Below are 243,793 nucleotides of genomic sequence, written 5' to 3' on the forward strand. Positions count from 1 at the left end.
GGTTTGGGGTTGCAAAACAGAAAGTTTAACAATTTTGTTTTAAAAACAAGGGAAAAAACATTCAGTGTACCTCAGTGTACTAATTTACAATCTAACTCGCTATGTTGTATAGGTAGTAACAATTATTCAGTGTTTTCTTAGATCCTGAGAAATATTGTGGCACAGCCTTGTGTGATGATGCCATCATTAGGTGGTGGTTGGCACAGGAGCGCCCCTGGAGGAATGATGCCTGTGCGCCTTATGTGTATAGGTATACACATGCCAAATCTTCTGATGCATTTCCATCATGGGAACAGTGCAGTGTGTATTTCTGCAATCTGCTGCTTCTTAAGTCCAGTGAAAATCAATTATGAACAAAATATACAAAGTTCAGTTCCCTTTTCTAAGTGTCAGCCATACTCAGTCCATGAGGGGCGCTTGATAGGTCTGTTTTCTATCCCCATAATGAAACACAGGTTGAATTGTGTACTTTCTTCATGGATGCTAATCTGTCACTTCCAACATAAGCGTCTGACATGTTCACTGCAAATTTCTGGAGAAAAGGAAACAAAACGTAGAACTCTAGATGGAACGTAGAGTACAGATGGGATTATTCTCACCAAGGTAGTTCACAGGGAAGGCATTTGGAGAAAAGTTTTAAACTGTAATTTTCCATGTTTGATAAGAAAACATATGTCGATGCAAATGTATACATAACATAACTTGCATCATATGCTGAACATTTCCCATGAGTAAAATACATAACACAGAGAAACAAATGTACGTCACAGAATCTACTCTCGTGGAATTCTGTTTCCTAGATATATGCTCGTGCTGTTCAGATGGGACGTATTATCAGTATAGCATGCATAGGGGAATGATGATTGAAGTCTGTATTCAGACCTATAATCACATCATTTCCAAAACTTTCCAGAAGCAAAAATAATGTCAGTAATTTGAAATAAAATTACGTTTAAAGAACCTAATTTCTGATTTGTCTGGATAGTAAGGTAAGTGATACTATCCTCCTATTGAGGGTCAACCTCTAATAAAAGGAAAACTTTTAATCTTATGAGTGCATGTCTATAACAATGGCTTAGAATTTCAGGAAAACTTCGTTTCGTCACGAATCCAAAGTTTACGGTGATTTGTGGGAACAAAGTTTTTTTTCCCTCCTTTATTACCAAAATGGGCGCAAGAACAACGTGTTACATGGGGCATAGAACCCTGGGAAGGATAAAGGAACACCCTCCATCACATGTGCAGACCTGTAAGCCAATCAGCGACTGGCAGGCTTATGTGATGTCACACAGCCCTATAAAAACAGGCAGCCATTTTCTAATCTCGGCACTTCACACTGCATGTGCTGCCTGTAGCATCCAGCTGCTTCTACTGTACTGTGCTGTAGTGATTTTTGCTCCAAGGGTGTCCATTTTGGGGATCTGTATACACCAAATAGCAGTTCTATTTTGTACCTGAAGTGAATAGGAATAAATCTATGTGAAATCCACATACTTTATGTAGTAATTCCTGCTCCAATCCCAGGGTGTCTGTTTTGGGGGATCTGTTACCCCAAATAGCAGTTCTTTTTTGTTTCTGAAGTGAATAGGAAGAATTCTGTGTAAAATCCACATATTTTCTGTAGTAATTTCTGCTTCTTTTCCTGGTTGTCAGTTCTTGTGCTTCTGTATACCACAAATTTCAAATTTGTTAGATAAAGTAGATTTATGTCAAATCAACATAGTTTATTAACCAATATGTTAGACAGAGAGGTGTCAGGTGGAGCAGGCACAGGGCGCAGCACAGTAAGGGGACTTCACGGCAGGGGTGGCTATGTGAGGCCAGAACAACCGTTGTCATCTAGCAGCAGTGTGTTGACAAACAACCTAAAGGTTGTCGATTGGTTGACTAGGTCATCCACTTCACAGATGACATCTGACAACCCCAGCCAAGAGTCCGTGGGTTTGTCAGATATAACCTTTAGTTGGTATGGCTCAGGAGCAGGTCAGCAACGCTCACCTGTCCTCAACCAGCCTCTGTCCTGTTCATTTCCCTCAGCCAGAGAGCTACTAGGTGGTCTGGGCTCAACGCCACTATATAGCGAGGATGAATTCTTTGAGGACTTCGCTGCTTGGCAGTGAAGAGGTGGGGCAGACATCTGCTGCTTTGGGCAGTTGGCGGGAATGTAGAGATGTGGAGAGGGTGTATCCAGAGGGTGTTGTACACTTGTCCACTGCTGCATCGCTTGACGATGTGGGTATGGTCATGGCTGTCCTATCTGCTGCTGCTGCTCTGCTGAATCCCTCAGTGTTTGGGCTGCTGCTGCTGTCCTGCAACTCCTGGGTCATAAGGCCTGTTATTATTTCAGGTTCATGGATTTAAAGGGCAGTATACCAATAAGTGCACCTTTCCCCTATGGGAAGTGGCTGCAGTTCTCTAGTATCCTATGAAAAGATATGCATTCCTCAGATAGTGGGGGAATTTAAAAGCATCCTGGATCTACTAAGAGGCCTCTTCGTAGATACGGCCACCATCTTCACAAGGTCCGACCTGGGGGAGATTACTGCTATAGTATCAGGCAGTCAGATCAAGTCAAAGTGGCATGCTGTGTAAAAACAAAGGAACTGGCAACTGGAGGAGAAGGCATGATAAATCTCCCCCAGAGTGTTTTGTTGTGTTTTGATGTCAGCGCTGTCATTCGACTTTGATTCTGTTCCACTAATGACTCCTGTCCTGTTTTCTGCTGTGTATCTTTTAATTAGTGCATGGGTACTATATGTATTCTAATTAATTTAGTGGAGGAACTTTATAGATTATATTTATACAATATATATTATTAATTAAAGGAACAAGGTGTATCTTATATTCTGTTTAGGAGTGGGGTATCTTGTATGATATATTGAGGGGGTCAGAGAATTTTTGTTTACATGGGTCAGTTGGGAAATATGGGTCAGTTGTGAGGGGTATATATTATTTAGGAGCACAGTGTGAAATCTCACCTCGGCTATCCAAGGGGTACTTTACTGTGATTGTAATCTTTTAATCTGAAGACATCTGGGTGGCAAATTATCCAGTTATGTCTAAGAGAAGTTTTCATATAATCCAAAAATTCAACAAATTTCCAAGCTCATTGAAAAATGCCACCAGCACAAACCAAAAAAGTAGAATAAAAGCTTTAACACTGTATTTAGTTCATATTAAAATGTGTGGCCACATACAAAATCACAAGGGGACTCGTTTCAGCCCACTAGGACCACCGAGGGGTGAGTTGAATGTTTATATGTTTTTCTTTTCTTTGCTAGAAAATGTATTTACCTGGTATGTATCACAATTCTGCCTCTAAAGAATAAATCCTCATACAATTTTAGTTAACATGAAGGCCATTGACTACTCCTATTTTGTGTGTGACAACCTCCTATGACATTTGGTAGGGTTTCAATATTTTTACTTTTTATACACCACTGCAAATAAATAAGTGAGACTCTATATACTATGTTCACAGAAAATTGAGAAATGCATTGCAGCAAACAATCTGAAAATAATTCTCAAAAGCTAAAATATAGTATAAGTGTCCAATAAAACAAATTGCCTCCCCCTGGAAGACAAGTAGGTTGGCCCTGGCAGTTCCTTCTTGCTGAGATTTCTCATTGAAGTGATTTATAGCTCCAGGACTTGGGTCTTTTCAACCTTCAGAGAAACCATTCATAGAAGTAAGTCAAGAAGACTCAATATGTAACCACCTCCCCTTTGATGTATCCCACTAGTGAATGGGATTGCACCACCAGACAGTTTGAGTGATTATACCGCCTAACAATCAGTTATCACAAACGACCACTAGACATACAAGAGGGTTATTAACTTGACACTAGAAGAAATTAGTTGACAGCTACTTCTTTGTAAAAGAGAAGTTCAAATCTCCAGGTGTCCATGGACAATTGTTATGATGGGAATACATTGAAAATGTAGAATAACCAAAACTCCTGAAACAGAAGACCCAAGAGGCCCAGTGAGCACATAGATAATATTATGAAAATTATTCAATCAAAGCATCATTGTACTGTACAACAGTGACTGCATTTCTAGTTTTATGAAAGCATGGTACATTTATCATTATCTGCAACAATCCTACATGTCTCTTGTTAAACTAAATGCATAAACATGTGGTTATCTATGGCTCTTATATGGTTCTGGTGTTCTTATAACACACTCCTATTGGATATGGGGTATCTTGGAAGCTATCAGACCCCTTAAACATGAAGTTGTTTTTTTGTTACAGACTAACCTGATGCTACTTTTTTTTTCTCTTCCCATCCAGCAGTACTTGCGTTTGTTAAAGAAATCTATGGAAGTTGAAAAATCACATATATTTGTGTACAATGCTGCAATAAAAAGCATCATCACGTTTAAAGGGGTATTCCCACAAAGACAATACTCTTAAATATACTCAGGATAACAAAATAACATATTCTCTAATTCACAAAAATATAGAATTTCACAGATATAATTCCAATACAAGCTACAAGCTCCAGGCAGATATGGTCTTTATCCAGGGGAGCGAGGCACAACAGAGCACTCCTGAAGCCAGCCAGTTATATACCAATGTGTAGCAGTCTCTTGCAATAAATGGGATGTCACTGATGAAGTTAAAGAAAATCTACCATCAAAATCCATCATGATAAACCAGCGACACTTACTCATAGTTTCAGGCATTGTGACTGTGATAATCTTCTAATATTTGTTATTCATGTACTCCTTTCTTTTAAAATAAACTTTAACAAATATGCTAATGAGCAGAACATGTCTCTACTCCCACTGCTCTCTCTCTCTCTTCTGCTTATTGTAAAAGACATAACTGACATAACGGCTTTGTAAACACCCAATAGATCCCCTCAGGGCTGATTAGCATAGTTTTATAAAAAATTGTTTATTTTAGAAAGAAGGGAGCCATGGGTAACAAATAAAAGGAGATTGCTACAGTCATATAGCCTGGATCTTTGAGAAAGTGTCTCTGTTTCACTTCTGATGGATTTTTTTTAACATAAACAATCAAATGGTCACTTCTTTGTCAAGTCTAGTCTCCTTGTGAATAAAGTGAATATTAAGTGCCCCCTTCACACCCCTCCACACACCCCTGCTGTGGAGGTGGTAGAAAGGCGAAAATAAAATAGCATTTGTGATTATTTCAGGGCTTCTATGCCCTGTGGCATAGAAGTGGCATAGAAGTCCTGATAAATACCACCCCTTGAGTTTAAGAGAAGGTTTAATTTTGGAGGTGTGGGCACAATAAGGGACTTTTTCTGTATAGCGTATACTGAAGCTCCTATATTCCCCTATAACACTCTGCCCTCTCACAAGGCTAGCTTGCCATTGTCATGTGGTAAATATTCACCTTCTCCCAGTGTTAAATTTTCTTTTTTTTAAATAAACTACAATGTTTTTTTTTTTAATATCATAGTAATACAAACAGCCGTAATTTTGTCAGAACATACAACTGAATGTGATCCCTGAGGCACAATCAAAATGGTTCATGCAAGGTTACAATGACTGTATATTGGAAGCTTGAGAAACTTGTAAACATGTTCCCCGTTAAATATATCCATGTATATTGAACTGAAATACATTTTACAATTTATAATATGTATGCAGGGGTGAAATGTATGCACGTCACATTTGATGGTATATTGAAAATAAGCAATTTCCTTTCTAGTGTTTTATGTTTAAAGTGAATATTAAAGTAACTCACAACAATTTAAATTCTGTGGCTCGTCCGAAAGGTACATGAAGTAAATTGAAGTGGTCGTAATTTTCTTACCTGCTGTTGTATATGGCATTATCCACTCCGTTCCTTTCCACAGCAGTATCATGTGAGCATCAATCAGACTCACGAACTGTCCCAGCATCTTTTGCATAACAGAAAATCAATTTCCCTAATTATTTCTAAGGAGATCATAAGGGAATGTATAAAAATAAATATACCTACAAAATTACCTTGTATGGCAACTGTGGATGGAAGCCTCCTGCTTTCAGTGTCTAGTTTTTGCACTGGATGATCCAAAACAGATAGGTAAGGGTGCCAGCTGGTAAATCTCCATCCAGGGGTGGGATTCAAGGAGCAAGAAGTCCATCCCATCCCATGTCGTGAGAAAAAATGATACCTACTCTAATCAACAATTTATTTAAAATGCCCTTTATATTAATATAGAAGCCTTATTGTATCTACAATTATTTTATTAATATATCATATTATATTTGTTATCCATGGCCTCCTTCATTCTAAAATCAACTTTTAAAATTCTTCTAATGAGCCTGAAGGGCTCCGGGGGGTTGATACCAGAGTCCATCTGTGCTGTAGCATCACAGGCTGTTACACTGTGGAGGACCACTTCTCCCTCCCACTGTGTGCTGAAACTGAGATTACATTAGGTAAAGGGAGGGTCAATGCTGAGCAGGAGCAGGGGAGTTGCAGAATGGAGAGGCTTTGGAAAAGGAGCCTATCATGCTTATTAGCATAATTTTAGGATTTGATTTTAGAAGTAAGAAGTCTAAGGAAAACAAACATTAGAAGAGTTCTAGTCATGGTGCTTGATCTATGAGGAAGTGTTCCTTAGGCTTGATTATGTTGGTAAATTTTCTTTAACTCATGTATAGACAAGTACAACCCCTTAAGCAACCCATAAATACAAAAATTGTTATGTTGGAACCATGTTGAAATATAGCCCCATAAACAAGTTCTATGCATAAATACAGCACCAGAACCAAGCCCAGTGCTTATAGTAAATACAGCACTAAAACCAAGTGTCTGCATATTTACAGCACAACAACCAAGTTCAGTACATAAGGACAGCACCAGAACTGACACTCGAAGAAAAAAAACAGCAACTTACGCAACATTAATACATAGCTCAGTACATAAGACACTAAGTACAAAAAAAAGAACCAAGCTTAGTGTAAAAATATTGAGTTTTGAGTGCAGAATTGTCATATGATATGCAGAATTGTCACCAATTCAACTTCTTTCAGTCTCCTCTCTGCAAATTTAGTAACACAAAAATGATTTAAAAAATGTATTATTATCGGCTCTACTATTATTTATTACAAATTTAATAATGAGGAAAACCATGCACTCAATATAGCATGACTAGTTCAGGCACTGGGGAAAAGGTAATTCTGAAATAAGGTAGTGAAAGGCTGGGGGCAAATTATTTGGACCATGATGGCCCTTTAAGAAGCTAAGAGACAAGTCTATGCAAAATATTTCAACAAGAGGAGAAGTATGAAACAAAAGCTGTTCAGCATATGAGAGTAACAGATTCCTTTTGACGACTTTGTACTTCTCCTTGGCCATAACCGCGAGCAAGTCCAACCTGCTTTGAGGCAGGCTCTGGTGAAAACCGGGTGCCACTTAGATTCTGCTTGAAGTTGTCGGCTTACATCATCACATGCAGTGGTACAGTGAGTCCACTATCCCTCATCCTATACCTTCCACAGAACCTAGGCTGAGACTCTTAATGCCTTCCAATTTTGACAGGGACATGAAGTTGTGCAGGGGCTTTATCACCCAGTGGTCTTTGAACATTGAACTAATGCCTATGCAATTTGTCACAGAACGGTCTAAAGTGGCTTTCATCATCAGCCTCCTTTCCGGGAAGGCCCTGGCATGGGCTATTTCCCTCTGGGACAGGAAAGACCTGGTCACAGCTGATATCACCACATTCTTCACCGAATTCCAATCCGTCTTTGAGGAACCAACCCGGGCATCATCTGCTGAGAGCACTCTGCTAACTTGCGCAGAGGGGATTTATCTGTTGGTGACTATGCAGTCCAGTTCTGTACCCTAGCTTCTAAGCTAGCCTGGAATGAAGCAGCCATGGTCTCTGCTGCCAGCCCTTACCTTCTGCTCTGTCATTGACTTCGTTCTTGTGCTACCTGTCTTGACCTCCTGCCTGTCACCAACCAAGATTCCATTTAACGTCTACAGGCAGTCCCCGGGTTACGTACAAGATAGGGTCCGGAGGTTTGTTCTTAAGTTGAATTTGTATGTAAGTTGAAACTGTATATTTTATAATTGTAGATCCAGACGAAAAAAATTTTGGCCCCAGTGACAATTGGAGTTTAAACATTTTTTGCTGTAATGGGTCCAAGGATTATCAATAAAGCTTCATTACAGACACCTTACAGTTGATTATTGCAATCTGGGACTATAGGAAAGAATTCAGAAAGCTTCACCAGAGGTCAGAGGGGTCTGTCTGTAACTATGGGTTGTCTGTAAGTCGAGTGTCCTTAAGTAGGGGACCACCTGTATTTACTTTGCCTTGGCCACCACCTCGAGCAAAGTTGTGCCTGTGGAGCAACCTGGTGGTATCCCGCCAAAGCAAGTCCAATCCGATTTGCGGCGGGCTCTGGTATAAACCGGGTGCCACTTAAACTCTGCTCCCAGGTGTCGGCTTACGTCATCACTCACGGTGGTACAGTAGCTCCACTACCCCTGATCCTCACAATTCTTTGTATTTGTTAGTTACATCTGTTGCACATTTTGAAGGATTTTTGACCAATTCCTTTTTTGGGTATGAAAAAATACTTGTTACTCGTGGACCTAAAGAAGAAACTATCTTGATGTATACTTGTTGTCTTTTTAATAAAATCCTGTTAGACTTGTACATAATTGTTTTATGGATGCCCTTTAACACCAAGCAGCTCCACTTTGACCAGCAATCCCAAACCTACTATAATTGATTGATTTGATCTAAATTGGGGCTCTGAATGTGTGTTTAATTGAAGCCGATTGATTGTATAAAAAAAGATTTGCTTGGTTTGTATTTGCGTTATCTGATTCTATGTTTTTTAGAAAATTCAATAATAATAAATTTAATAGAAAGGGGAAAAAAATGAAAGTGTGTTTGGGAAATACAATGAACCCATGTATATATAACAAATTCACAAGCATCTTGAGAAGTTATGTCTTCACTCCTACAACATCATTATGTAAGTGTTTGTTCTGGCCCTATAAAACGGGCGTACCGGATTTACACACAAGAACCTAAAAATAGTGGAATTGAAAAATGCAAGCTTCTAACAGACAAGTTAAAAGCTACCAGTGATTTTTAAATTGGATGGTAAAAAAGATAAAAAAATATTTCCAAAGTGATAGGATTATTCACTGCATTGACTATGTAAAATAACAATCTGAAGTTATCGAAATTAAGATGAAATTGTTATCCAGAGTAAATAGCCTTTGGCATCATTTTGTGCATCTTAATATCAAATTAGATTTGAATGCTTTGTATAGTTGGTTTTTTGGCAACAAAATATATTTGAAAACTATACGCTCATTCTTTGGCATTAAGCAATATATGAAAATGTGAGGCTAAGGAGGGAATTCAATTAATTTAGTAAAGATTCATCCTATTCTCTCCAACAACGTAATCCAAAAACGACATCCACTAATATGACTTAAAATGCCTTTAGCCATAGTGTAATGTGATCTGCTCTGCAGCTGGACTTTATACTGTAAAAAGAGCCATTTCTCCAACTTTCCTGGCCATCTGCAGATGTTTATAGAAATGTATCGTGTCTCAGTTTTATATTTAAATTAATACTAAACTTATAGAAATGAATGGACATTGGAAAGAGTTAGATAATGCGCTCAATGATTTATTAAATTACCCAACACTCTAGAGTCAGTTTTAAGGTTGCATGACTGCTGCAGATGTGGGAAACCACACATAAAGAGAGTGTAACAAGCTACAGAGCTGGATGTACCAAGCAATTTATCAATTCATACATCAAACATAAAACTCATTGTGGTCTTTTGCACTGAACTGCCACAACCATTATCTAGTAGGAAAATAGGAAATCCACATTAATTGCTTCCTTGCTGTTTACACTTTAATGTAATATCCTTGATCTTCTATGTACGGAAGTTGAAAACCAAAATAAATGATATACGATAACATAGAAGTAGATCACATATTTGGGGCATATTTATAATAATTCTCTTAGTAACAGTGCAAAGTTAAATAGATCATTTTATACTGCACCTGTTTTACCAAAGTATCTAATGCTGCATATAATATCTTGTGTACATCAAGTTGGTCTATTTTTCTACTTAATGGAAAACTTTTAACACTAACAAAAAGTAGCACTTCTGGCTTAAAGGGGTTATCCGGTTATAAAAAGTTACTTAGGGCTGGGCTGGGGCCGGCTAATTTAAAAATAATAAACATGTACTTACCTCCTCCCCCTCACCACCGATGTCCCGTGCCACGGTCTGTTTGATCTGTGCCCCTGTTTGTTTACGGGGACACAGAAGCCCTGCACAGGGAGCTTCCGGCCAGTGATGTGACCAACTCCTCCCATCCGTCCCTATCTCTCAGCGTTGTACGCGCTGGGAGCGGGTGTCGGATGGGAGCTTCCGGCTAGCAGGAAGCTCCCTGTGCATCCTTGCAAACAAACCCACACACAGATGAGATGGACCGTGGTGCGGGACATCAGCAGCGCCGGACGAGGTAAGTACACGTTTGTTATTTTTAAATAGCCCACCCCAGCCCGGCCCTAAGTAAGTGTTTATACTCGGATAACCCCTTTAAGGGGTCGTGCAACAAAGACACTTATACTCTATCAATATTGTTATAGTCATTGGAGCCCCCAGCAATTATGAGAATGGGGCAACCAAAAATCACTCAAGTGTCGCTTGTGTTTATGCTCAACCCACACCCCATTTCTGTTTTTCGAACTTCCAGGTTGGGCATGAGAATCTCTATTGTGTACTGGGCAATGTTCCTTCTGCTATTATTTCATCACTAGCCTTCACAGAATTATAGTGATCCCTTTTCTCTCAAATTTCTAGAAAAAGTTTAAAATACTTCAACTTAGAAAAACCATACAATCATCATACAATGTGGAAAGAAATAAAAGCAGGGTAAGGTGCTATCTTCAGGACACACTATTACAACTCTGATGTACTTAGTGAACCTGCACTAACTTGCTGCCTCAATGTCTTGGCAGAAAGAGGCAATTTAACTTGAAGAATCCCCGGGCAGTAACATCCCATTTGGAAAGATTAAGTTGCTACATGCATAATGTCAACAGACTGATCTTTGCTGGTCGCATGCACATTAATAAGCAGACTACATAGACATGTGAGTTCACAGATACCTGTTAAATCTTAGTTCAAAGATTTGTCCCTGGAAAACCTCAAAGAGACAATAATATCTTACAATATCTGAGATCCACATATTTTAATTAAGAGATTAATGGAGGACTATGAGAATGTGCTACATTCACCTGACAAAGAGAATGTATGACATCTATCACATTCTTTGTATATAGCATTCAATGGATTTGGAAAGTCTTCAAGCCCTTACATATTTTTAACATTTTGTTATTATGATAAAATTGAGTTATTCAGTTCTCCCTTATCATTTTTCATTCAATACTTTTTAATGACAAAGATAGAAATTTTTGCTGATTTATTGAAAATGAAAAACTTTTAAATTGTATTGACATAAGTTTACAACTTTTTGTTCAACCGGCATTTGAGGGTTTTTTCGACATTCTATTTTACAGATCTTCTTAAGCTGCTTGTGAACCTTCATTGGATGACCATTTTTAGGTGGTGTTTTATGCCATTTAAGTTAGGACTTTGGCTGGTCCAAAGGACATTTACAGAATTGTTCGAAAACCACCCCTGTGTTATTTTGGTTTTACGGTCAGGGTAATTGCCTTATTGGAAGATCATGACTAAGGACCGAAAAGGTCCTTGATCTATGACTAAGGACCGAAAAGGTCAGAAACGCGTCAGATTTTATTCCTCTTTGTAATTGCTGTTTCCATGCACGAATAAAGCTAAGGATTTTTATCACGAACAAGCAAGAGTGCGAACCTCATCTGTATCTTTATATTGCATTTGAAAGAGAAGAAAGGCGTTCCTGGAGGTTCACGCACCGGGAGTGGAGCAGGTCTGTTTAAATGTGTGATCATAGATCACCATCACTTGGACTGGTTATTGGAAGATCAGTCTTTTGCACATGTCCATAAAGCTCTGGATAAGTTTTTGTAAGGTAATCACTGTGCTTTTCTCAGTACTGCATTCCCTCAATCACAGTCATCCACAGCTTATGCCCACTTTGTTGTAGGGATAGTTTTGGGCAGATATAGAGCATTGTCTGTCTTCTTTCAGACAATAAGTTTTAGATTTCAGCCAAGAAAGTTCAATCATGTTTTTTTCAGAACAGAAAATTGAACTGAAATTCCCAGGTTACCATCTTCAGAGGAGTCTTTGTCTCTGAAACCAGGTGCTGACTCGATACAATGCAAAGTCGGGAGTAGAAAGTCACAGTTACAGGTCAGGACTGGCAGAGTTCTAGCAGACAGACAGAAGGTCAAACAGTGAATGTGGTCAGGAGCAATCCAGGACAATATCAAAATATGCAGACAGACCCATACCTTATCATAAAAGGAGGGATTGAAAACCAGTGAAATGGTCAGTGGGTTGTAAGCGGGGAGGAATCTGCAGACCTGTGACAATCTGACTGGAAAGGCAATAATAGAGAACATCTCTTTAATTTTTTTCATGGAATAAAGTTAACCTATTTTCACTACAATACTGTAGTGCGGCTATTTTCATGGATCTATAACGAGCAAGACGTTTGTGGCCAGAAACCATGTGATTGAGCACCCACCCTTATTGGAAATCTACCATCAAAATTAAGCATGATAAACCAGAAACTACCTACTCATAGATCCAGGCACTGTTACTTTGATAATCATCTTATATTATTGATCATGGCCTCCTCCCTTCTGAAATCAACTTTTAAAATTATGCTAAAGAATTAGAAGAGCTCTGATGGCTGTTACTTTAGATATGTATACTCTGGCCTCACAGTCTTTTACAAAGTCTAACCCTCCCCCTGCTCCCTCAGCATTTTCCCCACCCTCTGCTTGATGTAATCTCATGGCTGCCAAGAAAGTTTCAGCACACAATGGGAGGGGGGAAGTGCTCGGCACGGTCTAGCAGCCTTCATTTTGATTTTAGATTTCCATTAATTGTTTTTATTTTTTTTGCTGCTCTGCTCTAGATTTTCCTTCATTTTCTATTGATCCATCCACTCATCCATTTCTATTAGTTTACTTCTCAATGTATTAATCTATTGCTCAGTCCATTTATTTTGTCTGTCTACTCTATGCAATAATCAATAATCATTGAGAACATTCCACAGCCAGAAAATCGTTTTAACTCTTCTACTATTGAGTCCAGTTTTCTAGGTATCTAAATAAACACCTAGAAGTTGAATTCTCGTCTTGCAAGAATAACGTACAGTAGGATATTAGTATCTGACTTTTTCAATGCCAAATCATACTGAAAAATGACTGTGAAACTTGATCTTAGATAAATATTCCCTTCTTTACACAAGGCTGCTCATTTATACAACATTTCTCCAGCTGTATACAATAGAAGTATATACAAGAATAGGCTGCTACTGTTTGATGAAAATAATGTGTAGCACTTGTCAGTTGTAAGTTGAATAAATCTTTTCAATGATCATCACAATCAATTACACATTATCAGCTCATTAAGTTCAAAAAATACACCCGATCCCCACTATATGGCTTCTGTAGCTTTCTGCTACAACTCCCACAAGCATTTAGTTCAGCTTATATTTCCAGGAACAGCTTCCTAGTACATCTATATACATTGATGTAAAATAAAAAAGATATCTACAATGGACTGACATTAACCACGGTAGTTAACCACTGAGATTGACAGAGCTCTGCCCCAATCATCTGGGGCAGACTTTCTGTTTTCACATAAATATTCTGCTCACAGTTTGTGCAACAGTGGTTAAAGTTTATCTTGGTATGCTTCATACCCTGCTTGTGAAAGTCTATTATCTGTGTTCCTGGTATTTTGTCTTGGCTTCTGTTCTTGACTATTCTTCTGTATCTCCAACTTTTCTTCTTTATAGTATTGTTTGTTTTGATTTGTTTCTTCATAGTGATGGATTAAGTGTCCCAAGGGCCCTGGTCTGTTCACATGACAATGCCCCCCCCCCCCAGCTTCCAAAACAACTTGTGCCCGGATTTTAGGACATAAGTACTACTCTATATCTTTAACCTTGTAGAAGTGATTTCATGATTAACTTCAAATATACTATTATAACCCTTCTATTTAGGAAAGCCAGTCACATTCCATAACTGCATGAAACCATCCACCCCAGTGTAGAAGATATGGACTGCTACACCTGGCTGACCCAGCCCCTGTGCATCTGAACTCCCCCACATACTGTAAATACTTTCGTATAAGCCAAAGCACCTAATTTTACAACAAAAAAAGAAAGGAAAAAGTATAAGTCCTGAGTATAAGTATTGAGTATAAGCTCTAGGGTAGGAAATGCAGTCACTACTACAATAAAATGTCCAGCAATAGCTGCATCTCATCTGCATCTAATGAAATGTCCACAGCAGAGCCCCCTTTACAGAAATGTCCACAGTAGAGCCCCCTTTAAATAAGCATACACAGCATAGACCCCTTTAATGTGATGTCCTCAGCAGAGACCACCTTTAACCTCTTAACGCTCAGCGTCCGATATATCGGACGCTGAGCTCAGTGACTTAGCGCTCAGCGTATATATCGGACGCTGAGCCGATGCCGGTTCAGCTCAAGATTTGAGCCGAACCGGCATCGGGAAACACGGGGTGCCGGCTGTGACTGATAGCCGGCACCCCAGTGTAACACCCGCGATCGGAGTTGTCTCTGATCGCGGGTGATTAACCCGTTAAATGCCGCGGTCATCGCGACCGCGGCATCTAACATGCATCTGGGGTGTCTTTCCCCCACGATCGGCGCCCCCGAATCATTTTCGGGGGGCACCGATCGTTGCTACGGTATCACTGGGGTCCGATCTGGACCCCAGTGTTACCTGCAGGAACTGCCGGTAAGATGGCGCCTGTGACGTCATCTTACTGGCAGAGTGCCACCCTATGCAAGTGCATAGGCTGACACTGATAATGCCCTGCAATACATAAGTATTGCAGGGTATTATTATGAACAAGCAATCAGATGATTGCTTGTTCATTTCCCATGGTGGAAAAAGTGAAAAAGTAAAAAAAAAAATTATTCAATAAAAAAATAAAGTAATAAATCACCAAAAATGCCCAAAAGCCCCAAAACATATAAAGAGACATATAACTAAAAAAAAAAGTCTAAATCCTAACACAAACCCCACATATATAGTATCACCGCGTCCGTAACAACCCGTAGAATAAAAATAAATAATTATTGAACCCGCACGATGAACGCCGTAAAAGAAAACTGTTATAAACCCTCCAAAAATTATGATTTTTACCTATTCAATCCCACAAAAAATGCTATAAAAAGTGATCAAAAAAACATATGTACTCTAGAATGATACTGGTGCAAAGTACAACGTGTCCCGCAAAAAACAAGCCATCAAACAGCTCCGTAGCCAAAAACGTAACAAAGTTATGCCACTTGGAAGATGGCAATACAAAAATGATAGATTTTTCCCCACAATAGGGTTTTATTTTACAAATTTAGTAAAACGCAAGAAAATATATTCGTGTCTGGTATCCCCGTTATCGTATCGACCCATAGAATGAAGACAACATGATTATTAGTCTATACGGTGAACACCACAAAAAAAAAAAAGTAAAAAAACCAGTAGAGAATTGATGCTTTTCTACTCCTGCTCTCAAAAAGAAGTTCCTAAATTTTCAACAATAGGTGATACCAACCCCAAAATGGTAACACTGGAAAAAGCATCTCATCCCGCAAAAAAAATGCCTAATAGCGCAAAAGCGAAAATTTTACAGCCTTCAAAAGAGGCCAATGAGGAAAGTAAAATCCTGGCAGCTGCAGGGTGCTCCTTCCCTTCTGCGCCTCACTGTGTGCCCATAAAACAAGTCACGGCCACATGTGGGGGGTCTCTGCACTCGGGAGAAATTGTAGAACAAATTGTATGGTGGGTTTTGTATTTTTATCTTTTGGAAATGTGTAAATTTTAGGGCTAAATGAATGTATAACCGGCACAATTTGACTATTCTAAATTTCGCCTCCATTTTGATGTAATTACTATGAAGATCTCAAGGGGTTAACAATCTTTGTAAAATCTGTTTCTGATAGCTTGAGGGGTGCAGATTTGAAATCGGGTTGGTTATATGGGGGGTTTTGATGCTAAATATGTAAATTTTCATTCAAAACTGTATTTATCCCCAAAATAGTCAATTCTGAAAATCCGGAAAAGCGCTATTCGATTTGTAAGCCGCGTGACATCAAAATAAATTATCCAGACATTTCAAAAATGATGAAAATGTAAAGTAGACATATGGGAAATGTTATTCAGCAATTTATTTAGGTGGTACATCTATCTGCCTGAAAACGCAATGATTTCAAATTTCAAAAATGGCAAATTTTTCAGAAAATTCATCATATTTTCTTTTTTTTTGTAAATAAACACAAAACTTATCAGCCAAAATTTACCACTAAAATGAAGTACAACATGTGGGGGAAAAACAATCTCAGAATCGTTTTGATAAGTAACAGTGTTCAAAAGTTATAACCATATAAAGCGACGCATGTCAGAATCCAAAAAATGGGACTGAGCCTTAAGCTACAAAATGGCTGCGTCCTTAAGGGGTTAATTAAATGTCCACAGCAGAGGTCCTCTTCAATAAAATGTCCACAGCAGAGCCCCCTTTAATGAAATATCCACAGCCGGGGCTCCCTTTAATGAAATGTCCACAGAAGAGGCCCCCTTTAATGAAATGTCCACAGCATAACCCACTTTACTGAAATGTCCACAGAAGAGCCTCCCTTTGCAGAAATATCCACAGCAGAGCCCCCTTTAAAGAGATATCCACAACAGAGTCCACTTTAAAGAAATGTCCCCTGCAGAGCCCTCTTTACAGTAATGTCCACACCAGATGCCCCCTTTAATGAAATGTCCACAGCAGATGCCTCCCTTTAATTAAATGTTGACAGCAGATGCCCCTCTATAATGAAATGTCCACGGCAGAGTCCCCCTTTACAGAAATGTCCACAACAGAGACCCTCTTTAGAAAAATGGCCACTACAGAGTTCCCCTCTACATAAAGGTCCACAGCATGTTTTGCAGAAATGTTCACTGTAGGGCTCCCCCCTCCATCTTGACTATCGTCCAGACCAGATCTCCCAAACAGTGAAAATGATATGGACTGCTGCACCTGGCTGACCCAGCTTCTGTGCGCTCTGCATCTGGACTCCCCCTCATACTGTAAATACTTGTGTATAGTCAAAGCACCTCATTTTACCACAAAAAAATGTGGAAAGTTTTTGCCTTGAGTATAAGCGCCAGGGTAGGAAAAGCTGTCACTTTAGCGGACATAGAAAGCTTTTCCTTTAGAAAGAGCTGCAAGGTATATTTCCATATAAGGACTCAGTCTTCTGGTTATGACGTATGGTAAGGTTAAGGGTGTGCATTATTATTTTTTTCCTGTGTGGGAATCCTCAAAATTGGGCATTTTTTTTGGACTTGGATCCTCTGGATATGTTCTCTGTGGATTTGCTCTTTTTTTGCGTTGTATGAGAAGCTTGATAAAAAAAAAATTGCCAGTTCACAGCATTGTGCCAAAGCAGAAGATCAGCAGAAGACTATTAAGCTAAATTTAGGAGGTGGTGTGTCCCTTCAGGTTGGAATAACCATGCTCTTAGGTATCACGATTGCCAGATGTGCTGAAAGAACTATTAGTGAATCACCTGAGCCTGGAAACTTGGAGAAGGCTATGTCATTCGAAGTCAGGTTAGACAGACCCTTGAGTGAACATATGCCATCTGTAACTATTCATACTGCTCCATCATCTTCCACTGCTCCTCCCTTATCGACTGTAAAGACACTGTTATACTGAAGAACTCTAGCATATTGGAGCCATAACAACCCATGAGCTTAAACAGTATCATATTAAGAGCTGGCTTCTAAATGGTGGTAAATCTGGGTGCACAAGTCCTTCCCAAACCAGTTTTGAGAATATTATTGATTGTGACTCTTTCTGCTGCTGGAAACTGGTTTCTGTCAAGGCCTTTTATTGATTCAGGAGTGGCTGCCAATTTTTCAAATCTGGCTAAGCCATTGACAGATCTGACTAGGAAAGGTGATCCGGAGATCAGGGTGGGGGCCGTTTGTCCACGGGGTTCTTAATTCCTTACTAATTTGCAACCCATGGGACTTTTTGTCAAGGAAGTTTTCCCTTCACAGCACAATTATGATGTGGGAAAACATGAAGTACTGGATATTAAATGGGGGTTTGAGGAATGGAGGCACTACCTGGAGAGGGCCAAACACAGAATTATGGTAATTACAGATCATTAAAATTTACTGTATTTGGATAGTGTTAAGAAACTTTCTTCCGGATAGCCTTGTTGGGAATTATGTTTTACTCACTTCAATTTTGTAATCACATGGGGTCACATTTACTGACCCGGTCACTGGAGTTAACAGTGCAATGTCAATCTATAATGCAGCGTGTGGCCATTCACTAAGACCATGCGCCTGAAATCCTGAATGGGTCGCTTCCCTGCTCAGGTCCAACAGAGTTCACCTTCTTTCTTGTGGTGCAACTTTAACATAGGGCGTGCAATACAATTTGAATGTTAAATACAGTGCTCAGTCCGAATAAGTTGGGCCGTCCGATGACATGCCCCCCTAATTTGTGTTGCATGGAAGGCTGCACCACAAAAGGATTGCATGCGACACAATCCCACCACACACAATTCTTAAATATCTGTGGAAGCAGTTTTAAGCCATGAAGAACAGGAACAGTCCGACTAAAGTGTGTCACAAAGCGGCAGAAAGCCCTTAGTAAATTTTTCCCTCATAGTGTCCTAGCACTAAAAATGTTAAGGGTGCACCTAAATATCATGTTCACTGTTTGTCCGGTTGAAGTTTATCTTGTTCCTTTCCTTGGAAGTGAGAATATGTTATCTGTATTCCTGGTATTTTGATATCGGCTTCTGTTTTTGACTATTCTTTTGTATGTCCGCTTCTGTACTGCAACACTATTTCTGTTGTAACCTGGATTGTTGACTACCTCCTTGTAGTAATGTTTCTCCTGTTTTGTGTCTTCACTTTGGCATAAGGGGAGAATGATGCCCTGTTACTGGCCACTGTTTATGGTGAACCCAATAAGCAGACAGGGACTGTCATTACAGAATTTACAAACAAAGTTTACATAAATTGTTCTTTAAAACTTATTATTACTTTTTTGTTTTCTAATTATGTTGGGTACTCTAAATGCGAGCCAAAGAAGCCGGGGATAAGGTGAGATTTATCACCACCTTCAATTCACAGTGGACACGCATGAGAGATATCTTGGCCAAATACTGGCAGATACTGAGGGTTGATTACACCCTACAACAACACATCCAGCCTAATCCATCTATCACGTATCGTCGATCCAGGAATCTGAGGGATATACTGGTGAGGAGCACCTATACCAACCCCGCAGGATCTAATATGTTTGGATCCCGCGGCCCAAGATGGGGCTGTCGCTCGTGCGGCAATTGTGTGGCGTGTGTTAACATTGTAACTACCACCATCTTTTTCAATTCTAGCCGACAACGTCAGTACGAGATTACACACACGATAACCTGCACGACCATTGGTGTCATCTACTTTGCGACATGCCCATGTGACCTGATCTATGTGGGCTTGACAACTAGGGAGCTTCGCCGACGAGTCCGTGAACATGTATTGGGGATTGAGGCGGCTAGAGATGAACAGGACTTGACTAAGTTGAAAACCATTCCCCACCATTTCAAAGAGCACCACCAATGCGATGGGTCCAAATTGAAGGTAAGGGGTATTGATAGAGTTTTGGTTGATACCAGGGGTGGCAACTGGAGAAGGGTCCTAGCACAAAGGGAAACCAAATGGATCTATCTCCTTGACACGGTTACCCCACATGGTCTTAATGAAAATCTAAGTTTTGCTTCATTTTTGTAATACGTTCTAATTTCCAATGGGATCCTTCTTAGCTTTTAGTGTTTGGTTTTACCCTTTTATCTGTTCCATACATTTTTTGTGATCGTCCTTGTTTATTGTTCATTGGATTTGTGTCTTTCACGTTTTTTTCTTCTCCTTATAGGATACGATTGGACCCATTCTTCAGGCTGCACCCCATAGTTCTATCACTGCCCAGGCCTCCCTCCCTAAGTGTCGCGCCCTTACATTTTCCTGCGCCGTATTCTTTTCCACCTCTTGTTGTCACGTGTGTTCACCTTCACGTGTGTTTCACTCACTTGTGTGGTCACAGTAATTTTTCCTGATATATGTACTGTACATCTTAACCTCATCATTTGGTGTTCTCTTTATTATTGCATATGCTCATCTGTATGCATTTTTATCATGTATTTATGTAAAATTTTTATATGACACAATTTGTAGCAGTACACTACCTAATTTTACTTCTTGTCCATTTTTCTGTGCAATACTTTGCTAATGTACACGTTTTCTTAGCATTATTATGTATTCTTAACTAATTAACTCTTTAGGATATTTGTGCAATATACATTTGATGTCATCCATAATTATTCTTATGTAATATACATTTGATGTCATCTATAATTTTATTTTTTTGTCACGTTTTATATTATGTGCTCACTTTTATTTGTCAACCATCATTTATTATATTCCACACCTTCATAGTGTACACCTAGTTCACTAGGGATTTATGCATAATTCCATGCTATTTATCGTAATTGTTACACCCCTTTACTTTATTTACTACACAGTTAGCTATATAATGAAATTATCCATCTCTTTTCTTTCATTTACTCCTTACTTGGGCTCATATGCAATATTACACAGCACTTTAGCATCTATCACTCTTTGGCCCGTGCGCCAAATTGTAGCTGTTCAGCGCCAGAATTCCTGTGTGCGCGTGCACACATTTTTTTGGGCTTTGATATTTGTGCGCACGCGCGGCACTTTTTTAGGCGCAGCTGCGCGTACTTCTCATTCACCCACTTCCATCTCGCGATACTGTGGGTTCTCGCGCAGGCGCCTGTACACGGCCATCCGGGGGGGGTTCCGGCCAGCTCCTCACATGCAGTTTTTATCCTTTATGTAACGCCAGATACAGGTGTGTAGCCCTCTCTCTATTGGTCCATTATTATTTAAATAAGGGTTTCTTCTTGTTTCCTTACACTCCCCTTGAAAAAGCGCCATGTTTGTGTGTGATCCTCTTCTTGGTATAGTATTACAGCCACTGGTTTACAGCTTTGCGTTGTACACTCTTAGTTAACTTACTTTTGGGCATTGTCCCATCTTACCTTTCACTTATTACTCATTTAAAATGTGATATGTTTTGTACTGGCTAGTTACTACCGTTATTTGGTATACACACAATTTTATATCATTGGTGTCCGTTCATGTATGATGTATTATGTTTGGTTTTTAACATCTATTTTGATTGAAATAAAGTATATTTATGGTTATTATTTGTTTCTGTGTTCTTTTGAACCTCTTTTTTTGGTATTATCCTATTCTTTTGTATGTCCGCTTCTGTACTGCAACACTATTTCTGTTGTAACCTGGATTGTTGACTACCTCCTTGTAGTAATGTTTCTCCTGTTTTGTGTCTTCACTTTGGCATAAGGGGAGAATGATGCCCAGTTACTGGCCACTGTATATGGTGAACCCAATAAGCAGACAGGGACTGTCATTACAGAATTTACAAACAAAGTCTACATAAATTGTTCTTTAAAACTTATTATTACTTTTTGTTTTCTAATTATGTTGGGTATTCAGATAGCTCAAGGAAGATTTAGAAATATAACAATGTAACCTTCTTTACATTGAGCTTTATAGATTTTAAAATATAATCTGGTGAAATGAAGATTTTGATAAAATAGTTTATTTTTTCCTCAAGAAGCAAGCATTTATTAAATGATTTCTGCAGGTTCTTCCTGCTAATCACAGTCTTCTTTCATATACTCTCATTCCTTCTATGCAAACATTAGATCTTTAGGCGTCAAATATGCCAAGGCCTTAGTTCTAAAGGAAGTGGTTCTTTATTTTGTCTACATATACTAGAGCTATGTTTGACCATGAGAAAAAAAAATTGGGAGGTAAAGGAAAGGTCAAGTCAAAAAACCTCCTTTAATGGAAGTTTGCAAAGCTTTATAAAATTACTTAGATGACGACCACAGAAAATTACGGTGTAACCATTTCATCATTATATCAGCCCCTAAGGGCAATGGGCTCTGTTGGTGAAACAACAGAATCTGCAGCATGAGAACTGGGAGCCATAGTAGGCTTTGTACACTTTATGTTTTTTTCTAACCTGGTCCCTATGGGAATTTTTTAAAATTTACAGAAAATCACTTTAACTCAGACCATGATTTGGCTATAGAGGTTTTCTACCTATTGCATTTCCATTTATGCTAATTTATAGAGAGTTGTTCTAATAATACTCATTTGACTATGCAACCTGCCACATTGCAGGTTTTCAGTTCTAGTCTGATGTTTTTTTTGTGAATTGGATGTATAATGTCAACATTTGAAGTCAAAAGTATAAAAGAACTTTAATCTCTATAAGAATAGAATTTAACATTTTAGAGAATCCTTATATCCTTATCCTAACATAATAACCTGGGGGTTGCAAATACCATACGGGATTACAAATGAAGATTTTTAGCTATCTCCTGGCACAGTTCTATTACCTGGAATGCAGCGACAGGACAAAATGGCCATCTTATTGTTTGACATATTTTTTTCTTTATGAGCTTCACATTCCATAGACTGCATGTTTAGAACTTGACAGCTGTTAAAAGTATGTCTTAACTTGTAGAAAATCAGAAATGTCCTTCACTTACTGTAATTTGTGTTTCATTTTTAAAAGTCTCCATCTAACATTTCATTCTAAGCTTTCATATTTTATGTGTTTTTTTAAGGTTTCTACATTACTACAGACTTCTTCAAAGAAAAACATTTAAAAGAAATTTCCTGGAAGTTGCAGAATCCAAAGTAGTGTACACTGGGCACAAGAATTGATCAAAAACAGTGCAGTGTGTACTGTGTGCAGTTTTTGAGTTCTTCATGAATCTGGCACTCCCTGCACTGCTCTGGAAGTGTGCTCCTTTTTGTTTTGGTACACTTTGTTCATGCTGTTAGGGACAAAATTCTGATCAGATCAGGTAGATGACTTCCTATCTGTTCAAGTTGAGATTTGAAGTAACAGAGCTGTCATTCAAAAGAAGGAGGCATGGTTCATGACAGTCTGGAAGAAAACTTGACTCTTCTCTTGACTCTTCTTCAGAAGATGATTCATGTCTACTCATTTGCATATCAGAAAAACGACTTTTGTTAAGGTAAGTGCCTCAGTGGCAGATCATTTTAGTTGATGGGGAGGACTTTTTACTATCAGGCACTACTAACTGGTGTTAGGGATAAAATTCTGGTGACAGGACTTCTTTAAATAGAATAATGCAGTAGATACTATGCATGTGTATAGCTGGGCAACGTTTGACAAGCTCTTTGTTCAACCTTTTACAAATAGATAATTAACAGAAAGTCTTGAAAAAAAGTTTTAAGTTAATGTGCATGTGCAATTTTGATTTTTATAACAATGGGGATTTATGTCCAAAGTCCTGTGCTTATGTTTCCTTATTATTTATGCAATTGTGTTTTTTTTCTCTTTTCATTGTGTCTTCTTAAATTTATGACTGACTAGAGGAGCAAAATGTTAATTATGTATACAACTGACAGGAAGGCTAGTTGGAGTCAGCACCCCAGGAGGTTCCTTGATAACCAAAAATTAGGAGGAAGTTTCTCTACACCAAGCGCAGAAATGAACACCTCTGCTAGGTAATCTCTGGAGACAAGGAGATCAAAGGAATAGTGGACCTGTGTTTTGCCGCCAAAAAAACTATGAAACATAAAGCATTATCATAGCTGCCCATAACTCAGGCATAATTCATAATTATGGGTCCCCAGTTATAGGGGAGAGTTATAGGATCTTGATACCCTCATGGCCCAAGTATCAAAAGCCTAGCTGCAGAGGAACCCAACCAATGGCAGAACACCCCGAATGTAAGGCCTAGACACCCCAAGTTTGGTATCGGGTGAAAAGTAAAAAGATACCCTTCTGAATGAGAGCAATGGCACAATTGTGCCATCTTTCAATCAAAAGTTATGGGGTTTTAATAGAACGCAAGACACAGCCAGTACCTCTCTGAAGGGAGGAGAGATATGAGAAACTCCCCCTCACAGCCAGGGGTGTGGGTCAAAACCCTCTAGCTTTAAATTAATCAAACAGCCACTTGACCTTGGTCAAGACTGGATATTTCCGTTCCATGTCCTTCGGCCAATTTGCCTCTCGCTATCTGATAGTAAGGGTAATATTGTTTCTTTTTCCATAAACTGTTTGTATGTATTGTATGTATATTGTTTCTTAACTCCTTTTTCTTTTATTGTAATCTGACAAGTTAGTTTTTGAGTGTACTGTATTTTTTATGCATATTAAAGTGTTAACTTTAATAAGCCTCTGCTTGTAGCCTTAAAGAATCTCAGTTTCCTAAGGGATTACATTGCTAGGTCTTTTTAACATCGTATATGTAGTGATTGGATGTTCTGTGTAAATCATCAGTGTACACTGTCCGTGTGGTTGATGTGATTACAGCCTTCTTTGTAACGTGTGGGTGGTGGCAGTGACCGGATTTGCTGGGTGCAGAATGTGTGGAGTAAATTTAGCATAAGGACACCATTTTGTAGAAGTGGGTGAAGCTTAAGGGCTGAATTCTGGAAATCCACAGAGTATGAGTGATCAGATCCCCGGGTTTAGGTTTTCTAACCTAGTGTTCAAACTAGGCATACCCAATTGATCCAATCATCACTAAATATATTTTTTTGAAAAAAAATATACAAAATCTAATAAATCTTTATTTTTATGTGGTGTGCAAATGTGCATTTTCCTTGGCACAGACATCTATGTCAGCTCAAGTTATGTTTTCTATGAAGCATTTATTTAGTTCAATGTAAACCTTAAAGGGGTATTCTCATCTGGGCACTCACATTCAGTTTCATTATTCTGCCACATGTAAACATTTTTCAATTGGATGTTATTAAAAAAATGAGGTGGTGGTCGTATCCGGGGAATCTATCTGGTTTCTAAGGGACAACATGACTACATTTATGAGAAATTATCTTCATACAGGAACATTTTTTTTTTATTAACATCCGATTGTAGAAATGTTTACATATATGGGAATTGAATTTAATTAAATGTAAATGCCAAGATGGGAATACCCCTTTAAGCTATGGATGAGGTTACATATTTAGTATTTGGCACATTTGTTCTGAAAGGCCGTTGTGGCCAACCACAAGATGATGGAAGAGTAATCAGGCAGAACTCGCTTTACATTTATATGCCTAATAAAACTAACAAAGGGTGAGATATAAATAGAGGATTCATATAATTTACCCTGAGTGTAAATACAGAATAGTAGCCATGGTAAATGTTATCTTGAAGCATCCGATCTAAGATGAAGATTGCTTAAGAAAGAACAAATTTTAAATTCTCATAATTCCTTTTATTAAAATAATATGAAAGAATAGCAAAATCTGCACCTATTAAACATCATACTCACCAATAAACTTTTCTACAGTAACAAAATGTCTAGAAAATAGAGACAATATGCTATTGTCTGAGCAAGACTTAATTATTAGAGATGAGCGAACATGCTCGTCCGAGCTTGATGCTCGTTCGAGCATTAAGGTACTCGAGACGGCTCGTTGCTCGGACGAGTATTTCCCCTGCTCGAGATCGAGCATTTAATTAAAAAAACACAGTGAAGAACAATGAAGAATAGAATAAAAACAGTGACCACAGTGAACACAGGATCATTTAAGTGAAAAACACAGTAAAGAACACAGTGAAGAATAGATTACAGATGTTCGGCACATCTGCTTACTTGTCGGAAGATACGCGCGGAACCGTGCGAACAAAATAGTATGTGAAGAACAATATATATGTGTGAAGAACACATTGCACAACAGCACAGAGACACCGGGGAGCAGCACAGAGACACCGGGGAGCAGCACGAAGACATGGGGCAGCGGCAGCACGGAGACATCAGGCAGCGGCACGGAGCAGCACGGAGACATCGGGGCACGGAGACATCGGGGCACGGAGACAGCGGGGCACAGAGACAGCGGGGCACAGAGACAGCGGGGCACAGAGACAGCGGGGCACGGAGACAGCGGGGCACAGAGACAGCGGGGCACGGAGACATCGGGGCACGGAGACAGCGGGGCACGGAGACAGCGGGGCACGGAGAGAGCGGGGCACGGAGAGAGCGGGGCACGGAGACAGCTGGGCACGGAGAGAGCGGGGCACGGAGAGAGCGGGGCACGGAGAGAGCGGGGCACGGAGAGAGCGGGGCACGGAGAGAGCTGGGCACGGAAACAGCTGGGCACGGAGACAGCGGGGCACGGAAACAGCGGGGCACAGAGACAGCGGGGCACGGAGAGAGCGGGGCACGGAGAGAGCGGGGCACGGAGAGAGCGGGGCACGGAGAGAGCTGGGCACGGAAACAGCTGGGCACGGAGACAGCGGGGCACGGAAACAGCTGGGCACGGAGACAGCGGGGCACAGAGACAGCGGGGCACGGAGAGAGCGGGGCACGGAGAGAGCGGGGCACGGAGAGAGCGGGGCACGGAAACAGCTGGGCACGGAAACAGCTGGGCACGGAGACAGCGGGGCACAGAGACAGCGGGGCACGGAGACAGTGGGGCACGGAGACAGCGGGGCACGGAGACAGCGGGGCATGGAGACAGCGGGGCACGGAGACAGCGTATCTCCCGACAAGTAAGCAGATGTGCCGAACATCTGCAATCTATTCTTCACTGTGTTTTTCACTTAAATGATCCTGTGTTCACTGTTTTTATTCTATTCTTCACTGTTCTTCACATCTGCTAACTTGTCGGGAGATAATATACGCGCGGAACAGTGAAGAATAGATTGCAGATGTTTGCATACATCTGCTAACTTATCAGAAGACATTCTTTTTAAATTAATTAACACATTTTATTCCCGAACCATGGTCCCTTTGAAAAATGCTCGAGTCTCCCATTGACTTCAATGGGGCTCGTTACTCGAAACGAGCACTCGAACATCTGGAAATGTTCGGCTCGAGTAACGAGCACCCGAGCATTTTAGTGCTCGCTCATCTCTATTAATTATACAAAGACCTCTTTGACAGATTAAATAGATATTAAAAACACATTAGCAATTGCATTGTCCCAGAAGGCAACCTCACAACAGCAATAGGATGAGAATAATTTGTGTTTAGTAAAGAGTGTCCATAACAAGTTCTACCCAACCCATGTCCGTAAAATCTTTTTATGCCCTTAAAAAATTTCCTTGACCATATACAATGGGTTCCTAGAGTGAAAAAGGAACCCACTGTATATAAAAAACATAAAAGAGTTACATGATGTCCATGTTTTTCCCACTTTGGCAGATACTGAGGAGCAATCAAGTTCCATACCTATTGGTTGATCTCAGCTTCGGAATCGGCTCCCATGAATCTAATGTGATAGAGATTCTTTGTAACATTCATTTAGGTATTGTCACCTATAATAATTTAACATGTTGCATAATGTGTTGTACTATGTTTATTGGGGAAGACTTAACAATATATACACAGTTTAGAGGTATTGAGTGTCAGAATGTCACATTAAACAGATTTATGAAAAAAGTGTGCCAAAAGGAAGATTGTGTGGTTTCAAAGTAGTACAGTGCTAGACAGATTTACAGTGGGTACGGAAAGTATCCATACCGTCTTAAATTTTTCACTCTTTGTTTCATTGCAGCCAATTGGGAAGATCAAAAAAGTTATTTTTCTTCTCATTAATGTTCACTTTGCACACCATCTTGACAGAAAAAAAAATAGAAATGTAGATATTTTTGCTAATTTATTAAACAAGAAAAACTGAAATATCGCATGGTCATAAGTATTCAGTCCCTATGCTCAGTATTGAGTAGAAGCACTTTTTGAGCTTGTACAGACATCAGTCTTCTTGGGAATGATGCAACAAGTTTTTCACAACTGGATTTGGGGAACCTTTGCCATTCTTCCTTGCAGATCCTCTCCAGTTCACTCAGGTTGGATGGTGAACGTTGGTGGAAGCCATTTTCAAGTCTCTTAAGACTGGGCTCTGGCGTGGCCAGTCAGGTTGTTCTGAAGCCTCTGCTTTTGTATTTTAGCTGTGTGCTCAGGGTTATTGTCTTGCTGATGGTGCACTTTCGGTCCATTCTTAGGTGCACAGCTCCTTGGAAGAGGTTTTCATCCAGGATATCTCTGTACTTGGCTGCATTCATCTTTCCTTCATGTGTAACCATTTGTCCTGTCACTGCAGCTGAAAAGAGGAAAGAGAAACAAGTTATATGCATACACTTCCCTATAGACTAAAATAGAGTATGGGAAATCAGAAAGTTATTTTAAAAGTGTTTTATTTTTGCAGACGACACGTTTTGAGGCCGAACTGTCCTCTTCATCAGGTCCAATATAAAATGTACCCTAAAAAGAAACATTGTGGCAAAACACAAAGATGACATAGGTAAGTTAGCATAAAATGACATAAGCGTAAAATGACATAAGTTAATGAATATTTAAATAAACAAACAAATAAATTAATTAAAAAATGCATGCATAGAAATTAATGGACTAAAAATAAAGGGGGGGGGGGACAAGAAAGAACTACTCACAAGTAGGCTGAGAAAATACATCTAGAGAATTTGATACTGGTAATGAGGGTATCAAATAATATATGAATTAATTAATAAATAACTCCCTTTAAGATACGCAGATAATAAACAGATCTTTCTATGAAAGTTGATGGTGAATACATATTAAATAGTTTATAAATAATTAATGGCTAATGGTGAATAATTAAAAGAAGTTTTTATGTATATGGATGGAAATATTTTTGGAGTTGTAAGGGTTAAAATAAAGAAAAATACAGATGGCCATTTAAACACAAAGATATAAACAATTTTTGTATTTTACAGGTTAGCATACCATAATATTTCAGTATTGGGGAGTGGGAATAAGGGCTGGGGAGGAAGGGGAGCCAGATAAAGCTTACCTGGGTGCAGTGGAGGTGAGCAGATACACGGCACGACGTGGAGGGGGGAATCAGAAGATAATGTAAATCTCGAAGGCAGTCAATCTAAGGGGAGCCAGTTTTATAGGGAAGTGAAGAAGAGTGGAACAGACTTACTATTCTGAAGAGTGTTGGGGAATGTCCTGCCACACGCCTTAGTGTAACGGCAGCGTTACAAAAGTGCAAAAGTGCAGGGGGCGCCAGATTCATGAAGAATGGGTGCCACAAATAATGAACCTGGCGGCCTCTGCACACTACATATGCAAACGGAATATATGGAAGTTTGCACTGTTTTTAGTAAATGTGGGACAATTTCTCCAAAGTGTCACAAACAAACCATTAAAGGGAACCTGTGACCAAATTTTTCACAAATACAACTAGTTGCAGGTTCCTATAGAGCCCAGGTAACTATCTGACACCCTTCTTTTAGCTAAAAATAGTTCCCCTCAGATCCCCATAAAATTAGAGTTATTATCTTGCCTGGTGTCAATGCCACTTTGGAGCGAGTCTAGGGGCGTGGCCTAATGTCATGTGACCAGGGTGACATCATCATAGTTCCTTGAGCTACTTAACATTAGCAAACAGTCCCCTATGTACATATATGACCACATAAAACAATCACAGCAGCCTCCATATACTTCTACTGTGATCGCATGTGATACAATATGCAGTGATTTCATGAGATATATGCTTGTTGTACAGTTTTCTTTTGCTAAAAATCAAAAAATTTTGTGATGATGTCATTCTGGTCACATGACATACAACTGCATAGAGAGATAGGATGGAGAGGAGCTGCTGGATTCAGCCCGAGGAGGCCTCACCCACCTCGACTCGCTGTAGCCATGCTTGGATACCAGGTAAAACTACATAGTTGAATATATGGGAATCTCAGGGGAATAACGTTTAGCTAAAAGAAAGGTGTCAATTATTTACTAGGACTCTATAGGAACCTGCCACTAGCTGTGGTTGTGAAAAATGTGGTGACAGGTTCCCTTTAGGGCAATGTCCCCTTTGAGAGAATGTTACAATGATCTAGTTGCATCTATTTTATAGCATCTGTTCTCCTGTAATAGCTGTTATTGTAGACTTCATACCCACTTATTCATTCCTGCTAACTGCTCTGAAATACGCTGTATGCAGGTGGGTGGATGAAGGTACAGTGCACAGTTCTTTAGACATTTTCCCAAAATACTTTGTTTTAATGAAAGTCTCTGTATGTGCGAGAGTTAGGGAGTTAGTATATTGCATGGATGTAACTTATTAACAGTAATTTAGCATAAGAAAAATAGTTTTTATAAAAGTGAATGTACAAATATAATATTACTAATTGAAGGATCTTCTTTCTATTGAACTTCTATTTAGCTAATGAAAAGAACCCCCAGAAATACCTGATGTCTGCATTTCTTCAATTAATCAACATTATTTCAAGTTAGTCATTTTAATTCCAGTATTTTTGTTATGAGTCAGATTCTTCCAATACTCAAACTCGTCAGGGTCTTTAAGAAAAACTAACAGCACCTCAACATTTTTCCTTTTTACTCGGTTAATTAGGCTTGCATTTCATCATCATGTTAACAGATGGTTTTACTTTGGAGAAGCCTGAAGGCCCATCACTGACTCAATAAGGCCATTTCACAATCAGAAAACACAGAAATGAGTAGCCCGGCTCTTTAAATCAAATTTACATTCCAACAACTCAGGCATTACTTACATTAATTTACAAAATGCTGATCATGTAAAGATGTTCCTTTACCTATAGTTGTGGATTCCTTTCATGAATCAAGATAAATCTGCAAAACATTCAACCCCAAATTACAATGCTGGAATCAAAATTTCACAAAGTTTATGGCCTATCATGTAACAAACATCATTAAAATCAAGCAAAATTGTGTATGTTTTAGTCTTTGAAAGTCAAATTCCTCTGATTTGATATATTTGGGTCTGGAAAACTTAATACAGGCGGTCCGCTCATTAAGAACGACAATCCAACATTTTTAAAATCCAATTGTCACAGAGACCAAAAAATTTTGACTGGGGTTACAATAATAAAGTATACGGTTCCGACTTACATACAAACTCAACTTAAGAAGAAAGACTGCCTGTAATCAAAAGGGCAAAAGGGTTTTAAAGGACACCTGTCATCAGGTCTCTGCCACTAGTCCTGTCACTTCTTCCTGTTGGAGCAGCTCACAAGGATCCCATCCCAGCCTTTATCTAGTTATTTCATACATTAATCATTATAAAATCATCTATTCTTTATCATGTAAATGAGGCTGGTCACATGGTCAGAGGCAGTGATGTCACCCCTGTTCCCCCTCCCCTCCCCCTGCTCATGTCTGTGTGTAATGTATAGTAAAGCATGGCTAGTGTGTGCTGCATCTACTAACATGCTGCATCCTCCTAATATACAGGTGAGAGACACAGACATCAGCTACACATGAATCTGACATGTTCTGCTATAACATGGCTGCAGCCTGGAGCTGTTGTATCTCTCCTATACACACACAGGGGGCGTGGCCACCAGCACCAGGAAGCACATCAATATACAGCCTCACATCATTATACAGGCTGTCAGTCATGCACTGGGGGTGTGGCTGTGCCTCCCACTCATGAATAGAGTGGACAGCTTGAATATGCTAATGCTTCATTGGACATTTCACAGGTCATTTGCATACAGCTTTAGGACCTCATTGCTTAGGTTTACAGGCATGTAGAGGGACAATGAAGGGATAGAGGCAATGCTCTCTAATGGCAGTTTATGAAAATATATTTAGTTTAGGGGGGTTATTTTGCATGACGGGTTCTCTTTAAGACAGATGAAAGGGATGTTTCCTCTGATAATCTGTCACATAGTAAGTGGGTCTTTAAGTGTCTAAAATCAGTGTTCAGAGGCCTCTGAGAGGTTTTTAAACACTACAATTATATATGTGTTGGCATACATGGGTCACCCTGGACACTGCACATATATACGGCAGCATGCAGTGCACAGCCATATGCAGCATATATGGAACCATGGAATACAGACAGAAATACATGAGAAAATAGGACATGCTCTATACTTTTTAGGTCTCATAAATGGAACTGTACAAGGCACAATACAGCCACTCAATGGATGGTCATATTGCCCATAGAAACGGATGGGGCCATATGCTATCAGTATACACAGCCATTTTCATATGTTGGTGTCAATGCAGCCTTAGTATGATTTCTACAGACGTGTTACCCTTAACATTTGGTGAACTTGGTTGATGTCTATTTAGTAATATGCTACCGAAATCCTTGGCAGGCCTTAAGCTACAACACAACTATAGGTTGACTGCATATACACACTCTGTAAGATTAGGAAAGACACTTTGTTACAAAATATTGCTAAATGCAGTCTTAAAAATTGGGTACCTTGTGCCACAGTCAGAATTTAGTTAAATGGAATGACAGCAAAACATTCAAATTATATCTTTTATCCAAATAAATCCTTTTTTTCCTTTAATTTAATGAAACTTTTTGTTGATAGAAATCTTCTTTCTGACACAGCAGGATGTTCTGTTTCCCTTTTGCATTAGGTTTTTCATCATGTGAAAGCATGACATAAACCCCCAACATAGATGTGAAGTGTGTCATACTAATAATAAAGATTCATTGTGAATCGAAACGTCACGCTGAACATGTTTGGTTGCACATGTAAATAAATTTTCCTGAACTTCATCTTTGGTGCTGTGGCTCCCTCCTTCAATCATACTAATAATAGTAATAAAATTTGCTAAATGGATATATTTGTTCCTTCATTGTTTTTTATTATCATATCAGTCTGGCGGTTTTCGGATACACTGGATTGTGAACAATAATGAATGTCACTTTAGTACAGCCTTGGCATCTATGTTATGTTTCAATGGATTTTTGGAGATTTATGAATACATAATACTTTGACTTTAAATAAATTGGGGGAAAGGTATAAAGCCATTTTTTCCAAACTTCTGGTGTAATTTGGCCACATTTATCAAGTCTTTCAGACCTCTTTTCTACACTTTTTTCAATTTGTCTGTCTATGTGAGCATGACCTATGAAAACAGGGCACGGTCTTTGGAAAAGGGGTCATGGCTGGGTGGATAATAGGATGTGTGCCAAAAAAATGAAGAATGTGTGCCAGATTGTGGTGCACAATTTTAGACCAACTCAAAGGAAGTGTAAAGTAGAACACAACATTCTTAACTGTACCAAAATTTAACATCACAGTGATGAATATGGCAAAAACTAGTGTTGTCTGACTTTTAAATAAATTATATTATAAATTACATTTCCTGTGGGATGAGATGACTAGCACAGATGGGTTGGGGATTGATCTAAAGATTGTGTTCTGTAAGGTTATATATTATATATGGGTGTAAGAAAAAGAGAACAGCACCTGCCGAGAAACAAACTTGGGTGCAAATGCCTAAGATCTGGACTCGATCTAAGCAATAAGCTATAAAAATTGGCAGCACTCCAAGGTTCAAAAAAATGTTGTACCTTTATTCAAGTGACCACTGCACGTTTTGACCTCTAGGCTCTGAAGTTGTTATAATTTAAATACTTGATATATTGATAATTCGTTGTTTGCTGAATTGTTCTTAGCCATCCGAAATTTTCCCGACTAATGATGTCCTCTATGACATTTACCCTAAATACATTTATTTAATAAGTTGATATAATACGTTTATTTAATAAGTGGATTAAGCTTATTAAGCTTATTTGTACCAAGGCCCTGTATCTCATCTTACTGTATTCCTTATTCTGTACTCACAAATAAGGTTATCAGTGATAAAGTTAAACAGGCAGTGTACCTACTATATTATCAAAGGAGCTCTGATACTTACATTTTCTATATAAGATTGTCTTTGTCTGAGTTCAGTCCTTTAAGATATCTTAAGTAAAATTCCAAAGATAAGAAATCTCTGATCTGAACTAAATCACATCTGTGAAAGGGCTGCCTATTTCTGGATTGCTGAAGGTCTTGAACTTGATCAACCTTCAGGGGTTTTCTGCTATATTGTAACAATAAATGTGTTATTTCGGTCCACAGGGGAATGTATTCTTGTCTTACGTCTCCTGTCAATCAGTAATGAGCAGCAGTGTTTTCACAAGAACCTCCTTCTTGTCTCTGAATGGTAACAGCAGCGATTTATGTATGTGTTACTGGGGGGTACAGTCTGGACTCCAGGCAGGAAAGGAAGTGGTGTAAGTGTGATGCAAGTGGAAAAATGTACAAAACCTTAAATAAAAGTCTGGCTAGCTTCTGTATTTCGTGTCCCTGGAATTGCTCGTCTGAAAGTTGTCATCATTCAAGCTGCAGTAAAAAAAGATACATATATTCTTTTCATTTCTTATAGAGACTGTAATCATTATCAAACTATCTACAGTTTAAACATTATATTTAGAATTCTTCCTTGTAATACAGTGTTGTATTTATTTTATTAAGGTAAACTTAGAGAATAGAAGGATTTTTGGTTGCTGTCATTAAATTGGTAAAACAAAATAAAGAGTAAAAAAAGCAGAAAATATAAAAAATAGTCATCTCTTCATTGACATTCATTGTGGCTTTTGTTATTTTCGTTGGACCAATTGTTAACAATAATTAACTTATATTAACATTTTTGTCACAAATTGAATAATCATTATGTAAAACATTTCCCTTTGGAAAAGGATGAAATAAAAACAAAGTTTTATACTTATGATTTAATATATTTTTTGCCTGGTTGCTGGATTCACCTACTTTTCCTCTGAATATGCACTGAATCGGCTCAGTTTGTCCGAGCGCCGGCTCTCAACACGTGGCTACAAGACATGGGTGAGCTGAAAAAAACTTTTTCACTTTTTGTCTATAGAAAGGCAATGCTTTATTAAATTAATCTAAATTTTTCTAGATTGGGTACATCCATGGATTTGCCTGTGTGGTTCTGCACCTAGCCATTTTTTTTCCTTATTTGAAGAGAAAAAAAAATTGTCCCAAATGTAAAAGTGTACACATCTGTCTTTTCCATTCAAAAACTCTCTTCTCAGTGTATGAGATCATAATGATCTGACTCTGTGAGCTTTCTAAAAACAGGAAGTGTCTTCGGGCTCATGCAGTGAGGTCACCACTGGGAAGATCATGACTTGTATACAGTGAAAGAGAGCCAGACTAGTAATGTGCATCATCATGTGAAAATTAGTAAAAAAAATATCCCCCCCCCTTCTGTAATATATGTGAAATCCTGTAAGATAATATAATACTGTATTTATGCAATTACAGGCAGTCCCCAGGTTACATACAAGATAGGGTCTGTAGATTTGTTCTTAAGTTGAATTTGTATGTAAGTTGGAACTGTATTTTTTTTATCATAGTAATCCCAGACAGAACTCATTTGGTCTCTGTGACAATTGGATTTTAAAAATGTTGGGTTGTCATAAGAATCAATATTAACACTAAAGCTTCATTACAGACACATTTGATAACTGTTCTAGCTGTTTATTGTAGCCTAAGGCTTAAGTATAATAAATTCCCAATATCCAGAGGTCCGCTTGTAACTAGGGGTCGTAAGTAAGTCGAGTGTTCTTAAGTAGGGGACCGCCTGTACTGTAATATGCATTCATTTTAGTTGGGGGTCTGAAAGTACTGTATCTGTCCATACATCCCCTCCATCTTGAAATGTTCTTTTGGTGTTTTTGAGTATCATGTATTCATATAGGAATGTTGTATTGAGTGTACAAATAAGTTCAGTTATATTTGATATCTCTGTTTTGTGACTGCTGACAAAAATATAATGGATTACAATGCAACGTGTTTTTAGAGGGTCTCTCTTCATAGCTGCAGCAATACCATTTTAAATCTTATCTTATCTTACAACAACTTTGCAGAAATCAGGAGTAGAGAGAAGCAGACCCAAACTTCCTGTTCGGGTTTGGGCTGCCAAACACCCAATCTGCCAAATTAATGTCCCTAGCTACCAGCCATGGCTGTGATTGGCCAAAAGGACACTCTGACCAATCATTAGCGTTAATAACAGATTGGCTGTTATGCAGCCAATACGGCAATATGTTCATGAGCGGGTCCGCTCATCTCTAATCAGAAGCCTAATGTTTTCAGATGATAAATTTTACTATTTATGGACACTTTCTGTCTTGTAATCTTCATATGCAAAAAGTTTTGGTCTCTGATCTGTAATATACAGCTAACAGCCGGTGACACCCAATAGAGAGCCGGTGACAGAAGCTGGATGTAATAGTACGGCATGGTTAAGGAAATCACTGCCGTCCATGTTGCACTATTATGTCCAATAAGGAGTAATGGGTTAAAGAGAATTTCAGTTATATATGATGAGATGGTGTAAATTTTTCATAACTTGAAAGATGAATGTAACAAATAACACTGGCAAATATCAACACAAAATGCTGATCACTGGGATCCTGAGATTCCCGACAATGCAGAACTCACCTATAAACACAATGGGGGGGGGTTATCAATGTGTCTCACATCAGGCCAGTGCAGAGTACGACCAGACCAGTCTTCTGCTGCTCCAGATTTATCACTGTGGGGCACATTTACTAAGAGCTTTGCACCACACTTTTGTCGGACAGTACACATTCTTCTATGGTTAAAAAGGCTTGCACAAGTATTTTGGAAGTTCTGTGTCACTATTGTGTAGCACAAACTAGGGGGCAAGCAGTTGGTCGGTCCTACTGATTGAGACCGAGCCCTGTATTTAACATGGAAATTGTGTTCTGCAACATAAAAAAGATGGTGAACTCTGTTGGGCCAGTGCAGGGAAGCGACACATTCATGATGTATGCTCAGTGAATCGGTCACACCAAGCATTATACATGGATATAGCACTTTTAGTGCAGTTTACAACATTAGTATATGTCCACCTGTGTGTGATGCTGGATGATAAGTCTAGTGACTGTGGAGTCATGCTTTGCCCCATCTATCAGTTTAGTTTAAGGCACTAACTGAATCTTATTGCACACTTTTTTCCGCAAGGTTATACCCTATCACCTTGACGCTTTTTCAAAAGTGTTTTAAAATGGTCCATAGCCCCCAATAAATGTGATGAAGTAATTTCAGTAGCACCATCATCTGTAGATGACTAGGTCATGTGCTTATGCAGATATTTTATGTGGTTAGAACCATGCAATACCTTATTTTTTCTAAATCGTAAGGCAGAAAATAGAATTTACAGTCAGGATCACTGCTTCACATCACAGTTGGACTGTGCACCCATTGCAATTGGGGCTCAAACGGCTTGCACAGGTATTTAATAAGTGTGTGCACTGGGATTGTGGCGCACGCAACCCTTTTTTTGGCGCAGCTGCACTGGCATCCATGTGACACAAATTAGGGAGCGGGCTGTCGGACAGTTTGACTGAATTGGACTGAGTGAACACTGAGATGCACCGCAAAAAAGATGGTGAACTCTGTTGGACCTGAGCGGGGAAGCGACACATTCATGACTTCTGGTGCACGATCTTAGTGAATTGCGGCACAGTGCATTATAGTCAGACAATTCACTTTCTGTGAACTCCAGTGACCCTGTAAGTAAATGTGCCACATAGGGGGTCATTTACTAAGGGCCCGATTCGCGTTTTCCCGACGTGTTACCCGAATATTTCCGATTTGCGCCGATTGTACCTGAATTGCCCTGGGATTGTGGCGCACGCGATCGGATTGTGGCGCATCGGCGCTGGCATGCGCGCGACGGAAATCGGGGGGCGTGGCCGAACGAAAACCCGACGTATTCGGAAAAACCGCCGCATTTAAAAACCGAAAAAGTGTCGCTTGGGGAGCGCTTACCTTCACCTGGTCCGAGGTGGTGCATTCCGGCGCGATGAGATGACTTTCAGCGCAGCAGCGCCACCTGGTGGACGGCGGAAGAACTACATTCATAAATCCCGGCCGGACCCGAATCCAGAGCAGAGAACGCGCCGCTGGATCGCGACTGGACCGGGTAAGTAAATGTGCCCCATAGTGTACAGACTGCACTAGTTTTGATAAATGTGGGCCATGTGGCATGTGCTGTATTTTGACAAAATTTGTCAATTCCGAACCAGAATAGACAACTGACATTTGTGCTGTGACTCATAAAATGAATACAATAATTTCTTGTGCATATATGTAAAAGTCTAAATTTATATCTTGTATATAATCTAATCTGATTATTCTCTTTATAGAATAACTAACTATAGAATCAAAGACTATGAGGAATTTTCCAGACTTCTTAATAAATTGTTAAAAAAACATCAGTAAAATTCTTTAAATATTCTCCTTAAAACATTTAATAAAATTATTCTGTTAAAAATTAAGATCAAATAGCAATTTATAAAAATATATTTCTATATTGCTACATTTATACTTTTATTGGAATAGTATTCTACAATTTTTTCCCAGTTAAAATAATTGCTTTAACTTTAAAGAAAATTTCCGAGACGCTTGTGTAACTTTATTTACTTATGCATAAGTATTTCTAATGATAGGTTCCACCTTTATTCAATCCCAAATTACAAATAAAATTCTATGTCAAAAGATCCAACTTGTGTGTAACACATATGTTAGTGTTGCGGAAAAGTACATGTCCAATAATCTCTGCTTTGTTTCAAAGACCAGACAAAGTCTCAAGAGAAAGGGTGCAACCTTATGAATTGTGCCATAGTTCCATTTCTCTAGGATTCAAATAGAATTTAAGGCACGACTCTGCGAATAGACTTTCTAAAATAAACTTGCTATATAGTAGAACAAAGAAACATAGCATAAAGAAAATTTTAAACATTAAAAAGTGTAAATTTTAGTTTAAATCATCAATAAATAAATTTAATTAGTAGCTTATGTTATGTGTGTATTACAGGATGTATTTTATTTTTAAAAATCAATTTTTAAGCTACTTGATACTTCATCATATGAAATCAGAACTGATTTTTATATATTTTTTCATCCTGATGATTTTACATCTGGCATGAGGTGATGCTCTTGCAATAATTTTGAATTAAGTTTATACCCTATTCTAGTTAACTCTGTCCATGCAGGTTACTTGTCATGTGTTGAACATAATTGTATATTACGTTGTCTCTCTACATCCAATCAGTGGTGTTTCCTGGCCACACAACTTCTATGTGGCATGTGGTGGTGGGCCCTTTGGTATTGCCCATTTTAAGCACAGGCCTGCCAAAAGCTATAAGCAGATCTCATAATGGAAAGGTTAGAATAAATCGTATTTGCCAACAGAGTAACCTCTGCTTTCCGTTACTCCCTCACACAAAAGTGCAAAATATGAATCGTAGGTTGTGCATGTGTGTCCTCCACGGGCATCCTAGAAACTTGGTCTTACCTCCTTCTACTCCATCATAGTGTCCTGCACCTCTACATATCAAACATGGAGGAAACATGGAGTAGCAGTAATTGAATTAATGAATTGTTCCCTGTTGCTGAGGTGCGATTTAGTCATTTTTGCTGCAGTAGGAGCAGATACCTGCATGAAGTTTTCAGGGAGAACTATACGACTGAAATATAAATTATGCCACATATTTCTTTAACCCCTTAAGGACGGAGGGTTTTCCGGCTCATTTCTCGCTCTCCAACTTCAAAAATCCATAACTTTTTCATTTTTACGTGTACAGACCTGTGTGAGGGCTTATTTTGTGCGTAACAAATTTTACTTTCCCGTAATGTTATTTATTTTAACATGCCGTGTACTGCGAAGCTGAAAAAAAATTCCAAATGTGGAAAAATTGAAAAAAAACTGCACGTGCGTCACGTTCTTGTGGGCTCAGTTTTTACGACTTTCACTCTTCGCTCCAAATAACACGCCTACTTTATTCTTTGGTTCGGTGCGATCGCGGTGATACCAAATTTATATAGGTTTTATTGTGTTTTAATACATTTTCAAAAATTAAACGAATGTGTACAAAAAAGAAAAAAATTTTTTTGCCATCTTCTGACGCTAATAACTTTTTCATACTTTGGCGCACGGAAATGTGTGAGGGGTCATTTTTTGCGAAATGAGGCGACGTTTTCATTGCTACCATTTTGAGGTCTGTGCGACATTTTGATCATTTTTTATTTCATTTTTTATGTTATGTAAAAAGGTGTAAAAGTCGCATTTCGGACATTTGGGCGCCATTTCCCGCCTCGGAGGTCACCGCCGGCTGTAACCGTTTTTATATTTTGATAGATCGGGCATTTTGGGACGCGGCGATACCTAATATGTCTGTGATTTTTACTGTTTGTTATGTTTTATATCCGTTCTAGGGAAAGGGGGGTGATTTGAACTTTTAATATTTTATTAATTTTTTTTATTTTTTAAACTTTTTTTTTTCTTTTTTTTTTCACTATTTTTTAGACCATCTAGGGTACAATAACCCTAGATGATCAGATCGCTCCTACCATATACTGCAATACTACAGTATTGCAATATATGGCGTTTTTGCAGGTCTTACATTACAATGAGCCACTGGCTCATTGTAACGAACCTGCATAAACCATGTAGCCTCGTGTCAAGAGAAGACCCGAGGCTACCATGGTAACCGATCGCCGCCCCCCGATGACGTTCGGGGGCGTGGCGATCGAAAAAAAGATGGCGGCGCCCACGCGCCGCCGTCTTTTAAACGCCGCCCGCGACTTTGCGGGCGGCGTTTAGAGGGTTAATAGCCGCGATCGGTGCAAGCACCGACCGCGGTTATTAGCGGTGGGGGTTTTGTGCAAAATGCAAAAACCCCCACCTCTGTATGAAGAGGACTCAGCCCGTGAGCCCTCTTCATACATCCCTTATACCTCTGCGCCGTAGAGCTACGGCGCAGAGCGTTAAGGGGTTAATGTACAGGGTGGGCCATTTTTGTGGATACAACTAAATAATATGGGAAAGGTTGGTGGGTATTGACCATGGAGGCCATTTTGAAGCTGGCCATTTAGATATTCAATTCTTTTTTTTCCAATGGGTAGAGGGTCATGTAAAAAGTTAAACATTTTGAGAATTTTATAAGAAACACAGGGGTGCTTGTATTCAACATCACTTTACTAATTCATAAGTTATTTACAAGTGTTTGACCACTTGTATTCAAATTGCTACCCATTGTATTGGATTATCAATGCAACCCTCCTTTCCCACTCTTGACACAATGATAGCAACACACAGAAGAAATGCTAACACAGGCTTCCAGCATCCGTTGTATCAGTTGTTTCAGATGCTGAACATCTTCTATCTTTACAGCATATAGACAATTGTCATTTAGACATTTGAAAAACAGAAACATATGTAAGTACAATGATAGTTTTCTCCAAAAACTGCTTGTAACATAAGGTGCATTGCACTCGTGGAAGTAGTTAACATACAAGAGTTTTCATTTTTGTTAAATGACACAGAGGAATCTATTGTGTTGATCATCTGAAGTTTTATTCACTCTAATTTTAAGACTTTCTAGGGAGCAGATTTTATTACAATTATGCCCTGATAAGTAAATCCAAGGAAGTCAAAAAGGTTGTATTTTTCTCATGACCGCTCTCTACATATGTCAGAAAACTAGTTTGTGCTTCATCTTAGCCTTGAGTCTAAGTCTGGTTAACAAGAAGTCTATTGTCATGTTTCTATTCATACAGCACATCATCAAATTCCTAAATGCCAAGTTCTCCTAAACTGCTAAGTTACCATGGAAAGAAAGTCTATTGCCCAGGAAATGTTTCCAAAGACAGCATACTACCCTACAAAATATTCTGGTCCAACAACAAAAAGTTTTCCCTTCCTGGCACATCTTACATTTAGTGAATTTCTTATACAAGTAAAAATCATTGTTTTTCTTAAATAAATCACTTTTACCTTTATCAGAACCCTAAACCTACACTATAACTGTTTGGTTATTAGAGTAAACATGCCATGTTATTATTGCCATGCCAATCATTATATTGACCTTTAGCTTTATTTTGACTAGCAACTGAATAAAAACCAAAGGGTAACATTGATGTTTGCTGAAGACAAGTAAAACTTCTATTTACCTCTGTATCTATATTTCCCAGTAAGCATCCACTTTTTATGCTGTTAAATGAATTTCTATAGTCAAAAAATATTTACAGAGTTGAGTGAAATAAAAAGGGAAATCTTAATCAATATTTGGTTACTTTACTTTCGAAATGTATCAATTCTCCTAAGTAGAATTTCACACAGTTTTTAAAGGAACTTGGCAAGGAAAGTGTTTTAAAAATCTTGCATAACTGACAAATATATACTGTGTACATAGGATTCTCATAACCTTCTGTCTTTTAATGTTATCACAGACTCAGGCTGCACATTCCCTTCACTTGGCATGAGCATGGCGTGAATCAGAAAATAATCACAATTACTGTTGGTTCACTAGTAATTGGCGTACAAGGCCTGATAAATATCAGCAATGCAGTTTATTACCAAGACTAAGCTAAAAACGTTATTAAGTTCTGTACATGTTCATGATTGTCAGTGCTTTTCAGTTAGGGAACCTGTCATCAGAATTTCACATTTTCACCCAATGACAGGTTCCCATAGTCAATACTAATGTATAATACTAATTTCAAATCTGCTTTTATAATTAGCATTGCTTTTTCTCGTTATTATTAAAAGTTGATAAAAGTATCCCTGGCTGGATACTGGTTTAAGTTACCATCACCTTGAGTTATCATCATTATATGAATGCTGCTCTTACAACTATACTTCCTGTTCCCTCAACCCTCTCCCCCATGCTGACTTTGTGGTTCAACCAATTCTATGTCAGCTTAGGTCTGCAATAGGCAGAGGAAAAGGAGCAGGGAGTTCTAAGAGCAGTGTGCAGATAAAGATGATGTCTCTTTGGGCCCCTTTGGAGCTAATCGGGTTTGGTGACAGATTTATAGCTTTGGTAAAAATGTTGTATACCGATCCCTCAGCAAGGATACTAGTTAATGGGGAGGTCTCAAGGGAATTGAAACTGGGTAGAGGCTCTAGACAGGGCTGCTCCCTTTCCCCTTTATTGTTTGCCATAGCGTTGGAACCACTGGCATGGAAGATCCGTCAGTCATTGGACATTAAGGGTTTTAAGCAAGGCGAGGTACAGGAGACCAGAACGCAGCTGCCATACAGCCTAGGTCCAGAGCAGCAGATACTGCTCCTTCCCACAAGTCTAAGAGCGCTTTCACTTCTGAGGAAGGTCATTCTGAATGAAATGTCATATGTTTAAGTGGATGTGTACAAAAATAAAAGCATTGATTATCTAATCGGATTGAGTGCCACCTTCTATATTTCTATGTATATATGGGGCTGGGACCCTAGATTGGCACCCTCAAAAACTACAAGGAGTGCTGAGGAATTCCTGTAAATAAGGAGGAAATAATGATGGCACAGAAGGAAGAATAGGAGGAACAAGTGTCAGGCCACGCCAAACATGGCTTGCAGGATCGTTTATTGGACCAGTGGTCAGGCAGTGTACTTTCCAGCCAGGGGACACATTTGGTGGAGGAGATGGATTAGGAGAAATAGGATGGGTTTTTCTAGCAGCAGCTCACAGGCAATACTGGAGCTTGGCTGGGGGATGCGGAGGAGCTGACACTTCCCACTGAGGACAGCTTTCCTTGTCTCTGGACAACAGTACCCATATGAGTCAATAAATGCTGTAGTGCCTGTGCGATGACAAAGGTTTAGTGGTTTTCTCATTGCTTCTTTTACCTTTCTGAGAATAACTAAATCTAAAAGCCCAGAGCACCTATAACCACCTATTATTATCGTAAGCCCTTTTCCTAGCTCATTTTTGGCTACCCCAATTTATCAGCAATTTTTGGATTTTAAATTTCGGTCTTCACTGATTTTAGAGATGAGCGAGCACTAAAATGCTCGGGTACTCGTTATTCAAGATGAACTTTTCCCGATGCTCGAGTGCTCGTCTCGAATAACGAGCCCCATTGAAGTCAATGGGAGACTCGAGCATTTTTCAAGGGGACCAAGGATCTGCACAGGGAAGCTTGGCCAAACACCTGGGAACCTCAGAAAAGGATGGAAACACCACGGAAATGGACAGGAAACAGCAGGGGCAGCATGCATGGATGCCTCTGAGGCTGCTTAATCGCACCATTATGCCAAAAGTATGGGCAACAGCATGGCAATGACAGAGTGACCGAATGAGGCTAGATAGCATCTAAAACATCCAATAATTGACCCTGACACTATAGGGGACTATGCAGAGGCAGCGGCAGCAGCGGCAGGCTAGAGAGTGTCTTGGCAACATACCCCAAATGGACTCAGGCTTAAAACCAATTGGTGGCAGAGAGGAACCAAAGGAGGTGAGCAAGAAGCGCTCAAATAATATCGGTAAATGATAAAAGTTTGCCAGTATATTTTGTGGATTACACAGCAGGGTGGCGACAAAGTTAACAAGTTTGATGAGGAAGCCATGAAAACAACCCAAAATTCTGCCTGACACAGCTCGTTTGATAAGCGGACCATGTATGGAGGCAGTGAACTAGTAGTAGATTAAAGGTGCTGCAGTTAAAACTATGTTAGTTGGATCTTGGGATGGAGCTGGCGCTCCGCTGCCAGGCGAGCTTTCGCCAATCCAAGCCCCTGTCTCTAGGCTACTCCCCAAACAGCACTTCTAAGAACCTTTTGTATAAGATCAAGTGTAGTAGCGTTCTTATAAGTTTAGGATATGGCGGGTGAGGGGAATGTAAACAGATGCGCAAGAAGCGCTGAAATAATATTGGTAAATGATAAAAGTTTGCCAGTATATTTTGTGGATTACACAGCAGGGTGGCGACAAAGTTAACAAGTTTGATGTGGAAGCCATGAAAACAACCCAAAATTCTGCCTGACACAGCTCGTTTGATAAGGGGACCATGTATGGAGGCAGTGAACTAGTAGTAGATTAAAGGTGCTGCAGTTAAAACTATGTTAGTTGGATCTTGGGATGGAGCTGGCTCTCCGCTGCCAGGCGAGCTTTCGCCAATCCAAGCCCCTGTCTCTAGGCTACTCCCCAAACAGCACTTCTAAGAACCTTTTGTATAAGATCAAGTGTAGTAGCGTTCTTATAAGTTTGGGTTCTGGCAGGTGAGGGGAATGTAAACAGATGCGCAAGAAGCGCTGAAATAATATTGTAAATGATAAAAGTTTGCCAGTATATTTTGTGGATTACACAGCAGGGTGGCGACAAAGTTAACATGGAAGCCATGAAAACAATCCAAAATTCTGCCTGACACAGCTCGTTTGATAAGGGGACCATGTATGGAGGCAGCTATATGGACTACTTTTGGAGGCAGCTATGGCGATGACGTGTGGAGGTAGCAATGGAGACAACGTGTGAAGGCAGCTAAAAAGACGACGTGTGGAGGCTGCTATGGAGACAATTTAATTTGGATAGTGCCTGTATGTGGCAGTCCAAAAAAGTTTTCATACCAGAGGAGCAGGTAGCTGGTCCTCCAGAAAAATTACGTAGATTGAGTGCCTGTATGTGGCAGTCCAAAAAAGTTTTCAAACCAGAGGAGCAGGTAGCTGGTCCTCCAGAAAAATTACATAGATTGAGTGCCTGTATGTGGCAGTCCAAAAAAGTTTTCAAACCAGAGGAGCAGGTAGCTGGTCCTCCAAAAAGATTAAATAAATTGAGTGCCTGTATGTGGCAGTCCAAAAAAGTTTTCAAACCAGAGGAGCAGGTAGCTGGTCCTCCAGAAAAATTACATAGATTGAGTGCCTGTATGTGGCACTCCCAAAAATTGTTTAAAACAGAGGACAGGGTAGTTGGCCCTCCAGAAAAATTTAATACATAGAGTACTATAGCCAGAGCCAGTTGGCCCTGGCAAAAAAATAGCCAGTTTCCTCTGCTTTAGTGTACAAAGAGGAGGAGAAGGAGGACAATGAGGAGGAGGAGTGCATACATTATTCAGGTTCAGCTTCTTTCACCTGGTGGAGAATGGAAATGCGGAGAAATCCAGGCTTTATTCATCTTGATAAGCGTCAGCCTGTCAGCGCTGTTAGTCGACAGGCGTGTACGCTTATCGGTGATGATGCCACCAGCTGCACTGAAAACCCGCTCGGACAAGACGCTAGCGGCAGGGCAGGCAAGAACCTCCAAGGCGTACAGCGCCAGTTCGTGCCACATGTCCAGCTTTGAAACCCAGTAGTTGTAGGGAGCTGTGTGATCATTTAGGACGATGGTATGGTCAGCTACATACTCCCTCACCATCTTTCTGTAAAGATCAGCCCTACTCTGCCGAGACTGGGGACAGGTGACAGTGTCTTGCTGGGGTGACATAAAACTGGGAAAGGCCTTGCAAAGCGTACCCCTGCCAGTGCTGGACAAGCTGCCTGGTCGCCTACTCTCCCTCGCTACTTGTCCCGCAGAAGTACGCCCTCTGCCGCTAGCGCTGTCAGAAGGGAAATACTGTTTCAGCTTGTGCACCAGGGCCTGCTGGTATTCATGCATTCTCACACTCCTTTCCTCTCCAGGGATGAGAGTGGAAAGATTTTGCTTGTACCGTGGGTCCAGGAGAGTGAATACCCAGTAAATGGTGCTGGAATAAATTCTTTGAACGCGAGGGTCACGGGATAGGCAGCTTAGCATGAAATCTGCCTTATGCGCCAGAGTCCCAACGCGCAAGAATTCACTCCCCTCACTGGCCTGACTGTCCATTTCCTCCTCCTCCAACTCCTCCAACTCCTCTTCTTCTGCCCATACATGCTGAACAGTGAAGGACTGAACAATGGTCCCCTCTTCTGTCTCGCCAACATTCTCCTCCTCTTCCTCCTCATCCTCCTCCACCTCCTCCGATATGCGCTGAGAAACAGACCTAAGGGTGCTTTGGCTATCAACAAGGGAATCTTCTTCCCCCGTCTCTTGTGACGAGCGCAAAGCTTCCGACTTCATGCTGACCAGAGAGTTTTTCAACAGGCCAAGCAGCGGGATGGTGAGGCTGATGATGGCGGCATCACCACTGACCATCTGTGTTGACTCCTCAAAGTTACTCAGCACCTGACAGATATCAGACATCCACGTCCACTCCTCATTGTAGACTTGAGGAAGCTGACTGACCTGATTACCAGTTCTGGTGGAAGTTGACATCTGGCAGTCTACAATCGCTCTGCGCTGCTGGTAAACTCTGGATAACATGGTTAGTGTTGAATTCCACCTCGTGGGCACGTCGCACAACAGGCGGAGGCGGCGCTGCGCTGCCCTGAGAGTGGCAGCATCTGTGCTGGACTTCCTGAAATGCGCACAGATGTGGCGCACCTTCGTGAGCAAATCAGACAGATTGGGGTATGTCTTGAGGAAACGCTGAACTATGAGATTTAACACGTGGGCCAGGCATGGCACATGTGTCAGTCTGCCGAGTTGCAGAGCTGCCACCAGGTTACGGCCGTTGTCACACACAACCATGCCTGGCTTCAGGTTCAGCGGTGCCAGCCACAGATCAGTCTGCGCCGTGATGCCCTGTAATAACTCTTGGGCGGTGTGCCTTTTATCGCCTAGGCTCAGCTGTTTGAGCACTGCCTGCTGTCGCTTAGCGATGGCACTGCTGCTGTGCCTAGAGCTACCGACTGATGGCGCCATGCCCACGGATGGTAATTCAGAGGAGGAGGTGGAGGAGGGGTGGGAGGAGGAGGAGGCATAGTAGGCCTTTGAGACCTGGACCGAGGTAGGCCCCGCAATCCTCGGCGTCGGCAGTATATGACCAGCCCCAGGGTCAAACTCGGTCCCAGCCTCCACCAAGTTAACCCAATGTGCCGTCAGCGACATATAGTGGCCCTGCCCGGCAGCACTCGTCCACGTGTCCGTGGTCAGGTGGACCTTGTCAGAAATGGCGTTGGTCAGGGCACGGAGGATGTTCTCTGACACGTGCTTGTGCAGGGCTGGGACGGCACATCGGGAAAAGTAGTGGCGGCTGGGGACCGAATACCGAGGGGCGGCCGCCGCCATGAGGTTTCGAAAGGCCTCAGTCTCTACCAGCCTATAGGGCAGCATCTCGAGGCTAAGAAACTTGGAGATGTGGACGTTGAGGGCTTCGGCGTGTGGGTGGGTTGCGCTATACCTCCTTTTGCGCTCCAGCGTCTGGGGTATGGAGAGCTGAACGCTGTTGGATGCTGTGGAGGATCGTGGAGGCGAAGATGGGGTTTTCGCACGGGAGGTGTTTGGGCCGGGGTCCTGGGCAGGGGGCTGACTAGCAGATGACACAGGGGAAGGAGCAGTGGTGTGCCCGGCCGGAGGTGAACGGGCTTGGTGCCATTGAGTGGGGTGTTTAGCATTCAGATGCCTGCGCATACTGGTGGTAGTTAAGCTAGTAGTTGTGGAACCCCTGCTGATCCTGGTTTGGCAAAGGTTGCACACCACAGTCCGTCGGTCATCCGGTGTTTCTTTAAAGAACCTCCAGACTTCTGAAAATCTAGCCCTCGCCACGGGAGCTTGACTACGGGCAACATTTGGCGCTGATGCACCAGCTCTGGCCCTGCCTCTCCGTCTGGCCCCACCACTGCCTCTTCCAACCTGTTCTGCTATAGGACTCGCCTCCGTCTCAGAAGCACTGTGTTCACCCGGCCTATCAACCCAGCTTGGGTCTGTCACCTCATCATCATCCGATCCCTCAGTCTGCTCCCCCCTCGGACTTCCTGCCCTGACAACAACTTCACCACTGTCTGACAACCGTGTCTCCTCATCGTCCGACACCTCTTTACACACTTCTTCCACTACGTGAATAATGTCATCATCACCCACAGACTGCGACTGGTGGAAAACCTGGGCATTGGAAAATAGCTCAGCAGCAGCAGGACAAGTGGTTTGTGACTGTGGGAAGGGTCCAGAAAACAGTTCCTCAGAGTATGCCGGTTCAAATGCCAAATTTTTGTGGGAGGGGGCAGACTGGGGGGAAGGAGGCTGAGGTGGAGGAGCTGGAGGAGTGCCGGTTTCGGTGACATGGGTGGACTGCGTGGAGGACTGACTGGTGGACAAATGGCTAGAAGCATTGTCCGCAATCCACGACATCACCTCTTCGCACTGTTCTGGCCTCAACAGTGCTCTACCACGAGTCCCAGTAACTTCAGACATGATGAACCTAGGGAGTGTACCTCTGCGGCGTTCCCCTGCTCCCCCATCAGCAGGTAGTGTCTCACCCCGCCCAGGACCACGGCCTCTGACCCCTGCAGTAGTTGGACGCCCACGTCCACGCCCTCGTCCTCTACCGCTAGCCCTCGGGTTAAACATTTTCCGAATTAAAGTGTAAACTTGAAAAAAAAAAATTTTGTGTTTATTTTTTTTTATTTTTTTATTTTTTTTAACAAAACGATGCTATCCTATTGCTATGGCTAGTTTCTAACCTACACTGACAGCACACAACCGGATTTTGTGCTTTGCAAGATGAGTTTGAGCTATAAAATGAAATAAAGGTAAAAAAAAAAAAAATCAGCAGACTCTGCCTAATTCTACTCAAACCCCTAATAAATTGTCCCACTTCAGTGTTTGAGGTGGATATGCATGTCACTAAGAGCTAAACACAACGGTCGCAGGTCTCCCAGCAAATTCCTCACAGTATGGTACTAGCTGCACTACTTGTGCCAGCAAGCCCAGCCACAAGCAAACAAAAAAAAGGAAAATATATAACGCTATTGTAGGCCTAAGTAAGCCGTTGGGGTTCTCCTATGGCTATTTTGTAGCCTACAATGAGAGCACACTGCTTTGCAAGATGAGTTTGAGCTATAAAATGAAATACAGCTAAAAAAAAAAAAAAATCAGCAGACTCTGCCTAATTCTACTCAAACCCCTAATAAATTGTCCCACTTCGGTGTTTGAGGTGGATATGTGTGTCACTAAGAGCTAAACACAACGGTAGCAAGTCCCCCTGCAAATTCCTCACAATATGGTACTAGCTGCACTACTAGTGCCAGCAAGCCCAGCCACAAGCAAATAAAAAAAAAAAAAGTATAACGTTATTGTAGCCCTAAGAAGGGCTGTTGGGTTCTTGTAGAATCACTCCTGCCTAACACTATTCTAATAGAACACCCTAACGCTTTCCCTGACCAGCAGCAGCTCTCTCCCTAGCGGCATCCAGACACAGAATGATCCGAGCAGCGCAGGCAGGGGCTAGTCTATTCCAGGGTCACCTGATCTGGCCAGCCAACCACTGCTATCGACGTGTAAGGGTACCACGTCATGCTGGGTGGAGTGCAGAGTCTCTTGGCTTGTGATTGGCTCTGTTTCTGGCCGCCAAAAAGCAAAACGGCGGGAGATGCCATTTTCTCGAGCGGGCGAAGTATTCGTCCGAGCAACGAGCAGTTTCGAGTACGCTAATGCTCGAACGAGCATCAAGCTCGGACGAGTATGTTCGCTCATCTCTAACTGATTTCAATAGGGTTCTTGTTCAGATTGAAGTTCAGGTTGTTAAACCAAAATTTTTTCTGATGTTTGGCCAAACTTGTTGAACCCAAAATTCGACAATGCTGCTCAGCACTACTTCTAAGCATGCAAATCAATACAAGATAAGAAATGCAGCAGTTTTATAAAGCTACACATCTTTTTGTAATGAAAATAAATATTTGCATATATCAAGCTTATGTTCAAAGGTGAACAGTTAATTTAAAATTCTGTCTTATAATGTCCACAAATCTCCATTCTAAACAGCCCTAAGCAAAGTTAAATAAGCAACAGGTATAGTAAAATCCTATGTCAGTACAACCTTTGTTATGAGTCCAAACCGATAACCATCCATGCAATTACTGTAAATTTCCATAAAAGTAAACACAGTAAAATGGCTATTAACGTTCCAGGAAATATTTTGTTCTGCATACCAATTTTCATGCAATCTTTGACCTTTATAAGACATCGTTATTCATTCTTACTTATAGTATCCTATTGTTTCTGAAAAGCTTTCAGATGAGAAGTTTGTAAATGAAGTAACTTTTACATTAAGCCACCATTAATCTGCTCAGCATATCATCCTTGTCGCTCGTGATTATTTCTCATCTGTAAATGCTTTAATAGTGTTTCGGTAACTTGCAGCAGCAGGAAGCCTGCACAGATTGCTGCTTCATCACATTTATCTTGGCTGCTATAAACAATAAATAACCATTGTAATCTTTAAGAAGTGAGCGCTTCAGTAATTTCTTAGTTACAGCAAAGGAATGAGCCATATCACTCTCTTCATTGGACCATTCCGCAATATACCATATAATACATACAGCGTGCCCCCATATACCATATAATACATACAGCGGGCCACCGTATACTATATAATACATACAGCGTTTCCCCATATACCATATAATACATACAGCGTGCCACCGTATACTATATAATGCATACAGCGTGCCCCCATATACCATATAATACATGCAGTGTGCCACCGTATACTATATAATACATACAGCGTGCCCCCATATACCATATAATACATACAGTGTGCTGCCATATACCATATAATACAAGCAGCGTGCCGCAATATACCATATAATACATACAGCGTGCCGCCATATACCATACAATACATACAGCTTCCCTCCATATACCATATAATACATACAGTATGCCGCCATATTCCATATAATACATACAGCGTGCCTTCATGTACCATATAATACATACAGTGAGCCGCTATATACTTTATAATACATACAGCGTGCTGCCATATAGTATACAATAGATACAGCGTGCCGCCATAAAGTAAATAATACACACAGTGTGCCGAAATATAGTACCGTATTTTTCGGCCTATAAGGCGCACCAAAATTCCTTTAATTTTCTCAGAAATCAAAGGTGCGCCTTATAGGCCGTTGCGCCTTATATATGAACTTATACAGAAATGTACTACAGACAAGATGTACTGTACATTTACCAGTGTTTAATAGCTCCATCCCCAGAAATTTCCTGCACCTTCCCACACTGTATACAGGGTCCCCAGCTCCTGAAGTGCCCTGGCACCACAACTAACATTGTGCCCATCCTGCCCTCCCCTAGCACGGAGAGACCGGAGCTGCCATAGTGCCGACCACGAGGCAATCATCATCATCAGTAAACAATCCCCTATGCCTTACAGCCCTGTAACAGGGGAAAGAGAAGGAGCCACAGGGAACCCCACAGGAATAACACCCTGGCTGAGGAGGGAAGGAGAAGGGGCAGAGGGAGACAGCTTAACCCCTGCTGCATCACCCTGCATTAACCCCCAGCAGCCCATACCTCTGAGATCGGAGCTCTCTGACACGCTGAAGACAAGTTTCCCGGGAAGTGTAGCTGGCTTGAACTGTGCACAGGTCTGCCACCTGCTGGTCATTTTTAGGTACTGCATTTGATCCTGCGCCTTATACTCCAGTGCGCCTTATATATGAACCTAGATGTCTTAGCAGGCATTTATTAGAGGTGCGCCTTATAGTCCGGTGCACCTTATAGGCCGAAAAATACGGTATATAATACTACAGAGTGTAGCCATATAGTATATAATACTGCAGCGTGCCCCCATATAGTATATAATACTACAGCGTGCCCCCATATAGTATATAATACTACAGCATGTCGCCATATAGTATATAATACAACAGCGTGCCCCTATATAGAATATAATACTACAGCGTGCCCCCATATAGTATATAATACAACAGCGTGCCCCCTTATAGTATATAATACTACAGCGTGTCGGCCATGTAGTACATAATACTACAGTGTGCCACCTTTAAACATAAAATAAATACAGCATTGCACCAAATAGCATAAAATAAATACATAAGGGCATATTTATCAGGGCCTCTGCACCATGTCAGTGGTGTAGAGGCCCTGAAATAATCGCAAGTGCTAGCTTGTTGCTAGCACTTGCTATTATTTGCCCTTATCCTCCACCTTCATGCCAGTGGGGGTTGTAAGGGGGGGGCACGGGCAGCCGGTGATGGACCCGCAGTGTATGATGTCTATATGCTATATGCATGCATATGCAGTATGGGGTACATTTATCATTATTTATTATTGACCCGTACAAGCTGTAATTTATACACCAGCATACGATAAATGTGCCACTATGGTGGATATTTATAATACGCCGACGCTCCGGTTCCTTACCCTGCCACTGCATTTTCACAGCGCGCTACATCAAGAGGCAGGGCGCTGCGCAGATGCATCGGGCAGGGCCTGGCGTAGAAATAAATGCAGATGGCGTCTTTTCACATGTAATTATGATAAAATGGACCCCATACTGTGTGTACATACACTCACCAGCCACTTTATTAGGTACACCTGTCCAACTGCTCGTTAACACTTAATTTCTAATCAGCCAATCACATGGCGGCAACTCAGTGCATTTAGGCATGTAGACATGGTCAAGACAATCTCCTGCAGTTCAAACCGAGCATCAGTATGGGGAAGAAAGGTGATTTGAGTGCCTTTGAACATGGCATGGTTGTTGGTGCCAGAAGGGCTGGTCTGAGTATTTCAGAAACTGCTGATCTACTGGGATTTTCACGCACAACCATCTCTAGGGTTTACAGAGAATGGTCCGAAAAAGAAAAAAACATCCAGTGAGCGGCAGTTCTGTGGGCGGAAATACCTTGCTGATGCCAGAGGTCAGAGGAGAATGGGCAGACTGGTTCGAGCTGATAGAAAGGCAACAGTGACTCAAATTGCCACCCGTTACAACCAAGGTAGGCAGAAGAGCATCTCTGAATGCACAGTACGTCGAACTTTGAGGCAGATGGGCTACAGCAGCAGAAGACCACAGCGGGTGCCACTCCTTTCAGCTAAGAACAGGAAACAATTTGCACAAGCTCATCGAAATTGGACAGTAGAAGATTGGAAAAACGTTGCCTGGTCTGATGAGTCTCGATTTCTGCTGCGACATTCGGATGGTAGGGTCAGAATTTGGCATCAACAACATGAAAGCATGGATCCATCCTGCACGGTTCAGGCTGGTGGTGGTAGTGTCATGGTGTGGGGAATATTTTCTTGGCACCCTTTGGGCCCCTTGGTATCAATTGAGCATCGTTGCAATGCCACAGCCTACCTGAGTATTGTTGCTGACCATGTCCATCCCTTTATGACCACAATGTACCCAACATCTGATGGCTACTTTCAGCAGGAAAATGCGCCATGTCATAAAGCTGGAATCATCTCAGACTGGTTTCTTGAACATAACAATGAGTTCACTGTACTCAAATGGCCTCCACAGTCACCAGATCTCAATCCAATAGAGCATCTTTGGGATGTGGTGGAACCGGAGATTCGCATCATGGATGTGCAGCCAACAAATCTGCGGCAACTATGTGATGCCATCATGTCAATATGGACCAAAATCTCTGAGGAATGCTTCCAGCACCTTGTTGAATCTATGCCACGAAGAATTGAGGCAGTTCTGAAGGCAAAAGGGGGTCCAACCCGTTACTAGCATGGTGTACCTAATAAAGTGGCTGGTGAGTGTACATATAGCATATAGACATCATGTACCCATACAGTACATACACTACATACACACACCATATATCATATCTATATACACACATACAGTTTATATACAACATATATGCAGCATATACACTCATATAGCATGCATATACACACACACTCACGACACACATACAGTATATACACACTTATATGCACTTCTACAGTATACATATACACTCATCATACTGCATATACATTTATAAAGACATGCAAATAAACATACATATTTACACATACATACATACACCCATCTAAAGATATAGGTACATATATACTTACACGGATGGAGCCATCTGCAGAAGAGTGAAGCAGGCCGCGTACCGGTGAGACAGGGCAGGAGAGGCAGGCCGGGCGGTGCGGATGGGTGAGGCGGGCCGCGGTAGGGTGAGGCCAGACGGGTGAGGCCGGGCGGCGGCCTGGCGAGGCGGGCCACAGACTTGTGAAGTGGGCTGGGCGGCCAGGAGAGGCAGGCCGCGGATTAGTGAGACGGGCCAGGAGGCTGGGCCGCGGCCGGGATAGGCGGGCCTGGGGTCTATGAGAGGTGGGCCAGGGGTCTATGAGAGGCGGGCCGGGGGTCTGTGAAAGGGGACCAGGAGGCGGCCGTGGACAGGAGGGGTGGCTCGGCGGCCCCGGAAGGCAGGTCGGAGAGGCGGCCTGATGGTAGACGCGGTTCGGGCGGCCGGGTATGGAGCTGTCGGGGCGGTCACAAGGGAGGCCGAGCAAGTCAGTGAGTGACCTGCAAGACGCCGCCCCCTCGCCCACCAGGAGCCGCTGCCAGGTGCGCCCCTGGAGCTGCTTGTTATAACGAGCCGTGCACATGTATGACCATGGTCAGATTTCTGTCCACTGGAAATAAACAATGAAGCTTTCTATAGAAGGACAGCAAGCAGAGATCTGCTTTAATCGATATAAAGTATATTGGAGAATTGTAGAACTTTTTATAATTCAAACAATGACATTTTGTTGCTAGAATAGGAATACCCTTTAACCACTGCCTGAAAAGACAATTAAAATGGAGAGCTACTGGTAATTGTAGAGCCAATCTCTATATACACAAGCAATGCTTTTGTTATTTGCTGTAGTAAACTCCGCAGATCTGTGCTTAAAAAAGCTACCACTTGGGCTGCATATTACTGAGAGATCAGTTGTCAATACTGGAAGAAAATGATCACGCTGGTATATCCTTATTGGAAAATTTTAGCAGTTTATGCCAGAGAATAACATTTATTTCTTAAATTAGCTTTTCCTCCATTTATTTTCCTCAACCCACTTGTAGAAAACATACCCTAACTGTCTCTCTTCCAAAATAAGTAGACTGATCCCTCCAAAAGGTTTTCCTACACATTATAACCAGTTTTGGAGTCAGCGACATATGTACATTAACTAATATATTATTAGAACATTTCATTTCTGAGATTTAGAGGTTTCTTCTCCAACTACAGATAATAACCATGTTATGCTCTCACATTGATAACATCCGTGATGAAGAGACTGCATGAATTGTACCAGACTCTTCACAAGGGAGCACAAACTCCTATCACAGCTGATGATTAAACAGACATAGGTAACCCAGTTGGAGATGACAACGCAGCCTTCCTGCCTGTATACTTAATGTCTCTTAGATTATTTTAGAGAACGGTAAATTTACTGAAAATTACTGGAATTTGCTCTGGGTTCCTATCGAAAGCTGTGCTGAGGCATTGTATGATTAACCAAATAAATAAAAATCTGCAGATGAAGATGATCAGAGGGGACAGTCGGTTGCACTTTAATCAAAAAGGAGGTGCAGTGATGAAACAAAATACTAGAGATCTTCCTAAAATAATTATTTAGTAGAAAGAAACATTTCCTGCACTTTGTTTTGATTCTTTTAATTTTGTAATTAGGTTTTTAATCCATAACGAGCCTATGTACAAAACTGCCAATTTACTGTGCTTGCCCTTTGTTCAAAGTAAGTGTTGGAACCTAGGGGCACATGTACTAACGGCTTTGTACCAGTTTTCTGGTGGACTTTGCATGTTCCTTCTAGTGTAAGCTACTTGCACAGGTAGTTAAGAAGTGTTTGCACCACAAATGTGTCGCATACAACCATTTTGTGGCGCAGCTGCACTAGGCACCATGTGACACAGGTGGCGTTCCAGCGCTCAATCGAACCGTGCGCCTGATATAACATGCAAAGTCTGTTGCACGACCTATGTTAAAGGTGCAACACAAAAAAGTTGGTGAACAGTGCAGGGAAGTGAGCATTATGCACGGGCAAAGCACTTTTAGTGCAGTTTCCCACATTCTTAGTAAATATGCCCCATTGTCAATGTTCAATCAACATGCTACACTGCTTAGTAAACTTTATTAGCTCCATTGCGTGGCCATACATGGAAAAAGCTGTTCATTGCTCATCACCTTGACCAGTGGTTAAATCAGAAGGAATCTGCAGGTCAGTGCAGGTCAGATTAGGGACAACATTGTTTACTTTTTGTATTCATTTATTTTGTCTTGCCTCCTCACCATAGGATATCCCATTACTTACCTTTCATTTCTCATTATTACAGATAGAAGGTGTCAGTGAGGAGGTGATTCTACAGGGTAACAGAGTTCAATTACAACATAACATGAAGTAATTTCTTATAAAAGTCCCTTGGTGATTCATGACAACCACTGCTTTAGATCTGATTATTACAAGCAGAAGAATCTACATGAATCAACCATCTGCATAAATCATATTTGTGGATGTATCCTTCCTATCAATTCATTCTCAATGTCAGCTTGGTGCATTCGGACATCTTCATTCCTTTATATCTTTCTCTCACCTACACAAGTTATGTCTCGCAAGTTATCTCCTGTTCAGAAAGTTGGTGAGTTTCAAGTTGTTATATACACAGATAAGCAAAAGAGTAACAATGTTATGAAATCATGACTTTCAGGCTCCATGTCTCGCCATCCGCTACAGCTCTCAACGTGAGTCTATCTCAGACTGTAAGCTCTTGTGAGCAGGGCCTTCACTCCTATTGTTTCATATGAATGTTTGTACTCTGTAATGTAGTATTTTATTTTGATATCTCCCCTATGATTTGTAAAGTGCTGCTGAATAAAATGTTGCAAAAGATTATTATTATTATTATTATTATTATTATTATTATTATTAGACAATCATTATTAGACAAGAGAAGATGAAAAGCAAGGAATTTAGAAATCAAGAAGACCACTAATGAAGTGGTGATAGACAAAATACAGTTCACCTAAACGTTGGAAAATCGGAATAAAGTGCGTCGGTGGACCCTTTGTAAATAAGGCCCAATGTCTTTTTGTCAATGTCCTACCATTTCTCTTACATATTGTCATTATTATCTTTGTCCATATATTTATTGATTATGTGGGTTATATGTTCTGTGCAAGATGTGTATTGAAGTAGATCTTTTGATGACCACTTCAATACATGTTCTCCTGTTTTAAGAGTGTTTTATTATACTTGATTCAATAAATATTTACCTTTTAGATACATTTTTGCATGTATTTAGTCATTACTCTCTAGTTTTAGTATGATATATTCTTTTGTTGGTATTCGGCTAGTTTGTGTAGCATGTAAAGGGTTATGCTGTCCGTCTCTCCTTATTTTGTACATATATAGGTGTTTATTATTTAAAAAGTGTAGAATGTGTTTTACAAGTGGGTGGGATCTATAGTTGTATAGTTGTGTTTCCAGGGAACATCTTATTTAAGAGAGAGCTGCCTGATGTATAGAAATAGAAAGATATTAAAAACTGAGCTATAGCATATGCCACCCTGCTCCTCACTGACATCAATCTACTGTAGCTTCATAGTCCAGTCCAAAAGGCCATATTTTCTAGGCAGATTTTTCCTATAAAACCAAAAATGGCTTTCTTAAATCATATTATGCAAAATAAGGTCCGTTACACTGTTCTTGCACAAGGGCTTTCTGTTGTCTGTGTCTAATAATACATTTTTTATGCCTGTGCCATGTTGGTAAACACTCTTCTATTCAAGGGCACATAAAATATTAACATTTGGTTGGTATATATCACTGTCCAACTTGGCCAATAGCATGCTGACCTTGGTTGGAGTTACATTTTTCTTTTCAGATCTATTTTCCATAGTTTCTAAATTTGTCTTCTACATTAGAGTATTTAATGCAGATCTTAAACTGAAATTTTCAACCAAATCCAGAATCCAGCAGTTTATTACTATGATATTTATACATTTACCCTGAAGCAACTAATTGAAACTTCAGCTCTGATCATTCTACACTTTCATTATATGTCATATCCTGATTTCAAATACCCCATATCCTGCCCTTGAACACATTCAGTTTAATTGTATTTAACCTTGATCTCATAAAATGATCATAAAGACGAGTTGGATGATTCCAGACTGTTTTCATTCATAGTGGGAGATCTCTCCACAAAACCTTCCCTTGGAAAACAATCCACACCATTCAAAACCTTACCAGCTGACAAAATAATTCCAGGCTTGAACTTCCTGCACCACTAGCCAAGTGAGGATGGTTCGAAAATTCTTCCATTAGAGCACAAGTCAAGTTCAATTTTACTATTTGGTGCTAAATATTTGCACTATTGATGATCCATAGGAATGATTATTAACATTAATCAAAAATGTCAGTACAGGCAAGCATCAGACACCATTATTCTGGAGCTTTTTATTTAAAAAAGCATTCCATTTTTCTCTCAACCAATCTCCCTCTGCAACAAATATGTGCGTCCCTGAGTGCCATCATCTTTTTATCTCTCTCATATGTATTTATGACCCTTATTGTTCCATTAAAGGAAATCTGTCATCAAAATCTAGCTTGATAAACCAGGGACACTTATTCATAGATTAAGGCACCGTGACTGTGGTAATCTTCTTATATGTGTTATCCATGGCCCCTCCAAGATGCAGCTTCACACGCTGTTATACTGTTTCACCCACCCCCTTACTTCTTCAGAACTTCCCCGATACCTTTGCCTGATGTAATCTCCTGGCAGCAGAGGAAGTTTCAACTCACAGTGGAAGAGGGGTAAGTGCTCCTGCAGAGCGTAAGAGCCTGTGGAGCTGCATCACAGAGGAGCTCTGGTAAAACCCCCAACCATACTAGCTCATTATGTATCAAATATTAGAATATTACCACAGTCATAGCACCTAAATGTTTTCAAGGGCAGGAAATGGGGTATTTGAAATCAGGATATGACATACATATAATGAATGTGTAGAATGATCACAACTTAAGTTTCAATTACTTGCTTTAGGGTAAATGGATAAATATCATAGTAATTAGCTACTGGATTCTGGATTTGGTTGAAAAAATTACAGCTGCATTATATACTCTAATGTATAAGACACATTTTGAAAATATTTAGAAAATAGATCTGAAAAGAAAATGTAACTATAACCAAAGTCAGCATGCTATTGGCCAAGTTGGACAGTCATATATACAAACCACATGTTATTGGCCAAGAACCTGGTCTATCATGCATGATTTTTATGGTAGATTTCTTTTAAATTATGTTAAACCTGCTTATGGCTTCATTTCTGATTTCTCTAAACTGTTAAGTTTTGATAAAAACAAGTTTAATGTGACAATTATAGGTGCATAGGTGTTCAAATCCATTAGAGGAGACTTACTGTAAGAAATTAAAAGTTTTGTTAATCTTACTGTTAACTTACTGTTTAATTTTCAAAAACATTACAGGCGGTCCCCTACTTAAGAACACCTGACTTACATACGGCCCCTAGTTACAAACGGACCTCTGGATTTGGGTAATTTACTGTACTTTAGTCCTAGGCTAGAATAAACAGCTTTAACAGTTATCAATGGTGCCTATAATTAAGATTTATTGTTAATCCTGGTTCTTATGAATATCCAACATTTTTAAAATCCAATTGTCACAGAGACCAAAAAAGTTTTGACTGCGGTTACAATAATAAAGTATATTCCAATTTACATACAAACTCAACTTAAGAACAAACCTACAGAACCTATCTTGTATGTAAGATTGTTTTATAAATCTCATAATGTGCAGTCTAAAATGCCTTTTGGAACAATGAGTGTTTAAGAGAGTTTTTAGACACTAAACAGAATAGTTGTGATTCATGGTTTATTTGAAACATTTATCAAAAACAATGCAAACTGTATAAATTGTGGCACCCGTTCTGTACGAATCTGGCACTGCCCACGACAATATGCCACAACCATTTTTTGGTGCACCTTTAACATCGGGCGTGCGACACTCTTTGGTCCAACTGTGCATGGAAATGTTCCTTTATGTGCAGAAAGTTGTGTTGTGAAGCCGAAGTTGGGGAAAACCATTAATAATTGATGCATTTCTCTGCTGTGAATTAAGCCAACAAATCTGACAAAATCACAGGTCAAACTAATTAAAAACATTCTCTGAGTCTTCACAAGGTGAGAAACTTGCAAGTATAATAGGTGTTTATATGATAGATTCTACTTTACCGTTCCCATGGGATGTGCAGATCTGTGCTATGCTGTAATAAAAACACATTACATCACAAGAGTCCAAATGGTGAGTTGCTTAAGAACATAAGTTATGATGGGAGGATAGGCTCATAAAAAAAAAAACCCTTTTAGATGAGGTTAGTGTTGAGAGAAGACATACCATGCCTCCATCATATTAATTTCCATTTCAAAAGATAAGATATTGGCTCTTTCTTTGAATTGAAACTAAAAGCCTTCATCCTTTTGATATTTGATACTTAGCAGTTGCTTAAATCTGTGTTTTCTGCTATTCTATACCTGGCAGTGACAATCTATGTATATAAACATTGTACAATTCCTCTAAGGTCTCCAAATGGTTTGCAGTTCTCTGCTCACTTTGGTGATTTCATCCCACACATAGAGTAGTGATCTTTATTTCACAGTTCAGACCTTATATATACTTAGAGATGGATGGATAAAAGAGTAAGATATAAATGCATACACGATAGAACATGCTGTACATAAAAGGGTATATTTATCAAAAGTGTCATAAGGTAAGACAGTACAGAGCTAGAGAAGACAAATTCTGATGCTGGATAATAAATCTGGTGTCTAGTCGAATTTTGCACCTCCTATTAGTTGGCTTCTTTTACACCAGAAAACTTGGGTAAAACTCTTTCAGTTTTGCATTATTTTTTGGTGCATGGACATAAAGACACACCCCTTTGTAGTACATGCCCCTTTGTAGTACATGGCCCTTTGTCATACTAGTCATAGAGGTCTAAAACCCTTCATAAATCTGGCTCAAACAGTTTTTAGTGCAGTTTATGACAGAATTCATACAGAATTAAAAAGATTAATAAATCTGCCCCAATGACGTTTTTTAGGCAAATGTTTATATATACTTGGGAGTTTTGAGGAGGGCTCCAATAATAACCTCAAAAAGTCATACAGGAAAAAGAGAAAGACATCCAAATGAGGCACCTGTAGGCTAGCGCCATTTTTGTTGCAAGAACTTGCAGCTCACACCAACCAAAGATGTGATAATTCCCCCCATAATGTCCAATAGAGGGAGCAATAGAGAAAATAAGGAAGACTATATAGCAAATGTATACCAATTCCCAACATTGGGAGAGCGTTTTGGCTAGCACAACCTTGGACCACCAATGATAACACGTTTACCGATTTTCAGGGGATAGGGGAAAAGTGCACATTTTGTAAAAATTTCTTTAATAATATCAAGCAACAAAATCTTTGTATACATAATTACAAATTCTACATTCAACAATAAAAACTGCACATGGGATGTCCTATTTACTCAGGTCTGTAGCTGCTAGCCTGGGACTACCTAAGTGAAAAGTAAAATAAGACATTTTGGCGTAATGTTATAAACATATGTTGCTATTTTCTTTGACCCTGTAGAGGAAAAATCACTTTAATGAAATCCCATTATAACAAGTGTAAACAGTTTGACAGGCCATACCAAAACATAGATTTCCTATAAATACATGTTTCTTCCAAGGGTCTACAATGTATCCTGAATTTGGTCGAATAACATTTGTTTATGATCAATGTGTTATTGGTTGTAGCATGCCATGCGTCTGAGCGAGATATTAATTACACACTTGGTTTTAATAATCTCATTGTAAATGAAGATGTCTGATAGTTTCCTTCTGACTTATGTCCTTATTTCACTCAGAACTAAAACCAACCCCTTAGATCTATTATTGGATAATGAGAAGTCCTTTGTGCTAATGTATACATTATCACATTTTTTTATCTGCATCCTATTTAACCAAATTCTGGTTTAAAATGCTACACATGTGTGCAAGATGAAACTGAACTCGCATACATTTCCAGTAAAATGCAACCCACGCAAAAATAGAAAAACTATAGGATCAAAAGAATCAGGCTGGTGCTAATGAAACCTTCGAATTCCCCCCCCCCAAAAAAAAATCATGCAGAAATATACTGCTATACAGGACTATATATATACACTCACCGGCCACTTTATTAGGTACACCATGCTAGTAACGGGTTGGACCCCCTTTTGCCTTCAGAACTGCCTCAATTCTTCGTAGCATAGATTCTACAAGGTGCTGGAAGCATTCCTCAGAGATTTTGGTCCATATTGACATGATGGCATCACACAGTTGCCGCAGATTTGTCGTCTGCACATCCATGATGCGAATCTCCCATTCCACCACATCCCAAAGATGCTCTATTGGATTGAGATCTGGTGACTGTGGAGGCCATTTGAGTACAGTGAACTCATTGTCATGTTCAAGAAACCAGTCTGAGATGATTCCAGCTTTATGACATGGCGCATTATCCTGCTGAAAGTAGCCATCAGGCAACATTTTTCCAATCTTCTACTGTCCAATTTCGATGAGCTTGTGCACATTTTAGCCTCAGTTTCCTGTTCTTAGCTGAAAGGAGTGGCACCCGATGTGGTCTTCTGCTGCTGTAGCCCATCTGCCTCAAAGTTCGACGTACTGTGCGTTCAGAGATGCTCTTCTGCCTACCTTGGTTGTAACAGGTGGCGATTTGAGTCACTGTTGCCTTTCTATCAGCTCGAACCAGTCTGCCCATTCTCCTCTGACCTCTGGCATCAACAAGGCATTTCCGCCCACAGAACTGCCGGTCACTGGATGTTTTTCTTTTTCGGACCATTCTCTGTAAACCCTCGAGATGGTTGTGCGTGAAAATCCCAGTAGATCAGCAGTTTCTGAAATACTCAGACCAGCCCTTCTGGCACCAACAACCATGCCACTTTCGAAGGCACTCAAATCACCTTTCTTCCCCATACTGATGCTCGGTTTGAACTGCAGGAGATTGTCTTGACCATGTCTACATGCCTAAATGTACTGAGTTGCCACCATGTGATTGGCTGATTAGAAATTAAGTGTTAACGAGCAGTTGGACAGGTGTACCAAATAAAGTGACCGGTTAGTATATATATATATATATATATATATATATATATATATATATATATAAAAGCATGCTATTAGTGGGTGGTATAGCTTTTGGCATCTAGAAGGTTTACCAATTGGTACAAAGACCTGGTGTAGATGGAACTTTTCCAATGGACTATTCCATACAAAGGACTGCCTGGGATGACTACCCACTCAGGAAAAACCTTCATCTATTTAGAAAGTGCCCTTGTGCACAGGCCATGTTGGGCAACTTTTACTACACCTGCTTGCTGTGCTGATGTAGGTCCACAAAGATACTAAACTCCTTGAGGAGAATTTAAAGGGAACCTGTCACCATTCCACATGCTGGAAAAGGCGACCTTTAATTATGTTATTTCTATTTCTATTATTTGTATTTCTATTGTTTAGTGTCTTTCTTGATCTACCTCTATAGCCTTTCATCTAGGCAAACCTGTTCCCTACAATGTGCTGTGAAGGTGCTGAAACATAGAAACAGTCAACTGTCTACAGTTGTGAATGTGTTCCTTTTGGAATAGATAATAATAATAATAATAATAATAATAATAATAATAAAAGAATAAATATACAGGCAGTCCTCGGGTTACGTACAAGATAGTGTCCGGAGGTTTGTTCTTAAGTTGAATTTGTATGTAAGTCGAAACTGTATATTTTATAATGGTAGACCCAGACAAAAAAAATGTTGGCCCCAGTGACAATTGGAGTTTAAACATTTTTTGCTGTAGTGGGACCAAGGATTATCAATAAAGCTTCATTACAGACACCTTACAGCTGATCATTGCAGCCTGGGACTAAAGTAAAGCATTCAGAAAGCTTCACCAGAGGTCAGAGGGGTCTGTCTGTAACTATGGGTTGTCTGTAAGTCGGGTGTCCTTACTGTAAGTAGGGAACCGCCTGTACTAGTTTTCCTGTTATCCCACACCATGCCTTTAGGCTTCCTGTAAGTCATGCCTGATATGAAGGGGTCTGCATTCAAAGTAGCTTATAAGCAAAGTTTTCTTTGCTGATGGAGTTAGGAGAGTGCAATGGGGGAAACTTTGCCTGTGCCATTGACTGCCTGAGTTGTGTCACATTTACTTCTTTAACCTCTTTGCGCTCTTCACTGGGTTTTAAAGTTTAGCGTCCGATATATATTTAGCATTCCAGCTTGATATTGGACATGGGCCAGCATCATTAAACACAGGGTGTCCACTGTAACTAACAGCTGACACCCCAGTGTTACACCTGCAGTCAAAGTGAGCTCCGATCACAAATGTTTAACCTGTTTAAGGACACCCAACTGCTTAGGGACACCCAACTTACAGACGACCCCTAGTTAAAGACAGACCCCGATGACCACTGTAACCTCTGGTGAAGCTCTCTGAATGCTTTACTATAATTCCAGACTGCAATAATCAGTTGTAATGTGTCTGTAATGAGATTTTATTGATAATCCTTGGTCCCATTACAGCAAAAAAATTTGAAACTACAATTGTCACTGGGACAAAAAAATAATTTTTCTGGATCTACAATTATAAAATATACAGTTTCGACTTACATACAAATTTACCTTAAGAACAAACCTATAGAACCTATCTTGTATATAACCCAGGGACTACCTGTATATCTTTCAAAGTAAAAAATTGTATTCGTCACGATAGGATAATTGTTGGTTATCCTTTTCCTACATGTACTGTGCCTCAGTTATTTCACCAATAAATTTTCAGAAATTTAAGAATTCAACAACTGCTCATGGCTGGATGGGCATATGTCTTTGTACACTGACATATAGCCTGTGTAATTGCGTACCCCTTTATATGTTACTTCATGGAGAATACATTCACTAAAAATATTTGTCAGGAGAGTTCACAGAAGTCCTTTAGAGCTATTGAACTGGACATTAAAGTTATAATATACATTATGTAATAGTTATAAATGCCCCCAGCCCAACCCCACCACACTGAAGGGAATGTACAAGTTGATCTCACTTAAACACTTGAGTAAAACAAAAGTCTTGCACTGTAGAAAAGAAAACTTCTCTTTACTTTATATGACAGATAACATCTGGAGCTTATTATATGTTACACATTGGTGTTCAAAAGTCATTATTCTCCAGATTATCATTCACATCTTTAAACAAATAAAAAAAAAACTGGAGTCATCAATTGTCTGTGTGATAGAGAAACATATGCAATGCATTCTAAACAACACTGTGAAATACATAACGTATCTAAATGTACATCAGATGCTGGCTCAGGGGTGCAGGATGTCATTTGTCATTAGGCTACAGACAAGCTGCCCCTGACACTTGGAGGTAGATAGAGTATGGTTAGGATTAAGTGTAATGTTTGGTGTGACAAATCACCTTGGTGATACACAATTTATAAACACATTAATAAACATATCTCTGTCAAGGAGTTTCAATTTACAGTAAAAGCACTTGAAAGCAGTGAGATTAAAACCATATTCTAGAGTAGAAGTCACTTTTAAAGTCTTAAAGGGGTATTCTCACAAAGACAAGATTCTATACCCTGGATAACAAAATAACACGTTCTCTCATTCAATGTTTCAAGAAACATACAGAATTTGAAGATATAATTCCAACCTGTCTCTATCAGTCCTGGTACATACAATTTTGGTTGTCCCTGGATTCAACAGTAAATCTTCTAACTGTGGTAAGTATAAGACACCAATAGTGTCATCCATATCATACTTTGACCTCAGGCCCACAACTAATGCATTTTGCGTCCCCGTTTTGTGGGCGTTTCCTGGCAGCAAAAACAGGCCATGTGTCGCCTGTATGTAACCCATATGCCACCATAATCTGCAAAAAATGGGTTGGCGCCCTTGTCACCAGGTCTCCTGTGCAAAACACCACAAAAACAGGCCATATATAGTGGACGACACCATATTTAGCCTATTTATTTTGTACTCTTATACTTCTATGGAGAGACTGTACCCGTAAAAATGTGACGGTCTGATGGCAGTTCACGGTGACCAGATATACATTTTCTATTAAAGCCAATGGGCTATTTCATAGATGTAAAAAAAAATTTGCAATGGCCATTTTTACATCTACAAAAAAGTTGTGTGCATGAGGCATTTGCTGCCTTGAAATATTTGGGAAATATTCTGTGTCTGTTGGCTTCATTACTATCTGCAAGCTTCTCCTTGTCATAACAATTTCCATATCAGTGGTTGACGGGGGAGGGGGGGTATAGATTTGGCCCTCCAACTACTTATATAGTAGTTATCACAGAAGCGGTTTTAGGACAATGACTGCACATCATCCTCCATCCGCTAGGAGCCAGCAGTAAGTTCTGTTGTGGTGGGCTACATGGCTCCCTTGGGTTGAAAAGGAAACTTTATGAGGTAGGTATAATATGAGTATATTATTCTTACCCTATTAAAGTTTGCTATAAGTGGGCAGCCCCTTCAAGAATCAGTATTACACCCACCATGCAATTATACACAATGACAGATCCTCATAGGTCCATTTTGGGCAACCTCCTGAGCTTCAAGGCTCCTAGGGGGCCCATGATTGGATCTGATCATCTCCCTTCTTCTTGCTGCTGTCCATCCTGCTCTGTGGGAAGAGTTATAAGGAAGTGTAAGGGGGCCCACACTTCTCATACCCTGCTGGGTCCATGGAACCCTTTATCCTACCCTGATTATACATGTATACTTTTATGTCTGCTAGGTCATTATATAAAAGAGCTAGTAGAACTGAAGTCAATGAAGTTGCCATTGCACTACTGCTTTCAATGCTTCCTTTTATGTCCCCATATGGACTCCTGACCATCATGTGAATTCATGATCTACCCTAGAGAAAAACAGATTGATCACATTAGACTTTCTTTTCTTTTATGGTCAGATACTTTGATTTTGTTATTACTTTTTTTCCCAATCACCTAGACCGAATCCAAATGTTTCTTTTTGGCCCGGAGCTGTTGGTAAATGTTTACAAACTATACCATGTGTATTTCTTGTCTCTGCATTATCTTACTTATGAAGCAATGTAGATCTCACACAATTACAAGACTCACATTGTAAAGAGATGCATTTCCTGTGCACCAGGGATAATAGTCCATCAGGAAGTTGTTTGGAATGATTTGACTATATGCATGTTTTACATTTACATGCGGAACAGGAATAGCTTACAGTTAAAAACAACCTTTATTGTGGAGTATATTGCAACCCTAGCTAATTTGCTGAATACAGTTATGCAGTGTTTGGAGACTCAATAAGTCAGATAGCTAACATTGATCTTGGAAGATAAATTCTGGTTAGTTTAAATAAAAAACATTTGCAAGGTCAACATGAATTGTTTGCTTGGAATCCTGGGAAAAATGTAACAAAGAACAAAATGTTGAATAACATACCACAACATACTACATAACATTTTATTGCCGTAATGACCTTAGTAAATTTGATGTTTATTCTTTTTTACAACTGTCCATCAATGTAAAAGATAGGGCCACTGGAAGTCTATTTGTGAAAAATAGTATATAGTAGTATAGTATTCATAATAGTTCATACTGGTCAATAGGGCGTAGCCTTCTATTTTCTCACACTTTGGGTGTGTCACTGTGTGCTGTATGAGCTATTTAAAAGGCCACTACCCCTTAGCCTAGTATTAACTAATTAAAATAAAAACTTCTGGGAGGTTTTTTTTTTTTTTGAATGCCTGGACACCAAATCAGTGGCACATAACACCAGGGCTGCAATGAATGATAAACTGACACTTTATAATGTATTTTAATGCTTAGAATACACTAAGAGAAGCGATCAAACACCTAGCAGTGTGACCTACCCTAGAAGGATCAAAGACATAAAAAGTTTTTAGTTAATTCTTTGAGGACCAGTAAACATAGAATTATGTCGACTGGTCATCAAGGGTGTATGCAGAAAGGACCATATAGGGCAAGTGTTTTCTGTATTTTACAGCTGATCTTTCTGTTTATTGCTGCAATTGCTGGTGGGAGTTAACCTGCCAGGAGCTGTTTGGAAACTTGACTGCTGCACCTAATCATCAATGGTGCATGAGCGCAGTAACACTGATAATCGACCCCCTATGTGATGTTATCAGAAGGGGGCCAATCAGTTGCCATGATATCTAGAAGAGGCTCTCATACCTGTCATTCAGCAGTGCCTATCACAGTCTGCCAGAGGCAGACCTACAGTATATTGGATGTCGGACAGTGTGGAACTGGTTGGTGGGATATATAGCGTCTGGTGGGTAATATTTTGATTTGGTAGCGGCTTTATATCTCATAGCGAGAAGATAGTAAATGTGCTAGTGATATGATATTTATCATCTATCAAAATATAAAAATGATTGCCCCATGCAATACACTATAATGGGAAAAAGGTCTGATCGTCACTTTTCAACTTTTTGCCTACCATAGCAATTTTTTAAAAAAGTGATAAAAAATATTGTACAGTGTGTCAAAATGGTATCAATAAAAATGTCAGGAATCACAATTTGTCGCACAGGTAACAGACCTTCATATAACTCTGCAACGGGAAAAATAAAAAAAAATGGCTTGTGGAAGGATGGGAGTGAAAAATAGCAATGCAAAAGCCTGATCACGAAAGGGTTAATTAAAAGGGTTAAAATAAATAAAGGTTAAAAAAAACACAAACACATTAGAAATCAAAACTAAAACCAGTTTTCAGTATAATATAGTTTTAATTTGTAAACAATTTGAAGAATAAATGGCAAAAATGTTGAGGAATATGGGTTTGGTTCCTAAGGCATAAACTCAAAACATCTTAGTAGTCATTGCCTCTCCTTAGTCCTTGGAAAATACTTATTATGGCCACGCAGTACAATATATCATAGATATGCCCATCCAAAATTGGCCTAAATGGTACAACCAGCCATTGTATTCTATGCTGACCTATTCATGATTGCTGGGACTAAGTAAAGTGTCTAGACTATGACTATTATGTCGAAATTCATAAAGTTATTTTAATTCCAAAAAATAAAGTGTTTTTATATTTAAATTATGTAACCTTTGTTTTTTACAACCTTGAATTTCTAAAAGTTATACTAACTTATACTAATCATTTTAATGTAAAATTGTGAATAAATGAAAACTCTAAAAGTCAATCTAAGGTCAGGGATTCTGGTTTTGTGTCTGAGACAAAATTGTAAATTGTTTCATTCTGAGGTTTTGTTTGTCTTCCTTTGGATGGAACGGGGATTTCACAAAGGTTACATTTGACAGATTCTTGTCTTTTTTTAACCTCACTGAGGTCTTTATGTATCAAAGTGCTCCTTTGTTTTCAGAATGACCTCAAACCCTTTTTCATTAAAAGTGCATTTTTTTGCCTTAGTTTAGAGCTATGAGATCATTTTATGACTTACCTTATACATTAAATGGCTTTCAAAGCATCTAGGAAAGCACATTATTCTGTGTCTCCATATTGAGGATCCTAATTACTAACATTTGCTGCAAACATATGAAGCTACAAATGCACAAAGGAAAAAAAAATCACCAGCCCAGTGTGTGATCTTCTAGAACCACAACCACATGACTTTTAAAAACAAACACGTGTAAAATCTATGTTGATAATAAAGTTGGCTTTTCTTCTTTGGTATTGTTAACCTACCACATTTATCTTATGTCTTACAAAGATGGAAAAATAGACATACATGACACAAACTAATGAACATACTCTTACTTTAGAGGGATCATTTTAACTTCTAAAATAAATAAACTGTATTCTATTTTACAGTTGGTTTTAGACAAAATAGATTAGCTTTTTGGAAAATTGCTTGATTTAGAATTAGACAGGAATACCAAAATAAGAATAAACTTAAACAATTTAATGTTTTTTATTTTTCAACCAGGTATTCTGCTTGTCTCTGAAAAAATCTGTTAAAATGCCCAAAAGTTGATTTTGAAATACAGTTTCTCTGTGTAAACATATCCTTATGAACCTTAATAGAAAAATAAAAAAATGTGCTAAGTTATGAACTAAACTCCTGAAATTCATTTTTGGTTACTTTCACTATAACAGCTGGCAGTTTTATGTAATAATAGTACACATTCATTAATTATTCTGCCATTCAGCAATCAATTACCCAGAAAATCTCAGGGACAGTTGGAATATGAAGGAATTTTCAGGATCAACCTAAAATGCACTCTAAGCTTTAGATGTAAACTGTAAATGTAAGTTGTAAATGCTACAAAACTCCAGGCACATTTATGGGCGGTGAGTGTCAATCAAGTGTCTTTTTAGACCATTCAATACTGTTTACATAGTGTGGTCAGCATGCTATATGACCTGCAATTTTACCTGACCACACCACCAGACACAGGTGTCATCATCTTGCATTGGCCAGCAATGAGGTTTGAGACCTTAGAAAAGGTTATCCAGGTATATAAAAAAACATTGGCGGCCGGGATGGGGTGGATTAAAAAAAATAAACATGTACTTACCTGGCACCCTCCCAGTCTCTAGTATTGCAGTCTCCACGGTCAGTGCCCCATTTTAACAAACACTCTGCATTCAGCATTCAAGGTGGCCGGCCACACCCACCCGTCCCTATTCCCAGCGTTGTATAATGTGGAACGAATGGGTGTGGCCGGCCACTTCGGCTGGCCAGAAGCTGAGTGCAGCGTGGCTGGGGAGATCGCAGCACTGGAGGCCGAGAGGGGACCGAGAGGTACGTAAGTTTTAACATTTTTTTATCCCGCCCCATCCTGGATCACTAATGGATTTTTTTTTACCCTCGGATAACCCCTTTGAGGAATTATGTCACTGATGTCATCATCGTTGTTGTGGTACAATAAGGACCAGTATGTCTATTCAATACCCAAATGCCTCATACTATGTGAATGGTTTCCATACTACTTCACCAATATAATTTATCCAGTTTATATGAACAACACAGGCCTAATCTCATCTTCATAGATAACAAAGCACGTAGCATGATGGAATGGCTGCTTCAGACTGGGAAACCTCAATTGCAGTGGCCTGCACTTTCTCCAGACCTAATCCCCATTCAAAACCTATAGCAGTGGTGGCAAACCTATGGCATGGATGTCAGCAGTGGGCACTCATGTTTTTGCCCCAGCACAGCGTTCACAAGACCGGACTTCAGGGATCCTCCTGCAGTCCCTGGTTGGCCAGGATACACCATACACACCATTATTTTAAAGTGAAGCATCCTTGTCTACCTGAGATTACTGAAATATAAAAGGTGTGGACAGGTTAGATTATCTTTAGAGCATTTGGAGCTTCTGCTTTGAGTCCCAAGGGAAGCTCCAATGACAATCCACATTTCCCCTCCTTCAGTCAAAGGTATTACTGTCCTCAAGACCGTTGAAAGCTTTGGTACAGATTGGAGCAAGAAGATTGCTATAAAATACTGCTTCAAGTGCTGTGTTAGAACTTTCTAATAAATAATTGGGTTTTGGGTTCACCTATTGGATCCAAACTCAATATAAATAATGGAGATATTCAATAAACATAAATAATATATTTATTCTTTAAACATGTTTTTCTTGACTTAACACTGATGGCTTAAGCTTTTTATTGGCCGTTTTAATCTTGATGTTCCTACAGGGCTTCAGTTCTCACACAGGAGTAAGGAATGTTAAAACAAAGGCATCAATGTTAAGGTTGAATCATCGTAGTTTTCTGTAGTAATAGGGTCCAAAATGGTCTTGAAGAAAACACTACAGACAGTATTCTGAATTTAAAAATTGGTGCAAACTTATATGCAGTACAGACCAAACGTTTGGACACACCTTCTCATTCAAATAGTTTTCTGTATTTGCATGACTATAAAAATTGTAGATTAACACTGAAGGAATCAAGACTATGAATAAACACATGTGGAATTATATGCTTAACAAAAAAGTGTGGAGCAACTAAAAAGTAGCCAGCTTTTGCTTTGATTACTGCTTTGCACACTCTTGGCATTCTCTTGAAGAGCTTCAAGAGTAAGTCACCAGTATCACACTTGAGGAGGAAAAGTGTGTAAAAGTCTCTTGGAAGAGTCTGTGGACCCTCTGGACCACCACGGGAGGAGGTATGAGGCCCGCGGTGTCAGCCAAGATAGTACGGCGGGAAACAGTTCAAACCTGAGATAACAGCAGGAAACACGGAGGAATACTGGCACACAGATCAACACTGGAAGGCACAGCAAGCAGAACAGGAACCCTGGAAGGCACAGCAGGTCATAGGAATGGCAGAGACACAGAGGAACACTGGAAACACAGGGAACACAGAAGGCTTTCTCTTAGCAGGAAATTATGCTGAAAATCCGGCGGGGAGTGAAGGGAGGTGCCGGATTCTAAGGGCGGGACGGATTAGCAAGACCCAATCAGGGGGGCGCTGGCCCGTTAAGTATTAAAGAGCCGGTGCGCACACCCTAGCAGTGGGAACACCCGGCCTAGCAGGAGTACAGCCAGGAGTGTGGAGAGGTGAGTCTAGGCCGGGGAGCGGGACAGCGGCAGTGGAGACCGCGGCAAGGATCGCAGGTGCATCCGTGACAACCAGAAAAGGTTTTTACATCACAGGTGCGCTGTCAGGTTTAATAAGAGGGATTTCTTGTCTTATAAATGTGGTTGGGACCATCAGTTGTGTTGTGCAGAAGTCCGGTGGATACACAGCTGACAGTCCTACTAAATAGACTGTTAGAAATTGTATAATGCCTAGAAAAAAGCAGCTAAGTAAAGAAAATGAAGGTCAGTAAGTCCGAAAAATTGGGAAAACTTTGAAAGTGTTACCAAGTTCAGTTGCAAAAACCGTTAAGCGCTACAAAGAAAGTGGCTCACATAAGGACCGCTCCAGGAAAGGAAGATCACCTCTGTTGCAGACACATCTCTACAACAACTGTTAAGAGGAGACTGTGTGCAGCAGCCTCATGCTAAAAAAGCTCCTAGGAAACCACTGCTAAGGAAAAACAACAAGAGACTTTTCTGGGCTTAATATCACAAGTAATGGACATTAGACAAACGGAAATCTGAACTTTGGTCTGATTATACCAAATTTGAGATATTTGGTTCCAACCACCGTGTCTTTGTGCGATGCAGAAAAGGTGAACAAATGGGTTCTTCATGCCTGGTTCCCACTGTGAAACATGAAGGAGCAGGTGTGAAGGTGTGGGGGTGCTTTGCTGGTGACACTGTTTTGGGGATTTATTCAAAATTGAAGGTATTCTGAACCAACATGGTCACCGTTATTTATTTTTCAACAGGATAATGACCCCAAACATACCTCCTGGCTGTGTAAGGGCTATATGACCAAGAAGAATGATGACCCGACCTCCACAGTCACCAGACCTGAACCAAATTAAGATGGTTTTGGGTGAGATGGACCACAGAGTGAAGGCAAAAGGGCTAACAATTGCTTAGTATCTCTGGGAACTCTTTCAAGACTGTTAGAAGACCATTTCAGGTGACTACCTCTTAAAGCATATCAAGAGAATGACAAGAGTGTGCAAAGCATTAATCAAAGCAAAAGGTGGATACTCTTAAGAACCTAGACATATTTTCAGTTGTTTCACACTTTTTTGTTATGTATATAATTCCACATTTGTTAATTCATAGTTCTATGAAAATCTACAATTTTTATTGTCATGAAAATACAGAAAACTCTTTGAATGAGAAGGTGTATCCAATATATATATATATATATATATATATATATATATATATATATATTATGGCAGGGTAGCTGCCACTAAAGCAGACTTTGGGTATAGAATGACTATGTTGCTGGATGGATGTGGGAGAGTTGGGTGTTTTGCCACTAATGAGAATTAATTTTCATCCAGCTGGAAGTCCTGCATAACTACCTGGTGCAGACTTCCCAGATTGGCTCCACCCTGGGGAAGAGAAAGGCTACATCAAAGGCCTGTGGAGTTGTGACAGTGAGCTGATACTGTGAGTTTTTGGGGTGCCAGCAACTGGTGCCGGAGAGGCTTTGGCTTTATTTTTGCTGTTTTTTTATTTTGTTTTACTGCCGAATAAAACTGGCTGAGGTCAGTTATACCAAAATTGCACACTGTGGACAGTGAAATTACTTGTGTGCTGGTGAATTGTGCCAGTCTACCCCAGGAGACGACGATCCCGGACCTAATCCCTTGCAATATATACATACATATACACAAATAATGTTGCTATATCCTGCACAATTAACCAATACTATGGGAGAGATCTCCTATGCCTTTTTTCACCAGGCAAGTAACAAGTTCCTAAGTTTTGTCAGAATTCCACCCAGCATGCCACTTTGGGGAGTAGAGAGCAGTGCAGACAGTGGGCAGGCAACCGTGGGAAAACGTCAGAGTCTTTAGCTGAAATCTTCACCAGGTCAGAGCTGAGATTGCTTCTGGATCTACTAAAAGGCTTCTTAGTAGATCCTGGCTGTAGGGCGTTGACTGCAGGAACCATAGTGTTCAAACCATAAGGACTCATGGGTGGTTTAGTGTCCCAAATCACCTTAACAGGTTTCCTTTAAGCTCTAATTATGCTAGATCAGTGATACTTGATGAAGAATTCTAATCACACTAATTAATTGTATAAAATTTTAATTTAATCGAAGTTCAATGAGTATTCTTATTAGTATTTACTGAAAATATTTGCATCTACCGTGAGAGGCCAAACAAGAACTCCTGAATGGTTGCAATTGGTTAATCTAGTAGAGTTGTAATATGCCCATATTTCATAGTACAGTCATATTTATGGTTTGGAAGAAAGAAGATATTGTTCCCAAACATCTGCTTAAATGTGATGTTTAGAATTGTCCTGCTGCTCTCCAGCCTTAACAAGAATGGTTAAGAAAACAAACATGACCATCTACTGTATTTTATCAAATGGCTTTGTTTGTGTATATTGTGCTTATAAGGTTTATCAAATGTGTGTGGTAAATGAAACAACTACATTTTATATTCTCAACAGAGAAATCATTACAAGGTCTGAAAAATTTGGGATGTGGGAATTATTTATTGCAAACAATTTGCAGATCTGCTTTGCACTTGAATTATTTACGGATCTTATGATGTGATAAAGTTAAGTTCTCTTTAAAAAAGAAGAAAAAAAAAAGGAAGCCAGGACAGCAGGATGAACACAACCTAAGAAAAAAAGGAACAACCTGCTTCTCTTCACTGAACAAAAAAAAGGTAATTCACTCAAATACGGATAGGGGACAGTATAAAATTAACTTTTATTTATCTTGGTTAACCCCTTAAGAACGCAGCCATTTTGTAGCTTAAGGCTCAGTCCGATTTTTTGGATTCCGACATGTGTCGCTTTATATGGTTATAACTTTCGAACACTGTTACTTATCAAAGGGATTCTGAGATTGTTTTTTCCCCACATGTTGTACTTCATTTTAGTGGTAAATTTTGGCTGATAATTTTTGTGTTTATTTATAAAAAAAATGATGGATTTTTAAAAAAAATGCCATTTTCGAAATTTGAAATCATTGCGTTTTCAGGCAGATAGATTTACCACCTAAATAACTTGCTGAATAACATTTCCCATGTGTCTACTTTACATTTTCATATTTTTTGAAATGTCTGGATACCTTATATACTCGAGTATAAGCCTAGTTTTTCAGCACAAAAAATGTGCTGAAAAACCCAAACTCGGCTTATACTCGAGTCAAAAAAATAAATATATCTAAACTCAACTTTCCCGTGACCCCTGTATATCTTCTGTGCGATCTGTCCGGCAGCGGCGGCAGGCTATATACACTGGGGCAAGGTCTGGCAGGCTATATACACTGGGGCAGGGTCTGGCAGGCTATATACACTGGGGCAGGGTCTGGCAGGCTATATACTGGGGAGGCTGTGACCAATGCATTTCCCACCCTCGGTTTATACTCGAGTCAATAGGTTTTCCCAGTATTTTGTGGTAAAATTAGGGGCCTCGGCTTATACTCGGGTCGGCTTATACTCGAGTATATACGGTAATTTATTTTGATGTCACGCGGCTTACAAATTGAATATCGCTTTTCCGGATTTTCAGAATTGACTATTTTGGGGATAAATACTGTTTTGAATGAAATTTTACATATCTAGCATCAAACCCCCTATATAACCATCCCATTTTCAAATCTGCACCCCTCAAGCTATCATAAACAGCTTTTACGAAGATTGTTAACCCCTTGAGATCTTCATTGTAATTGAATCAAAATGAAGGTGAAATTTAAAATGGTCAAATTGTGTCGGTTATACGTTCATTTAGCCCTAAAATTTACATATTTCCAAAAGATAAAAAGAGAAAACCCACCATACAATTTGTTCTATAAATTCTCCCGAGTGCAGAGACCCCCAACATGTGGCTGTTTCTTGTTTTATGGGGGCACAGAAAGGCGCAGAAGGGAAGGAGCGTCCTGCAGCTGCCAGGATTTTAGCTTCCTCATTGGCCCCTTTTGTAGGCTATAAAATTTTCGCTTTTTCGTTATTGGGGACATGTGGCGGCATTTTTTTTGCGGGATGAGATGCTTTTTCCAGTGTTACCATTTTGGGCTTGGTACCCCTATTGTTAAAAATTTGGGAACTTTTTTTTGAGGGCAGGAGTAGAAAAGCATAAATTCTGTACTGGATTTTTGACTTTTTTTTTAGTGTTCACCGTTTAGCTTAATAATCATGTTATCTTTATTTTACGGGTCGACACGATTACGGGGATACCATACATGAATATTTTTTCTTACATTTTACTAAATTTGTCAAATAAAACCCTAATATGGGGAAAAATCTTCCAAGTAGCATAACATATTTTTGGGGGCTACGGAGCTGATTGATGGCTTGTTTGTGGGGGGACATGTTGTACTTTGCACCAGTATCATTCTGGAGTACATATGTTTTTTTGATAATTTTTTATAGCATTTATTGTGGGATTGAATAGTTAATACTGCCTAAGGCTACATGCACACAATGTACGGCCGCCGTACCATTGTACGCAGCTCACCCCCGCCCCTCTCCATAGGATTATACAGCGCATGGCGCCATATCACGTAGAAAGATAGGACATGCTATGGAGCAGTACGGTGCCGCATGTGTGCTGCACCATACCGCTTCCGTACGGTGCCGTGAGCCCATAGAAGTGTATGGGGGACGTATATACCTCGTATATACGTCGGCCGTATATATGCCCCCCATACATGAGTGTGAATGTAGCCTAAGAAACATGCTTCAACTGATGATGTTACACGCAATATTCCTGCATTGATGCCGGCTGTGAATCCAACTACTGGGAGTGATGACATTATAAAGGCAACTGGCCCATCACAGGGGTGTGTGGACAGGCAAACCAATCAGAGGCCAGGCTTAGCTCATCTCAGTTACAGAGGCACCTCCTCATATATACATATGAAAAGTCACAATGAAACGCCCTCCTCCTGTACCGCATTACCTTATGCCTGTGCGTTATACGCATTGGCGCATGCGCAACGGTGATGTTGATCAAACGCCACCAGTAACATGCATAACTGTGGTCTGCATGGGCACACCAGAACTGCCAAACTGCCACGCCTAGCGTCACTCAGGCTTGGTAGGCTGGAAGAGGAATGTCCAACACACCCCTCAGAATAAAAGTATTTATTACATTACCACTCCTCTCCTATTACATGAGGGGACCCGGGAAGAGGAGGTGTTTTGTCTACAGTAATAGTGATAAAAATATGATAATATCAATCGTGGAGCCCTACAGTTCATACAGTCAAATCCATTTATTAGATAGACTCTTCTCTCTAAGCAATATAAGGGCCTGGCAAGTTAGAAAAAGTCTTCTCAGATATTACATACACCCTCAGACAATGACAGTAATAATTATATCCACAGGATGGGAACATATTGTACAGGAGTCTACTGAAAAATATAATATTTAGCTCCCATAGGTATACCCTCATGTGTATACCTTTTCATCCTCAAAATCCATTTAGCCTCCTTTATAAGAATGAATCTGTCCCAATCTCCTTCTCTTTTTGGGGGTCTCATCGATTCAGTAGCATGAAACCTTATTGAATTGGGGTCTTGTTCATGATATGAATATACATGCATGGTGTTAAGGTAGTTCTCTATGTCACATACATAATCTTTTATCCTCCAACTGAATTGTCTGATGGTCTTACCCACATAATTTTGTGGGCATGAACAGGAGATCAGGTAGACAACACCCATTGTCCTATACCTATATTTGTTGTACTTGACACTGACTTGACAATGGCTCAAAGTGTTAAAAATAACTGACTCTTGATAAAAGGTATTGTACGGCCTTTAATGCTGGGTCAAAATAGTACATGCAAAGATGTGTTTGTTAAGATGATCCATCCCCCAACTTTATCCATGGTTTTCCTACATTGCCTTGAGAAACTTTACCTATTTGTTTCAGATGCTATTCTAATACACAATCAGGAATATGCCTTTGTCATACACCTGTGATAAGGTTATGTTTTACCAAGGAGTCAACCTCATTAATATCTAAAAAAGAATCTTTTAATTTACTATTTAATATGTATAATGCACATAGCAGCTGTATTACTAAAACCTCAGTTTTCTGTCACTCTAATAGTCAGTGTAAACTGCATCAGAGATCCTTTAAAGGAAACCTACCACTTGTAGTGGCAGGTTTCCGATGGAAATACCGGGCACCAGCTCAGGGTGAGCTGGTGCCGGAGCTTATTTTAGTTAGTGTTTTAAACCGCGGTATCGCGTTTTAAAACACTTTTTAAACGTTATAGCCGGCGCAGGCAGGTACGCGCTCGGCGCTTACCGTGCACGCCGCTCTCATTCACTTCCTATGTAGCCGCGTGCACGGTAAGCGCCGAGCGCGTACCTGCCTGCGCCGGCTATAACGTTTAAAAAGTGTTTTAAACCGCGATACCGCGGTTTAAAACACTAACTAAAATAAGCTCCGGCACCAGCTCACCCTGAGCTGGTGCCCGGTATTGCCATCGGAAACCTGCCACTACAAGTGGTAGGTTTCCTTTAACATGATTCTTTGTAGATAACATTCCTATGTGTATTTAAATTATTAGTCTGACAGAAACTAATGGTGATATGGGAGTAGTAATAAAAAAGTCAAAGCCTTCGTCTCTAAACTACAAATTACTTAAATGGGTTTTCAAACATGCAGTATTGATATTGATGAACTAGTCCATTAATATAAGATTAGTTGGGATCTGACAATATGAATCAACAGTAGAACTTATTATCTAGTTTTACAGTAGATGAGGCAGGTCCACCAAATACAACCTATAATTCATAGATTGTTGAACTAGAGGAAGCGAAAAACCCTACAAGCCTGATGCATATAGGCCCAAACCACCCAGAGGGTGGTCATTAATGGCACATTCTCAGATTGGGTTGATGTTAGCAGTGGAGTGCCACAGGGGTCAGTATTGGGGCCACTTCTTGTTAATATTTTTATTAATGACCTTGTAGTGGGTTTACACAGTCAAGTTTCAATATTTGCAGATGATACTAAGCTGTGTAAAGTAATAAATACTGAGGTCGATAGTTTAGCATTACAGAGGGATTTGTGGAAGCTTGAGGAGTGGGCAGAGAAATGGTTGATGAGATTTAATGTAGATAAATGTAAAGTTATGCACTTGGGCCATGGAAACAAAAAGTATAATTATGTTCTAAACGGTCAATTACTTAGTAAAACTGGAGCTGAAAAGGACCTGGGGGTATTGGTGGATGGTAAACTTAATTTTAGTGACCAGAGCCAGGCGGCTGCTGCTAAAGCAAATAAAATTATGGAATGTATCAAGAGAGGAATAGATTCTCATGATAAAGACATAGTTCTGCCCTTATACAAATCCCTGGTCAGACCACACATGGAATATTGTGTACAGTTTTGGGCACCAGTGTATAAAAAGGATATAGTAGAGCTGGAACGGGTGCAGAGGAGAGCAACCAGGATTATTAGGGGAATGGGGGATTAGAATACACTGACAGATTAAAAAATTTGGGATTATTCAGTTTAGAAAAAAGACGACTGAGGGGAGACCTCATTACAATGTACAAATACCTGAACGGACAGTACAAGGATCTCTCCAAAGATCTTTTTATACCTAGTGTTGGAATAATAATACTGTATGCAACAACTACTTTTGTATGTATTGCATGTATAAGCCTTTGTCTAGGGATATTGTCAATGTTAATAAAGTTAGGCTGTCAAAGAAATTAAAAAAAAAAAAAAACCTCTCTGAGACAGGAAGAGACAGCACAGACATCTTTCCATGCTTGCTGCAGATGGACTGATAGCAGTACAGACATGTTATACTGTATGCTGAGAAATTCTGTGAGTTATGTTCATAAATAAAGTTCTTTTTACTATTCCACAACTGGAGAATGATCTGCATAATCTGCTGCTAACAGGTTATGGGCCCAGTATCCAAGTATTCCAGTATCACAGTACAATAGTGAAGTGTGAACAGTAAGAAGATAAAAGTGAAAGATAAGATGGCTGCCAGCAGCAATCCTGTGAAGTTCTCAGTACCAAGCCTGACAAACCAGAACTACCAATCCTGGAAATTCAAGGTGAAGATGCTTCTAATAAGAGAAGGTACGTGGAAATATACACAGGAGCCTAAGCCTGATCCTCCATCAGATGAATGGATAGAGAAGGATCAGAAATCCTCCCTCAGTATAGATGATGACCAGATTGTACACATATGCAAATGTAACACTGCAAAGGACATGTGGGAGGAGCTACAGAAAGTGCATGAAAGAACAAATCTCAGCAATAAGCTTTATCTAATGACGAAACTGTATCAGTCTAAGTTAAGCAAGGGCCAGAATATGCAGGACTACATCAGAGACACCCTAGAAATAGTGGAGCGCCTGCGCGGTATAGGAGAAGACATAAAAGACTTCCATGTTGCTGCACTGTTACTCAGCGGTCTCCCAGAAAGCTATGACACGCTTGTCACCGCACTAGATGCACGGCCAAATGATGAGGCAAACTTGTGGATGAGTACAAGAGAAAAACAGAGAGTGCAAGCAGCAGTGATGTGTCCACCGCAGAATCTGCATTAAAGACTCAGGATTATACAACACATAAGAGTCATATAAAGGAAACACGTGAATGTTTTGTATGCAAGAAACCCGGTCACTTAAAGGCAAACTGCAGAGTCTGGAAAGCAAAAATGAATCAGCTTAAAGGAAAAGGGAATAATCAGAAGGCCAGAAGTGCTATTAAAGAAGAAAATGACACTGTGTGTGTTGAATCAGCATTTAATACAAGTACAGGCAGATCAGCGAGGCATGTATGGTGTATAGACTCTGGTGCTACAAGTCATATGACAAATAACAGAAGTTTCTTTTCTAAGCTAGACCAAAGCAGATCAGAAAAAGTAATCTTAGCCAATGGTCAGTATATAACTTCAGAAGGAATAGGAGATGGCTACCTCCACTGCCAAGTCTCTCCAACAGAAACCAGATAGATCCAAGTAAAGGATGTTCTCTATGTTCCAAGTCTTGAAAGCAACTTGTTATCAGTGAAGAAACTTACAAGAGAAGGGAATGTAGTTACTTTTAAGGATGACAACTGCATCATCACAAGAGAGGGTCATACTCTAGCAGAAGGAAAAATCAAAGATGAACTGTACCAGTTACAACACCAAGAGGCTGTTTATACTGTCAAACAAGAACAACATGAGAATTGCATCCATGTGTGGCATAGGCGTCTTGGGCACAGAGACCCAGAAGCAATAAGAAAGCTAGTTCAAGAAGAGCTTGCTAAGGGCATTACAATTGACCAATGCAGTCAAAAGATGAAATGTACTAGCTGCCTTAAAGGTAAAATGACAAGGAAATAATTTCCTAAACACAGTACCATTACATCAGCACAGCCACTGGACTTGATTCATACAGATGTGTGTGGGCCAATGAACACCTGGAAAGAAGAGATATTTTCTGACATTTATTGATGATTATTCAAGATATACAATTGTCTATTTGCTTCACAGCAAAGATGAAGTTGCAAAAGGGTACTTGCAAAAATATGGAGAAGATTATGATGCTACATTTTCTCCAGTTGCAAAACAAACAACATTTAGAGTGTTAATGTCTGTAGCAGCTGTGCAAAACATGAAAGTAAGACATTTAGATATTAAGACGGCTTTTCTAAATGGTGACATAGAAGAAGAGGTTTATATGTCTCAACCAGAAGGTTATATTAAGAAAGGAGAAGAACACCTTGTGTGTAAACTGCAAAAATCTCTTTATGGCCTAAAACAATCGGCAAGAGCATGGAACACTAAACTGAATGATGTTCTACTGAAAGAGGGGTTTACAAGAAGTCAAGCTGATCCGTGTTTATACACAAAATGTATAGCAGATAAGTGGATGTACGTTCTTCTGTATGTTGATGATGTTATCATAGCTCATCAAGAAGAAGCTGAAATTACAAAGATACGCCCCTGCCAGTACTAACCATAAATGTGACAGCTTCACTCTCAGCACTCAGGGCATCCATGAAGAAAGTCTGCAGTACGTGCAGCAGCATAGGAGGAGGGGAACACAGGGGATTCCATGTGCCTTCACTGTGTTCCCCTCCCCCGCTTTCTCTGCCCGGGAAGCTCCTACAAGCAGGGGCAGAACTTTAACTGGAGAGAAGAGACAGTAACACTGCCAGTCCTCCCCTCACTGCTGCGCAGGGGATCCCGATCGCCTCCCTTGCAGTGCTGCTAGTGGCAGGTCAGGGACTGTATAGTCCTTGCTCTGCCAATGCTTTCAACTGTATCATAGGGAATCAATACAGTTGAAAGCACATGGGGGACCAGGAGCTAGTAAGCGCCAGCAGACACTGGTGCACAGGATGCGCTGTGTCAGGAGTACCACGGCTGATACTGAATTGTGACAGCCGCGGGCCTTTTTTTTCAAAGGGCCCGGTCTCAGTCGCACTCCCTGCGATGGTGATCGTTAAGCCCCTGCCATTAAATATGATGTTGACTATCTTAAGGACAGTAAACTCGGAATCATTCTTAAGGTCTGGTATATGTGATGGACAGAATCTTAAGTGACCCTGGAGGTACACTGAAACCCACTTCACAGTAAAGGCCAGCCCCAATAAAATTTATGTTGTTACCAATGATAAAAATGTATAAAATTGGACACTTTTCCTCATGTTTTTGTAATCTTTATGTAGGTGTGGAAGGGGCAGGATATTAGGTAATTTACCAATGTACACCTAGAAAAAATTCTGCCCTGCTTTCTTGATATGCCTCATCTACCAGACATTCCTGTCCATAAAATGGCCACAGATTTCGGATCATGTGTCATGCAACTGTCTATGAGAAATTTCACTTCCAGGACCTTATGATAGTGTTCATGAATATAAAATTAAGGTCTTGACAGGGCAATTGCTCATGGACATTTATCACATGACCCTCCATCTGCAGCAAACTTATCGACAGGAATGTCTGGCTGATAAGGTAAATGACAGGAGGCTTCACTTTACATATCAATTAAGCAGTGCAGAACTTTTAATATATGTATATACACTCACCGGCCACTTTATTAGGTACACCATGCTAGTAACGGGTTGGACCCCCTTTTGCCTTCAGAACTGCCTCAATTCTTCGTGGCATAGATTCAACAAGGTGCTGGAAGCATTCCTCAAAGATTTTGGTCCATATTGACATGATGGCATCACACAGTTGCCGCAGATTTGTCGGCTGCACATCCATGATGCGAATCTCCCATTCCACCACATCCCAAAGATGCTCTATTGGATTGAGATCTGGTGACTGAGGAGGCCATTTGAGTACAGTGAACTCATTGTCATGTTCAAGAAACCAGTCTGAGATGCTTCCAGCTTTATGACATGGTGCATTATCCTGCTGAAAGTAGCCATCAGATGTTGGGTACATTGTGGTCATAAAGGGATGGACAGGGTCAGCAACAATACTCAGGTAGGCTGTGGCGTTGCAACGATGCTCAATTGGTACCAAGGGGCCCAAAGGGTGCCAAGAAAATATTCCCCACACCATGACACCACCACCACCAGCCTGAACCGTTGATACAAGGCAGGATGGATCCATGCTTTCATGTTGTTGACGCCAAATTCTGACCCTACCATCCGAATGTCGCAGCAGAAATCGAGACTCATCAGACCAGGCAACGTTTTTCCAATCTTCTACTGTCCAATTTCGATGAGCTTGTGCAAATTCTAGCCTCAGTTTCCTGTTCTTAGCTGAAAGGAGTGGCACCCGTTGTAGCCCATCTGCCTCAAAGTTCGACGTACTGTGCATTCAGAGATACTCTTCTGCCTACCTTGGTTGTAACGGGTGGCGATTTGAGTCACTGTTGCCTTTCTATCAGCTTGAACCAGTCTGCCCATTCTCCTCTGACCTCTGGCATCAACAAGGCATTTCCACCCACAGAACTGCCGCTCACTGGATGTTTTTTCTTTTTCGGACCATTCTCTGTAAACCCTCGAGATGGTTGTGCGTGAAAATCCCAGTAGATCAGCAGTTCTGAAATACTCAGACCAGCCCTTCTGGCACCAACATCCATGCCACGTTCAAAGGCACTCAAATCACCTTTCTTCCCCATACTGATGCTTGGTTTGAACTGCAGGAGATTGTCTTGACCATGTCTACATGCCTAAATACACTGAGTTGCCGCCATGTGATTGGCTGATTAGAAATTAAGTGTTAACGAGCAGTTGGACAGGTGTACCTAATAAAGTGGCCGGTGAGTGTAGGTAGATTACTTAATACACCTCCTCCACATTACAAAAAGAAACAGAGGTAAAGTGGCCAATCCTTTTACAGGCCATGTCGGTGATCTAAAATTTTAAAAAGTCTAATTAAATAGGAATGTTCACAATCAATTTAATGAATAATCTATTATGACACCCAGCAAATTTTACATGATAGAAGAATGTTTAAATGAAAGAAGAACTAGTATCTTTATTGAAGGAGGACCAGCTACAAATCCATGACCTGTTATAAAAACCTTATTCACTTGGCAGTTTATTTCCTCTAGAAATATGACAGCCACGACTTCATAACTTTATTGTTTACCCAGAAAAATTTCTGACTCCAGCCAGCCACTCTTCTGAGGAATATTATATTCTAATCCCCGGTGAACATTCCTGGACACATCTACACTCAGTGCTAAGAGTTTATTTAACTGGCTCATTCTGCATTCTTGAGCACATCACTTTCAACAGCTCAATTAATAGTGGTGAAATTTCATCAATTTCATGCATTTTTGAATTTTTTCATTTCTCCTAATTACATTTCTATGAGATGAAGAATCTGTTACTCTAAAGCAGATCATGTGGAGTGCAGGTTGTAGTTAATGAGACCAATAAAGGCTTCATAGAACCATAGGTTGCCAGTCATGAATATTTTGATCTTGTGATTTGGGCTTTGTCCACTTACAGAATTATCCTTTCTGGCAACGAGAGCAATCAAATATGTACCAGGGGCAGAAATACCACCTGTGCAGCCAGTTCAACTGTACAGGGGTCCACAGGAGAGGAAGGGAGGGGGTGCAATTCTAAATAGATAGGAGTGCCAAACAACCACAAGGCCAGGCAGTATTGTAGTACTTAAGTGGGGAGAAAGAGATGGGGAGAATTATTGTAAATTGTGTTTTATTCACATCATGGAAATCAATCACATCACATTAATGTAAAAAAAATCCATAACAAATTGTGTAAAAACATTTTAGATTAAATTTTAAAAAGTTTACCGTATATACTTGTGTTTGAGCTGAGTTTTTCAGCACAAAAAAGTGCTGAAAAACCTCACCATGCCTTATACACGAATCAATTAAAAAAAATAATCAGCTTGGTTCCCCAATGCTTGGTGCAACTCCCCGATTCTTAGCGCGGCTCCCCTACAGTCTTCTCCGCGATGCTCCAGTCCCCGCGGCTCCTCTTCTGTCTGCCGAAACAGCTGGCAGAGACGCGGCCATGCACTCTGCCGGGCAGCTCATACTATGACGTCATCAGCGGCCGCATCTTAGTGTGCGCCGGCAGGCAGAGTGCATGTCCGAGTGTCTGCCGGCTGTTACAGCAGACAGAAGACAGAATAGGAGCCATGGAGACCGGAGCTGAGTATGTAAGTTTATTTTTTTAAGTGCTGGGTAAACTAGGGGCTGACTGGCTACTAAAGGGGGCTGGCTGGCTAATAAAGGGGGCTGGCTACTAAAGGGGGCTGACTGACTAATAAAGGGGGCTGGCTACTAATGGAGGCTGGCTGTATACTACAGAGGGATGGCAGTATATTAAAGGTGGCTGGCTGGCTATATACTAAACGGGGCTGACTGTATGCTACTGGGGGCTGGCTTGCTATATACTGGAAGGTTGTGACCAATACATTTCTCACCTTTGGCTCATACTCGAGTCAATAAATTTTCTCAGTTTTTGGTGGCAAAATTGGGAGTTTCGGCTTATACTCGGGTCAACTTATACTGGGGTATATATGGTATATAGTGATGAGCGAGTATACTCGTCCGAGCTTGATGCTCGTTTGAGTATTAGCGTACTCGAAACGGCTCGTTGCTCAGATGAGTATTTCGCCTGCTGGATAACGAGCTTTCACTTAAGGAAACACAGTGAAGAACAGTGAAGAACACAGTGAACACAGGATCATTTAAAGATCATTTAAGTGAAGAACACATTGAAGAATGTGACGGGTGCTACCGCGATCCATGTCGCGGATCGCGGGTACACCCGTGCTCCGCTGCCTACCGGTCCCCGTCCCCTTGCCCTCACTTACCTCTCCTGGCTCCTATCTGTGCTCCAGCTCCCGGCGTGTATGCTGCACACCTTCTTGCCTGCAGTTGTGCACTCTCGCCACTAGGGGGCACGCACTGACTTCTCCCAGCCTTAAAGGGCCACCGTCCTCTTGATTGGTGTTCGCTAATACGGCTCGCCCTTATAACCTGGCACCTCCTTCACTCCCCACCGGATCTTTTCCTAGGATCTCCTATGGTTTCCATGCCAGGCTTCCTTAAGCCGTTACTGTGGAAGAGAAAGCCAATTAGCGTTTCCAGATGCTTTCCTATGTTCCTTTATGTCTCCAGCGTTCCCATATGCTCCTGGTGTGTCCTGTCTTCCAGTGTTTCCAGACGCCTCTGTGTCTTCTGTCTCCAGCGTTCCCATACGCTCCTGGTGTTCCTGTCTCCAGCATTACCAGGGTACCTCCGTGTGCTCCTGCCATCCTGTGTCAAGTCTTCAGTTTGCCTCCGTGCTTCCTGCTGTGCCTCCCAGGGTTCCAGTCCAGCGGTGTCTGCAGTCCGTGCCAGCATTACCAGTGTTCCTCTGTGTTGCTGTTGTCATCCCAGGCTTGGACTGTTTCCTGCATATCCCTGTACCTTGGCTGCCACCGCAGGTCTCATACCATCTCCCGCGGTGGTCCAGAGGGTCCACTGGTCCACATACTCCTCCCTCCGGACTCTTCCCATAGAGACTTTTAGTTCCGTTGTCTATGTGACAACGGAAGAATCTTCACACATATTGTTCTTCACATACTATTGTGAAGAACACCATTCTGCACTCGTGTCTTCGGATAAGTTTTCAGATGTGCGGAAACACCTGCAATGTGTTCTTCAGCGAAGAACACATTGCAGATGTTTCCATACATCTGCTAACTTATCAGAAGACATTATTGCAGAAAGGTGTTCTTCACAATAGTGTGTGAAGAACAATACGTGTGAAGAACACATTGCAGATGTTTAACACGGGTCATTCCACAAATATTCCATTGAATAAAAAAAAAGAAGGAACAGGACTGACTTCCTTATTTCTCAATAAAATTACACATTTTATTGCAGAGCCTTGGTCCCCTTGAAAAATTCTCGAGTCTCCCATTGACTTCAATGGGGTTTGTTATGCGAAACAAGCATTCGAGCATCGGGAAAAGTTTGAGTCGAGTAATGAGCACTCGAGCATTTTAGTGCTCGCTCATCTCTAATGGTATATTAAAAAAAAACAATTAGTGGGTTTTCTTTTTTCCATTCCAAAAAGAATTAATGAAATTCAGTCAATAAGTTAGGTACTCCAAATGGACACCATCATAAAGTACAACTTGTCTTGAACAAGCCCTCAACTAGCAACATGCATGGAAAAATGTAAAAGCTATGGCTTTGGAGCACAAAAGCAACAAAAGATTGCTGCATCCTGAAAGCCTCTATGGGTTAAAGAGGTTGTATTACATCTGTATTCTAAGCCAATTGAACCATAGGTCCCTATGGTTATTAGTTTTACTATACAGGAAGAAATTAAATACGTAATATGGGAGTATAACCTGATCTCATTCTTATGTGATCATTGCTCCTGTAACCAAAGACTGCTTTACTCGGCTATCTCTATCAGCCCTAAAAAGATGAATGGAGAGGTGGTTATACATACTCCATGATTCCATTCCAACAAGGGTTTATAATGATTCTCAATTATTGTGTTCAGTGGGATTACTTGGACCCTTAATGATCAATAGAATAAAAACCTTGTATTACTAGAATAGATACATCATATACATGTTTGTCTCTAAATAAAAACATAGCTGAAGCAATAAACAATACACAGCATAACTATATCTAATAGAGTTTGTAAAACACTATGAATATCAGGGAGAGTTCAGCTGCCAGAAATAAAGCCTTTAAATCCCAATTATTTTTGGATTAGCCACTCAGAAAACCATTTAAATAATGCATGTTTGTAGACATTTATTAAATACAATTCCGACCATTATTTCTACCTAGACTGTAACTGTAAATTCTTTGTATTTCTTCAAATACATATGTGTGATGTGCACATATGCTTCTCATTAACAATTAAGTGATGTTATCTAGTGACTTTTATGCTGGAATGAAAGATTCATTGCATGGAAACTCTGCATTGTAGTTTTCCAACTTCCATCTTTAGGAAGTGTCTGGAGCCATTTGGCTGCTATCTTTAGAACTAAGCTCTGTTAATGCAGCCCTGGGATTTCACTGCCTGAGTTTTTGTACTAATAATTATAACTATAAAATCATTCACATTAGTCTGCAAACCATTCTTACCTCTCCTTCTCTCTTTATATACTTTAGATGGAACCAATTTCAGTGCTTCGTAGAAACAAATTCAAATGTAAATCAGAGGTGTAACTACGAGAGGCCCCTCTTCCCACTTTAAAATATACATATTAAATATATACACACACATACATATATATATATATAACACACACATTTATTTAACTATATACATACATAAACATGCAGTTCTTCACTCATACACACACATTTATACCCTTGCACACCACACATTGTGTAGAGCATATACACATCACATATACACAGACATGCAGTGCCATATAAAGGTGTACAGCATATATGCAGACATACAGTATACACAACAAGCCCATAACAGTAATCTAAATGGAGACTCCCTATTGGTACTAATTCATTCTATTCCATGTCATCCACAAAGTGCAAAATGGCCTGGAATCTATTTCCCCCACTGCCATTGTATAACAATTAATAGGGCAGGGCAGCCTTTCTTTCCTGTTCGATTCACTTTTTGCTATCAAATGGTAGAATAGGTACATCTAAGCTCTTATAGATAAGAGGGGAAGGGTTATCCCGTGATGGTCCTCATAGCAGATGCGTTAACTTCTCCCAAAGAATAAACAAACTCCCTTGTCCTCAACTTCTCCCAAAGAATAAACAAGGGTATCAGAAAAGCATTAACGTTACTATGTAACTCCTTAGGATGCCCTAATTTAAATGTAATTTGGTAAAGGACTCCAATCTTTCATAAAGCTGGCATATATCACAAATGCTGACAAGTATAATAAATGAAATCGTAGCAGTGACCCACCCATGGCCCAACTTTTTTCAAATGTTGAGTGGCAAAAAAGTGCATTAGGGCACAATATTTATGCGTATATTTAAGAGGTTGTAACAATGTTGACGTTGTCACATTTATGCTCGGGATAGGACCTAACAAGGCGATTGGTGAGGACCCAACTGCTGGTCTGGAGAACAGGGGTCCCCTTCTTAATAATTCTATTCAATTCTATATGAATCATCTTTGGCACTCCAATTTACTGCATGATACAAAATGGGTTTGGCCATTTCTAACACCCCCATATAATTGAATGGCTCATCCAGCCACTCCATTCATGGGACCTGCATTCTCTGGATTACGTTTGGCATGATTGGTAGGATTCCCTGCAACCAGACCCTTACCCACCCCCTTGTTTTCCCCGATCCTGTACATAGGGAATAACCAAAAAAGTTGCCAAACACTCTTTTGGCATAGTATAATCCAAACGATTGCACAACACTTTTTTCATTTTTCCATATATTCCCCCTAAAGTGTGTTATACAAATAAATGCATACATTTAACTATAACAGTCATTACAATGGTAAAGATCATGACTGCTGAGTGAAGTTCTCCTATGCACCAAAGCTTTATTTACCTCACCTGAATTCCTGGAGACAGCACATATATGTGAGTCATACTGTTATTATCTTGGAGGAAGTATATGTAAGACAATCTGATTTTTGTTATTATGATTTCCCTTTGCTGCTGCTTCTTGAAGTCACAGTAAACACCTGCTTATTCTCATGTGTCAGCTCTGATACAGTTTGGAAGCAGTTAGTGCAGCTGAAGATCACATAACACATATGAGCTCGGTACTGCAGGGGTACAGGCAGCGAAGGCTGAAAGCTATTTTTACATTATTTTTCACATTGTAAAACATCAATATGTACCGAATCAAGGGATGTATTTAAAGGATATCAACCACTAGCAAAGTACAGTTATAAACTTAGTACACTTACAGGTTGTTATCTTTTTTCCAAGAAATGCTGCCATTGAGGAGAAAAGTGATTTATAAAAATATTCAAATTAATCTTAGGCACTCCAGGGTGTCACTGTATATCGGCTTCTTTCTCCATCCGCACATAATTGTGCACACCCTCAGTGCAGTCAGATGCGTAATAGAGATACGTAGCTTGTGGGGGGGCGGAGGGGAATTATGCGCACAGTAGGGTGTGTATAATTATGTGCAGACGGAGCGCAAAGTCGATATACAGTGGCACCCTGGAGTGCCAAAGGTTAATTTGAATATTTTTATAAATCATTTTTCTCAGCAATGGCAGCATTTCTTGGAAAAAAAGATAACAACCTTTATCACAATGAAAACTGCAGCCTGGAAGTGTACTCAGCTAGTGGTATTGAAGCAGATAAGGTCTACCACACCGTAGATCTGGTCATGTGCTGTAGGTGAATTATGTTGCAACGGAGGAATAACGGAGCTGAACAGGTAGGTGTAGAACTCAGCAAAATTCCCAATTGTGGGTGGGTCAAACCCCTTTATTTATACATATTTAAGCAGGGTGTAATAATAGATTGAATAATAGATTATGAATGGCTATTAAAATAACACCTCTGATTGGTTCATCTAACTTCTGATTGCTTAATACAATAGTCTAATACACTAGATAGGTTACTAATCAGCGCCTAATGCATACTTTACTTAATGTATATTTGCTATTTTGTTATGGCTGACAGGTGCACAACTTATCTAATCTTAACACACGGCTACTACCTAGTGAAGTTTCAAAAAGTCAATTAGAAATTAGAAACACATAAAGAGAAATAGTCTTTATCCAGCGTCTTCTAGTACAATCTTGGGGGGGGGGAGGCTGGGGGGACCTGACATCTCCTTAATCAATGGTAGAAGATGGCCAGTGACATCTGTTATAGCTCAGCGGATTCCATGGCTCAGAGGTTAAAGTTGAGTGTCACTAGTGGATTAAAACATAGAAGTTTGGGTGGTAGCCCGGGTCCTAGCCTTCTTGTGGGCCCATTTCCACCCAAACCACCCACTAAATTTTATACTGAAATGAACCTTCACCCATGAAATCCTCCTACACCTCTTCCTGCTGTCAATACACATGTACACAAGAGCCGTTTCAGTGCCTTTAAAGGTCCTTCAAGGTTCCTAGAAAACCCAGATTGAAAGCAGGCAGAAGAGATGCATGTAATTCCGGTAGGATAAGGGCTCACAACTGTTGCGGCAGCATAGGGCAGGAAGAGGGGGAAAGTCCTTGAAGTTGGTGGAGCTACAAGGGGGAGCAGGGGAGAACATGGTGGATAGCTTCCCCCTGAAAGATAAGCCCTGCCAAGGGGTATGGCAGTATGGACTCCTGCTGGGTGGTGTCCCGGGAGTGGGAAATTTGGAAAGCCAGATATGGTGCCCTTGAACCGGAGGTGGCAGTTGGGGGTAATAGCGAGAAGAAGAAGAAGAGCAGAATGGCATTTGTAATTTGGAGCTCCAAGCACCTTCTCCTTATTTGGAATTAGTATTATTATAGGAGGGTGGGGAGAAATGTTAATTACATGCTTGGGAGGAATTATGTATTTCTAATATTTGTTGTATGTTATAATAAATTGACTGCTGTGGCAGATTAATCCAAAAGGCGGTGTCCAAGTATTTCTTTTAGGTATAAGTCATTATGATCTAGTTGCAGTGGAGCAAGGAAATGGCAACCAGAATTCCCCAGTGCCATGTCATGTTGGCCACCTGGCTTGTATCCCAAAGAAATATAAGTATAATCCCAAAGCTAGACTTCACTAATAAGAGGTATACATGCATGCATCCAGAGTCTTTCTTAGGGGAATTTTTTGCAGAAGGATGCACAATTTAAATTGTAGGGACCATAATATGGGCAGTGATCTGGCCATACAATTAGTGGCCAGATCACGGAACCATTGAGGTCTTTGGTACCTGATTAGGGTGTGCTTATTACGGTATCTCACTCCACCACGACTGAGCCAGGAGACTTCTCATCTTTCTATGAAAAGGGTAGGGGTGAGGAGCCCTCACCCCTCCTCCCTCCTACTCCCAGCTTGGGGAGCACACGGTCATCTGAATGTGACCTATAACTGTAAAACTGTATTGTTTGTTTTTTTATGAAATCAATAATGACCTGCACAACCTTCTCCAGGTTAAATAATTGTTCTTAGGTAGCTTTTACTTAGATGCACCAAATGAATGTTTCATATGCAGTAAGTGTTCAGTCTTAATGTCTGAGGGAGAAAAAGATTTGGAGATCTGCCGAGAGAATTGCTCCTACAAAATAGTTAAACTAATAGATTAATGATGGCTACCAAAAAGTGGTGCAACTGGGAAATAAAAGCTGTTCCATTTAATAAAAATCCAGGGCTGCAGAGCAGGATGTCAGGTATTATGATAGACAAATAATGGATTAATCTTATAGCTTAACTGCACCCAAATGGAATGTATGACCTTTAGTGTCTTCAGTCGCAAGGTCATGATCCTGCTGTCAAGCACTGCTAAGAAAATAAAATAACCTTATAGGGCTGGTGGCAGACACAGATTTGCTGCCTGTCCCAACCTCTTGCATGTTTCTTGGATTTGGATTGTTTGCTGCCATCTGGATTGTTTCTTGGATTCTGGTGGATTGCTGACTTTTGAAAGCAAGACTGGTTGAATATTCTTTGCCTTAAACTTGGTTCTACACACCTGCACACCCAGCGGGACTACTGCCAAAGGTAGGAGCCTTGTGTCTTTGTAACCACAAAGTCCAGATCTATATACAGTACAGAGGTTTGAGCGTGAAAACCATTAGAAAAAATTTGAATAACTCCCTTTGGATTAGCCCAAGGCCAAACCAGTTTGGTGGTGCAGTGTGAAACACGAAGTTGGTTGGTTGTTTAGCACAAAATAGTAAATGAGATTATAAAGTGCAGTGGGGGAGGAGGGAACCAGCACTATCCTAAAGAAAAATAATGTTTGTTTTTTTTGTTTTGCCAAGGATATTTATTGTAGTAAATGTACAACTACTTGTCATGCAGTAGATAGATATAAGCAAATATGGGAGGATCTCATTATGAGTTAGAGGTCTACCTAAGCAAAGTAATGGAAGGAAGTAGCTGTCAGCTTGATGCTGAGAAACATATACACATACATTTGTATCTAAAATACAACTTATACAACTTGTATTCTGTAATGGTAAAAATAACAGCTGCAGATGTGACATAATAGTCCAGGCGTGCTGAACAGATTGCAACATGACAACATTTTCCAGAAACTACGAACATATTACACTTATTGTTAAAAAGGTTAGTGAGCTGTTTCATGGATGGACCTTCACAAAACCTAGTTAACTATAAACTTCCTGATTATTTCCAGACGACTTAATGCAAAATCTATTCCCTGTCATGTGCCCGTTGTATGCAATGTTTATCTGAAGCATAAAAAAGTAAAAATCAACCAATTACAGGATCAATTTTAAGATTTTGAAATATGACAGACTGCAAGATGTTTTATATCTTACTTATAAGTTAAATTATATAATCGTTCTTATATACCCCTAGGGGAAGAATGCTGTGAAAGACAATGGGGCAGATTTACTTACCCGGCCCATTCGCGATCCAGCGGCGCGTTCTGTGCGGTGGATTCGGGTCTTCCAGCGATAAGGCAGTTCCTCCGACGTCCACCAGATGTCGCTGCTGCGCTGAAGTTCCCCGAGGTCCGCCGGAATGCACCATCCTATACCTGGTGAAGGTAAGCGCGTATCCCGCGACACTTTTTTTTTAAAAGGCTGCGTTTTTTCCGAATCTATCGGGTTATTATTCGGCCATGCCCCCCGATTTCCATTGCGTGCATGCCGGCGCCAATGCGCCAGAATCCGATCGCGTGCGCCAAAAACCCGGGGCAATACAGGGAAAATCGGCACAAATCGGAAATATTCGGGTAACACGTCGGGAAAATGCGAATCGGGCCCTTAGTAAATGACCCCCAATATACATAGAAATATACTGAAAAATGGTGTGGTTGTCAATAGTTCCGAATTTGCAGCCATTGTTCCACATAATGGGTAGGATTCATACAAATTCATCTTACTACTTCTTAAGGATAATGCACAGTCAGACTCATTCAATGACATTGTTTATTTCTGTGCCATGATGGAATAGCAGTGATTTCTGGACATAAACTGCACATATAAAATATATTGTAGTGAGAAATTAAAGGAAACCTACCATTTGATTTAACACATTATAAACCAAAAATACCTTGAGAATGCTGTAGCTACACTGATGCAGGATCATATCTTGGTTAATCCCTAAATTGAGCGATTTTGCTGAAAAAACAATTATGGAATTCAGAACTTTGGGAAAGATGAGTCAGGCTGGCTACCTACACAAACACATTACACATGGATCTTGGCATTAGACATGTAGGTTAGTCAAGCATGACTAATCAACCTGAGCTGGATCACTCATACACAGCAGCTGGCGGATGGTGCAGCAATTGATTATTCTGCCTTCAGGCACAACCCAGGGATTACATCATCCTGTGGTGCAGTGAATAACTTACATGCAAAAATGTGATAGGAGAAGCGCTGAATCAGCCATAGAGGCGTCACAGCTTCATTATCATAATTTTATAATTTTTATCAGCAAAACCACTCAGCATCGGGATTAGCCAAGATATGATCCTGCATTAGTGTAGCTACAGCATTCTCAATGTACATTTGCTTCATAATTTATCAAATTATGAAGGTTTTTTTTTAAATATTCTCCTGTGGTGATAAGATCTAAATTATAGAAACCCAAGCAGTGATCACCCAAACCCCCCTCATAAAATTAATTGTGTGGGGAGAAGAGGCCCTCTAGATCCTTTCATTAGTTCAACTATAGGTTATGGCCTCCTCCATAAGGTCACAGGTATAAGTCCCCATGTAGATTTATACATCAAAGGAAAATGTGGCATAATTCATATTTCGGCTTCACCGATGTCCACATAAGCACAGGTAGGTTTCTAAAGTAATCATGTCAATGGCGAAGAGGTGGCTTCACTACAACAGGGAGCAACTACATAACCCCTAAACTATTACCATTAAAATCATCATGCATAGTATGTATCTGTGCGAGACATTAAGCTGGAATTAAAACCAAGGATATAGGATGCCAACAACGCAAGATATCAGTCAAGAAACATTCTGAGGGAGACAAGATTAGTTTACATCTCCTAGTGATAAAAGGTAATCATCATATGTCAGGGGTGATGTCCTGTGATGTGGGGTCATCACAGGAAAAGGGGCTGGTCAGGGAATCTTGGAATCTATCTATGAAAGTCTCCATCCCTTTTTATTTCACAAACTGTTATTTTTGCATTGTATGTTTATGTCTGTTTAATGTGCCACCCTTTTTAACCCCTTAAGGACGCAGGGTTTTTCCGCTCATTTCTCGCTCTCCAACTTCAAAAATCCATAACTTTTTCATTTTTACGTGTACAGACCTGTGTGAGGGCTTATTTTGTGCATAACAAATTTTACTTTCCCGTAATGTTATTTATTTTAACATGCCGTGTACTGCGAAGCTGAAAAAAAATTCCAAATGTGGAAAAATTGAAAAAAAAACGCACGTTCTTGTGGGCTCAGTTTTTTCGACTTTGACTGTGCGCTCCAAATAACACCTCAGCTTTATTCTTTGGTTCGGTGCGATCGCGCAGATACCAAATTTATATAGGTTTTATTGTGTTTTAATACATTTTCAAAAATTAAACGAATGTGTACAAAAAAGACGCTAATAACTTTTTCATACTTTGGCGCACGGAGCTGAGTGAGGTGTCATTTTTTTGCGAAATGAGCCGACGTTTTCATTGCTTCCATTCTGAGGTCTGTGCGAAATTTTTAATTTAATTTTTTATGTGATGTAAAAAGGTGTAAAAGTCGCATTTTGGACAATTGGGCGCCATTTCCCCCCTCGGAGGTCACCACCGACCGCAACCGTTTTTATATTTTGATAGATCGGGCATTTTGGGACGCGGCGATACCTAATATGTTTGTGATTTTTACTGTTTATTATGTTTTATATCAGTTCTAGGGAAAGGGGGGTGATTTGAATTTTTAATATTTTATTAATTTTTTTTTATTTTTTAAACTTTTTTTTCTTTTTTTTCCCACTATTTCTTAGACCATCTAGGGTACATTAACCCTAGATAGTCAGATCGCTCCTACCATATACTGCAATACTTCTGTATTGCAATATATGGCATTTTTGCAGCACATTCATTACAATGAGCCACTGGCTCATTGTAACGAATCTCCAGAAGCCATGTAGCCTTGTGTCAAACGAAGACCCGAGGCTACCATGCAAGCACCGACCGCGGTTAGTAGCGGTGGGGGTTTTCTGCAATATGCAAAAACCCCCACCCTTGTATGAAGAGGACTCAGCCTGTGTATTCACGGCGGCGGTCGGATCGCGCTGCATGGAGAGGGCTCACGGGCTGAGCCCTCTCCATAGCCCTCTTCTGCTGGGCGCCGCCATGTTTTTCCCCGGGGCGGCGCCTAGTATGACGTCAGCAGCGGCGCTTCATACTAGGCGCCTGCCGGGGAAGATCAATGGCGGCGCCCAGCAGAAGAAAGAAGACGGCGCGGAACACTGAAGACGAGCCGCGCGGACATCGGGGGAGCAGCGCAGCACATCGGGGCCACCGGAGGGTGAGTATATAAGTTTATTGTTTTTTTAATGCTGGGCTGGGCTGTTCTGTATACTACTGGGGGCTGTGCTGTATACTACTGGGGGCAGTGCTGTATACTACTGAGGGCAGTGCTGTATACTACTGGGGGCTGTGCTGTATACTACTGGGGGCTGTGCTGTATACTACTGAGGGCAGTGCTGTATACTACTGGGGGCTGTGCTGTAATGGTAATGTTGTTGTTGTATGCCTTATGTTTATGAGCGACAGTTTTCCTGCTATATACCTGCATGTCACAAGAATTTAAATTAAAAAAAGGACCATGTTAAATTCAAATCAGTTTTTTTTTAAATTTTTACCAGTGTTTTGTATGCGTTTGAAAAGGGGTAGTCTTATACGGCGAATATATCTTAAACTCTATATTTTAATCAGGAAAGTAGGGGGGTCGTCTTATACACCAGGTCGTCTTGTACGCCGGAATATACGGTACATTGATTCATTGTTTAATTTGTGACTGTAATTTAATATTGGTGCATAATATATCTTAGGTGTCTCGTCAGTCTATATATAATGAGTGGTGGCAGCTAAATCACTCAGGTTCTTAGAGGGCATGGAGCTGTCAGATCCCGTCAGCGAGCAGTGATGTTCCTGATATCTCTACACTCTCTTTACATTCTCAGCTGCTACAAACAAGTCAATGCATATGGAAAAGGAAAAGTTCACTTGCCGTGGGATTCTCCATAAACCTATCATGAAGAATTTTACAAAAATTCCTGCACCACACATGAAGACCTGCCATTCTCTAACAACTTCTTTGCGTCCAGACACATTATTGTCAGTGGGAAACTCTTTGATGTCATGTGTCATTGTTCTTTACCATAAATAAAATATATTTATTATCATTTTCTCATTATTTGAATAAGAATTTTGATAATTATAATATGTTCTTGGAATAATATTAAAACCCAACAGTTCTCCTACAAGACTTCCTATATTCTATATGCCATGACTCATTGCTACAGAAACATTATGTTCCCTGGATAACAATTAGTATATAAAAAATACAGGGGCAAATTTACTTACCCGGTCCATTCGCGTTCCAGCGGCGGCTTCTCCGCTCTGGATTCGGGTCCGGCCGGGATTTAATAAGGTAGTTCTTCCGCCGTCCACCAGGTGGCGCTGCTGCGCTGAAAGTAAACTCATCGCGCCGGAATGCACCGAGCTGGACCAGGTGAAGGTAAGCGGTCCTTATGCGACACATTTTCGGTTTTTAAATGCGGCGGTTTTTCCGAATACGTCGGGTTTTCGTTCGGCCACGCCCCCCGATTTCCGTCGCGCGCATGCCAGCGCCGATGCGCCACAATCCGATCGCGTGCGCCAAAATCCCGGGGCAATTTAAGTACAAGCGGCGCAAAACGGAAATATTCGGGTAACACGTCGGGAAAACGCGAATCGGGCCCTTAATAAATGACCCCCACACTGTGGCCCTTGCATATAAAATGTACTGTGTAACCTTTAAGTGCATTTCAATGCATGCTGTCCCCCCGAAAATTAAGGTTTGATACAGTTATCCTTGTGTAGTCACATCTTATACACTGCGTATGCCATATGGGGGTAATTAAGGGGAGAACAGTGGCACTAACCATTTGGCATCCCTCACTGGGAATCTGTATTTTGTAATCGGAGAGCTGCATATAGTGTCTCCTTTTTTGAAAGGAATCTGTAGTGTAGAACATGCCACCAAACTGAAATGCCAATGCAAATAGGAGGCAAATGAGCCCTATAGTTTGACTCAAGAATTAAGTAGTGGATTATTATATAGGTGATTAAGGTGGGCACCTAGGGCAAAAGGCTTCTGGGAAGCCCATGGCCATCTAAACCAATCAACACATTTGATGCTACCCACTAGAGAAGAGGGCATCAAGGCCTGCAATACAAATACATGTGTTTATTCCTAACAACTATGTTTAGGTTGTTCAAAGGTACTTAAACGACAGCAGCCAACTGGATACCATTTCATCTGTTTTAATCTATGAATATAGGTATGGCCCTCAATTTTCATAAAGCCCACGGCCCATGGCAGTCTGTCTGACAGGTCTATAACCAAAAAGATTTCAAAGAAGAAAGGATCAATGCTTTAGCCCAATATAAATCTTTTAATAGCCCCCCCCCCCTTCCCCTTTACCATAAACAAGAGCATTTTATGGCATTCAAAGCAGCTTTACATAAATAGTGAGAGAAGTTTATAGCTAATTGGGGCAACTGAATGAAAGCACCATCTGCAGTGAAGCATGATGGCCACTACACTACAGATGGCACTGTCTGGCTCTACCAATAGTATGTAACAGATTATGGGAGTGGTCAGTTATAAATGACCTATTCTGTGTAATGGTCATTGGTGTTTATAAAGACTGTCATTTTTTATAATAATAATAATCTTTAATTATATAACGCCATCAAATTCCAAAGCGCTTTACAAATCAATGGCCTTAATATTCTCATAGGCCTCATTCAGACAGCCGTCTGGGGCCACAAATTTGCAGTCATATATACTTCCTCATAGACGGCAATGGCGGCCGCAGACATGTGTGGCACCAATCTGCGCCGTACACTTGGAAAGATAGATAATGTTCCAGCATGCTCTATCTTTCCCCGTGTCTGAGGCCGTGCACCGCTGTTTTCTATGGAGGGGTCACCTCCTCTCCGGCGCACTGCGGCGGGCATACCGCCGTGTGAATGTACCCTTAGCCAATAAGCTGTGTGTCTAGTATACAGTATAATGAGGCACATACCTCATCATAAATTCGCCACATGGGCCAATTGACTCCAGTAATGGACTGGAATCAATTATCATGTTCTTTTATGACAGAAATTGGCAAATCATAATTTCCCCTGCCCTTCTCACACCCACTTTTCGGAAAACGGCAGGAGAGGCGAAAAACTCCATTTGCGCAAAAAAATTTCAAAGAAAAGTAGAAAGAGACTAAAACCAGTGGTTTACACCTTTTTCTACCTCCAAAAAAATTTATAAATTCCCCCATTAAGTTAATTTGCTTGATATGCTTTCACGATTACATTAATAGATAGGTTCCGTTGGTTTGTTCTTAAGTTGAATTTGTATGTTAGTCAGAACTACATATTTTATCATTGGAACCAAAAAAAAAATGTCTGGATTTGGATTTTCAATATTTTTTGCTGTAATGGGAACAAGGATTATCAATAAAACTTCATTACAGACACCTAACAGCTAATCAATGCAGCCTGTGACTAAAGTAAAGAACCAAGAGAGTTTCCCCAGAAGTCACAGAGGCTAGAGAGGCCTGTCTGTAATTAGGGGTTGTCTGTAAGTCGGGTGTCTCCCTGCACACCGGATCTTAGTGCCTTGTGCCTTTGAGAAATCCTTGTTCCTGATGCCATGTGCTTGTGTTCTGAATTCCCATTTGTGACCCCGGTTCTGTTCCTGACTACGCTCCTCTGCTGCCTGCCCAGACCTTCCACCTCGTCCCCGACGCTGATCCTTTGCTGCCTGTCCTGACCTCGTGCCTGTCCCCGACTACAATTCTCTTCATCGTCTCTGTACCTCGCCCTGGTCGCCACCACAGACAAAGTTGCTTCTGTGGAAAGTACCACACCGCAACAAGTCCAACCTGCTTTGCAGCGGGCTCTGGTGAAAACTGCTTAGACTCCGGTCTCAGGTGTCAGCTTACGTCATCGTCGGCGGTGGTGCAGTGGGTCCACTACCCCTGGTGCCTGACAGTGACCTCTGGAGAAGTTCTCCAGAGCTTAAAATATACCAGTTCCTACTTACATACACACTCAACTTAAGTACAAACCGAAAGAACCTTACCTGTGGACTGCCTGTAGTCGCATCATTCATGTAGCTTATCTGTTGATGTTTCATCTGTGGAGAAAGGTGCACGGAAGTAGGAAGCCGTGTCATGTAGTAAAATCCACATAGCAAAAAGTCGAATCCAGCACTCAATATATCCACCCAAATATGCACCCATGTCCCAGTAGCCAGTGCTGCCCCCAAGTAGGCACAGTGCTGCCCCTTGCCCCAGTAGCCAGTTCTGCCCTCAAGAAGTCACCACAAAATAACCGCAAAAAACTTAATAACTAACATTCACCTAATGTCTTCTTTATGTGGATATGGTTTTTTATGCATAATCTTATTTTTGTAAGATGTTATGGGGCTTTGAACTTTAGGTACCATTTTTAACATTTTCATAAAAAACGCGAAATCCTGCTATTGAGGGACCTGCTCAGGTTTCAAGTCACTATGAGAGGCCTTAAAAAAAGTAATACCCCATAAATTACCCCATTATAGAAACTACATCCCTCAACGTACGTAAAAAAACTTTTATGAAGTTTGTTAACTAGAGCTGAGCGAACATACTCGTCCGAGCTTGATGCTCGTTCGAGCATTAGCGTACTCGAAACTGCTTGTTGCTCGGACGAATATTTCGCCCGCTCGAGAAAATGGCAGCTCCCGCCGTTTTGCTTTTTGGCGGCCAGAAACAGAGCCAATCACAAGCCAGGAGACTCTGCACTCCACCCAGCATGACGTGGTACCCTTACACGTCGATAGCAGTGGTTGGCTGGCCAGATCAGGTGACCCTGGGATAGACTAGCCGCTGCCCGCGCTGCTCGGATCATTCTGTGTCTGGATGCCGCTAGGGAGAGAGCTGCTGCTGGTCAGGGAACGCGTTAGGGTGTTCTATTAGAATAGTGTTAGGCAGGAGTGATTCAACAAGAACCCAACAGCCCTTCTTAGGGCTACAGTAACGTTATACTTTTTTTTTTTTGTTTGCTTGTGGCTGGGCTTGCTGGCACTAGTAGTGCAGCTAGTACCATATTGTGAGGAATTTGCAGGGGGACTTGCTACCGTTGTGTTTAGCTCTTAGTGACACACATATCCACCTCAAACACCAAAGTGGGAAAATTTATTAGGGGTTTGATTTCAATTAGGCACAGTCTGCCATTTACTTTTTATTTTACGTTTATTTTTTCATAACTCAGCGTCATCTCATCAGTGTGCTTTCATACTTGGCTAGAAAATAGCCATAGGAGAATCCAAACGGCTTACTTACGCCTACAGTAGCGTTATATATATTTGATTTCTGGTTGATCTGCTGGTGGCTGTCCTTGCTGCAGTGCATCTACTAGCAAATTGTGAGCAATTTGTAGTGAGAGTTGCGACCGCTGTGTTTTGCGCTTAGTGACGCACATATCCATCGCAAAGACCGAAGTGGGAAAATTTATTAGGGGTTGGATTTCAATTAGGCACAGTCTGCCATTTCCTTTTTTATTTTACGTTTATTTTTTTAATAACTCAGCGTCATCTCATCTGGCATAGCAGTGTGCTTTCATACTTGGCTAGAAAATAGCCATAGGAGAATCCAAACGGCTTACTTACGCCTACAGTAGCGTTATATATATTTGATTTCTGGTTGATCTGCTGGTGGCTGTACTTGCTGCAGTGCATCTACTAGCAAATTGTGAGCAATTTGTAGTGAGAGTTGCGACCGCTGTGTTTTGCGCTTAGTGACGCACATATCCATCGCAAAGACCGAAGTGGGAAAATTTATTAGGGGTTGGATTTCAATTAGGCACAGTCTGCCATTTCCTTTTTTATTTTACGTTTATTTTTTTAATAACTCAGCGTCATCTCATCTGGCATAGCAGTGTGCTTTCATACTTGGCTAGAAAATAGCCATAGGAGAATCCAAACGGCTTACTTACGCCTACAGTAGCGTTATATATATTTGATTTCTGGTTGATCTGCTGGTGGCTGTCCTTGCTGCAGTGCATCTACTAGCAAATTGTGAGCAATTTGTAGTGAGAGTTGCGACCGCTGTGTTTTGCGCTTAGTGACGCACATATCCATCGCAAAGACCGAAGTGGGAAAATTTATTAGGGGTTGGATTTCAATTAGGCACAGTCTGCCATTTCCTTTTTTATTTTACGTTTATTTTTTTAATAACTCAGTGTCATCTCATCTGGCATAGCAGTGTGCTTTCATACTTGGCTAGAAAATAGCCATAGCAATAGGATAGCATCGTTTGGTTTTAAAAACTAAAAAACACAAAAAAAACAAAAAACACAAAAAAAAGTTAAAAAAAAATTAAAGTTATAACTCTCATTTTCAAAATGTTTAACCCGAGGGCTAGGGGTAGAGGACGAGGGCGGGGACGTGGGCGTCCAACTACTGCAGGGGTCAGAGGCCGTGGTCCTGGGCGGGGTGAGACACCACCTGCTTATGAGGGAGCAGGGGAACGCCGCAGAGCTACACTCCCTAGGTTCATGTCTGAAGTTACTGGGACTCGTGGTAGAGCACTGTTGAGGCCAGAACAGTGCGAACAGGTGATGTCGTGGATTGCCGACAATGCTTCGAGCAATTTGTCCACCAGTCAGTCTTCCACGCAGTCCACCCATGTCACCGAAATCGGCACTCCTCCAGCTCCTGCACCTCAGCCTCCTTTCCCCCAGTCTGCCCCCTCCCAGGAAAATTTGGCATTTGAACCGGCATACTCTGAGGAACTGTTTTCTGGACCCTTCCCACAGTCACAAACCACTTGTCCGGTTGCTGATGAGCAATTTTCCGATGCCCAGGTTTTCCACCAGTCGCAGTCTGTGGGTGATGATGACCTTCTTGACGTAGTGGAAGAAGTGTGTAAAGAGGTGTCCGACGATGAGGAGACACGGTTGTCAGACAGTGGGGAAGTTGTTGTCAGGGCAGGAAGTCCGAGGGGGGAGCAGACTGAGGGATCGGAGGATGATGAGGTGACAGACCCAAGCTGGGTTGATAGGCCGGGTGAACACAGTGCTTCTGAGACGGAGGAGAGTCCTCGACCAGAACAGGTTGGAAGAGGCAGTGGTGGGGCCAGACGGAGAGGCAGGGCCAGACCTGGTGCATCAGCGCCAAATGTGTCAACTAGTGAAGCTCCCGTGGCGAGGGCTCCTGCGGCGAGGGCTAGATTTTCAGAAGTCTGGAGGTTCTTTAAGGAAACACCGGATGACCGACGGACTGTGGTGTGCAAAATTTGCCAAACCAGGATCAGCAGGGGTTCCACCACTAATAGCTTAACTACCACCAGTATGCGCAGGCATATGAATGCTAAACACCCCACTCAGTGGCAACAAGCCCGTTCACCTCCGGCCGTGCACACCACTGCTCCTTCCCCTGTGTCAGCTGATAGTCAGCCCCCTGCCCAGGACCCTGCCACAAAAACCCCATCGTCGCCTCCACGATCCTCCACAGCATCCACCAGCGTTCAGCTCTCCATACCCCAGACGCTGGAGCGGAAACGCAAATATAGTGCAACCCACCCGCACGCCCAAGCCCTTAATGTCCACATCTCCAGATTGCTCAGCCTGGAGATGCTGCCCTATAGGCTAGTAGAGACCAAGGCCTTTCGCAACCTCATGGCGGCGGCCGCCCCTCGGTATTCGGTCCCCAGCCGCCACTACTTTTCACGATGTGCCGTCCCAGCCCTGCACCAGCACGTGTCAGACAACATCATCCGTGCCCTGACCAACGCCGTTTCTGACAAGGTCCACCTGACCACGGACACGTGGATGAGTGCTGCCGGGCAGGGCCACTATATATCGCTGACGGCACATTGGGTTAACTTGGTGGAGGCTGGGACCGAGTCTGACCCTGCGGCTAGTCATATACTGCCGACGCCAAGGATTGCGGGGCCTACCTCGGTCCAGGTGTTTCAGGCCTACTATGCCTCCTCCTCCTCCCACCCCTCCTCCACCTCCTCCTCCGAACTACCATCCGTGGGCATGGCGCCATCAGTCGGTAGCTCTAGGCACAGCAGCAGTGCCGTCGCTAAGCGACAGCAGGCGGTGCTCAAACTGCTGAGCCTAGGCGATAAAAGGCACACCGCCCAAGAACTATTACAGGGCATCACGGCGCAGACTGATCTGTGGCTGGCACCGCTGAACCTGAAGCCAGGCATGGTTGTGTGTGACAACGGCCGTAACCTGGTGGCGGCTCTGCAACTCGGCAGACTGACACATGTGCCATGCCTGGCCCATGTGTTAAATCTGATAGTTCAGCGTTTCCTCAAGACATACCCCAATCTGTCTGATTTGCTCACGAAGGTGCGCCGCATCTGTGCGCATTTCAGGAAGTCCAGCACAGATGCTGCCACTCTCAGGGCAGCGCAGCAACGCCTCCAACTGCCCGCTCACCGACTGTTGTGCGACGTGCCCACGAGGTGGAATTCAACACTGACCATGTTATCCAGAGTTTACCAGCAGCGCCGAGCGATTGTAGACTGCCAGATGTCAACTTCCACCAGAACTGGTAGTCAGGTCTGTCAGCTTCCTCAAGTCTACAATGAGTAACTTTGAGGAGTCAACACAGATGGTCAGTGGCGGGGGAAGAAGATTCCCTTGTTGATAGCCAAAGCACCCTTAGGTCTGTTTCTCAGCGCATATCGGAGGAGGTGGAGGTGGAGGAGGATGAGGAGGAAGAGGAGGAGAATGTTGGCGAGACACAAGAGGGGACCATTGTTGAGTCCTTCACTGTTCAGCGTGTATGGGCAGAAGAAGAGGAGTTGGAGGAGTTGGAGGAGGAGGAAATGGACAGTCAGGCCAGTGAGGGGAGTGAATTCTTACGCGTTGGTACTCTGGCGCATATGGCAGATTTCATGCTAGGCTGCCTATCCCGTGACCCTCGCGTTCAAAGAATTTATTCCAGCACCGATTACTGGGTGTTCACTCTCCTGGACCCACGGTACAAGCAAAATCTTTCCACTCTCATCCCTGGAGAGGAAAGGAGTGTGAGAATGCATGAATACCAGCAGGCCCTGGTGCACAAGCTGAAACAGTATTTCCCTTCTGACAGCGCTAGCGGCAGAGTGCGTAGTTCTGCGGGACAAGTAGCGAGGGAGAGTAGGCGAGCAGGCAGCTTGTCCAGCACTGGCAAGGGTACGCTTTACAAGGCTTTTGCCAGCTTTATGTCACCCCAGCAAGACACTGTCACCTGTCCCCAGTCTCGGCAGAGTAGGGCTGATCTTTACAGAAAGATGGTGAGGGAGTACGTAGCTGACCATACCATCGTCCTAAATGATCACACAGCTCCCTACAACTACTGGGTTTCAAAGCTGGACATGTGGCACGAACTGGCGCTGTACGCCTTGGAGGTTCTTGCCTGCCCTGCCGCTAGCGTCTTGTCCGAGCAGGTTTTCAGTGCAGCTGGTGGCATCATCACCGATAAGCGTACACGCCTGTCGACTGACAGTGCTGACAGGCTGACGCTTATTAAGATGAATAAAGCCTGGATTTCTCATAATTTCCAATCTCCACCAGGTGAAGGAAGCTCAACCTGAATAATTTATCCACTCCTCCTCCTCCTCATTTTCCTCCTTCTCCTCCTCTTTGTACAGTAAAGCAGAGGAAACTGGCTATTTTTTGACAGGTATGTCTCAGTTATGACAATGTGTCACAAAAATACCTGCTTGCAGAAATGCTAACATAAAGTGTCAACAGGTAAAGTATTATGCATTAAATACTCTTACCGTGGTTCAGACGTAAGCCCTGCCTAAGGGTGGAGGATCAGGGGTACCAGGAGGGAAAACTTGTCTGACCCTAGACGACCCCTTTAAGACTCCCGCCCTTACAAGGGCAGTCCACAACTGTCCCTGTTGGACTTCAGCATGCCCCCCTATCAAACGCCATTATCCCTGACGCGTTTCGTGGATACTCTTCAGAGGGAATGTAAATGCATTAGATGCTTCAGTCTGCTGTAGTCCTAGCAGACCGAGCACACAGCGGCATGCACAAAAAAGGAGTAGTGGGACTGCTGTTAGCAAATCGACCCACTTGAAAAAGGCTGCAAGTCTCCGATCCTAGTGGTGGATCAGGAGACCATCATGTTGCAGGCTGGCTCTGTGATCGCGCCGGCCTGAAAGCACTTCCGGTCTTTTAAACCTGAAGCCCCGCCCAGCTACCTTGTGATTGGGTGCGCTGCCATGCTGCAACTCCTATTGGCGCATACTCCTGGGCCGCGACACACTAGGTGAGGCGGACCACAATGAGAACGCCCGACAGCTGCTGTCATCTGACCGCCCATATTTCTGTCCGGAGTGCGACATAAATTTGGCGCGCATGCGCCGAAAACTGCGGGGAGGTTTAAATAAACAATACATTGCCTTAGCAACGTTCAGCCGCCCGTCTCCAAGGGGGCGGGAAGACCACTTAGAACATAGCGATTCTCTATAGCAGAGAAGAAAGACAAACAGACTAGGACTACAAAAGCATAAGGACAAAGAAATAATAAGCACAGAAAGACCAGAGGGAAATATGCAGGTGTCAGTTCATCCATTAACTCCTACCTCACAAGCAGAGAAAGGAGAGGAACCTACTGCCGATCTCTGCTTAGTATATAAGGTCAGTACATCAGTCCAGAGGTATATGTGAACTGGTTTATATATGACCTAGTATGGGAGGGGGGGTTTGTAGTGGGATTTTTATATTGCTGTTATATTTTAGGGAGGTGACGAGTATTTAAAGAAAGGGTGTATAGATTAGTTTTTCATTTAGACCCCCCGGGTGGACAGTATCAAGTGTGTAAATCCACCTCGCCTCTCTCTGCAGGATGGTCTTGTCCCAGTTACCTCCTCGTACTGGGGGGGGGGGGATCCGTTCGATACCCATGAAGTGCAACACTGAGGCGTCACCATTGTGGTACCTTACCACGTGGTTAGACAGTGGCTTGTCCCTCTTGTGCAGGATGTCGCCCAGGTGTTCACCCACTCTTCTGCGCAGTTCCCTAAAGGTTTTGCCCACGTATTCAAGACCGCAGTCACAGGTTACTTTATAAATGACTCCGGTGCTCTTACAGCTATGATAGCTATTGGTAGGGTTAGATTTCAAGTCTTGAAATCTAACCCTACCAATAGCTATCATATGGAACTTAGGGGTATTCTAGAGAAAGCTAGATCTCAGAGACTCATCAACGACGATGAACTTGAGTTCATGTCAGCGAGCAAACCAGTAATGCCGACCTTTTATTGCCTCCCCAAGGTCCATAAAGGGATAAGTCCCGTAAAGGGGAGACCAATAGTGTCAGGCGTGAACTCGCTATGTCAAAATGTTGGAGTCTATATCGACACTGTGCTCCGTCCTTTCGTCTCCTCTTTACCCTCTTACCTAAGGGACACCGCGGACCTTTTACGCCATATTGAGGGGGTAATAACGGAACCTAATACCTTGCTTTGTAGTATAGATGTGGAGGCGCTCTACTCCTCCATCCCCCACGATAAGGGGCTGGAGGCAGTGGAGTACTTCCTCTCTACTAGAGGTACCCAATTCCGGGCACACAGCACATTGGTCCGTGACCTACTACAATTCACACTCACTAGAAACGTGTTCCTGTTCGATGGCCTAATCTTCCACCAGCTCAGGGGTACGGCTATGGGGAGCCCTTGTGCTCCCTCATACGCAAACCTACTCCTGGGCTGGTGGGAGGCCACCTGTGTGTTTGGGGACAACCCACCCGTAGGCATTGAGCAGATCGATATGTTTTTACGGTATATCGATGATATATTCGTCCTTTGGAGAGGAGAGGCATCCGAATTCAAACAGTTTGTTGATACTTTGAACCACAACCATATAGGGCTCCGCTTCACATGTGAGAGTCACCCTATTAGTCTTCCCTTTCTGGATGTCCTCATCACAAGATCGCAAGATGGGGCACTTCATTCTTCCATCTATCGGAAACCAACAGCGACAAATTCGCTGCTTAGATGGGACAGTCACCATCCCTTCCCACTCCGGAGGGGAATCCCCAAAGGACAATATCTGCGAGCTCGCAGAAATTGTAGCTCCCAGAGAGAATTTCAGAGACAGGCCAACGACCTCAGGGCTAGGTTTCGTGATCGGGGTTACCCAGATGAGTTCCTGAGGGAGGCCTACCATAATAGTCTGGGTGCCAATCGCACTGACCTTCTACGGGGGTCACCCGAAGCTAAAACGGATAAAACTGAGAAAATACGCATCATAGCCTCCTTTGATAACGGTTCCAAGGAAGCCCGGGCCATCTTGGCAAAACACTGGCCCATATTAACGATGGACCAGGACATTAAGAACCTAGTGGGGTCATTTCCTCAGATCACCTTCCGTAAAACTCGTTCCATTAGGGACAGAGTAGTAAAGAGCCATTATGTGGCCCCAAAACCTGAAGGGACGTGGCTTGACAGACGGCCCACAGGGAGCTTCCGGTGTGGTGGCTGCATAGCCTGCCCCTTTATCCAGACGGGAAAACTCTTTTACAGTAATGCCACTGGGAGGTCGTTCAAACTGAGGGACTTTATTAACTGTAAGAGCACCGGAGTCATTTATAAAGTAACCTGTGACTGCGGTCTTGAATACGTGGGCAAAACCTTTAGGGAACTGCGCAGAAGAGTGGGTGAACACCTGGGCGACATCCTGCACAAGAGGGACAAGCCACTGTCTAACCACGTGGTAAGGTACCACAATGGTGACGCCTCAGTGTTGCACTTCATGGGTATCGAACGGATCCCCCCCCCAGTACGAGGAGGTAACTGGGACAAGACCATCCTGCAGAGAGAGGCGAGGTGGATTTACACACTTGATACTGTCCACCCGGGGGGTCTAAATGAAAAACTAATCTATACACCATTTCTTTAAATACTCGTCACCTCCCTAAAATATAACAGCAATATAAAAATCCCACTACAAACCCCCCCTCCCATACTAGGTCATATATAAACCAGTTCACATATACCTCTGGACTGATGTACTGACCTTATATACTAAGCAGAGATCGGCAGTAGGTTCCTCTCCTTTCTCTGCTTGTGAGGTAGGAGTTAATGGATGAACTGACACCTGCATATTTCCCTCTGGTCTTTCTGTGCTTATTATTTCTTTGTCCTTATGCTTTTGTAGTCCTAGTCTGTTTGTCTTTCTTCTCTGCTATAGAGAATCGCTATGTTCTAAGTGGTCTTCCCGCCCCCTTGGAGACGGGCGGCTGAACGTTGCTAAGGCAATGTATTGTTTATTTAAACCTCCCCGCAGTTTTCGGCGCATGCGCGCCAAATTTATGTCGCACTCCGGACAGAAATATGGGCGGTCAGATGACAGCAGCTGTCGGGCGTTCTCATTGTGGTCCGCCTCACCTAGTGTGTCGCGGCCCAGGAGTATGCGCCAATAGGAGTTGCAGCATGGCAGCGCACCCAATCACAAGGTAGCTGGGCGGGGCTTCAGGTTTAAAAGACCGGAAGTGCTTTCAGGCCGGCGCGATCACAGAGCCAGCCTGCAACATGATGGTCTCCTGATCCACCACTAGGATCGGAGACTTGCAGCCTTTTTCAAGTGGGTCGATTTGCTAACAGCAGTCCCACTACTCCTTTTTTGTGCATGCCGCTGTGTGCTCGGTCTGCTAGGACTACAGCAGACTGAAGCATCTAATGCATTTACATTCCCTCTGAAGAGTATCCACGAAACGCGTCAGGGATAATGGCGTTTGATAGGGGGGCATGCTGAAGTCCAACAGGGACAGTTGTGGACTGCCCTTGTAAGGGCGGGAGTCTTAAAGGGGTCGTCTAGGGTCAGACAAGTTTTCCCTCCTGGTACCCCTGATCCTCCACCCTTAGGCAGGGCTTACGTCTGAACCACGGTAAGAGTATTTAATGCATAATACTTTACCTGTTGACACTTTATGTTAGCATTTCTGCAAGCAGGTATTTTTGTGACACATTGTCATAACTGAGACATACCTAGAATTTTAAATATATTAGATTAAAAGTTATTTTTTATGTATTACACTCACTTATCTCCTATGCTTTATTTATATTGATTGTTGTGAGTAAATTGTGTTACCTAATGGTTGCTCTTTTGCCTATTTTTTGACAGGGCCCACTGGCTCTAGCTATAGTACTTTATGCATTTAATTTTTCTGGAGGGCCACCGACCCGGTCCTCTGTTTTAAACAATTTTTGGGAGTGCCACATACAGGCACTCAATCTATTCCATTTTTCTGGAGGGCCACCTACCTGCTCCTCTGGTTTGAAAACTTTTTTGGACTGCCACATACAGGCACTCAATCTATTCCATTTTTCTGGAGGGCCACCTACCTGCTCCTCTGGTTTGAAAACTTTTTTGGACTGCCACATACAGGCACTCAATCTATTCCATTTTTCTGGAGGGCCACCTACCTGCTCCTCTGGTTTGAAAACTTTTTTGGACTGCCACATACAGGCACTCAATCTATTCCATTTTTCTGGAGGGCCACCTACCTGCTCCTCTGGTTTGAAAACTTTTTTGGACTGCCACATACAGGCACTCAATCTATTCCATTTTTCTGGAGGGCCACCTACCTGCTCCTCTGGTTTGAAAACTTTTTTGGACTGCCACATACAGGCACTCAATCTATTCCATTTTTCTGGAGGGCCACATACCTGCTCCTCTGGTTTGAAAACTTTTTTGGACTGCCACATACAGGCACTCAATCTATTCCATTTTTCTGGAGGGCCACCTACCTGCTCCTCTGGTTTGAAAACTTTTTTGGACTGCCACATACAGGGACTCAATCTATTCCATTTTTCTGGAGGGCCACCTACCTGCTCCTCTGGTTTGAAAACTTTTTTGGACTGCCACATACAGGCACTCAATCTATTCCATTTTTCTGGAGGGCCACCTACCTGCTCCTCTGGTTTGAAAACTTTTTTGGACTGCCACATACAGGCACTATCCAAATTAAATTGTCTCCATAGCAGCCTCCACACGTTGTCTCCATTGCTACCTCCAAAAGTCGTCCATATAGCTGCCTCCATACATCGTCCCTTTATCAAACGAGGTGTGTCAGGCAGAAATTTGGGTTGTTTTCATGGATTCCACATCAAAGTTGTTAACTTTGTCGCCACCCAGCTGTGTTATCCACAAAATATACTGGCAAACTTTTATCATTTACCAATATTATTTCAGCGCTTCTTGCGCTTCTGTTTACATTCCCCTCACCCGCCATATCCTAAACTTATAAGAACGCTACTACACTTGATCTTATACAAAAGGTTCTTAGAAGTGCTGTTTGGGGAGTAGCCTATAGACACACGGGCTTGGATTGGCGAAAGCTCGCCTGGCAGCGGAGCGCCAGCTCCATCCCAAGATACAACTAACATAGTTTTAAGTGCAGCACCTTTAATCTACTACTAGTTCACTGCCTCCATAATAATAATAATAATAATCTTTATTTATATAGCGCCATCATATTCCGTAGCGCTTTACAAATCATAGGAAACAAATACAAATGTAATGTAACAGAGCACAACATTTGTATGGAACAACAGGAGTGAGGTCCCTGCTCGCCAGAGCTTACGGTTTATGAAGATGATGGGGTAACACGAGGTAAAAGAATTTTTAATGGTCAAGCCATTCTTCTTAGGGAATAGAACAAAATATAATAAATGGAATTGCTGTCGCTTGAACCACTCAGCCGTCACCAGGTCCAGGGTGAATGGGACTGCATAGAAGTCTGGTGCCTGTTGGTTGCTGGATAACAGATGGGAGGACGACACAGGACGGGTTAGTAGAAGAGTTAAAACTTCATGCAGTTAATGAGTGTTATAGGCTTGCCTAAAGAAATGGGTTTTAAGAGCACGTTTGAAACTTTGGAGGTTAGGTATTAGTCTGATAGTCCGGGGCAGAGCATTCCATAGAATTGGTGCAGCTCTAGAGAAGTCTTGGAGACGCGAGTGGGAGGTCTGCACTAGGGTAGAGGTTGATCTAAGATCACTGGCGGATCTAAGAGCACGGGTTGGGGGATAGACTGAGATAAGAGAGGAGAGGTAGGGGGGTGCAGCATTATACAGAGCTTTATGGATGAGGGTTATTATTTTAAACTGTATTCGAAAGGAGACTGGCAGCCAGAGCAGCGACTGGCATGAACTGTAGGCATACATGGTCCCCTTATCAAACGAGCTGTGTCAGGCAGAATTTTGGGTTGTTTTCATGGCTTCCACAACAAACTTGTTAACTTTGTCGCCACCCTGCTGTGTAATCCACAAAATATACTGGCAAACTTTTATCATTTACCAATATTATTTCAGCGCTTCTTGCGCATCTGTTTCCATTCCCCTCACCCGCCATATCCTAAACTTATAAGAACGCTATTACACTTGATCTTATACAAAAGGTTCTTAGAAGTGCTGTTTGGGGAGTAGCCTAGAGACAGGGGCTTGGATTGGCGAAAGCTCGCCTGGCAGCGGAGCGCCAGCTCCATGCCAAGATCCAACTAACATAGTTTTAACTGCAGCACCTTTAATCTACTACTAGTTCACTGCCTCCATACATGGTCCCCTTATCAAACGAGCTGTGTCAGGCAGAATTTTGGGTTGTTTTCATGGCTTCCATGTTAACTTTGTCGCCACCCTGCTGTGTAATCCACAAAATATACTGGCAAACTTTTACCATTTACCGATATTATTTGAGCGCTTCTTGCTCACCTCCTTTGGTTCCTCTCTGCCACCCATTGGTTTGAAGCCTGAGTCCATTTAGGGTATGTCGCCATGCCACTCTCTAGCCTGCCGCTGCTGCTGCTGCCTCTGCATGAAGTCCCCTATAGTGTCAGGGTCAATTATTGGATGTTTTAGATGCTATCTAGCTTCATTCTGTCACTCTGTCATGGCCATGCTGTTGCCCATAATTTTGGCATAATGGTGCGATTAAGCAGCCTCAGAGGCATCCATGCATGCTGCCCCTGCTGTTTCCTGTCCATTTCCGTGGTGTTTCCATCCTTTTCTGAGGTTCCCAGGTGTTTGGCCAAGCTTCCCTGTGCAGAGCCTTGGTCCCCTTGAAAAATGCTCGAGTCTCCCATTGACTTCAATGGGGCTCGTTATTCGAGACGAGCACTCGAGCATCGGGAAAAGTTCGTCTCGAATAACGAGTACCCGAGCATTTTAGTGTTCGCTCATCTCTATTGTTAACCCTTTAATTGTTTTACAGGTGTTAAAAAAATCGGATGCAATTTTGAAAGAAATTTTTTTGGCTAAATTAATGGGGCACATTTACTTACCCGGCCCATTCGCGATCCAGCGGCGCATTCTCTGCACAGGATTCAGGTCCGGCCGGGATTTGTGAAGGTAGTTCCTCCGCCGTCCACCAGGTGGCGCTGCTGCGCTGAAAATCATCTCAACGCGCCGGAATGCACCACCTCGGACCAGGTGAAGGTAAGCGCTTCCCGAGCGACACTTTTTCGGTTTTTAAATGCGGCGGTTTTTCCGAATACGTCGGGTTTTCGTTCGGCCACACCCCCCGATTTCCGTCGCGCGCATGCCGGCGCCGATGCGCCACAATCCGATCGCGTGCGCCAAAAACCCGGGGCAATTCAGGTACAATCGGCGCAAATCGGAAATATTCGGGTAACACGTCGGGAAAACGCGAATCGGGCCCTTAGTAAATGACCCCCAATGTGTTTTTCAAAAAATGTAGAAATTCTCAGTGGATAAAATACCAAAACGCTCCACAAAATTTGATACCCAACCCATCCCGCATATAACAATACCCCATATGTGGTGGTAACCTGCTGTATGGGCACACGCCAGGGCATCGAAGAGAAACTGCGCCATTCAGAGCAGATTATGCATTGTCACTTTTTATTGGCTATACAATCTTTATTTTTTTTGGCAATTTGGACATATAAGGGCTTATTTTTGCAACATGAGATGCACTTTACAAATACTTCATTTTAATGGGTCATTAGCTTATTGTTGATATTTTATTAACTCTTGAATGTATGTATGAAAAGAAAATCGTCAATTTAGGTTTCCTTTCTTTTAGAATTTTTTGGGGGTCGTACACCGTACACTAAAAATACTATATTAACTTTATTCTGTAGATCACTATGATTACGGTGACACCTCATTTATACAGTTTTTCATTTATTTTTACAATTTTACTGGAAAAAAACTAATATAGAGGAAATCTCATTCGTTTTTGCATCGCCATCCTTTCGTAGATGTAACTTCAATACTTTTTGGTTGACAGAGCTAGTTTAGGGCTTATTTTTTATGTGTTGAGTTGTCCTTTTCAGTGGTACCATTTTGGCGTACATAACTTTTTTTGATCACTTTTTAGAACATTTTTGTGAAGTGATTTTATGAAAAATGTACATTTTTGGCAAGTTCTTTTGGTTTTGTTTTTACGGTGTTCAACGAAGGGGTATAATAACATTTCTGTACGGATTGTTATGGACGCGGCGATACCAGATATGTGGGGGGTTTTGGCGATTTTGTGGGTTTTTTACTTTATTACATGTGTATAGGGAATGTTTGTGTTTAGGGGCCTTTAATAATTTATTTAATTAATTCTTTTTATTAAAATGTGCTTTTATTCAATGTTTTTAACTTTTTAATTTACTTTTACAGGTTGGCTTGAACAAGCGATCCACTGATCGCTTGTTCAAGCTCTTCTTCATCTTACACAGTGTAATACAGATGCATTACACTGTGTAATGTAACACACTGAGCATGCTGCGCAGGACCCGGCTCTCAGAAGAGGATTGCGCAGCCCAGTACACTGGCAGTCCCGGGCTGCGACCAGAGTAGCGGACCCCCCGGTGTGCACCGTGGGGGGTCCGATTCACATTAAACCACGGCATGTTAGGGATTCACACCCGCGATCAGGAGCCGGCGCCAGAAGCTTGACGTAATATTACTGCATAATGCAGGAACGCACCTTCCGCCATGCAGTACTATTGCGTCAAATGTTGGTAAGGGGTTAAAAAACGCATGCGTTTTTTGAAAACGCATCCGTTTTTGACCGGTTTTACCAAACTGATGCGTTGTCAAAAATCGCATGCAAAAACGCAATGTAACCTCGGCATGTGATCAAGGCTGAAGCCATTGGAAGGCATCAAAAATGCATCAAAAACCGTGATGCAAAGTCCCAAAAACAGAAGGAGCCATATTTATGATACATGTACCAATTTGGTATATGGGCAGCACAGTGGCTTAGTGGTTAGCATTACAACTTCGCAGTGCTGTGGACCTGGGTTCAAGGCCCAGGGTCAATATCTGTAAAAGAGTTTGTATGTTCTCTCTGTGTTTGTGTGGGTTTCCTCCCATGCTCCAAAACATACTGGTGGTAGGTTTATTCGATTGTGAGTCCTATGGGTACAGGGACCAATATGGCAAGTTCTGTGCAACGCTTTGGAATCTGTGTGCACTGTATAAATAAAGGACTTATTATTATTTAAAAGTGTTTGCATTTTTTATCCGTGTTTGTAAACGCATACAGTAAAAATTCTGTGAAAATGCATATGCTCCTCAAGTGGCTTTTCATGATGCAGTCAAAATGCATCCAAAAACACATGTAAACACTGCCTCTGGGCAGATTCCCATTTGTTTGTTTTTTGTTGCATGTTTCAACACATCCAAAACGCAAGAGGGGGTTCTGCCAAAAAAAAAAAGGTGACAAAAATGCCACATGGAAATCCACTCTCCAGGTAAATGAAGCCCAGTGTATCCCATCGGATAAAATGAAGCAGATGTAAATGAGCCTGATAATTTCATTAAAATCAGCTGTGATAAATGGGAGGAGTGCTCAGCAAACGTGGAGAGCAGTTTCCACCTTCCACAGAACTGGCGTCATATCGTTGAAAACTATCATTTGTTCTAAGGTAAATTTATCACAAAATCAGTAAATAAAATATAGATTCAAGCTACTATATTGTTGAGCCTGCACAAAGCCTGATAGTAAGCTGACAAGCATTTTTTCAGTTTTACAACATTTTGCATGTGAGATGCGAGATGTGAATATGGTCTATGCTCTATAGTAATGGATCAGGGAACAGTGCATTGCATTCACATATGTCAGATCGCTATGTGTTTTTGAAGTGTTCCTATAGAGGTGAACATGGTGTTTCATGCATAAGTAGAGCATCATGTGTAATGCTCATGTGAAAAGACTGGCTGATATTACTTTACTTACCCACCAGTTAAACCGCGTTTACATGTTGCGTTTTCATTGCGTTTTGAAACGCACAACAACAGCCGAGGAGAGGTGATTTACGGTTTACATTTGTTAGCACATTTAACACATGTTAACATTGTGTTTACATTTTGTTTTCTAAATGCAAATATTAACAATAATTAGGCAAATGACCTCTCCTCAGTTGTTGTAATGCATTTTAAAACACAATGAAAACACAACCAAGAAGCAACATGTGAACACGGCCTCAGGGTGCAGTCACACATTGGGGCAGATTTACTTACCCGGTCCTGTCGCAATCCCACGGTGCGTTGTCTGGCGAGGATTCGGGTCTGGCGCGATTCACTACAATCGTGTGTCCGAGTTCCTGCATGTGTCGCTTCTGAACCGAGGTCCGTCGGTGTTCACCTTCTTCTTCCCGGTGCATGTGCTTCATCTTGCGACACATTTCCTTTTTTAAACTCCGCGATTTGTCCGAATCCAACGGCCACGCCCCCCAATTTGTGTTGCATGCAAGCCAGCGCCAATGCGCCACAATCCGATTGCGTGCGCCAAAAACCCGGGGAAATTCAGGGCAAAAGAGAAATATTCGGGAAACCCGAAGAAAGTGCGGCGTTCATACCCTTAGTAAATGACCCCCATTGTGTCTAATGTATGCGTTTCAGACTGTATTCTACTAGCCGGAGAGAGATTTGCCTAATTTAAACAGCATTAACATGTGCATTTTATTTCATATTACTGATGATGAGGGTGATGACACATGTGGCGTTTTTCCGCCCATTTTTAAGCAGTCCGTTAAAAAACGCATCCATTTTTGACAGGTTTGACCAATTATCTTAATTGAAACTGGTCAAAAATGCATGCGTTTTTCAAAAAACGCGTTTTCTAAAGACACAGGGGTCTGATTACTGAACACATGCGTTCTTCTAGAAAAGCATATACTATTTGTCCCCCCCATGCACTAGTGCTGCGTTATGAGTGCAATGCTAGCGTAACACGTGACCACAGTCTATGGGCGGTGGCACACGTTAGCGTTTTGAACCCCTTTTAGCCAGTTTTTAAGCAGAATTATCAAAAGAATGGGGCAAATAAATAGAATTAGGGTGAACACATCTGAATAGATAAGTAAACAAAAGGAAGACAAAGGAAAGTAGATGTGTATAGATGAAAAAGTTCTTTATTAATTACAAAACGAGCAGTGATAAAAACATTTAAAAGCCCTAAAACACAAGGGTATAGAATCACAATAACTCCCCAGGTACAAAAGGTATAGTGGTAATAGAGATTGTAAACCAATAATGAAGTGTTTAAACAGAAGAATAGATATTAATAATACAAATACAGATGGTAAACAGTGAAGCGATACAATCTCAAACAAGTGGTCACGATACATTACCATTGGTGGAGATCAGGGGAGAGTAGAGGACCCCACGCGTATCGCCCGTCTAGCGGGCTTCGTCAGGGGATAAAGGTGTAGTGAGTAAGATGCCCTTAAATAGCCCCAGGCAGCGACCTGATGCGACTCAGCTGTGAAGCCAGCACGCGAGAGGTGCGTAACGTCACTTCCGGTTTCGACCGGAAGTGCGTCATAGTATATGACGATTGATGCGGTTCATTGAGTAGGCGGGGTATGCGTGTCAAACGCAGCACACCCCATTCAAAATTAGCCAATACGAGGTAAGACAACCAATAGAAGAACCATGGTAACATAGAGGACAAAGTAGTAAGATCGCGGCAATGTCAGGCAGGCGGCGCCACATTAAAAGGAGTACATAAATAAGCAACGGCGTAGAAAACAAGATAAAAAGATTAAAGATCAAAAGATAGCAAGAACTTGATCATGGCTAAAATAAAATCCATGTAAAATACGGCGCACAAAAAATGTATATCTCACAGTTGTGAGAAAAATACGATGAAGTGAGGTAAGTAATCATGAAAAATAGGTGATAAACTTTATAAACTTATATAACACAGGTAAAGAATATATAAATAAATATTGAAGATATCAAAGTGATAAACAGCAATTTGCTGAGTGTAAAACATCAGCCAAAACCAACGTAGATGATCCTGGTAAGAAAGAATATAAAAATAAAAAATGATGGGGTGTCCAGCCAGTGAAAACAGTGAAATAAAATCATGATCACAAAGCCGAAAAAATAGAGAAGCAAGTCACTATAGTGCGCAGAAACTGATGTATGAGAGGCGCCAGTACATACGTGCAACGGCGAAAACAGACTGAGTCGCATCAGGGCTCCAAGGGGAGGGTAATCACAAGGGTGAGAATTAAAAACTGTATACAATAGTAGTCAAAAAGGTAGAAGTCAAGATCACAAGAGTATATATATAACAGAGCAACCAGGATATAGAGCACGAGTAGGAAAGCAGACTCGCAACCAGACAATCGGGTAAATGTATGTGTCCATACGGGTGAAGGGAATTGTGTACAGAAATCAGCAGGTAGAACAATACAAAAAAATCAGTTTTTAAGCAGTCCATTAAACGCATGCATTTTAAAATCTTAAATAATTGGAAAATGGTCTAAAAATGGGTGCATTTTCAAATAACTGCTTAAAGGCCGCGATCACACGTACCGCTAGGCGTCCGTTCATAACGCAACGCTAGCGCACAGGGGGCAGTTCTCGTCCCAAACACAACATGCGATTCAAGTGAAACGCATGCAATTGATAAGCCGATCGCATGCGTTTCTCTTGAAACAAATGTTCGTTCTGCCCGAGGAACGCCCCCTGTGTGCTAGCGTCGCATTATGAAAGGATGCCTAGTGGAACGTGTGACCGCTGCCAAAACGGGCTCAAAATGCCACGTGTTCAACCACCCTCGGGGAGCCTTCCCACACGGCGGTTTTCTCGCATTTTTAAACACATCCAAAACAAAAGTCGGAGAGGGGTCCGCCTGAGACACATGCGTTTCCAATGAAACGCATGCATTTCATTGCAAACCCCCTCCCACTTTTGTTTTGGATTTGTTTAAAAATGTGGGAAAAACTCCACGTGGGAAGGCGCCTTAAAGGAAACCTACCACTTGTAGTGGCAGGTTTCTGATAGAAATACCGGGCACCAGCTCAGGGTGAGCTGGTGCTGGAGCTTATTTTCGTTAGTGTTTTAAACCACGGTATCGCGGTTTAAAACACTTTTTAAACTTTATAGCCGGCGCAGGCAGGTACGCGCTCGGCGCTTACCATGCGCGCGGCTCTCATTCACTTCCTATGTAGCCGCGTGCACGGTAAGCACCGAGCGTGTACTTCCCTGCGCCGGCTATAAAGTTTAAAAAGTGTTTTAAACCGCAATACTGAGCTGGTGCCCGGTGTTTCCATCAGAAACCTGCCACTACAAGTGGTAGGTTTCCTTTAAGGGTGCTGCTTTTAACATAAAGAATGGACCAATTGTCTCGGCAGGGATTTCTTAATCCTTAAATTTATTTACAAAACTGCCAGAGGCAGACAAAAACTTCCCATATCCGGACAAAATGATGTTATAAAACTTCACTTTTATTTATCACAAAATCACTAAAAAAAGGGGGGTGGTTTCACCAAGTGCTCAAACAGGGAATATACTAAAAAGTACAGTGTGTGACATTGCCGCCGAACCTAGTCAGCGATTCACAGTCACTATTGCTCAGGGTGACTAGAAATAGGTTGCCAGGGGACAATTGTATATAATATTTGTAATATAAGGAGTAGAGATGTCAATCAGCGATTAATTTTATCGCATGTAGGTATCATTTCATAACCCTCATTGGGGGTAACCAATCTCGTAGAATGATGCGCAAGCACCAGTGTTGTTACTGTGGAAGGTCCCTGGGCTTATCTGCCCTGTAGGAAGTTGCCGCCATGGTCCCAGATGCGGGGACACTATGGTGGTACTACAGCTATAGGAATGAAATTCTGATTCTATCTTGCTCTCCTGGCCCTATATATTTAGATTAGCTGATAGCTGTTTCACCCTGTATATTATTGTCTAGATCACCCTATATCAAGCTCTCTATATACATATTGACTGCTGTTTGGTTCTAAGGCATGCACAAACTGCTGATTAAAACATGCAAATACTAGCCCCCCAACATGTTTCACCAGCGAACTGGCTTCATCAGGGGTTTGGGCTAACTCAAGGGTGCAGCCACACGTCACGTTTTTGCATTGTTTAAAAACGCATGTGTTTTGTTAGTTTCAAAACAGATGCATTTTTATAAGCTTACTATGGATTTGGCTGTTTTTAATCTGTTTCACAGCTGCCTACACTTCTAGAAATAAAGATAAACAGGTTTAAAGCAGCCAAACTCATGGTAAACATTCAAAAACACATGCAGCACCCTTGGAGTGATGGCACACGAGGTGTTTTGAACCCGTTTTTGGCCCGTTTTTTAAGCAGTCCGTAAAAAAACGCATGCACTTTTGACCAGTTTGAATTAAGATAATTGATCAAACCTGTCAAAAACGGATGCGTTTTCAAAAAAGGCACGCGGTTTTCCAAAACGCATGTGTTTTTTTGATGGACTGCTTAAAAACGGGCCAAACCGCCTAAAAACAGGTTCAAAACACCACATGGGCCACCGCTCTTAGGCTGCAGTCACATGTATAATAAGCCCAATGCTAGCGGAACATTTTTAAAAACGCATACGCAAGCAAATATTTGAAAAAGCGCTTCTCAGTAGATCAGAATGTAGTATAAGTTCAGCTGACCTGGGTTTATTGGGATAAAAGCAGCAAAGGCACAGGCCATGTTCCCCAGTTTAAATTTACCCTTGTGAAACTGACCTATCAGACTATTTTTTAAACCCACACAAGTGAGTGTTCTGGCTGGTAAGTCTGGCCCAAACCCTGACCACCGGAACTGTACTGACAAGCTGAGTTCAGTTACAATTTATCGGCATTGGGCCCGGACATTCCAGCCACAACGTCCTGCAAGTGTGATGCATCACTCTCTTGTGTCTGGGCGGCCTAAGTGTGGCTGGGGGAAAAAACCCATAGCTGTTCTGTATTACGAATCTATACAACATAGATTGTCGCCTATATAGAACTAAGTAAGTATATAAACTTACATTTAAGATGAGTAGCATGAGTCTGGAATATATCATAATACAAGGATTTCTTCAGTCCAGACCTCTAATGCTAGAAGAAGCCTGTGCTCTTATGTGATCATGTTGCACTCTCTGGTGGCCACACTGAGCAATGCAGTCTGATATATTAAAAAATATGGGCTAAAACTGAGGCTTCAGATAAGTTTATTTGTAATCATTCACGATTAAGTGGTGAGCAAAAAAAAAAATGTTTTATTTTATTTTTTACTAGTTTATAAATGTTTTCTTTCAAAATCCAAAAATGCATCTTGCAATGTAGAACCAGGGGAATAAACATTATCACATTAAGCTTTGATGCAGGAGATTTATTTGTTTAAAATCGACTGAACATTACTGGACAGTCGGGGCTGGCATCGGCACTGGGCATACACGGGAAAGTAACCCAAATTAACCCCTTAAGGACGGAGGGTTTTTCGCCTCATTTCTCGCTCTCCAACTTCAAAAATCCATAACTTTTTCATTTTTTTCGTGTACAGACCTGTGTGAGGGCTTATTTTGTGCGTAACAAATTTTACTTTCCCGTAATGTTATTTATTTTAACATGCCGTGTACTGCGAAGCTGAAAAAAAATTCCAAATGTGGAAAAATTGAAAAAAAAATGCACGTGCGTCACGTTCTTGTGGGCTCAGTTTTTACGACTTTCACTCTTCGCTCCAAATAACACACCTACTTTATTCTTTGGTTTGGTGCGATTGCGGTGACACCAAATTTATACAGGTTTTATTGTGTTTTAATACATTTTCAAAAATTAAACAAATGTGTACAAAAAAGAGAAAAAAATTTTGCCATCTTCTGACGCTAATAACTTTTTCATACTTTGGCGCACGGAGATGTGTGTGAAGTCATTTTTTGCGAAATGAAGCGAAGTTTTCATTGCTACCATTTTGAGGTCTGTGCGACATTTTGATCATTTTTAATTTCATTTTTTATGTTATGTAAAAAGGTGTAAAAGTCGCATTTCGGACATTTGGGCGCCATTTCCCGCCTCGGAGGTCACCGCCGCCCGTAACCATTTTTATATTTTGATAGATCGGGCATTTTGGGACGCGGCGATACCTAATATGTTTGTGATTTTTACTGTTTATTATGTTTTATATCAGTTCTAGGGAAAGGGGGGGGATTTGAATTTTTAATATTTTATTAATTTTTTTTATTTTTTAAACTTTTTTTATTTTTTTTCACTATCTTTTAGACCATCTCGGGTACATTAACCCTAGATGGTCAGATCGCTGCTACCATATACTGCAATACTTCTGTATTGCAATATATGGCATTTTTGCAGCACATTCATTACAATGAGCCACTGGCTCATTGTAACGAATCTGCAGCTGCCAGATAGTCTCGGGTCAAACGAAGACCCGAGGCTACCATGGCAACCGATCGCTGCCCCCCGATGACGTTCGGGGGCGTGGCGATCGAAAAAAAGATGGCGGCGCCCGCGCGCCGCCGTCTTTTAAATGCCGTCGGTGACTTTGCCGGCGGCAACGGAGGTGTTAATAGCCACGATCGGTGCAAGCACCGACCGCGGTTATTAGCGGTGGGGGTTTTATGCAATTTGCAAAAACCCCCACCTTTGTATGAAGAGGACTCAGCCGTGAGCCCTCTTCATACATCCCTTATACCTCTGCGCCGTAGAGCTACGGCGCAGAGCGTTAAGGGGTTAAATATGTCCTACATAGGAGTAAGGGTAACTTCCCCCCAACCTAAATCACAACACCCTACAAACAGGGGAACTCACAGAATATATTAAAAAGTTTACTCTTTTATTGCATCGATATTAAAACAAAACCACACATTAACAATTACATAAATTTTTTAAATGATCCCAAGAATAAGATGGAGCCAGGCAACCCAGCTGTAACCAACCAATATTACATTATGTTTCAGTATCAAGTGCTAGCATCTCCATTGATTAATGCAAACAGTTTCTTTCTATAGTAAAAGTTAGGCTGATTGTTACCCTACTACTGTGGCTGCCGTCTGCCCCTCACCCCGACGTGTGTTTCGCCTATTGCTTGCTCAGGAGGCGTGTTCTTGGGATCATTTTAAAAATGTATGTAATTGTTAATGTGTGGTTTTGTTTTAATACTGGGGAAAGTGCCCAGTGCATCGAGTTGAAAGAGGTCTGTATCTAATGAATCCTTAGGGTGTGAGAGGGACTTAAATAAAATACCCACGAGGGGTTCTGTTTGTTATGAAAAAATAAGGAATATTTCAGGGAAAAGGAGACTGCTTTGTAGTTTCTGAATTTTTAATGCTATCATGTGTGTTTTCTGCAAAGGGGCCCATTGAGGCTCTGCCACCCAGGGGCCTACTGAAATCTGGAGGTGACCTTGTAGACAGTGTTAGGATAACTACACATTCTTGCAATGTGTACTTGGGCTGTAAACATCAGCCAATGGTCAGTTGTCTTTAACACATATTGGAGGCGTGTCAATGTTTTAACATCAAAATTCACAAATAAAGTACTTATAAAATAATTTAAAACAGCATAAAATATACTATTAGATAACTAAATACATAGGTACTTCTTAATTGGAGTAAAATGGTCAGTATTGAATAACATCTAAAATATTTGCAGCAAAAGACAAAATTATACAAAAAAAAAAAAAACAAAGCCATCATCAATGAACATGAAGGGTGCCGAAATATATTCAGCTCAGAGTCTGTAATACACTTTTTAATTTCCGTGATCACAGCTATTGTGTAGTAGCCCTGAAGTGAATGAAAAGATGTTATCCGTGTTTCTAATAGTAAAAGGAATAACGTTGTTTACATAACAATTGAGTAATAAATTGGTAAATGAGATGTTCCAGGTCAAGCTCTAAGTCTATATTACGGAAGCCAAAAAAAACCCAAAAAGGGTTTTTGGCAATCTCTGTTGTATAGTGAATGGGAATGAAAGCAGGATGTTGGTATCCACCACATAGGTATGCATGTATTACAGCTGTCCCATAATAATAAATAGGTATCAACTGTATTTGGGGATACAGTATCTCGATTATTTTGGCTGCTGCCTTTTACTAAACAATGTGCATATATGCTTGCTGTATTTTCATAAGTGAATAGCTCTGGGTCAATATAATTGGTCAACAATTTATGAGAGGTTCTACTACTCATGCACACATGTGCAGCCTGTGGAAACGAAACCATGTGCTGAGCCGATCTCATGGGCAATTGCCCAGAGCCCTCCATCCTAAAAGAGCCTTCAGCCAAGGCTGCGTTTGTGTGGGTGACTCGGCAGTAGTGCGAATCGCTCACTGTGTGTATGGACCTGCCGGCGCAAAGTGCGTACTGTCCAACAAATATATCAATAGAACCTTTGTCGTCACTTTGCATACTGAAGGCGCCATCACATGCTGCCTGCTTCTCTCCATAGAGCCGTGACCCAGCGGAAGAGCTTGGAGAAGGATGAGGTGGGGTGAGAACAGAACACACAGGTAAGTATTAGTTTTATGAGTTGTCAATTTATAAAATAATATGTATATACACTGGGTAAGGGGGTTTGTGCTGTACATAAACTGCATGGGGACTGTATTTAGACTTGCTGGGGACTGCATATAAATAGAATGTGGGGTGCCGTATGTAGATGGTGGGGGTCTGTGTATAGATTGTGGGGAGCAGTATATAGATTAAGGCTGAGGTCACATGATGTGTTTCTATTGTGTTTTGAAAAGCATCATCAAACGCCTGCAGCAGTGGCGGCGAACCTATGGCACGGGTGCCAGAAATGGCACTCCAAGCACTTTCTGTGGGCACACAGTCCTTTACCCCAGCCAGACGGCACTCAAGCCTTCCGCCTGCGGTCCAAAACAGTCCAGGACGTGCCACGCTCAGCGCTATTTTAAAGCGACATCCTTGGCTGCCAGGACTACAGGAGGAGCAAGAAGGTGTGGGTAGAGACAGATTGTTGGAGCTCCTGCTCTGGGAACCCTGATTCTTTCTCTTCAGGTGACCCTGGAGGAAAGCTACAATCCAACTTTCTCCATCTCCTTTCTATTGTATTGGTATCCTCAGGATGCCAATACAATTGAAACCTGTGATACAGCAGGGATCAAAAAGTTATTGCTTAAATTGTCGTGTGGGCACTTTGCGACATATAGGTGGGTTTTGGATGTAGTTGGGGCACTCTGTTTCTAAAAGGTTCTCCATCACTGGCCTACAGTTTATGTTAGTGGGAACATGCGTTCTTGTCCTTATTATTAATGTTGAAAAACAAACCCCATGTTGTTACTTATATAAATAACTGGCACATATGCGTGATTTGTTGCCTTGTGTGTTAGCACATTGCATATATAATAACTTTAATAATGAAGGGTTCCTGTAGATCTTTTATTAAAATATATAATACAAAACATAACAAAAACACAAAACAAACATTATGTACAATATATACAAAATATTTACTACAACTCGCCTGCTGCTATTATAAACAAAATGCACCCTACACTAAACTGAATCCCATGCCCACTACCTCCCTCAGACACTGGACTAAGCGACACTAATGGAGAACCCCCTCCAAAGGAGAGAGGCCCTCCCCGTGCCCAGCCTCTCATACTCCAGAGAGCGCACCTTCACCAGGTCACCCAGAATGTTCCTTACCACCTCATCCACCGGGAGGATTTTACGCTGCGTCGACACTAAGCACTGCTAGACTAACTAGGAATAACGTGCAGTGGTCCCAGCCACCCAGGCCTCTGAATGCTCCATAGGCCCCCTCCGCATATGAGAGACTGGCCAACCCAGCAGGTCATTGCACTCCTCCCGGGCACAACCCCTTTCCTCAGAGCTCCTACTCTTCAGATTGTCCCTCACACAAGGCTTTCCATGGAAGCAGCATCAAGTCACGTCCCAGAACTTCAAAGGGATCCTGATAGAATTCAAAAGACTTAAACTTACCCCCAGATCCCGACTTGAGCAATCCCTGGGGGCCAGAGGCTTCTGTAAATGGGTCAACAGAACCCTCTTGTCGAGGAGTTTTCTCGACATGGTCTTGATCTCCCACATTCCCAGTCCCCACCGGCGAATCCCCTTCAGAACCGGGGTAGCGTAAGCCGGAAGATGCCCGTGCGGTGTGCGGAAATCCTTCACTTGCCCTCCGGTCTCCCATTCCTGGAAGAAAGGCCAAAACTATCCCCCTACAGGAGTATACCCACAGAGGAGCCCTCTCTTTCCAGAGGTTTGCTACATTGATCTTAATGAAGGTATTCACTAGGAATACCACAGGGTTGACCATATACAACCCTCCTTGTGCGGTAAGTAACCTCCCTCCTGATAAGGTTTAGCCTATTCCCCCTTAACAGCTGGAAGAACAGACTGTAGACCCGAGTCCAGAGGGGCTCTGGCAACATGCACACACTGCCCAGGTAAATCAGCAATGGGAGCAGGTAAGTTTTGATCAGATTCAGCCTTTCTCTGAGGGTCAAAGACCAACCCTTCCACTGATCCACCTTCCGGGCAACGATCTTAAGCCTGCCATCCCAGTTTTGCTTGGGGTAATCCCCAGGGGCGCACCTACCATGAGCCTGCCGCCCCCTCCATCCTGGGCTGCTGCCCGTCCTTCTCATTCATTGCATGCTGTGTGAATATACACTCGCCGGCCACTTTATTAGGTACACCTGTCCAACTGCTCGTTAACACTTAATTTCTAATTAGCCAATCGCATGGCGGTAACTCAGTGTATTTAGGCATGTAGACATGGTCAAGACAATCTCCTGCAGTTCAAACCGAGCATCAGTATGGGAAGAAAGGTGATTTGAATGCCTTTGAACGTGGCATGGTTGTTGGTGCCAGAAGGGCTGATCTGAGTATTTCAGAAACTTCTGATCTACTGGGATTTTCACGCACAACCATCTCTAGGGTTTACAGAGAATGGTCCAAAAAAGAAAAAACATCCAGTGAGCGGCAGTTCTGTGGGCGGAAATGCCTTGTTGATGTCAGAGGAGAATGGGCAGACTGGTTCGGGCTGATAGAAAGGCAATAGTGACTCAAATCGCCACCCGTTACAACCAAGGTAGGCAGAAGAGCATCTCTGAACGCACAGTACGTCGAACTTTGAGGCAGATGGGCTACAGCAGCAGAAGACCACACCGGGTGCCACTCCTTTCAGCTAAGAACAGGAAACTGAGGCTACAATTTGCACAAGCTCATCGAAATTGGACAGTAGAAAATTAGAAAAACGTTGCCTGGTCTGAAGAGTCTCGATTTCTGCTGCGACATTCGGATGGTAGGGTCCGAATTTGGCGTCAACAACATGAAAGCATGGATCCATCCTGCCTTGTATCAACGGTTCAGGCTGGTGGTGGTGGTGTCATTGTGTGGGGAATATTTCCTTGGTACCAATTGAGCATCGTTGCAACGCCACAGCCTACCTGAGTATTGTTGCTGACCATGTTCATCCCTTTATGACCACAATGTACCCAACATCTGACGGCTACTATCAGCAGGATAATGCGCCATGTCATAAAGCTGGAATCATCTCAGACTGGTTTCTTGAACATGACAATGAGTTCACTGTACTCAAATGGCCTCCACAGTCACCAGATCTCAATCAAATATAGCATATTTGGGATGTGGTGGAAAGGGAGATTTGCATCATGGATGTGCAGCTGACAAATCTGCGGCAACTGTGTAATGCCATCATGTCAATATGGACCAAAATCTGAGGAATGCTTCCAGCACCTTGTTGAATCTATGCCACGAAGAATTGAGGCAGTTCTGAAGGCAAAAGGGGGTCCAACCCGTTACTAGCATGGTGTACCTAATAAAGTGGCCGGTGAGTGTATATGCATGCTGTGTGAATATATATGTGTTTATGCTGTCTATTTGTGTATATACTGTGTGTGACCCGGTCCTACTACACCGGACTGACCCGGCCCTACTGCATCTATATATTGTCCTAACTATTTTGCCACAAATAAAAACGTTAATAAAAAGCAATCATTTGGATGTACAATCTCTAAAATGGTATTGATGGAAACATAATCTTATCCAGCAAAAAAGCTCCATAAGTATGAAATGGTCCTACATATATGTTAGAATATTTGAAATCTTCCTGATCTTATTGACCCAATTATTAAAGGGGAGATATAATTTGAGGTGCACAAGAAAATGTCGCAATTGCGTTTTTTTTTTTTTTTGTCAGTTGTTCTGCAAATGGAATTTATTTCCACTTTTCCAGTACACAGCATGGAATATCAAATGCTGCCGCTACCATATAGTATAATTTATACTGCAGATAAGGCTGTATGCACACTGCATTTATTCCACTGTATATGTCACGGTAAGGGGGGGGGGCGGCATCTTTCTGAAGTTCGCCTCAGGCAGCAGAAAGGCTAGATACACCCCTGGTAATCCCCCAGGCCAAATTCGGTGCCGAGAACTTTGGCAGAGTCTTGGGGCCCTGGAAGAGTGTCCGGTAGATGATAGCCTGGATTTCCCTCTCCCAGCCAGAGACTCTCACTTATCAGGGGTTGATCTTAGAGCCAGAAGCCTCTAAGTAGCGGTCAACCTCCAACATCACCCATTGTGCCTCCCCTCGCGAGGACACAAAAAGGCTGACATCATCGGCATACGCTACCACCCTTAGCGGCTTCGGGTGCCGCCCGGTCCATCCCGACTCCCACCAACTGGCCACGATCAACCCTCCTAAGGAATGGGTTGGTTGCGAACATGTACAGTAGTGGGCTCAGAGGACAACCCTGGCGAACACCAGACCAACCTCAAAAGAGCGGCCAATCCAACCGTTCACAAGCGGGAAACTCTGTCAATTGGTTAAAGGTTTTGTATGCAGGGGCAAACTCCCCCGGCCATACCTCGGAAGGACAGACCAGAGGTACTCGTGGTCAACCTGATCAAACGCTTTTGCCTGATCCAAGGACAGCAAGTACCCCTTACAGTTACCAGCCCTGCCCTGCTCCACTGCCTCCCGGACACAGAGCACAGCACTAAATGTACTGCGGCCTGGAACAGAGCAATGCTGGGTCCCCGAAAGGAGCCAGGGCGCAAATTGCACCAGCACCTTTGCCAAAACCTTTCTGTCCGCATTGAAAAGCGCTATGGGTCTCCAGTTCACAACACGAGATCGATCCTTACCCTTTGACAGAATGATCAGGGAAGACCACCTTATTGAATTCGGCAGAGCACAGAGGAAAGACACTCATTGAATACCAAAAGGGGGAACCAAGACGTCCTTGAAGGTCTTGTAAAGCTCAGATGTTAAGCCATCCGGACCTGGCAATTTATTGAGGGCGAGCCCTTCAATCGCCAGGCTGACTTCCTCTTCCCTGATCACTTCGGTCAAAACATCGAGAGTGGTCTACTCCTGGTTCAGGAACAGTTTCAGCCAGGAAAGCCGACATCACATCCCGATTTAGATCCTTCCTGCCCAAGAGGTGTGAGTAGAAGGATCTGACGACCTCCAGGATCCCTGATCTGGACCTTTTTAGGGATCCCGTACTGTTAACCAGTCCTGTGACAACTTTACCATTCACTGACATCTTGCAGTTTCTGTAAGGGTCGGGCGAGCGGTATTTCCCGTAATCCCTCTCAAAAACCAAAAATTTTAATGTTAAAAAAACAAACCCCATGTTGCTACTTATTATATATGTGGCAGTTATTTATATAACTTTAATAATGATGGGTTCCTGTATGTAAGCACTGTGTTATCCAGGTGACATTACACTGTTAGTGACTGTTGGAGCAAATTGGGAATGATGCAAATGTTTTATATGGGGATCCTCTCTAGTTTCCTTGGGGTGGATGGTGTCTTGCACTGAGGAAAGGCTTGCAGTGATAGCTTGTGGAACTTTTTCCGAACTGCATCTGTGGAGCTCAACCACAGTGATTTTGGGGTTCTTGTTTACCTCTTTTACCAAGTCTCTTCTCCCACTGTTTCTTAGTTTGGCTGAATGGCCAAGTCCAGAAAGTCATCCCAAACTTCTTCCATTTAAGGATTATGGAGGCCACTGTGCCTTGCCACAATTCTGTTTCTGAGCTCCCTAGGCCGCAATCACACAACCGTATAAAAACAGCTGTGTGTGTATGTATGTATATGTGTGTGTATATGTGTATATATATATATATATATATATATATATATACATTCCAATGGGCAATGTCCACCGTACCTTAAGCCATAAAAAAATATAGAGCATGTCCTATTCTCCAATGTTTTTCTGTTCCGTACAGCCCATAGAAGTCAATGGAAACGTATAAAATAGGCTAAATTGGCAAAAATATTTGAACCACAGAAAAAAACGTAGAGTGTAGATTAATAGGCAAAATAGAACTTTTTTGATTTTGCCAATTGGCTGCAATGAAACTGCAAAACTGAAAAATTTTAAACGTTATGTGTATTTATGTAAGACAGAAGATGTGTTCAATGGTAGATGTAAAGGTGACCTAAATATGTAAAATGGATAGAATAACCCAGTCGTCATGTAAACTTTTTCGCTTTACGAAATTAAACCTGAAAATACCGTGACCTGTTCAAAGTTGCTTCATTCTATTTGTAGATTGATAGCAATAGCAAATATTGGTGTTATCCAAATCTATTGTTTATGGTATACAGTATAATATTTAACTATAATTAACCATTTGTATTGAACACACAGCTAGAATCCCTTTCCGACACCTGGCGTATTAGTACTGCACAGGCAGCAGTGGCTTGTCGACCCATGCTGTACTTTTAATGTTTTAAAGATTTTTTTTTTTTATTATTATTATATAGGGTTATGCTGGATGAGAAATATGAAAATTTATGTGGAACTTATTGGCTTGATGTGTCACATCATATGCCATGGCTCTTTATCAATAACGGTAGGATTTACTGTAATATACATTTTATAGTGCTCAGGTTATTTACTGAGGACCCCAACAATCCTCTTGGTAAGTTGCTGAGTGGGATCCTAATTGTAAAGAAAAATAGGTGGACACCGGTGGAGAAAACTAAGAGACCTACACCTTGAATATCGCTCAAAAGCCTTCTCAAGTTCATTTCCCAGTCTTTGATATTTACATATTCAGTCACATGGTTATACAGGATGGACCAAACAGGGAGGGGGAGGATAACTGCTGAGAATTTGGTTGAATACCTGACATCCTGACCAGAGACCCTGAATGCACCAACCCCTCATCTTCCTGCATTAACTGATTTGAGCATTTTTACAAACACAAGGTGCACATTGACTTTCTGAGTATTGTAAATGGAGTCTTTGAACTTCACAATAGTTTCGGGGTGTACCAGAAGATTTAAAAAATTTCATCACAACATTTGTTTTGTGTGTGTGTTTTTTTTTTTTTTTTTTTTTTGTTTTTTTTTTTTGTTTTAATACTCATGTTGCTCATATAAACAATATATTATTTTTTGAGGGCTATTTAAACTATATCACGTTTATAAACCATAGAATACCGCATACTCCTGAAACGCTGGAACATCTTTTCTTAGATCAATGTTCTGCTTCTTTGTTTACTCTTTCTGTAAACATTTCAATAATTTCTAAAGAAAAAGCATACACCCTGTTATTAAAAAGGTGCTACCCCACACCCTCTGCCAGTACCCAGAAAATTCCTGAACTAAGACCTTGTTATTTACAAATTTGAAATAGTTTGAAACCAGTCAGACAAGGATTTCATCTAAAGCTTGGGAAAGGGCCATAAACACTTCATTTCCACCATGCCTTTGATTTGTTTTTAATAATTTAATCAATCAAATTCTATAATATCGTGACAACGTATAGGAGTTGTCCAACTAATAGAACATTTTCCCAAGTCTATTAACTGATTTTTGTTGGCCAAGAGATTTCCAATAATAATCACGTACCTGGCTTACAACCTGCAGAAGAGGTGCAGCTCCACCAGGCATAATTAAAGTGGATGGAGAAGGAAGCCTTCCTATTTCTCCAGGGCAGAGTTTCTCCCAGGAGTTGGGTCCTCTAAAACAAGTCCTACTAAGTGGTGACCCTTTTACAAATGGCAGGTATATGGCTTCAACAGGAGGATGACACCGACTGGGTAGTCTTTGTATGCAGTGAAGCAGAAATCCTCCACAACATTTGGAAAGATAAGTGAGTCTATATTTCTCCCTGAATTGGGGTATGAAAGGGTAATGGGGGGGGGGGGGATGTAGTATTGCCCGCCCTGCTGTAGAGCTGGAGTAGTGAGTAGAAGAATCGTCTGAGGACAACTGCAAGAGAATGTCACCCCAAAGGTGGTCTGAATCCGTCGCTGACCATTTCCGGCAACAGATCACCCATCATGGTGGCTGTGACCCAGACAACTCTGCCCCTCATCATTGTGGGTTCCACTGTGCCATTACCTCTTGCAATGCCAACAGTTTCAGGGGGAGCTCGATATCCTACATGTGTCTCGCTCAGGTCCACCAGAGTTCACCTTCTTCCCAGTGTATGTAAGTGCATGGCTTGCAAAACAATTGTAAAGTTGCTGTGTCCGAATCAGTCGGATCGTCTGACGGCCCGCCCCCCCCCCTCAGTTATGTTGCATGAAAGCCGGCGCCGATGCGCCAAAATCCGATTGTGTGCGACACAATCCCCTTCTAAATCCCTGTCCCATCGGTGCGATCCCCGAAAACATCAGGAAACCCTACGGAAATGCTGCTGCGGGACCCTTAGTAAATAATCCCCCTTTTGTCATAAATCCATTACACTGCTACTGTATTACTGTGTAGATTTAATGTACAGATGTACCCTAGATGTTTTGGGGCTTCAAAACCCTATTGAGTGGAGGGGGGCCTATCCATTTCTACATTTCTAGTTGTACCCCTTTTGGGCATTCATTACTTCAGCAGCAGACAATGAAATCTTATGGAAGCCGGGCTCAATGGAAAACCAGCAGATTGGAGATTTTCTTTTTATTTCCTCTTGTTCTCCCTTTTCTGTGCACTGCACCAGCAGCCCACTGTGTAGGGGTATCTGTCTCGGCTCTATATGCAACCACTTATAGTTTATGGACAGGAAGGTATTCCTTCTCCTTAATGATTCCTTTGAAGGGCACATTACAGTTCAGGGGGTCAGTATGGGAGCAAAATTTTCACATATAAACCCACATCGGGAAACATAATATTGCACGCTAAATCTCAACATCCACCACGTACCATTAAGGCTACTCCTGTGGAAGAATTAACTTGAGCTAAACATAATTGCATGAGACTTAAAAAGAGCGGCTATTCCAACTGGACATTACAAAGGGCATGTAATTTTGTATTAAAAAAAGGATAGAAATACTCTGATTAATCCTTCCTTAACTTAATATACATAGGTCAGACCGCAAGTAAAATAATCCTGATGGATTGTTGCTATCAGGTGTCTCAAAACACTTTTTACATGTACACAAAGCGAGTACCAAACATTTATGCCTATATGCCAGAGAGAATTGAAGAACTAGTATGGGGAGACAACTTAAGCAATTATCTGAGAAATCGCAAAGCTTGTTGTATTTTTTTTTTTAATTCCGTGTGGTCTTTACCTCAAGAAAGAGCTTATGTTTCATTATAAACTATAAAAAGTACACATCAACATTTTACTATAAAGTTTATTAAATGCTTCACATATTTATATACCAAACAGCTAGTTTTGTTGCTATTGCACATATGTTTATGGCACTCTATCGTTACTGTTTTTATACCATCTTTAACCCCTTAGCGCTACCGGGCTCTTCTGTGCCACCGCTTCATGTGACATGGTAACATCGAGGTGGGACGCACGTGACAAAGGCAGGAGAACCTCTTGCCTAGGTCACCTGACCACTCGGATCAGTCCCGACCACCAATCGCTGCGATTGGCCAGTCAATCCTGACTAGCCAATTGCAGCGTTTATAGGCTGAAAACTTGTTTTTAGCTCTCTCTCCTCCAGTGGCTCCATTTTTGGTTTGTTATCGCTGGAGAGCGGAGCAGAGCGTTACTGTTTGCTCCAAAACACAGTTTTCCTATCTGATCCTTCTTGTTCTCTATTGATCCCTATCTGTTCCCTCCTGCATCCTTTGTGTTCCCTGTGTGATCACCTTACGTGAACACACTTGTCTTCTGTTTTTTCCAATCTCCTGTCTGTCCCTTCTGAACCCAAACGCACTTTTAGCATTGTTCTGCACTGAACGCACTTTGCATTGTGAATAGCGCTGCACAGTATTATTAGTGGTGGTTAGTTTGTCTTGGGGCAAGCTAGGTGCATTTGTGCAGTGTACATAGGTGCACTTTTTGTGTGTGCCATCTGGGCGGCTTGTCTGTGTGGTTTGGTGCACATTTATTTTTAATTTTTTTTTTTTTTTTTTTTGTGTGTGTGCTAGCTAGACGGTAGTTGGGTGCACATCGAATTTTTCTGGTGAACGTTCTTTTTTTTTTTTTTTTTTTCTGGTGCACATTCTTATATTTTTTTTTTTTTATTTTATTTTTTTTTTTCCTGTGCAATGTCTTTGAAGACGCTCACCGTGTTGGAGGCATGCTTGCCTCTGACATGGAGTCAGCAAGTGGGGATGATGTCCCCTTTTATCCATCATCCAGCTCATCTTCCAGTGACGTGGAAGGACCCCTGTAGTTCAGACCAATCTGTACGCTGCACAGCATATTTCCCAAAATCCCTCTTAATTTCATGCACAACCCTACCTGTAGACCCCAGCACTGGAGAAGAGATGAAGTATTGGGGCATATTACTTCTTATGGGGATTGTAAAGAAGCCCGCAATCGGGGACTAATGGAGCACAGACATTCTGTAACACACCCTCATATTCCGCATGGCGATAAACAGGATGCGCTTTGAAGCCATCCTTAAATTTATGCACTACATAGACAACACAAAGTGCCCACCCAGAGATGACCCCAGTTATGATCGTTTATTTAAGGTCATATATTAGATCATTTTAGTGCCAAGTTTGCCCATGCATATACCCTCACCAAACATGTGAGCATAGACGAGTCCCTGGTACAATTTGAAGGGAGACTTCAATTCCACCAGTACCTGCCCAATAAGAGGGCAAGGTATAGCGTGAAGATGTATAAGCTGTGCGAAATCCGGGTATACCTACAAGTTCAGGGTATATGAAGGGAAGGACTCCACTATAATGGCTGAAGGATGGTCCTTGCATTTCTTTGACATTTGGTTTATATTTTAAGGTATACAGAGTCTAAAATGCTGGAGATTATGGTAAAGGACTTAAAAGCTGCATTGCCTGCATCTGTGAAGCCTAGTGACATAATTTGGGATCATAAACAAATGTGTTGTCATAAGATAGTAACATGAATATATGATGTAGTTGAATTGCCAGTCTGCTACACAGGTAGTCCCCTGGTTACGTGCGAGATGGGTTCTTTAGGTTTGTTCTTAGAATTTGTATGTAAGTCGGAACTGTATAGTTTTATAAATGTAGCTCCAGGCAATTTTTTTTTTTTTTTTTTTTTTTTGTCCGTGACAATTGGATTTTCAAAATTTTTTGCTGTCACGAAACCAAGGATTATCAAATAAATGTCATTACACACACCTTACAGCTGACAATTGCAGTTTGGGACTAAAATAAAGCATCTAGAGTGTTTTTCACCAGAGGTCACAGTCCTCCATCTGTAATTTGGGTGTCCTTAAGTAGGGAATGCCTGTATACCACTCAGCCAAGTAAAAAAACAGGGACAGACAAGTTTGATTCTTTTTCCAGGGCCAAAGCTTCCTTTTTTTTTGGGGGGGGGGGGGGGGGATTCAGGCCCAGGGACAGCCAGGCATTGACAATGGTGTTAATATATATTGTCTATTCAGCCCCACATAGCAATCATCCTTTCCGTTCTTCTGTATCCTTCCACCCTCCTCATATTCTTCCCTCTAACGTCCTAACTTTCTACTGGTTATTTCCCCTTGACTAGCTTTTGAAAGATATCTTATTGGCTATAACAGAGATAACTGAAGTTCCCAAAGCTGTAGTTGGCTGATCAATGGGAACTGTTACGGTGACAACTGGACAAACTTGTTATCCTTTGAGATAGTTGTGGGGCAGGACAGACATTCATCTCTACGCAGACAAAAGCCATAAACCAGGTAGGATTGTTTCTTTTGTACAACAACATGTAAGCAGTCAACTGCCACCTAATTCTTGCTGTCTACTGATAAGTTTTGTCTAGAGATAAAACGTGCATGTGTAACCCTAAATCTAGAGCATTTTTAAGAGAAACTTCCGATATCTGAACTTCCCTGCTCCTCTCTACACATCAAATAGAATAACTCTCCATTGTGAGATCAATGCATACAGTACCTCTAGACAGAAACAATATAAAATATGTCTACAACATGTAAGTCTTTTCCTAAAAGGAATAGACTCCCATCTGTGGACTGTACTGTTTTAATGTTCTCACATGATATCAGTACAGAAGGGAGAAAAGGGAACTGGTTTAGCTAGGTGAGAAGGCATTAGTGTAAGTCAGGAATTTATTATCCTAATGCTCTTGTTAGATTTGCACAAGTCTGTTCCATCCTGCTGATAACTATAAACACTGCATCTTCCTCTGGTATGGATTTAAGGTTGTGTCCCATCAGATTCTGAGCAAAGAGTCAACTTAAAAGGTAAATGTGCCTATACTGTATGTGTGTATATATATTATACAATTTTTTTTCTAATAATCCTAATAAATATGAATTAATGCTTAGAATTTCATGAATATGGTAGGGGAAATTCAAACCATGTAATTATTATAATTCTTTTTTTTTTTTTTTTTTTTTTTTTTTTTTTAGGTATGTGCATAAACCTTGATACAGATTAAATCCATTTCATATCTCCAATTTGTGCTTTTCACCCCAATATCTCCTTTTGGTATCCTGTGTGTCTGAATCCTAACACTTTTTTAATCCCCTCCTCCCATTTATATTTATAGCATGTGTCTACACTGCACAGATTTCAAGCTGTCCTAGATTAATATTTTTTTTTAATGATTGACTAAACTGTAATCCTGTAGATACTCAATAACTTGCAATGTCTGTGAATCCATACTTGTTGGGGTTAAGTAAACATGTGAAGAATTTTTATGAAATGTATTTGGATGGGTTTTATGTTTTTACAATCTTCAAGTTAGAGTGTCTTTTTTGGGGGCCACAACTGATTTAAAGTCACAAAAACCACTGTGGCAGCCGCATGTCACCTACATTTAATTTATTTTCCTGAAGTATGACAAGCTGAATGTGATGTTAGGAATAAGTGCAAATATATATGCACCTGCATGCTTATAAACTGGCATATTTCTGTCATTAAAAATCCTGCCTGTTTTTATTTCTGGTTATTTTTATGAAGGTCTATGGAAAATGTGTCCCACAGTAGTATAATAACTGAATATTTGGAAAATGTATTCCAAAAAAATGAGACTGCACTCCAAATTCAATGTGAAAAATGAATGGGTGCTTTACTTACCCAAGTGGGTAAATAAAGCACCCATCCGTTTTTTTTGTAGTACATTTGCCTGGTGTGTCAAGACCAGTTTTGGGGTTTGCCATTTTTTCTATTGCTTTGATGCTGCTAGACTTTCTAATGTTTTGAATATTTGGCAAGCGATCAAACTTTTAGATATTAATTGTGGAACTTGTACGATCACAGCAGAGGACGTAAAGTGCAAATCTCCTGTCAGAAATGGAAACAAATGTAGCAAACTTTTAGGCAACATTTTTAGGGTCACTTGCACCTTGCCCATTTTCCTTTCAGGAAAATCGTGGTACGGGCTCTGCATTGACGTTGATGCTCTGTGCGTTGAAAAGTAAATTACCAACTCTAAACCAGAAAAAAATTCTAAAAATTCCATAGCAAAGGAAACCCCTACAAATAATGCCATGATGTAGGCCATTTGATAAAAACCTATTCATCAACAAATATCAGCACACATCTTTATTTTTTTACTGATAACACCAACATTCTAGTAAAAAAAGTTCATATTTGATGTATTTATTTTTGTAGTTTCCAATGCAACCTCTATGTAACTAGCTGAGCTTCAGCAGAGAATTGTGTCCCTTTTAATTAATTTTATCAGCAAGGAAGGAGTGGGAAAAGAACCACAATAATTGGTAAAATACACTCTTCTGTGATTATAATTTGCAGGTTTTTTTGTATTTACTATTCTGTTGATTTTATGCAAAATTGGTTAAAAACTTAGTGCCCACTTTTTGTTGTTGCATTGCTATTAAATAATTTAATATTTAAGGGGGCTTTTATCAGGTTGTTGGAAAGGATAGCAATATGGCATTAGACTAGACTAGGCCGTCTTCTGCTGCCCCAGATTTATCAGTTTATGACCAAAACTGTTCCACAATTATTCTACTTTTTGATGCATAGAATTTTCCTAGTGAAGCCACACCCCTTATAAGGCCACACCTCTTTTGTCATACTAGTCTGAAAAGCTTCTAAAGTACTAAATAAATAGGATGCAAGACATTTCAAGGGTTTTTTGGAACATATTTTGGTAGAAGCTGATACAGAAGGTTAGATTCAGCAAAACACATTTTGGGAGATCTTTTATCAGACATATTCTACACTGAAGCAGGCAGCTGTGGAGCATGTAAGATAAACCTTTGCTTCCAACTCACTCTCACATTTTAATAAATAGTAATAATCTAGTTGTACAGTTCTCAAAACAGTATCTATGCTGGTTAACTACAACCCTGGGTTTTTCTGCCTAAACTGTGATTACTAGGTGCCTTTCAGAGTTTCATATTGGCTAGGTGTGTTTTGTGGAAAGCTGGGTGGTTTAATCTTGATTCTGAGTTGGAGTTTTCAGGTGACATTTGGTTGGTAGGTTGATTTGATGAATGGATGGTTGGTTGGTTGGTTGTGAGGGGAGCATCCAGGAATGCCTTAAATATTCCTGTGATTTGTAATACTACTGTCTGTCTGTGTTTTGTTGGTCCTGAACCCCAAACCTCTGAATCCTGAAAGTTTGAACCCTGTTTCTCAAAGTAGTGATTGTCAACCAGTAGTCCCTTACCACTAGGGTTTGTGAGGCTATTAGATGTGAAATTCCATTGTGCGTGAGTTATGGGGTACACCCTTTCTCTCCCTTGACTTAAAACTACAGCCACTCCAAAACTTCACTCCAACTGTGTACAACAACATTTTTAAAAAATGTCAGAACACAAAGTTAAACTTTTCTTAGAAATAAAAGTACATAACAAAAACTGTGTACATTAGTTATATTTTGACATGAATCCTTGATTTAGTATTATATAGCACAGTTTTTTTAAGCACACAAAAAATATAAAAACAAACAATAAAATATAAAAATAAGTACAACAAAACATACGTCCCATGTAAGAACTTACTGGTGTTACTTCACCTCTTTGAAATACATAGATAACACAGCAACTTGTAGGTGGTATAAGATAAAAATTACTTTTTATTAATCAAATCTATTAAAAACTGATGCATCAAATAAAAATGAGTGTCCAGGGATGGAGTCCCCGGATTCACAGGAGGCTATTTCCATCCACAGTAACCAACCACACTCTCATTCTTCTGACGATAGGCGGTGCCGGGAGTTTTAAATGTCACCTTGCACCTGCGTACTGTGGTGTGTCGCTCTCTGGGGAAGGCTCCTTGGAGACACTTCTCTTACAGAAAACTCTATTAAGCGATTTTTCTAGAGATGAGCGAACACACTCGTCCGTGCTTGATGCTCGTTCGAGCGTACCCGTAACTGCTCGTTGCTCAGACGAATACTTTGCCAGCTCCAGATAATGGCATCTCCCGCCGTTTTGATTTTTGGCGGCCAGAAACAGAGCCAATCACAAGCCAGGAGCCTCTGCACTCCACCCAGCATGACGTGGTACCCTTACACGTCGATAGCAGTGGTTGGCTGGTCTGATCAGGTGACTCTGGAATAGACTAGTCCCTGCCCGCGCTGCTTGCATCATTCTCTGTCTGGATGCCGTTTGGGAGAGAGTTGCTGCTGCTGCAGGCATAGCGTTGGGGTGTTATATTAGCTTAGTGTTAGGCAGGAGTGAGTCTACAAGAACCCAACAGCCCTTCTTAGGGCTAGAATAGCGTTATATATATATTTTTTTTTTGTTTGCTTGTGGCTGGCCTTGCTGGCACTAGTAGTGCAGCTAGTACCATATTGTGAGGAATTTGCAGGGAGACTTGGGAACGTTCTATTTAGCTCTTAGTGACACACATATCCATTTCAAACACCTAAGTGGGACAATTTATTAGGGGTTTGATTGAATTAGGCACAGTCTGATGATTTTTTTTTTTTTTCCCCAAAACTGAAAGTGACAGGCACACCACAAAATCCAGTTGTTTGCTGTCAGTGTAGGCTAGAAACTAGCCATAGCAATCATCATCTTTTGTGGTTGCTGTGTGATTTCTTCTAATTGTTTTGTTAAAAAAAAAACACAAAAAAACACAAATAAAATTTACAGTTTAAACTTTAATTTTGAAAATGTTGAACCCTAGGGGTAGAGGACGAGGGCGTGGGCGTCCAACTACTGCAGGGGTCAAAGGCCGTGGTCCTGGGCGGGGTGAGCCACCACCTGCTGATGAGGGAGCAGGGGGACGCCGCAGAGCTACACTCCCTAGGTTCATGTCTGAAGTTACTGGGACTCGTGGTAGAGCACTGTTGAGGCCAGAACAGTGCGAACAGGTGATGTCGTGGATTGCGGACAATGCTTCTAGCCATTTGTCCACCAGTCAGTCTTCCACACAGTCCACCCATGTCACCAAAATCAGCACTCCTCCGGCTCCTCCACCTCAGCCTCCTTCCCCCCCAGTCTGCCCCCTCCCAGGAAAATTTGGCATTTGAACCGGCCTACTCTGAGGAACTGTTTTCTGGACCCTTCCCACAGTCACAAACCACTTGTCCAGTTACTGCTGAGCTCTTTTCCGATGCCCAGGTTTTCCACCGGTCGCAGTCTGTGGGTGATGACATTGTTGACGTAGTGGAAGAAGTGTGTAAAGAGGTGAGAAGACATGGTTGTCAGACAGTGGTGAAGTTGTTGTCAGGGCAGGAAGTCCGAGGGGGGAGCAGACTGAGGGATCGGAGGATGATGAGGTGACAGACCCAAGCTGGGTTGATAGGCCGGGTGAACACAGTGCTTCTGAGACGGAGGCGAGTCCTCGACGAGAACAGGTTGGAAGAGGCAGTGGTGGAGCCAGACGGAGAGGCAGGGCCAGAGCTGGTGCATCAGCGCCAAATGTTTCACGTAGTGAAGCTCCCGTGGCGAGGGCTAGGTTTTCCGAAGTCTGGAGGTTCTTTAAAGAAACACTGGATGACCGACTGACTGTGGTGTGCAACCTGTGCCACACCAAGATTAGCAGGGGTTCCACCACTACCAGATTAACCACCACCAGTATGCTCAGGCATATGAATGCAAAACACCCCACTCAATGGAACCAAGGCCGTTCAACTCCGGCCGGGCACACCACTGCTCCTTCCCTGTGTCATCTGCTGCCTCTGCTAGTCAGCCCCCGGCCCAAACACCTCGCATGCAAAAACCACACCTTCGCCTCCACAGCATCCACCAATGTCTCCATGCGCAGCGTTCAGCTCTCCATAACCCAGACGCTGGAGCGCAAGAGGAAGTATAATGAAACCCACCCACACGCCCAAGCCCTCAACGTCCACATCTCCAAATTACTTAGCCTGGAGATGCTGCCCTATAGGCTGGTAGAGACCGAGGCCTTTCGCGACCTCATGGCAGCGGCCGCCCCTTGGTATTCGGTCCCCAGCCGCCACTCCTTTTCCCGATGCCGTCCCAGCCCTGCACCAGCACGTGTCAGACAACATCATCCGTGCCCTGACCAACATGGTTTCTGACAAGGTCCACCTGACCACGGACACGTGGACGAGTGCTGCCAGGCAGGGCCACTGTATATCGCTAACGGCACATTGGGGCTGCTCATATACTGCCGACGCCGAGGATTGCGGGGTCTACCTCGGTCCAGGTCTCGCAGGCCTACTATGCCTCCCACCCATCCTCCACCTCTTCCTCCAAATTTACCATCCGTGGGCATGGCGCCATCAGTCGGTATCTCTAGGCACAGCAGCAGTGCCGTCGCTAAGCGACAGCAGGCGGTGCTCAAACTGCTGAGCCTAGGCGAGAAAAGGCACACTGCCCAAGAGCTATTACAGGGCATCACTGCGCAGACTGATCTGTGGCTGGCACCGCTGAACCTGAAGCCAGGCATGGTTATGTGTGACAACGGCTGTAACCTAGTGGCGGCTCTGCAACTCGGCAGACTAACACATGTGCCATGCCTGGCCCATGTGTTAAATCTCATAGTTCAGCGGTTCCTCAAGACATACCCCAATCTGTCTGATTTGCTCACGAAGGTACGCCGCATCTGTGCTCATTTCAGGAAGTCCAGCACAGATGCTGCAACTCTCAGGGCAGCGCAGCGCCGCCTCCAACTGCCCGCTCACCGACTGTTGTGCGACGTGCCCACGAGGTGGAATTTAACATTAACCATGTTATCCAGAGTTTACCAGCAGCGCAGAGCGATTGTGGACTGCCAGATGTCAACTTCCACCAGAACTGGTAGTCAGGTCAGTCAGCTTCCTCAAGTCTACAATGAGGAGTGGACGTGGATGTCTGATATCTGTCAGGTGCTGAGTAACTTTGAGGAGTCAACACAGATGGTCAGTGGTGATGCCGCCATCATCGGCCTTACCATCCTGCTGCTTGGCCTGTTGAAAAACTCTCTGGTCAGCATGAAGTCAGAAGCTTTGCGCTCGTCACAAGAGACTGGGGAAGAAGATTCCCTTGTTGATAGCCAGGTCTGTTTCTCAGCGCATAGTGGAGGAGGATGAGAAGGAAGAGGAGGAGAATGTTGGCGAGACAGAAGAGGGGAGCATTGCTCAGTCCTTCACTGTTCAGCATGCATGGGCAGAAGAAGAGGAGTTGGAGGAGGAAATGGAGAGTCAGGCCAGTGAGGGGAGTGAATTCTTGCGCGTTGGTACTCTGGCGCATATGGCAGATTTCATGCTAGGTTGCCTATCCCGTGACCCTCGCGTTCAAAGAATTTATTCTTATTCTTAGAATGCATGAATACCAGCAGGCCCTGGTGCACAAGCTGAAACAGTATTTCCCTTCTGACAGCGCTAGCGGCAGAGGGCGTACTTCTGCGGGACAAGTAGCGAGGGAGAGTAGGCGAGCAGGTAGCTTGTCCAGCACTGGCAGGGGTACGCTTTACAAGGCCTTTACCAGTTTTATGTCACCCCAGAAAGACACTGTCACCTGTCCCCAGTCTCGGCAGAGTAGGGCTGATCTTTACAGAAAGATGGTGAGGGAGTACATAGCTGACCATACCATCGTCCTAACTGATCACACAGCTCCCTACAACTACTGGATTTCAAAGCTGGACATGTGGCACCAACTGGCGCTGTACGCCTTGGAGGTTCTTGCCTGCCCTGCCGCTAGTGTGTTGTCTGCGGGGGTTTTCAGTGCAGCTGGTGGCATCATCACCGATAAACGTACACGCCTGTCAACTTACAGGCTGACGCTTATCAAGATGAATAAAGCCTGGATTTCTCAGGATTTCCGTTCTCCACCAGGTGAAAGAAGCTCAACCTGAATAATGTATGCACTTCTCCTCCTCATTTTCCTCCTTCTCCTCCTCTTTGTACACTAAAGCATAGGAAAATGGCTATTTTTTGCAAGGGCCAACTGGCTCTAGCTATAGTATATAGTGTGTGTGTGTGTATATATATATATAACTCTATGTATTTAATTTTTCTGGAGGACCACCTACCTGCTCCTCTGGTTTGGTTTGAAAACTTTTTTGGACTGCCACATACAGGCACTATCCAAATTTAATTGTCTCCATAGCAGCCTCCACACGTCGTTTTTATAGCTGCCTCCACACGTTGTCTCCATTGCTACCTCCAAACATCATCTCCATAGCTGCCTCCCAAAGTCGTCCTTATAGCTGCCTCCATACATCGTCCCCTTAGCAAACGAGCAGTGTCGGGCAGAATTTTTGGTTGTTTTCAGGCCTTCCACATCAAACTTGATAACTTTGTTGCCACCCTGCTGTGTTATCCACAAAATATACTGGCAAACTTTTATCATTTACCGATATTATTTCAGCGCTTCTTGCGCATCTGTTTACATTCCTCTCACCCACCATAACCAAGCCAATTACTTATAAGAACAGTACTACACTTGATCTTTTACAAAAGGTTATTAGAAGTGCTGTTTGTAGCCCCCGCCCCCCACCCCCCCGCCTTGAAAATGATACTTTTTTCAAAGTATGAGAAAGCAAAAGGAAAGCGATGCACAAATCAGGCCAATACATAAAAATACAAGATATGTTCCAACAATAATCTCTTTATTAATGTAAACAAAACGGACAAAGTTACCATACACAGACATCTAAAAGCATTTAAAACAAAAATATACAAAAAGTGACCAATGTGGAGATCCCGGTCTGGATCGTCCACAAAAAACCTCTAAGTCCAGACACAAAATATTGTCTGTGCACCTCTACCCAGTTAGTGTAAACCTATAATAGATGTTACATACAATGCTCCTTATAAACTAATGGTAAATCATGGGCAACATTCTGCCCCAAGAACATGCTCTAATGAAGATCAGACAACCTCTAAAGTGCAAGTGCTACCAATATAACTATGTTTACCCTACTAGTAAGTAGAAAATGTATATGAAAATAAAAAAATTTGTGGAAAAACATGAGAAAAGTGCTGGGTGCAAGTGGGATAAAGTTAGGGATCTTACGGCATGTAAGGTAAAAAGATTCGCTCCTGTATGGTAGGTAGAGCATTGGGAACGAGGTGGGACTAGAGGTACACGGCTCCCCACGCGTATCGTCGTCCCAAGGACGACTTCCTCAGGGGTAGGTAACCATGGTCATAAGACACTCACCTTAAATAGGCCCTCCACTAAACTGTACAGGCGGCGCCAGTGCTGCATGAACCAATCTGCATGAAAACGGAAGTGATGTATAGGACCGGAAGTGGGGCTGGCGACGGAACAATGCGCATGCGCATCCCGGCCGGGATGTACGACATAGTAACCAAGGTAACAAAATAACAAAATGACCAAGTAGCTGTGATAACGGCGCACTGATCGGTTTGAGTCATTTATGTGCCCTAATGATGTGGTAAAATACAACGTCCCCCATGAAGTATCCAGAATATGCGGCGTAGTAGTCAGAGTAACAAGTAACCAAGTACATCTATATATAATATTTACAATATTTACAATGTGGTGAGGTACAGCATCCACCATCAAGTATCCGGGATATATACGGCGTGGTAATAAGGATAACAAGATACACATCTATTATCTCAAAACACCAAAAGGTTTCGAACACATAGGTGCAACCATGATAGTATGGTGGAATACAATATCCACCGCAGAGCGGTACAATATGATATGGTCTGACTTATTCGGCGTATATATAGAGAAGGGGGAGAAATGCATCACGAAGCCTAAGGCACGGCGCAATTGATCGAACAGGTATCACATGCATTCTATGCATATTGCATAGAGAAATGTGTAGTAGATGTAGTACAAGAGGAGAGGGTAAAAGATCAAATACCAACCATCCCCTGTTCCTGGTCAAATATGTAACAGCCTATAAATTCCGAATGTATACAAATTACGTGTGAACGTAAGCACACATGGGTTAACGCACAGAATTCCGGATATACACAAATTAAATGTGAACGTAAGTACACATGGGTTAACACACAGAGTTAAATCAAATGAAGCCCCTGAATAAATCGGTTAGTATGATAAGGGGTCACTGATTTACTGGCCCGCAGTATCATATGCTAATGCACTAGACGCAGCAGTGGAGGGCAAAAAGGGTGAGTGTTTAGTACAAAGTACAAGTACAAAAGTATATACAACATTGACATGGTTATTTGTCCTAATGTATCAATTGGCTAGTGCCTGTATAAACAATTTTCAAATCCTAATTCATGAAAGTATAAATCAAAAGTCCAAAAAGTCCAGGAAAAGTACGAGAAGGCAGAGATCCAGCTATGGCTCGGCGGAAGAGGATTCCCAGAGTCAAGATTCAAGAGTTCTCACCCGTCTACTGGGATTACAATATACTGTAGAATTTGAAGAATAGAGGGCAAGATGCGATCCAACAGGGAGGGGTAAGTATAGTCAAAATATACATAATTTAGGCAATCCATCCAGAGTACTGTGTCCCTAATATATTAAGGAAACACAAAAATACGTAAACAACATGCATGGTACTGTAATGTTAAGTATGAATGACGTGAGATAAGGGGAGACCCAAGCTAATGAGTGAGAGAGAGAGAGGTGACGTGGGGGAGATTGAGTGATCGGCGGACCATAAGGGCCCCGTAAGAAAGGGGTCATAAGGGCCCAAGCTACAAAAAAAAAAAAAAAAAGGGGTGAAATAAAGAGGTGCACTGTGAGGAAGGGGTCATAGGGACCCAATGACTAAAGGGGCAGGGTCCGTGCTATAACATTACAAATGTAATACTTTTTTCAAAGTAAATGCTTCTGGCCCCCAGGCCCATTTTGGGTAGGGAGGAGCCGAGAGACAGGGGCTTGGACAGGCGAAAGCTCGCCTGGCAGCAGACCGCCAGCTCCATCCCAAGATTAGGCAGCCTCAGAGGCATCCATGCATACTGCCCCTGCTGTTTCCTGTCCATTTCGCCTCCACGATCCTCCACAGCGTCCACCAATGTCTCCATGCGCAACTTTCAACTCTCTATACCTCAGATGCTGGAGCGCGAGGGGATATATAGCACATCATCCCCTTATCAAACGAGCTGTGTCAGGCAGAATTTTCAGGTGTTTCACCAGATACATAATGGAACTCGGCCCATCTGTCGCCGCCCTGCTGGAGACCTGAAGTTGCAATCATAGCAGTGCAATATGGATGCCCCATACTGTCGCTCTTAATCATGGAAGTCGTCTCCATGGCTGCCTCCACATGTCGTCCCCTTTATCAAAAGAGCTGTGTCAGGCTCATTTTTCGGGTGTTTCACCAGATACGTTATGGAACTTGGAACCGTGGAAAATCATTTCAATGCTTCATGCTCACCTCCTTTCGTTCCTCCATGCCGCCTTAACAAGGCAAAATACTGATACATACAGTGCTACACGTTATCCTCGCTAAAAGGAATTTTTTAAATTGGTTTGAAGCCTGAGTCCATTTAGGGTATGTCGCCATGCCACTCTCTAGCCTGCCGCTGCTGCCGCTACCTCTGCTTGCCGTCTTCTATAGTGTTGGGGTCAATTATTGGATGTTTTAGATGCTATCTAGCCTCATTCGGTCACTCTGTCATCGCCATTCTGTTGCATATAATTTTGGTATAATGGTGTGATTAAGCAGCCTCAGAGGCATCCATGCATGCTGCCCCTGCTGTTTCCTGTCCATTTCCGTGGTGTTTTCATCATTTTCTGAGGTTTCAAGGTGTTTTGCCAAGCTTCCCTGTGCAGACCCTTGGTCCCCTTGAAAAATGCTTGAGTCTCCCATTGACTTCAATGGGGTTCGTTATTCGAGACAAGCACTCGAGCATCGGGAAAAGTTTGTCTCGAATAACGAGCACCCGAGCATTTTAGTGCTCGCTCATCTCTGGTTTTATCATTACCAGCTATGCAGGGAATTGTCTGCAGGGTAAGTTTTTTGGAATTTCACTAGGATCATATGCTAACCAATGCTGCATACGTTCAGTACAGATCATTGTAGGTCTCTTTCGACAGATTTGGCTACTAATGTCTCTTGCCAACATGTCTAAGTCATGGACTACTCCTAGCCATTGATAATTATATCAGTGGGGGAAGGATGTAATCCTCAGTAGCGTTATTGATTACATCACCTTATGAGTCTTTTTAGCCTGCCAACAGTAAATGACACTAGTTCAATTATTCGATGATATGGGGCAGGGGTCGGGAACCTATGGCTCGCGAGCCAGATGTGGCTCTTTTGATGGCCGCATCTGGCTCGCAGCCAGGGCTCCTATCCAGGGGCATTACTACAGCCGTGGCATCTGCTACGCTGCCTGTCAAGACCAGGGGCCCTTATCTGGCCCCTGTTGTGCCCCTGGCTGTAGTAATGCCCCTGGATGTAATCAGCAGAGCAGCGCAGGGTCCGCGGGGTTAATTCAGGGGCGGCGCCTCTCTCTCCCTCCCTGCAGCAGTCTCCTCCGTGTGTGAGAGAGGGAGGGGAGGAGACTGTCTGCCTGCAGCCAATCCCGGGGCTGGATGTAGCAGCGCGGGAGATTCAGACAGAGGAGACCAGAGAGCTGCATACTCCAGAGACATCCAGCACCTGAGGAGAAGGAGTCAGCAGCCGGGGATCAGCCACAGATAAGTGCTCCCTCCCCCCCCCAGTGTCTCCTCACACTCTGCCTTAACCCCTTAGTGTCCTGTGTGCAGGAGCAGCTATGAAGCTCCTAAGTGTCCCTTACAGACCCCTCTGCATCATCCCCTCATATCATTCCCCACCACTGCATTTCTACATTAGTGTGAGGTTCTGCAGCAGCTGAGATACAAAATAGCTAGGACCTAAGACAAAATTGTGGTGCACGTCAGTAATAAATGTGGCGCATGGTCCGGCTTAGCAGTAACAGCAGTCTTGTGGGACACAGAGCAGCCGCCACATAAAACTGGCGCAGACACTTTAACAAATGTGTATTGGAATGTTCTGCGGGGGGTGGCGTGTGTATAATAATGTTCTGCGGGGGGTGGCGTGTGTATAATAATGTTCTGCGGGGGGTGGCGTGTGTATAATAATGTTCTGCGGGGGGTGGCGTGTGTATAATAATGTTCTGCGGGGGGTGGCGTGTGTATAATAATGTTCTGCGGGGGGTGGCGTGTGTATAATAATGTTCTGCGGGGGGTGGCGTGTGTATAATAATGTTCTGCGGGGGGTGGCGTGTGTATTATGTTCTGCGGGGGGTGGCGTGATCCCCGACAAAAATGCGGCCGCGGGACCCTCAGTAAATAAGCCCCATTGTACGGCTCTCGCAGAATTATATTTTAAAATATGTGGCACTTATGGCTCTCTCAGCCAAAAAGGTTCCTGACCCCTGATATGGGGGTTACTCAACTGTAACTTTTATACTTGAATATTCTGGCTTAAAAAACACACAAAAAAAGCAGAGCTTAGTTTTGATCTCAATTCAAATGTTATTTTGAGCTTTCCAATAAATTGTACAGTATATTACCTGGTGCCTTTTATAGGAAGTATAATTCCTAATTATTGCGAAATAAAAAGTTATGGCTTTTGGAAGGCATTAAGAAGTTAAATATTTGTGATTCCGATTCCACATATCCACTAAAATGGGGTGCTTGTATCAATGAATGTCCTCCAAATATATTTTTTTCTCTAGATATCTGTTTTTTGTTACATTTTTTTTATGTAGTTTGTAACTAGACTATTAACATGACTTATTACATACAATTGGTAAGTGGTGTGTCTTTGGCTTATTATATCGACATTTTAGAAACCAACATCTATTCTGCACGATCTAGTTAAACAATCCCTAAAAAGTAAACACTTGAAATGGACTTTCTCCTTGATCTGTTCTATACATTGCCACTTTGTTAAAGTTTTCCTGGTTGATTGTTAATTTTTAAAAGCAATCACTACAATTGAGTAGCATATGGCTTAGTCTACACTGGGTTGTGAAGAAGCCAACCATTAGTAGATGAGACCTCTACACGACTTGTAAGATACACTATAAAGATGAAAATTTATGCTATATACTAGGTGCAAAACAAGATTTAGTCAACCAGATCAACAGTTACTTTTTCTACTTTGTAGATATTCGTAACCCTGCGCTGTTCAAAATGACAAACCTTCTTCTTTTTTTGTGTGTGTGCTAGGTGTTACATGGCCATTCTAGCATTTCTACTCTTGGTTCTTGGTTTATGTGAACCAAATGAAGCCACCTCTCAGAAGCCAAATATATTGCTGTTCATGGCTGACGACCTTGGAATTGGGGAGATTGGTTGTTATGGGAATTACACGATAAGGTAATTGCTTATACAATTGTCTTTTTTATTTTACATACTAATATTATCTGTAATGAGAATTTATAGAATAAATTCACAAATCCGTTTCTTAGAGATTGGAAATTGATTTATAAAAAAAAATGTAGGAAATTTCAGAAAACTTTTGCGGTCGTTTAGCTCACTTAATTATCTGTCCTTTCTTACATTATACTGTATGTTCTCCACAAAACAAGTGGCAAAAAATCTCTACAGTGGGCATTTAAATGGTCCACTGCCTAACCCGACATAATGTGGCAGATCTATCAGAAGTGTTTGTGGTGTAAGACGTTGCAGAAATAGACTAAAGTCTTCTGCTGCACCAGATTTATTAAAATATCTGCTGCTAGATGATAAATCTGGTGTAGTATAATACTGTCTAGTCGTACTTCAAAATTCCTATAAATTGCCTTATTTGATGCCATAAAACCGCATCAAAATTCTGACACTCAAATTTTGGCCCGCTGACTTTTATAGGCCACAGCCCCTTTATTGAAAAAGTGGCTAAAAACTGATAACTTGATAAATGTGGTGCAGACAGTTTATTTTGGGTGCAAATTATAGAATTCTGAAATAAGTGTGCACAGCTACAGTAATGTGACCTCATCAACGGAAATACTGCGCATGAGCAGAGTCTGTGCAGCTACAGGGCACTGAAGAGAAGCTAGGTTCTGAAGAGAAGCTGGGTAAGAGGGATTAAAAGTGGGTACTGGGGCATGGAGTAGCCGTAGCTCACGCTCCATGGCATGGCTGCTCCACTCCCCAGGAGCCTGCATATTTCAAAGATGTTACTGCCAAACTGAAAGTTTAAACAAAAACAACAAAGGGCTGGGGCAGACTAAAGAAAGCTGCAACTGGATCCACCTTATTAGGTAGATCCATTATGGTGGGTTTTCTATTAATACATTATGCCATACACGTACACCATAATGCCATTAAGGCTACATTCACATGGACGTGTGCTCGCCCAGACATAGCCCAGGTGAGCACATGTTGGCAAACAGCACTTCCCAGCCGTACATACAGATAAAGATAGAGCAAGCTCTATCTTTTCCCATTGTATGGTATGGTGCCACCGTACTACTGCCGGGTCACATTAGCTGTCTATGGGGGCGCAAACTTGTGCCCAAATACATGTAACTATACGTGCAGTGTGAATGGGGCCTAAGAATGTATAAAGAGGGTATTGTCTCATTTAATCATTTACCTGCTGGCAGCGCAATGATGTCATCGGGGAGCTACAATCTATTCCCATGACAGCCTGGAGTCTTCTAGATCCTGCTGAATGACAGGAGGGACACTGTTATAAAAATCTGAACCAAATTATTTAGGTTTGTCCCACACAAATCTTTATAAAGTCATAAGTAAAGCAATAACTGCCTGTAAATAGGAACATTAAAATATTAAAATTTTAATGTTCCTATTTACAGGCAGTTATTGCTTTACTTATGATTTTATGAGGGACACTCTTATAGATCCATAGTAAATTCTCCATATACTGCAATACTGTAGTATTTCGAGCTTAGAAGTACTGAAGAAATTGCAATTTCTTGGGCACTACCAGACCTGACGTAGTTTTGCCCGACATCGAGAACGCAACAGCGGGGAGAGTCAACTCCACCACATTTGGATTTTCTTTTCAGCTTCTCAGAACATTGCACTACTGCTGCCACTAGAAAATTTAATTCATCCTGCATATAGCAGATTTCTTTAATGCATATGTAAACTGAATACTGAAAAGTGTTTGGAATGTGAAAATAAAAAAAAAATGGAAATGCAAAATGTGGAAAAGTCCTGGCCTAAATGGGGTTAAAGGAATTTATCCTGTAATCAACATGTATCACTTATTTACTGTGTAGTTTCCCCTTCCACTAACAATTAGAAGAACAGGTGTACTAGACCCCATAATGTAGTGTACATGTGTGACCAATGCACCATTCCCTGTCTACTGAGTAGCCACACTCTGTCTTCAACTGTAGCAGAGTAGTGACTGCCCACTACCGGTGCATTTATGCTGGGGCCTCTGAGACCTCCATTTTCATGATCAGTCCCTCAGTGATTTGTATATTGAGAAACTTTTACCTATTTGGTTTATTTTTGTTAACATTTGTATGAATTTTAGGACTCCTAACATTGATAGACTGGCATTGGAAGGTGTAAAATTAACTCAACACATATCTGCAGCATCTGTATGTTCTCCAAGTAGATCAGCATTTCTTACTGGCCGATATCCTATTCGAACAGGTAAAAAATATGTACTTGTTCGTTTTAGCCACATCCTTTCTAACTTATGAAAATTACATTTTTGATGCCGTATCGTAGAAAAAAAATGTTGACTACTCTAGAAATTTATGAATATCTTTATATACAGCATAACAGCGGTTCAAAGTTAGTTGTATTATCATTTCTTATTGGCAGCAAAAAGTGTTCACAAATTTCTTTGTTTTCACAGGTGTGTTACTGTTTGCCGTTGCTGTTTCCCACATTTATCAGGACTTCTACACCAGAAAACTGGCTTAGAAGCCCTGAAATACATTACATTGATAACTGCCAGTACCAATACATTGAAAACTGCCAGTCATTTTGACTTTTAGCCCCTTTACGGCAGCTCCATGCCAAGGGAGCTTGGAGGTTGTGAAAGGGGGTGGGGTCAGCAGCAGAGTGGGCGGTAAAGAGGTGTTCTTGCCCTCAAATGCTCATTCGCTGCTGCCAGCAAACTTTCACAAGTGAAAGTTCGAATCCTTCAGCATATTTCTTTACCAGGTACAATCTGGAAAAGAAATGCATGCTGTGCTTAAGCCTTTCAAAGTGTCTGGGGGCATTAGAGGGGCAGGGATTTTTTGTATATGCCGGTTCATGCTCTGGCATATAATAATTCTCCCCCATTGGTAATGGTTACATTATTCTTGTAATATTATATGACATGACTGACTCTTCTGCACTTCTGAATCCATTTAGGTATGAATGGCCATGATAATGGTGGTAAAAGGGTTCTGCTATGGAATGCTGCATCTGGAGGACTTCCAACAAATGAAACTACATTTGCAAAAGTTTTGAAAGAGCAGGGTTATTCTACAGGAATTATTGGTAAGCATTTGGTTCCTTTTTTTAAATAAAAATGTCATATATAGCGGGTGCATATACTTTACATCACCACTGAGCCTCTGTATACAGTATTGTGCCGAACCAGAGAGGAGTGTCTATAGAAGGTTTTTTTTTTTAATTTTTAAATACCACGCCCATATTTAAAAACCCATGATCCTGAACAACCCCTTTGAAGAAGTTATATGATGGGAACATATTGTTGACACACATTAAATGGCCTCTTAGCGAATTCCTGGCCATAGCAGCAACCTGTCGAAATGGCGATTGTCTGACTAGCATTTCATGTGTGCAATATATGACCAGAGGTAGAGAATTGGGGGGGGGGGGGTCTATGCAGAATCAGAACATGGGAAGCAGGGAATTGATGATGTAAGTATTGCATCTACTTTAACCCCTTAAAGGTATATTGTCATTGTTTTGACTTCAGCTAGATGGGCCCTTTTTTATTGAATGTAGTCTTTTTATGTTTGGACAGCAAGGTATCTGTCTAACTGTTCACAACAAAAATTCATGATTTTCCCTTACTTCCCTTAATTCACTAGTATCGTAGGGTCCATACAAAAGGTTATTGTTTTCTTTCAAATTTGAACTAGGCTTCAGATTTCTTTTCTTATTATTCTAGTCTACCAGTTGCCAAAAAGTCCCATTAGCTAAACTATCATTATGAAGAACACTTTATAAGCTTTCTAGACATAAGTATACGTTTTTTACTTGTGAGTTGATTTGCAGCTGATTGGACGCAGGTGGGAGCAGTGTACCAACGTGGTCTAATCACTGAGCATTCAAATCATTGGATTAAACAGAACTCCTAAATGGAACATCAACAAAGCTAAACAGATGAGCTCTGGCTTATGGCACCAGAACAGTTTATGTACATTTTGAATCCAAATAACACCAGGTTACTATACCTACCTGGGGAGTTTTGCGTATCGCCCCATCTGCAGGTTTGATAAGACTGAGATCCAGGCAATCGATTGTCCTGCTCTACAGATTCTGTAAATTTTGCCATAACCTGACTAAGATGCATCATAACTTCATAATGCTCTTACTTCTCATCAAAGAATAGTAGGGTCAGAGAATTAGATGTTCACATATGCATAAATTTAACACCTTGGCAAGGATGAAAGAGAGGTATCATGGGGTTCTGAACAAAGAAATTACTGGTAAATCATATTTTTTTAATAACTTAGACATAATTTGTGGTTATGAATCCCCACTAATAGAGAAGGGTTAAGGGGTTTCGTTTACAAGCCTTGAAAATTTCAGAACTAGCTATTTGGGAAAAGGGTCAGATGACATGAAACCTAGCCACTGCAATTATGAGGATATTAAAATTCCCAGGAAGGCTTCCCAAGAATTCTTGGCTGGGGCAGGTAACTTTTAACTTATGTCAGTTGAAAGGGGTATTCATTTTTTCCCTTTTTATTTTATAACTGGTTTATGTACAGAATGTATATATGTATGTACTGTGTAAATTCTGGGTTAGCATTTTTTTTTTATCTGACAATTCTGTCTTCTCGTTTGCACTGTCCATTTTGTGTATTAAACCCTTAAAATTTATTATGTCTCAGTTTGTAGCCTTAAAGAGTGTAAATGTCAGAAGAGATAACGTTTCCAATTGTTAAGTAATCATGTAGCTAATTGGGTTTTCTGTAATCTGGGTTTCCAAATTGTTAAGGCTTTCTCTAGACAGGTGCCCATTTGCCTTCTCATTAATAATTAAATGGGAGTAATACAGATGGTGGCAGCAAGGATTGAAGAAGGTGCCAAAGCTGAGAGAGTAAAATTTAGAGTATAGGGGCTATCTTGCGCAGGTGGATGGGAATTTAGGTGCTAAATTTGAGACTCTAGCGTAGGTGCACCCCAGGATGTAGTTTGAGTGTGGGGTTTCATCATGCTTATCCTGGGGTGTTTCTTTGGGAGACATTGCATCCAGCAAGTCTGGCCAATGAGTCAAAACCGCAACTAATTTTGAAGCTAGGTATACAGCCATCTTGTAAATCAGATAATACTGGGTTAAGGGGGTTGGTCCTGTGTATGATGGTCATAGTACTTCACATTAGACTGACCCTCTCCTACATTCTCCACAAACTCAAATTCCTGTTTTTGTTTTCAAACAGGTAAATGGCATCTTGGGGTAAATTGTAACTCTATGGATTATTTTTGCCACCACCCATTAAATCATGGTTTTGATTTTTTTTATGGCATACCTTTCACATTGGTCAATGAATGTGAACCATCGAGGCCCGGTGAGATTGCTGTGGAATATAAAAAGAAGTTATGGTTTGATGCACAGGTATTCTTCATCACAGTGCTCACACTTATAGCCAACAAGAAATGGAAATTAATCGACATTACATGGACAGTTATTGTGATCTTTGCCCTATCTGGCACATTGTTTTTCATGTATTGGTTTATAGCCTTTGCATTCCAACCGTATTGGAACTGTTTATTTATGAGGAATCTTGAAATTGTTGAACAGCCAATGGACCTGAAAACAAAATCTGGACAAATAATTAAAGAGGCCAAGGCATTTATTAACAGGTAAAAATACTATTTGCATATACACAGCATTTTGCTCTAAGGACAGTGTTTTTTTAATATTTTGTTACTGGTAAAACTTTAAATTGCCCATAGTCCATTCATCTTAGATGTTACATGTACACTAGAGATGAGCGAGTATACTCATGTTACACATGTTACACATGTTTGCAGATGTTTTACTTGGAAGAACACATTGGAATAACACTATTCTTCACTTTCCAGGTGTTCGCGCGTGTCTCCCGCTAGGTTCGGAACATCTGGAATGTGAAGAATATTGTTCTTTCAATGTGTTCTGCACTTAAATGGTCCTGTATTCACTGTTTTTAATGTTTTAATTCTATTCTTCACTTTGCAGCTGTGCGCGTATCTCCGAACCTATCGGGAGACACGCGCACACACCTGCAATGTGAAGAATAGAATTAAAACATTAAAAACCGTGAACACAGGAGCATTTAAGTGCAGAACACATTGAAAGAACACTATTCTTCACATTCCAAATGTTCGTGCACATCTCCTAACTTAGCGGGAGACACGCGCGAACACCTGCAAAGTGAAGAATAGTGTTATTTCAATGTGTTCTTACAAGTAAAACATCTGCAAACATCTGGAATTTTTTTTTTTTTGCACTGTTCTTTTACTGTTCAGTTTTATTAAAAAAATGCTCGGGTCTCCCATTGAATTCAATGGGGCTCGTTATTCGAGACGAGCACTCGAGCATCTGGAAAAGTTTGTCTCGAATAACGAGCACCCGAGCATTTTAGTGCTCGCTCATCTCTAATGTACACTTTTTTTTTTCTAAAGTCATTAAAAACCTGAAATATATTCATTATGGTACAAAATGTTAAATAAAAGTAAAAAACTATTTTGCTTAAATTATAGATGCTTTCTTGAACACATTATTTCCTTGGAAGGTCAATGGTTAGTGAAATGAAAACAACACTATAGTTTCCCAAACACTTGGAACAAGAAATCTTTACCTTAGGAAACCCATCCATGCATAATTTATTCCTGCATTTTTCTGAAAACTAGATGCACTGTTCCTCCTCCATATTATGTTGTAAATCTTTGGCTGTGTCCAATAGTTTGAATGCAGGGAAATCCTTAAAGAGAATCGGCCACCACACTTTCACATATACAGCCAGTGGCAGGAGTCCTATTAACTCACTGACACCCTTCTTTTACCAAAGAAATATTTTCCTTACATCCACATAAATTAACTTTATGGTATATTCCCTGGAATCAGGGAAGGCTTGTACTGCTCGGCCTCCCCCTCCATCTACTCCTCCCCATGTCCTATGCCTCTTCTCAGTATGTCATGTAACCAGGAAGAATCACATTAAATCGCAGAAGCCTTCATGGACTTTTACTCCTCCCCATCCTTCAAGGAATTCTACTTCTCCCCATCCTCCATGGAGGCTGCTGTGATTTCATGTGACCAGATACATACATGAAGTAGTAGTAGAACTAACGGGACCTTAGATGATGTCGTCCTGGTCACATGACTTTAAGTGGTCAATGATGAAACGGAGCCCTCCATACAGCAGAATATCATGGTCTGTCAACCAGGAGCAAGGAGGCAGGACATTGCGAGTTAAATTTACAATGTAGAACTCACATCAGGTGGGTTGGATATAAGTTTACAAACTGATTTTTAGCATTGGGGGAAACATATGGCGATCAGGACAATTCTTTTTAAGCATAGTTTTTTATGAAGTCTTTATTGTGGGTGGGTTAATTTGCATGACAGATTCGCTTTAACTCTGACGCAGGACATCAAATACCATTTGCTCAATGTTGCATCACAAATCTATGCATTACTATGAAAATAATTCACTAATTAAAATGTCAGTCATAGATGAGAATTACTATTGGACTATCATTTTTTTTTTTTAATTCCCACCATTGAGTCAATAAGAGGAGATTCTAAATGTCCCAATGCAGTATCCCCATTGCCTTTTAGGCCTCAGTCCCCTGATACCATGATTGTGGAATATGTTAGGTCTCATGCATACAAACGTATACTTGTGCAGGAGGGAGGAGGATTGAGTGCTCCTCGCCTTCCTCTCTCTGTTGAAAGCCAAACTTGGTCAAGCTATGGTGTAAGCGGGTGCCATAGGCCTCTATAGGATACGTGATCCAGCCGTAAGTTGGGACGCAAATTCACTGGTCCCCATATGGTCGTGTGTACGAAGCCTAAGGCTAGCCATGGTATTATAGCTTTTTAATCGGAGTTCATAGATATGAGAATACTTTCTATATTACAGATACTAAACAATAAAGTCAGCCAGAATAGCAAGGATACTATGAGTGATCTGATCAGTTAACATAAAGTTAGAATCTAGTCTATTCATTTAGAGAATATACACAGTTGAGTTTCCAATTATGTAAAAATAAACTTTTATTTAAAATTTTGAAAAGCTACAAATTTGTTTAGCAATAGGGATATAAGGGTTCTCTGCCATTTTTGGATAGGTATTCTGATTCACATATTTTTCCCAAAGGTGTATACCTTTGATTTGATGATTGATGTCAACTTTATTATATCTGCCTCTTCCTATAACAAAGAGGTGGAGGGTGGCACAGTAAAGTAACAGATTAAAATCCAAGGTTGGTGCAGGCTCAAAGGGATCTGACTAAAGGACCCAGCAATTACAAATAAAGAGAGTAGGCAAGCAGCACTCCGTGTGGATGAATAGTTTATTTCGCAAGTGGAAAATGCAACGTTTCAGCTAGCTCAGTGTAGCCATTCTCAAGCAATGTGAACATTGTTACAGGGTGGGCTGAAATCCCCCGCAGGATGTGACATCATACATAGTAATCAATCAGTGTGAAAAGGATTTCTTAGTCACTTTGCAAAATATAGACCAATGAATCCATAATAATCAGTTGTCAAGTAATTGTGTAAATACAGAGGTTACTTCAGAGACAACCCCGCAGCATGCCCATGTGTAAGCATATCAATAGCACATGTCAAATGGTTGCTTAGCAACCATGAACACTAAACTCACCAGGAGGAGACTTGCTCCACGGCAGAGATACGCTTCCTCTACTGTTTTGCTGATGCACCACTTTTTACTTGGATGATCACTGATCCTGGAAGTACCTCTTGCAATGGTACCAGTACCTAGAGTGAAAAGTAGCCGTGTACTTACTATTTCTGGACTGACTGTCCTTGGAGCCCTGTATCACCCCATGTTGACCAAACAATGGACTTTACCGTGACACCTTGTTGGTATTTACCTAACTCCATTCATCCTTGTATGGGCTACGAGAACGACTTTCCCCTATCAAAGATGGCCGCCACTATACGAGTACTACTCTTGCAAGACTTACTGTGACACCTGACGTGACAGTGCCCACGTTCAGATAGCGCAGTCCTACGGCTCAGTGCTCTGTGCCATGACTGGATTGCAACAAAATAGTGGCGCTGCCCAGTGTGCAGTCAGTCTCTGACAGGTATGGCCTCTAACGAATAGGACTCTGCTGCGGAGTAAGTCTCCTCCTGGTGCGTTTAGCGTTGTGGTTTAGTGGTAGTCTCTGAATTCACCTCTTTATTTACACATATTGTTTTTTCACTCGTTAATTACTTGACAACTGATTATTATGTATTTATTGGTTTTGCCAAGTGACTAAGAAATCCTTTGTACACTGATTACTATGTATGATGTCACATCCTGCGGAGGATTTAAGCCCTGTAACACTGTTCACATTGCTTGAGAATGGCTACATTGAGGTAGCTGAAACATTCCATTTTCCACTTCTGAAAAAAACTATTCATCCTCACGGAGTGCTGCTCACCTGCTCTCTTCCTATATGTATTTAATTGATTTAATCCTATAATTAAAATTACATTATAATTATATACTTGACTATAAGCAGAGGTACCTAATTATAACAGAAAAAAATTGGGAAATCGTATGTACTCCAATATAAGCCAAGGGTGGATAATGCACCCGTTATTCTCTAAAAAAAAAAAAAAAAATGCCCAGTACTCTCCCCTCATTAAATAAATTTGCATGGCAGCCCTTCCAATTAATAAAATGTCCATAAGAGCCCCCATTATTAAATGTCCAGCAAAAGCATCGCCGTTAATAAAATGTCCATAGCAGATTCCTCATTATTAAAATGCCAATATCAGTCCCCCCTTATTAATAAAATGCCCAGCACATATATAAATGCCATGCTTGCTTTAATATACCAATATTTAATGACTAGGTTAATTTTTATACCAACTTACAGGAATGAAGACAAACCATTTCTACTATTTGTGTCTTTCCTCCATATCCACACCCCTCATTATACTACTAAGGAGTTCAGAGGACGAAGCAAACACGACTTGTATGGAGACAACATAGAAGAAATGGACTGGATGATTGGTAAATTCCATGTACACAACTTCTGTATCACTGAATATGTTTGAATATTTCCTTTTTTATATTTTAGGATTCATATGTTCCAATTAAATAGACCATTAGTCTATTAATCTTAATTTGAATTGGTAGGTAAGATGGAACTAGTATATTTTGTATTGTTTAGTTTAAATCCAATTATCTGAGATTGCAAGCAACCAATCCTTTTGTGATCCTTTGGTAACCAAGGACACTTGTGCTGGTGAGATCACAGAGATCACAGATAACAGTGGCTCACTTCTTCTTGCTCAGCAGCATGTGTTTCTTACTGCAAGCCGCTGGGATCTCAGACTGTGGACAAAAGAATAGTGAGTTCAGCAATAAAAGATAATTGTAAGCTTTGCTGCTGATTCCACTAGTCAAAGAATAAAGCTGCAAATGCATGGTATATACATTATTTCTATATAAAACTTTTACTTCATTTGTTTTAAAATATACCGTAAATGCTCAAACGTGTAAATGCTAGACAACAAGCTGGACCACCGTCCCAGCTGCAGTCCAATCTTGTCTATGTAAAGACACCTCACAAAAGGATGATGGAAAACCATGTTACATCAGCTATAGGTAAATATTAAAACCAGTCCCATTTTGGGGTTTTACCGGTTCTTGCTGCAGTCAGTGCTTAGGTGTTGGTATAAGGAGGTCTGCTTGATATAAATCCAGTCCATGTGTTTTGTCCACACTAGGGGTTCGTATTTAAAGAATAGATGATAACTGTACACTTGCTGGGGAACAAGTATGTCTAGTTCTCCATTATTTACTATGGCTCAGCTACAGTGAAGAGCGTGAAATGAGAACAGAGTACAAACAATAAATAACACATATGACAACATTTGCTTATTTAAATTACAGGCCAAATTCTTGAGTCTATTGATCACAATAATTTAAAAAACAACACGCTTATTTACTTTACTTCTGATCACGGCGCATACCTGGAAGGAATGGAAGGAAGTCCTCATTTGAAGGGCAGCAATGGAATTTACAGAGGTAAGATGGTCCAGATGGTTTGTATACATTTTAATATTGTGAATGCAGATACTTGAAATCAGACCTATTCCTTCTATTCTTGAGGTCATTGTTTAAACCACAATGAACTTTCCTTCTCTCAGTATGAGGTCGTACCCACTGTGAATGAAGAGCTTGTAGAAGCACCTTTTACTAGCAATAACATCAATAGATAGGTACACATTCGAGATGAGCGAGCACTAAAATGCTCGGGTACTCGTTATTCGAGACGAACTTTTCCCGATGCTCGAGTGCTCGTCTCGAATAACGAGCCCCATTGAAGTCAATGGGAGACTCAAGCATTTTTCAAGGGGACCAAGGCTCTGCACAGGGAAGCTTGGCCAAACACCTGGAAACCTCAGAAAAGGATGGAAACACCACGGAAATGGACAGGAAACAGCAGGGGCAGCATGCATGGATGCCTCTGAGGCTGCTTAAACGCACCATTATGCCAAAATTATGGGCAACAGCATGGCCATGACAGAGTGACAGAATGAAGCTAGATAGCATCTAAAACATCCAATAATTGACCATGACACTATAGGGGACGGCATGCAGAGGCAGCGACAGCAGCGGCAGGCTAGAGAGTGGCATGGCGACCTACCCTAAATGGACTCAGGCTTCAAACCAATGGGTGGCAGAGAGGAACCAAAGGAGGTGAGCAAGAAGCGCTGAAATGATTTCCTCTGTGAACAAAAGGTTGACGGTATATTTAGTCGATAACACAGCATGGTGGCGACATAGTGACCAAGTTCCCTAACGTATCTGGTGAAACACCCGAAAAATGAGCCTGACACAGCTCGTTTGATAAGGGGACGACATTTGGAGGCCGCCATGGAGAGGACTTCCATGATTAAGAGCGACAGTATGGGGCATCCATATTGCGCTTCTATGATTGCAACTGCAGGTCTCCAGCATGGCGGCGACAGACGCGCCGAGTTCCACTATGTATCTGGTGAAACACCTGAAAATTCTGCCTGACACAGCTCGTTTGATAAGGGGATGATGTGCTGCATATCCTCTCATGCTCCAGCGTCTGGGGTATAGACAGTTGAAAGTTGCGCATGGAGACATTGGTGGACGCTGTGGAGGCGAAATGGACGGGAAACAGCAGGGGCAGCATGCATGGATGCCTCTGAGGCTGCCTAATCTTGGGATGGAGCTGGCGGTCTGCTGCCAGGCGAGCTTTCGCCTGTCCAAGCCCCTGTCTCTCGGCTCCTCCCCACCCAAAATGGGCCTGGGGGCCAGAAGCGTTTACTTTGAAAAGATTATAATTTTCAAAGCAGGCGGAGTCGTTTGAATATTTCACCTAGGAATAATGGAATAGCATAGTGGTTCTATTTTTAATTGTTTTTACGGAAATGGTTCCATGATTAAGAGCGACAGTATGGGGCATCCATATTGCGCTGCTATGATTGCAACTTCAGGTCTCCAGCATGGCGGTGACAGATGGGCCGCGTTCCACTATGTATCTGGTGTAGGCAGTGAACTAGTAGTAGATTAAAGGTGCTGCAGTTAAAACTATGTTAGTTGGATCTTGGGATGGAGCTGGCGCTCCGCTGCCAGGCGAGCTTTCGCCAATCCAAACCCCTGTCTCTAGGCTACTCCCCAAACAGCACTTCTAAGAACCTTTTGTATAAGATCAAGTGTAGTAGCGTTCTTAGAAGTTTGGGATATGGCGGGTGAGGGGAATGTAAACAGATGCGCAAGAAGCGCTGAAATAATATCGGTAAATGATAAAAGTTTGCCAGTATATTTTGTGGATTACACAGCAGGGTGGCGACAAAATTAACAAGTTTGATGTGGAATGCCCTGTAATAGCTCTTGGGCAGTGTGCCTTTTATCGCCTAGGCTCAGCAGTTTGAGCACCGCCTGCTGTCGCTTAGCGCCAGCACTGCTGCTGTGCCTAGAGCTACCGACTGATGGCGCCATGCCCACGGATGGTAATTCGGAGGAGGAGGAGGTGGAGGAGGGGTGGGAGGAGGAGGTATAGTAGGCCTTTGAGACCTGGACCGAGGTAGGCCCCGCAATCCTCGGCGTCGGCAGTATATGACCAGCCGCAGGGTCAGACTCGGTCCCAGCCTCCACCAAGTTAAGTGTAGTAGCGTTCTTATAAGTTTGGGATATGGCGGGTGAGGGGAATGTAAACAGATGCGCAAGAAGGGCTGAAATAATATCGGTTAATCATAAAAGTTTGCCAGTATATTTTGTGGATAACACAGCAGGGTGGCGACAAAGTTAACAACTTTGATGTGGAATCCATGAAAACAACCTAAATTTCTGCCTGACACACCTCGTTTAAGGTGTATAGATAAGGGAACGATGTATGGAGGCAGCTATATGGACGACTTTTGGAGGTAGCAATGGAGACAATTTAATTTGGATAGTGCCTGTATGTGGCAGTCCAAAAAAGTTTTCAAACCAGAGGACCGGGTAGGTGGCCTTCCAGAAAAATTAAATGCATAGAGTACTATAGCTAGAGCCAGTGGGCCCTGTCAAAAAATAGCCAGTTTCCTCTGCTTTAGTGTACAAAGAGGAGGAAAATGAGGAGGAGGAGTGCATAAATTATTCAGGTTGAGTTTCCTTCACCTGGTGGAGATTGGAAATTATGAGAAATCCAGGCTTTATTCATCTTGATAAGCGTCAGCCTGTCAGCGCTGTCAGTCGACAGGCGTGTACGCTTATCGGTGATGATGCCACCAGCTGCACTGAAAACCCGCTCGGACAACACGCTAGCGGCAGGGCAGGCAAGAACCTCCAAGGCGTACAGCGCCAGTTCGTACCACATGTCCAGCTTTGAAACCCAGTAGTTGTACGGAGCTGTGTGATCATTTAGGACTATGGTATGGTCAGCTACGTACTCCCTCACCATCTTTCTGTAAAGATCAGCCCTACTCTGCCGAGACTGGGGACAGGTGACAGTGTCTTGCTGGGGTGACATAAAGCTGGCAAAAGCCTTGTAAAGCGTACCCTTGCCAGTGCTGGACAAGCTGCCTGCTCGCCTACTCTCCCTCGCTACTTGTCCCGCAGAAGTACGCCCTCTGCCGCTAGCGCTGTCAGAAGGGAAATACTGTTCCAGCTTGTGCACCAGGGCCTGCTGGTATTCATGCATTCTCACACTCCTTTCCTCTCCAGGGATGAGAGTGGAAAGATTTTGCTTGTACCGTGGGTCCAGGAGAGTGAACACCCAGTAATCGGTGCTGGAATAAATTCTTTGAACGCGAGGGTAACGGGATAGGCAGCCTAGCATGAAATCTGCCATATGCGCCAGAGTACCAACGCGCAAGAATAAACTCCCCTCACTGGCCTGACTGTCCATTTCCTCCTCCTCCAACTCCTCTTCTTCTGCCCATACACGCTGAACAGTGAAGGACTGAACAATGGTCCCCTCTTGTGTCTCGCCAATATTCTCCTCCTCTTGCTCCTCATCCTCCTCCACCTCCTCCGATATGCGCTGAGAAACAGACCTGAGGGTGCTTTGGCTATCAACAAGGGAATCTTCTTCCCCCGTCTCTTGTGACGAGCGCAAAGCTTCCGACTTCATGCTGATCAGAGAGTTTTTCAACAGGCCAAGCAGCAGGATGGTGAGGCTGATGATGGCGGCATCGCCACTGACCATCTGTGTTGACTCCTCAAAGTTACTCAGCACCTGACAGATATCAGACATCCACGTCCACTCCTCATTGTAGACTTGAGGAAGCTGACTGACCTGACTACCAGTTCTGGTGGAAGTTGACATCTGGCAGTCTACAATTGCTCTGCGCTGCTGGTAAACTCTGGATAACATGGTTAATGTTGAATTCCACCTCGTGGGCACGTCGCACAACAGTCGGTGAGCGGGCAGTTGGAGGCGGCGCTGCGCTGCCCTGAGAGTGACAGCATCTGTGCTGGACTTCCTGAAATGCGCACAGATGCGGCGCACCTTCGTGAGCAAATCAGACAGATTGGGGTATGTCTTGAGGAACCGCTGAACTATCAGATTTAACACATGGGCGAGGCATGGCACATGTGTCAGTCTGCCGAGTTGCAGAGCCGCCACCAGGTTACGGCCGTTGTCACACACAACCATGCCTGGCTTCAGGTTCAGCGGTTCCAGCCACAGATCAGTCTGCGCCGTGATGCCCTGTAATAGTTCTTGGGCGGTGTGCCTTTTATCGCCTAGGCTCAGCAGTTTGAGCACCGCCTGCTGTCGCTTAGCGACGGCACTGCTGCTGTGCCTAGAGCTAGCGACTGATGGCGCCATGCCCACGGATGGTAGTTCGGAGGAGGAGGTGGAGGAGGGGTGGGAGGAGGAGGAGGCATAGTAGGCCTGAAAGACCTGGACCTGGTTGCACACCACAGTCCGTCGGTCATCCGGTGTTTCCTTAAAGAACCTCCAGACTGCTTAAAATCTAGCCCTCGCCGCGGGAGCCCTCGCCACGGGAGCTTCACTACGTGACACATTTGGCGCTGATGCACCAGCTCTGGCCCTGCCTCTCCGTCTGGCCCCACCACTGCCTCTTCCAACCTGTTCTGGTCGAGGACTCTCCTCTGTCTCAGAAGCACTGTGTTCACCCGGCCTCTCAACCCAGCTTGGGTCTGTCACCTCATCATCCTCCGATCCCTCAGTCTGCTCCCCCCTCGGACTTCCTGCCCTGACAACAACTTCACCACTGTCTGACAACCGTGTCTCCTCCTCGTCGGACACCTCTTTACACACTTCTTCCACTTCCACGTCAATAATGTCATCATCACCCAAAGACTGCGACTGGTGGAAAACCTGGGCATCCGAAAATTGCTCAGCAGCAACCGGACAAGTGGTTTGTGACTGTGGGAAGGGTCCAGAAAACAGTTCCTCAGAGTATGCCGGTTCAAATGCCAAATTTTCCTGGGAGGGGGCAGACTGGGGGGGGGAGGAGGCTGAGGTGCAGGAGCTGGAGGAGTGCCGATTTCGGTGACATGGGTTCACTGCGTGGAAGACTGACTGGTGGACAAATTGCTCGAAGCATTGTCGGCAATCCACGACATCACCTGTTCGCACTGTTCTGGCCTCAATAGTGCTCTACCACGAGTCCCAGTAACTTCAGACATGAACCTAGGGAGTGTAGCTCTGTGGCGTTCCCCTGCTCCCTCATCAGCAGGTGGTGTCTCACCCCGCCCAGGACCACGGCCTCTGACCCTGCAGTAGTTGGACGCCCACGTCCCCGCCCTCGTCCTCTACCCCTAGCCCTCGGGTTAAACATTTTGAAAATGAAAGTTATAACTTTAATATTTTTTTTTTACTTTTTTTTTTGTGTTTTTTAGTTTTTAAAACCAAACGATGCTATCCTATTGCTATGGCTATTTTCTAGCCAACTATGAAAGCACACTGCTATGCCAGATGAGATGACGCTGAGTTATGAAAAAATAAACGTAAAATAAAAAGTAAATGGCAGGCTGTGCCTAATTGAAATCAAACCCCTAATAAATTGTCCCACTTCGGTCTTTGCGATGGATATGTGCGTCACTAAGCGCTAAACACAATGGTCCCAAGTCTCACTGCAAATTCCTCACAATATGGTAGTAGATGCACTACAGCAAGGCCAGCCACCAGCAGATCAACCAGAAATAAAATATATAACGCTATTGTAGGCCTAAGTAAGCCGTTTGGATTCTCCTATGGCTATTTTCTAGCCAACTATGCAAGCACACTGCTATGCCAGATGAGATGACGCTGAGTTATCAAAAAATAAACGTAAAATAAAAAGAAACTGGCAGACTGTGCCTAATTGAAATCAAACCCCTAATAAATTGTCCCACTTTGGTGTTTGAGATGGATATGTGTGTCACTAAGAGCTAAACACAACGGTAGCAAGTCCCCCTACAAATTCCTCACAATATGGTACTAGCTGCACTACTAGTGCCAGCAAGCCCAGCCACAAGCAAATAAAAAAAAATGTATAACGTTATTGTAGCCCTAAGAAGGGCTGTTGGGTTCTTGTAGAATCACTTCTGCCTAACGCTTTCCCTGACCAGCAGCAGCTCTCTCCCTAGCGGCATCCAGACACAGAATGATCCGAGCAGCGCAGGCAGGGGCTAGTCTATTCCAGGGTCACCTGATCTGGCCAGCCAACCACTGCTATCGACGTGTAAGGGTACCACGTCATGCTGGGTGGAGTGCAGAGTCTCCTGGCTTGTGATTGGCTCTGTTTCTGGCCGCCAAAAAGCAAAACGGCGGGAGCTGCCATTTTCTCGAGCGGGCGAAGTATTCATCCGAGCAACGAGCAGTTTCGAGTACGCTAATGCTCGAACGAGCAACAAGCTCGGACGAGTATGTTCGCTCATCTCTAGTACACATATATGTACACACAAAGACAATGGGGAAAATAAGTACTTGGTACACAAACAATTTTGCAAATTCTCACACTAAAAATAATGCAGAGGGCTGTAATTTTTGTTGAAGGTACAGTTCCACTGTGAGACGGAATCTAAAGTCCTGGAAAATTGCATTGTATGACTTTTTAATAATTAGCATTTTATTTGCGTAACCAAGTATTTGATACAATAATAAAACAGAACTTAATGGGACCTTTTAAAAAATGTTTTGTTAGGCTTGTAGGAGGGGACCTCTAAAAACAATAGAAATCTTCTACTCCCCTCCTCCTGTGTCTTTATGCACCTGTGCCACACCCTTTCTGGTAAAACATTTAAGCCTGGTAGTGTGCCCTTTAGTGCCAAAAGAAGGTTGAACACTACAGTTGTGTACTAAATTTGCCATTACTAGAAACATTTTGCAATAATTGGTAACTAACTTTGTATATATTGCTTTGTGGTCTTTTAAACATTCTAGGTGGTAAAGGTATGGGGGGTCTTGAAGGTGGAATACGAGTGCCAGGGATCCTACGTTGGCCAGGTCGTCTTCCAGCAAATACTGTTATTGATAAACTTACAAGTCTTATGGATATTTTCCCAACTGTAACCAATCTTGGAGGAGGCATGCCACCAAAAGACAGGTAATAAGATTGGACTCTGGTCATGGAGGCACAGTAGTTGTGCCTTGTAGCTCTGCGATTAATTGCTGCCTCTACATATATGGGCGGAAGGGCCTCTTACATTGTCAGTTGTTGGAATAGAGATGACCAGAATTAACCAGGTTTAGGTAAAGCCTTAGACCCAACAAAGGTGTGAACCATTTGTTTGAATTTCTCACACGTTTCCAGGAATGCTCTAGCATGAACAGAGTCTAATATCAGTCTTCTTTATTGATGTCAATAAGCACCTGAATAAATGCAGAGGGGTAACACAGGACAAAACTGAACTATGTGTTTCCTCTTATGGCTTAATCATGGTTCCCAGTCAATTAGAAAACCCATGTAAAACATTTTTTAAAAGCTCTGTATCTGGGCAGCGTGTGACATCATTCCCACATGACTCAAACCATTTGGCAATCACATAACAGCCGATGACCAAAGGCTACATATTCACATATTAAAATACACACTTCTATCCAACATGTTGCATGAAAGGAATAGGTAATTATATGCATATTAATAAAAAATACATGAATAAACCTAACAACATACTAAAAATGAGGACTAAGAAAAAAAATAGTAAAGATTGACATAATAACCAGCAAGGATATCAAATTTCACATTACTGAAAATGTTTCTCTGCAAATATATATGCTATATATTATACAACATAAATAATGTGTATCTGTTGTGTGTGTCTATATACGTGTGTGTGTGTGTATGTATATGTATGTATGTGTATATATTACAGTAATTTAATTCAAAACGTGATGTTTATTATATAGTCATTACAGACGGAGAGTTCACACTTTTTAAGTTTTATGTTAATGTAGATGATTAAGGGTAACCCAGAAGGCATTAACTCCGAAAATTCCATCTTCAAAAAGCTTGTCAGCAAAGGGAAGCATTAAGTGCTCTAAAATTTCCTGGTAGGCAGCTGTGCTGACCTTGGTCTTGGCCCTATAGTGAAATTACATTATCAGATGACCTAGCTCCCAAAAACTATCAATGATTGGGAAACTTCACACCAGACCTCAAACAGCTTGGATTGTGCCTCTCCACTCTTCTTCCAGACTCTCAGACCAAATGAAATGCTAATTTTTCTTTCATCTGAAAACTTCACCTGTGCAACAGTCCAGTTCTTCTTCTTCTCCTTGGCCCAGGTAAGACGCTTCTGGGATCTATTGTTCAGGATTGGCTTGACACATGGAATGCGACACTTGTAGCCCATCATCTGGATACATCTGTGTGTGGTGGCTTTTGAAGCACTGACTCCAGCAGCAGCCCACTCCTTGTGAATCTCCCCCAAAACTTAAGATGGCCTTTATCTGAACAATCCTATCAAGGTTGCTGATATCCCAGTTTCTTGTGTGCCTTTTTCTACCCTACTGTGTCAATGATGCCTTCAAGACATCTGTCAAGTCAGCAGTGTTACCTACTGAACCAGCCTGAAACCACTTGGGAAAACCTTTTGTAGGTGTTTTGGGTTAATTATTTTTATTTTCCATGGCTTCCCCCATGACGGCCCCAACTGGAGGATGACCTTTGACCTCTATAGGGACAGGAAGCAAAGAGGTTAAATGCCCCTCCCCCCGCATCCACACTCCAGTGGCTTCCTGTCCCTACACAGGTCAGGGAGTAGAGAGAAAAATTCTCTCCTCGCTTCCCGTTAGTTGGGACAGTGAGGGGGGAGCACGGGATCCGTCCCTTACCCCACTCAGTTCGGGCCTCTATCAGGTCTCAGCCCTTTCTTCTGCCCATCGGAACTGTTGCTTTTTCCAGCTCTGCCCGCAGCTCCTGGAGCCTAGGACACCTGGAACGTGATGTGTTTGCACATGCACGCACGTGGCAGTCTTCGGCCAGCCCCGGCGTCCACTTCCTGTGAAGTGATGTAGAACCGGATGTGACGTTAAAGCCGTGCGACCCGGAAGGATGATCGTGGGGCGGTAAGTTTTAAAATGGCTCTAGCGTGGTAATCGTGTTGAGGTCTAATCTTCACACCGGAGCATACACCTAACCTGCCTGCTTCCGAGATCAAGGTTTTTGTGGCGTTATTCAGTTCGGTCTGCCTTTCCTGTATGTGTGCTATACACATTTGTAGTTTGTGTATCCTGACACAGGCTGCATTAACATTATATACCCTGGTGGATCTCTCCTGGCCTACCCTTACCAGGTAAAACCCTGTCATTTTAACCATTGCAGCGCTGAACTCCAGGCCTTCAGTTTTTATTGTTACATTCTAGGCTGGCTAGTCACTGTAGTCCCTCTACTGGGAACATGGAACCATGCAATTTGGAGGCCTCTGGTTAGGACCTTATATCCCCACCTCCTGTCCCACATGTCCCGTTTATAGCACCTCCTTAATTGGGCTCTCCTCCTCCTTGGTAGGATCCCAAGGAGAAGGAAAAAGGTCGTTCTAAGGAACAATCCTCCTCAGAGAGAAAGAAAACGGCTCACAAAAAATGCAATATGTGTTTTGAAAAACTGCCAAGTGCTTATAGGAAGCCCGTGTGCAAGAAATGCCTGGACAACTTGCTTTTGTGAGAAAAGGGCCTCATTCATGGACAAAATGCGTAGTTTTATCCAGGAAGAAGTACGATCATCCGTTTCATCATCCTTGGCTGCCTTTTACCCCCCAGAAGCCACCTCAAAAATGACAGAGGATAATGGACTCCTCTTCAGACTCTGAAGGAGCTACGGTCAGGGATTCATTGGAGTTTGATACATCTCCCCCACCACAAGATGGAGTCGAGATATTTACTGGCTTCTGAAGATCTAGAACCCCTATTAAAGGTCGTACGTAATACCCTGAAAAAAGAGGAGGTAGAAGAGGCGCAATCCATCCGGGATGAACTCTTGGGTCTTCTTAAAGTTAAAAAGAGGCATGTGTTCCCAATTAATAACACTCTCAAAGACCGGATTCTGGAAGAATGGAGGCTACCGGAAACTAAAATTTCCTTATCCAAAGAATTCAGGAACTGCCTTTCATTCAATGAAGAGGAGTCCAGGTTATGGAACTCAGCTCCTAAGATGGACATTCAGGTCAACAAAATGACTAAAAAGACCGACTTGCCCTTTGAAGGACCCGCTGGATAGAAAGGCAGATAGTCTGTTGAAAAAGAGCTGGGAGTGTTCCATGCTGAATTTAAAATCCAACATCGCTACATCTGTAGCTTGCACCTTTTTCCACTGGATAATGGAGTTGGAGAAGCATGTCAGAGATGGAACCCCATGAGCTTTATTACTTAATACCTTCTAAAGCGTTTAAGGCAGCTACAGCTTTTATTGCTGATGCCTCAACGGAAAGGGTAAGGATTAGTGCCAAGGAAGGAGCACTATCCAACTCGGTGAGTCCAAGTTGTGCGGCATTCCCTTCGAGGGAGAGTATGTGTTTGGGCCCGAAATGGATACCATCCTGGAAAAGGCAGCGGATAGGAAGAACGGCTTCCCGGAATCCAGAACCAGCCTGAAGAAACCTTCCTTTTGAGACCCCAAAGACAGGAGACAGTCATATAGGGGAAAGGGTAAGCAAGGAAGGTGGAGCTACGCAAAAGGTGGAAGAGGCAGAGGGTTTCTCCTTAGTGCCAGTAACTCCCTCCAGAGCTACAGGACGCAATGAGGCCAAAGTGGGAGGAAGATTGCTGAAGTTTCACCAACAGTGGAGCTGGATCACATCAAATCCCTGGATCTTATCTATTCTCAAAGACGGCTACAAAATAGAATTGACCGCTCTTCCTCCCACAAATTACGTCTTAACCAGGCAATCTTCTCAGGATCTATTACTTCAACTCTTGGCAGAAGTACAGAAGTTAATAGAGCTGGACGTGATTATCCCTGTACCTCCGGAACACCAAAGAAGCGGACAGTATTCCCCATTGTTCCTCATAAAAAAGCCAAACGGAAAGTCCAGAATGATCTGCAACCTGAAAGGCTTAAACAAGTATGTCTGCTACAGGAGGTTCAAGATGGAGACCATGTCTTTTGCTTCAGCTTTTTTTTTTTTTTTTTTTAATTAAGAATTATACATTAGATTACAAGTCCAGTTAGAACTTGGCAACATACAAAAGTGTTATAAGCAGAGTAACACAGCTATATAGCGTAAACATCTCATACAAATCTATTACTGTTAGCGTTACATATAGACTTAAAAAAAAACAAATCTATAAAGCTTAGCTTATCAAATGGACTTATTGAAACTCATATTTTCTTCCCCTATCCCCAAGCCCACCCCCTGCTGGAAGTGTTCGGGACCCCAAACAAATAACAAAAAAAAAAAAAAAAAAATACATATATACACACACATATATATATATAACTAAAAAATAAATAAATAAGTAAATGAACCCTTTATGCCTTCCATTGGTCCCATATATCATTGAATCTTCTTCCTCCTCTGAAACGTTTTTCGTAAGCGCATTCATATGCTCTAATGCGATCGACTGTATTTTCCCATTCCTTTACTACTGGAGCTTTTGCTTCTTTCCAGTGCTTAACCAGAACCACCCTTGCCAACATTAGAGCCTTCAGCACTAACTCTCGTTTAGATTTTGTTCCAATATTATCTGGGATTAAACCCTTTATACCCAAAGTAACTGAGCGCGGGAGGGTACAGCTAGTCCGGGCCTCAAGTAGCTCAAAAATCTTACCCCAAAATTCCCCAATCTCTGGACATTCCCATAGAACATGGAGGGTATCTGCATTAAGATCGTTACATCTGAAACACTTAGCATTGTCCCTGATCCCTATCTTGAACATTAACTGTGGTGAAAAATACGTTCTATATAAGATATTCAATTGTACACATCTGTGATTTAAGTTAATCGTGCTCCTAACCACATTTTTATATATTTCTTCCCATTGTTCACTAGTGATCTCACCAACCTGCCTTATCCATTTACTTTGACTAATGTGCCCCGTCTCCTTATCAATGTGGTTTCGAAAAAAATTATATAATCTCGCTATGCTTTTTGGGCGAGCCCCCCATTCTAACATAATTGTAAAAGTGTTACACCCCTCTACCTTGAGCCCTACCGTGTTTTTTTCCTTACTATATGCATGTAAGAGTTTCCAATACCTGAATCGATCTCTTTCCCTCAAAATACCAGCTTCTACCCAAGATTTAAATGTGGGGAGTTCCCCGTGCATACCCAAGTGCTCCAGAAAGATAATACCTCTCTTTTCCCAAAACAAGTAATCCTCTATCTTATTCAGCTCTGGGAAATTAACATTTCCCCATAAGGGGGTAAAAGTCAGACCCCCTTCAATTCCGAGCAACTTCCTTACCTCTCCCCATGTATTCACCCAGAGTCTAGCCAAAGGAAATTTCCCAATCTCCCGACATTTTAATTGGCCTGCCTCCAATAGTGTAAATAGTGAAGTGTACCGTCGTTTAATTTTAGTGGAGAAAATTTGAAAAAGCGTGCTACCTTTGTTTTCAATTATAAATTGCATCTGTGCCGCTAAAAAATAGTGGTAAAAGGATGGAAGAGATAGACCTCCCTTACCTTTGTCCCTCATTAGTGCTTCTTGTTTAATGCGTACCCTTTTCCTCCCCCACAACAGTTTATTTATAATTGCCCGGATAAGGGCAAACCATTTCTTGTCGATCCAGCAAGGGCAATTACTTAAAACAAACAGGATTTGGGGTAAAACAATACTTTTAATTAACATCACCCTCTCAGCTCGGTTTAATGGGAGAGAGCTCCATGTATTTACTTTTGTCTTCACTTTTGACAAAAGCGGGACCACATTCAATGTCATATAATCGCTCACCCTAGGGCTAATTTTTAGCCCCAAATATTCCAGAGAGTTAGCTATCTTCAACTCTAGATGTTCCAATTGGCTCAAGGAATCCTCGTCTAAAGGCATCAGGATAGATTTCTGTACATTTATCTCAAAGCCTGAATGTCTTCCAAACTCATTGATCACTTTTAACGCTTTCGGTACAGAGGACACTGAGTCTTCTAGACAAAGAAGGATATCATCCGCATAAAGCATGATCCTATCACTCGGACCTCCATATCCTGCCCCCAAAATCTCTTCACTCGACCTAACCCTTATAGCCAGAGGCTCAATAAAAAGAGCAAATAATAGAGGAGACGGGGGACAGCCCTGTCTCGTACCCCTTGTTAAAGTGAAAAACGAAAAATAATCTCCATTTACTCTAATACAAGCCCTCGGGGCAACATAAAATAATTTTATCCACTGCAAAAACTTTCTACCGAAGCCGAATCTATTAATCACTTCCCAGAGGAAGTCCCACTCCACCCTGTCGAACGCTTTAGAAGCGTCTATCGACAGAATGGAGCGGGAACCCCCCCCGGCCCAACTGCAGACTCGCAAACAGTCGTCTAATATTTGTACTAATGTGGCACCCTGCCATGAAACCACATTGATCTTTATGTACAATTAACTTTTGCTTCAGCTCTAATCCAACCTCGGGCGTTCATGTATACGATAGACCTGAAGGACACCTACTACCACGTCTCAAAGTACCCCAATTCTCAGAAGTTTCTCAAGTTCGCACTTCTATCACCAGAAGGCGACGAAGTCCATTTCCAGTACAAAGCTCTTCCTTTCGGAATATCCTCTGCGCCGAGAACTTTTCGAAGATAATGGTCGAGGTAGTAGCTTTCCTGAGGAAGGAACATATATCCGTCATTCCATACCTGGACGACCTTCTGGTAGTAAGCTAGAGCTGATTCTTCACAGGGACGTCACCATAAAGACTCTTCGACAACTAGGCTGGATTATCAACTTAGAAAAATCCAACCTAGACCCAAGCATGAATGTAGTTTTTCTAGGAGCAAATGTCCTTTCTCCCGCCAGAAAAAAGGGAAAAGCTAATTCTCCAGATAACAACCTTCCTGAAGAGAGAGTGCTGCTCCATAAGAGAAGCAATGAAGATCCTTGGACTCATGACTGCATGCATACAGTGTGTGCAATGGAGTCAAAGCCATACAAGGACACTTCAAAATTTGGTTCTGTCCTCCTGGGACAAAGATCTCCATCATCTAAACCAGAAGGTGGAAATTTCCCTTTCAGTCTCACGATCCATGGATTGGTGGACAGATCCGGGAAATCTGAGGAAAGGAATACCCTGGCATCCCTGGCCAATTACAGTTATACAGACGGATGGGGAGCGATCGGTGCAGGTCATTCTGTTCAAGGACTGTGGCCAAATTCAGTAAAATCCCGTTCCTCGAATTATCAGGAACTAAGAGCAGTGCTGGAATCCTTTAAAAGCCAGCTCACAGATTTTGAAGGTGAAACACGTCAGGATATTCTCAGACAACATCACTACGGTGGCATACCTTCGCCACCAAGGGGGAACCAAAAATCCAGATCTCCTAGGGCTCTCAAGCAAGATCTTTGCCTGGGCAGAGGACAATCTTCGCTCCCTCTCCTCCATTCACCTAAAGGAGAAGAAAATCAGACGGCAGATTTCCTCAGTCGGAGAAAAATCAATCAGAACGAGTGGTGTCTGAACGAGGACATCTTCCATCAGCTAGTAAAAAGGTGGGGACTATCAGACAAGGTAATCTCTACAATGAAAGCCAATCGTAAGGTGGTCACTCACAGAATTTATTCCAGAATATGGATGAAGCAGGGTTTGATAAAGTACTAAAGACAAGTTCGCTCAAGGTCCAGGTGTCTGCCCTTAGTGCTTTCTTTGATACTTCTCTAGCTGAGCACAAGTGGATCCAGAGGTTTGTAAAACCTACCTCTAGGCTAAGGGCTAAGACCTTGAGCAAAAACATCCCAAACTGGGATCTGTCTCTGGTGTTGGATCATTTGATGGTCCTCCATTTGAACCTTTAGAGAGTTCTAACCTTAGGGATCTAACCCTCAAACTAACCTTCCTTATAGCCATAACCTCAGCTAGACGGCTAGGGGAGATTCAGGTTCTCTCCCTCAAAGAGCGCTGTAACATACAGCAAGCATACATGTCTCTTTTAGAGTTGAGAACATGTGACAGGAAGTTAAGGGGTGTGGTTTGCTGGGAGCTAGGGGAAGAAATGATGGATGTCTGCCTGCACACGTTATAATAAAAGAAGTTTCTGATGGAATTCATCTCTGCCTGCTGCTATCACATGGAGACATTACAAGCGCTATCTAAGAATTCTGGAAGACAGAGTAATTCTAACATTAGATAAGACCTTCACACCCAAGGTGTCTTCCAGTTTTCATCGTAATCAAGAAATTGTGTTACCTTTTGCCAGAACCCAAAGAACAGTAAGGAGTCCGCATGGCATACTCTGGATGTTAGGAGTTGTCTTCTCCACTACCTGGACATCTCTAAACCTTGGAGAAAGGCCGACAACATCCTCCTGCATACACAGGGAAGAACAAGGGGAAAAGAGCTTCCAAGGCCTCTATTGCCCGATGGATCCGAACTACCATTAGAGGCATATGATGCCAAGAATATGGACATTCCAAGGACTGTGAGGGCCCACTCAACAAGGGGGGTGGCAGCCTCATGGGCTGAAAAACATGGGGCCTCTCTAGTAGACATCTGCAAAGCAGCTACCTGGTCTAGCCAATTAACGTTCGCTAGACACTATAGATTAGATGTCCAAAGCGTTAGGGATCAGGCCTTCGGTAGGAAGGTCTTGCAAGCAGTTGTCCCTCCCTAGAAATACATGTTATCTGGTATATCTCCAGTTGGGGCTGTCATGGGGGATGCCATGGAAAAGGAGAATTATTCTCGCCGTTAATTCTGTTTCCCTTAGTCCACCATGACGGCCCATATATTTTCCCGTCCCCCTTTTTTCTAGAAGACCAGAGTAGTCTTAGTAATGCTATTATTTTACCTGTTGTAACTGTGTGTGACTATAACATACAATAAATGGGTTGCATCCACAATCTATTTGGTAGCCACTGGAGTGTGGATGCGGGGGAGGAGCATTTAACCTCTGCTTCCTGTCCCTACAGAGGTCAAGGGTCATCCTCCAGTTGGGGCTGTCATGGTGGACTAATGGAAACTGAATTAACGGTGAGAATAATTCTCCTTTTCTGAGATAATGACTTTTAACTTAACTAAACAGTTGAAAAAGTTCTCTGTTTGTAATGACTATATGAGTTTCATTATTTGAGTTGGATGCTGATATTATAGTTTGAGAAGCATGTGTGTATTTGTATGTGCATATATATTTATTAATATGTGTGGGTACAGGGTTGGAATCGCCCACCAGAGAACCAGAATCCTCCAGAGGGTCCAGGTTTTAACACAATAATGGTCAAGCAGAAGACAACCCAACATGAAGGCTGCTAAGTTTTATTTTGTAGGAGATGATGAGCCGTGGGCTACCACTAAAATTTTAATTGGTGGGTCCAATGAAACTCTGTATGTATGTGTACATGTATACATATCTATACACACAGTAATTAAGCATGCATACAGCTTTACAGCATACAAGCTTAAACATAAATATTTTTGGTTTTGTGTACCTTGCTGGTCATTATGCTGATCCTTTTTGTTTTTGTGTCCTTGTTCCCCTTTTTTTTAGTATGGTAATTATTAGGCTTATACATGTATCTTTTGAATAGTAGCTATTCCTTTCATGCAACACATTGTATAGAAGTGTTTCTATTTTAATATGTGTATATGTAGCCTTTGGGTACTTAATCTCTTAATCGCCTCTTGGTTTGAGTCACTTGGGGATGACGTCATATGCCACCTGGATACCAGGTGACTATTTTCTATTTGACTGCAGGTGTACATGTCCATGTACCGCAGAGATTATGCATGTTTTATTGACCTCAATTAAGAAGACTGACTAGACTCGGCTGGCACTGGAGTTCCTTCTTCGAGTGATTATCTTGGGCTTTCGGGATGACTGTCCATGCACCACTAAGCTCTTGGTTGGAAAGAAAGTGGGGGAGGCTGAGCTTGGTTCATTACTATTTTATATTTCCAGGAATGTGTTATAATATTTAATCTGAATGTATTTATATTTTTGTTACACAATGACTTTTTCTTTACAAAGGAAATTGAAAGTTTTAATGAAATACCTAAATGAAAAAAAAGTTTAAATGGACAAAAGGGGGGGAAAGTACAATGCTATTTCCTACAGTTTTGTCTGACAAAGCATTTACAAAGCTCCATCTTTTCCTGTTTTAAGGCTTTTCCGACCCGCATTTAAAATGCCAGCCTTTACCCATTGGGGAAAATGTATTAACTCACGAATTCGCCATGATTGGTTGTCTCTGCTACTACACAATGATTGTGGTGATATAGTTATTCACCATGGGTTTCAGCTGGGATTTTAACTGACCTATTAAAATACATGATGGGTAATGACAAGCTACTGTGTTACTTAATAAAGAGATCCTTATAGTGTTGTGCTCCAAAATGCCATCAAGAAAATAAGAGTCAAAAACTGAAAAAAAATAATCTGTGATGTCTATAAAGATGGCCAGTAGTTACTATTTCTTTTATTTTTATTCAATTTCACAAAAGTCAATTTTAGATTTTTTTTCTTTTTCTACTGCAGTTGACTCTCCTCAACTTCTTCTTGTACTTCAGCCTTCTTAGATCACTCTCATAGTGCTTTGCATAGTAATATTGCCTTATTACATGTAATAACTATGCATTTTCTATGGCTTCAGAATAGTCGATGGCAAGGATCTTATGCCTCTGTTGGAAGGGCATGTTCTTAACTCCGGTCATGAATTTATGTTTCATTACTGTGCTGGGCACTTGCATGCGGTCCGTTGGCATCAGACTAGCAGTAAGTACAGAAATCTCAGGTCCTGGATCTTTTCTATAAACACTGAACAATTTTCACATCCCTATTTTTGGCATAGTACTGTCTGTGCCATAGTGCTGTGCCACACTGCCCTACAGGTGTGTATATGCTAACAATTGTCCATCTGCAACAATTGAGTATTTTTATTGCATTAAATATCTACTTCTCTATCAGAACTTGAATAAAAGGTTAATGAGCAAGGCTCAGTAGATATATGGCTGCGGTAGGGGATTTATAAGCTCCTTAATGACACTGTCTTAAAAGGCTTCAATGACTGGGTCTTTTTAGTGAGTTTTCATAGTGGTTTAAAGGACATCTACCACCAGGATTAAGGTTTGAAAACCAATTGCACTCAAATACTGGTGTGTGTCCCCACTGTCAGGATTTGCCCTTCTATTAGCTTCTTAAGCTCTTGTTTTTTTGAAAAAAAAAAGGTTTTAAAAATTATGCAAATGATTCTAAGGAGCTCCAGGCTCCATTGACATCTATTGAGCCTGCAGCCCATGAGTCTCTTATATAGTATGTTTTTTTTTTTTTAATTTTTGTATTTCCCCCATGAGGTCATATATAACACTGGGGACATATTCATTTTTTTTCAAGTTTTCCAGACCCAGCAGCTCTCATTAACGCTTTCAGACCCATCAATCACGTGACTGTCGGGCAGTGCTACCTCCTAAATTCGCTGCATAGCACTACTGCGGTGCTATAAAGTAAAAAAAAAATCTTGTGATTCACGTGAGTGCAGGAGAAACTGCAGCAATGCTAAAAGACGTTGCTGCAGACTCGAGCCTCACACCTTATGACATCTAAAGTCAGTGAAAGGTCGGTATTGAGTTAAAACAATAAACATCTTATACTTACCTCTTTCTCGCTCCTGTTCAGCCTCTTTGCAGTCACTCTCTGCCAGTCTCTATTTGTTTACAGTAACCAGCAGTGTCCTCCAAAGCGCTGCTACTCACCAGCTGAAGCCTGAAGCTAATGCTGACATGCTGTAGTGGTTGGGACGGCACAGCCAGGCTCTGTATCTGTACATAGTCCAGAAGTAATGGGTGCCACCACGGGTGAACGGGAGCGTTTTATAAGTACATAGTTATAGGTATATAGGTTTATTTAGGTACACAAAGTTTGAAGAATGGTTACTGCTGACTTTGTAACTTAGTAACATGTTTTTTTTTTTTATCAGGTGAGACTATTTGGAAGGTTCATTACATTTCTCCAAAGTTCCCAGAAGGGGCTGGAGCATGTTATGGCTTGAAGTTGTGTCCCTGCAGTGGGGAAAAAGTGATCTACCATGTTCCACCACTGCTTTATAATCTCTCCAGTGATCCTTCAGAGAAAAATCCTCTCCCTAGTGATTCAGAACTATACAGCAAGGTGCTTCCAACCATACAGAAGGCTATAGCACGCCATAATGCAACTCTACACAAGGTACCCCAGCAGCTTTATGGATTAAACAACGCATGGAAACCTTGGCTGCAGCCATGCTGTGGGACATTTCCATTCTGTTGGTGCAATAAAGAGAATGACCCCTAATCGCTGTACAGAATAAATTTCAAGAACTGTTTGGAAAGATGCATATTGTATAAGAAAGATAAGAAATCCATATTTTGTATAATATTTTTTTGGATTAATTTGCGTTCAGATAAAAAAAAAAAAGTATACCTGGCACTCATTGCGATGTTCAAGCTTGAAGATCTTTGAGTAGCGTTCACGAACATGAGGACATGTTTCGGCTCGTGCAGAGCCTTTGCCGAAGCATTTGTATGAGCCAAAACGGGTCTTTATTTTGTTGTACGCTACTCAATAAAGATCTGCAAGATTGAACATTGCGGTAAGTTACGGGAATACATTTTTACGTGTTGACTACAAGACAATGTGAACAGAGCGGTGAGAGAGTATTGATTTCATTTTCCTTATCGTCTTAATTTACTATAATCCAAACTATGTTGTTAAAGGTAGGATTTGGCATTTAAATTTCATGCAATAACCTCAAAGGGCTAATGCATACTAACCTAATGAAGGGCAAAAGAAGGGGTATAGTTTGTTTGAAATTGCAGTTTAGTGCACTGTGTGCAGAGACTTTGTGATGTTTATATGTATATAATAATTCTATAATAAATATGGCTGATCTGCATGGATTAAGGATGAATTCTCATTGTTAAACAACTGTATATTTTTCTAGGATTAGAGGCACTGGAGGAACTACTGCAATTATAGTAATAGCAGCTACTAACTCCTCTCAAAGCAGATTGGGGGGTAATTTACCTTGCATTTTTTGTGGTTTTCTTGTCAGATTTTTCATATGTTTTGCATTCTTGTTAAATCTGACTTGCATGCTGAAAGCGTGCAATTTTTTTTACCCATCCATTTATCCATCCTATGATTTTTATTTATTTTTTAAGCCTGCAGGGGAATGGATAATTTAGTACGCAAATTTGTTTTAAGCTGTGTGACCAAAAAAAGGAGCAGACTTGACCAACTGGATCCAAGTGAGAATTCAGGTGCAGCACAAGAAAACTAAAATGCATTGAACATTTCATGAAATGTGTGTTGCAAAAAGAACATGCAAATCCTCCAATGCACCAGAAAAAGTTGCCAAAAAGTGTCTAAAACAGAAAGATTTGATCAAATCACAATCTAATTGTTCCCTAATTTCTCTAATTTGACTTCAGATGGGTGGGTAGGGGGGCATTAGGTGAAATGACTACATAAGGATGCATGAGGCGGGGACAAAGAGGCAGGGATGCACCACCCACTTGAGCAAGTCGCATCGGGCAGCAGCTCTGCTGCATGACGCAGGGGACGGCATCTTGGGACAGTACTTCCCCCTCCATAAAAAAATACTGTCTGGTCGCAACCCAGGAACCCCCGCCACGGCCAGTGAATTTACATGTTAAAAAAAATAAAATATCTTCACCTTTTGGCTTCTTCTCTTGCGGCTCTGTCTTCTTTCCGGCCTCTCACCAAACCAGCAGGTCGTCCAATAGTTACATCCACTGAATCCATACCATCACCATTATACATTCTCCTTGAAAAAATTTAGACTCCACTAGTACATTCGACAAAATCCTTTCTTCTGGATACCAACTCTTTCCTTGACTTAATCAAAAACATCAAGAAGATTGTCCCCACAGATCTTTTAGTCACCTTAGATGTCAACAGCCTATACACCTCCATAGCTCACAATAAAGGCCTTCGAGCAGTTCAGGAATCACTCCAACAAACCACATTTTCCACCAATGTCATTGACCTATGCCTCAAACTACTAGAGATTGTACTGACTGAAAATCATTTCATGTTTCAGGACTCTAAACAGAGATTATAACATACAAAGTTTCTGTTGAAATTTCATTAACATGGAATCATTCTATTTTTTACAGAGACATTGAAACCATACATACTACCAACATTATGGTATTGTATAACATGCAATATATGTTTGAAATATGTTAACATCTTCAAATTCTTTTCTACTAAACCTCCTATGCTGTACACTTTTTTTTTTTTCTCCATATACTCCATTATGTCTCTTCTTATCATATCCTGTCCAACTCCACCCATATTCTATCCTCCTAATCCTAAAATTCCTTTACTTTTATCATTATTCCAGCTATTTTCCCCATCAACTATATTCGCATCTAGCGATCCTTCTATGCATGGTACCTTTCCCTTTAGTGCATGCTTCAATCGGACCATGTGTTCCACCTCTTTATTCCGTGTGGAACGCAAGCTGTGATGCACTTCCGGTCCAAACCGGAAGTCACATGTTCCGATGAAGCAGCTTCCTTTTTTCCCATTTAAACTACTCCAGCTCCTTCTAGCACTTCTACACCACAGAGCGGATTCCCGCCGTTTCCTTAAATGCCACTCACCTGCACAGCAGCCATAAATGTCCTATAATATTGCAAACTAGTAAGCCTTGCCTTATTTTTTTTCTCCACAGGATTACGTTACAGCCTTCTCTGCGATTAATCCAGTCTGCTTGCTCCTCTGCCACATCATGCAGACTTGGCCTATCACCATCTCTGCTCATTGGGAGACTAATGGCGGATATACTCATCACGAATACTGAGTGTCTTTCTAGATATCAATACATATCTTGTATCTCAAACTACCGTATACCCCATAACCAAATCCTGTGACTGTCTACACCGATTTGTTATATCTACTTGTAAATATGTATTATCTATGGATATTATTTGTTCTTTCCCCACAACCTGGTACCTTTTTGACGTGTATATATTTTTTGAACCTACACATTTATGTAACAAATCTCATTATATTGCAGTGTCTGATGAAGGTCTGTGATTGACCGAAGCGTCACAAGTATATTTGTTTGCTGAATAAATTATCATTCACTTTGGACCAACCAAAATCAGTGTGACTGGATTTCATACTTTCTTTCCAGCCTTGGCGCACTAATTATGATGTCACGCGGTGTCGTCAAGGTGAGGAAATAGTGTTTTTTTTTTTTTTGGTTTTTTTTTTTGGTTTTTTCCCCCACGGGGTCCTTCTATGGACATTACATTAATGTAATGTTCTCTACAGAGTGCCTCCCTTTAAAGGAGGAAGCTCAGCAGGGGACATTACATTAAAGGGGGTCTCCGCTGTGGAAATTACAATAAAGCGGGCTCTGCACAGGACTTTATATTAATGAAGGGGTTACATTAAAGGGGGGACTCTGCAAGGGAGATTACATTAAAGGAGAGATTGCATTAAATGTGGCACTCTGCAGGGGACCGTACATTAAATGGGGGACTATGCAGGGGACATTACATTAAAGGGGGGACATTGCAGGGGACGTTGCTTTAATGTCCCCTGCATAGTCCCACATTTAATGTAGCGGGGACATTCCATTGAAGTAGGACTCTGCAGGTGACATTACATTAAAAGGAGGACTCTGCAGGGGGGGCTCCGCTGTGGACATTTTATTAATGAGTAGAGGCTGTATTTCCCTCCCTGGGCTTATACTCTAGTCAATTTATTTTTCTTAATAACTGGACACCTCGGCTTATACTTGGGTATATACAGTATGTGTATCATTTTTTTTTTTACTCATAGCGAAAAAGCTAAAGACCAGGGGACATTATAGATGTGTGGGGCTATAGAAATCGTGTTCCTTTGTTTGTCTATAAAAAAGAAGCCTTTCAGGAGGGGCTGCAGGACAGGGGGTATTTTAGACTGAGAGCTGCTGGAAATGCCACATTATAAGGCACATGGCATGTGTCACTGCCTTCTCTATCATTTCTGTGATCCATGGGTTCCCCAATTTATTATTGCCTCTAAGCACAGTATATAACTCTTTGACTATTGGGGGTGGGGGTGTCTGTCTGTAATTCGCCTCAGGCAGCAGAGAGACTGGGTACACCCCTGTTAAGAGGGGACTAAAGAAGGAGCCAAAAGGTAAAAATAAAATGTCACATAAATCGTACAATGAACACTTAAAAAAATAAAGTTTTTCCCTCCAGCCCTGATAAAAAAAAAACCTAAAAGATATTCAATAATTAAAAGCAGCACTGAAGGGAAACATAAATATCTGTATGATCAAACTTCAGTCATGATTATTTAGAGTTGGATGAAAGCAGCACAATAACACCATTAAAAATGAACTCTTACTGTATCTAAATGGCACAACCATATAGTAGACCTAATTCTAACATTACATAAACAATGTTCAAAAAGATGTCAATGTGCATAAAAAATTGGAGAGGGTGGATCTTTCCAGGAGTTGCTGGATGGCAGGTATCATAGAGTGTGTCAGTAATTCTAGGCTTCACATGTGATACATGACTGTGTCTGATGTTTACTCAAAATATTTACTAAAAACATCACGCTGAAGACACCCGGGGGATGGCCTTGTATCCTGGGTCCTCAGGCTGTAGCTTGTTCTGCCGGCTGCCAGGCCACTACGCCTTTGTACAAAAACTTCTACCCATGTAGGGTCTAGCTCATCAACCCTTGATACCTTCCCACCGTCCTTCTCTGCCTGCTCATCGCAGAAAGCCACAGCTGTTGGCAGTTGGGTTTTGTTGTCATCATAAGTCTCTTTTCTGACAGTCTGCTGCCTACACCCTCCTACTCCAAAATAAGTTCTTGTTAATGTTGCAACTCTATGCTTGGGGCAAGTGTATGGGCCACAGATTACTAGCTAGGGGAGCCATCAAACAGCATGATTGAGTGACTGCTCCATGACTTGTGGCTGAAACGGCTTTCAGATTTTGAAGGGGGTGAGGTGGAGGGCTGTGCACTTGTAACTTAGTGGAATACTGCTTCCTTGTTACAATAATTGCTTATTGTTTGAAAAATGGGTGCACAAAAAAACAAAAGATAGTAACTGTGCCCTCTCACAGATACCGAGGGAGAATTGTTACTATGGATTGCACATTTACAAGGGAGTACCTTTGTAGTGTTACAGGGGAGGTGACAGACACGTGCTGAGTTGAACGATAAACTTTACTAAAGGATTAATAGGTACAGAAATGTCCATATAATGCAGAAAATGTTTCAGATAATGGGGTTGCTTTAGTCTTGGTGCAGGAATGTTGGCCTTCCATTAGACACACGCCTCTCCCTCTCCGTCCACGCTGTCCTGTTTCTTAATAGGAGCATATTTCTTGGCCAGGAGTAGACAGCCACAGAACGACTTCTGCCTCTTACCAGCTCCACGGACCCCTCACACTGAATCACTTTCCCTGCTCCCTCCAGAATCTCCTTCTCTGTATTCTGGTGCCATCTACTGGACAAAGATACACACTGTGGACCATTGTTACAGCTGGATATTACAGTATTTTTTAGACTATAAAAAAAAAATCCTTTGGTTTTCTCAGAAATCAAAGGTGTGCCTTATAGTCTAGTGCGCCTTATATATGAATCGTACTTACAGACAACATCTGCCTTGAACTGTGCACAGGTCTGCCACCTGCTGGTCATTCATCCTTATATAAGGCGACCGGATTATAAGGCACACCTGATTATATGAACCAAGACATTTTAGCAGGCATTTATTGATGGTGCGCCTTATAATCTAAATAATACAATACTGCATTTAGTAACATTATGGGGAGGTATCATTTATTGCTGAGTTCAGGGGCTAGAGTGAAAAAATGTTGAGGGATTTGTTTGACCAGGCACCTAGAAGTGTGTGCACAATAGGGGAAAATTTGGTTGATGATCAGGTTAGGTCAGTGATGGCGAACCTCTTAGTGACTGAGTGCCCAAACTACAACCAAGACCCACTTATTTATCGCAAAGTGCTAACATAGAAATTTAATTTGTGATTTATACTCCCTCCTCTGTCACATCGTTCATTCATATCAGCACTCTGAGGACACCAATAAAGCAGAAAATGGAAGAAATTTGGATGATCATTGTAGCTTCCCTCCAAGGTCCCATAAACAGGAAGAATTGTCAGGGCCGGAGCAGAAGCTACCATGATAAACCAGATCTACTGCCTCCCCACCCACTCCCCCCCCCCCTTCCACTCCTCCAGTAGTCCCAGGTAGCGCTGCCATGTTAAAATAGCTCTGTGTACAGCAAGTCCTGGGCTGCCTGGGACTGCAGGAAGATACCTGGAGTCCTCTCTGATGATGGCCTGGGTGTCCACAGAAAGGGCTCCGAGTGCCACCTCTGGCACCCGTGCCATAGGTTCGCCACCACTGGGTTAGGTGGAGTTGCAACGTCGGCCCCCGGAACTGGATGGTAGTCCAGAAAGAATATGCAAGTTGAGGAAAAAAGTATGGGGTTGAATTTATTGACTCGCTACATCCAGAATTAGATATGTTTTACAGTTTTTGATTAATGATTGTTATTTGACAACTCTTTTCAACACCGTATCGGTGTCTTTATCAGGTAAGAGTCTGCAAAACGATCTCTTGTCAGGTATCCAACAGTTGCGCTTCTATTGTGGGGAGAGCTGGCTGCACGCTACAAGTGGGTTGAATGGTCTTTGCGCAAATTAACTGCAACATTTCACTAACAGAAAGAAGCCCTATTTTTCTTTTTTTTAACCCTACAAACCCCTTTTTGTACCTGACTAGATTTAGATGACATAAGATATATGAGATTTATTCAGTGTATTGTTACATTGTTATAGTTTTTGTATTGTGAAACTACAAACTGAGCAGATGGGCTTGTCTGAGTGAGTGATTATTTCTTTCCTTTACCTTCACATATTGTAACATCAAGCTAAGTTTTGATGCAGTTATTTGGAACTGTGATATGATCTCTCCCTGAAATTTTTGTGGTGGATTTCCCCAAGTTACTCTCGGAGAAGTGTAAATCCATGTGTTGGCAACCTCAGTGGGTACATCCCAGGAAAGTAATATGACACTTTACTGTGTAAACCAATGAAACTGCAGAGCACAGAGATCCAGGAAGCAGCTCAGGCTCCAGCAGAAGTGTTCAGTAAGTTTCCTCTACACAAACAGCTCAATTCTCCAAAATTCTGTAGTAGTTTATAGGTATAAAGCGAAAAGATCTTTCATAGTTTGTGTCATTATTCTATTGGTGTATGTTAGTTATTATATTTATAGCTTGCTATTGTATAATGTAGGGCTGTAATTCTCTATGATAATGCAGTAGCATGAAGTCTATTCTGTAGTTACATAATCATCCCCGGGCGCCAACACAAGTTATGGCAAGTAATACCAAGTGCTGTCTTTAATAACAATGTCATCTTTTTCCAAAGAGGGAACTTTCCACACTAGGGCTACCTCTGCAACATAAGCTACTCCCTTGACCAGAAAGAAAGTTGTACTCGTGACTGCAGAGGTATACATCTCTGATTACTGAATGCATCTTTCAACCATATTCTCTGCTTTTTAATTCATTCTTGCCCTCTGCAATGGTATATATCTGTTGATTATCTTTGTATTGCATGTATCTGTTTCTTTCTGTAAGTTTTGACCTTCTTCTGTCCTAACTGATTTAATGTTCATCTGCCAATCTATGAGTTTGTTTTTTTTCTGTTAAGAACTTAACTCCAACGCGCACCAGGACGGAATAGTACGTCCTCGCGGGAGGATACTTCCCGCACAGGAACGTACTATAGCGTCCCACTTCTGGCACCGGCATGCAAACAGAGCCAGTCCCAGAAGCAGTGTCTGTCAGCTGTCTATCACAGCTGACACAGCGCTGTAACACCCGTGATTGGAGCCGGCTCCGATCGCAAGTATTAACCCCTTACACGGCGCGCAAGGGTCTTACCCCTATGGAACAGATCCCCCGTGCCGCTTACCGGGGGATCTGATTGACTTCTAGGCAGCCTCGAGGTCTGCCAATTGCCCCGGGGTCTGCTCTATAATAAGTATTGTAGAGCAGCGTTTTGGACTTGAACCAACCAGTGTTCAGAGCATCGCTGGTTCAAGTTTGTATAAGTTAAAAAAGTAAAAAAAAGTAAATTAGAAAAAATAAAAAATAAATATATAAGCCCCTAAAATGTCACTTTCCCATAATAACACTTAATAGAGTTATAAAAAACACAAATATTGCCGCGTCAGTAACAATCTTTATAATTAAACAGAATCGTTACTGGACATGCACTGTAAACGCCCCCCAAAAAATGCAAAAATGCACTAAAAAGTGACATACGCACTCTAAAATAAGACCTCTTAAAAGAACTGTTATCGCAATAAATAAGCCCTTAACTAGATTCTTCAGCTGAAAAATTAAAAAGTTATGCATATGAAAAGATGGCGATGCTAAAATGAACAAGATTTTCTTTTTATTCAGAAAAATGTGGGAAAAAATGTGAAAGTCTATATAAATGAGGTATTTTCTTAATCATGGCGACCTATAGAATACAAATAATATACTATTTTTATGGTATGGTAGACGGCCAAAAAATCTTTCTATGCCCGGTCGTGCGCCCATACAGCAGGCTACCACCACATATAGGGTATCAGTGTACACGCGGAGAAAATTGGGTATCAAACTTTGTGGAGCCTTTTTTCATTTAATCCATTTAAAATTTTTAATTTTCCACCCAAAATGAGTGTATTGTCAAAAAATATTACAATTTGTAGACCGCACCTCGATTTTGTTTCAACCCCTAAAAAAACCCTAAAGGGTTAAACAAACTTCTTAAAAGTGGTTTTTCATTCGTTGAGGGTTGTAGTTTCCATAATGGGGTCATAATCGAGTCTAGCTATTATTTAGGCCTCTCACTGTCAATTAAAAGTCGAGCAGGTCCATCTGAATACAGGTTTTGCTGATTTTCCCAAAAATTTAAAAAATGGCACCCAAATTCTGAGCCTCATAACATTCTAGTAAAATATGTGGAATCTTAAAAAACCATGCCAACATAAAGCAGACATTTGGGAAATGTAAGTTATGAATTTATTTGGGGGCTATGACTATCTGCATCAAAATTTTTCTAAATTTTTGCCATTTTTTTTTTTTTTTTCATCTAAACACAAAAGATTTCATCCAAATTTTTAAACTAATTTGAAGTACAATGTGTCACGAGAAAACATTCTCAAAATACCCTGGATATCTCATAGCGTTCCAAAGCTATAACCACTTATAGTGACACAGGACAGATTCAAAAAATGGGACTGCGTCATAAAGGCCAGAATAGGCTCGTAGGGGTTAATCCACATATACTAAGTTTGCGTTCACCTGTTAAGTTTTCAGATGCAGGTTTTTAAAGCCAATCCAGGTGTGGATTATAATGGGTGAGAATGTATCACTGAGTGGTGCTACTCCTCTACTCTTTTCACTCCACTGGTTTGGACATTGGAAAATGCATCTGAAAAACTGGAGTAAAAAGAGTGGAGGAGCAGCTCAATGATACATTCCCACCCATTGTGATCCACACCTGGTTTTGGCTTTGAAATACTGCATCTGAAAAGCTGAACGTTTGAACGTACCTTTAGTCTTCTAGAATAATTGTTTTATGAGCTAAATGAGGGCCTGGTCTCTTGTATAAATGTTGTGGTAGTATAGTACCATAGCATAATATTCTGACAACTATGCTGCTGCAGTTATACTTTGCAGTTCAACATAAAATGATTGCATTCCCCAGGAAATAATTTCTGAATCCACTCACTTCACTAATCCCCTTCCCTCAGGTACCTCACCCTGTTCGCTCCCTTCCTTTGAGTCAGTCAGTGTGGATCACTCTGCAGAATTTGATACTGAGGACCAGGGCAGCCATCAGGAAATTCGGGGCCCCATACAGCAAAAGTGTCTGGGCCCCAACACACCCCAAAACCGAACAAGCCTCCTGCCCCCCGCAGTGACCTTTCACAAACAGGGTTTGAGGCCTGTTGCTACGACAAGGCACACTCTTCTGGTAGATTGCCAATAGGAGTCATACTATTGAACGTCACGTGCAATTTTTCACATTTTCATAAAAAAAGCTAAATCCTGCTATTGAGGGACCTGCTCAGGTTTCAAGTCACTTTGAGAGGCCTAAATAAAGTAAAACCCCATAAATTACTCCATTATAGAAACTACACCCCTCAACGTACGTAAAACAACTTTTATGAAGTTTGTTAACCCTTTAATTGGTTTACAGGGGTTAAAACAAAATCGGATGCAATTTCGAAATTACATTTTATTTGGCTAAATTAATGTGTTTTTCATAAAATGTACAAATTCTCAGTGGATAAAATTCCAAAACGCTCCTCAAAATTTGATCCCCCATCTCTCCCGCGTATAACAATACCCCATATGTGGTAGTAACCTGCTGTATGGGCACACGCCAGGGCATTGAGGGGGAGCTGCGCCATTCAGAGCAGATTATGCATTGTCACTTTTTATTGGCTATACAATCTTTATTTTTTTGGCAATTTGGACATTTAAGGGCTTATTTTTTGCGACATGAGATGCACTTTACAAATACTTCATTTAAGTGGGTCTATAGCTTTTCGATGAGATTTTATTAACTCTTTAATGTATGGAGGAAAAGAAAATTGTCAATTTGGGGTTTCTTTTTTTTGTATATTTTGGGGGTCGTACACCATACACTAAAAATACTATAATATTTTCATTCTATAGATCACTACGATTACGGTGATACCTCATTTATATAGTTTTTCATTTATTTTTACAATTTTACTGGAGAAAAACTAATACAGAGGAAATCTTATTTGTTTCTGCATCGCCATCTTTTCGGGAACTTAACCTTAATATTTTTTGGTTGACAGAGCTAGTTTAGGGCTTATTTTTTACGTGTTGAGTTGTTCTTTCAATTGGTACCATTTTGGGGCACATAACTTTTTTTTGATCACTTTTTAGAACATTTTTGTAAAGGGATTTTATGAAAATTTATATTTTTGGCGAGTTTTTCGGGTTTTGTTTTTACGGCGTTCACCGTACGGGTCCAATAATGTTTCTGACTTATTGTACAGATTGTTACGGACGCGGTGATACCAAATATGTGGGGGGTTTTGGTGATTTTCAGGTATTTTTACTTTATTAGATGTGTATAGGGAATGTTTGTGTTTAGGGGACTTTAACTCTATTTAATTAATTATTTTTATTAAAAATTGTGTTTATTCAGTGTTTTTAACTTTTTTTTCTTTACTTTTACAGGTTAGCTTGAACAAGTGATCCACTGATCACTTGTTCAAGCTATTCTTCACCTAATACAGTGTAATACAGATGTATTACACTGTATTATGTGAAACACTGAGCATGCTGCGCATGCTCAGTGTGTCACAGCCGGGTCCTGCCAGGAGGCACGGACCCGGCACCCGGAAGAAGATCGCGCAGCCCCGGGCACCGGCAGTCCCGGGGCTGCGATCAGAGCAGCGGGACCCCCCCGGTAAGCGCCGCGGGGGGGGTCCGAATCCTGTTAAATGCCCCTAGCACGCCGCAGTCAGCGCGACCGCGGCGTGTTAGGGGTTAACACCCGCGATCGGAGAAATCTCCGATCGCGGGTGTTAGAGGAGGGTGTCGGCTATAATATATAGCCGACACCCGCAGCTTCTGGCCCCGGCTCCATTCAGGAGCCGGGGCCAGAAGTTTGACGTACTATTACCGCATATTACCCCACCGGCCGGGCCCCCCCCCCCCTAGTGTCTTAGAGTCCGGGCCCCATAGGGCAGTACCAGTTGTACTGCCCTATCGGCGGCCCTGCTGAGGACCACCAGCTTTGCTCCTCCAAATGCTTTGCTCCATTAGACTAAAGGACACTGCACTCTCATGGTTTTCTTCCTATCTCTCTGACCGCACTTTCAGTGTCTCCTTCTTTTCTAGATCTTTCTCTTTTAAAGGAAACCTACCACTTGTAGTGGCAGGTTTCCGATGGCAATACCGGGCACCAGCTCAGGGTGAGCTGGTGCCGGAGCTTATTTTAGTTAGTGTTTTAAACCGCGGTATCGCGGTTTAAAACACTTTTTAAACGCTATAGCCGGCGCAGGCAGGTACGCGCTCGGCGCTTACCGTGCACGCGGCTCTCATTCACTTCCTATGTAGCCGCGCGCACGGTAAGCGCCGAGCGCGTACCTGCCTGCGCCGGCTATAAAGTTTAAAAAGTGTTTTAAACCGCGATACCGCGGTTTAAAACACTAACTAAAATAAGCTCCGGCACCAGCTCACCCTGAGCTGGTGCCCGGTATTTCCATCGGAAGCCTGCCACTACAAGTGGTAGGTTTCCTTTAATCTTCCTCTCACTGTCAGGCAGGGGCGTTGCTAGGGTGGGAAAAGATCCGGGGCACGGGCCCCAATGCATTTGTATCAGACTTTCAGTAATGCCCTGTACATAACCCCCTCACACGTGGTTGTGTCAATAACAACTTTACTGAGGGTATATACAGCTACAGAAACACCAGAGAAATCCTGACTTACATCCAGAGACTGCAGGTGACATGTTCACTTCACTATTAGGGTGGTGGCACATGTGACGTTTTGAACCCGTTTTTTCTCAAGCATTTTCAGTCTGTTAAAAACGCATTCTTTTGTCCGATTTTCCCAATTATCTTAATTAAAAACGGACAAAAACGGATGCGTTTTAAAAAAAGACTAGAACCTGGATCAAAACGCCACATGTGCCACTACCCTTACCCGGCATCACCACGTCTCCTTCCTGTGGAGTTCACCGCACAGACATCTTATGTCCTTCATTGTCCCGAAATCTTGGTTCTCTGAAGTTGCGTTCACATGTTGCAGTTACAAATGCATCGCAATCATTTTTGAGAAGGTTTTAGGTGCAGTTTTGTTATTTTATCCAGTGAAAGACATTAACTGAACTGGTGAATTTGAGTTTGAAGGGGAAACCTTTTCCACAAATGTCTTTCACTGGATAAAATAACAAAACTGCACCTAAAACCTTCTCAAAGATTATTGTGATGCAGTTGTAACTGCAACATGTGACTGCACCCTGACAGTGTTGTCCTGCTGCTGCCCCTAACACTTTCCCAAAATACTGTAAGGTTGCCCTCACACATCTGCATCTAAACAAATACAAGACACCAGGTTATCCATCACATAACCATCACTGGAAACTCATGTGTGAGCAAACTGAGGCCCCATCCTACTGCCACGTGTCAACACGCCTCCCAGTAATGTGTCTCCCCACACACAGTCCTCCCAGTAATGTGTCTCCCCACACACAGTCCTCCCAGTAATGTGTCCCCCCACACACAGTCCTCCCAGTAATGTGTCCCCCCACACACAGTCCTCCCAGTAATGTGTCCCCCCACACACAGTCCTCCCAGTAATGTGTCCCCCCACACACAGTCCTCCCAATATTCTCCCTCTAACCAAACTGCAGCTCTGTGCACTGCTTCCCCCTGCAGGTCATGTGATCGTGACATCATCACAGGTCCTGCAGGGAAAGCAAAGTAGGCTGTGTACTGTGCCTGTCTCATCACGATCTAAGTCCAGAGGACAAGGATCGTGGTGAGAGAGGAGGATCCCGGGCAGCGGGACTGATGTCCTGCTGACCCAGGGAGGTCCGGGGCACCAGACAAAATTTCCGGGGCACGGGCCCCGGATCTTTTGATCTAACGACGCCCCTGCTGTCAGGGTTCCTCAGGGCTCAGTCCTAGGTCTTCTTCTCGGTTCCCTCTATACCGCCCCATCAAACAAACCGTCAGCAGATGTCGTTTCCAGTATCCTCTCTATGTTGACGATAGCCAGCTATATACTTCTGCACATAGCATCACCCCAGCCTTACTCCAGAACACTAGGGATTGTCTCTCTGCTCTCTCTAACATCAAGTCCTCTCTCTTCTTGAAACGTAATCAAGAAGACTGAACTTCTTATCTTTCCATCATCTACTAATCAATGTAACCCTTATCTCTCCATCTTTGTCTGTGGGATTGCTATAGCACCGAGGCAGCAGGCCCACTATCTTGGGGCTGTGCTGGACTTGCAAATTCTAGCTCCAGGCCCCGCTGGCGGAGGGTCCCCTGCGAGAAGATCTGGAGCTCTGTTACGGACTGTGTGTAGGGCCATTTACAGAACAGCCTGCGCTCACTCTCTCCTCTCTTTTCATTCTGCAAGACAGGTCACAGAGAAGAGAGGTGGGGACGGAGAATGGCAGGAGAGTGTGGCGGCCTCTGCACAGGAAGAGGAAGCTGAACTCCATAAGTAACCCTCTGCCTGCCGGAGTGCTGGTTAGGCCTTCCTAAGCAGATTACATGCCTGACACTAACTTCACTGCTGGTAAGTATATATGAAATATCTATGTATGGCTTAATGATTGAACATAAAGTGCTTATCTGTGTCTCACTGTATGTACCTGTGTTCCTAGGAGTATGGTATATATGTGTGCGTGCATATATCTTCAGGTATTCATGTGCATGCATATGGTTGTATGTACTACTGCAGGTTTATACCTGTATATTCATATTTGTATATATGTGTCTCCGTGTGCATGTGTCTGTAAGTGTCCATGTGTGCATATACCTGCAAGTTTATGTACATGTTCTTGTGTGTTTCTTGCGAAAACAAATACATTTATAATAATAATTAATTTGTAATAAACTTACAGGTGTCTGTGCATTTATAAGGCTGCATGTATTTAATGTATTTCTACTTGTATGTGTGTGTATGCAACCATTGTGATTTTCTGCATCAGCTGAGGTGGGTATTATGAAATTTTGCAGCAGTGACCACATTATGTTCTTTAGGTGTGTTTTGTGAAGTTCTGCAGAAGACCAGAATTAAATTACAAGGCTCTGCAGCAAATGTGTGTATTATAAGGTTCTGCAGCAGCTGTCAACAGCTGGAGGGGGGGGGGGGTTAAGTGGAAATTTTGAGATTGGCAGTCCTGGCTAAATGAGCTAGAAATTGCCCTGACTCCTTGTTCTACTACCATGCGCAGCACCCTGCTGGACATAAACGCTCCCAACTTTGGCAGCACAGTGATGTTACTGAGGAAACATCAGGGGAATGTAAAGGGGGTAGTAAATGTAAAGATAATGTAAATTATAGCTTGCACATGTTTAGTCCTCTAATTAGGCCTCTAATTATACCACTAGTGAGATGGCTTCTCAGAAGAGACTCTTTATATTATCTATTGTTTTATTATTTTACACTATGACCTAATGCATTTTTCAATAGATATTTGATGCCCCCATTTTCTCAGTTTCTTCCTAGCTGTCCCCTATAACATGCATTGACACTGCATTGAGCCAAATCCTGTTTTCTATTTTAATTTGATTACTTTTTAACAACGTCTTCACGTAGTCTCCACCCATTCCGCACTGTGGAATTTGACCTCAGCTGTTGTAACAATCTTATTTCGCTAACATCTAAGAGGCAAAATTCATGATTAAAACCTCTTTCAATTCAGGGTGAAGAATGGGATTTACAGGAAGAAATCTGTAAGTATCCTTAGGGGGAGGCTGTTAGCAGCTGAATCACATATACACTAAATATATCACCTTTTAGTTTAAAGCAAACCTGTCATCAAGATCACCTAATGACCATAGCCATAGCCTTTTTAATAATAATTCCAATCTGCTTTTATCATTTACATTACTGGTTCCACTCACTTTTAAAACCTGATAAAAGTAAACCTAAAAGTAGTATTTCAGTGCACCGTGGGCACCATGGGGACTGTGAGTTCTTGTGAGCAGGGCCTTCACTCCTATTGTTTCATATGACTGTTTTTACTGTGTAATGTCATATTTTATTTGTGTATGTTCCCCAGCTACAGAATTTGACAGCGCTATATAAATATAAATTATTAAAGATTATTATCATGGGTATGGGCGCAAGGTCAAGGACACTGTCATTGGAGACTGAGGGTGCCTTCACATGTTCAGTTTTTCAGATGCAGTTTTTGATGTTCAAACCAGGACTTGAGTAAAAAAAGGCGGAGTAGCACCTCTCAATGATGTGTTCTCACCCATTATGATCCACACATGCTTATGGCTTTGAAAACTGCATCTAAAAAAGCACAGCAGTGTCGCCCCTGATGACGTCTTGTGAAGACACAAGAGGAGCCGCGCCAAGCACCAGGGACCACCTAAAGGTGAGTATGTAAGTTTTTTTTTTTTATTTTATGTGCTGGGCAAACTGGGGGCTGGCTGTATACTCAATAGGTTTTCCCAGTTTTGGTGGTGAAATTAGGGCCCTCAGCTTACACTTGGGTCAACTTATACTCGAGTATTTACGGTAAATAAGTTAATTTGATTTTTCTATAAAATTTATTAATAGAACTAGTGGCCTGAGGGAAATAGCAGGCTACAGAAAGATCTAGAACCTTTTCTTTTTCTAAATGCTACCTTGCTGTTTTGTGATCTTAAATTTGCCTATTTTAGGATTTTTCAGGTTGTCTGGTATTTATCCGGTAGCATTCTTATAACAGCATCAAACACTAAACCCAACTTTGTGCTACTGCTTGCTGATGATCTTGGCATTGGAGATATCGGATGCTATGGAAATACCACAATAAGGTACATTTGGATATTTAAAATAACATGAACACTATTATTGTGAATTGTTACAAACACATAATGCTGCACCCACTAATTTCAGTAGCACTCGCCAGCCATCTGTGTATGTGCACCTTCCCGGAAAACTTGCCATACTCTCTTCTCTTCATTTAGAATGAATTGGATGAATTTTTAAGGCAGGTTCAGGAAATATATATTTCATCTTTAGTCAGGAAGTATATACTATGTAAACTCTTTCTACAGTTTAAAGCTCATATATGGCCCCTTCCGTAAAACTGATACATTCTGGTTGCATTACTGTACAGTATTTTTCGGACTATAAGGCGCACCAGAGTATAAGGCGCCCCTGATTATAAGGGTGAATGACCAGCAGGTGGCAGACCTGTGCACAGTTCAAGGCAGCTGTTGTCTGTAAGTAAGGTTCATATATAAGGCGCACTGGACTATAAGGCGCACCTTTGATTTCTGAGAAAAGGATTTTTAGTGCGCCTTATAGTCCAAAAAATACGGTATATATGATTCCTGGTACCAGAGATCGCATTAACGCCTCACCAAGCGTCATAGACGCATGATGAGGCGCCATTACTCCCCAGAATAATTGCCAAGTGTAAAAGTACGCTTGGCAATTATCCCCTGTAGTGTTTGGGCTGAGCGGTCCGGAGCGCACAGCAATGGTGTGCAGAACATGACAATGGCAGCGCGCGGGCCGGCACTGCTCAGCACACACTACAGCGCTGGTAGCCTATAGAATGGAGCTGCTCCAGGTAGTCGTGATGTCACGGGAGGGGCGGAGCCTCCGGGAAAGGGGCGGGGCTTACTACGCAGTCTCCTCACAGGAAGTAGAGCTGTAATAGCTGCCTGCAAGTAGAACGTGTACAGGTACTGTGTGCATACATGTGTATGGAGGTGAGGGGGCTTGACAGGAGTGGATGTGATAAGGTCAGGGAAGTTACATGTATGTTACATGGGACTGCATGTCTTGCAGGTGCTGAGTTGGCATGAGGTATATTTTACATAGGTCTGCATGTCTGACAGGTGCTGAGGTGGCATGAGGTATATGTTACGTGGGACTGCGTGTCTGGCGAGTTCTGAGGTGGCATGATGTGTATGTGAAACAGGACTGCATAAACAGTAAAAACACATAAAAAATGACAGAGACACAAATTCAATTAATAAAAAACCTAAAAAAAAAAAACCCTCCCCCCAACACAGACACCAAAAAAAATAAACCAAAATTTCTTTAAAAAAAAAGCATTTTACAAAGCAACTATCATGGATTTGCAGTGTCGGCTGCAGTCTGGACACTGGGGCTCGGCGGCGGCTGCCACAGTCTGGTCACATGGGGAGAGGGATACACTGTGTGTTAGCCGCAGTCTGGACGTTTGATGTCAGCGGCGTTAGCCACAGTGTGGTGGTGGGAGGTCTCGGCGGGCCACAGTCTGGTGGTGGGAGGTTTCGGCGACTGTGGTTGGAGGGTTGGTGGTGTCAGCTCCAGTTTGGTCAATGCATGATGTAACATCACTATAACTGCCTCAATTTGCTATTTAAACACAGAAGATACTGACACATGATTTTCTTATATAATTAGCGTCTATCAACATTATATACAGCTAAGAGTTATATACTTGTATTACTGAAAATTTCATACTCCGGCTAAAAATACTCCTCAAAAATAGTAAGAGGAGTATTATTACCCTTCTAGAAATATGTTAGTGCGACCTCTGCCTGGTACCAAAATAACCCATAAAAGTAAAAGAAATTAAAAGAAATAAAAATTTCCTTCTTTCTCTATGCAGGACACCTAATATTGACAAACTTGCAAATGATGGGGTTATATTAACCCAACACTTAGCAGCAGCACCAGTATGTTCCCCAAGCAGAGCTGCTTTTATGACTGGACGGTATCCTCTAAGGTCTGGTGAGTTAATATAATTACTAATGTGTACGGGTATGAGAGAGCAAACAGTGATAAATTATACTTGACATAACTTATAACATTATGCAGATTTAGGAAATTCAACTTTTTTAATTTCACTATTTTAAGTTCAACAGTTTTTGATTATTGAGACCTAAATCCATTATAAAAGCATTGAGATATATTTCATAACCATTCCAAGATCAAGGGCTTATTGTTCCTAAATGTCCAAACTTGAATTATTTCAAAGACACAAGGGCTTTTTTTGCCTTTTTACAGCTAAGGCGTTGCCTTAATTTGGCACCCCAAGCTTGTTTATTAAAGTGTATTGGTTTTATAGGGAGGAAATATTTGCGAAAATAGGGGGAAAAACACTTTTTATTTTTTCCTCTTATAATTTATAATGATCATTGTTACAAAAAACAGTATTATACAATAATCCAATCATTTCCACATATAAAAAAATTACAAACTTGTTAGTTTTTCCCCCCATAGAAAGTTGCTATAATGCCTACAAACTAAGGGAATGTGTGAGTCATTATACATTACTTTCAGCAAATGACTGATATGGTTTGTGTAAGGAAAAATTATACAATTTCCCAATATACATAACTAATATCAACTCTTTACGTTATTTTTTGCTTGCTTTCAATCTATTAAAAACTTCTATATTAACTTCCAGTGGATAGAAATGTGTCCCTTGTCATGTGATGGACATACAGGCGTAGGAGCGGCTCTGATGACTGTCTGTGATAATAACGGCTCTTACACCTGTGTGATATCACATGACCATGGACAGATTTCTATCCAATGGAAGTAAACAGAGAAGCTTCCTATAGAAGGACAGCAAGCAAAGATCTAGAACATGTGACGAATAGATACAGAAAGTAAATCGGAAAATTGTATAAGTTTTCATTACAAAAATCAAATCACTTGTTGGCTGAAAGTGGACAACCCCTTTAACTATTGAGGGTGCTGTCAGGACTCGCTGAATTGCCCATGCAGTGTTGTGAAAGGTAAAAGTTTTGTAGTTTGCTTCCTTGGCATTGCTATATGTTGCTATTCTGTGTATCCAACCTCTGCTATGTTTGACTATTCTATTGCTTCTTTATTTTGTACTGCACCACCATCCAGGATTTTACAATGTTCTGCCTGACTTCTCTAGTCTGTGTTCTATTTTTGTGTTTCCCTTTCTGTGTCTTATCATTTCTCCTGGTGCAATCCTACTTTCCCGGTCTAACTTGTATTTTGTTATTGCTTTGATGCCTTTATGATTCCTGGTGTGAACACTGGTTTGTCTCTGACTTCCCAATACCTGTCCACTCCACTATCCAGCAGCTGCCAGATCAAGTTAGTTTTCCCTCTCACCTTGTTGGTTGTCTCGGAGTCTATTACTAGGCTCCTGATGGTGGTTTTGCCCTTATGAGGGCATTTTATTATTTGGCCACTACTTACCCAGTCTGACAGCTTGCGCCAAGTCTGGGTGTGGTTGCGTTGTTTGCACTTTGTTCAAACAATTTTTTAAGGAGCAGATCATTTCAACTCACTACACCTCAGAATAGGTAGCTTAACAATGCTATACGGGGCAAAGTTAGTTAGGATCTACAGATCTACAGAAGGAATTTAATCTTTCTATGAATAAATCTGATATTTCCAATATATCGTTCCTTGTATTTGTCACCATTACAACATTTGTATGCACTTTTACATTAAATGGGTGTGAAAATAAAATTGGCTATGAAAATAGCTATAATTGGTATTATTATGTTAGGAATGGATTCATGCGGTGGAGCGCGTACTATAAAGTGGCTTGGTGCATCTGGTGGACTCCCCCGTAATGAGACTACATTTGCCTCAATACTTCAGAAACAAGGTTATTCCACTGGACTTATAGGTAAAGTTTTACACTATACTTCATTTCCCATACAGCTAAAGCTCTCTATTATTGCATATTTATTTTGCTTCTTAAAAACATAACTATTAGTAAGATGTGCATGTTGTTGCATATGTATTAGGTACATTTTAATTTTGGATGAAATCTATGGAAAAACTCCAAGTTAAAGAAATAAAAATAATTATTTATTATTAAAGTTCATGCTACATTGATAGTACTAATGGAAGTAGGGCATTTAAGTGTAAGCATAAGGGTAATTGTGTGAGTCTTGGCCAAAGGGTGTTTGTGACTCTTCCAGTTTCTCTGTATCCAAAATTATAAAATTGAATGGTACGGGCAAACATATCAACCATACATTTACCATCAGTCGTGCAAATATGAACAACTAAACTGGTCCGAAAAGGAAATACAATCTCAATACATATATCAAATTTTATATCTTTATTAATGCATCTCAAAAAATAAAATGGCACACAGTAAATCAACAATTTTATAGGTGTGTGTCAAGACTAATTTGCAAAGGAATTATAAAGTGGATACAACACTGTATAAAAATATATGCCCATAAATTGACATGATTATATATAAAAATACATTACAACAGTCTCAAGTAAGGCAACAAGGATATGCATATAGTGTACCACAAACTGTACCAACTAATGGACATCAGTTAACTAGTTGGCATGGTTTTTGTGTATTTGCTATATGCATATCCTTGTTGCCTTACTTGAGACTGTTGTAATGTATTTTTATATATAATACAATTTATGGGCATATGTTTTTATGCAGTGTTGTATCTACTTTATAATTCCTTTCCAAACTAGTCTTGACACACACCTTTTAAAATTGTTGTTTTACTGTGTGCCATTTTTAATTTTTGAGATGATTTAATAAAGATATTAAATTTGATATATTTATTGAGATTGAACATGTCCAAAAGCTCAATACAATGCTTTCAATTTCTGTGTTTAAAGCAGTTGTCCAAGATCTCAAAAAAGTTATGTGGCCCGGTGACCCGTGCTGCCATCTCTCAGGTCCTCTGCTCTGCTGAGTACGGCTTCTAGCCGGCAGAGGTGGCCACGTCCACCGTCCCAATATCGGAACATGATACAGTGCCGAAGGGCATGGAACGGAGAAACGGCATCACGGGACGCCAGAAGGGACTTTAGAGGTAAGTACATGTTTTTCTTAGCTTTTTACGCTAATCACAGTGGCCTCCTCCATCTGAGAACTTACTGCATGAAGTGTCGCAGTGGTGAGGTATTGTTGTTAAACTGTTAGGAGTCGTCTTTGTCTCATAATATCAAAATCTGAGCAGCATGATGAGAATAACTGTTTAAATAACTTTTCTAATTGAACCTAGAAATGTATCATTAATCAATGAATGAATGAATTTTGTGTTAGAGAACTGCAAGCTGAGCAGAAAGTACAGAACCACTGAACAGTTGTACAGATGCATTCAAAAGTTAAGAGAAGGTTGCAATGAGTTCACATGTAAATGTCAGAAAGTACTTAGTTTAGGTTCATCCTGAAAATTCACCCACAAGCCAAATATTGTTAATTTTGTTTCTCAAAATAAAACTAAATGAGAAGCATAACAGGATTCCAGTTTTTGGAATTACTACTACCCCGCTTACAATTCCCTAATATTTCGTGTTTTCTGAAGCTCTGTTTTCCATCCTGCTCCCTCCTGCTGAGTGACCTGCACACTCAGTGGAGGCCATTGGAGACTATTGGAGATGGATGCAGCAGTTCTGAATCCCACCACAGAACATACACTCAGGGAGCTTCCCCAGTAATGTTATTTTATTTCCTCATGTTTACGGTTTTATTTCAATATTTTCTTCTATTCTTAGGCAAATGGCATCTTGGGGTGAATTGTGAAGCTCTTAATGATCATTGCCACCATCCTCTTAGCCATGGCTTCGACTATTTCTATGGTGCACCATTTACTCTTATCAACGAGTGCCGACCTGCAGGATTGCTGGAAATAGATGTCCCTTTTCGAGCACAACTGAAACTTGTTACTCAGATTATGGCTTTTGCTGTGATGACCTTAGTGATTGTAAGATATAGTAATATGATCGCGATCAATGGGAATGTGATTTTCTATATTGCACTGTTTACCATCTTGTTCTTTATTACGTGGTACTTGAAATATGGTTTTGTACAATATTGGAGCTGCATAATAATGAGAAATCATGAAATCATCGAGCAACCAATGAAAGTAGAAAGAACTTCATCACAGATAATGAGGGAGACGCTACAGTTCATTGACAGGTTTGTCAGCTTTACTTCTTCTACACTTGGATATTAATGGAGTGATTGATGACCTAACCTGAGTATAGACCACAGAAATTTTATTGGCCAAGATCCAATCCCTGCATAGATCAACTCTTCAGGTATTGTGTGAGGAGCTGAAAGCAGATGGTTCAGAGTTTTGTATAGTAAGTACTGTAACAATAGTAGTGGGCATTGTAACTGGAAAGAATTGCATATCACATGCTAAAGGAGGCACTTAAGTTCATCATGCTCTTTCCTCATGCCTGCACTGCGCTGTAAAATGTGGCTCCTCAGCTCTGCTGTAACCCTTACCTAACCTTATTCATAGAGATGAGCGGACCCAACAACTGCGTTCAGGGTTTGGCTGTTCAACATATTGCCGGATTGAAGGCCAAACAGCCAGTTATGCAAATTGATGCTTGTAGCAACTATCCATGGCTATGATTGGCCAGGGTCTCTTCAGCAGCCAATCCAACAATATGCCTAGGTTGTGCGGCCAAATCCGAATGTTACGCCATTACATAAGTACGTAGCAATCACTACGTACTTATTTAACTATTTTCTATGTGTTCCATTAAATAGTCACTTTTCAACAAACTTCATAAATCAATGGCACACATGGATTTAAGAATGCGTGTAATATATTTTATCAGAGTTAGGCCACTTTCATATGATAGCTGTACAAACAGCAGTTAGCATGGTGTCACTGTAGTGCGCCATCACGGACAAGAAATAGAGCATGCCCTCTTTTGCCGTACATATGGCCCGGCTGCATGCGTCCCTCTACTTCCTCATGCACAGCCACACTTTTAGAATTCAACCATGGCCTTTGTGTGTTTAAGGTCACTTATAAATGGAAAAAGTATTTGATGGACTTGGAATCGGATGTGTTGAATGGCTGGTATCTTCTTCTATTTTGAAATTCTGCATCATAATGCTGGATAAATCCAATGTCAGAATACACATACAAATCATTATCAGCCCTGAAACCATCTGAAAAGTAGACAGTTTGAAGCAGACATATGGTGGCGCCCAGGGCTGATTGTAGCCTATTTGATGCCTGAGGCAAAAATTGAAATGCCGCCGTCACCCCCCCCCCTTCCCAGTGGTGTAACTAGGAGAGGCAGGGACCCATAGTAGATTTCTGCATGGGGTCCCCCTCCCTCTAAAAATATTCATACATACACACACGTTTATACAATCACGCACATTTATACACTCAAATACACAAACATAACATTCTACACTCACATCAAAGTTGCATATATACTGTTTATGTACATACATATAGCATACATACGTCATATTCTTTTACATACAGTATACACTCACTGTGTATACACATACATACAGTATAAAAGCAGCATAAACACATACTGCTGTGCAGTGGGGGCTGCTTCTTTGCCCCGGAATTAGTAGGCAGCCCAGACGCATACAGACTGGGACGGACGTGCGGCCATGTGCGGGTAGGCGGGCCTGGCGTCCACGGATAGAACAGGCAGGGCCAGCTGCAGATGAAGTGGACAGGCCATGGGGCTGCTGCTGGAGCCGTCGGGTTGGTCAGCGACAAATGATGTGGTGGGCTGAGGGGTCGCAAATTAAGAGGACAAGTCAGGCGGCCATAGATAAGGTGGGTAGACAGGGACAGAGGGATTGCACAGGGGCCTGTATTACTGTACTAGAACAGTCCCATCGCCCAAGTACGCATTTATAAATTTTGTCTTGGCTGTTCTACCTGGGCCCCTGTGCTGCCTTGGGCCCGTAGCAGCCGTAGTGGCTGCTGTTGTTACGCCACTGCCCCTTCCCCCTTCAATACCGGACCTCCCCTGTTTGGCCAACTGAATTTACAGACACATTTTTAAAAAGAATCTACTACCTAATAAAATAATGCTGCCAACAATACTTAACCCCTTAACGACTTGGCCATTTTGCACCTTCCTGACACGGCCCTTTTTTTGAAATCTGACATGTCAGTTTATCTGGTAATAACTTTGGAACATTTTAATATATCTGGGTGATTTTGAGATTGTTTTTTCGTGACACATTGTACTTCATGTAAGTGGATAAATTAAGGCAATATGTTTAGTATTTATTTATAAAAAAAAATGGAAATTTGGTCAAAATTTTGAAAAAAATGATGTTTTCCAAATTCTAAAATTTACACTTTTTGGAAAGTTGGTCATATCACCAAAATAACTTGATAACTAACATTTTCCATATATCTGCTATAACTTGGCATCATTTTTCAAACATTATTTCCTTTTTTTTGGATGTGAGGAGGCTTATAACGTTAGGTGCTATTTTTCAGATTTTCACAAAAATCGTCAAAACCTATTTTTGCAGTGACCAAGTTAGTTAGAAGTCACTTTTTAAGGACTTTATGATAGTACTCCCCCCACAAGTGATACCATTTTAGAAACTGCACCCCTCAAAATATTCAAAACAACCTTTGGAAAGTTAGTTAACCCTTTGAGCATTTCACAAGCGTGAAAAATAAATGAACGTGAAATTACGGAAATCTAATTTTTTTTAACAATATATTCATTGAACACTAAATTTTGCGCCTTCACAAGGGGTTAAAAAGGAAAATGCATCTCAAAATGTTTGGTGCAATTCCTCCTGAGTATTCCAATACCCACTGTGTCAATATACACTGCTGTACGGGCACAGGGTGGCACTTGGTAGGGAAACAGCGCTGTTCAGTTTTTAGAGAACAAATTTTATTGAAATACTTTCCATGTGTCAGGATACAATTGGAGAGCCCTAGTGGTACAAAACAGAGGGGAACCCCAACAAGTGACACCATTTTGGAAAGTACACCCCTTGGAGAATTTAGCAAGGTGTAATATGTGTATGTACCCCTAAAGGTGTATGATCCAATCAGACCCCAAAAAGGAAAAAGGTGAAAATTTTCCCCAAAAAGTCACTTTTACCCCAAATTATTCTAAGCCACAAGTGTCAAAAGATGAAACAATCCCACAAAATGTGTACAACTATTTCTCCTGGATGTAGAATTGCCCCACATGTGCAGATAAAATGTTGTATGGGTACACAGTAGGGCTCAGAAGGGAAAGAGGGATGTGTGTCTTTTAGAAGCCAAATTTGACAGAAATCGTATACATGGGTTAGGGTGCATTTGGAGAGCCCTAGTGGTACAAAACAGAGGGGAACCCCAACAAGTGACACCATTTTGAAAAGTACACCGCTTGGAGAATTTAGCAAGGTGTAATATGTGTATGTACCCCTAAAGGTGTATGATCCAATCAGACCCCAAAAAGGAAAAAGGTGAAAATTTTCCCCAAAAAGTCACTTTTACCCCAAATTATTCTAAGCCACAAGTGTCAAAAGATGAAACAATCCCACAAAATGTGTACAACTATTTCTCCTGGATGTAGAATTGCCCCACATGTGCAGATAAAATGTTGTATGGGTACACAGGAGGGCTCAGAAGGGAAAGAGGGATGTGTGTCTTTTAGAAGCCAAATTTGACAGAGATCGTATACATGGGTTAGGGTGCATTTGGAGAGCCCTAGTGGTACAAAACAGAGGGGAACCCCAACAAGTGACACCATTTTGGAAAGCAAACCCCTTGGAGAATTTAGCAAGGTGTAATATGTGTATGTACCCCTAAAGGTGTATGAGCCAATCAGACCCCAAAAAGGAAAAAGGTGAAAATTTTCCCCAAAAAGTCACTTTTACCCCAAATTATTCTAAGCCACAAGTGTCAAAAGATGAAACAATCCCACAAAATGTGTACAACTATTTCTCCTGGATGTAGAATCACCCCACATGTGCAGATAAAAGGTATGGGTACGATGTAGAGGGAATGGGGGATGTGTGTCCTTTAGAACCCAGAAATCTTATATATGGGTCAGAGTGCATTTGGAGAGCCCTAGTTTTACCAAAACAGAAGAGAACCCCAACAAGTGACCCCAATTTTGGAAAATACACCCTTGGAAAATGTTTCAAGGTGTAATATGCGTATGTACCCCTAAAGGTGTATAATCCAATTAGACCCCAAAAGGAAAAAGGTGAAAATTTTCCCAAAAAAGTCACTTTTACCCCAAATTATTCTAAGCCACAAGGGATAAAAGATGAAACAATACCCCCACATTTGTAAGACTATTTCTCCCAAATGTAGAATTGCCCCACATGTTCATATCAAATGTGATTTGGGTGCAAAGTAGAGGAAAAGAGTGATGTTGGTCTTTTAGAACCCAGAAATCCTTTACATGTGTCAGGATGCATTTGGAGAGCCCTAGTGGTACAAAACGGAGTAAAACCTAAAAAGTGACCCCTTGAAGAATTGAGCAAGGTGTAATATGTGGTGTAGTGTAATACAAGTGGTGTAGTGAGCATTTTGAACATACAGGTGGTTTTCCCAATATAATGTGCTATGGATGCCCAAGAATTTTTATTAAAGTTTTATTACTCAGGAGTTGTATGGTATATCCTGAAACACTCCTTCATGCAGAGGCCAGGTTTCTCAGGGCAGGTTTCGCAATGGTATATAGTGTCTTTCCTAACCCCTCTTTTGGAACAGACTCTGCATCTTTTCTGAGTCCTTCCTTTAGATGCAGTCTGGGGCACTTCACCGGGAAAATGTTGCCCTGGCACAACACGGGGGACATCTAATCCAGAGGTACTGGGGACCTGTCCTTCCTGTCCAAATACTAATGCCTTAATCACCACCTCTTGAAAATGGAGGAATGATACAGCATGGCCTGCACATTGGAACAGCACGTAAGAGTTGTACAGTGCCATCTGTACAATGTACACAGCCAGCTTTTTGTACCATATCTTCGTTTTCCGTAGAGCACTGTACGGCTTCAGCACTTGATCTGACAGATCAACCCCACCCATGTATTTATTGTAAGCCAGGATGCAGTCTGGTTTAGGGGTAGTGGTGGTGGTACCTCGTACAGGGGTGAGGGTGCTGGAGTTCCCATGAATGGTGGTCAGAACAAGGACATCCCTTTTGTCCTTATACTTTACCAACATCATGTTCTGATTGCAGAGTGCCTTTATGTCCCCCTTTCTAAGTGGCTGCCTAACAAGGGATCCCGGGAGGCCTCTCTGGTTTTTGCGTACAGTGCCGCACGCTACAGTACCTCTGGAGTTTAGGGATTGGAAAAGTGGAATGCTGGTATAAAAGTTATCCACGTAGAGGTGGTAACCTTTATCCAGAAGTGGGTGCACCAAATCCCACACAAGCTTCCCTGTAACTCCTAGGACAGGGGGGCATTCTGGAGGGCTAATTCGGGTGTCTTTACCCTCATAAATCCTAAACCTATGGGTGTACCCTGTGGTACTCTCACACAACTTGTACATTTTAATTCCGTACCTGGCCCTCTTGCTGGGCAGGTACTGGCGGAATTTTAACCTGCCTTTGAAATGTACCAGTGACTCGTCTACACAGATGTTTTGTAAAGGGGTGTATGCCTCGGCAAACTTTGTGCCAAAATGGTCGAGGATTGGCCGAATTTTATATAGCCGGTCAAATGATGGGTCACTTTGAGGTGGACATTGTGCATTATCGTTGTAATGCAAAAATTTAAGAATTGCCTCAAAGCGTGGCCGTGTCATTACGGTGCGGTAAATTGGAGTACTGTAGAAAACATCAGTACTCCAATACTGCCTAACCTCTGGTTTTTTAACAATGCCCATGTGGAGCACAAGACCCCAAAACTTCATCATCTCTACTGCATCTACAGGGGTCCACCTAGAAAATGATGAAGTGGGGTTTTGTGCAAAAAATTGTTGGGCATATAAATTTGTCTGTGACACCATGAGATTTAGGAGGTCCTCAGAGAAAAAGAATTTGAAAAAATCAATTTCAGTGAGGCCATCAGTATCAAAATGAATTCCTGAGCTGCCCACGAACTCAGGAATTTGGGGCACATAATTTTCAGGGGGTGGGTTCCATGATGAATCACTTGCGGGCTGGGGAACATGCTCGGCAGTGGTCCTGGGGCGCCTTCTTGAGGGCCCCTCATCACCAGAGGAAGAGGAAGGGCAGTAGGAGGAGGAGGATGAAAAATAAAGAAATGGGGCATCCTCCCCTTCTGAATCAGTCTCGGCAAGGAAGGCATAAGCCTCCATTGCTGAAAAAGATCTTTGGGATGTATTGGACATTTTTATTGGGGTGGGGTGGGGGCGTGTATAAATGTTGTGCTTTTAACACGTGTAAACTTTATTCAAGGGGGTGTGTATGTTGTGCTTCAACACGTGTGGGGCGATGAAAGAATAGACCGTAACCGTAACTAGAACTTTTACTGCAGGAAAAAAAAAAATTTACAACAAAAAAAGCGACAAAAAAAGGAGCACGTGCTGAACAGTAAGATACTACTGATCAGCGCTCGGTTGTGGCAGCGCACTCACAAGATGGATTGTGTGCGCAAAAATTATTAAAAAAAAAAACCTCTTTTTTACAACCAAAAAAAGCGACAAAAAAGGAGCAAGTGCTGAACAGTAAGATGCTACTGATCAGCGCTCAGTTGTCGCAGCGCACTCACAAGATGGATTGTGTGCGCAAAAACTATTAAAAAATCCCTCTCTTTTTACAACCAAAAAAAGCAACAAAAATGGAGCAAGTGCTGAACAGTAAGATGCTACTGATCAGCGCTCGGTTGCCGCAGCACACTCACAAGATGGATTGTGTGCGCAAAAATTATAAAAAAAAAAAAACACCTCTTTTTTACAACCAAAAAAAGCGACAAAAAAAGGAGCAAGTGCTGAACAGTAAGATACTACTGATCAGCGCTCAATTGTCGCAGCGCACTCACAAGATGGATTGTGTGCACAAAAATTATATAAAAAAAAAAACACCTCTTTTTTACAACCAAAAAAAGCGACAAAAAAGGAGCAAGTGCTGAACAGTAAGATACTACTGATCAGCGCTCGGTTGCCGCAGCGCACTCACAAGATGGATTGTGTGTGCAAAAACTATTAAAAAAAAAAGCAGCAGTAAAAAATTGGCACTGTGCAAGCACAAGTGCCAACCAGTGATGTGTGTCACCGATCTGCACTTGGCGGTCACAGGACACATAAAACTGAGCAAAAAACAAAAAAAAAAACCCTCCTGTATAAAAAAAAAGCTGAAGCTAAAGCTGATCAGTGATGCAAGTCACTGATCAGTGCCCAGCTTACAGGATGCAACCACGAAGGTGGTGCAGGGGAAAATACGAGAAAAAAAAAAAAAACTGCGACCAAAAAATGAGCACACGTGCTCGGCGTCGCAGGACGCACACAGGGAAGGGGTGGAAGGGATCAGGAACAGGGATTGATGTAGGGAAATTAGGGATCACACAAAAAAAAAAAAAAATAAATAAGATCACACAGAAGTGAGATCTTACTGAAGTAGTCACAGCAGCAATTGAGGATCACACTGGTGGTGCCCAGAAAGGTGCCAGCCAGCAATTCTAGAGGGTCCAGCAACACAGGTGGGTGATATACACTGTTCTGCACGCTGTCTCACACTAGAATGAGACGTGCAGAACAGTGATCACTAATTTGAACTTCCCACCTGAAATCCGATTGGCCGATCTGTACAGATCTGTCAGGGACAGCCGCCATCTTGTCCCGATCGCCGTGTCTCTAGACACGGCGATCGGTAATAGCTGTGCCATGCACCTTTCCAGCGCTATCGGCTGGTCTGAACTGACCAGCCGATAGCATCGATCGTGAACCGGGGGGTGCGACGAAACCCCTCTGGTCCACGAGGCAAGGTGGCTGGCTGTCAGGGACAGCCGCCATCTTGCCGCGATCACCATGTCTGCAGACACGGTGATCGGTACATCGTGCGCCGTAGTACTACGGCGCGCGTCGGGAAGTCACTTCCCGCCGCGCCGTACTAGTACGGCGCGCGTCGTGAAGGGGTTAAAACTAATAACTGTTCCTCTGTGACTGATACTACATGTGGTAAGTGCTAGTAGTCAGTCAGTGACACTAGTGGCATATAGTGGCATCTAGTACCTCACAGGTGATGATCAGCTCCATCTGAAAGAGAACTTATTTAAATCTTCTTGTGTCTATGACTTTTGAATTTGTCTTCAGCTCTTGGCACCACATCTCCGCACTGCACCAATAGAATACCACAGTCACTTACAGTATAAAGTCACCTAAATAACAGTGTTCCTAAATCCTATAAATCTCTCATGACACAACGATCATTTTATTACATTACATACAGCTCCCCTTATTACATACAGCTCCCCTTATTGCATACATATACAGGGCATCTTTTTAGATATAGCACCCCTTATATTCGATACAGCTCCCCTTATATTCGATACAGCCTCGACTCCTGTCACGCTCCCACACCGCCATTCGTGGCCTCTTCCTCTTGCCGGCTCTTTTGCTCTGTGTCGGACTCGGTCAGCATGACGTCATCCCAAGCTGCCTGGGTCCACCGTGGCTACAGCTTGTAACTAATAATATTCTTGCATTTGTTTTTATATCAAATTGCAAAAGTTAAAATGTTTTAACCTTTCTTCTATATTTTAAATTTTGTACATTTTTCATTTTAAGAAATAAGAACTCTCCTTTTCTGCTCATCGTTTCCTTTCTTCATGTTCACACACCACTGGTCACCACAAAAGCATTTACTGGAAAAAGCAAACATGGCCCCTATGGGGATAACGTTGAAGAAATGGATTTCATGGTTGGTAAGTAAAAGATGCTATATATTTGTATATTAATAATGCTATAATGTATACCAACCATCTAATATTACCTTCTCACATCCTACGCCATACCTAAGTATGTGATCCTAATTTTATATTTTTAAAACCCTCTAGTTCTCCAGGTAGCAGTAAGATCAAAAGAAATGTATGTTGCAGATGTGTGTCAATTACAGCTTTAGATTGTGCTAGTGTTGTGTATTGATATGAAATTCTTCTGTTTCCTTGCAGTATGACCACTTTCTTCATTTAGTGGCTCATAATTTTTTCAATTATTAATATTTTTCAGGTTCAGTAGTTAATGCTATAGATAATGCAGGATTAAAGAACAACACAATGATCTATTTTGCCTCTGACCATGGAGGACATTTAGAGGTTCAAGATGGTATATTCCAAACTGGAGGATGGAATGGAATTTATAGAGGTGAGGTTGTTAGTGGGATATAAAGCAATCAGTCAATTAATTACAAAAGTTCATAGTTACGGTACATTTCTGATTTTTTTCATGGTTAAATCTTCCATTTCTGTGGAAAAATTAATTAAAGGGAATCTAAAGTCTGATTCATAGCTTATAAAATAGTGTAATGTACAGAATCCACTTTGTACTTTGATGTAGAATCATTGTAATAGTTTTGTTATGGTCTCCTTTTCCCAAAAAAAAATGAGATGGCAGTTTATTAGACCATAGAAAAATGAAATACAAGGCCAGATCCTGCATCAGGGTGAAATTGTATTACGTCAGTGATGTTGCTTTGTATGCAGGGGCGTAACTACAGCGGTAGCAGCCAAAGCATATGGGACCCACAGTGTCAGGGGCCCCAGCATCAAACTTCCTTACTAACGAATGGAGGATGTGTACCATTATATACATATTATGCTGTACATTGTACAGCATAATATGCATATAACAGTGCACATCTTCCATAGTGCAGAAAGCTCAGAAAAGAAATGTCAGGGGAAGGAACAGCAAGAAGGCAGGACTAGGAATCTCTCATCTCTAGCTTCCTGTTGTCAGAGCAAGAAATGAGTGAAAAAAACCTGCTTCCTTGAGGGGTTAATCCTAGCATTACATAAAATCTACATAAATTAATATATTTATATAATGTACAGAAAGACATTTAAAATTGTATCAAAAATTCCCAGGTGGAAAAGCTATGGCTGGCTGGGAAGGCGGTATCCGAGTGCCAGGGATTTTCCGGTGGCCAGGCATGATTCCTTCTAATGCACAAATCGATGAACCCACAAGTCTAATGGATATTTATCCAACCGTGGTCAATTTAGGTGGCGGGGAATTGCCTAAAGACAGGTTTGTGTTAAAGGGTCATTTATGTTTTTTTTTCATTAGACTGTTAACCCTCTCAGAGGCTAATTTCAGCTAATTTAACAGTTTAACAGTTTAGCCTCCAGTTAAAGGGGTTCTCCGGTGACAAAGATTGACCTCACTACACCTTATCTCCCCACACTTATCACTTTACTAATTCAGTGTCATGAAATCTACTGCCCCCTTTTCATGAAATCAAAGTCATTCCTGTGCACTGCCAGCTCCTGCTACACTTAGTTTCCATAGAAATGACCTATATACTGTCTCTGCTCTCTTGTCTGACATGTGCTGTCAGCTCCTTGTTCCCTGCTGTGGGGGTGTGGCTGCACGTTCCTGTGTATCAGGGGTCCCCAAACTTTTTGCATAGGGGGCCGCTCACTGTCCCCCTCAGACCGTTGGATGGCCGGACTAAAGTCTAAAAATAAATAGCGGTACATGTGACCGCATCCATAATACACTGGCACCCCGCTCAATTAATTATTTAATATACCGGTACTGCACCCCCTTGTGAACTATTTTATATATTGGCCCAATTAATTAATATACTGGGACCTCTCTCCATTAATTATTGAATATGCCCCCCTCCCCATTAATTACTAAACTGCCCTTAATAATTAATTATTTCCTATACCCGCACCATTAATTAATTATGAGGGGCAGTATAGGAAATAAATAATTGAGGGGCAGCATAGGAAATTATAAGGGGCAGCATAGGAAATAATTAATTATTAGGGGCAGCATAGGAAATAATTATGAGGGGCAGCATAGGAAATAAATAATTGAGGGGCAGCATAGGAAATTATAAGGGGCAGCATAGGAAATAATTAATTATTAGGGGCAGCATAGGAAATAATTATGAGGGGCAGCATAGGAAATAATTATGAGGGGCAGCATAGGAAATAATTATGAGGAGCAGCATAGGAAAGAAATAATTATGAGGGGCAGCATAGGAAATAATTAATTATTAGGGGCAGCATAGGAAATAATTAATTATTAGGGGCAGCATAGGAAATAATTAATTATTAGGGGCAGCATAGGAAATAATTAATTATTAGGGGCAGCATAGGAAATAATTATTAGGGGCAGCATAGGAAATAATTATTAGGGGCAGCATAGGAAATAATTATTAGGGGCAGCATAGGAAATAATTAATGATGAGGAAATAATTAATTATGAGGGGCAGCATAGGAAATAATTAATTATGAGGGGCAGCATAGGAAATAATTATTTCCTATGCTGCCCCTCATAATTAATTATTCCTATGCTGCCCCTCATAATTAATTATTTCCTATGCTGCCCCTCATAATTAATTAATTCCTATGCAGACCCTCATAATTAATTATTTCCTATGCTGCCCCTAATAATTAATTATTTCCTATGCTGCCCCTTATAATTTCCTATGCTGCCCCTCATAATTATTTATTTCCTATACTGCCCCTTATAATTAATTATTTACTAATCTGCCCTTCATAATTAATTGGATGTATTCCGGCCACATCGCTCCAGTAATAGTGCTCGAGCGGCCGTTTCCGGCCGCATCAAGCACTATACATTGACTGGCAGGAGCTTCCTGTCCGGACGGACGGAGGCACCTGCCCGACTGTCGCAGGCCGCAAGGGCCCGGCGCTGGCGCACTAAGTGTCGGGGGCCGGATCGAAACGTAGTTTGGGGAACCCTGCTCTGTATGAAGAAGCTGTGGGGGGATTGTGGGAGATGTAGTCTTTAAGCAGAATGGGGGCAGCCATCTTGGAGTTATGCAGCTAAAGCAGTGAGCTGTGAAGTGACAAGTGAAGGAAAAGAAAGTATACAGCCCAGGGTGGTGAGGTAAGGGTGTGCAACTATAATATATATATTATATATAATATATCCCCCTAGTGCTGACTGCAGAGCAAAATGCAACCAGAATACAAAAATACAGCAAAATCAAAGAAAATCCAATAGATACATTTATTTACATTTTTCTTTGTTACAATAGAATAATTGATGGAAAAAACCTGATGCCTCTACTCACCAAAAAATCACCTCGCTCAGAACACGAGTTTCTCTTCCATTACTGTGGGACTCATCTGCATGCTGTCCGCTGGCATCAAAAAGAAGGTAAGGAGTTTTACATTTACTACAATGTGTTTGAATTCATGTTATAAGCTTACTGTGGAGTTTCAGCCCATACCCATGGGTTAGTCAGTGGCTCTCCCATAAATATGGGTGCAATTATAGTTACTCTGTGGGGTCAAAGCTTGGTGGTTTTCAATAAAGTAAATACTTTATTCATATTAGTCTCTGCAGCAAAGTTATTAGCTTCAATACAGAATGCATACAGTTCATAATGTTGGGACTGCGATGTAAGTTGACAACCCCAACATGATTCTGCTCCCTTAAGGGGTTGCTCTGATGTGTTAGTCTCAGGATCTACCGTATATTCCGGCGTATAAGACGACCTGGTGTATAAGACGACCCCCCTACTTTCCTGTTTAAAATATAGAGTTTAAGATATATTCGCCGTATAAGACTACCCCTTTTCCAGCGCATACAAAACACCGGTAAAAATAAAAAAAAAAAAACATTTGAATTTAACATGGTCCTTTTTTTAATTTAAATTCTTATAACATGCAGGTATATAGCAGGAAAACTGTCGCTCATAAACATAAGGCATACAACAACAACATTACCATCGTCCATTTTACTGTAAATGTTACCATACTGTACCTTAAATTTTTATTTTATTAAATGTTCCATGCCAAAACGCATTTGCGCCATTTTCTTGTGGGCTTGGATATTACGTCTTTCACTGAGCGCCCCAAATGACAAGTCTACTTTATTCTTTGGGTCAGTACGATTAAGGGGATACCAGATTACAAAATTTGGGATTATTCAGTTTAGAAAAAAGACGACTGAGGGGAGACCTCATTACAATGTACAAATACCTGAACGGACAGTACAAGGATCTCTCCAAAGATCTTTTTATACCTTGGCCTGTGACCAGGACAAGGGGGCATCCTCTACGCCTAGAGGAAAGGCGATTCTACCATCACCATAGACAAAGGTTCTTTACTGTAAGAGCAGTGAGACTATGGAACTCTCTGCCGCAGGAGGTTGTTATGGCCGACTCTATGTACATGTTCAAGAGAGGCCTGGATGACTTTCTGGAGAGAAAAAATATCACGGGTTATGGGGATAAAACATTTATTTAATTCTTGAAGGTTGGACTTGATGGACTTGCGTCTCCTTCCAGCCTTATATACTATGATACTATGATACTATGAAATTTGTATAGGTTTTATAATGTTTTCATACATTTACAAAAATGAAAACCTCCTGTACAAAAATTATTTTTTTGATTTTGCCAACTTCTGGCGCTAATAACTTTTTTATACTTTGGTGTACGGAGCTGTGGGTGGTATTTTTTGCGAAATGTGATAATATTTTCAATGATATCATTTTTAGGACTGTAAGACCTTTTGATCACTTTTTATAGATTTTTTTATATTTTTCAAAATGGCAAAAAAGTGCCATTTTCGACTTTGGGCCCTATTTTCCGTTAAGGGGTTAAACGCATTGAAAAAAACGTTATCATATTTTGATAGATCGGGCATTTTTCAGACGCGTCGATACCTGATGTGTTTATGATTTTTACTGTTTATTTATATTTATGTCAGTTCTAGGGAAAGGGGGTGATTTGAAATTTTAGGTTTTTTTATTATAATTGGTTTTTTTAACTTTTTTTTATTTATACTATTTTTCAGACTCCCTAGGGTACTTTAACCCTAAGTTGTCTGATCGATCCTACCATATAATGCCATACTACAGTATGGCAGTATATGGGGATTTTCCTCCTCATTCATTATAATGTGCTATCATCACATTGTAATGAAGGGGTTAAAACGAAATAGCCTCGGGTCTTCGGAAGACCCGAGGCTACCATGGAGACGGATTGCCGCCCCCGATGACGTCACGTGGAGCGGCGATCCCAGGTAAGATGGCGGCGCCCATGCGCCGCTATCTTTTTGAGGCTGCTGGCAGCTTTGCCGGCAGCCCACGCTGTGAAAACACCCGCGATCGGTGCTAGCACCGAACGCGGGTGTTACCGGTAAGCCTTTGCTGCAATATGCAGCAAAGACTTACCGGCTATGGAGAGGGCTCAGCACAGGTAGATACCTCCTTGACCCACCATCTATTTCATAGAGAGCGATATGATCACATTCGGATATATTAATATACAACTTTTGTTCGGATCATTTTGTTTGGGTTCTACCTCATTTCAGCATTTTTACCTGCATCATTTTTGTTCCTTATCTGGTCAGGAGAGGCTTCGATTATTGGGGGGAGCTGGTGTTTGTCAGGTTGACCAGCATTATTGCCTGCTAGGTCTTCCTATTGGACTACATTTGTGTGTTGTTCACACTTTTAAATGTTTTTAAATATTTTTGTGTTGTGGTGTACTATGTACATTTAATTTCTGGGTCTCATAGCATACTTCTTTTTCTTTTTCAATTTATAATTCACTATTTTTACACTGACATCAGGTGATCCCATAGATTACGACAGAACCTGTTCTGTTAAACGCGAATACATGTATAAACCCCCCAAAAGAGTGCAGAGGGTGTTGGTAGTAATTCTGCATTGACGTCACTGATCATTTTGCCCTTCATTTTGTCCGTCAGTGTCCGCTTTCAATCAGTCAATAATCCATCATTAGTATTGCTAAAGCTTAAAACAAACAGGAGTGGATGCAAAACAGAGACGACCAGTAAATGGGATACTTGCATGTCCTCTGTGTTCTGTATTCACTCCTGCTTTTGGCTAGCAATCCTAAGGCATTTCCTTCTGACAGATGAAATGAAGGGGAAAACTATACATAGTGGCAATGTCATAGAGCGATGGAGGGTGAAAACAGCATTATGAAAATCACAGGGTGTTCCAGGGAGACGGCGGTCAGTTGTCAGCAGCATGAGTAGGCTGAAGAGTGGCACAATGACAAATTATAGAGGTGTCGGTAACATGTTAGGCCACAGAGTGTGGAGGTGGCGGAAGCAGCAGGAGGCCACAGCAGAGGAGGCCACATTGTGACACATTGTGGCACAATGACTAGGTTTGAAATGAATTTGAAGTTTAAATTTTCTATTTAAATTTGAATTTGAAGATTAGAGATGCCACGATCATAATACATTACAGTTTTCCTGAAAATATCAGGTCTTTGCCATAAAAGAACTGCAATGGTGGCACCAGCAGCAGCAGCATGAGGTCAGAGGTGTGGAGGTGGCGGCAACATGGTAGACCAAAGAGTGGCACAATGATATAGTGTGGAGGTGGCATCAGCAGCAGCAGCAGAATCTCACAGAGTTGCACAATGATACAGTGTGGAGGTGGCGTCAGCAGCAGAAGCCCACAAAGTGGCACAACGATATAGTGTGGAGGTAGCGGACAATTCCAGTTCCTGGTAAAGATGGTAGGAGGCAGATGGAGCAACTGGCAGTGGATGTGTGGCATCAGGCGGGTGGCAGCATCAGAATAAAGGCTGAGGCAGGTAGTTAGAACCCAGACTCATTTCTCAATGTTTGGAGGAGGCGTCATGGCTGATCTAATCTGATGTATTGGGCATTGGTGAGTTGAAATCCTGGTCGATCCAAGCCTGACAATGATAAGTCTCTCCACATTACAGTGGACAAGCAGGTTCTCCTTGGGGTAACGATGGCCCCCGCCGCACTGAACACCCGCTCTGATGCCACTCTACTGGCCGGGCAGGACAGCTTCTCTACTGCAAACTCTGCAAGTTGTGGCCACGCATCAAGTTTGACTGCCCAGTAGTTCATGGGATCCTCTACTTGAGGTGGTAAAGAGCTATCTAAGTAGGCCAACACCTGCTGGTGCAGGATCAATTTTACTATTTAAATTCATTATCTATATATCAGTTCTACATTACTGAAAACCCTAGGGCAAAAGGTCTTATGTATATGCTCACTTTGTAACATGTGTCTGCATGTGTATACATACATATACACTCACCGTCCAATTTATTAGGTACACCTGTCCAACACCTCGTTAACACTTAATTTCTAATCAGCCAATTACATGGCGGCAACTCAGTGCATTTAGGCATGTAGACATGGTCAAGACAATCTCCAGCAGTTCAAACCGAGCATCAGTATGGGGAAGAAAGGTGATTTGAGTGCCTTTGAACGTGGCATGGTTGTTGGTGCCAGAAGGGCTGGTCTGAGTATTTCAGAAACTGCTGATCTACTGGGATTTTCACGCACAGCCATCTCTAGGGTTTACAGAGAATGGTCCGAAAAAGAAAAAACATCCAGTGAGCGGCAGTTCTGTGGGAGGAAATGCCTTGTTGATGCCAGAGGTCAGAGGAGAATGGGCAGACTGGTTCGAGCTGATAGAAAGGCAACAGTGACTCAAATCGCCACCCGTTACAACCAAGGTAGGCAGAAGAGTATCTCTGAATGCACAGTATGTCGAACTTTGAGGCAGATGGGCTACAGCAGCAGAAGACCACACCGGTGCCACTCCTTTCAGCTAAGAACAGGAAACTGAGGCTACAATTTGCACAAGCTCATCGAAATTGGACAGTAGAAGATTGGTAAAACGTTGCCTGGTCTGATTAGTCTCGATTTCTGCTGCGACATTCGGATAGTAGGGTCAGAATTTGGCATCAACAACATGAAAGCATGGATCCATCCTGCCTTGTATCAACCGTTCAGGCTGGTGGTGGTGGTGTCATGGTGTGGGGAATATTTTCTTGGCACTCTTTGGGCCCCTTGGTACCAACTGAGCATCGTTGCAACGCCACAGCTTACCTGAGTATTGTTGCTGACCATGTCCATCCCTTTATGACCACAATGTACCCAGCATCTGATGGCTACTTTCAGCAGGATAATGCGCCATGTCATAAAGCTGGAATCATCTCAGACTGGTTTCTTGAACATGACAATGAGTTCATTGTACTCAAATGGCCTCCACAGTCACCAGATCTCAATCCAATAGAGCATGTTTGGGATGTGGTGGAACGGGAGATATGCATCATGGATGTGCAGCCGACAAATCTGCGGCAACTGTGTGATGCCATCATGTCAATATGGACCAAAATCTCTGAGGAATGCTTCCAGCACCTTGTTGAATCTATGCCACGAAGAATTGAGGCAGTTCTGAAGGCAAAAGGTGGGTCCAACCCGTTACTAGCATGGTATACCTAATAAAGTGGCCGGTGAGTGTATGTATGTATGTATATATATATTGTATGTATATATATTGTATGTATATATATATATTATATGGAGGAAATTTGCTTACCGAAATTTCCATTTCTTTTAGTCCGTGAGGCAACACACATATGGGATTTATCCCCTAGGTACAACTCAGAAGAGAACAGGTTAACAAGCAGTAGTAGACAATTAAACAATTAGTGTCTTGGCTGACTCCACCTATATAAGGCCGGAGCACACACACAACCCTTGTATGGTATATAGCAATAACGTTTCATCATTTAAGGGCGGGAAAGTTGTGCTGCCTCACGGACTAAAAGAAATGGAAATTTCGGTAAGCAAATTTCCTCCTTCTTTTTCGTCCGTTCGGCAGCACACATATGGGACGTAGCAAGCAGTACTTATGGGGCTGAAGCCTTAGGAAGCAGAGAAGTCCATCCTGCAGAGATCTATAGACGAGGATGGAGAGGACCACGTGGCTGCTCTGTAGGACTGATAGACGTGGCAGAGCTCAGCTAAAGAAGCTGATGTAGAGTTCGCTCTCAGCTGGTCTGGAGCTTCATGACCAGAGAGCATCTCATGGAGTCAATGATCCATGTGGACAATTTGCCCCTTTATAAAAATTATTTGAAAATGTATTGTTTGAAAGAATTGTTCTGAAGACTGTAGAAATCGTTGGATGAAGGCTGAGCAGGAAAGTAAATAATGCTTTTTGGCAGAATGTTAAGGTAGGAATCCTTGAAGGACATTGCTTGGAGTTCTGCAGTCCTCCTCGACGATGTCTTGGCCATCAAGCATGAACATGATGGGCTGCTTTTGAGGATTCTCCTGGCCTTAGGCTTTTAGTGCAGCCAGAAGATATAACCTTTGTGAGTAGGCGCCCTGGACCTCCACTCAGCGCCGGCCAGGATGTGTCATGTGACGTCACATGTCTTCATGCAGGAAGAAGATAGGACGGCCGCTGCCTGGACACACAGGTGGAGCCAGGTGCGGCAGGCTTAGGGACGGGCAGCCCTCTCAGCATTGCAGCTGCAGCAGCTATGGTCAATAGGGCCAGGCCCACCTAGGTACACGACGTGCATAATTTATGATTCGGTCGTGGGTCCTGGGCTGGCCATTAGCATCACTGCTACGGTTGGTACAGCGATAGTAATGCCACTGATAGCGAGTATTCTGGATATCAGAAATATGACTAAGGATATCAAGTGTCAACAGCTGAAGATTTGCCTCCGCTTAGGGCAGGGTTTTGCATTCTCTTGTAAGTTGGAGACTTCAGGAACCTTTTTATGTAGGCAGCAGCACATTGTGATTGCTGCAGACGAGATAGACGCGTTAGAATAATAACATAGAAGTATTGTAACACTGGTCTGATTGGCTCACAGCCCCCGATGAATAGAGGACAATATCTTCTCTTGAGTGTTCCATGACTTATGATCCTGGTCATCTCCTACATGGGACCCCAGCCTCAGAAAGACGTATCCCTCTGGCTAATGTGCGAGGATGAAGAATCCAGAATTTTCTTGCCATAAATTATTGCGACTGGTTCCTTCACTTCAGATATGGGCTTTGCTCATTGCACCACATCTATGGTAACAGACATTTGGCCAGTGCTCTTGTCACTCACTAACTTTTGTTAGCTGATATCAGGGGAAATATTTCCAAAAATACATTTATAGACTTTCATTACTCTTCTTCAAATTTGAAGTTGAAGATTCAGAAGTTCCATGGAAATAACCAGTCCTCCAGGTATGGAACCTTTAAGGACATGACTGGCAATGCAGTGGGCAGGAGTCTGAAGCGCTATCCCGATGTTCTCCCGATGTGGAGGCAGGATGGGAATATGAAGATCTGATAGGACAGATGGGAATATGAAGATCTGATAGGACAGTTGATGCTGCGCAGTGATATCTCTGAGGCAGAGATATACAACTAGCAGATTGCTGGTCAGGATCTGTCAGGTGGGAAGGTTACAGAGTCTATATTTGATGTATTGTAGAGGACACCAGGCGTCTGATAAAGACTTTGGCCAATCTGAAGAGAAGGACCGCTGTCTTCTTATTGTTGATATTCCACCAGGCCAGATGCACTAACTCCCACGGTTTTGAGTTAAGTGGCTTTTTACCTACTCATGTGCCTGTGTCTGAACCGACCCTGTGTACCAAGTCGATGTGATGGAACGACAAACTCTTCCTGCTCTTCCTGGATTTTTGAGCCTTTAGATCTTGAAAATTCAAATAATCCTTTTGCTGGAGCGTCCTTATTCCAGAGCTTTGTCCATACAGCTCTTCTTGCCACGACCAAAGCAACCAGGACTTCAGAGGAATCCTTAATGCAGGTAATAGAAGCATCAGATAGCTATTGTGACAGGTCACATGGCCAGTGGTGGCACAGAGTAGGATTTCATCCCTTGGTCACTAGACCTCTAATGCCGTTATCAGGTGTGGTCCATCCACGCTGAAAATATATAGACAGGACTGGGTGAGTAGGGAAGACGTCATCATCAGTGACTGGAAAGTAGAATCATCCTTTCCCTGGTGTTTCCCTTCAGGATCTTTAGTGGATTCCACTGGTGGTTACATTCTCCTTCCTCAGAAGGAAGATCTGGTCTGGGGCATCAGATTTAATCTCTGAGATGTAATATTCCTATAAACAAGAATCTGCAATAGAGAAAGATGTCTGGAGATCTAGAAGAAAAGGAGATGATCCATGATAAGAAGGCTTGGGCCTGGGATCTGTGTGGATCTCTGGATCTGTATCCTGGGGTAACACAGGAGAATAGATACAAGACTCATTCTTAATAGGCAATGGGTGAGGACATAACCTCTGCCTAGTTTTCCTCCTCTTTCCACCTCTCATAAGGGTCTTTGACAGCCGCTCAGGAGAGGACGTCTAGTGAAAACACAAAGGACACATTAGTATGAGGTAAAGATGTGTACAGACAAGCCATATGCAGGTAACATCACTGTATGAGGATTTCTGCCACCTGGATATGAGAGGATCACTCTCCAATGCCATTCATGTAGAGTAGACTATGGAGAACATACATAGAAGCAGAACTTAGAGATTCTGGTATCAGTCTGCTCTGTATCATTATTACAGTATGTCACTATGTATACAGATCATAGATACCTGCACATCTCACCAGACAGAGGATGTGGGTACAGTGTATAACACACAGGCCATGCTCATCACTTACCGGGGGCCGAGTACATGCTCATCGCGTACCGGGGGCCGAGTACATGCTCATCGCGTACCGGGGGCCGAGTACATGCTCATCGCGTACCGGGGGCCGAGTGCATGCTCATCGCGCACCGGGGGGCGAGTGCATGCTCATCGCGCACCAGGGGGCGAGTACATGCTCATCGCGTACCGGGGGCCGAGTACATGCTCATCGCGTACCGGGGGCCGAGTGCATGCTCATCGCGTACCGGGGGCCGAGTGCATGCTCATCGCGCACCGGGGGCCGAGTGCATGCTCATCGCGCACCGGGGGCCGAGTGCATGCTCATCGCGCACCGGGGGCCGAGTGCATGCTCATCGCGCACCGGGGGCCGAGTGCATGCTCATCGCGCACCGGGGGCCGAGTGCATGCTCATCGCGCACCGGGGGGCCGAGTGCATGCTCATCGCGCACCGGGGGGCCGAGTGCATGCTCATCGCGTACCGGGGGCCGAGTGCATGCTCATCGCGTACGGGGGGCCGAGTGCATGCTCATCGCGTACGGGGGGCCGAGTGCATGCTCATCGCGTACGGGGGGCCGAGTGCATGCTCATCGCGTACGGGGGGCCGAGTGCATGCTCATCGCGTACGGGGGGCCGAGTGCATGCTCATCGCGTACGGGGGGCCGAGTGCATGCTCATCGCGTACGGGGGGCCGAGTGCATGCTCATCGCGTACGGGGGGCCGAGTGCATGCTCATCGCGTACCGGGGGGCCGAGTGCATGCTCATCGCGTACCGGGGGGCCGAGTGCATGCTCATCGCGTACCGGGGGGCCGAGTGCATGCTCATCGCGTACCGGGGGGCCGAGTGCATGCTCATCGCGTACCGGGGGCCGAGTCCAGAGAAAATGGTTAGTAAATCCAGTGTAAAGATCACAGATTATACACATGAAATACCAGTAAGATAATTCTAAGTCAAGCAGAGCTCACAGACTCTGCATATAAACCCTGGAGTCAGGGCGCAGGAGGGACTAGAAATGCAATAAAGTTCTATGCATTTAGCAAGGTAGCATAGGAGACATTAGACCTGAGCATTGAGCAGGTAGATATTATACCAATGCATTTAGCAGGGATACATAGGAGGCCTGAGCATTCCTCAACCTCTGCCTTCTGCAAGACAAGGTAAATCTGGCAGCTGAGACCTGCGGTGAGGTTGCATGATATGACTGCAACAGGTGAATGCAAATTGAAAATGCACCAATACATAGCAATGGCCGACACATGTGCACAAGAAACACCAGAATGTCCAGGACAGGATAATCTATATCCCAGGAGCTCACAGTCTATATCCCAGGAGCTGACAGTCTATATCCCAGGAGCTGACATGTACTGCAAGTGATGGCAGGACATGCTGAAATCTCTGTACAACATGTGGTAACCGTGTAAATACTGTACAATATGCAGAGATCTCCAGCAGGAGAAAACAGGTTAAAAAACTGTATAACATATATCACAGGAGGATGAGAGACCAGCGGCCGGTATACAGCCTGGATATACTCACTGATACAATGTGCTGCCTCCATCCAGATGAACAAATGGTTAATACCAGGAGCAGCGCTGGGCTGCGGCCTATGCAGGAGGCGACCTAAGCGTCCCATGGTGAGGCACACAGGGTTAATGAACCACAAGGCCCAGCTGGGAGGAGATACTAGCAGTGATCTCATGTGTCAGTGATGTGTGGTAGATACTCAGCACAATCTGTATTATTACCCCTGTAAGGGCAGGATAGCTGTACAGGCTCTTACCTGGGCTGCGGCCTATGCAGGAGGGGATCCAGGCGTCCGATGGGAGGAGATGCAGGAGCGATCTCATGTGCCGGGTACATGGTGGCCGATGTACACTACAGCCTCAGCTATTGCCCCTGTAAGGACAGGATAGCTGTACAGGCTCCTCCAGGCCAGAGACCAGCAGTGCTATGGTATACAGCCTGAGCTGCGGCCTATGCAGGAGGGGATCCAAGCGTCCCATGGTGAGGCACGCAGGGTGATGAACCACAAGGCCCAGCAGGTAGGAGATGCAGGAGCGATCTCATGTGCCTGGTACATGGTGGCTGATACACACCACAGCCTCAGCTATTACCCCTGTAAGGGCAGGATAGCTGTACAGGCTCCTCCGAGACGAGGGACCGCATGCAGCGTATACAGCCCAGGCCGGTCCATCCAAGTGTTCTGTGTAAAGACACAGAGGACCTAGAAAACTTATTATCTGGATAGTTGTTGGTATTTTTGTTTTTTTTTTCTGTGTAGACACACAGGACCTGAACTCTTCTGTCATACCTAAGAGAAAAAGAAAATCAAGGGTTGTGTGTGTGCTCCGGCCTTATATAGGTGGAGTCAGCCAAGACACTAATTGTTTAATTGTCTACTACTGCTTGTTACCCATTCTCTTCTGAGTTGTACCAAGGGGATAAATCCCATATGTGTGCTGCCGAACGGACGAAAAATAAATTATATATATATTATACATTTTATATACGCATATATAATGCTAGATTGTAAAGAAATTTATATCATGTATAAAGGCATGTAAATATATTTTTAAGGTTGTCTGTTTAATGCGAATCAATATGAATATTGAATATATCTTTTTGTAATTAAACTGTAAATGTCAAATTTATAAAGTTAGAATTTAATAAATTCAACAAATTTCTGTGTGCCCCTGCCCGTCCCCCTTCCCCATACCAGGAGAAGGTAAGCTATATAGAGACCATACCAGCTGATATGGGAGAGAAAAAGGTACTCAACAGAAAAAAGAATCAATTCTTACCATTTGGCTATAATCATATCACCCAATGATGGGGAATATCCTTCCCCCTCCACACTTCTAAAGAAAAAAAATTGATTGTCAAAGACTGAATAATTGCACTTTACCGCCATCAGCAAAACTCTCTGAATAGATACAACATGTAGACTATTGCTATAAGAAAGTATAGGCATTGAAGCGCAATATCATAGCTCTGTGTCACATGACAGCTGATAATGTTTGTTGTCTAATAATGAAATTACATGTTTTGTGTCATTAAAAGAACCCAGTAGTGCAGTGACCAGTAGCAAGATATTTGTCCACCCATCCAGGCAAGGGGGGGGGATATATCTATGTGTATTTTGGCCAATGAGTGAAAGATTGGGACCACTGAGAACTGAGCTGCAAGGTAATTAATAGAGATGAGCGAACACTAAAATGCTCGGGTACTCGTTATTCGAGACGAACTTTTCCCGATGCTCGAGTGCTCGTCTCGAATAACGAACCCCATTGAAGTCAATGGGAGACTCGAGCATTTTTCAAGGGGACCAAGGCTCTGCACAGGGAAGCTTGGCCAAACACCTGGGAACCTCAGAAAAGGATGGAAACACCACGGAAATGGACAGGAAACAGCAGGGGCAGCATGCATGGATGCCTCTGAGGCTGCATAATCGCACCATTATGCCAAAATTATGGGCAACAGCATGGCCATGACAGAGTGACAGAATGAAGCTAGATAGCATCTAAAACATCCAATAATTGACCCTGACACTATAGGGGACGGCATGCAGAGGCAGCGGCAGCAGCGGCAGGCATGGCAACATACCCTAAATGGACTCAGGCTTCAAACCAATGGGTAGCAGAGAGGAACCAAAGGAGGTGAGCAAGAAGCGCTCAAATAATATCGGTACATGATAAAAGTTTGCCAGTATATTTTGTGGATTACACAGCAGGGTGGCGACAAAGTTAACATGGAAGCCATGAAAACAACCCAAAATTCTGCCTGACACAGCTCGTTTGATAAGGGGACCATGTATGGAGGCAGTGAACTAGTAGTAGATTAAAGGTGCTGCAGTTAAAACTATGTTAGTTGGATCTTGGCATGGAGCTGGCGCTCCGCTGCCAGGCGAGCTTTCGCCAATCCAAGCCCGTGTCTCTAGGCTACTCCCCAAACAGCACTTCTAAGAACCTTTTGTATAAGATCAAGTGTAGTAGCGTTCTTATAAGTTTAGGATATGCCGGGTGAGGGGAATGTAAACAGATGCGCAAGAAGCGCTGAAATAATATCCCTAAATGGTAAAAGTTTGCAAGTATATTTTGGGGATTACACAGCAGGGTGGCGACAAAGTTAACAACTTTGATGTGGAATGCCCTGTAATAGCTCTTGGGCGGTGTGCCTTTTATCGCCTAGGCTCAGCAGTTTCAGCACCGCCTGCTGTCGCTTAGCGACGGCACTGCTGCTGTGCCTAGAGCTACCGACTGATGGCGCCATGCCCACGGATGGTAATTCGGAGGAGGAGGAGGTGGAGGAGGGGTGGGAGGAGGTATAGTAGGCCTTTGAGACCTGGACCGAGGTAGGCCCCGCAATTCTCTGCGTCGGCAGTATATGACCAGCCCCAGGGTCAGACTCGGTCCCAGCCTGCACCAAGTTAAGTGTAGTAGCGTTCTCATAAGTTTGGGATATGGCGGGTGAGGGGAATGTAAACAGATGCGCAAGAAGCGCATGATGCGCATGGAGCTGGCGTTCCGCTGCCAGGCGAGCTTTCGCCAATCCAAGCCCCTGTCTCTAGGCTACTCCCCAAACAGCACTTCTAAGAACCTTTTGTATAAGATCAAGTGTAGTAGCGTTCTTATAAGTTTAGGATATGCCGGGTGAGGGGAATGTAAACATCTGCGCAAGAAGCGCTGAAATAATATCCGTAAATGGTAAAAGTTTGCCAGTATATTTTGTGGATAACACAGCAGGGTGGCGACAAAGTTAACAACTTTGATGTGGAATCCATGAAAACAACCCAAATTTCTGCCTGACACACCTCGTTTGATAAAGGGACGATGTATGGAGGCAGCTATATGGACGACTTTTGGAGGTAGCAATGGAGACAACGTGTGGAGGCTGCTATGGAGACAATTTAATTTGGATAGTGCCTGTATGTGGCAGTCCCAAACATTTTTCAAACCAGAGGAGCAGGTAGGTGGCCCTCCAGTAAAATGGGATAGATTGAGTGCCTGTATGTGGCAGTCCCAAAAATTGTTCAAACCAGAGGAGCAGGTAGGTGGCCCTCCAGTAAAATGGAATAGATTGAGTGCCTGTATGTGGCAGTCCCAAAAATTGTTCAAACCAGAGGAGCAGGTAGGTGGCCCTGCAGTAAAATGGAATAGATTGAGTGCCTGTATGTGGCAGTCCCAAAAATGTTTCAAACCAGAGGAGCAGGTAGGTGGCCCTCCAGTAAAATGGAATAGATTGAGTGCCTGTATGTGGCAGTCCCAAAAATTGTTCAAACCAGAGGAGCAGGTAGGTGGCCCTGCAGTAAAATGGAATAGATTGAGTGCCTGTATGTGGCAGTCCCAAAAATTGTTCAAACCAGAGGAGCAGGTAGGTGGCCCTGCAGTAAAATGGAATAGATTGAGTGCCTGTATGTGGCAGTCCCAAAAATGTTTCAAACCAGAGGAGCAGGTAGGTGGCCCTCCAGTAAAATGGAATAGATTGAGTGCCTGTATGTGGCAGTCCCAAAAATTGTTCAAACCAGAGGAGCAGGTAGGTGGCCCTCCAGTAAAATGGAATAGATTGAGTGCCTGTATGTGGCAGTCCCAAAAATTGTTCAAACCAGAGGAGCAGGTAGGTGGCCCTGCAGTAAAATGGAATAGATTGAGTGCCTGTATGTGGCAGTCCCAAAAATGTTTCAAACCAGAGGAGCAGGTAGGTGGCCCTCCAGTAAAATGGAATAGATTGAGTGCCTGTATGTGGCAGTCCCAAAAATTGTTCAAACCAGAGGAGCAGGTAGGTGGCCCTGCAGTAAAATGGAATAGATTGAGTGCCTGTATGTGGCACTCACAAAAATTGTTTCAAACAGAGGACCGGGTAGGTGGCCCTCCAGAAAAATTAAATGCATGAAGTACTATAGCAAGAGCCAGTGGGCCCTGTCAAAAAATAGCCAGTTTCCTCTGCTTTACTGTACAAAGAGGAGGAGAAGGAGGAAAATGAGGAGGAGGAGGAGGAGTGGATCAATTATTCAGGTTGAGCTTCCTTCACCTGGTGGAGATTGGAAATTCTGAGAAATCCAGCCTTTATTCATTTTAATAAGCGTCAGCCTGTCAGCGCTGTCAGTCGACAGGCGTGTACGCTTATCGGTGATGATGCCACCAGCTGCACTGAAAACCCGCTCGGACAAGACGCTAGCGGCAGGGCAGGCAAGAACCTCCAAGGCGTACAGCGCCAGTTCGTGCCACATGTCCAGCTTTGAAACCCAGTAGTTGTAGGGAGCTGTGTGATCATTTAGGACGATGGTATGGTCAGCTACGTACTCCCTCACCATCTTTCTGTAAAGATCAGCCCTACTCTGCCGAGACTGGGGACAGGTGACAGTGTCTTGCTGGGGTGACATAAAGCTGGCAAAAGCCTTGTAAAGCGTACCCTTGCCAGTGCTGGACAAGCTGCCTGCTCGCCTACTCTCCCTCGCTACTTGTCCCGCAGAACTACGCACTCTGCCGCTAGCGCTGTCAGAAGGGAAATACTGTTTCAGCTTGTGCACCAGGGCCTGCTGGTATTCATGCATTCTCACACTCCTTTCCTCTCCAGGGATGAGAGTGGGAAGATTTTGCTTGTACCGTGGGTCCAGGAGAGTGAACACCCAGTAATCGGTGCTGGAATAAATTCTTTGAACGCGAGGGTCACGGGATAGGCAGCCTAGCATGAAATCTGCCATATGCGCCAGAGTACCAACGCGTAAGAATTCACTCCCCTCACTGGCCTGACTGTCCATTTCCTCCTCCTCCAACTCCTCCAACTCCTCTTCTTCTGCCCATACACGCTGAACAGTGAAGGACTCAACAATGGTCCCCTCTTGTGTCTCGCCAACATTCTCCTCCTCTTCCTCCTCATCCTCCTCCACCTCCACCTCCTCCGATATGCGCTGAGAAACAGACCTCAGGGTGCTTTGGCTATCAACAAGGGAATATTCTTCCCCCGTCTCTTGTGACGAGCGCAAAGCTTCCGACTTCATGCTGACCAGAGAGTTTTTCAACAGGCCAAGCAGCGGGATGGTGAGGCTGATGATGGCGGCATCGCCACTGACCATCTGTGTTGACTCCTCAAAGTTACTCAGCACCTGACAGATATCAGACATCCACGTCCACTCCTCATTGTAGACTTGAGGAAGCTGACTGACCTGACTACCAGTTCTGGTGGAAGTTGACATCTGGCAGTCTACAATCGCTCTGCGCTGCTGGTAAACTCTGGATAACATGGTCAGTGTTGAATTCCACCTCGTGGGCACGTCGCACAACAGTCGGTGAGCGGGCAGTTGGAGGCGGCGCTGCGCTGCCCTGAGAGTGGCAGCATCTGGGCTGGACTTCCTGAAATGCGCACAGATGCGGCGCACCTTCGTGAGCAAATCAGACAGATTGGGGTATGTCTTGAGGAAACGCTGCACTATCAGATTTAACACATGGGCCAGGCATGGCACATGTGTCAGTCTGCCGAGTTGCAGAGCCGCCACCAGGTTACGGCCGTTGTCACACACAACCATTCCCGGCTTGAGGTTCAGCGGTGCCAGCCACAGATCAGTCTGCACCGTGATGCCCTGTAATAGCTCTTGGGCGGTGTGCCTTTTGTCGCCTAGGCTCAGCAGTTTGAGCACCGCCTGCTGTCGCTTAGCGACGGCACTGCTGCTGTGCCTAGAGCTACCGACTGATGGCGCCGTGCCCACGGATGGTAGTTCGGAGGAGGAGGTGGAGGAGGGGTGGGAGGAGGAGGAGGCATAGTAGGCCTGAAACACCTGGACCGAGGTAGGCCCCGCAATCCTCGGCGTCGGCAGTATATGAGCAGCCCCAGGGTCAGACTCGGTCCCAGCCTCCACCAAGTTAACCCAATGTGCCGTCAGCGATATATAGTGGCCCTGCCCGGCAGCACTCGTCCACGTGTCCGTGGTCAGGTGGACCTTGTCAGAAACGGCGTTGGTCAGGGCACGGATGATGTTGTCTGACACGTGCTGGTGCAGGGCTGGGACGGCACATCGGGAAAAGTAGTGGCGGCTGGGGACCGAATACCGAGGGGCGGCCGCCGCCATGAGGTTGCGAAAGGCCTCGGTCTCTACTAGCCTATAGGGCAGCATCTCCAGGCTAAGCAATCTGGAGATGTGCACATTAAGGGCTTGGGCGTGCGGGTGGGTTGCACTATATTTGCGTTTCCGCTCCAGCGTCTGGGGTATGGAGAGCTGAACGCTGGTGGATGCTGTGGAGGATCGTGGAGGCGACGATGGGGTTTTTGTGGCAGGGTCCTGGGCAGGGGGCTGACTAGCAGCTGACACAGGGGAAGGAGCAGTGGTGTGCACGGCCGGAGGTGAACGGGCTTGTTGCCACTGAGTGGGGTGCTTAGCATTCATATGCCTGCGCATACTGGTGGTAGTTAAGCTAGTAGTGGTGGAACCCCTGCTGAGCCTGGTTTGGCAAATGTTGCACACCACAGTCCGTCGGTCATCCGGTGTTTCCTTAAAGAACCTCCACACTTCTGAAGATCTAGCCCTCGCCGCAAGAGCCCTCACCACGGGAGCTTCACTAGTTGACAGTGGCGCTGATGCACCAGCTCTGGCCCTGCCTCTCCGTCTGGCCCCACCACTGCCTCTTCCAACCTGTTCAGGTCGAGGACTCTCCTCCGTCTCAGAAGCACTGTGTTCACCCGGCCTCTCAACCCAGCTTGGGTCTGTCACCTCATCATCCTCCGATCCCTCAGTCTGCTCCCCCCTCGGACTTCCTGCCCTGACAACAACTTCCCCACTGTCTGACAACCGTGTCTCCTCATCGTCGGACACCTCTTTACACACTTCCACTACGTCAAGAAGGTCATCATCACCCACAGACTGTGACTGGTGGAAAACCTGGGCATCGGAAAATTGCTCAGCAGCAACCGGACAAGTGGTTTGTGACTGTGGGAAGGGTCCAGAAAACAGTTCCTCAGAGTATGCCGGTTCAAATGCCAAATTTTCCTGGGAGGGGGCAGACTGGGGGGGAGGAGGCTGAGGTGCAGGAGCTGGAGGAGTGGCGATTTCGGTGACATGGGTGGACTGCGTGGAAGACTGACTGGTGGTGGACAAATTGCTCGAAGCATTGTCAGCAATCCACGACATCACCTGTTCGCACTGTTCTGGCCTCAACAGTGCTCTACCACGAGTCCCAGTAACTTCAGACATGAACCTAGGGAGTGTAGCTCTGCGGCGTTCCCCTGCTCCCTCATCAGCAGGTGGTGTCTCACCCCGCCCAGGACCACGGCCTCTGACCCCTGCAGTAGTTGGACGCCCACGTCCCCGCCCTCGTCCTCTACCCCTAGCCCTCGGGTTAAACATTTTTAAAATGAGAGTTATAACTTTATTTTTTTTTTTACTTTTTTTTGTTTTTTTTTGTGTTTTTTTTTTTTTTTTTGTGTTTTTTGTTTTTTTTTGAGTTTTTAAAACCAAACAATGCTATCCTATTGCTATGGCTATTTTCTAGCCAAGTATCAAAGGAAGCACAGTACTATGCCAGATGAGATGACACTGAGTTCTTGCCTAATAGAAATCCAACCCCTACTGAATTTTGCCACTTCAGCCTTTGCTATGGATATGTGCGCCACTAAGCGCAGAACACAGCGGTCGCAAGTCCCACTACAAATTGCTCAGAATTGGCAAGTACATGCACTGCAGAAACTACAGTCACCAGCAGATCAACCAGAAATCAAATATATAGAACGCTACTGTAGGCTTCAAGAAGCTGTTTGTATTCTCCTATGGCTATTTTCTAGCCAAGTATCAAAGGAAGCACAGTACTATGCCAGATGAGATGACACTGAGTTATTGCCTAATAGAAATCCAACCCCTACTGAATTTTGCCACTTCAGCCTTTGCTATGGATATGTGCGCCACTAAGCGCAGAACACAGCGGTCGCAAGTCCCACTACAAATTGCTCAGAATTGGCAAGTACATGCACTGCAGAAACTACAGTCACCAGCAGATCAACCAGAAATCAAATATATAGAACGCTACTGTAGGCTTCAAGAAGCTGTTTGTATTCTCCTATGGCTATTTTCTAGCCAAGTATCAAAGGAAGCACAGTACTATGCCAGATGAGATGACACTGAGTTATTGCCTAATAGAAATCCAACCCCTACTGAATTTTGCCACTTCAGCCTTTGCTATGGATATGTGCGCCACTAAGCGCAGAACACAGCGGTCGCAAGTCTCACTACAAATTGCTCAGAATTGGCAAGTACATGCACTGCAGAAACTACAGTCACCAGCAGATCAACCAGAAATCAAATATATAGAACGCTACTGTAGGCTTCAAGAAGCTGTTTGTATTCTCCTATGGCTATTTTCTAGCCAAGTATCAAAGGAAGCACAGTACTATGCCAGATGAGATGACACTGAGTTATTGCCTAATAGAAATCCAACCCCTACTGAATTTTGCCACTTCAGCCTTTGCTATGGATATGTGCGCCACTAAGCGCAGAACACAGCGGTCGCAAGTCCCACTACAAATTGCTCAGAATTGGCAAGTACATGCACTGCAGAAACTACAGTCACCAGCAGATCAACCAGAAATCAAATATATAGAACGCTACTGTAGGCTTCAAGAAGCTGTTTGTATTCTCCTATGGCTATTTTCTAGCCAAGTATCAAAGGAAGCACAGTACTATGCCAGATGAGATGACACTGAGTTATTGCCTAATAGAAATCCAACCCCTACTGAATTTTGCCACTTCAGCCTTTGCTATGGATATGTGCGCCACTAAGCGCAGAACACAGCGGTCGCAAGTCCCACTACAAATTGCTCAGAATTGGCAAGTACATGCACTGCAGAAACTACAGTCACCAGCAGATCAACCAGAAATCAAATATATAGAACGCTACTGTAGGCTTCAAGAAGCTGTTTGTATTCTCCTATGGCTATTTTCTAGCCAAGTATCAAAGGAAGCACAGTACTATGCCAGATGAGATGACACTGAGTTATTGCCTAATAGAAATCCAACCCCTACTGAATTTTCCCACTTCGGTCTTTGCTATGGATATGTGTGCCACTAAGAGCTAAACACAACGGTAGCAAGTCCCCCTGCTAATTCCTCACAAAATGGTAAAAGATGCAAATTAAAATAAAAAAAGTAGAACGTTATTGTAGCCCTAAGAAGGGCTGTTGGGTTCTTTGAGAATCACTCCTGCCTAACAGTAAGCTAATAGAACACCCTAACGCTTTCCCTGAGCAGCAGCAGCTCTCTCCCTAGCGGCATCCAGAGACAGAATGATCCGAGCAGCGCGGCCAGCGGCTAGTCTATCCCAGGGTCACCTGATCTGGCCAGCCAACCACTGCTATCGACGTGTAAGGGTACCACGTCATGCTGGGTGGAGTGCAGAGTCTCCTGGCTTGTGATTGGCTCTGTTTCTGGCCGCCAAAAAGCAAAACGGCGGGAGCTGCCATTTTCTCGAGCGGGCGAAGTATTCGTCCGAGTAACGAGCAGTTTCGAGTACCCTAATGCTCGACCGAGCATCAAGCTCGGACGAGCATGTTCGCTCATCTCTAGTAATTAACAATCCTTTGTGAAACTGCACCTAATTGAACACCGCAGTCAATGTTAACCTGTATTAGAGAATTTTTGTATTTCATTATTTCACACACTGGCAGAAAAAGTGACACAATACACACATAAGTGAGGAAAAAGTTAAGGTGACGTTGGAGAGAGAACCAAGTGAAGGTGAAAACACAAGTACAAGTACAAGAGAGAGAAATTATATGTACATGATTTTCAAGACCGAAATCAAAGGAATTTTACTGCTGAAAGGAAAAACCCCTTATACTGACAACATAGGAACACAACACAAGACGTAATAATATATCTGAAAGCCCCATGCTCCTCCACAACACTGACAAAGAAACAAACAAAGACCTAAATCACAGGTCAATGGCACATTACAAGGCATGCACACTGAAGTGCTATCTATAAAGGTTCAGAAAGCCCATGGGCTATATTAAAGGACCATCATTCAAATTAAACAAAAGTAGCAATCCAATAAGAAAACGGGTCACTTATCATACTCCTATATGATATTGTTGTATCATCAACATGGATGGATCAATACCTGCAATGAAAACGGCTATGTTAAGATTTTGCGGGTACCCAATGAATGGTTCCTAGAGGTTATTGTTTGGAGCGCCGGTTCCTCTCGTGCCAGTAGTTCCAAATAGTAAGGTTTTATTTCGAAGAAAATAATAAATAAGCTTAAAAGAATGGTTACAACGCGTATCTCTGTATCTCTATACCTGACTAAGGCTCATGTACTGAGCCGAAACGCGTTGTAACCATTCTTTTAAGCTTATTTATTATTTTCTATGAAATAAAACCTTACTATTTGGAACTACTGGCACTGGTTCCTAGAGGTACATTGTTCTACTGCTACCCCGCCTTCTGGATCGGGAAAAGCTGACATTAGGAAACCACCGGCTGCTATATACGCTTTTTGCTCTTTGGATAAGGTGAGCGGCGACACTGCCACACTTTCTAATTTCTCCACGCCAGTTTTAAATACTTCACGAGGTTAGCGCCTCTTGTCTTTTTTACCCTTCTTATATCCGCCTGGCTCATCGGATAACCTTTGGATAACCGAAGAGGGTATCGTGCCACGAGACCGCAACAATGTTAAGATTTTAGAATTTGAAAAAAAAAAAAACATTTTATTGTACTATACAGTATTTCCACTGGTAAAATCCCATTTATAGAAAATATTTTCTTTGCATTTAAGTCACTTTCAAATATCTGTTTTGTCTACTTTATTTGATTTGCCACATGTTTTCAAATGTTATACAGAAAATAAAATTCTGTATTTCCCTTATTTCTATAGGTGGTGCTATTTGGAAAGCTCATTTTGTGACTCCAAACTTTTACCCAGAAGGCGCAGTGGGATGTTACGATATTGTTATCTGTGCTTGTGAAGGAGATCATGTTACTCACCATGATCCTCCATTATTATTTGAGTTATCAGCCGATCCTTCAGAATCCAACCCTCTTGACCCTCATGTAGAACCTCAGTACAAAGCTGTACTAAACAGAATAAAGAGGGCAGTGGCAGAACATCAGGACACAATCAGCATGGTGCCTCTGCAGTTGTCGTTCCTCAATAACCTGTGGAAGCCCTGGTTACAGCCGTGCTGTGGGACCTTCCCTTTATGTTGGTGTGATAAAGAAGACAGCAATGTAACCGAAATCCTCGGATGACCTCTGCACTGGATGGAAATCCTGGCCACACACTCCTGCATTTATTATGTCACGTGTCTCCTGGGATATGTATAAGAAATGTAGGGCAACATGTTTTTATAGCTTTTGATAAATTGAACAGACAATGAAATAGTTCCAAGCAGTGAAACAAATAAATTGCCCTTTACACTCCTCTATTATTGATTTCAGTTCCGATAAAACTTCTCCCATTTTTGTATTGGGACATTAAAAGAATATTCTAATTCTCAGACTACTTTGTCTAGTTTTTTAGACAAAATAGAGGTCAAACCTTTATGGTAGCATTTAAAGTGTAATTCACCTTTCAGCAAACTTTGCAATTTATAGTCCTGTGTGTGTGTGCATGAGGAAGAGCCATGGTCATCCTGGTCTTTCTTTAACAGGTTTTCCCTTTTGCAGTCTAAATTTGTAAATTTTCTCTGTGCTGGTGGGTAGTGACCTAGCTGCCATGACTCCTCCGCTCTACTCTGCATAAGACTGTTATGTACAGTATTCTAACATTTTAATTCGTTTTTTGTCTTTGTATTGGAGAAGGGGTAGAGTACACATTAAATTAAGAAAGGGCGAAGGAGAATGATAAGAAATAAAGTAAGTAGAGAAAGCCTGCCTGAAATTCTTAGTATAAAACAATTATATTAAAACAAAACCAACCATTTAGTCTTGAAGGGTTAAAGCCCACATAAATTTGTTCAAAATCCCTTTTCGGCTATAGTTTAACTTGGACTAAGGCATCAAAGCATTGTTCATTAGCATCCAGTTCACTCCTGGAGGTGTAATGATTCTGTCCTAATTCTGTCTAGCAAATGTGCACCCACAAGCAGGCACAAGCTGTGGTACATTCATCCTGTGATGTGCCGGCATATGGTACATATGGTATATACACTCACCGGCCACTTTATTAGGTACACCATGCTAGTAATGGGTTGGACCCCCTTTTGCCTTCAGAACTGCCTCAATTCTTCGTGGCATAGATTCAACAAGGTGCTGGAAGCATTCCTCAGAGATTTTGGTCCATATTGACATGATGGCATCACATAGTTGCTGCAGATTTGTCGGCTGCACATCCATGATGCGAATCTCCCGTTCCACCACATCCCAAAGATGCTCTATTGGATTGAGATCTGGTGACTGTGGAGGCCATTTGAGTACAATGAACTCATTGTCATGTTCAAGAAACCAGTCTGAGATGATTCCAGCTTTATGACATGGCGCATTATCCTGCTGAAAGTAGCCATCAGATGTTGGGTACATTGTGGTCATAAAGGGATGGTCAGCAACAATACTCAGGTAGGCTGTGGCATTGCAACGATGCTCAATTGGTACCAAGGGGCCCAAAGAGTGCCAAGAAAGTATTCCCCACACCATGACACCACCACCAGCCTGAACCGTTGATACAAGGCAGGATGGATCCATGCTTTCATGTTGTAGACGCCAAATTCTGACCCTACCATCCGAATGTCGCAGCAGAAATCGAGACTAATCAGACCAGGCAACGTTTTTCCAATCTTCTACTGTCCAATTTCGATGAGCTTGTGCAAATTGTAGCCTCAGTTTCATGTTCTTAGCTGAAAGGAGTGGCACCTGGTGTGGTCTTCTTCTGTAGCCCATCTGCCTCAAAGTTCCATGTATTGTGCATTCAGAGATGCTCTTCTGCCTACCTTGGTTGTAACGGGTGGCGATTTGAGTCACTGTTGCCTTTCTATCAGCTCGAACCAGTCTGCCCATTCTCCTCTGACCTCTGGCATCCGCCCACAGAACTGCCGCTCAATGGATGTTTATATTCTTTTTCGGACCATTCTCTGTAAACCCGAGAGATGGTTGTGCGTGAAAATCCCAGTAGATCAGCAGTTTCTGAAATACTCAGACCAGCCCTTCTGGCACCAACAACCATGCCACGTTCAAAGGCACTCAAATCACCTTTCTTCCCCATACTGATGCTCGGTTTGAACTGCAGGAGATTGTCTTAACCATGTCTACATGCCTAAATGCACTGAGTTGCCGCCATGTGATTGGCTGATTAGAAATTAAGTGTTAACGAGCAGTTGGACAGGTGTACCTAATAAAGTGGCCAGTGAGTGTATATTATTCTTAAATTAAGCTTTGTTGCTCACTCAAAGGCCACATTACTTGACCAAATGGGGACCTGTGATCCAGCTGTACAATTTGTGTCCAGATCATGGCTCCCATAGAGGTCTATGGCACCGGCTCCCGGGGCAGTGAGCACACACTGTCTCACCCAGTAAAGTAACTTCTGATGGAACCCAGTGCAGTGTCTATGCCAGGCCCCTAACTATAATGTATGATACCTTTTATGGGCTCTGGGTAAGGGTCTCATTCCCTGTTCCTTCTTCACCGGGCTGTGTGCTTCACCCACTATACTGTCTAGGCAAGTACACGGCCGTGCAAGGCATTAATGTTTATTATGGGGAGAAATTACTGCAAATCTCTGATCTACTTCTATTAGATCACTGCATTTAAATGGTTCACACCTGCAGTCAAAGTTATCTCTGTTTATGGTTATTGCATGGTGTCATCTATTAGTAACATGCTGCATAAGGTGTTCACTATACTGTGTCCACTAATCCAAAGATTAAAATGACCTACAACTTGTGTAGGTTGTCCCACTGCCAGAATATGGCACCTTTATGTCACATAACATCTGTACTGTGGAACAAGTAGACATTTGTTTATCTTGAGTAATCATCAACTAATGGGAGAAAATATATTCTTGCCAGGAATTTAAGTATTCATTATATACAAGGTTCAGTCCAGGTAACCTTTGTGCCTCTTGGACAAATCCATGCACTGAGCTGGACCAATAGCTGCAGCAAGTAGGAAAAGAAAAATCCAGTGTCTTGATTTCATTAAAACTTCACTAAATGTAGGAATTTGGATCTCTAAATCCATAAAGTTGGTACCACACCATAATAGCTTCTTGGCATTTTAGAATATGAGGTTACTATTGTCATCTGTGGTTGTAACTACATTCCCTTGTCATTTAAGTTTCTTTACTAGCAACAAATTACTTTCAACACTGAAAATTCTGGGCTGTTATGGTAAAATTGAACTAGGGCCCCAAATATCATATTCCTGGGCCTAGGTCTGACTACATTTTCTGAGCCTCACTGCAGTTACAAGCCTATTGCACAGGCATGTACCAGGAACTGAATTCAGGAACTGAACACAACTTTTGAAGATTAAGTAAACAAAAACAGGCAATGAAATATAATTTTTAAATAGTTTGACAAAAAAGCCGCTCACCTTTTGACATGAGCATAAGCGCATGTATTATATGTAATGTAGCACCGGCAGCCGGCGGTCCCCTGGAGTCAGCAGTTCCCGTTCCAGTGGACAGGGTTGCAGAAGATCAGTTTCTGGGCTCCAGTGAGTCCTCAAAAGCACCTCAATACCCAGAATGGATGCTACTGAAAGCACAGGCTACAGTCCCATCAGGCAGCTGATCAATACAGAGCAGAAAATTCCACATATCCAAAAGTGGAAACACCCGGTGTAGGACACGTGAAGGTCTGGCGCTCAAAGGCTGTAGATCGCAGTTCAGGATGAGGAATTTTATTGGAAAAGATAAAATACATACAGATGCAACACGTTTCGGCTCAGTACGTGAGCCTTCGACAAATGTAAACGTTGAAGAGTATAAACATGTATCATTTACTAGAATCATAGCCTCTTTAAACAGCCGATTCAAAGTATTTCTGATCTTAATTTCATGGCCAGTCTTAAGGGTTAACTTAGGTCATCAATTATAACATATTGTTATCTCACATTAAACAAATGATAAAGAGGTCACCATTGGTTTTCCAATTCAGCTGTTTTTAAAAAGGGGCTTGGGGACATACATAGACATCATTACTACAGGACAAGTACGTATAGGTTTAAGGAACTTTACAGATGAGTAGATTATAAATGACTGCCCTGTTTTATCAGTGGTTGCATAGTATTTCTATATAATGCCATTTTCCGTTCGTCATCCTAAAATGAGTAATATTTAACAAAGTCTTCTTTTAGATCCTGCATAGTTCTTATGTAAGCACTGTGGAGTTTGACCCTGGCTGTGTAATATTTGTTAATTATAAAACCACACTGTTTATTTACAGGATATAGGAATACTAGTTTGCCAGGTGCCTTTATTTCAGAATTGGATTTATTAGAAGAAAAAAATTGTCTCTAACTTTGATGCGCCTTTCGCACTAATGCTTCGTCAGGAGGTGGCATGTAGAAGTTGTGCTTACCCTAAATACCCCCAGCCAGCGTATGTGCTTAGAGATGCGCCCATCACGTGATGCGTCAACTCCATATGGTCGCGCACCGGAAGTGCGTCACCATGACGCACCCAGCCTGATCACATGATCGGGCCAGCGCTGCCATGGAGTCGCATCCCGGATCCGCGCACTTAACCATGAGAAAAAAAAAAAAAAAAGACGTGGTGCACCCGCCTGGGCGCGTCAACAGAGCGCCAGACTGGTAAGTATAGATAGAAAGTGCCTGAGTCATTAAAAATAGATTACAATAAAACCGGACACTATGGTCTGAATTGCAAAGTTGTTGTTGAACATAAATTGAATATGCATCGCAACGGTACAGAACATATACAAAATCGATACGTTGGCAGCAAAAATCATAAGGGTCAGTAGAGAACGGAACATAATATACATTTAGGAGCTCTATGGATGACCTGAACATACCAGCATACAGATTTTGTCTATCTACCAACATATTATAAAAAACCACTGCATAAAGTGCATATCAAATACATTGTGCATATGACATAGAAAATATATATTAAAAAATTCCTTATATACACTTGTGCAATTCATATTAAATACATTGTGTATGTGACATAGAAAATTTATATAAAAATTATTTTTTCTTATATACAAATGTGCAATTTACTGAATTTGAAACAACCTCCATACAAAGATGCATGCATATCAGAATGAATAAGTGTAAAGAATAAATAATGCTTATAATAAATATGACTATAAAGTACAAGTGCATGAAATTGAATC

The 243,793-nt window shown here is 42.1% G+C and overlaps 2 protein-coding genes across 11 annotated transcripts; both read left to right on the plus strand.

Annotated features, from left to right (window-relative positions):
- The first annotated feature begins 117,902 nt into the window (after positions 1-117,902).
- LOC140119151 (arylsulfatase D-like) lies at positions 117,903-183,317 on the plus strand. 6 transcript variants are annotated; one of them, XM_072137865.1, is made up of 11 exons: positions 117,913-118,003; positions 126,788-126,848; positions 152,212-152,361; positions 154,499-154,620; positions 155,335-155,463; positions 157,602-158,025; positions 162,265-162,401; positions 163,287-163,421; positions 170,248-170,410; positions 181,040-181,161; positions 182,363-183,317. In XM_072137865.1, exons 2-11 carry the CDS (start codon positions 126,820-126,822, stop codon positions 182,710-182,712), a joined length of 1,761 nt encoding a protein of 586 aa, XP_071993966.1. In that variant the 5' UTR covers positions 117,913-118,003; positions 126,788-126,819; the 3' UTR covers positions 182,713-183,317. The 6 variants fall into 6 exon arrangements, with proteins under 6 accessions (XP_071993968.1, XP_071993966.1, XP_071993972.1 ...); XM_072137867.1 differs by lacking the exon at positions 126,788-126,848 and having other exon boundaries at positions 117,903-118,003; XM_072137868.1 differs by lacking the exons at positions 117,913-118,003; positions 126,788-126,848 and adding an exon at positions 138,884-138,960.
- A 6,205-nt stretch (positions 183,318-189,522) lies between these two features.
- On the plus strand, positions 189,523-238,993 carry LOC140119152 (arylsulfatase D-like). 5 transcript variants are annotated; one of them, XM_072137872.1, is made up of 13 exons: positions 189,523-189,582; positions 189,866-189,948; positions 196,633-196,794; positions 197,927-197,957; positions 198,900-199,034; positions 200,831-200,952; positions 202,721-202,843; positions 204,700-205,123; positions 213,656-213,792; positions 214,097-214,231; positions 214,951-215,113; positions 217,104-217,225; positions 238,375-238,993. In XM_072137872.1, exons 4-13 carry the CDS (start codon positions 197,935-197,937, stop codon positions 238,746-238,748), a joined length of 1,758 nt encoding a protein of 585 aa, XP_071993973.1. In that variant the 5' UTR covers positions 189,523-189,582; positions 189,866-189,948; positions 196,633-196,794; positions 197,927-197,934; the 3' UTR covers positions 238,749-238,993. The 5 variants fall into 5 exon arrangements, with proteins under 5 accessions (XP_071993973.1, XP_071993975.1, XP_071993977.1 ...); XM_072137874.1 differs by having other exon boundaries at positions 196,637-196,794; XM_072137876.1 differs by lacking the exon at positions 197,927-197,957.
- The last annotated feature ends 4,800 nt before the right edge of the window (positions 238,994-243,793 follow it).

The sequence above is a fragment of the Engystomops pustulosus genome, chromosome 2 (assembly GCF_040894005.1).
Source record: "Engystomops pustulosus chromosome 2, aEngPut4.maternal, whole genome shotgun sequence".
Lineage (NCBI taxonomy): Eukaryota > Metazoa > Chordata > Amphibia > Anura > Leptodactylidae > Engystomops > Engystomops pustulosus.

Coding starts and splice junctions, on each gene's coding strand:
- LOC140119151 (XM_072137865.1), top strand. CDS start 126,820: ATGAGGTGGGGTGAGAACAGAACACACAG. Junction 170,411..181,039: donor GGCATGCCACCAAAAGACAG/GTAATAAGATTG, acceptor CTATGGCTTCAG/AATAGTCGATGGCAAGGATC. Junction 181,162..182,362: donor CCGTTGGCATCAGACTAGCA/GTAAGTACAGAA, acceptor TTTTTTTATCAG/GTGAGACTATTTGGAAGGTT.
- LOC140119152 (XM_072137872.1), top strand. CDS start 197,935: ATGGGATTTACAGGAAGAAATCT. Junction 197,958..198,899: donor GGATTTACAGGAAGAAATCT/GTAAGTATCCTT, acceptor TGCCTATTTTAG/GATTTTTCAGGTTGTCTGGT. Junction 214,232..214,950: donor ATGGAATGGAATTTATAGAG/GTGAGGTTGTTA, acceptor AAAAATTCCCAG/GTGGAAAAGCTATGGCTGGC.